Source organism: Chanodichthys erythropterus, chromosome 4, assembly GCF_024489055.1.
Source record: "Chanodichthys erythropterus isolate Z2021 chromosome 4, ASM2448905v1, whole genome shotgun sequence".
Classification (NCBI taxonomy): domain Eukaryota; kingdom Metazoa; phylum Chordata; class Actinopteri; order Cypriniformes; family Xenocyprididae; genus Chanodichthys; species Chanodichthys erythropterus.
Genome location: NC_090224.1, coordinates 12,218,373 through 12,444,353, shown reverse-complemented (window position 1 = coordinate 12,444,353; position 225,981 = coordinate 12,218,373). Strand labels below are relative to the sequence as shown.

Sequence of the window (225,981 nt, the reverse complement as noted above, 5' to 3'; positions counted from 1 at the left end):
GTCTGTCAATAGCGATGTCACAGACAGGTCGATTTCAAACAAAGCAGCTTTCTATTGGTCAAAGGATCGAATTTGCGTTTGCGAAAACTTACCTGTTTTTGTCAACTTAATTTAAAAGATTTAAAAAGTGTTAAAACATTATAAAATATCTTAAAATTAATCATATATCATAAATTAATCATAAAATAAGTAGGGCCTATATCATTGAAAATGATTAAGGTCTTACGAGTGTGGAACGACATGAGGGTGAGTCATTAAAGACAGAAATTTCATTTTTGGATGAACTAACCCTTTAATGTTTCCCTAGGCTACTTTTACCATTGATGTAACAAAACTTTAGACATAACACAATTTAGACAATATATGAGACGTTTAAAGTGTCAGTTTTTTACCCAAAACTCAATTTGGTGCAAACGACCGTTTAGGTCATTGGGTAGGCTATAAAACAGACAGAGATATAACAAAGAAAGAAAATTGTGCCAACTGAAGGGGGTTGATTTACAATCCCTCTTCTTGTATTATAATGAATTGGAAACCATAGTTTTCTTAAAACCAGTGTATCTATTCTGATAGGCCAATTTATGATACAGGCAATGTCTGTACAGGCAATGCTTTGGTATCTGAGGAGTGACTGAGGGTCTGACCCATGTGACCATGCCAAAGGAATAGTCTCCAGTAGAATTTAGTGTCCCAGATGAGAAGAGTCCTTCCTGAATTTATGACACATGTGATCCTTACAAATATGGAACAAAGTGTGTCAAAGATAATGTCTCACTTGCACAAAGAACAGAATACCATGTTCGTATGCTGCTAGAATTATCTGTACTGTTAATCAGATCTTGTAGAAATGATATCAAATAATTATCCATATGACTATAAGTACTAGTGTTTCTGTACCCTAAGTTAGTTCGGGGCTGGATCCTCTTACTCATTTTCTACGGCCTATGACAGTGTGGAGAACTTTGTCTTCAGTAAACTCTGTCAACTGACTGAAGTTTAATTTTTACTCCTGGTCTTCCTTGAGCATATCAGTCTCTTTATGTGGTCTGTAATCCCACAACCAACCCCAGTAGCTTACTATAATATTGACCCTGCCACAGTAATTTCACATCTGATTTTGGCGATGATCTTTTTTTCATCATTACAGGACAGGTACTGTATCTGGGGACAAACAGAAGCAATGAATCTTTTTCTGTAGGATGTGGGCTCTCTCAGTTTCTTCAAAATTATTGTTCTTAAAGCACTAACACTATTGTGGTCTAATATAGTGTCCCATGACAGTTTGCCTACCTCTTCCTCCTGCCCAACAGCAGAGTGATAGACGGTGTGAAGAAGTCGGAATGTTACGAGGCAGTTAGCAGATTTTCCACTCTTTCAGCTGCATCTGGGTGTTGTTTTTCATTTGCACATTTGTTGAAGTCAGCGCCATGGTTAAAGATTTTCTCCCACTGCAGGCATCAATAAGAATAGCTATAGGCATGAGGGACGGTCACCAACCTGTTAAAGTACAAAGTGAAAACTTGTTGTGAAACCACCCAATTCTAAAGCATTTCGTGACCCACCTACTGAGAATAAAAGTGCCAAATGAAACAGACAAGAACAGAAAAGTGAAAAATTAGCTCTGTGTTTGCTATTATTTGATGGAAAGCCTGACAGAAATAAAATGGTAGTTTTGAGACCATCTTTCTTCTGAAAATGTTTTGTTTTATGCACCAAAACTATTTTTAAATTCATGCATTAACTTTCATGAAGGTGTTTTCAAAATTTCATGAATAATTTATGGGTTTGTTTTGTGTGAAATCAAAATGCTCATATAACTCTATTACACCTCCTGCAGTTTTACATTGCATTAAAGAGAGACACTGAAATCACTTTCTTTGATGCATTGCATCCTGTCAAAATGTGCTGCTGTTATTTCATCGTCCTGCTTGTCTTTAAAATTCATAAAATACAAGTGGATGTTACTGGGTGTTAAAGCAAAATGCAAACTGTACTAACACCATGCTAATAAATTCAGTATCACATGGCAGAAAATACAGAGCAGCTCTTGTATACCAAAGAATCACTCTGTAAATCGCTTCCATAGTAGCTAGACAAAAAGTTCTTGCGCATTATTTGAACATCAGTACATGTAAACATCCAAAGCATCCTCATGCAATCACATCAAACGCCGCTGGGTCACTGCGAATCACAAAGCTTTTATGACTGATTCCACTTGTGAAAAATTCCTGCTGAGAGCTTACAGTGCAAGTGAGGAGCCTGGCAAGTGCAAAGGTTTGTCATGGCAGGAATGAAGAGGGGATTTAGTCTATTATAATCAGAATCAGAGCTGTGGGAATGAATCAAGGGGTTATCCAGACCTCACTGATCAGCCAGCCACAAATTGACGTCTTTTTTATAGCACAATGAAGCAGAATACACACCCAGGCAGGGAGAAAAAGGACATTGCTGCCAAATTTGACAGTCGTTTTGAAAAGAAATGCTAAAGCCTTGGATTGAGAAACAAAGACGTTAATAAGGACTGAAGAGTAATATGGAAATTGCAGCAAACAGGGGTATGCAAAATTCAGAATTGGCTCTGTTTCAATTCATAAGTTAATTGGCCAAAACTCACAGGAAAAATGGGAATAATTTATTTTACTAAATACAATGAAATATATTAAAGGTGCCATCGAACGTTTTTTTACAAGATGTAAAAGTCTAAGGTGTCCCCTGAATGTGTCTGTGAAGTTTCAGCTCAAAATTTTTTTAACTGCCTATTTTGGGGCATCATTAAATATGGCCCCTTTAATTGCTCGCGCTCTCCGCCCACGGAGCTCGCGCTTGCCTTAAACAGTGCATAAACAAAGTTTACACAGCTAATTTAACCCTCAAAATGGATCTTTACAAAGTGTTCGTCATGCATGCGGCATGCATGCGTCGGATTATGTGAGTATTGTATACTGTTATATTGTTTACATTTGATTCTGAATGAATTTGAGGCTGTGATCCGTGGCTAATGGCTAATGCTACACTGTTGGAGAGATTTATAAAGAATGAAGTTGTGTTTATGAATTATACAGACTGCAGGTGTTTAAAAATGAAAATAGCGACGGCTCTTGTCTCTGTGAATACAGTAAGAAACGATGGTAACTTTAACCACATTTAACAGTACATTAGCAACATGCTAACGAAACATTTAGAAAGACAGTTTACAAATATCACTAAAAATATCATGATATCATGTCAGTTATTATTGCTCCATCTGCCATTTTTCGCTATTGTTCTTGCTTGCTTACCTAGTCTGATGATTCTGCTGTGCACATCCAGACGTTCATGGCTGCCCTTGTCTAATGCCTTTCATAATGTTGGGAACATGGGCTGGCATATGCAAATATTGGGGGTGTACACCCCGACTGTTACATAACAGTCGGTGTTATGTTGAGATTCGCCTGTTCTTCTGAGGTCTTTTAAACAAATGAGATTTAAATAAGAAGGAGGAAACAATGGAGTTTGAGACTCACTGCATGTCATTTCCATGTACTGAACTCTTGTTATTTAACTATGCCAAGACAAATTCAATTTTTCATTCGAGGGCACCTTTAATTAAATGCAAACTTTTGATACCACACAAGCGGATCCTATACACTTGTTAAGTCGTGACGTAAGGAACGCCGTTTCCGGGTCCTAGCCTCAACTCGTTTCACTGGCAAATGCCATCGACGTCCGTTTATATTCATATTAAACATCAATCATTTTAAAACGTTAAACATTTTAAATACTTACAGTCTACACAACAGTCTCCGTGCTCACAGTGTCACAGTTATTAATATTTTAACGATTTATAAAAGATGAATCATTGTCTGGCCATCTGGAACACTGGTATGGAGATAAAGGTTATAATTATATATATTTTTTGGTAGTATTACGTGTGTATATTAGCCCCATTTGTTGTTTTCTTGTGGTATGAGAGAGAGTGTTTGGACCCGGAAGCGCTGCCGCGTGACGTCAGACTTAACAACCGAATAAACCTACAGACAAATCTAGACTTTGTCAAGCCAACATTCAGAGTTTGTTTTGTTAGATAAAAACAAGGGCTTGACATTAACACCCACCAACACAGCAAATGCAGGTGGACTTTAGCAGTGGCGTGTATCCCAGTCACTCCTACTAGCCACTTTGGCGGGTTAAATTTTATATATAATATATACATTTTTCAATTGCAGGCTTTTAAAAAGGCATCTGAAATAATAAACTAAGTGCAATGTAGTGGTCAAAAATAGTGATTTTTCAATATCGATACTGAAATATCTGAAACACTTCCAATACTCATTTTCCACAGAACAGTTTCACGATACGATACTACGGAAGAGGATTAGGGCCAAGCAATAATAAAAAAATAAAACCATCTCGAGATTAAAGTTGTTAAATTTCGAGAAAAAAGTCGAGATAAAATGTTGAGAATAAAGTCATTAAATTATGAGAAAAAAGTCGTTAAATTACGAGAACAAATTTGTTAAATTACGAATTTGTTAAATTACGAATTTGTTAAATTACGAATTTGTTAAATTACGAATTTGTTCTCATAATTTAACAACTTTTTTCTCGTAATCTAATGACTTTATTCTCATAATTTAATGAGTTTATTCTCAACATTTTATCTCGACTTTTTTCTTGAAATTTAACGAGTTTTTTCTCGAAATTTAACAACTTTAATCTCGAGATGGTTTTATTTTTTTATTTTTTATGTTTTTTATTATTGCTTGGCCAAAATCTCTCTGACAGCAAGTTGACACACAAACCCGCCTCCTCTCACTCCAGATGAATATTGTTGATGTTACAGGGCTTGAATTTCGGCGAGGAATTGCGCATAATTTTACTCATTCCCGCAGATTTTGTGCTTACATCAAAAGTGCGTGCACATAAAGCCACCCCTTACTAAATTTATTTCTTTTTCGCTGCTTGTTGCACTTAAACAGTCAAATACACACAAAATAATGTCAAAATGCTTTACTATTTGCGTAAACACAGTCAGTTATGTTTTAAGTGAAAGTAAACCATTGAAAAAGAAAACGCATGTGTAACAGTATAATGGGTCTGTGCGTCAGGTCTTAAAGTGACAGCAGCCTAATATACCTGCTGACAAATAATCAGATAATATTAAAAAATATCTATATGGCAGTTTTTTCCCCATGGTATCGATATCAAAATTGTGGCCAGTGAAAATGCTGAGTGGCTAGTAACTTTAGAAAACCACTAGCCACAGTGACTGGTGAGCAACAAAATTCATGTCAAGCTACAATCTTCTTTGGCTTATGATGCTTTTGGTGGCAAAAGGATCCCATAATGGTTGTATGTCATCTGTGATGTAAAGGGGCTAAAATTAATGTTACTATCACACAAAAAGAAAGGTTCATGAATTGCAGTGTTTTATACAGCAGTTAGTTATGGTTTGGTATTTTTATGATTTTTTATTATGATAGATTTCTTATAACAGCATTCAACTTTTCAGTGTTTGTGTCACTCCACTGTTTGTAATTGCTACAGCCAAATCCAATGATATTCAGTGCAAGAGCACTCTTGCTCATATAACAATGGCAAACTAACACTATCATATTGGCAACAGACACGACCTTACAGCAATTTGATGCATACAATTTGAATCCTGTTGAGGGAATTATCGAGAAATCAGATCAAAATGACGATATGTCAGCTTTGATGAAATCTGACACCTGGTATTCAGCCACTCAAGTGGGTAACAGTCTCCAAAGACAGCTGTTGCAAGATTAGTGAATGTGAAGATGTCACAGAGAGAATACTGATACAACAAAGACTTGATAGAATGGAGAGGTCAGAGGAGAATAGAAGACATCTGGGGTTGAGATTTGACAATTAAAAAATGGGCAAAATTTGGATTTTGCTCCAAAATGGGATTCATACAGACCACATGAAATCATGAATTAAGACTACAGGGTACTTTAGTAAAATTCAACATGTAGATGATTATGATGCTCTGTTATTACTAGAAAAACATGGTGGCACAAGGGTGGCCGCTGACTCAAGCAGAGCGGAGGCGATCCATCATATGGAATTCTCCTAAGGCCTGTGGAGAGTTTTGACGTTTGTGGAGAGGCACAGACTAATCCAGACCCAGCAGGTGTGGAGGCGGAGGACAACGACCCATATGGCTCAGGTCTACATTAATACAAAAACTGAAATGCATTTGAATTAATACAAGGAAAATTGGAGATTTTTACAGTTCATTTACTTTTCACAGATTGCTATAATACAGTGAACAAACTGAAAACATCCTCAAACCAAAGATGTCCAACAGCATTGCTTTTAATATTGGTAATGGACAAATCTATTGAATGCAAAAACCACCAGCCATTGTGAGTATTATTAGTCTAATGGTTAAGGTCAAAGGTTAAAGTTTTGACAGGAAGGGCAACCGATAAACTTTGGGGTTATTGAGACCCAATTTCTCTCAGGTTGCTCCAGAGGGACTGTCTATATAATTAGCTTACCACTAGTTTATTGGGTAAAATGCTTCTGGTACATAATATATAACATGTAGCATTTATTTATCTATCTTAGTCCCATTAGAAAAATAAAGTGCCCATTGCTTCTTGTACTATACTTTCAAAGTGAAATGTCCAGTAAGAAGTGCTAAAAGATAAAATAAAATAAATATTTTACCTTTAATTGTTTATTTATAAATTATATTTTATTTTTTTTAAAAGTTCAGGAGGAGTACATTCAGATTAAATTCAAAATCAGCATAGGCTTATATATATAGCCGATTTACCTCTTTTCCACAATAGTTTTCCAGCATCCTTCCTCTACCTCAAATCCTCACTCTCGATTATTCCTGTCCCAGCCAAGTATGTTCAGGCCAAATTCCGAGCTCGGAGCCCTCTGCTCAGACAGCATGCCAAATTTTATGCTATATCTGATTCTATTCAAGTGTGAACTCATGAAATGCATCTGTTGGTGGAGCCAATGAGTCAAGCTGGTAAACACCATAACTTCACCATAAAGCTTCGCTCAATTATTAGCCAGTCAAATAGTCAAGTCAAGTCAAGTCAAATTTATTTATATAGCGCTTTTACAATTGGTAATTGTTTCAAAGCAGCTTTACATATTAGAAGCACAGAAAAAAAAAGGGAAGTGGTTAAAACTGTACAAACAAGCGTGGTAATATGTAACATATACAAGATGGTGCTACATTAAGCCAATGTCGGCTGACTTCCAGGGGTGGAAAAAACCCCCTAGGAGAAAAACCCAGCGTGCTAGCACTGGGAAAAAAGTCCTAGGAGGGAAAAAACCCCTTGGAAGATATATATATGTAAATGTATATGGAGATCAAAATCTGAATTGTACATTTTTATTATAGAGATTAAAAATCGATTATATATAAATATATGTAAGCGGATACGGGGATCCTGGGCTACGTTGTAGTCAGGTCCAGACGCAGGTTCTCCATCTGACCTGGATACGGCCTGGATCCAGCACCCGGCAAACCTCAGGATAAGCAGAGAGACAGATATTAGCGTAGATGCCATTCTTATTCTGATGTACAGGTATATCTAGTGTTATAGGAAATGTTCTCGGTTCCGGCCGACCTAATTATTGCAGCGTAACAATCCTTTAACGGATTTGAAAAATGTTAATGTATTGATAATGTGTTATGTGTATGCAAGAGCAAAGAGATGTGTTTTTAGTCTAGATTTAAACTGACAGAGTGTGTCTGCTTCCCGAACAATGCTAGGAAGATTGTTCCAGAGTTTAGGTGCTAAATAGGAAAATGATCTGCCGCCTTCAGTTGATTTTGATATTCTGGGTATTATCAACTGGCCTAAATTCTGAGATCGCAATAAACGTGAAGGACTATAATGCATTAAGAGCTCACTTAGGTACTGGGGAGCTAAACCATTTAGAGCTTTATAAGTAAGTAGCAAGATTTTAAAATCTATACGATGTTTAATAGGGAGCCAATGTAATGTTGACAGAACTGGGCTAATATGGTCATACTTTCTGGTTCTAGTAAGAACTCTAGCTGCCGCATTTTGAACCAACTGTAGTTTGTTTAAAAGCCGAGCAGAACAACCACCCAGTAGAGCGTTACAATAATCTAGTCTTGAGGTCATGAATGCATGAACCAACTGTTCCGCATTTGTCATTGAGAGCATATGTCGTAATTTAGATATATTTTTTAGATGGAAGAAGGCGGTTTTACAGATACTAGAAACATGACTTTCAAATGAAAGATTGGTATCAAAGAGCACACCCAGGTTCCTAACTGAGGACGAAGGTTTAATGGAGCACCCGTCAAGTGTTAGAGAGTATTCAAGGTTTTTTCGTGAGGAAGTTTTTGGTCCAAAGATTAGGAAATCATTTTTTTCTGAATTTAATAATAAGAAATTTCTTGTCATCCAGTTTTTAATGTCAGCTATGCATTCTGTTAGTTTTGTGAATTTGTAGGTTTCGTCAGGGCGCGAGGAAATATAGAGCTGAGTATCGTCAGCGTAGCAGTGAAAACTAACACCATGCTTCCTAATTATCTCTCCTAAGGGCAGCATGTACAGAGTGAAAAGCAACGGTCCTAATACTGAGCCTTGTGGTACCCCATATTTAACCTGTGATCGATACGACATCTCTTCATTAACTACCACAGACTGATAACGGTCAGATAAGTATGATTTGAACCATGCCAAAGCAATTCCACTAATGCCAATATAGTTTTCAAGTCTTTTTAAAAGAATGTTATGATCGATAGTGTCAAAAGCAGCACTGAGATCTAATAACACTAATAGAGAAATACAGCCACGATCGGATGATAGGAGTAGATCGTTTGTAACTCTAACGAGAGCAGTCTCAGTACTATGGTAAATATTGCATTGCATTGCATTGCAGTCCAGAGTAATTAGTCACATGGCATTTACAGCACAGGTAATTGGCTAAAAATAAAACATGGTTTCGAATACTTTCCAGATTCACAACCCATTTCAGATATCAACAAAAGCTTATCCATGCTGAGGATGTGGGGGAAATTGTAGTCAAGTGAAACTGACAATTCTGAATGATATAATGTAATTCTGTTAAATATACTTCTATAGAAGTTATTAGAAGAAATTAGTTTCTAGCCTTATGATGAGCATTAAACACACCCACTATAGAAAATACATTTGCTGTTGTGTGCCATTGGAGAGAAGCCACTAAGAAATGCATTTGGCAGAACATTCCTTAGACAGGAGCAAGAACATGAAACTTCAGTGCTATTTAAGTAAGGACCTATTCGCTTTGTGCCAACTGCAAGACAGACCACAGTGGTTTAACATCACTGAAAGTTTGTCACTTGATTGCTTCACTTTTTCTCAAAGATAACTGCATGCATAATGTCATTCAACAAATTGAGATCATTTGCATCTGGTTTAGAGTGCTACATTGCCTCTTCTGGACGGTTCTTATGGAAATATAATCCAAACCCTCTTATTAATGTTAATAGCTGCTTCGCATTCAAACAAATAGGACCACTGCAAATGACAAGTATGTGTATGTGCTTTATTGTTGGGTTTTCGATCAAGGTTTTATGCATAATTCACCTCAAAAATATGCAGTCTGGTGCATCATAGCATGTCATATTCACTTAGAAAGCCTATTCATTATTAGAGGAATAACAGTGCCAGGGTGCTGGTGATATTCAATGATGCAACCCCTGCTAGATGACAGAGAGTATGCGGCCCTGATTTCATTAATGGTCTCATTTAGTTTATCTAAAATCAATAAACTGCCTCTGTAACATGAAAGAAACACATCACTGATGGGACGTGGAGACATCAAAGTTTCCCGTCGAGCCAGAAGGTATCCTCATCCTTTTGAAGTTCTTAAAAAATGATGAGCCGTTCTCCACGCAGATGCTTCTCTGTGTCATTCATTTGCAGATATAATGAGGCCCAGTAATTATTTAATGTGGTTATTCAACATAGAAGATCAATGAAGTTGGTTTGTTTCTATTTAGTCTCAGACGTCACACCCACGGACCGCTGGCTGTTGAACAAGGCACACAACATGTGAAACACTTGGAGAGTTTCGAAGTTGACATCTGATTGGTCGAATTCTCCAGGATTTCCGGGAGACGTGTGTCGCTTTCTTTAACAGTCCTCCTGCCCTGGAAATAAATCCGTCATGATGCCAAACCCCCTTATGGAAAAAGAAAGTCATTGTGTTTGTTAACAACTGTGACAATGAGCGCTTATCAGGATCGACTAAATGCTGGATTTTCAAAAGTATGTGAAGTTTGCGTCTTCGTTGTTGCAGTAAACTTGCACAACCTTCTTGAATTAATAATTTATTAGATGCATGCCGTTATGTTATAGTAGGCATGTCGACATTACGTTTTCAAGCCCCTAAACATGATGCGGAAGAAAACTAACTGCCCTTTATATGTCAGTCAGACGTCCTCTGGGGCGGTCCTTGGCCAATGAAAGATGCGATAGAGTCTGGACCTTCTGCCATCAGTCTGAAGGTCTGGCTACGAAAGACTTGTTTCTATTTGGAGACTTTGGAAAACAACATGAATAAATCATATGGAAGAAATCTTTGTGATAAGCAGCTCAGCAAGTCTTTATTGAGGGAGAAAGTGCTGACTGCAAATTAGTAGATTGCAGCTTTGTTGCACTGATGATCAAGTAGTGTAAGACAGTATTGTTATCTTTATCGTAACCAATGCAACTATTAAAAACTAATTTTAAGTTAAAAAAAAGGTGGAAAAAATTGTATTAGATGAAAAACAACAAATATTGAAAGATTAATTACTAACTGAAATAAAACTATTTAGAAACATGTAATACAATAAAGTAATATGAATGAGAAAAGCACAACTAAAATGTAACAAATAAAAATATAATATAAATGAAAGCCAATTCAAAATATTAATAATGACTAAAATAACACCGCTGTATGGAGGCCAATATAACCTAAACTTTTCTGGGCTCTTTCAACTACGATATCTTATATTATGAATAATTTAATCAGAGAAAAGTGATCTCAGGGAGGAAGAGAGTGGTTTCAAGTTTTTGTACAAAATAATTATTAAATGCAAAAAAGAGGATCATAACACAGCATAATTTGTATTAATGAAACCTGTAAGTGCAACCTACAGGCTCTGTTAATGCACAAAATGTGGGAGTCAGATAATTACAGATTTGCTACTTTGCAAGACCTTTGCAATTACCATAAAGGCACAATGTTCCACGGATTTTATCAGAAGCTTCCAAATGCTGAATTAGGATTACATGTACAATAATACTTCCATAATAAGTACTTTGTAACTTGCAGGTGTTCTTGTTTTTACTGTTTGGTGGAATATTGAAATATGAGTGATGAATGCCTTCACTCAGTAGCCAAGCCTCTCTGTAGGAATGTGTACAGGCTTTTCTCTTAGAGAGGAAATGGATCATTAATGTGAGTGTCTATAAGCCAGATGTGTCCATGCCATTTCTCATAAAAAGCTGTCAATTATGGCTGTTGGGCTCAGGGCTGAGATATTAAGCCATGGCTTCAACAAACATGAACTTTTACCAGCACTAAACATCCTTTATATTTTAAGCTTATATGTTCTAATTTTATTTTACATGTATTTCTTTCATTTGAAGTTTGATTTGTTTTCAGCCTGTGAATGACTGCAAATGATACCAGCTCTGCACATAAACCCCAGATGTGTCATTTGGCATTATCAGATGCAGTTTATCTCAGGGGGAGCACCTCTCAAACACACCGTTCATTCAATCAAAAATTGATGGAGTAATGATTCGAAAGCATTTCTAAGCTGCTGAACCACCTGGAGGATTTTCTCTGAAAACAATCAGACATTGTAATAGATAATTTTAATGCATCTGGCTCTGTTGCGGTTTTAGCTGTATCTAATAAATTTAACGACAGAATGGTAGAGGCACAGAGAATGATTAAATGAAATACTGCTTGTTGTAAGGCCTGAGAATACATCAGAGGGTCAAATAAAAATGGCTTTTATTTGACTTTGAGAGAGGAGCATGTTACTTTATGAGATTTTTGTGAGCAAAATAATATAAATAGCTAACACATTAACATCAAAGAGGTAGCAACTACGTCTAGAGAAAAATCTCCAGTGCTGCGTTTCTCAAAGCATTCTGAGCTAAGATGATCGTAGGGGCGTATATCGCGGGGGAGGGAGGGGGGGCAGGGGTTAATTATAATTAATATAATTGAAAACCACTCCAAGTATTGTAAATAAATATATACTTAAAATTATTGTGTAAGTAGTAAAGCAATACACACGCAAACAGGCGTTTTAAGTTTAGAAACATTTTAAGTCACCCCTCTCGTGCCTCACAGTGGTTTGGTCCACCGCGCACGTCACACTCTTGTGTGTACAAGTCCAGCGGCGCCGGCGGGAGAGAAGAGCAGTTCTTCAGACTGTAGTTAAGAGGAGCTCCAGTAAGTAGGCTGTCAAGGCTACTTACCTTTGTGTGTTGTGTGTTTGGTTTTGCTCAGTGTGTATTCGTCATATTTTGGTTGCAAACAACTTAAAAAATATTCCAATAAATAAATTATTTTGAATATTTTGGTCAATTTAGTCAGTTTTATTGAACCAATGAGAAACATTGTGCATAATGGCACAGTCTACATGATGCAATAATAATAGTACTAAGGTTTTCTTCTGTGTAACATTACATATATTCTTTATAAGTAAAATTTTGGCTGTATTATATGTGTCCCCTTCAAAAATTGCTCTTGAGAAATTTTATGTTTATTGTCCCCCCCCCTACTGTCCGATGAAATTTACGGCCCTGGAGACCACTGGTGGTGATGATTCTACGATCTTCTTAGGCTTATGATGCTTTTGGGAAATGCAGCCCTAGTCTTTTACAGATAAGGAGGTGGAAATCTGTCCATTTTCTGACTTCAGAGAATAAGTCCAAGCAAGAACTGGCTAATCTGCTGCAGTTCACGAAGATGAGATGCACTGTAGTGCTTATTGCAGCTGGTGACACACAAAATACCTTGCCATGCCTTGCCTTGCAGTTGGCAAAGGTGATTTTCTACTTGCAGTACTTGCACGTTATAGGTGGGTCTCTGAGGGCATGATGTGTACCAGGTATATTTATTCCTGAAGGCAGACGGGACTGCTGAGAATGTATATTGATCTGGAAGTAATTCAAATTCCACACAAATCCTGTTTCACTGTGTAATGCGGACTTCAGGATTTACTCTCCTGTCAGCAGCACAGGATGGATCTGGAATGAAATGGCCTGTAGAAATATACAATACAGTGATTTGTGACCTTTGTCATCTGTGTTTAAAGTTGCTGGTTTTAACCCAGCAAACTAGACATAGCTAATAAGTCAAATGAATGCATAAATACCCTTTAATATTTGTATAAATGTATGTTTAACCCTCAGAGATCCAATTATTGATAATAACAACATATATATTGTTGAGAATATATTATACTAAGAAACCACTGGTTATAAAACTAGAAAAAAAAGAAACATTTAGAGGAAAAAAAGATAAAGTTTCAGTATATAAGAAAACATGCTTGTACAAATATAATTTGGAATATTTATCTGATTTATTGAAGGCTCTTTTGAGCAAATTACATAAAAAAGTATTGACCACTACTGCACGCAGTTGAATTTTATGGAACATTTGCAACATTCTTATATTTATGCAATTTTATATATTTTTTGCTAAATTTGATCCAAAACAGTTAATAATGGTGGTCAGTGCATGTTCCTGGCAATATGTTGTTATACAACACAATTGTTGTTATAAGTGCAAACTGATGTTGTATGTAATATTAACCCATATGTAGTAAAAAAAAAAACATGTATTTAATTAAATATCTTAATCAACTCATAATATTGTGGATCTCTTTTGGATCATTTTGTCAATGTGAAGCCTTGTTTTTGAGGCAAATCTACTAAGGGCACAAGTGTTTAAGCGAGAGAGAGAGAGATTCATATAGGGAACTTGCCATCAACACAGTTCTCACAGTAGATATGACAAAGTTATTCAAGTTTTATCATGAGAGACGTACAGTGAGAGCTTCGGGTCTGGAGGGCTGTGGCTGTTTTGTGAACTGAAAGAGTCTTGAAGCGTGAGGGATTACCCCTCCCTTCCATGTCACAGGCATGGAGGCAATGAGCACTGCAATGCAGCAAAATAAATCCAGAGAATCAGTTAAGAATGTCTGATTGCATGACTGCAACAAAAAATGTGTAGTTGTGATTGTGTAGGAATGCAATCTCAATAATTGTCTTATATTTCGGAGTAAATTATCTCATGAACCAAACCTGCAACCTCTGTTTTAGCATTCTGTAACCACTATACCGTCACACAGAAGTGGATGAAGTCTATGAGCTGTATTAGGCCAGAGGTGTTGTATAATGTCACTAATTTCTAGTGAATTAATAGTTTGTCACATGTCTGTCATTTGATAAAGACACTATGATGTTCCCAAAATAATAAAATAACACCATTTGTGATATATATATGTGGAATATTCCTCGCATGAAGCAAAAAAAAAAAAAAAAAAAAGTTTTTTGGCAGCAGACTTCTTTCTGAAGGGTTCAGATTCTGAGCTGTCCACAAGCAAACAGAGAGAATGGGATGGATGGATGGATGGATGGATGGATAGGTGGATTGGATGGATGAATGGGATGGATGGATGGATGGATGGATGGATGCATGGATGGGATGGGATGGGATGGGGTGGGATGGATGGATGGATGGATGGATGGATGGATGGATGGATGGATGGATGGATGGATGGATGGGTGGATGGATGGGGTGGGATGGATGGATGCATGGATGGGGTGGGATGGATGGATGGACGAGAGAATGGGATGGATGGATGGATGGATGCATGGATGGGATGGGTGGGATGGATGGATGGATGGATGGATGGGTGGATGGGATGGGATGGGATGGGATGGGGTGGGATGGATGGATGGATGGATGGATGGATGGATGGATGGATGGATGGATGGATGGATGGATGGATGGGATGGATGGATGGGTGGGTGGATGGGATGGGATGGGGTGGGGTAGGATGGATGGATGGATGGGATGGGGTGGGATGGATGCATGGATGGGATGGGGTGGGATGGATGGATGGATGGATGGATGGATGGATGGATGGGTGGATGGGATGGATGGATAGACAGACGGATGGGATGGATGGATAGTGCCTGAGACTAAATTAAAGGCTAAATAATTTAGATAGGTCTTTAAGCTAGATTTTAAAAGTAGCAAGGGATGGGGACAAACCACTGAACCAAAATTTAACCACTAGGCAACACTAACTGGGGACAATGTTGTCCTTATGTCCTTCTTTGTCTGTACCACTCTGCCCAATCAAGATAGTGCATCCTATATTTGAACAAGCATGCACTGTTAGCATATGTTTGTTAAACCCAGAGTTCTGCTATGTTTCTTTCTAAAGCAGTTGACGCAAACGGAACATTTCTGGCATCGAGAAACAGCCGGAGCAGGAAAGCATCAGCTTGTTTGGTGACCTCCGTGGGTTGGGGTCAAATCTTTGATGCGCACTGCATAGTCAATGCATTCTGCTCTTTCTTTTTGTATGCCAGCAACCATCTGGGGACGAAGATAAAAACTCAGGTTCATCATGGTGGGCAGCTCATCAACCTTAAAAATCTCTTACAAATTCATGAAAAGATGAATTATTTAGCTTAAAGCAAAATAAGATGATACATACAGTCTCATTTTTAATTACATTCTAGTGAAATAACTCCATTATGTCCTTCTTTGATAAATCAGTAATCTAGAACACTACTAAAACAGGTTTGCTGGGGTTTGAGCCTTAGAGATTTTGGGGTATATTTGATAAACATAAGCTCCTGAGCAAGATAGTCAAGGATGACTGAGTGGCGTATTAGACCAAATATCACACACACACACACACACACACACACACAGGAAAATTGTATCAAATTATCTAGTGTGGGCTGACTGAAGACCTATTGCTATGGTAACAGACCATGCATCACACTCTCTGAAACCATTTGCTTACTTCCCTGCACTGTCACACCGGTGCTGTCAGGGAACAAGGCCTGCCCCATGAATATGCATGAGACACCACCTGTCCACACCACCAACTAAGCACCATGGCTGCAATATCCTGTGGATGCATCACACTCATAATTAGCATCATCACTCCCCTCGCAACAAACATGACTGACAGAGAGACCGGGACTCTGTCACAGTGAGGCCAGAGAAGGGGTTCTTGCCTTACCTTTTACTGATGTAATTAAGTGTGAGCACTTGATGAATATATGATTAAAATCCAAACAGATGTAAGGACATCTTAGCATAGCATAGAGAGAATCTGTTCTACTTTTGATCTCTTCTATGATGGGACATGATATTATTGGTTGACTGTGGGCCCTGAGGCCAATCCTTTCTCCTAGAAGAAGCCAAGTGTAAAGTAAACAGTTTCATCAGATAGCTTGTCTGAGATAAACTCCAACAAAACAAAAGTGCAAGGTGTTTTGTTCTGCTCAAATCGGTTTTGTAAACTGTGGTCACCATGACTTTGCAAAGTAAGACATGATTCTGTATCAATTTATTTTCTTGATCCTGGAACAACATTCCTGTTCAAAAATTACTGTTAACCCTGTCCCTACCCCTAAACCGAACCCTATTCAAATCAGAGAAAGTAATAGGTGAATAACACTGATATAGAAGCACCTAGTCCTGGTTGTAAGCCTAAAATTTGCCCTCAAAACTGATTGGAAAGTTGTTCCAGGATCAACAAAGATGTTGATTCAGGAACATGTTGTACTTGGTAAAAACTCGGTGACCACAGTTTACCAAACTAATTTGAGCAGAACGTATCGCCATGTGCTTTGACACTTTGACATTGTAAACTATTCACTCAACATATTTCAACATATAACTACGGAAGAGGATTAGGGCCAAGCAATAATAAAAAAATAAAACCATCTTGAGATTGAAGTTGTTAAATTTCGAGAAAAAAAGTCGAGATAAAATGTTGAGAATAAAGTCATTAAATTACGAGAAAAAAGTCATTAAATTATGAGAACAAATTCGGAATTTAATGACTTTTTTCTTGTAATTTAATGACTTTATTCTCAACATTTTATCTCGACCTTTTTTCTCGGAATTTAACGTAATTTCTCATAATTTAACGAATTTGTTCTCATAATTTAACGACTTTTTTCTCATAATTTAACGAATTTGTTCTCATAATTTAACAACTTTTTTCTCGTAATTTAATGACTTTATTCTCAACATTTTATCTTGACTTTTTTTCTTGAAATTTAACGACTTTTTTCTCATAATTTAACAAATTTGTTCTCATAATTTAACGACTTTTTTCTCGTAATTTAATGACTTTATTCTCAACATTTTATCTTGACTTTTTTTCTTGAAAGTTAACGACTTCTCATAATTTAACGAATTCGTTCTTATAATTTAACGACTTTTTTCTCGTAATTGAATGACTTTATTCTCAACATTTTATCTCAACTTTTTTCTTGAAATTTAACGAGTTTTTTCTCGTAATTTAACGAGTTTATTCTCAACATTTTTTTAGACTTTTTTCTCGAAATTTAAACGAGTTTTCTCTCAAAATTTAACAACTTTAATCTCGAGATGGTTTTATTTTTGTATTATTGCTTGGCCCTAATCCTCTTTCGTATATAACTGCTGACATAAATTGCACAAAATTCAAAGTTGGCAAGAGCACTGAAATTCAAGAGACATAACTTTAAAATAAATAAAAATATATAACTTAAAAATAAAATTAAAAAATTACCATGAAACTGTTTTTGCAAAAACAGGCAGTTATGACAGCTGAGTTTTAGATACCAGTGAAAATTCACAATTTTCAGGTACAAAAATGTAAAAATGAATCAAATATATTACATAGATTAATGCTTATTAAAGTTACAAAATGTATTCAGTCAAGGGCAGTGAGTGATTTTTCATTATCTTTTGTTGTTTGAATAACATTAAGAACACAGACGGCAGCAGATATATATTTGGCTGCTGTCACTTTAAGAGCTAATGCATGGATCCCGATAAACGTGTGTTTTCTTTCTCAGCTGACTATGTTTATGAGGATATATGCCAATACGGGCATTTTCAAGAGCAAGAAGACATGAAAGAGTTCAATTCAGTATTTGTGCACTGTCTTGAGACGTGGATTTCTGGGTGAACACATCAAATAACAAATTGAGTTCCCTTTCGTATCTTTATGCACTTAAATATTTAAATTGGCAAGACTTAAACTTTCGTAAAGATGCAGCACTGGCCCGTCAGCTGTCCTGAGCATCGTTCACGTAGAATTCATAAAAATAGTACAGGCCAACTGGCGATTGATACAGTTTCATATACTCACCAACACCGAATTTTACTCGCATTTGGCACTTGGCAAGTGGAGTGGAGTTAGTGCTTCTGGTGTTGAGTTAGTGCTTCAGAAGGATGTGTAGTACAGTACACAAATGTTCTTACCCTTTCTCACACACATATACACAAGGGAAAACACCCTCAGTCAATCTTCATCTTCACAGCCCTGGAAGAAAAAAAGCATCATCATGCAGAGCATTAAATCTTCATTAAACTTTTAGCTCATTCCCATCTCAGAGTCATGCTGGGAGATATTGGGTGAGATGAGTGTCCAGTAAGGGAAGTTCTTCTGTGGTAATATGTTCTGATGCTCAACAACATCAGCTCTGCCACACAATCTCTCCCTGACACTGATTTCAAGTATCTTTTGGAAGCCTTTTTAATATACTGGATGTGGACAGAGGGTTACACTTAATGTCTATCAATTTGTGAGCAGAAGCCAAGAATCACATAAGAGGCTTTCTGGACTTAAAATGATTACAGAAGTACACTGTAAAAAGAGAGAGAGAGAGAGAGAGAGAGAGATGATGATACTTAAGCTTAATTTTAGCTTCTTGGGGAGCAGGAACCTCTGGAGAAACTCTGTACCTTTTCAGGGTGCCTCAAAAATCCTATTGTGCTCAACGAACTGTATTCTGTATGCCAATGTGTATACAAAATAACACAATACAAACATAAAACAAAAACAAGATTAACAACTACACAATAAATCAACTATGATTAAACACCAGAGAAACTTTTTTTTTTTTTTAAAGTTTTGTTTTAAAATCATGGTGTAGGGGCGGTTGTAATAACTTTTGCAGTTTTTGGTGCAGCAACGGCAAAAGCATGATCTCTCTCTCTCTATTCAGTATATATATACTTTTGTATTTACTGGAGGAAACACTGACAGTTTTAAGATGTTTTGCAGTAACCTATGGGCGCTATTTTGTAAGCTCCTCAGAAAACTGACCTTTTCAACAGGAAGCCTAAATATTTTCAGGCTTCAACCTCAAATGGTGCCTCGAGTCTCTTTTCATTTTTACAGTGTAAGACCAAATGTATTCTGTCAGTATTCTTGTGCCATTTTTATCTCATTGCAAGATTTTTGTGGACCTCCAAAGCGAAATAAGAGCTATTTATTTCAAAGGCTTAGCTGCAAAAAATAAACATTAATCAGTCCTGAATTTGTAATAAATTCACACATCTGAGATGACAAGTGTAACAAAACTCTTTTTCCATAAAAAGATGAATTAGTCCAAACCCTGCCAATCTTTTAAACTCTAAGGGTGCCTGGTTCATTCCATATTAGCAGCATAAAGGCAAACGTTCCATCTTTTATGGTCTGTCACATTCCTTGTTTCATTATTAAACATGCAGATTCTTTCCCTACAGCCAACACACGTCAACAGAGCCCTTTAAAGAACATCTCATCTATCTGCCCACTCTTAAAAGAGCTGAAAAGTGTATTAGCACCCTTCCATGTCTCATGCAATATTTTAGATAAAAACTACATAACTCCACTGAAAAAAAAAAAAAAAAAAAAAGATTTTATCCATGTTTTGCATTTTTCTGGCGCTATAAATTCAGCATGGCTGTTCTGATGGCATTCAAATCTGTCCACTCATTGCCCATTCTGTGGCATTTATCAAGCAAATTGAAATGCCGTCAGCCCACAATCAACAGCCTTGCACTAAACATGACGTATGTGGAGTCTTCCACAAGGACAAACCAGGAGCAATCCCTTATATGATCCACTGTAGCCATGGCAACAAAATACTTGCAGTTATGTATGGTAATTTCAAATGCCAATAGAGGCTGTCAAATGGCGTTCACACCTGCAGGATGATAAGAAATACGTTTGGATGGGTCCCACAATATTAACGTGACTCTCTGAGGGAATTTTGTGAGGTTGGTGTCAATAGGGAAGTTAATTCTATCATTAAATGGCAGAATGAAGTGAAGTTCACACATAATATCCCAAAAAGGTCACATCACCCAAATGCATCTTTAAAATATTAGCTATACTACTTTTCAACCACACAGGATCTCAAATACAGCTTTCCTACACACTAAACAAATTCTCAAGCAAAGAGTGATGAGTAATGATATTGCCACAGTGCTTTCTCCATATTAAGCTGTGAAATAAAAGGATTTTAACAATAAAAATATGCTTTAAATTGTAAAAATTGTGAACAACAGTGGCAATCATAAAGCATTAAACCATTACAATATGCTAATACATCATTGCATTGCAGTATATGGCATTAAAATTGTATTCTTTACACAAAGTTGCAACAATTAGGCTACATGAATAACTGAAAGCTATATATGTTTTGCTAAAGATCTGAGCTTTAAAGAGTCCTTTTACACTTTAAAAGTGCCCTAGAATCAAAAATTGAATTTACCTTGGCATAGTTGAATAACAGTTCAGTACATGGAAATGACATACAGTGAGTCTCAAACACCATTGTTTCCTCCTTCTTGTGTAAATCTCATTTGTTTAAAAGACCTCCGAAAAACAGGCAAATCTCAACATAACACCGACTGTTACGTAACAGTCGGGCTCATTAATATGTATGACCCCAATATTTGCATATGCCAGCTCATGTTCAAGGCATTAGACAAGGGCAGCCAGTATTAACGTCTGGATCTGTGCACAGCTGAATCATCAGACTAGGTAAGCAAGCAAGGACAATAGCGAAAAATGGCAGATGGAGCGACAATAACTGACATGATCCATGATAACATGATATTTTTAGTGATATATGTGAATTGTCTTTCTAACGTTTTCGTTAGCATGTTGCTAATGTACTGTTAAATGAGGTTAAAGTTACCATCGTTTCTTACTGTATTCACGGAGACAAGAGAGCCGTCGCTATATTCATTTTTTAAACACTTGCAGTCTGTATAATGCATAAACACATCTTCATTCTTTATAAATCTCTCCACCAGTGTGTGATGTTAGCTTTAGCCACGGAGCACTATCAAACTCCTTCAGAATCAAATGTAAACATCCAAATAAATACTATACTCACATGATCCGACGCATGCATGCAGCATGCATGACGAACATCTTGTAAAGATCCATTTGAGGGTTATATTAGCTGTGTGAACTTTGTAAATGCACTGTATTATAGTCAAGAGCTCAGTGGGCAGGGAACGCGCGATTTAAAGGGGCCGCAGCCTGAATCGGTGCATAGTTAATGATGCCCCAAAATAGGCAGTTAAAAAAATTAATTTAAAAAAAATCTATGGGGTATTTTGAGCTGAAACTTCACAGACACATTCAGGGGACACCTTAGACTTATATTACATCTTGTAAAAACTGGTTCTAGGGCACCTTTAATACAGCAATGCACTCTGTTACCCTGTTGAAAAGAACATGACCTTCAAAGCACAAATCAATCACTTGGAACAACAGAAATATGAGCGTCTTATAGGAATAAAGTACTGCAACTTGATTCTGGCTCGAGTGTAATAAAGTACTTCACAACATTTATCAACATCAAACTTACAAAACAAATGGACATATAAATACACTGTAGGTAGAAATGTTTCATTCCATCTATAGGTCTTTAAGTACACTACAGAATAACTAAAATGTACTGCTAAAAATCATTGAAGCATAAAACTAATTTATAAACAATGCATTAAATTAAACTAAATACATAAAATAGCTTTATGCTTGAAAAAATGTCAATGGGAAAAGAAAAAAAATGAATTCAACATGTTTTCAAAAATTCTAATAGACTATCCCCAATTTTCTGTATTGGAAAACAACATAAAATGCTGATTTTTGCCATATATTTTATTTTATTAATTTATTTATATCCATGTGAAAACTAAAGAACAGTTCCCATCGTTGTCACATGAAGACGATCTGGAATGCATCATAGAATTTTAATTGCACAGCTATTGTGTGAAAGGCGACTGGGTTCAATTCACTTGGCAATATGCTATTTCTGAGTCACAGCCAAATGGTATTGGGACAGAGTTCTAATAATATCTATGCAAAGCGCTCTCTATTCAATTCCACAGCTGTGCGGCCGCTGCCCTGGTCATTATTATGGGATGACAATACCCTCTGAGCGTCCTACAATAACTCTCATTTTACATTTGGCTAGCTGCGATTTGTCTTTTTCTTCCTCTCTGTCCTAATACCTCCCTTTGTCTCACAGTTTTTGCTGTAAGGATATGCAAATGAAAGAGCATACATCTCTTTGAATCTTGAGCAATCACATATCTGTGAATAATCTTTGGTACGGGAAAACCCACTGAAATAAGCCAGCAATATGAGAGATTGAATGTTAATTAATAAGCAGCTTTCCGCATGATCACAGTTTTCAGAAAAAAAAAATGTTTTTGCAAAAGATTTTTTAATTCTACACAGCTCAGGATAACTGCCAATGAAAATATTTACAGGTAAGTTATATTATACTATAATATATTAGGCATTACAGACCTTAATAGATTCTCAATGGTGCTGAGGAGAGATAAATGATGGAGTTCATGGTCAATGTATTTTGGAAAATTTTTACTCAAGGATTTCATTAGACTGCTAACTATTAGTCTGTTTTTTACTTGAAATTTCTGCCCTGGCAATTCATGAAGCACTGAACTTTTGATGTCGAGCACTCCAGGGGAGAAGGAGGTTAACGTGAACCACTCTGCTCTCGCTCTCCTCATGTGAACTCATGTGTTGATGCAGTAGCTGTGATCTGAGAGGGCAGGCATACTGTAAAAAAAAAAAAAAAAAAAAGCATGTTTTAGTGCCTTACATGTCATCAAAGCCCCTTTCAAGTAAAAAAAAAAAAGCCCTAAAATGTTCATCCAACTATTATATTCGGTCCGAATGAAATAATACGATGTCCTACCTGCCTGTCAACATATGTTTTTACATACACTTGCGTACCCTGTTCGCGCAGACATCATATGTCATCAGCACGTTTCAAGCAATGCAGAGTTTATACAGACAGAACTCAGTCACGGAGTATTAGGAGTACAGCAGCCACATTTTACAGTTCCTAGAGAATCAAAACAATGAGCTTATGCTGCATTAAAGGTGCCATTGAACGTTTTTTTTTAACAAGATGTAATATAAGTCTAAGGTGTCCCCTGAATGTGTCTGTGAAGTTTCAGCTCAAAATACCCTATAGATTTTTTTTAAATTAATTTTTTTAACTGCCTAATTCATAATTAGAAATGCGCCGATTCAGGCTGCAGCCCCTTTAATTGCTCGTGCTCTCCACCCCCTCTCGAGCTCTCGACTCTATCATTCACACAGCTAATATAACCCTCAAAATGGATCTTTACAAAGTGTTCATCATGCAGCATGTCTAATCGCATAAGTACAGTGTTTATTTTGATGTTTACATTTGATTCTGAATGAGTTTGAGGCTGTGCTCTGTGGCTAACGGCTAATGCTACACTGTTGGAGAGATTTATAAAGAATGAAGTTGTGTTTATTAATTATACAGACTGCAAGTGTTTAAAAATGAAAATAACGACGGCTCTTGTCTCTGTGAATACAGTAAGAAACGATGGTAACTTTAACCACATTTAACAGTACATTAGCAACATGCTAACGAAACATTTAGAAAGACAGTTTACAAATATCACTAAAAATATCATGGATCATGTCAGTTATTGTCGCTCCATCTGCTATTTTTCGCTGTTGTTCTTGCTTGCTTACCTAGTCTGATGATTCAGCTGTGCACATCCAGACGTTAATACTGGCTGCCCTTGTGTAATGCCTTGAACATGAGTTGGCATATGCAAATATTGGGGTCATACATATTAATGAGCCCGACTGTTACGTAACAGTCGGTGTTATGTTGAGATTCGCCTGTTCTTCTGAGGTCTTTTAAACAAATGAGATTTATATAAGAAGGAGGAAACAATGGAGTTTGAGACTCACTGTAAGTCATTTCCATGTACTAAACTCTTTTTATTTAACTATGCCAAGGTAAATTCAATTTTTAATCCTAGGGCACCTTTAACGCCATAACTACTGTAATTAAGAGATGGCAACCAGTGACGTTCTAACCATAGCTGTTCATATCCTCAGACTCGGGATTATGCGTTTCCATATCAACAGTATCAACACTGAAATGAATCTGCAGCAGTCAGGTACAAGCTCTTTAAGTTGTTTACATTCATTATTATTGTAATGTTATGTGCTTTGAGACATGAGGTGGTTTAACGCCGTCTCTTGTGATGCTTTGCCGAGAGCAGTTGTGTGTGTGTATGTGTGTGCATTCATGATGTTTTGGAGGAGGCGTGGCTTTGGATGGTGATTTGCAGGGAGGGTGGGATTGTATGCTTTCAGTTCTAGCAGGCTAATGTTAGCATTTCCTAAATCACCTACTGCACCTTTAATGCATGCACATTCTAAACAAAAGAAAAAAAATATCTGCCTTTTTACTTCTATTATAGCCACCACACTGAGTGTTACAATTTCTCCTATGTCTAAAAGTGAACTGTTTGATCCTACTTTAGATTTAGTCATTTTTTAGATTGGGGGTCAAAAAGAGCAAAAAGCTGATCAAAGGAGAGATGAGCAGGAACTTATATCTTTTTTTTAATGAGGCTGGATTTTGTATAATTTAACAAGACAGAGTACAAATAATGAGCACCACAATATTAAAGGGCTAGTTCACCCAAAAATGAAAATGATGTCATTAATGACTCACCCTTATGTCGTGCCACACCCGTAAGATTTTTAAAATATCAGTTTAAGATATTTTAGATTTAGTCCGAGAGCTTTCTGTCTCTCCATTGAAAATGCATATAGAATACAATGCTGAATAAAGTCGTAGTTTTTGTTATTTTTGGACCAAAATGTATTTTCGATGCTTCAAAATGTTGCAGATGTCCTAATCGCCAAAAACAACCACGGCGACGTAAAAGTGCATTACCAACACCAACAGATTAAAGGATTCATTGGAATCAATTCAATGGAATCATTTCAATGGAAAGGATTCCGGAAGAGAATACAATGCTGAATAAAGTCGTAGTTTTTGTTATTTTTGGACCAAAATGTATTTCCGATGCTTCAACAAATTCTAACTGACCCACTGATATCACATGGACTACTTTGATGATGTTTTTATTACCTTTCTGGACATGGACAGTCTACCGTACAAACACTTTCAATAGAGGAACAGAAAGCTCTCGGACTGAATCTAAAATATCTTAAACTGTGTTCCGAAGATGGAGGTATTACGGGTTTGGAACAACATGAGGGGGAGTCATTAATGACATAATTTTCATTTTTGGGTGAACTAACCCTTTAATTCTAATAATGAATTAATTCACACACAAACACCTTGTACATCTTGTATAGAAATGGCTCCACAGTTTTTATGATTCTCACATATTTTATTATATGATTAAGAAAATCAAGCTTCCCTGGTTTAGACTAATGCAGCAGTTTTTTTTTTTACCAGAAAAACGTGCATTGGATAAGTCTAGAGCCATTGAACATACATTGATCAACTTGCGTCTCAATTGCCCATAAATCAGTGACCAGGCACATGAATATAAACCTGAGGGCATGTAACATCTTCTGTTAATCTTCATGTAGCTGTAACTAATGGATTTCTCTCTACTTACAGAACTGAAACAGTAATGATTATTGTGTCTGCATGTTTCTCATTCTCAAGATTATACTTTGAATTGTATAGCAAGAGAAGGGTTTTTCTCATTTGTCTGCAATGAATTTTGATGAGGCCCCTGGATATTAGGGGTAATTTTAAGTCATAGCATCAGCTCATGTGAAATATAGTTTTAATGGCGTGACCCTAAATTGCCTTTAACAATGATTGTGGTGATGAATGTCTTGAATACAAAATGTGTAGCTTTCATTCTGTTGTCTAAATGGAAAAAGACAAATTCACTAAAAAGTCGATTGTTTTATCTTTTTTAATGACCACACACAACTTAACTAGCAAGATCAGAAATTGGGCCATCCAGATTGTGTTCAGTAATACATTTTTTAGCATATTTGCACCATTACCTGATATGCATAATTTATTTAGATAACAGGGTGCTAAAACAACACCAAAAATGTGTGCAAATAAATATCAGTGAGCACAATTCATTTATATGGTTCCCACAATGAGTTTACTTCCAAGCTTGATTCTTGCAACTTATTTTTTGACTCAGGAAACTTCTCAGTCTAATCTATTGCTCTACTGGTTGGGTATATTAAGCTCTCGGGTTCATAAAAAGGTGTTTGTAACTGTAGTATAATTTTGTCTTCAGAATCCCTGACAGGGTTTTTTTAAGCTCCAACATGAGAGAGAAAGACTATAAAATAGTTTTAAAGGTGCCATAGAACTTTTTTTAAAAGATGTAATATAAGTCTAAGGTGTCCCCTGAATGTGTCTGTGAAGTTTCAGCTCAAAATACCCCATAGATTTTTTTTAAATTCATTTTTAACTGCCTATTTTGGGGCATAATTAGAAATGAGCCGATTCAGGGTGTGTGGCCCTTTAATTCTCGTGCTCCACGCCCACGGAGCTCGTGCTTGCCTTTAACAACATAAAAAAAAGTTCAAACAGCTAATATAACCCTCAAAATGGATCTTTACAAAGTGTTCATCATGCAGCATGTCTAATCGCATAAGTACAGTGTTTATTTTGATGTTTACATTTGATTCTGAATGAATTTGAGGCTATGCTCCATGGCTAACGGCTAGTGCTACACTGCTGGAGAGATTTATAAAGAATGAAGTTGTGTTTATGAATTATACAGACTGCAAGTGTTTAAACATGAAAATAGCGACGGCTCTTGTCTCCGTGAATACAGTAAGAAACGATGGTAACTTTAACCACATTTAACAGTAGATTAGCAACATGCTAACGAAACATTTAGAAAGACAATTTACAAATATCACTAAAAATATCATGTTATCATGAATCATGTCAGCTATTATTGCTCCATCTGCCATTTTTCGCTATTGTCCTTGCTTGCTTACCTAGTCTGATGATTCAGCTGTGCACATCCAGACGTTCATGGCTGCCCTTGTCTCATGCCTTTTATAATGTTGGGAACATGGGCTGGCATATGCAAATATTGGGGGCGTACACCCCGACTGTTACGTAACAGTTGGTGTTATGTTGAGATTCGCCTGTTCTTCTGAGGTCTTTTAAACAAATGAGATTTAGATAAGAAGGAGGAAACAATGGAGTTTGAGACTCACTGTATGTCATTTCCATGTACTGAACTCTTGTTATTTAACTATGCCGAGGTAAATTCAATTTTTGAATCTAGGGCACCTTTAAAAAAACATAAGATGCCATTTTCAAAGCATTTTCAGTAACACATTTACAGTTTATTCATCAATATCATGAACTAACAATGAATAATATATAATAATAACAGGATACATGCTCTTTTACTAATATATTTTAGCAAATTGCATTAATTAACAATGAAAAATAGTTTTTTACATTTATTTAAATTAATTTAGCCTAGATTAAGAAATGCTGTAAAAAGAACTGTTAGTTTATGATACCTAATGCATAACGTAAAAGTAATCCTTAATGTTAATTTATTTTCAAAAGCAAAGTGTTGCAACTTGAAACACCAGCAGAGCAACAAAGCAATATTAATTTTCTTTTCCCTGGGTATATTGTTTTTTTCAAGTGGACACAGGGACTACATTTATAAAAAACAACAACAACAAAAAAAACAAGTAGTACAATATGGCATTGCAATACAACACGCAAGAGTATTCTTGTTTCTATGTAGCTTTAAATTACAACAGCAAAAGTCAATACGCACAGGACAGCTCTGCACCATCCCCACAAACAATAATTTGATCATCTCAGTGTACTTTACTATACATAGCATTTGCGGGAAGCCCATAGCGATTGTATTATTTTCAGGCTGTTCACTGGAAGCCACTAAAAGCACTGACTATACGGCTCATTAAGTAAGATTCTATGGAGCTGCTGAATGACTGATATAGACAGGGCCGCAGTGGCAGGGCAGTGTTTCCAGATCCTGCACTTGGAGATATTTTGGGATCATGATGAGATATTGATTGCTGCCAGGGTGAAAGCTGATTGGTTGGCAGGTTGGACACTCATTGATCTATGGGTCTTGTTTGGGTGCTTGAGTTATGGGCTTCGGAAAGTCCTGAGGCTCCGGGTTTTACACCGTCTAACTGAGTACATGCTCCATAAAATTTAAAATCATTGTCTTTTTTTTGTAATGACAGAGTCCTCTGCGAATAATTAACAGCGTGCAGGCTTACTCCAAACCACTACAGAGTTTGAATGTTGGATAAAAAGGCCCAGATGGCAAAGCCCTTGCTCTGTGGAGGCCAGGGGCCAATCATCCAGCATTTGTCAGGGTCAAAGAAACAGACTGTTGCCATGACAGCAGTCAGGGTCGGAGTTTCCCGTCTCTTCCCTTATTGCTCTCTGACATTCTCTGAATTATTTGTGCAGGACGCTCATGGCAAAACAAGTTTTTGCCTTAGTCTGCAGACACAAAACAACCCACAAAAACAACAATTTGACGGTCATCTCAGGATACTTTACTATTTATAGAACTTGCTCCATTTCCCAGAGCCCTTTGTCCCATCCTGTATTTACTCCTGTTTACTATGTCTATCATGTTGATATGATTACAGTACCATGTTTAGGCCTCTGAACAACACAATTTTTCTTCTGTTAATGGTGTAACCTGTTGGTCTATAAAATCTTAGAAAGCAACTGATGGAGTCTTGGCTCAATTAACTTTAGTCTACAATCTAATTGTAGAAACATTTAGCCTATAATATGGGTGGTAGAGACAAGCCTGACTATTAGCATTGAAATTATTAAAGGTGCCCTAGAATCAAAAATTGAATTTACCTTGGCATAGTTGAATAACAAGAGTTCAGTACATGGAAATGACATACAGTGAGTCTCAAACTCCACTGTTTCCTCCTTCTTTTGTAAACCTCATTTGTTTAAAAGACCTCCGAAAAACAGGCGAATCTCAACATGACACCAACTGTTACGTAACAGTTGGGATCATTAATATGTACGCCCCCAATATTTGCATATGCCAGCCCATGTTCAAGGCATTAGACAAGGGCAGACAGTATTAACGTCTGGATCTGTGCACAGCCGAATCATCAGACTAGGTAAGCAAGCAAGGACAATAGCGAAAAATGGCAGATGGAGCGATAATAACTGACATGATCCATGATATCATGATATTTTTAGTGTTATTTGTAAATTGTCTTTCTAAATGTTTCGTTAGCATGTTGCTAATGTACTGTTAAACGTGGTTAAAGTTACTATCGTTTATTACTATATTACTGCATGGAGCCGTCGCTATTTTCATTTTTAAACACTTGCAGTCTGTAAAATTCATAAACACAACTTCATTCTTTATAAATCTCTCCAACAGTGTGTAATGTCAGCTTTAGCCACGGAGCACAATCAAACTCATTCAGAATCAAATGTAAACATCCAAATAAATGCAGCATGCATGACGAACATTTCGTTAAGATCCATTTTGAGGGTTATATTAGCTGTGTTAACCTTGTTTATGCACTGTTTTATAGTCGCGAGCTGGGGGGCGGGGAGCGCAAGGATTTAAAGGGGCCGCAGCCTGAATTAGCGTATATTTAATGATGCCCCAAAAGAAAGAAATTAATTTAAAAAAATCTATGGGATATTTTGAGCTGAAACTTCACAGACACATTCAGGGAACACCTTAGACTTATATTACATCTTGTGAAAAAACATTCTAGGGCACCTTTATAAAATCTGGAAACTTCAACTTTTAATATAAGAAATTTTACAATTTTCTGCACAAAATGAGCTCATTTCAAATTTGATGCCTGCTACAGGTCTCAAAATAGTTGGGACGGGGGCATGTTTACCATGGTGTAGCATCTCCTCTTATTTTCAAAACAGTGTGAAGACATCTGGACATCCAGGTTATGAGTTTCTGGAGTTTTGGTGTTGAAATTTTGTCCCATTCTTGCGTGATATAGGTTTCCAGCTGCTGAAGAGTTTATGGTCGTCTTTGACGTATTTTTCTCTATAGGTGAAAGACCTGGACTGCAGGCAGGCCAATTCAGCACCCGGACTCTTCTAAGACGAAGCCATGCTGTTGTAATAGCTGCAGTATGTGGTTCTGCATTGTCCTGCTGAAATACACAAGGTCTTCCCCGAAATAGACATCATCTGGAGGGGAGTATATGTTGCTCTAATTTAAAAGAATGTCAAATTTGGACTCGTCTGACCATAGACCACTTTTCCACTTTGAAACAGTCCATTTTAAATGAGCCTTGGCCCACGGGACACAACAGTGCTTTTGGACCATGTTCACATATGGCTTCCTTTTTGCATGATAGAGCTTTAGTTGGCATCTGCAGATGGCACAGCGGATTATGTTTAGTATGTATTCCTGGGCCCATTTAGTAATGTGATTGACACAATCACACACAGAGATTTCTCCAGTTTCTCTGAATCTTTTGATGATGTTATGCACTGTAGATGATAAGATTTGCAAAGCCTTTACAATTTCACGTTGCAGAACATTGTTTTTAAAGTATTCCACAATCTTTTTACACACTCTTTCACAGCTCTGCTCATCTTTACTTCTGAGAGACTCTGCCTCTTTAAGACATCCCTTTTATAGTTAATCATGTTACAGACCTGATATCAATTAACTTAATTAGTTGCTAGATGTTCTCCCAGCTAAATCTTTTCAAAATTTCTCGCTTTTTCAGCCATTTGTTGCCCCAGTGCCAACTTTTTTGAGACCTGTAGTAGACATCAAATTTGAAATGAGCTCATTTAGTGGATAAAAGTGTAAAATTTCTCTGTTTAAACATTTTTTATGTTATCTATGTTCTATTGTGAATATAATTTCGGCTCATGTGATTTGAAAGTCTTTTAGTTTTCATTTTATTCAAAATTAAAAAATGTCCCAACATTTCTGGAATCGGGTTGTATGTATTAATAGCTGAATCATGCCATTTTCTTGATTACAGCAAGGAAATTCAGCTTTTATTCAAACTATCCAGAGACATTTTTGCCTTGAACAAAATGATAATCCTAAGGAAAAACATATAACCCATATCTTGGCACCAATATAGCAAGCCTTCTTATTTAGGATTGATTTTAAAATCCTTTTTTAGTTTAGTGCCTAAAGCCATTTCATCGTGCCACAGTAATTACCTTCCTAGATGGCCCTTTATATCTTAAAATGAAAGACTACAAAATGTTCCAAAAAGAAAGTATGATGAGGAAGCTTTCACATTTTACTGGAAAATGTCTCTGTATTAGAAATACTGTTCTAATACTCTGTATTATGCTGTTCGTCCTTTGCATTTGGAGTTCTTCAGTATGGCTTTTGATATCATTTATTATAGGATCTTTGTTATTGTTTTGTTATTGCTGTTTTGCAATTGCTATATATGATGCTCATATTTTGCTATGCTTTTATTCAAATGAAAACGGTACTCATTTTAGTGTCCTGAACAATTTAGGGCTTTTCTTGTTCTGTAAGATGTGTGGGAAGACCGCATTGCAATAAAACAAGCGCTCCAATTTATATGTAAAAAAAAAAAAAAAAAGACTAGTACTTTCTATTGGAGATGAATACACCATGGTATCAATAGTATTATTAATTGGTGTTATATGCTTATTTTGTGTATTCATTTATTAAAAAGTGACCGTGATTTTAAAAATACTACAGTGAAAACAGTTAATTGGTTTACAGAAAGTTTCTGTACTTTATATGATGAATAACTGTAATAGATTTAACGGTACATTTAAAGTAATTTTACAGTAAAATACTGTTTTTGGAAGTGAAAAATAACAAAAGTCATTTTATAGTTTACATTTTATTCATTTTATATATATAAGTTTTCTTAGTTTTTCTTAGTTTTTTCTAATCAGTTAAGTACATTAGGGTTTTATGTTACATGTAATGTTGTTAAGTTAATGTGGTGTTTAGTGTTTGTGTGAATGATACACCTTCTATATATTAGTATTGTCCTTCTCAGCTTGTGGAAAAGCTGCTTGTGATGAACTTTGATTCATCATGTGACTCTCATCACCACTGTGTTTGGTGATTGTCAGTGTATTACAAAAAAAACAAAACAGATATTAATCCTTCAATAGGTTGGTAAATTAACATTATATCAGTTAATAAAATAATTTTTTAATAAAATAATTTTTACCGTAAATTTAACAGATTTTTTTTTTACAGTGTGTAAAATAAACATGAACCGTAATTATTACAATATAAACCTTTAAATTATACGGTTTTTAACTGTAAAATAGACAGTAAACTAAGTACTGTCCTGTAAAACCTAAAACGTTGCTACCTTATTTTTTAAGGTAATGTTCTGGCAACCACAGCTGCCTTTATTTACCGTAAATTTTACAGGGATTTTTTTTTTACAGGGATTTTTTAAAAAATATTACTGTAACAAGACACAATCACATCTCCATCAAAACTCCATTACGAACACAGAAGGTTTTGTATCTCAGAAAAGTAAATGGTTACAGTGTGAGTGTAATTATGACCTCCTACCACTATATTACACCTTTCCAGACCAGAAACCAAACGCACATGGTTTGAAAGCTCAAGTGTTTTCCTCACAGATGGGAAAAACTACAATCATGTCTGACCTTGCCCTTGTTCAATAATGCACGGTAACACAACATCGGTACAACAGTAATCCGTTCACTGAGACCTCAAGGTCCTGCTCCTGTCTGAGAGGATTTGTAAGTTGGAGCCTCCACTCTGCTCAGAGAGTTGCTCAGGGAGACGATTAGAATTCCCAAAGAGAAAGAGAAGCACAACAAACCCACTGCAGGGTGATGAGGATAATTACAGCACACAGAGAAACAGCTTTAAAAATATTGACCACAATCTATCCAATATGATTTCACAGTCCTTTTTGACTATTGATTTAAAGGGTTAATTCACCAAAAATGAAAATTCTGTCTTTATTTACTCATCCTCGTTCCACACCCGTAAGACCATCGTTCATCTTCGTAACACAAAGAAAGATATTTTTGATGAAATCCGAGAGGTATATGACTTACGGGTGTGGAACGGTATGAGGGAGGGTAATTAATGACAGAATTTTAATTTTTGGGTGAACTAACCCTTTGAAGCAGATGCCTTACAACTTAACTGTAAAAAATATCCATGATTTTACAAGATTTAACAATAACTTTACATGTATATATTTTTATAGTAGAGTAGAATATTGTATTGGGTAAAATTACAGTAGGATAGAATATTGTATTTACTGTGAAATCAATCCAGGCTAGGTCGTTGTCTGCCAAAATGCAACAAATTACTGCACAAAAATAACCATATCACAATGCATTACAGCTTTAATCGTTTTTCCATTTGAAGTCACCATTATGGTGATTAGTGTTCACTTTGTCTGGGAACTTGGACCTTATTTACTTTTAATTCAATTACTTTCCTCCCAGTCGGTGTAATACTGTTACAGAACACAATTGATTGCCCTGTGTTACATGGAAAAGATAATCTAATATTAGTGATTGATTCTATCTGATCATAAACTGCAATCTAAATATGTGTCAATATTATATGTTACAGAACATAAATCATATAATCTTTCACAAGCAGTCATTGTGAGCTCATTGGCTTCCATCACAGGTTAACTTTTAGTATGAATTCACAACTGTGACAACAATGGTGACAAACGTTTAGATTAGAAATGTTAAAAAGCAACAAATAAGAGAAACTAAAAATAACTACAGTGCATTGCTGCTACATCAGTTTCCTGCTCACTGTGAAATACAGAATAATATAAAAAAGGTTTACACAACTACTGTACAAATTACTGTAAGCAACTAGTAGCCAGGAATTTAACTGATGTAAAGCAACAGAAACCTTTGGTTGCTTTTCATGTTGTATTTCTAAAGCAGCAATAATAATTGTCCCCTACCAAAATTGAATTTGCTTGTATAACTTAAAAGTATTTTTAAGAAAGAAAAAAAAAAACTTTACATGTAATATTATTGAAATAAAAAGCCACTTAAGTGCACTTTTATTTTAAAGCAGAAGCACGTGCAAGACGATCATTTGTGTTTATAAAGCATAAACAGTTGTATTTTTGTAGAAAATGACCAATCGTTTCGCTAGAAAAGACCCTTATTCCTCGTCTGGTATCGTTTAAAGCCCTTTGAAGCTGCACTGAAACTGTCATTTTGACCTTCAACTGTTTGGAGTCCATTGAATAATCCTGAACTGTTTTCATCAAAAACCTTCATTTCTTTTCGACTGAAGAAAGAAAGACATGAACATCTTGGATGACATGGGGGTGAGTAAATTATCAGGAAAATTTTATTTGAAAGTGGACTAATTTTTAGGGGTGGTTACGTGTTTTTTTTCTAGGCTTGATTGTGTTTTTGGGGCACAGTATAACATGTCTTAATGCTTTGTTTTTTTGAAAATGCTGTATTTTTCATATATTTTATCTTTATTCTACACCTCTGTTTCCACTGTCATTTTTTTTTTTTTTTTTATTAAACAGCATACAGGGGATACATGAAATAGATTTGAAACAAAATACAAAAAAGAGCGCATAAACAAGGAAGCGAGAGAAGAAAAAGGAAAAAAAAAAAAAAAAAAAAATTAACACGTCTAAGCGAAAGAAAAAAAAAAAAAAAAAACACTTCCATTTTCAGGAAATATACAGGAGGTATTATAATGACATTATAATTATTTTTAGCAGTTGTGCAGTTTTTGCATGTTTCCACTGTCATATGAACGGCTCGTTTGACTTCCTGCTTCTATGAAGCCACTCCCTCCGACATACGCAATGTGCTCAGATTGGTTAGCAGGTTGGTAACTGGCCCAGTCTATCGTGATTCGCTGAAGCGTCTGGAAACGCCACGCCCCTTACCATCCGTTATTACGCGCTTAGGGGCCGTTCACACAGAACGCGTTTTTCTATTCCAATGCGCTACTTTCCCATTGTTTTTCTATGTAAACACGCGCTTGATGGACGTGCATGACCGTTACGCTCGCATCTCGCGTCTTTTGCAGCGCCTCTCACATGAGCGCCGCGTTTTTAAGACGCGTGTCAAGTTAAAATAATTTCAACTTTTACACGCAGCGCCGCTCATCAATGTCAGTTCCAAAACAGTGGACCAATCAGAAGAACTCGGAGGCGGGGCAAGCGTTGCGAGCTTCTGTTTACAGTAGCAAGTTGGCATGACAACTGTTTTATTTGACGGCAACATGGCGGAGGAGGCGCTCATTATTATCTTATTTTCTTTTTTTCCATGTCAAAACTTGTATCTGTCAATTCTGCTGTTTGTCTATTTCTATTATTTCCATTATTGTCGTTATTGCCTCACGTCTCAAAAGCGCGTCTCGAGACCCTCGCGTTCTACGCTGCGCTTTTTTTAAAACCACTCCTGAGCGCTGCGTCTCGCGTTTTTAGACGCATAGACGCGTTCGGTGTGAACGGCCCCTTAGGTTGAAAGTAAATAAAAGCGCCTATATTGCTGTATCAAATTGAGCCGAATCAGACCCAGATGAAGAGGATAAAGCAGAACCTCTGCAATCGCGGCTTTTAAAGGACGTTTATGAATGGTATTTCATTTAGTATTTGTGTCAAAGTGTTTACATATGCTGTCACTGCTGTTTGTTAGCTTTCAATATACAGTTTTATCCTGATTAAAGCTTTCCTGTAGTGAATACATGCCTGAGTAGTCGCATTTTTGTAAATGTATCTTTTAATTTATAGCATGAACAACCGTTTGTCTATGAACATAGAAGTTTGTTAGTGTTTGTTGCACTAGAATTTAGCTAACGTTAACTGGCTAGCAAAAACGAGTTGCTCTTTGTATATGTCCTAGATGCATTAAAAACAGCAACAGAACTATAACATTACGTTTAAAAGACATGTAAGTTACAAACAATAAAATGTACTTACAGTTTGAAGACAATAAACAGCAGCTTCTGCTTTTAGAGTAGGAACTGCTTCATCTTTCAGTAAAAGCCTTTGTGTAAATCCAGCATTAAACGCGTGTAGATTCTGGAATCTGTCTTCAGCACCGCATCCAGTATAGAAAATATCACAGAATATAATGGGTTCTATATCTTTTGACGCGTCGCGTCGCACAGCTCGCGTTCGGTGTAAACAACTCTTCCGCTTTCATTATGCTGCGCCACATGGCCTCGCCCACTTTGTTGCGTGTTCCCGGGGGCAGTGTTTATGTTAATAGCAAGGGTTTATGATGTCACCAACCCGGGAAGAAGCTCGTTGTAGTCCAAACCGCCCGTTTTTGTAGGCAATAAAATGCCATAACTTTAAAAGACAATAGCATTGAACTTTCAGCGCTGTAACTTTGCAGATACTGTTTATGCTCAAGCAGCAACATTACACACTAACTAAAGTTAAAAAAGTGAAATCGCATGTAACCACCCCTTTAACACACATACACTTTGTAATATCAAATTAAAAGTTTTACTTTTAAGTACATAAACACACTAAAGCACATGTAAAGTACTTGATTGTAATCTGTAGTGTGTTATTCAGTATTATATAGTATAAAGTTTAAATATACTAAATTGTAATTTCATACTTATCAATGTGTAATTTCAAATATATTTAAATACATGACGTACATGTATTAACAGAAATTACATTTTAGTTTTCCCATATATGTCTGTCAGTACATTTTGTAGTTAACAGTTAAAGTGAGATTAAAGCACACTTCTTTAACCACATTTCAAAGACAGAAATGTAATTATGAAATTAAATATAAAGATAAACTTAAGTCCTACTTAAAGGTGCCATCAAATGTTTTTTTACAAGATGTAATATAAGTCTAAGGTGTCCCCTGAATGTGTCTGTGAAGTTTCAGCTCAAAATACCCCATAGATTTTTTTTTAATTATTTTTTTTTAACTGCCTATTTTGGGGCATCATTAACTATGCACTGATTCAGGGCTGCTGCCCCTTTAATTGCTCGTGCTCTCCACCCCCCCAGAGCTCTCGACTCTATCATTGCATAAACAAAGTTTACACAGCTAATAAACCCTCAAAATGGATCTTTACAAAGTGTTCATCGTGCAACATGTCTAATCGTGTAAGTATGGTATTTATTTGGATGTTTACATTTGATTCTGAATGAGTTTGAGGCTGTGCTCCGTGGCTAACGGCTAATGCTACACTGTTGGAGAGATTTATAAAGAATGAAGTTGTTTATGCACTATACAGACTGCAAGTGTTTAAAAAATGAAAATAACGACATTCTTGTCTCCGTGAATACAGTAATTAAAGATGGTAACTTTAACCACATTTAACAGTACATTAGCAACATGCTAATGAAACATTTAGAAAGACAATTTACAAATATCACTAAAAATATCATGTTATCATGGATCATGTCAGTTATTATTGCTCCATCTGCCATTTTTCACTATTGTTCTTGCTTGCTTACCTAGTCTGATGATTTGGCTGTGCACAGATCCAGAAGTTAATACTGGCTGCCATCAAATATTGGGGGTGTGCATATTAATGATCCTGACTGTTACGTAACAGTCGGTGTTATGTTGAGATTCGCCTGTTCTTCGGAGGTCTTTTAAACAAATGAGATTTACATAAGAAGGAGGAAACAATGGAGTTTGAGACTCACTGTATGTCATTTCCATGTACTGAACTCTTGTTATTCAGCTATGCCAAGATAGATTAAATTTTCAATTCGATGGCACCTTTAAGTGAGTCAAAAAAGCACTCTAAAGCACAGCTATAGTATTTAATATAAATTTTTAATTGTGACTAACACATAATTAATAACCTTTTTAAAAGTATGCTAAATTACAGGTTTGTTTACCTTTCTATTTGTGAACATATTGAGGAGTCCAGCCCAATTCATATGAAGTTTAGCTGACAAAACTTGAGGCTTGAGCACTGAGCTGTGGAATTGATGCTTGTCTGCGACTATGGTACATTAGTCAGAAATAAGCTCTTTGAAATACTCTGTGGGCAAGTTCAGCTTGGCCTGGTTCATGGTTGTCCATTAATGAGATAGCCTAATACTTCAAATAGAATTAATGCAGAATTGTCTGGCAAGGGAAATGCATGGACTGCTCTGATGATATATATGTGGCATTCTTTATGCTCACACCCTTTTAGACCATACCAAATCAAAAAAACAAAATGGGCAGCCAAAGTGTATGCACTCCATCTTCGTCAGGAAATCAAATGGAATCTGGTACTGGCGTATGGTCGCCTGCCAGCAGTACTAAATCAAATGGCACAGTAATTCTACAGGTGGCGCAGTAATAATATTAAAGTTGGAATATTTCTATAAAAAAAATGGGAAAACACATTTTAGTTGACTAAAAGACACAAACAGTGGAATTCACTGTTGTAAATGCACTGTAAAAAAGATCCCAGTAAAATTTACGGTAAAAAAAACGGCAGCTGTGGTTGCCAGGACTTTACCGTAAAAAAATACAGTAGCAACGTAAAAAAAAAAAAATGTTAAATTTACGGTAAAATAACATATTTCATTAACTGATATAATGTTAATTTACCAACCTAATGAAGTACTAATATCTGTTTTGTACCTTTATAATACACTGACAGTCACCAAACCATCACCAGTGGTGATAAGAGTCACATGATGAATCAAAGTTCATCACAAGCAGATTTTCCACAAGCTGAGAAGGACAACACTAACATATAGAAGGTGCACACAGTGTCATTCACACACACACTAAACACCATCATGGTAACATGCATGAAATTTTAAAAATGCAATAAACATTAATTTAACAACATTTGATGTAACATAAAACCCTAATGTACATAACTGATTAGAAAAAAATTAGAAAAACTAAGAAGAAACAGAGTTATTTCAACGAAAATATATCAAATGTGAAGTGTCAGGCAGGGAATTGTGGGAATGTCAATTTACTGTTTTTCACTGTAAATTTCACAATGAATTGTTATTTTTCACTTCCAAAAACTGTGAATTTAATGGTATTTTACCGTAAAATTACATTAAATGTACCGTTAGATCTATTACAGTTATTCACCGTGTATAGTACGGAAACTTTCTGTAAACCAGTTGACAGTTTTTCACCGCAGCATTTTTAAAGTCTTTTACTGTAAAAATCACGGTCATTTTTTACAGTGTGTACCACTGTCGTAATTACAGTAGATAGCTGTACACATTTGTTAGCAAGCTAAAGAAAAAACATGTCAACTGATAAGGTGAGCAATATTACAACCATAACAAAAATAATAGCATAGGAATGACAGTATAGTCTAAACGTGTATGTATGCAATTAAATGTTGGCAACACGATAAACCACATTATGCAATACATTTACATTTGACAGTAAACTATTACAAGATAGGAGAGACAGGTTTGCAAAGTTGCAACTTTCAAAGGTTATCTAGATGTATTTATTTGCGTGCTATCCAGACATCCCAGACAAGCTAAAACTGAAGGGGAAAATCCACTTTTGGCTGGGGTTCCACTGGTAAAATTCACTTTCCAGGGGTTAAATATCATGTTATTTGGGGTCACTTCAACCCGCTGACATCAAAAACAACCCATGGCAACAGAGTTAAAGTAGCCCAATTCCACGGGAAAACAGCGGACTTGGCAACACAGTATGCTGGTGTGATGTACTGTATGACGTAAAGCAATCCGCCCTTTTCACAGGATTTCGTACCTGCTAACCAAACTACATACTCCCAGAACAGATGTTTGGAGGAGCATGGGAAAGAAACAAAAGCCATTCTCCTTATTAGAAGTCAGTGTACCATCTGAATAATTTTGAAACTGATATTTCAAAGTAAAAAAAAAAAAAAAACGTACAGTTGCTTTAAAGGGATAGTTCCAAAAAATTAAAATTCTGTCATTATTTACTTACCCTTATGTTATTTTCCAAACGTGCATGAGAAAATGTCTATGGGAATTGTGTCCATACAAAGAAAGCCAATGGGGTCCAGTGTTGAAATAAAGTCACACAGGTTTAGAATAACGTGAGGGTGAGTAAATGATGACAGTATTTTTTAGGTGAACTATTACTTTAACTCTCAAAAAAAATTAATTTGAGAGTTGGCTTGAGACATTTCGTTATGTGATTTATCATCAGTATGAGCCCCCATGGGTATGTTACAAACAGCAATCTTAATTTCCATATGTCAGGTTTTAAGATACAACATGTTGTCATTAAGAATCACCTGCTTTTGAACATTTAGCGCTCAGTCTGTCTGACTCAACAGGATCCATGTGATAACATCTATTATCAGTGTTGCTGAGAAAGCAGGAAAAAATGCTCCGGGTTGGGCCTGCCCTTGTCCGTTCTGCTACTCAGTTCATTAAAACCCTGACAACCTGGCAGTTCCCACTTTCCCATCAGGTATCAGCGAACCAAGCCAGGGCCATGCTGAGAACAACAAAACACAACACCAACAGATACCCGCTCATACACACACAACCATACAAGGACAGCGCCCATGCCATCTGTTTGCAAAAGAATTAGAGCCTCCATAGCTCAAAACCAAACTCCAGAGCTTTTAATACATATTCATGATACCAGTCACCTGTCTGGCAAAGAATGGGTGGCAGAGAGGTGTAGAGGTTCATGGGGGCACATGATTCAACACACTGTTCATTTTTACGGCCATTAAAACTCCCTGTGCAATAAATAAATAAACACCTACACGTACACAAAAAGCTAACCAAATGTACCAAGGTATCCTTTGAAGACCTTGGAATACAATGTGAATGCCATGGCACATAAATATAATCGTTATTCAATGCCATTGTATTTGAGTATTGCTATCTGATGATACCACTATAGTACGTTTTTAATGGGAAAAATAATATATAGTGCAAAAATAAACAAAACCTTAACTATCTCCAAAATAAATCACAATGGATTCCTTGCTTGGACACCACAAGTCAATGTCAAAAAGCTCTCTATTGAAACAGCACACATTGCTCCATTCAGCCTAAAGTGGATTGTGTAAACACCCAGAAGACAGTAGAGGCTATTCCTGTATTATTGTCAACAATATAAAGAGATTTCAGGCATGGTATTCAACTTTTTACTGCCAAGTGCTCATGGGAGCCTGATTTCCCACTGTTGCACGATTCATCTAACAGCTTGCTTGCTGTGTCGTGCCCAAAGGTTTGGTATTAATGTTTAATTTGTAAACAGAGACTAAAATGAAACGTTTGCAGAGGGTTATGTAAGGTAACGCTGACCTTAATTAATTAATTAGAAGTTAATATTTTAATGCCATCACATGGCAATCTTACTATTGAATCAAAGCGTATGTTAATTCTGTACTAATGTATCAAACATTACTCATCACTGTCTCAAACTATATCAGTTATTTATTTTTCATATGTGATCATGGCTTGTCTTTCTAAATAAGTGAATGAAAGCTTTGAGCACGGGGAAATTATGATAATTCTGTTCTGCATATCATACCATTGCCAACCCACTCAATTTGCATAATGTGAACAATCAATAGAGCGCAACGCAACAGTGACCGCCCACTTCTTCACTGGCCCTAGAAAACAAAGAAAAACAGATAAGAGTGTTTAGAATACTTTATATTGACTTAAGAGTTATGAACTATTCATCATAACAAAGACTATAGAATAACACAAGACGCGTTAGTATTGTTCTGAATGGGAGAAAGTGCAATGCGCAATATGGCGGAATTAGTCCCGCCTTCTAAATAAGTAAATTGCCGATTGGTAAAGTCATCACTCCAGTTCCTATAGAAACAGTCAGATGCATGCCTAGAGAAGCAATTTAGCTTGATCCAGCCTGAAAAATACAGTTTTTTGTCATTATTTGAGCATTTAGAAACAAAATGTATGAGGCAGTTGTTGTCAGATTTCATTGGTGATTTCAAATATGAAATTTAATCGAAAGCTTGTCAAACAGCTTTGGAGAATTTGATGTTTCCCCATTCAAAGAGATAGGAGCTGCATGGATGCCCAGGATGCCCGAGAGGCGTTTCAAAGATGGCCGCAGAGTGAAATGACTTGTCTTAAAGGGACTTTAAGATCCATGCAGCTCCTATGACTTGTCTTAAAGGGCATCCATGCAGCTCCTGGCTGCGTCTGAAAACTGGAAAATGCTGCCTTCCGAGGACACATTTCAAGGTAGTAAGGCATCAAGGCACGTCCGAATCCAATGTTACCTTCACTTCCTCTCTCATGAGATAACTTCCTCAGGTCGATTTTTGAAGGAAGCATAGATGTATCTTTAGCTGCCTTTGATATCCCACAATCCTGTGCTTTCCATTCTGTCACAGATGAGCTAGAAAAATAAAGATGGTGTCCGAAAGTTGCGTTTGCTGCTCAGTTTGTGTATAAATGTAAGATTTTTGATCAACATATTTCAATTTTGATATCATTTCTATCGAGAAATTACTACTGTAGTAATTAAATATTTGTTTAGTTCTCACCAAAGCTCGCGCTATATTGCTGTAGATCATCCAACTGTTACGCTGCCTCAGAAGTCTGTCCGAAATCAATTTCGTGAGGTGCCTTCATGCACAAATGCTGCCGTACAAGTCATTCTCTTATAAGATAGCGAGGCAGCAAGACAGCTAACGTTACCTAGGTTTTCGGACGCAGCCCCTATCTCTTTGAATGGGGAAACATCAAATTCTCCAAAGCTGTTTGCCAAGCTTTCGAAAAAATTTCATATTTGAAATCACCAATGAAATCTGACAACAACTGTCTCATAATTTTTTTTCCAAACGCTCAAATCATGACAAAAAAACCTGTATTTTTAGGCTGGATCAAGCTAATGTGCATGCGCAGACCTAAATGCGCGTCTCTTGTGCCTCATTTCGGAGGCGCGCGTCTGACTGTTTCTATAGAAACCAGTGCTTCTAACCATAGACATATAATAAACAAATTATTATGTCTATGCTTCTAACGGCCGCTGCAGTGACGCGATGAGTTTACCAGTCGGCGATTGGCTCTTATTTTGAAGGCGGGACTTATTCCGCCATATTGCGCGTTACACTTTCTCCCATTCAAAACAAAACGGGTGACATGTCTTGTGTTATTCCATAGTCTTTGGTATCGTACACTACGACTGAAGATGTGACTGAAGATCACAAACAGACAAATCTCAAATCGTTCAGAACACAACAAACTGCAAAAACAAGCGCCTTGTTGCTAGGAGACACATGACAAAAAAAAAAAAAAAAAACGTGTTCTAATTTTTTAAAAATTTGACTAATGGCGACTCCTCAAAACTGTAAATCGGGGTAAAATCTGTGCAAAACTCATAGTGTATTCCAAATTTTAGACACTCTTCCTCTTTTTCCTTCATTTTGCCATAGTCATGGTTTTCAGGCAATATATTTACCTGTAAACAATTAGCCTCTATTTTCAAGCGCATTGAAGCTGCCATCTCGTCTTCATATTCCTTTTAGGACGCAAGTTCCAATGTAAACCACTCCAAATTCATCTACAACACATACTCAACTTCCGGCTTCCCATATATGGACCATGCACCGAGAACATGCAAAAGGTTTGACGGACAGAAAGGACCTCTGATTGTATTTAATTTATAAATTATTAAATTATTTATATATATATATATATATATATATATATATATATATATATATATATATGTATGTGTGTGTGTGTGTGTGTGTGTATTTTTACAGGGAACTTTTATTTATTTTTACACACTATATACTGTATGTATATATGTATGTATGTATGTATGTGTATATATATATATATAGTGAATTTTCATTTTCAAATGAACAAATTCTTTTACGTCAGTGGCAGGTCTGTCTTGAAAAGTTTCAACTTCATCATTAAAAACATAATTTCTCTCTGTTAAATTTATGGTTCTGCTGAGGTTGAACTGGCTGAAAGATCATGCTTAATGCCGCTTGATGTTCCCAGGTTCCTTATGCCCACAGGTGCAGGAGCTACACAGGCAAGTAAAATGAGATGAGACAAGAGAGGGTGGGAAAGAGGAGTAGGGAGGGAGCGAGCTACTGTCAGGAGAGTTAAAGGGGAGCTGTGAGGGAGAGGCTAAAGATAGTGAGAGGGGGAAGGGAGGGAGGGGAGAGTGACTGAAGAAAAGATAGCAGGATGCTGCAAGAGAGGAGATGGGAAGCTTTGAAAGGGGAGGAGGAAGAGGTATCAACAGAAGGGAGTAAATGGGGGTAGGGCACAGTAGAAACAGGCAGAGAATGAACAGAATACACAACAGAGTGAACAAACAACAGAAAAAAAAGCAGAGAGAGGGGAAGCCCTACATGTCTGCTGGGGAAATTGCAGTGGTGAGGATGTATTGCCTCAAGATTAATTGGGTTCAACCCGCGCTCAGAGAAAATCCATTGAAGTCAGCAGGGTGAGGCTACAGCAGCTACCATTCACTGTGCATTGCGCAGGGATTTTTTCAGACAAAAACCAGCTCTTACAAAACAATAAGAAAGTTAATTCACACTAATTTGTAAAATGACTGAAACAATGGCTCATTTGAACAGTCTGATGCTATTAATAATACCATTTCCGGTCCTTAAATCTGAGAGAATGCTAAGTGCAACGGCAATGAGACTTTTTTCGGTTTATATCACTCCTCCTGTCTCTGTTCACAACATTTCTTGCTTTGTAAACAAATCATGCTTTGGTAAATCATAACTATGACATTGAAATTATAACATATGTAAGAAGTGCAGAGTGAAATCCTATGGATTTCCACCAAGGAAAAAATCATGCTTTTGTAAATCGTAATTATAACATAAAAAGTTGAAATATAGAAAGTTATAACTATGACATAAAATGTCATATTATGACATTTTGTTTTATTATTTGGGCTTTTTTATGTCACATAATTATACTCTTGATTTATGTCAGAATTATAGCTGTTTATCCCATAATTTTGACTTTTCATCTCATAATTATGACTTACTACCTTTGAATCCTTGTCATAATTGAATTTTTCCCTCGGTTTCACAGGCAAGGCTTAAACCTAGTCCCAGACTAAAATGCATGTTTGAGCTAATTTAACTGAAAGCAACTTGTACTGATCTTAAAATATGTCAATGCCATTTTGTCTCAAGAAGCACACAAGTAATGTTCTATTTTCTAAGGTATGTTTATAAAAGTTACTTAAATGTCCTAATTAAACTAAAGCCAATCCTGCAGGGTTAGTTCACCCAAAAATGAAAATTCTGTCATTTATTACTCACCCTCATGCCGTTCCACACCCGTAAGACCTTCGTTAATCTTCAGAACACAAATTAAGATATTTTAGTTGAAATCCGATGGCTCCGTGAGGCCTGCATAGGGAGCAATGACATTTCCTCTCTCAAGATCCATAAAGTTACTAAAAACATATTTAAATCAGTTCATGTGAGTACAGTGGTTCAATATTAATATTATAAAGCGACGAGAATATTTTTGGTGCGCCAAAAAAAAAAAAAAAAACGACTTATTTAGTGATGGCCGATTTCAAAATACTGCTTCAGGAAGCTTCGGAGCATAAATGAATCAGCGTGTCGAATTAGTGGTTCGGAGCGCCAAAGTCACATGGTTTCAGCCGTTTGCTGGTTTGAAACGCGTTCCAAATCATGATTCGACACACTGATTCATTATGCTTTGAAGCTTCCTGAAGCAGTGTTTTGAAATCAGCAATCACTACATAAGTCGTTATTTTGTTTTTTTGGCGCACCAAAACTATTCTTGTCGCTTTATAATATTAATATTGAACCACTGTACTCACATGAACTGATTTAAATATGTTTTTAGTACCTTTATGGATCTTGAGAGAGGAAATGTCATTGCTCCCTATGGAGGCCTCACTGAGTCATCGGATTTCAACTAAAATATCTTCATTTGTGTTCCGAAGATTAATGAAGGTCTTACAGGTGTGGAACGGCATGAGGGTGAGTAATAAATGACAGAATTTTTATTTTTGGGTGAACTAACCCTTTAATGGCATGTTTTTCCCCTTATGTAGTAGAAATAGGTTTCCATAATATGCAAAGTGGAAGTGATTTTACTGGTAACAGGTTTCTTGAATGTCTAAGTCTTTTCTGCTGGTATCAAACAGTAAAATGCATGCCAAATTTTGTCTGAAACATATTTTACTGTATATTAACGTTATTTCTTGAACCATGCTTGTTGTAATTTTGGGGGTAAGAGGGTTGCAAACTAAGACAAAAAGAAATTTGGTCAGTTGGTTCATATATTTGCAATCACCACTCTCGTTTGTCCAATACAGCTTAATTATATGATGCCATGTAAAAGGTAGCTTAATATGTTTTGTCTGGCTATCATTAGAAAATATAGGAATACTATATGATAAAAGGCCCTGAATTTATTTTTGTAATTGCATAGAGATGGTTGTTCTGTTTTGGCACATACTGCTAGAGACGTACTCGCAAATATGCATTGGTCTTTCAGTGCATCTCTCATGGTAAGACAGACAGATGACTTGGATCATTTCAGACAGGGATTCCAGGCACAGAGCTGTGTGTGCGTTTATCATGGTATTCCCCTTAACCGCTACACTACCCCCACACACACACTTCTCCTTCCGCCCTATTGCAGTACGTCTCCCTGACACACACCAGCATTCAGAAACCCACACTGCAGAACACGAACATCTGGTGCTGCATACCAATGACAGAGAACTGTGGGACAAGGCTATAGGCCCATCCCTTCCACTGCAGTCAGCTGCAGGGACTTACACACCCAGCAGAGACCACAGTTTAGAGAGAAACCCATTCCGTTGGATTGTACCTCTATGATGTGGATAACAACAAATAATTTATCATGCCTCAATATGCTATAATGGCTGTAATACATCTATTATGCTTACAAAATGAATCAGTACAACATGACAAATTTGAAATTCCCCATGCATTTGAAAAACGATGCGTCATTCCCCTCAGGAAACAGACACGATGGGACCAAAGCCACTGCAAGACAAAAAAAGAATTATGGTTTATGTCTGTTTGTGACTGACAATTGCAGCTAGAATCTGACCTTGAATCAGATGGTGATCTTGGAGGCGGTTGACGTTGTATGTCAATAAAATGATCCCACTCATTTTCGCAGGTGCCTACAGTTATAATCTGTCCTTTTACACAATTCACTCACAGAGCTGAATGTAAATGTGAAAGTCTTGATTACTCATTCATGATTAACACGTATAGCTATGCATGTGGAATGAGACTCTCTTTCAGTGATTTTCACACCTTTCCAAATGAGAAAGGCTTAAGTGGATAATAAATTAATTTGTGGTAATGACCGGATGACTGTATATCCTTTATATATTACACGGCATAAATGCATGGACATTAAATAGATTTGAGGTGAAATTATATTATAATTATAAAAAAATTAAAAGTAACTAAAGTAATATTGAAGTCACCATGAAATCAAAAGGGACTATTCTTATTTATTTATTCATTTATTTTATGGAATATTAGAGCAGTTATTATAAATTATTTATCCATGGACATCCATGTGCCCTTGTAATCTTTATTCAGAATAACTTCCCCTCCCTCTTGCAACGACATCTTTTCTCTTCTCTGATGATGTGTTTACTGGCGTGAGGGCGGGGCAAACTGTCACTCACATGACATCACAGCATTAGCAAACCATCCAACAATCCAATCAATTCCTAATGGACAAAATCCCCAAGTCAAAGTCCCACCCCACATTTTTTCTCGTTTGAGAAGGCGTTACACTTGGATATACAGTCAAACCAAAAATTATTCAGACATTTTTGATATATTTTACTAGTGGATGCAGGACACTATAGTTTATTTATGTAAGTGAGGATAGCAAAATAAAGTAAACTGTGACATATTATACCCAAATATTCTTCATACAGTGGACTACCAGTAAAATTGATACAAATTTGGAACCAAAACTATTCAGACACTTTGACCTGTCCATGTTTTGCTTAAATGTTATCTCACATAATTAAGATTAATTTTTTCTGAAACCTTGTCATATTTTATTACCATTTTTTTAAACTATAGTGAATAAACTGTATTAATGAATGATATGTTCAAGGTGTCTGAATACATTTTTATTGTTTGACACAATAGGAAAGGAAAGACTTCAATTTGATGCTGACTTAAAATCTGAAGGCAATTTTCACTGCAATCAATAGCCTAACTGAGATGCAAGATTAAATGATCCTAAATATCTAATATCAGGATAAATATCTTAGTCCTGCAGTGTGAAATGTGTTCTGGCTGGAAATAACATTGACGAAAGACAGTTGGGTAGAATAAAAAAAATCACTTAAACTGCGTTGTCATGGACAACAGCGAATATTAGGAAACATCAGGCTGCTGAATTCCATGATTGGCCAATCAGAATCAGGCATTCCAGAGCGCTTTGCAATGAGCATCATATCATCAAGCTTGATACATCTGCAGCGCAAGCATTGTTATCCTCTTTTGAGTCTTTAAATGGTAAACCCACCAAGCATCCACATGACATATCTGAGCACATTTAACTAATTTCCAGAAACAAACAAACATCATCTGTAATCAAAATAATTAAACCTGCTATTTATACATACCTACAACTGTTAAAAGTTATTTCTATGCAATTAAAATACAATATTCTGCTCTGTTTAATTTAGACAGATGCATTGTGGTCCTTTCCCATGAATGGTATTTTCACACAAACACCATGCACCATCTAATTGAGTGATTACATGGCTGTTACTTCTTTTGAAAACAATGACAAATCAGCTTGGCCTTACTTTGCCAACCACGCAGGGAGCAAGAACACCAATTATCTGGCATCATGTGATGGTTGGCAGCTGTGGTATGAAAAAAACCTCAGGAATGTGTGGCAGAATGAAGAAAGCTGTTTGTTTTAATCAAAGGCAAAGAAGGAGGCCCCAAGGTCTCTGTATATGCATCTTGCCAGTTATGCAACTTAATTCAAGATGGAATTGGGTATGTAACATTCATCAAGCCACGGCTTACATAATATGCCACACTTCACATAGAGCGCACAATGAATGCTTTCATGTATATTTCAGAAAAAGCAATCTATTATTCAGGAGAAGGAGAGAGTTTGTGAGCGAGTTCTACCAAGTTTGATTGAACCTAGAGATCTAGAGGTTTCCTGGCACAAAGAGCTTTAACTTTCGCTTTAAGCTTTTCTATAAACTCTTCAAAAATAAACAAACGAAAACAGAATGAGACACTGACAACTTCAACTAGATGGGCTGTGCTGCTGCAATAAGGCATACAGTTCTCCATTAAACACAGATGCTTGATATATATATATTTGTAAAATCATTTAAATATGTAAATAACTAACTATACGTTTACGGCACCCATTCAAATTAGAGAATGCATGAAAAACACAATAGGAGCTACTTTGTGTGAACTGGATTATAAGAGTTTATTTTGAAGTTGTGGACAGAAATGGATGGATTGAAACTGTTTGCGGCTTATGCCCAAAGACCAAAGCTCTCATCAATGTGCTCTCCCATCCATAGAGAAAACATTTGATCAGCTATTCAAGTTGTTCACATAATCCATATCCCCAGTGGTCGAGCCTGTGCTGTGAATATTTAAACATTGTATTCAAAACACTCAAATATCCTTTCTTTTCCAATTTCTGCACTGTCACGCCCAACTGCTTTTGCATCAGTTAACTCCCTACAGGCAAAACACTGCATTTGATTTTCTCCGAAACACACAGGGAGAAGCGCTATGTCTTTTTCGATATGAATAGCAGTCTGGTTTCTGCTTATAAAGGGCATTATAGGATTAATAAAACTGTCCAAAGTGTCAAAAATCAAAAGAGCAAAGAGATCTATTGCCAAAAACAAGCAGTTGCCCTATGATAATAAAGACTGGAAAACCATGCAAACAAGGATCTAATGTGAAATAAAAACCCACAAACTGACTTTTATTGAGCATGCTTTTCAAAGCAAGTCATATTGTCTCAGGCGAATCAGTCTATTTTTGAATCTTTGTTCTAATTGCTCAATTGGACAGGATTCAAAAATAGCCAAGAGGGACTAAGAATATTTTAATATTTGATGTCTTGACATTAAAAATCTGACATTTAAATTAGTTAAGAATGATTCACTTCAAGTGCACTAAAAGCTACATCTGTTAAGAGGTAATTAATTAACATAATTATGACATTATTCCATTAAAGAATCACAAAACACCACAGATGATTTTTATAATAATTTGGGCAAACAACCTACTGTAATAAGTAATGATTTAATGGAAGGAAGCAGAACTAGTGGAATGTTGCTTGCATACTGAGTCTCATGGGTTTAGATCCTGTTGGTGACGCCAAGTTTCTGTTCAGTGGCAGCATGACTTCGCAGCACCGCCATCAGGCTCTGGCATCTGAAAGGATTTTCCTGCTCCATGCTGAGACACCTCTATTGATTGCATAACAATATGGAGCCAGTGGCCACTCTATCAAGAGTGCCGGGTCATAAACAATAACAGCATGGTACATAAACGTCTGCCAGTCTCAGCTGAAGCCATGTGGTCAACAGTGTGCTTGCATGTATAACACTGAAATGCTTCATTTGGTGACAACATTTTGCAAAAATAAATTTCAATGAATCTAACGACTGTCGGATTTAAAATTTCCTAAATATTTTGAATGATCATAGAATATGTGGAAATATCACAGTTAAAGTCTGCAGGTAACTTAGAGGAAACATAAGTACATACTTATGCAGCAACTTAAGGGTAAGGATAGTTCATCTAAAAATGAAAATTCTGTCATCATTTATTCACTCTCATGTCATTCCATACTTGTGTTCACATCTGTGAAACACAAAAGATGATATTTTGAAGAATGTTTTGGTTCCCATTGATTTCTATTGTATGGACAAAAATTACAATGGATGTCAATGGGAACTGAAACTGTTTTCTTAAAGGTGCCCTAGAATAGTTTTAACAAGATGTAATATAAGTCTAAGGTGTCCCCTGAATGTGTCTGTGAAGTTTGAGCTCAAAATACCCCATAGATTTTTTTTAATTAATTTTTTTAACTGCCTATTTTCAGCCATAATAACATATACACCGATTTAGCGCACGGCCCCTTTAAATCTGGCACTCCCCCACCCACGAGCTCGTGACTGCCTTAAACAGCATTTAAACAAAGTTCACACAGCTAATATAACCCTCAAAATGGATCTTTACAAAGTGTTCGTCATTCATGCTGCATGCATGCATTGATTTCTGTGAGTATAGTATTTATTTGGATGTTTACATTTTATTCTGAATGAGTTTGAGGCTATGCTCAGTGGCTTAAGCTAACATTACACACTGTTGGAGAGATTTATAAAGAATGAAGTTGTGTTTATGAATTATACAGACTGCAAGTGTTTAAAAAATGAAAATAACGACGGCTCTTGTCTCCGTGAATACAGCAAGAAACGATGGTAACTTTAACCACATTTAACAGTACATTAGCAACATGCTAACGAAAGATTTAGAAAGACAATTTACAAATATCACTAAAAATATCATGTTATCATGGATCATGTCAGTTATTGTCGCTCCATCTGCCATTTTTCGCTGTTGTCCTTGCTTGCTTACCTAGTCTGATGATTCAGCTGTGCAGATCCAGACGTTAATACTGGCTGCCCTTGTCTAATGCATTGAACATGGGCTGGCATATGCAAATATTGGGGGCGTACATATTAATGATCCCGACTGTTACGTAAAAGTCGGTGTTATGTTGAGATTCGCCTGTTCTTTGGAGGTCTTTTAAACAAATGAGATTTATAGAGGAAGGAGGAAGCAATGGAGTTTGAAACTCAATGTATGTCTTCCATGTAATGAACTCTTGTTATTCATCTATGCTAAGGTAAATTAAATTTTTTATTCGATGGCACCTTTAACATTATTCAAATTATCTTCTTTGTGTTCCACAGAAGAATGTTGGGGTAAGTAAATGATGACAGAATTCTTTTTCTTTTTTTAACAGAGACAATGCGGTCTCAAGGCTTTCGCTACTGTCATCTCAGCACAAAGCCAATAATTATGTTCTGTCCAGCTGATTGATTGGGACACAAAAGATTGTACTGGCATCAATAACCCTGGAATTCTTTTAGCTTGGAGTGGACTATATATATGTGTGTGTGTGTGTTTCTTGCTTTTTTCAAGGTACTAATATGTACCGCTGACATTTGTTAAGGCTCATTTCCCTGTAATTTTATGCATATCTTGAGGCTCATAATCAGGGAACAGATCCGATGTTGCAATAAAAATGCAATAAAACACCCCTGGACCCACATTACACACTCACCCACATAAAACCATCCTCATGATAGGATTGTTAACACCTCTCCACCACAGCCTGCACAATATTTGAGTGACTGTTGTAAAACTGATTACTTCTAATGTGTCTGGAGATGGAAGGTTTTCAGACCTGATCTAAAGACCAGAGTGAGAGATCACCAAGAAAGATGGGAGTCTCTAATCCCATTTGCTGTAAGAGCTGCATAGACGAGGGCCTGTTTTCATGGCTCTAAGCTGTTAGAAAAACACATTAACACTTTAACTGGCTAGTCACTCAATACATGAACCATTCAGAGCATTGTCTGCATTTATGTTTGTCATAAGAACGTGAATCATGCAGATATCATCTTGAGTACTGGAACATGCTAGAAATTTGATAAAACAAAGAGAATCAAATGAAATATAGCACACTTGTGCTAGGAAATTCTAGTGATCATCAGTAATTAACATCGAAGTGGAAATTATGCTATTATAACATGACAAAGAAAAATGGAGTTATGATCACTGACTCGTCTGGAGTTATGCTTTCAGCTATAAAGTGAGAGTAGTGAAACACTGCCATCCAGTGTTGAAACATTACCAGTGTGATTTGGAGTCAAAAGAGTTGCTACTAAAATTACATCTATTTTAAACTGAGACCTCACAATATTTTGTTCTTGAATCGGTTTAATGAGTGCAGTACCTGCTCCAACTTTTGGGGTTGGTGTTTTAAAAAGTGTCTTATGTACCACACGTCTGTGTTTATTTGTTAAATTTACAGCAAAAACAGCAATATTGAGAGATATTATTACTATTTAAAATGACTGTTTTCTATTTTAATTTATTTTAAAATGTAATTTATTCCTGTGATGGCAAAGCTGAATTTTCAGCAGCCATTACTCCAGTCTTCAGTGTCACATGATCATTCAGAAATTGATTGGTGGTTTTAAATTCTTTACCCTGAAATATCTTAGTGACCCCAAACTTTTGAACAGTAGTGCATCTAGTACCTTATCTGAAATATTACAGCAGGTATCAGGACTTCAGACTGCAAATTAGTGGCACACAACCCAAAATATCACATTATTATCTTTTTCCATGTTAGAGAACATTAATCAAAAATATAATCAAAATGTCAAATTTATTCAGATTTTAAAGCTGTATTGATGAGTATCGAATGTGTTAGAAACAAAGAGGCACAAAGACATGAAGAACACATCACATTATAACAAAAATAAAACATCTCCACCTTCAGCCAAACCACAGATTTGGGAACAAATAGAAAAGAAAAAAAGGTTACATCACATTATGGTATTTTCCTGAACTGTCTTTTCTCGTCATTACCGTATTACAAAATACAAAAGCACAACCATCCCAACACACTTTACTCATTCAATATTGACTACATTTTAGCCAATATGATTTCACTGTAACTCACAACCAATGCATCAGCCCCTTTGGTTAACATGATCACTGTTATTAATTTGAAAACAAAATGGCAAATGATTTTTTTTTCATGAATTTTCATAAGGCTGCTTGGTTTTTTTTAATTCATTTGTGCTTCTGTCGACAGTATAGGCAATTTGTTTAGAATAAAGGTCTGCTTTCTTTACATTGCAGTAACTTGAAGGGAATGATTATGTAAATACACCCAAGTATTAACATCAAGTCCTTAAATAAATGTAAACATATACATCTTTTGAGGTCAGAATATTGACCCACTTCACTTAAAATCATTACTGGAGCATCGTTCTGATATTTTTTGGAGTGGACTCATCATTCAGGTGTTTTGTGGTGAACCTTTGGAAGAAAAATAAAGAAAAGATCAAAAAACATGATTACACAAACCGTAGTATCTGCCTTTAAGAACAGGAAGGGAAACTTACTTGAGGGCATTAAGGAGACCTTCAACATTATCTGCTGGCTGATCTTTTAAGACTTTAATGCATCCTTTCATCTGGAGAAAGTGTGTACATCACAGATCATGGGGAAAAAGTCATTTTTAAACCAAATCAAACGTGGGAAAACTGTTACTGCTTGGAGAAAATATGAGAATGTAGACTTACATCAATTTTTGAGGATTTGTTGAAGGCACCGTTAGGATGCACATGGTCATAGAGGATAATAACCCCCACCATCACCCTCATACAAAACAGAAGTGTATCTTCACTGTTGAACCGACTTGTGTATTCTCTGTTAGCAGAAGAGGAGATTATTGCTACAATATATTTCAATCCAGGCATTCTGCGCCTTCTGACAAATTAATTTCCATGATATTAATTAATAAAAAAGCATACTCGACTGTTAAACAATGTGTGTACAAATGTCTCCAATGAGTCAAAAACAGCAAAATTTCAGTTAGCTAAGCCCCAATGAGGAAGACTGTGTCCCATAGGAAACCATTATTAACCAATAACATTTGCCACCTAAAGAGTCACAAAAGCGCTTTCCTTCAGCGGACAGACTGATGTTATCAGTAAGTTATTAGTACACAAGCAGGCACAAATAGAAATGTCTAGACGTTGAAATATTTTAAAATCTAATCTGAAATTCCCATGATTTTAGTTGATTGTTTTTATGGCATCTGATAAGGCATATATGAATATGCCTCATCAGAGGCATATATAAGCAGCAATATTAAAGAAGCAATGGAAGGAACAGATTAAGTACTCACGGTGTCTCCAGCATGACCTTGCAAACACTTGCCATAGTGCTCAGGCAGTCTGTGGTGTTCTCAAGAGGTAATGTCTTATTCTACAGAGAAAAGAATTAAAGGAGTAATTCACACAAACATTTCAATGCATGTATATTGATTATTATACACTACGACCATTCAAAGGTTTGGAATTGGTAAGATAATGTTTAATGCTCAACAAGGCTGCATTTATTTGATCAAATGATTTATTTATTTGATCCTATTTTCAAATGATCCTTCGGAAATCATTCTAATACGGTGCTCAAGAGACATTTGTTATTACCAATGTTGAAAACAGTTGTCCTGCTTAAAGTCCCCCTGCGGTGAAAATCAAGTTTTTAATGTTTTTATGTCTATGTTATGTTTTTAATATGCATTAAGACAAACCATGTGCAAATTCATGAGTCAACATCTTTGCTGAGTATTTTCTCCTTATAACTGCAGTGACAAAAAGATCGCAGTTTGAATCGCTGGTGTCTGTGACGTCACAAACTACCTTGTAACCAATCAAGTCAACATGCCAGCGGGCTTTAGCATATCATTAACAGCAAACTAGCAGGGGATTCTGTTGATATTTTATACTGATATGAAAAATTGTGTAGATTTAGCAATATGGTGGGTCCATGATGTACATTACGATGTTATGATGAACTATATGCCTTTCTCCACTGAAGTTTTGAGTTGTTCAAAGGTTTGTAAGGATACTGATTGTTAGAAGTCAGCTGTCTGACTTGGAGATGTCGAATGAGAACATGGTTTGTGTAACATTAGCAACACATTATTAGCTGTTTGATAACAGAGTCAAGCAAAAGGCTAATCATATTAATTACTGTCATGTGTTTGACGTTGTAAAAAGCGATACCATTGTGCAGCGTTTACCAATATATCGACTGAGTGGATTTCTGAGCTGGCGTGAGCGAGTGGAGGCAGGGCTAATTTGCATATTCATTGATCTGCATATATTAAATGAGGCAAGGGTGTAGAGCAGGGGTGTCCAAACTACGGCCAGGGGATGAATTTCAAACTGTCTGCAGCTTGTCTATTAAAATCTATTATACGTGGCCCACCAGGCATTATTTACAAATTGTGCAGTTTCACAATGTCAACACAAGGTGGCAGTACTAGATTTTAGGCCAGGGAAACATTAACGCGCCAAAAGCGGACCAAAACAGTGCTACTTGTGCGCACTGCGCGGCGTGTGACTCAAATGTGAGCTTGCTAAGTGTCTCGATCACACGACCACTAAACAGCCAGTGAGAAGTGTTTGAGTTCGGCGTAGAAGTCTCAGGTACAAGCTGCAAATCTCTCCGTGATTTAATTCAGTTTAAAGCTGACTTAAAATCAACAGCACTAATGTGCAAATCAGGAGAAACATTGAGCCGATCAAGTTAGAATACTTTTCAACCAACAATTCAATGACATATATCATGGATTTACAGCGGTAACACTAACTGTAACATGTAATATATATATATATATATATATATATATATATATATATATATATATATATATATATATATATATATATAAATAAAATAAAAAAGGAACTGGCCCCCAGATGTGTCCACATCATCAAATCTGTCCCCTTTTTTAAAAAGTTTGGACACCCCTGGTGTAGAGTTACATTCAAGCTATTTTAAAAGGCATAAAGATTTTTTTTTTCCTTTTCACAAGACAAAACGTTTAAATATGCCATATTGGTCATTAAAGATTAGTTTTAAGGCATACAATTACAATTACTTTAATATTTTTATGGAAACTCTGATAAGTTATTTTCAAGATCCTTAGATGAATCCTGAAAGTTCAAGTAATTCTTTGAAAGTTCAAAAGAACAGCATTTATTTGAAAATGTAAAAGTCAGCGTAAAAGTTGATCGATTTAAAGAATCTTTGCTGAATAAAAGTATAAAATTCTTTAAAAAAATATTGACCACAAACTAAAGCACAGCAATAGAAGCACAGCAGGCAGTACCTCCGTCACAAAGTTTGTTGTTGCCGTGCTCAGGGTTTTCAGCATAGGTGTGGCTTCAGCATAGAACAGAGACATTCTGTTTGCCATTTCATTATTGACCTCATTTTCAATATCAAGCTTGATAGAGGGGAAGAAAACACACGCATGAATATAGAAATGAACACAGTACAGCTCACAGAATGCTGTACATGCCATGTCATGTTCCTGCACTTACATTCATGTTGTTTAATCTGTTTCGACTGATTGTTCTTCTGTAGTAGCTGAAGTCATTCTGGATGGCTGGAATTCTCATCTAAACAAATTACACAATTTAATAAGCAATTCCCAGAACAGTGGCAATCAACAGTTTTTTTTTTTTTTATTCCCCTAATATTAAAATCAGTGCGTGACAAAAGCATTGAAGCAAGCTGGCACCTTAAGCTCATCAAAGCGGAGCGTGAAATGCAGGATTTCAGCGAACTGTTTAGCAAGGGCCTGCTCCCTCTCCAGGTGCTGAGTGGGAGTGTACGGCGGACATGTCAGAGATTCCAAAAGACTCTTTAGCGCCTCCTCTACACGGAAGAGAAGAGAGAGAAGATACAGATGCAGAGCTTACATTACAATTTTACTGATCAAGGAGAAAATATGTGGCTATAGGTAATTATTAGGAGTGTGATTAAAATGCGACGGGATTTAAACTGTCTCACAATATTGTCATGACGGAGTGTATGGGTAAAATTAGGATAGAATATGCCACTGCTACATTTACATTAAGCCTCCACTGTCATTATGCTTTTTATAGAAATAAAAACAATTTAATTCAGTTGGATAAAGGTCGCTTCAATCCCATCCAGCTCATCCAACGAGAGCTGCAAATATTACCCAATATGAAGTCTATCTTAGGCTGGGCTGTGTAGTTGTAACCATCTCGTCTCCATTTGCACTTTGAATATTGAGAGAGTATTTTTCTAGTCATGTATTTAGTCATTGAGGATTTCTTAAAAAAAATTCTTGTCTTGTCTCATGCCGTGAGCTAACCGTCTCGTCACACTCCTAGTAATTATATATGAATAGTGTACCTAATTTCAATGAAAAAGCATAGAACTTCTTTAGGCGGATGACAAGGGGACACACAGAGTTCCATGCCCTCTCCTGAAGGAGCATGTCATTAGGATTCTGTATTGCCTAAAATGACAAATCACATTATTTGACATGGCATGAGTAATACAACCCACAAAATGTTTTAAATACAACTGATTGACCCACAAAGCAAAAGCAGAAATATTACAATCAGACGTACATCTCGTATTTCCTGGCCCGCCCCCTTGTAGGCTTGCAGGCCGGACAGGATGCTCTCTGACTCCTGGAGAACAGCATTCACCTGGTTCCACACCGCTCTCTCACAGTCTGTCGGTTGTGCGTCTGACACAAATAAACTTCATTATGCACTACCAAACACTAGTTATTACAAGCAATGAATTTTACTGCATTAGATATAATATCAAACCAAGTGGCATCTGCAAACAAATGGAGGATAGAGCTTTTTTAGCTCTAACTTTACTTCCATTTCATCGAATTACAGCCATTTTCATTCTCATTTTTAGTAGATCTGTGATCTGTTATTCTCCAGTTCACACAGGTGTCCTAACAGAGTAACCATCATTACATTTGACAACCACAAAGTGGCCAAATACTTCAGTTGTGATCTGCACATTATTTATTTGAGTTTAAAGCATCATGAGCTTCTTCTAGTGAAATGTTTTGTCAATTTTCTTTCAAATAAATGACATTTGATTTGATATTATGTTATCTAATGTAATGTAACATTCATACATTAAGTTGCGGCTTTAAGCGCTCAAATATTTTAAGGGCACTGTATAAACAACAAAAACAAACAAATGTGACATTTGCATATAAAATCATTTGCTTTCTTTAAACCAGAGATTCCCAATAATTCAACATTTCACAGAGATGCTCATTTCAGAAGTAATGGTGTATGGGTTACTGCCACTGAAACACAATCAAAAAACAACATCCCGACTTCAGTTAGGTCTCTCTCAAAGAAAGCAAATACTCAGGAAATGTTGAACATTTTGGGTAAAGCTCTGTTCAAAGTTTATAGACAGAAAAATAATCAAAGTCCAATGTTTAGTGTAATATAACTGGGTTTGAGTATATAGTAACACAGGATTTAAATGTTTACTCAACAAGTATACAGAGGGAAAGGATTGAAAGATCTGAGATTTCAGAAAGACAAAAACAGAGACCAGAAAAATATCAATTATCAGAAAAATATCAGAACAAGCAGGAGCTGCAAAGAAGAGTAAGGAGATCATTTAAAGAGGATGGATCATGCAACAGACATAGCCATGTTGGATATGGGGTTAGTTACAAATACTGATTGGTAAGTCATGCACATTTAGGTTGCCAACAACAAATCAGATTTTCAGAATCTCCTTTGTATTTGCAATCCAAGTTTTTTTAATGAAAGACTATGTAAAAAAGATGAGATATGCAAACATATTGCTCTATCAAACTCATTTGCACAAAGCATCTGCACATGCAAAAGCATTGCGAAGCTCTGTTTTGCTGTTGCGTTGTGATGAGTAGATTTTCAAGGACAATTCTGACAATGGTACTTGCGAAATGTTAGTAGTTGGAAAAAGTGATAGACACCAGGCCAGGCAAAAGCTCTGCTCACTTTCAAAGTCAAGGAAAAAGTTTGGCCCCTGATCAAGCTCTGTGCAAGTGAGCACTTTTAACAGATTCCCCATTTGGTTTCTGAAACAGAAAAGCAAGAAGAGAAAGAAGAAAAAAGGCAGAAAGAGAGAGAAAAAGAGAAAGGTGTTGCATGTCAAAGACAGTAATCAGGATGTCACGCTTTAAGAGTGATTCTCAAGCTCCTACATACAGAATTCCCTCAGCTTGTCATGGTGAACAACATGGACATCATTTAAAATTGAATCAAAATGGAATTTTCCCTTTCTACTTTGAAAGATCAGCACATTTTTTTCTAGTAAAATCGCAGGACAAGCTTTTAGACAAAGTGTCAGTGCAACTGCTCTGGACAGCAGGAAGCATAAACTTTTACCACAAGAAAGCAAAGAGGGAAAACTGTCTTATAAGTGCTTTGAGACCATCAGTTCAGCTCCTCCGGCCACTGTTGGGGAAATATAGAGTTACAGAGTCTCGCCAACCCCAGACTCCACCTCTCCTCAAAACTTACTTTCAAAGTCCAGGAAAAAATGTGGATAGTTCTCTATTTCCCTTGTAAGGACTTTTAGAAGATTACCCATTCCAGCGAAACCTAATCAAGATATAATGATGAAAAAACAAAACAAATGAATGAAATAAAACTCAAATCACAATAAACAGTAACTTCATTAACAGTAAAGCGAGAATGGTGAGAGATGCAATTAGAGCTGTAATATACTACTTGTTTAACAATAACTGATCAGAAAAGGTTTCAGTAACATGTTAGAAAATCTAAGCACTGTAAATTGGCACATAACTAACAGATGAAAGCAGTATGCTGGCACTTCTAACTATTTTTAAAATGCAATATGTGCATATGTTTTAATTACCACCAAATGACTGAAAACAGGAAAAGCATGTAGCACACAAGAGACTTCATATGCTCTTCTCATATGTATTTGTGAAATTGGTCACTCACCAGCCAGAAAATAAAAAAGTTTGAAATAAATGCTGTCATTTCAAATTAGGTTATAACAGCTGTTTTAAATCACATTCCACTATTGTTATAATACTGAGTAACTGAGATGCTTCATCATTTTAAGTTCATATCATTACGCCGGCATGCACAACAAGTGCATACTCTATAAAAACATGTATCATGTTGTCCACATGTTGCCAGAGCTCATAGGATTGGGGCAGTGACATTAGCTGTGTCCGAAATTACGTACTATGCACTTATAAACTGTGTACAACCATGTTGTGTATGTAAGGTTATTTTGTCATTCAAGATGAATGAATGACTCCGCTACGTAATTAAAGCCACGACAATTTATGCACTCAACTGTCCAACATTCCACTTCATTTTTTCAGTTAATTAAGTGCATCATCCGAGTATTTAAAGTGCACTTTTCCATTTTGGAATTTTAAATGTGAACACACTACTCACACTATACAACAAAACGGCGTAGAATAGTGCATAAGTATGTGAATTGCACCCACTACTTCAGTCAGTGCTACAAATGTGATCATTGCTATAATGCAATAAAGTCATCATGAAACAAAATTGTAATATTCTTTTCTTCTCTGTAGGCCGAACAACACATGAACAAACAGGAAAGCAGTTCTCATCATTGTATCTGCTTGTCCGAGAATGTGTTAACAGCAGTACGAACTGACGGCGATAACTATGGACTTTCAAGTTAATCAGCAAACCTATAAACTATTCAATTTAAATGTCAAAATGTTAGGGAGAAAAAATAAACTTTTAGATATTAATCTGCATATGCGATGGCCATCAGTTACTCTCATCTTTGCTCGCTCCTTTTAAGGTATTTTGAGTAAAATGGCTTTGTATTTAACAAAGCACATACAAAAGACCGAAACCTGAAGTGATGTGACCTGTTATACAGAATATGGAAGGTTTTTAATTAATTCATTTGTTACATTTATATAGCACTTTTCTCTGCACTCAAAGCGCTTTATGTATGTAAGGGGGAAATCTCTTTAACCACCACCAATGTGCAGCATCCACCTAAATGATGGTAAGGCAGTCATACTGCGCCAGAATACCCACCACACACCAGCTTATTGGTGGAGAGAAGCCAATCAGTATAGATGGGGATGATTAGGAGGCCATAGCCACGTTTCCACTGCCGGGCCAAAGGCGGGCGTGCTAGTCGTGTTTCCACTGTCACTTCCGGGGCTTGATTGTGCCTATTCGGTGCTTCCTCGGTGCCAAAGGCACGGGTTACTCGGCCTGCTGAAAACATTGGTCCAAAGCGGGCCAACAGGGGCTTGAGGCTCGGTCGAGGCAGTGGCGAGGCCAGAAATCTTAAAGTGGGTGGACCTTGATGAAATAGGGTGGACCTCTATTTTTTGTCTAATGTGTGTATTATATATATATATATATATATATATATATAAAAAATTCACTTAATTTTATTATCACGGGAAATGACGTGGACAATATGCATCTGCCGCTGCAATAACGCCGCAAATCTCTTAGAGACAATGACAGATTAATCTAGTTTATTTTCTTATTATTTCTCTTGTAGCCCATAGTGAGAAAAAATAGCATTTTTCGTGAACTGATTAGTATTTCGTGTTAAACAAGTTGTTGAGTAGTAAGCTATCTTACTAATATTTTATTGTCCTCGAAGCACGTCGGTTATGCGGTGATGTGCTATGATATACCTGGCCAAAAGAATTGCAATATTAATTTAATAATAAAAGTAGCATGATAATAAGAAAAAATAATAATGAAAGGATTAACGCGAGGTTCGGGCACGGCATCAAATCAATTAGCCTAACATTTTTACCCAAATCCACATGCCGAGTCTCTCCTGTCCCATGATGTTTCTCATTATGTTTCTCATGTGTTTTCAGTCGGCGCAAACAAGAAATATTTACTAGAGTGTGGACTAGCTTTGACTCTCTGCGCAGACTAATTTTTATGACCATGGACGGTTCATGCGCTGAACGCGTCTTTCCGCGCTTATGGGCAAGAATTGCACTCTTAACTGTGCGCGAGACAGAGGGGAACGTGGGAAATGAAGCATACCCGGGGCTTAACCGCTCCAAATTAGTGGACTGGAGCTGACGGATCACGTCAGGAAAAATATGGGGGGCATTTGCTTGTTTGGAGAGTTACCGTCTTAATGGTGTGGGGGAAGCTAGGAAACAATACTGAACCAAAGCTCGATTTAATTTCATTGTCATCACTTCAATTTTTAATTTTTTTTACACATAGGTGACTATGTTACCATAGAATAAATTGTTACTGTAGAATAAATAGGCTAATCACAGTAGAAATGAAACAAACCGGCACACATAGTCTATTATAAGCGCAAGTCATGGACGGTGACGCACGCCGCATAGAAACAGCTGCTGTCGCGACTCTGGAAAGCTGAGTTTACCGACGCAAAATAAAAACACATTATGTATTTTTAATAATACATTTTTCAAATTATATATAGGCTTTCACAACAGATATGACTATTTCCAGGCCAAAGTAGTGTCTGGAAATAAAATGAAATATTCTGGCACCTTTGATTGGGTGGGCCAGCCATCAATCTGGGTGGGCCAGTGCCACCCTGGCCCTTCTGTAGCCTCGCCACTGGGTCGAGGTGAAAGGCGGAGCTAATCATAGTCAGGTGATGGTTTACACGCTGAAATGGGTTGGGTTGTGTGACATTTGATCAAGGGAGTTGTGTTTAAGGGCGGTTTTTAGATCAGCGCTGTGGAGCTAGCGGACCGACAGTGGAAACGCAACTTGATTTTGCCCTCGGTGCCTAAGGTCTGTGGCCATAGGCCCAGCCCGGCACGCTGTTAGCCCTGGCTCGCACTGGCCCGACAGTGGAAAAGCGGCTACTGATGATGGACAGTGGCTAACGGCAAATTTGGCCAGGATGCTGGGGTTTAAACTCCTACTCTTTTTTTCGAAGGACATCCTGGGATTTTTAATGACTACAGAGAGTCAGGACCTTAGTTCAAGATCTCATCCAAAGGACGGTGTTTTTTGACAGTATAGTGTCCCCATCACTATACTGGGGCATTAGGACCCACACAGATCACAGGGTGAGCACCCTCTGCTGGCTTCACTAACACCTCTTCCAGCAGCAGCCTAGTCTTCCCAGGAGGTCTCCCATCCACGTATTGACCAGACTCAACACTGCTTAGCTTCAGTGGGCAACCAGTTTTGGGCTACAGGGTGATATGGCTGCTGGTGCTGGCTAACCCCCATTGTGACATTTAGAGTAAAACAGCTTCTTGAACAAGGACAAAGATATAGGGCAAGGCCTGATTTTGTGCAATGGGAATTGACTGAATTGTCATGAATTGCTGCAATCTCATGTGATTGACAGGCTGGAGGGGAGGGATTATTGTCATGACCTCGTACTGGTGCACATCAGACTAAAAAATTATGAGGGAGCGTGAATTAAAAAAAAAAAAAAAAAAGGACAGATTAATCATTTATAATAAATGCCACAATATTACATTAAAAAAATGTCAATTTTGATTTCTTGGTGACTTTATAATATATGACAGTGCCTGTGACTCTTCACTGCTCCAGCAGAGGGAGCAAGTGCACACCATAATAATATCATTATCTGGCATTAGTGACAGTGAATCTCAGCTTCTAACAACAGATGTCCAGTAGTGAAGACAAACTTGGCACTTTCATGCATCTAATCTCAGATACTATTAAATTGGTGGGTGAGTGTACAGCACATATATCAAGTCAATTTTTTATTTTTTTTGTATTTTTTCAAAGTAACATACACAAGTCAGTTTGATCTTCCAGATGCTCTTCTGTGCAAGAGGATGTGAAGACAATACCGTTTCTGCTGTATGTGGTTAACCACCACACATGAGTGCAGGCGATTCAAACAAGCTTCCTGTCAAACCTAAAGTGCTCCAACCATCGGAACAACCACACTTGCAAAAGCATGAGAAACAGTCACTCTGGTAGCTGTGAAACAAAGCGGGCACAGAACAGTCTGGCCATTTCTAAGCCATGTCTGTGTGAGCGTGCATGTGTGTCCATCACTATGAACCCTATTCATTATACACAGTGAATCATCACAGTACAACATGCACAAACCCAGCACTCTCTGCCCACATACTACATATTAAAAAGCATTACAGATACATCTGAAAACACATGCACACAGGCCTTGACCTGCATTAGTAATGAGGTGACCTTATGTTGTAAAAATGTTGGAGGGGCCTTGGCAGTCATTTGTGCAGTGTAATGAAAACCAATACAGATATTTCACATGTGCTCTCACATGCTTTTGGGAGCCAGTAAGGAGGAAAAAAAAAGTGAACTGTGAGGGGGGTATGTGTACGTTTTAAACCGGAGTAACCAGGAAAGTTGGTGAGAGAGTGCCAAACAAAATAACTTCCAGTTTAAAGAAACTAGAGTAAGAACAAACAGCCTAATTTTAATAATTGTTGCAGGATTTAATTTATGATCTTAGTACTAGCTGGCATGTGCTTTATGGTTTTAAAAATTAAAACTATAATAATGGTTCTTGCCATAGGATGCAAGTTGTCACAGGTAAAAGAGATTTAAAGAGATAGTCTTCAATCCATCCACAATTTTTTTTTCTTCCGCTGAACATAAAATAAGATCTTTTGAAGAACATTTTGAACCAAACAACAGAGAAACCCATTGATTTCCATTGTATGGCAAAAAAAAAAAAAAAACATTTTTTCAAAAGATCTTTTATGTTCCACAGAAGGTTTTGAAGTACAAGACAGTCAGTAAAAGGTGACAGAATTTTAAGTTTATGTTCAGTCCAGCACTGGTTGTACATTAATGCCGAGACCCCCATGGCTTCTGGAATTAGATAAAATCAAAAGCCTCTGCAATTAAACCATGTATGCTGCAATTAAAGACCATGCAAGTAGAACAATAATCCACTTTATCCGTGGCTGAAAAGACCTCTGTTAGCCTCTGCCTGCTGAGCAGCTCATAAACAGAGCAGTAAATGAACTTTTGCATCTCGGCTGGGCTTAAACAGAGCTTGGTCTTGCTCAGGTCTTGCATACAGCCGCAATATTAACAACCTCACAAATTACTGGTTTATTCACTTCCTAATGGGGTTCCCACAGTGACCGTGTTTGTGTTTATCAAATCCTCATGTTGCGAGAGGCACCGGCCTACACTACAACACTTCCTGCTTTGTGGAGGCTAAACACCACCACAGCTCTCATTCAGAGTTTACAGCAGTTGTGTTTATTGTAATAACGTCGGGCTGTTTCTAAGCTCATTTGCTTACACAGAAAGGAAACTGAGGCAAGAGAAGCAGAGTACATTGAGCCTATAGTGATGTAACTGTAAATCTGCTATTTCCGTTATGAACAGGATACCTCTGTGAAGGTTTATTAGCGTTACCTTTTCTGGAGGAGAATGTATGCTTGCTTTTAGATCATCCACTTGATTCTTGATTCTGAAAAACAAAACAGAAGCAAATCAGTTGTGTTTAAAAAAAAAAAAAAAAAAAAAAAAAACACCCACATATTTTGTATCAATCCGATAGCATAAAATGTATATAGTAATTCAACATGCAAACTGCGTTTCTTACATTTCAAGCAAGTTGTGACAAAAATCATTTAATTATAAAAAGGTGTATATACTAGTTTTGTCAAAAATGTTAATATTTCAATATGTATCGATACTGAAATACCTGAACCGGATCCAATACTCCTTTTCTAAAGTATTGATACACTGATACCAGATGCGCATTCTTGCTCTCTTCTGTTCGACAGCAAACTGACACACTGCTTCATTAACTACGGTTAAATAATGCTTTTATTGCGCATAATTTTAGTCATTCCCGCAGGTTGCACACTCACATCAAAAGCATGCGCACCACTGATCTATATAAGTGGCGCGCAAATAAAGCCACCTCTCAAATAGCTCACGAGTACCAAATTGACTTCTTTTTCATGGCTTATTGTGCTTCAATGGTCAAATACATACAAAATTATGTCAAAATACCCATCTTGTCAAGTATTCAGGTAAATACAGTCAGTTTTGGAACGTAAATAGTTGAGAGAAAACACATGTTGTGTAACAGTATATTGGATCCAGGCATGCGCTCTTAAAGTGACAGCAGCCTAATAAACCTTTAGGCTTTTTAACTTTAACTTTATTAACTTTAAATGTAAGCATTAGAGGTGATAGAGAGGATTTTTTCGTCGACTGAGAATCCAAAGACTGTTAATGAGTTTTTGAAATGAGTGCATGCATAAGAACAGCCCCCCTCCTTCACAGCTCATTTCAAGGGAACGCCTCCCAAAACTTGTGCAGGAGTATTGTAACACGAGTGTTTACCACCGGCATTCGCTGTGTCGTGTTAGTGGATTCATTATGTCGGACTCACCGCAGGTAACTCATAATCTGCAGTTGTTACTCCTGTCTCCTGACAAAAACATTGTATGCGGCACCTGTAGAGTGTGGAAAGTTACTGGAGCGTGCAGCTTCACTCGTCTCTCACAAGGAACATCATGGCGGTGATTGACAAGCCGGAGGGCCAATCCGCGCACGTCTTTCACAAGGAACGTAATGGCAGTGATTGACAAGCCAGAGGGCCAATCGGGCCCTACCTCGTGCACAGATGATGTATATTAATATTATTACTTTCAGTGCACCCAATAAATAGTCTTTTATCAGTTAGTAAAGACAGTTTCAAGTAATATTGCATAATAGGGCTGCACGATTAATCGTAATTTAATCGAAATCGCGATTTGGCTTAGTGCGATTATGACATCGCAAAGGCTGCGAATTTTAATTATATAAATATGTACACAGCGTGTTAGTGAAGAGCTGCTCTGAGATCAGTAGTAAATGACGCTCCATCCGAGAGCACTGCATTAGAAAAAGCAACACACGTCAAATATACAAACTTTCCAAACACGAGAAGCCTTTTATGAACTTCTTTTCTAACAAAAGACAACATTTAATGTTTTTACTCCAAACTCACTTCATAACGTCAGTTGAGTGTTTGAAATAGCATTTTGATTAGCAATGGATTATAAATATACTTTATTATTATGGAAATACCCGAGAAGGCTTGAAGAAAACAACATACAAACCATGTATTGTTGTAGTCATCTGTTTATTTCATTCATGTTTAATCAATCAAAAGCATTTCTACCTTCTTTTTATTCAGTCACAGCGATAGCATGATGGCCATTGGAGATTTCCTGGAACTGCGTTTGTTATATTGTGTATATTTAGAGTATCTGCTCAAGGGCGCCCTCTGGCGTCCAGTATGAAACAGACCTGTTTATCGTCAAGTAATTTCACTCAATCCTATTCAGGGTAAAAATAGGAAAAATAATTCCTCTCTCTAAAGAACTTTGAGGGAAACGTATATTCAATATGTTTTTCTCCAGCGTACATAAGTGTACAGGGTTTTTTTCCATAAAGGATGCATAAGAGGCACATAGTTCATATTAAATACAGGGACTCCATTTTTGATTTTGCATATCTCCTGACAAAAATATAGAAATTATTGAGACTTTTTTCATAATAATATAATACTTGATAATAAATCCTTAGACCTTTCTAATGATTTATAGACATACTGCTTGCATGTTAACAGGTAACCCCACATTTTGTCATACAAGTTTTAAATATTATTTTCTAATTATTATAGTTATATTGCTAAATACTTTAATAATGAAAGTTATTACAACAGTAATATTTCTTAGTTGGTTTAATATTTTTATTTAGCAATAATGATAATAATTAAAATAATTAGTCAAAATAATATATTAGCACAAAATTTCAAGCCAAATTGTGCAGCCCTACAAACAAGCAAAACAAGCCTGGTATTGTTTATAATTTTTTCCCCATTTGTTTTATAAAATCGCATTTGCAATTAGATTTTTTCTCCAAATCGTGCAGCCTTATTGCATAAAACGTAGTAATAAAATTGCATAAAACAAGTAATAAAATGTATAAAACAAAACATCCTCTTTAGCACCTTTAATCTGAATTTAATTTTTACAATGAAGACTATCCAGTGTTATTTTACATTTGATTACTTTCATTTCTGTAGTATTTCTTACCTGAATATTACTGTTGGACCCACTTGAAAAACTTAAAGCTATGTTTATTTTATTTGTCTCTTTATTCTTTTGTATGTGTATTCGTTCTTATTTTATTACTGACTGCTTATTTGTATTTTTTTTGTAAATTTAGTTCAATTGTTCAAATAAAGCCTCCCTATTCCGTGTGTAAGCTATTGCAACAAAATGAAATGTCGATATTTTTCATGTCGAAGTTGGAAATTCCAGTATCATGACAACACTAGTATATACTGCAATCTAGTTTGAATGCACCACTCTTTTGATGGGGAAAGTGACTGCAACAAAGATTGCAATGTGATAGCTAACAATTAAAAACAAAAAAATGACATGAATCAGTCGTTTCAATAAATTTATCATGGATAGCTCTCTGTGAGATTTAAAATGCACTTCACAGCTGTTTCATGTTAACTGGGGGATTAAATATCTAGAGAAATTTCAGCCAAGTGCAACTAATAGCAACCCAAAAACACTCTAGAGGGCAGGAACCATCAGAGACACTCTCTAAAGAGGCTCATATGCACATGACAGCAATGCATACTGTTTCTACAGCACCTTTCTATATGGTCATTGTTGGTTGTTAAAATGAATCTTTCAATACATGAAACTACACCTGAAATACATCAATACATGAAACTAGCACTACACCTCCAAAGACACGGAAAAGGAAAAAAACATAGACCAAGCACTCATGCAAAGAATGCTTATGACGAAAACAAAAAACTTGTCACACAAGTTGGGAAACACCCTTAAGTTGCCAAATTAACAATCCATTTGTCAAGGAAAAAGGAAGCTGCCTTCATGATAAAGCCATCTACAAAGCAGGTCTCCATAGAGCTTTGCTGACAAAAGACGGGCTGATATCAACATGTGTTGACCTTTTTCTGAGAGGCATGAAATGAGCTTTCTTTCCCCCTTTGTCAGCACACACTGATACTCACGGTCACCCTCCCACCAGACGGCGTCCCGGTTACACGTTCCTTCCTTGATTTTCTTTTGAGGATTAAGATCACTGATCCCAGTTAAAACATCGACCTCTTCTGCCCTCACACATCGCAACTGTGCTAATAAACCCAGAGCTTCTATCTAACAGACAGATAGAGAGATAAAGAACTGCCTCCCTCTGGCTCGACTCCCATCTGTCAGTGTGCATAGTGCTCACACTCCCCTTCCCCCCCTCAAACCTGAGTACAGGGCATGAACAGACCCCACGGGGACTTTGCCATGGAGTCACACGCCCTTATATGGGCATACGGCTGCTCAACGCATGAGCCGGATGAGTGGTCTTCCCTTCCCTCTCCGTCTCTGCACCTTTCTCTCTCTAAAGAAGTCATCACTGTACGCCTGTCTTCACCACGCTCTGCAAAATCAGTGGAATTTCTGAATGAAAAAAAACATTATAGATAAATTCTTCAGTGTTTTTGAACCAACTCCAGATTGGTAACAAAAAGTGCACAGTATCTTGGTAGGATCTTCTTTAGCCTGCGATGATCTGGGTCAAAGCAGCATAGGGATATTTTATCTGTGGTATTTCCCTCTCAGCAGGTCCAGGTACTGGAATCAGGAAAAGAGAATTCCCAGAGAATAAACATGTTTTTCAGAACTCGCAGTGGAATTTTCCAGTGACCCCAATAACACAATAACATATGCTGAATAGCAGTTATCATTTGAGATTAAACTGAAAGGATGAATCCCGGCTTTCAGATTAGCAGCATTCAAATGGAATATTTCTGCTCAATTTATGAAATATGAGAATCTCTGAAACAAGCAGAAATTCAAAGATTGCATAAACTGAAGAAAATAACAAGAGCTGTGGAAAATATTTTTTTATGATGCATTGCAATGCTAAAGTGAACGATTCTGCATCGAAGCATAAAAACAAAATAATTGATTTTTAAAAAATGTAATTAAGTTATTAAGCGCAATAAGACATGAAAACGATCTCAATGCGTTACTTGCCCTAAATGACACACACACACGAAGCACATGCTCAGAAAGCTGCCTCTCTACACTATGAGATCCTGAATTCAGTTCTCTTTGGAGGCATATTGCACTAGAGCGGTCAGATACACAGAATTACTTCAAAATAGTATTATGAAATTAGTGAAAAGTGAAAAATCACAACTCTCGAAATAACATTCCTTCCAGAAAAGCTGGGCTGCCACACACATGCATGCATTAGTCTGCCAGGATGCCAACAATCTCCATGACAACTTAAGGGCTATTGCACAGCAAAGCACATTTGAGTAACAGATTTCCTCGGCAACTGCAGTATGATGAACACTACGTCCTGACCTAGAATCAAGGAGGGAGTGACGTCTGCGTCATTCTTGGCTGAACGTAGCATGGAAGGTTTTTAGATGATCAAAACTAGATCACATTTTTGGAGAAGTAAATCATAAATTACATCACATGCTTGGCATTAGTTTTTATAAAGTAAAAGGTTTCCTATGTGCACAGGAAAAGGAGTTTTAAAGACCCTAAGAAATCAAAATTGTGCAACAGTCAGGTTCCGAAAGTAAAAACTCCATTCATTTTCTCCATAGGAAACTTGATTTTAACTTATAAACCTGTGAAGATAGCCTTACTGTAAGCTAAAAGGTTGTTAATTGATAGTTAGAACTTAGTTTGAAAAATAATCCTGTTTAACAACAGAATTTGTGGTAAAAACTACATTACCCATGATGCTGTCCAGAAAATTCCACCAATCAGAAGCAAAAACATGCGAAAAGATCTTGTTTCAACCACTCCCATGAAGCACCGCAAATGATGTAAGAGACAGTCTCCCTTTGCCTAATACTTAATTTGAATATGTATGAACATTTTGCAATAAACTTAAACCTGTGCTGGCAAAAGGAGTCAGAATGCACACGGGCTAATTTCAAGCTACAGACAAAATAAGTGAAAAATGTACATTTTGGTCAAATTTGAGTATTAAAAAATTATTCATTAAGCCCTCATCTAGTGATCCCTATGCTCCAAATAGCAATTTAACATCTAAAAGTATCTTTATTTGTTCGTTTTCTGAGGAGTAGCTTTCCTTTGTCCATGAAAAAAGCAGTTTTTCTCTGCTCGCTTCTGGATGACTTGCGCTTCCTCTTAGCACAAGTTGGTATTGTTTTAAAGCACAGCATTCCAACTTTGTGAATATTCATAGTGAATTCTTGATGGCATGAGAAATGAAACTGCCTCCTCTTTCAAACAGAAAACAAAACAATCTTACTACTTGCACTAACTGACAGATCCGAAGCGAGCGCACAAAGACACCTCTGACAGTGCACGATCCCAATATACACATATTATCTGTCTTGGCGAGTATTTACGCAAATATTATCTTAAATGACTGTTTGGTTAACTGTTGCTTCATTGTATTTTAGTTCTTTCTATCGCTACAGCCGATAAGTACACAGTCTTGTACCTTTATATTTGTGTACAATTTTCAAATACTTTTTTGCTTCACATCAAAGTTTGTAATGTTGTGATTTACCTCATAGCTGGTTGGCTTGGTTCATGGATTATAATGCTTTAACAAAGACTTCTGAAATCCCCATGGGAGAACAGAATAGAAAAAGTACTTCCGGAAACCAATGCAGCTGAAAAAGTGGATGGGCTCTGTTTCACTATCTTAGCTTTGAGGTCTTCTTGGTAGTACTCCAATGTCTTTCAGCAGATATACACATCTAAAATCTTCAGGTAAAAATGGACCAAAAACATGACGACTCATATAGCAAATAATGTTAATTCCAGCAATGTTATTGTTAAATAAAACTATTACAAATTGTTCTAACTGAAATAAATCTGAAATAAAATATATGTTATAAGAAAAACTTAAACTTAAATCATGCTAATATAACACTGGTTCGTCCATTCAAAAGGCAGAAAATAGACTACAAAAGATATAAAAGTAAAGAAAACATTTTCAAATTCAATTCAGTTCTTTTTTTCTTTTTCCCCCCCTCAAACAAAAAAATTTCAACGACACTCCAAATTACTCAATATTAAGTACTAGACTGAGGAGGAGCTGGGTCCATTTTTAAAAGCATTAGACTATGACCAGCTGCTTACCTCCAGGACAAAGCTGTTTGACTGCGAGAGGCAGATGGGCTCTTCAAACGACCCAGGCCAAATGACCGACAGCATGAAATATTCAAGCAAATAACTCTCAGTTCCCATTCTCACTTGGCTGGCACATATAGCAGTCTAACTACAAGTAGAATGTAGACAAGTAGAAGTGTGATTATTTTAATAGTGTCACAGCAATCATAACAGTGCAAGAACATAACATGACATCTGTTGACAAACTGTGACTGCTGACTAAAAGATGAATTACTTCACTTGATCATTCTACTTAAGTTCAGCAGAAGCAATTGTGGTGAAACAGATGGTGATCGTCCCAAAAACAATGTCCACATCATGAAATTATAGCACCTCTAGGCAATGACTTAACTTTTAGATGATGACATCTTTAGACATGCGTCTAAAAGATTTGGTTGTAATCATGAGGCAAGATTCATTTACCTCTATATATTTATATGATTCATTTGATGTAGGATAGAAGGGAAAAGCCTATGTAAAAGTAGGAAAATGTATCAATTTCTGATATCCATTCTGCACATTAAAGTGTTTAAACCCAGACATAAAGGCAACACATCAGCCATTCAAGAAGCTCTTAAGAGCCACACCCCTCAGTTCACCTAGAGTTTAAGATGCATGAGAGTCAATGAAGTGTAAAACTTCAAAACCACCATAGAAAACAAGTGTAGATGGACAAGAAAAGCTGAAGGAGAAATACAATGGCTTCAGTACAGCAAGTGCAAATATTAACTAAGTCTAATTATTGCTATATACACAACGGGTCTTTTCCCCTTCTGAACTGGTAACATGCCAATGATAACATTTTGAAATGGGCAGCAGGAGTGTTTTTTTTTTTTTTTTAAACTGCAAGCAGAATCAAAAATAGACTGGATGTCTAATCTTACAAGAATGCGATTTTAATGATGGGTCGGTTCAGTGGGATTTGAAGTATGACTGAGGGGGGTTCCTGTAATCCTGTTTCCTTTAAGAGCACTGTAAACTCACAAGCAGCTCACATAAACCCAACATAAAATAAATGCAAAACTTGCCCACAAGTACATTCAAACTGCTGTATTAGATAGTCAGTTTACTATGGTGTAACAAAAAAAAAAAATACAAATAGATATTTTCAGGATCTTATTAATGGCTCATAATTATCCCATTATTTTGCTTTAGCATGTAATATAAAAAGTACTTAAAGGTACACTATGTAGTTTCCCGTCCACTAGAGGTTGCCTATTCAAAACAAAGGCATAGCTTGATGATGCCAAGTTTGAATGAGGAATCTTGGGACATGTTTCATAGCCGGTGGAAAAGAATCGGGATGGGACTTGGGCAGAAATCATGTTCATGGATGTTCATAAGACTAAACGTGTTGAGCTATATAACAATAATTAGTTTTCTGTCTATAAATGTATCAAAACAGATACATTACTCTTGGCTGTGTTTTGAATCCTTGAATCCTGAATCCTTGGTTAAAATTGTGATTTTCTCACGATTTAAAAATAGTTGAAAACATTTGGGATATTGCAAGTACTCAACTGAACAAAATATATAACACTGGCCTAGTGGTTTTTGGATATTTTACTGCAAAAATTTTACATATTGCAGCTTTAATATTTTTTGTTTTTAACAGATATGAAAATCTTGAAAATCTCAAAATAATAAACATTTCATGCATAAAGTATTTGATTAAATAACTATATGGGTACTTATATAAATCATTTTTCAAAAATTACTATTTTCAAAATTAATAACTACTTCAAAAATTTATATTTTCTGTCATACTGCCCACACCTAATTACCACTAATGCTAATTCTTTTTACAAACCAAAATGTTGATGTAAGGTTTAGTGGTTTGGTGTCATATACACACCAACATTTATTAGACAGGCCATAAATCACACTTTCCATTTGTACAGTCTTTTCGTGGAAAACAAAACAATTTGCTTTTTGCTGTTGTCATTTTATTTTATTAGTAGACATAGCTAACAAACAGCAGCATGATGTTGATACAATATAGAGTTGGAATATTAAGACATAAAACTGATTTAGTGTCTAAATATTACTGTATGCAATGTGTCAGCTTCACGCACACACACCCTTACACGCTCATATGTGTAATGCTACAGAAAACCAGGTGAGAAAGATAGCTTTCTCTGCAATCACATCCCTGGAGAAAAGTAGCAAAGCGACCTTACTTTACAATGTGTGGGAGTTCTTGATCTTTTAATGCTCAGTGCGGTCTGTCAAAAACACCAGAGCAGTGCAGAGAACACAGTGATAGAACACCACACAATAAGCTCAAAAGTCTAGCCAACCCAATAACAGTGTAGTAAAAACAGCCATTTCCTGTCGGTTTAAACAACAAGTCCATTTGCCGCGAGTGGCTCATCACTAGTGGTTTCTCTCCATTCTGCTGTTGCTGATATAGCATTCATAATGGACAAATATTATTTACTGACCTCATAAGGGGCATCTAAACATAGCCAAAGAAAAATATCAGATACTGTAACAGTTATACTGAGTGAATCAGCAAAATACATCTTAAATCAATACTTTAGCAACTTGCTTGCACAATTTCTGAAATAAAAAAATGAACAATACTTAATTGAAAATTAGTACACGCTTAAAGTACATTTAAAGTACATTTCTGCCCTGTAAAGTACATTTCTGCCCTTAAAGCAAACTGCACTCCCAGATGGTGTTTGTGTAAAGCATGCTCATATGGGGAGCCAATCTAAAACTGCTAAAATAGAACATCACACACCACGCTCAGAGAATGTGTAGCAGACTACAGACACAACCAAGTGCTGTGGCTTACTTGCACTCAAAGCCTTTTATATCAAACATTTTATTTGATTAATTGTGCAAGCACATCGGAGTATAAAACACTGGTACACACAAACCATGACCATGCAAAGGGCTTATGTGGCATAACAAACATGGAAAATGCGGACAGAATTGCGGAATCTAGTCATAAAAATGGAATTCACAGTAAAATGCGGAATGTCATGGAATTTGGCAAATTTTGACGAATAAATCAAAAGTAGTGGTATACAATTAAGAAAACTGTGATATGAACTAGTATCTGTGAATATTAGACTGCTATATAAATATGAAGTCTACGCGTTCTGCATGTCTCTGTGTGAATGAGCAGCACAGTTTCATCTATTACACATTCTCAAGCACACGTGACACTCGTCTCACTATATGAGGACACTTCACCTGAACTTCATCTCCAGAGCTGCTCTAAGAATTCACTTCCCAAACATTTCAGCATTTAGTTTGATAAAAACTATCATCATATTATATACACACAGAAACTCAGAGGGCTTTATGACAACCAGTCAAAATAAAAGTTTGGTTTAGTTTGAAGAAATTGTGACAGAAATACATTACTTATGTACAGAAGTAATAATAATATTAATAATAAAGTTATTAAAACTTATTTTTTAAGGAATGACAATTTTTCATCCATGTTTTAATTTTAACAGTAAATAACTTTTTTGGCAAACAAGTTGTGTGGCATTTTGTCAAAAAGGAACTGTTAAATTTACATTTGATTAAATTTGAAACGATGCATTAAACTATTGTTTTATGGCTTCATTTAATTAAACATTTTAATAAATTACTGCATTTTTACAGCTGCAGTCTGTAATTTTGCCTCTTTGTTGCCATCTCTGTTTGAAACCTGCAAATGCAGTTGTTTGTGGAATTGTCATCTTTACATGTGTTGTGCCTTGGCACGGCTACTCAGCGCGGATGAATCTAAAGTTTGCTGTCAATCACCACATCGGTGTGGATACTGTACTTCGGAATACCAGATTGTAGTCTTGAAGTATGTCCAAAATATGAATTTTCACTGTAGAATGTCATCTGAACAAGTAAGTAACAAATCTGCCACTTTTGTTCTGACCAACTGAGGGAAAAAAAAGCATAACATTAAATTGCGCCGCCAATAGTGTTTAAATCTAATGATCGCTTAGCTTGGATCACGTCAAACCGTGCAAATAATTATTATTGTAATACTTTGTTTTCAAATTGTTCATCAGCACATCAGCATTGCATGTCTGTGTATTTAGTGAATATTAGTGTTACCTGTAGATTTCAATTTCTGTACAGTCTAATCTCTAACGTGGATCATTTTTAACCAAAAAAAGTTACGGACAACAGCTTATGAATTCAAGTGATTAGACGTGGTTTTTGATTATTGGTTTTTAAGAACCATTAAGGGTTAGTTCACCCAAAATCATTTACTCACCCTTTGTTCCAAACCTGTATGAGTTTCTTTCTTCTGTTGAAAACAAAAGAAGATATTTTGATAAATGTTGGTAACCAAACGGTTTATGGTAGCCATTGACTTCCATAGTAGGAAAAAAAAAGCTATGTAAGTCAATGGCTACCGTCAACTGTCTGGTTACCAACATTTATCAAAATATCTTCTTTTGTGTTCAACAGAAGAAAGAAACTCATACAAGTTTGGAACAACATAAGGGTGAGTAAATGATGACATAATTTTCCCATAATTATCCCTTTAAAACAGAATCCAGAAATATTAAAACAGAAAAGTTGTAATTTGGGAAGGAATAAAATGGATTTCATAGGTGACTATGTTAGTTCTTGCCATGAATACTGTGTCTTTAACTTTACCAGCCATGTCTATTTTAGATAATTACACAACACCCTCACACTGTTTGTCAGAACACCTACACTTCATAGACTCCTAAATTAAATAGCATATAACTTCAAATACTGTCACAAAATTGTATCAAATTCTCAAATAATATGTGGTTTTTCAAAGAACCTGCTCCATAATTGCAGTGGAACTTGGTATTGTAGCAACAAATTGATCCAACAGCTTGCTAACTGCACAGGGTGGTCTAAAGCACAATAAAATATTTAGTGCCAACCCAGTGCAGAAAGGTCAGTGATCCATGCACAAGTGCATTTTGTTTACTTTAAAAAAGCTCTCAGAACACCACAGAGCTTAAACCTGCTTCTTAAACTATATCAGATGTAATATTCTGCACCAGAAGACTAAAAGCAAAGGCCTGTCATAATAATGAGTTCTTCAACCAAAAAACGTAAAAGTCTAAAAGGCACAAGTTCTGCTCCACCCTGTATAACATAACAGAGACACCACAGGGCGAGACCTCATGGTTTCATCCATTTTTAAAGACCTCTCTGTTTTGACTGAAGTATAGCAAACCTAAAATTGGGTTAAGAGAACTGTGCCTCCCTCGGGCTGCAGTAAATGTGACTGAGGCTTGAAGGAGACTGGTTGAATTTTGCCCCTACATGGGCACTGGTGGGCGGGAAATGTGGCAGAAGGCAGGGCGTCATAAACACTGTCACAATGGTTGCCTTGCTTCCTCTGCCGTAACACTGTGCTCAATGGGGTCATGAGGGGTGGAGCAAAACTTCCAAAACAACGCATCCCATTCAAACACCACATATGAACCTCTGGTCCCAAAAGTATGAATGTTTATAGTGTCTAAAGACATTTAGATCCTTCAGATAATGGCTTCTCTTCACTAAAGTAGGCAAAACTTCATCTAGCCAATGTTGGCATTTTGGATTATCGGGCAGAGGAAAGAGCGCGTAAAACACAAAACAGCCTCAGTGCGTAAATCGATGGGGGTTTGGTATTCAGAGGCGACCTCCGCAGCCCATCATAAAACATGTAGGACTTATAAGGCGTACAATTCTTCTTACAATCCGCTTTTGGTCTGAATAGCACTTCTGTTTTGTGATCTTGGCATCTCAAAAGCACTGAGATACAAAGAGCCATGTGAAGAGGAGCCTAATTTAAGCTTGTATTGGTTATCTTATAGGGCTGGGCAATATGGCTGAAAACTGTATCACGATATCAGTGTTTCATATCGGTTGATATCGATAATTATTGATATTTTTAAAGACCCATTTAAACTAAGGACCAGGAGAAAAATATATTACATTTAAACATTTTTATTTTAAACTTAACCTTCCTCTGATCATAACCCCCTGCAGTTATTAAGACAGAAATGTCAACAACCATGGAAAACTCAAATTGTTAAAATGTAAACATAAGTCTAAAGTAGGGTGACCACCCTGAAATTAGGAGCTTATGTCTGTAATTTTTTTTCATCCCTGAAATTACAATACCAGAGTAAGAAATACATGAAAAACTGTGAGCATTTAAAAATCTATTTGTGCAGCCGTCATATTCTATCTGTGAAAATAAACAACCAGCGCAATCATAGAGAGAGGTTTTCCCGCTGATGACAACTGAGTGGACAGGCAAAGAGCAGGCCTCATCAAAGTCCGTAAACACAACTACACCAGCAGGGATTTCATCCTCCATATTGGATAAGAACCTCAAGAGCTGCTCAAAGCTGCCCAAATCGATGATTTAAAGCATGTAATCATCCATCCTGATGTTAAATATTTCCAACGAACGGCGGCGATCAAGCGCCACAGACGGAAATGGTCGAGCACCTACAGAAATTAGATATTCTCCATTTGTTTTAACCAATACAAAATTGCGAAATTCAGACACAACTTTATTCTCACGTAATATTTCATTTAATGCGGGTTCTATGGCGTTATTATATTGAAAAATGTCGAGAGCGCATCAAATGCGCGAGCAATCTCTCCACTCACAGGCGGATTCCCTTGCACAAAACTGGACGCGTGTGCGCTCTCGCTCAGCTATCACATCTGTGCGCTCAAACTTTTGTCCTCCTGCATGTGCAGCCGTGAATCTAGAATTGTCTTCTCTCCAGGATTTAATGTTGCCATAAGCGCAACATTATAGTGTGGGCACCCACCGGCAGAAACATTAATCGGCGCATATGCCAAGTTTGCCAACAAATGTAAATCAATATTTAGAATGCTTCCCGCAGGTTTGAAATATACATGTGGTGGTAAGCCGGGCAAAAAATCCTCCTATTACCCACGGCACAAAAATGGTCTACTACATCTACATGTGACAAAGAAATAATGTGTGATTTTTAACAGTATTTTTATTTATTTTAATGAATTTTAATTACATAGCATATTACATTTAATAACATACTAATATTATGCATTATTATGCATTGTAAATTATGCAAAATTACAGCATTTAAATGGTTCTCCTTTTCCTATGTTCTCCTTGCTGTCATATAGTGTCTCTCTCAGTGAATGGGACACAGATTTTACTAGTAAAATTTATAAAATGAATAATATATGTGTCAAATAATGTTCTTAGTCTTTTCTTCCTGTGGGGGAGACTACAATAATTTATTATGAATTAAATGGAAATCAAATTAAATACAATTTATTGTGTAACCAAAATACCAATAATGCCCAAAAGAAAAAGAAAAAAACTTAGAGTGTGACTTTTAATTATAAACAAGCCCGAAATACACAGGTACTCTTATTTTGAAATGTCTGCACTATTGCAGGCTGATCCTTTCTTTTTAGACGATTCTTACAATCGTCTAAAACATTTTATATAAAGGCCATAAAGTAGACATTGTAATAATTCATCAACTTGAGTTCATTAGCAATCGCTTGGCATAAATGTGCGCTTTTCATTGATTGAGAATCACTTTTAAGCAGTCTGAAGCGCTGTTGCACAACCTTGTAGAACGCGCAACAGCGCGCCCTTGTGACTTTGCAAAATGCAGCACCTGTGGGAATGTCAGCGGGACTAAACGGTTCTGACGCACACATAACGAGCAGGTATGAAACGACTAGTTAATCGATCGTGGATGGTTTCATTATCTAGCGCGGATGTAAAAGTATAAGAGGATAAAAATAATAAAAGCAAAAATGTGTCTCCAAATATACTTGGGAGGCCGTTATTATACGTGGGCGGCCCGCCCAAGTAAAGTCTATGGGTCTCATTCATGAAACATTCGTAAATATACGAGTAAATATGTGAGTGATTTGCACGTAAAGAGACCTTCCCGAAAACTCTTCTCCTGATTCACAAATACTTCGTAAACGTCAGAAGTGATAGTGAAATGTGTGTGTTAATGAATTCCAATCAATCGTAAATGGGATGCGCGTGCACGCTCATTCTCAATTACCATAAATCCCGCCCATTAAATCCGACTGACAACTATATATGGGCATCATATTATGACACCAAACGAAGGATTTTGGACATTTCATAGGAAACAATTTCCATAACAAATAAGGGGCCATTAGTTTGCCCAACCGTATTGAAATCAATCCATTATTTGATTAAAGTGCTCCGTTTGCAGATGCTATTACTGGCTCTCACAATAAAAGTAAAAAGAAAAAACGTATGTAGCTAATTACTATATATAATATTTTTTTCAAAATGCTGTGTAAATATGTACCTTATTAAGGTAAATTAAAAAGCAGCCTTATTAATAACCAAAACATTCGGATGTTAAACGCACTATTTATGCGTGGCTGGGAGCAGGTGTAGATTTCTTTCGTACCAACTAACATTTGGAAAATACGAACATTTTAATGAATCCGAAAATTTACGCCAGAACCACTTTACACACGATTTACACAAAAATCCGTTCTGCTCGTGTTTCATGAATGAGACCCTATGTGTGAGAAGCACTGATTTACATAGTGTAATAGTTTTTTTCTGTCTCATGTGTCTGTTAGTGTGTCACTCCCTACGTTGCTAGGTTACCAGAGAACGAGTGCCTTTGTTAATGCAACCAAACTTGCTTCGCAACCTCCGTTTTCTTCCGACGAATAATAAAAAATATAGAACGTTTTATCGCACATTTTTTTATTGATATCGATCATGTGTCTATCGCGATACATATCGTTATCGTTTTATCGCCCAGCCCTATTATCTTACAACTCTGGCTGCACAATTAATAAAAATAAAACTGTAATGATATGATATGGTTTAGTGCGATTATCTAATCAAAGGTTGTGATTTAATTAAATTAATATATATGCGGAGCATGAAGCATGGCACCATTTAATTTTATACACAGGTAGCTCATGATCATGTGTTTTAAATGTCTCAAAGTGGCTCAGTTTGCATAGCTTATGTCTTTTTTTTTTCAGTCAAAAAGAAATTACAATTCTTGAGGAGAACATTCCATATAGTGGACTTTACCGGTGTAAAATAGGTTGAAGGTCTAAATTGCAGTTTCAGTGCAACTTCAAAGGGCTCTACATTATCCCAGCTGAGGAATAAGGGTTTCGTCTAGCGAAACGATCGGTCACTTTCTAAAAAAAAAAAAAAAAAAAAGTATATTGTTTAACCACAAATGCTCGTCTTGCACTGCTCTGCGCCAAGCTTTACATGATCATGTTGGAAAGGTCACACGTTCACAGAGAAACTCATTTTCTCCTACAACATCGTTGTTTTACCTTTTTTTTTGTAAAGGGCGTTTGACTTAGTCCTCGCACATTCGCTTTGTATACACTGGATCGGTATTTTCGCCTATGTCACGCTTGACCTTTTCAAAATGATTACGTAATGTTACGTAATGTTTTCCTCAGAAACCTTCATTTCTTTTTGACTGAAGAAAGAAAGACATTGATGACATCTTTGATGACATGGGGGTGGGTAAATTCTGAAGTGAAGTAATCCTGGGCCCCTTGCAGTTTTCCACCAAAATAAATAGTTTAACATTTAAAAATGAACAGATTAAGTATATAAAATATTAGTATTATAATTTTACAGTTACACAATTTACTGTTCTTAAACACTTGATTTTTTTTTTTTTACTTTACAGTAAAACAACAACAGTTTTTTCTATTATTTCAATAATAATAAAAAAGTTTGATTTCAGATTGTAGTCCTACTTACAGAAAAAGGTTGTGGTCTGTAGGTGTCCTAACATACACTTACAAACCTCAGGGCTCATTATGGGCCCATATGTAATTAGCATGACTCTATGGTATGTTGAAAAACTACTAGCTTAACAAAAGCACTAATTATTCACCCTTGTACACTAGTAGTTGTTGCAAAAAGGGGTTATTAGCTTTGCATCTATTTTAGATTCCTGACTGACTGTATCAAAATATATCTGGGTCATGGAGGCTTCTTGAACCACTTCATTGTTTCTTGGTGACACAGGGAAAAAAAAAACACTTGGTATTTGGCCAACCTTCCATTCCAAATAAATAGTTAGCAACAAATAAACAGTAAAGGACCAGGTTACATAAATTTAAACAAGTGAGTCTAAATTAAAGACAGAGAGAGAGAGGAAGAGAGAGAGAAAGTATCTGAGCTATGATGCATTTCATTCAGTGCTTTCACAGACTGTTACCATGGACAAAAACATCATAAATCTAACTTCCAGCAGCTGCTCAATTCAATGAAAAAGCAGCATCACTGAGAAGAGCCAGACAACTCTGGCGGCCAAGGTTACAGTCAAGTTCAAATGCCAGGTGAGAAGTCAGGTCTGGTAACACTCCAACTCACAGTAGTTATCACCTACACGATCAACCTGCAGATAGCAAAACAATGCTTCTGTTCTCAGGAACAACAGTAGGGTACAAGCTTTCACAAACACCCTACTTAACATATTATGTAAAAATATTACCAGCGGTTTCTGTAATCATTACACTTCACAAAAGCTACTTCCCCTGTGATTAACCTCAGCATCAGTGCCTGTCTGACAAACAGGGAGGAAACAAGAATGTGTAAAACAAGTAGGACGTTTGTTGAAAGTGAACAACAGAAAACATCACACTAGTCTTTCACAATACAGTACAGTACATCTGATGCAGTTCCAACTACCGGTCATGCATTTGGTTGAGTGCAATTGACATGTTCTCGCAAAATTTCAGAATGTAATCAAGAATTTCACTAAGGCATGGAATACACTGGCACCAGATGTGAAAGATAAGACCCAGGCAGACAATTTACCTACTTCACGTTAATATTAGTTCATCATGCATTCTGAGTAGTAGACGAGCAAATCAAATCAGGCTACTGGATTGTTCTGCATTAGTAAAATCTCACAGCTGCAATTTGCTGATAAAGACACACAAATATCTGACTGTTTATTAGAGCTCAGAGTAACTAAGCACATTATGAGTCTAAGAGTCCATCTGCTTCAAGCCAACAAAACCATAACTGGATTTACTTGTACAAATGCAATTAGCCAGATGATGTGGAAAGAAAATGATCTTTTTGATCATAAATTAGCATAGTCTATTATAAAAGTACCACACAACATTAAGCTAACTTTTAAATATAAACTAAAGAGATGTATAAAAAAAGCATTAAATACTAGTAGAGAAGTGGAAATATCATTTCAACTGAATCTACATTAAATATTGGAAAATATGCATTTTTATAGGGATGCATTAATACTATAATTGTGTGCAATAACTATAATTATTTGTATGTCATGGTTGATAACCAATAAATGTCTGATATTATAATTCTATAATATTTAGTGTAAATAAATTAAAAATAAAACACCAAAAACTAAAATAAATTATTCTAAAATGCTAAAAGTGATTTTACAACATATAAAAACATCACAACATAAAACATACATATTTATTTTTAGATTTTTTTAATGATTACATTACATTTCACAGTTTTATTAAATTATTAGTGTTTTTAAAAGGTTTAAAGGGTTAGTTCACCCAAAAACGAAAATTATGTCATTAATGACTCGCCCTCATGTCGTTCCACACCCGTAAGACCTCCGTTCATCTTCGGAACACAGTTTAAGATATTTTTGATTCAGTCCGAGAGCTTTCTGTTCCTCCATTGAAAGTGTTTGTGCAGTAGACTGTCCATGTCCAGAAAGGTAATAAAAACATCATCAAAGTAGTCCATGTGACATCAGTGGGTTAGTTAGAAGTTTTTGAAGCATCGAAAATACATTTTGGTCCAAAAATAACAAAAACTACGACTTTATTCAGCATTGTGTTCTCTTCCGGAATTGAATTCCATTGAATTGATTCCATTGAATCCGTAATGCACTTTTACGTCATTGTTTTTGGCGATTAGGACATCCGCGCACCATTATAAAAAATATAGAAATACCAAAATACAAACAATGTAGAATAGCTTGACTACAGCGTGCGTCTCCCTCAGACTGTAAATGAAGCTCGGGCATACCGGATAACACGTCAGCAGCGTCACTGCAGAGTCATGAACCCGGATTGACAACAGACCCGGAAGAGAATACAATGCTGAATAAAGTTGTAGTTTTTGTTATTTTTGGACCAAAATGTATTTTCGATGCTTCAAAAACTTCTAACTAACCCACTGATGTCACATGGACTACTTTGATGTTTTTATTACCTTTCTGGACATGGACAGTCTACCATACATACATTTTCAATCGAGGGACAGAAAGCTCTCGGACTAAATCAAAAATATCTTAAACTGTGTTCCGAAGATGAACGGAGGTCTTACTGGTGTGGAACGACATGAGGGTGAGTCATTAATGACATAATTTTCATTTTTGGGTGAAGTAAGCATTAGATGATGGAAAATGTAACCTAAAAGTATAAAAATACTGTTGTAATCATGTAATCAGCTTTGAAAGCTTGAGAAATCATGAGTAGACTAATCCAATCACACGTAGAAAACCCTGGACAGTGAAAACAACTGAGGGTGCATCCTGTTTTGTCACTACACATGCACTGCATTGAACAGACAAACGACCTCTGTGGATTAACAAGTGATTTTACACATGCCTTGTTGCCAGCTGGATGAGGCAGCGGAGGCCTTTTGGACGACACACAATGCATTTACACACTGCCAAAATGCTGCACATTCATTACTACCACTTGCATTCCCTTTCGCGATCTTTTGCGTACTCTGCCACCATGCTCGGCATGGCATGAGATGCCTAACAAAGCCTGAAAAAGAAAAATGACTCGGATTAATCAATTAACTCTTCCGCAAGAAAGGCTTTGAAAATGAATGCAGCACATGTGTGGTTGTAATGCAAACTAATTTAGGCCCCAAATATTCCCACTGTTCAGATGCTGCAGACTGATATATCGGAGAGTGTACAAAAAAGCATGAGCAAGCAGTCTATAATCAGAAGAGAACAGAAAGGCATTTTAGGCAGTTCTGCATGGGTAATATTACTGTAAGAGGAAGTACTTGTCCACAAAAACTACATTATCATCAATCTTCAGGTTGGGGACGTCAACCTACATAAATTCCCATAGTAGATTGTTGTTTAAATGAATTATTAATTAATCGTTAATCATAACCTCTTAAATCCGAAGCGGAATGCGCTACCAAGTTATCATGTTAAACACAATAATCAACACAAAACAGGTTCACACACGTGTAAACAGTATATGGTGCTTTTGAGCCACATTTTGGTTTGTAACTTCGCAAAATGTTAGTTAACCACAGTGGATTGCATAGCTTTATTTAGAGCAGGTGGTCTCAAACAAGCCCACACACAACAAAAGACAATGCGTAGATCACGGAGTGTCATGACCAAGCGTGCCACACGAGGCCTGAAAAGTGAAGCTTCGGTTACTACAATGGAAGAGAGTGAAGGTGCGTCGTCCATCTTTTTTTTTTACAGTGTATGGTCATGACATGCTGCTTGGCTAAAGCTATAGGACTTGGGAAGATGTGTAGTAGAGACCAATCGGACACTGTTTTATAGCTGGAGTAAACTTGGATTGGTTTGATCGCTCAGATTGACAGGTCTTGTGCCATAGAATAGGAGCACACAGCTGAAATAGCGCTGGAAGATCATCACTCATCAACCAGATCTTATTACTTGTTTATTCTATGTACTTTTATTGTGGCGTTTACACAAGTAAGTAGGTCTTATGATCAGTAAAATCACTTGTTTGGAGGTTTTTTTGGACCCTTGGTTAATTATGTTGCGAAATAAAACCTAATCCGTTGCATGGCTTGAAGAAATTAATACAGTTTGTGTGTCTGCTGCCGAATGATGACTTTGCGTAACCGACCATTGATACGTTTTATCAACAATTAATTGTTGGCATTCCTACTTCAGGTGCTTCTGTGCTTTTCTAAACACAATGAAAACTTTGTCAGGAAGTGAGACTGGTCAAACTACCCTGAAATAAAATCCCTGTCATTTCAAAGATATCATGCAAAGGCATAGCCAGAGGCTTAACCAGCACACTGAGCACTGCAGCTGTCGCCATCCGTCTGGCAGCAGGCAGCATTTTAACAATTGATCTGGGAAAACAATAAATCTAGAAACCCTCTGGCTGTCCAGAGAAGAACAAAAATGAAAGCATTAAAGAAACTGGAAGTATCCCAACAATTTGGCAACTTGTCAGATTCACTTCAAACTAAGGGGGAGTCCTAACTGGCACTCAATATGTCCCTGTACAGGATCCAATGGGTGGGATTTTAGCTTTCCAGCTCTCCTGAGTGTCAGTAAAGAAACAGCTGCCATCTCTTGTGTTGACAATAACAACCTGGAGCTTCTCTTTCCCAGCTTAGCACTTTGAAAGAAGCTTTATCTTGAGAAATGCAATTTTATAGGCCAGGGCTACATATTAGGGAAAATCACATTTACTGCATGGCTGGAATGCTAGTATTTTGGAAATTTTAGAAAATAGTCACAATCTTTAACAACAGAAGAAAATGAAAACTATGCAAAAAATGTTTACAAAGTAAAATGATCTTCCATTAGCGCTGTTCGTCCAAACTGACCCGAGGCACACTGGTATTATTACTGGTCATTTTTCAGTAAACTGTACTGGGGATAAATCTTCAAACTATGTCAGCAGTCTACATCCTTACCTAAATACACACGAATTAGTCATTACTATGAGATATAATGCTTTTCAAATCCTAATTTCCATTAAAAATCCTATCAACCGTTTGCAGTTAAACCCGTTGCTCGCACGAGACTGCCAAATGACATCTCAATTTAACCGCCAGCGGGTGGGCTTCCCTGTAAAATACCAGTATGCTTGTAAACCAAACAAATTAAAAACGTACACATATTTAGTATAGATACATAATGAATATGTAACATTTTTAATGTCCTTTAAAACTTGTCAAATACTCCTAATAACCGTTGTCGCAGTAACAGCCACCAAATAAATCACTTGAGGACTACTAATGCCTTTCTCTTCGATAAAAATCTTGATGTAAATTACAAACATTCTTGTTTCCGTAAATTCAGACACAACTAATAAAGAAAGACAAAACTTGATCTGAAACCAGACTAAGATCTAAAAAAAAAACCCGTACTTTTTTCTAGTGACCTGAAGCCACATTTCCTGCGGCTTTGAGACGTTTGACAGAGAGCAAGAGCTAACGCACTCTTTCTGGCTCGCGCGTTGACTATTGTGAATTCAAACGTATGCAGGAGTAAAAGCGTTTTCCCATTATTTTAAAAAGTTAGACACCTATATAAAGTCATATTATACTTACCAATAAATTCCGCAAATATAGTTTTTCCAGTGATTTCGCCTCTGTCAACTCTACCGACTCAACCCTCGGTTCAGCTCCACCTTACACTTTCCAACTTCAGTTGCAGTCAACTGAGTGTACTAGACATCTCAGCAACACAGCCAGCGGCGTGAACACAGCGACAGGCGCTCTGATTCAAAATGGCCACCTGAGAGTCCAAGTTTCATAATAAAAGTCCTGTTCCAATAGCGTTTATCGGGCGCTGCACCTTCAGATCTCCTACTGACATCTTTTTTAGGCTGATTTGATTGAGAAGTTTGGATGCTGAAATACCTGGACGTTACCTCTATACCTTGGTATTTATATATATATTTAAAAAGACTTGATTATTTTTTGTTTAGATAGTGTAATTGTTTATGCAAACACTGCTGTCTAAGGCTTTACCTGATTAAACCTGAATACACATTTAATTTTTTTTCTTCCCCAGGACCATTAAGGTCAGTGAAAAAATATGAGTACAGCCAGATGAGTACAGTTTAATCACTAGTTTAATCACACAGTTTAATCAATTTTTACGTTTCATATCAATATGACATAAATGTAATATGATTGTTTAATATATTTGTTTTGTTTTTTATTTTCCATGTTAAAGACACTAATCAGTTTAAATACAGGTTATATTTGAGAATATAGAGAAGGCAATATGATAAACAATAAACTAAGTTATATGAATAAAGATTAAAGGGATAGTTCACCCAAAAATGAAAAGTCTGTCATCATAAAGTTTTGGAACTTTTTTTTCTATATTATATAAAGTTGTTCCAAACCTGTATGAATTTCACTAGCCATTGACTTAGTATGGAAAAAATACTATGGAAGTCAATGGCTACCATCAACTGTTTGGTTTCCCACATTCTTCAAAATATCTTCTTCTGTCTTAAGCGGGAGAAAGAAATTCATATAATTTTGGATCGGTTTGTATCAACTTGAGGGTGAGTAATTGATAACAGAATTTCATTTTTGGGTGAACTATCCCTTTAATCATTCTGAGCAGACAGGGACATCTAGTGGACAACAACAAATGTAAGGTACTCAGGGAAGACTAAATTAATACTCATAACATAAACAATAACATAACATAAACAATAATATGAATGCATTGTGCTTTGTCTGTCAGCATAAAATTAAGACATTATTGTCACTATGACATATTTAAAAACATAATAATAAATTAACTTTGTCGTTCATGTTGCTATCACAACATCATCCAGTAGATGTCTCAAGCTTCATTTGAGTCTTCATATATTGGTCTCCTTCATGGCTGTCCATCAAAAAGAGACACAGCTGGAACAGAATTATGCTTATTATACCATTTTCCATTTTATTACGCTTTTAAGTGTTATTAATACTTAATTATAATGATTTAAATATTTTTTTTAAATATTTTACATCCTTGGTCTGGTTAACTTAAACATAAAAGGACGATATATTATTTAAGACTGGTATTGAAAGTACATATGGGCTTACTTGGTGTACTTCTATGGGATCTCTGTGATGCACGGAGCCCTTCCTTACTCAGTCTGGGCACTGGAGGTCTTACAGGACCAGGACGTATCCCTGCATTCCACTGGGAGGTCTGGGAAAGTCTCTTTATAGAGTCCTTGTTAGTCGGATGTGCTTGTAAATTGTGTGCTGCCCATTGCGGCCTGTTATGGTTTTGCTTTCCTGTTGCACTGAGATCCAAGGACAAAAACATCTGGGAAAATAAACAAATAAAAGCCCTGATTCCCCTTATATTTCTAATAAAATACTCAGCATATGTTATACAATATAATATGTCTGTTTTCTTTGCCCAGCAACACAGTGCCTTCTGTGCCTCTGTGCAGCACATTTCCATGATACTCCACATAAAGTCTGTTCAGTATGCATGATGCCTCTTGGTTATAGTCTCTAGAGAATTATTTGCATGCTGCTGCTGCTGATTTCAGTGCAAATCAACAGCACAGTCATATGACAGTTATATTGGCTTACCAAAGATTTAGCCTTGCGCAGCTTGTATGTTGAGTGAGATGGTGCTTTTGTTGATTTTTCTTGTGTTGTTGTATTGGAAGAAGCACTTTTTCCCTTTATGAGCCTATAGTAATAAAAATGGCTTAGCATTTTCTACTTTTGATCGATTTAATGCATTTTTTGCTGAATAAAAAGTATGCATGTCTTTAAAAAAATATTACTGACCCCAAACTTTTGAAAGGTAGTGTATCTATGTGTGTGTAAAACAAAATAGGTTCACTCACGTTATTCTTGCATGCTCAACTGGGTCAAGGTTATCCAAGTAGTTAAAGCGTATTATGTCGGTGGGATGCCTGTCTGAGTCTCTCCACGGAGGAAGACCTTTGGCTGATTTCACCAATCCATTCCCATCTTTACTTTTCCCATGCAGACTCGATAAGTCAGACTTGAACTCCCTGTGGCCGGTCACAGGATGTGACCCCACGATCTCACTGCCAATTACTTTCACCTCAGGGATAATAAAGTCTTCCTTCACAGGCATCTGCAATATGCGAGAGAAAACAAAAAATACATTGATTCCAGCATTTCTCAATGGATATTTCTCTCTTTCTCCACATTATCTTACCTTGGGCCTGCTAATATGAAGCTCCTGCACTGTCTCTATGTAATGCCTCTTCCATACACCTTGTTCAAATGGTGTTGGAGCAAAGCTTATGCACCAGCCTAGTTTCAGACATTTAGGCATCCACAGTTGGTCAAGCTCCACCAGGTTTTTCCAATGCCAGCTCACCTGCAAATTAAAATATTACAGTGATTAGAGAATTCGCTAATGTCAAACATACAATACAGTTCAAAAGTTATATATATATATATATATATATATATATATATGTTACAAAGAAATCTATTTCAATTAAATGCTGTAAATGCAAGTAAAATTTCCACAAAAAAATATTACACAACCATTTTCAACATTGATAATAATATGCATATTAGAATGATTTCTGATAGATTTTGTGACGCTGACGATTGGAGTACTGGCTGCTGAAAATTTAGTTTTGCCATCACAGGAATAAATTATATTTTAAAAATATATTAAAATAGAAAAAAGATATTTTAAATTGTAATAATATTTCAACTGTGGTATATAAAATATATTTGACTGTACATGTATAAAAGTTTTTTTCGTTGCATTAAAACATTCATACAATGGGAATAATACATACCTGAGCACATCTACAGAGGCTTCGGGGGTCTAGGAATGAAAATATATAGAGGGATATGACCCTGGGAAGGACTATAGTGAAGTCAAGGACTTCCTCTGGTACACAGCTGCTCAGAGTCTGTCTGAGATGTTTCAGCTGGTTCACAGAACATCTGGAGAAAAAATCTTGTAGCACCTGTTTCCTCTGGCTGTCTGTCCACTTCTCAAACTGGGGCAAAAAAAAAAGGAATATATCAGCAAAGCAAATATCAAAAACAAGAAAGTGTAAACATTGCAGTAAGTGCATGCCTTACCCACTTTCCAAGCAGATTTCTTCTCTCTTCAAAAACCTGCAAACATTTTTACACTTTGATACTAAAATATTTGATATGATATGAAACTATGCTATAACTAGTTATCAATGCTACTGTAGCTTAAAATTGAATCTATATTTCTAATGGCAAACCAAGCAGAAGATCATATACTATAATTTTTGACTGATGCACGTACATTAGCATTGGAGAGCTGATGATTTAGAGGTGTCCAGGAGCTCAGTTTGGTCTGCATTTTTGTTCTGGGGGCTTGAGGCATCTTTCACTGAAGTTCAGACGTTTTAGATTCAGTTCCATCCAATCATGCCTGCGTAAACCTCAGTCATATGATAGGCACCACAACATCAAGGTCTCTTTATCAGGATTACATTCCCATGTTAAGGTAAACAAATGTGCTGAGATTTTCACACTAGCAACAATAAAATGGCCTAGAAGAACAGTACATAAAAGCAAGGAAATCAAACCTACCATTTGCAGCAATGTCAAGCCAAAATACTCATGTTAGCTACTATAACGAAACCATTAAAGGTTTACTGATTCAATATCGATGGTTTAGCGCTTCCTGTTCGGTACAGTTTACCAGTCTCCATAGCAATCTCACTCTCTCTCACTCTGTCCCGCCTCTTTCCAAACACTGGAAATGTCCGATTCGCAAACGGATCTTTGTCGTCGAATCTTTTAAATGAATCAGTTGAAACCGATACTCTACCGATCTTCTATGCCTTAGAAAAAACTTTACTGGTGTGAATGTTGAGATAAAACAATGGCACTGACATATTTTAAGACATCAATGCAAGTTGCTTTCAATTAAACAGCTCAAACATTTTAGTCTGGGATATGACTTAAAGGGATACTTCACCCAAAAATGAAATTTTGTCATCATTTACTCAACCTCAAGTTGTTCCAAACCTGAATGAATTTCTTTCTTCTGCTGAAAACAAAAGAAGATATTTTGAAGAATGTCTGTAACCAAATAATTGATGGACCCCATTGACTTCCATAGTATTTTTTTTTCCATACTATGGAAATCAATGGGGTCCATCAGCTGTTTGGTTACTCTTTAAAATATCTTCTTTTGTGTTCAGCAGAAGAAAGAAATTCATACAGATTTGGAACAACTTGAGGGTGAGTAAATTATTTTTGGGTGAACTATCCCTTTAAATAGTATTTGAAGTAAAGGATTTTACTGATGGGGCGAAAATAAATTATTAACCGAATAGCAAAAAAAAAGTTACAAATAAAACGCAATTATTTTATACCATATAGTTTACGACTTGATAGCTTTATCAACATGATATGTGTTTATGAGTTGATTTTAATAAACAGCACTTATTGAAACATACAAACACTGGACTAATTTTAGTATTGTTTAATGTAAATGCAAATTAAATGTAGATGTAAATGAATTTGTTTTATTAGAATAATCGTGACGGCAACAAACTATTTGAAATGTACAATAAACATCCTTATTAATCGAAAAACGTAGGTATAAAACCATATAAAACAAAACGCCGCGACCACGCGATGACGTATACATAATGGCGTAAAAGAATCAATGACTCGTTCAGAACCGATTCTTCGAAATGAACTGTCCGAAAGAACCGAATCTCGAAAATGAATCGGACTTCCCACCGCTAAAACACACGCCCATCATTCCAGGCAACCACAAATCAGCAGCGCCAACTTCATTTCATTATAGTGCGGAGACGCTCACCGCTCCCAACATCCCCAGGCCATTGCAATGAAGATATCCGTGGATAAACCAAAGTCATTCTCTTTTTGCCTACTGAATGTGTTTTTTTCACGCTCAATCCAGTGACGTAAGTTGTAATATGCTTTTATATTGAGTGAGAGCAATATTCGTCGCGCGTCATCGTCAAATGCGCGCGCCCGTACAAATCCTCAAAAACCTGCAGAAAGACACTCAGGGCTTGTATTGTTAGAGAAGCGGAGTGAGGTCCCACACGTGAATGGTTTCAACTCGAGAGGTAAGAAGGACTTTTTTTTAATCATAATCAAAATTAATTAGGCTGAGGAACATGTTTAGTAAAAAAAAAAAAATAAGAATGATACACCTCAGGTTACACCAGACACCTATCTTGAAGGGAGTTTCATTACAGCGAAGCTGCTACATGCCTCCAATGGATACGGTCTCATCTGTTAATAAAGGAAAGGGCTATCTGTTGTTCGCCTTTATTTTGATTTTTGATGAAAAAGCGACAGCATTAATGTTAAATGTTAAAAACAAATAAAAAATGAATGAAATAAAAATCATATGTTAGTCATTTTAGCACAGGTCATTTGTGATGGTAAAATCCTGGTTCTGCATGTTGCCTGCATGATGCCTGAAGCCTGTATAGAAAAGGGATTTATTTATTCTTTTTAGGTGTAAGGTGTTTTTGCAATGAGTTAAATGCATTGAATTAAATAATTATTTTAGAGATGTCAGGCACAAACCAGCATCAAGAAAATAATTAAAATAATTCAGCACCATAATTTTTGTGTGTGTAAACCAATGTTTTTCCACGAACATCACATTTTGTGCTCTATTGTTGACAATCTTCATGTTCAACAATCTTAAAACTACATCAACAATAGTTTAACTGTTTTATAGTTATTAAATTCCAGTTAACAAACAATCAATATTTAAGTTTTATCATAAACTGATTGTTTTGATTGGTTGTTATTTATGGCTGCATTTAGAGATTAAATAAATCATGGAACATAATTCAATTCTAAACAGATGAATACTGAGTTCTGTGTTCTATTCTAGGTTATAATGTTCTATTTTCATTTACACTGACTGAACACAGTTACATTGAAGTTTCCTTTAGGTAATACACTTATAAAACATCTTGTATTTGCTGCCACTATAATATGGCAGTGCTTTTGATCATGCATTGTTCACTTTGAAATCACTTCCCACACCTTGAGAGATCTCCAGAAGATTTTTCATGTTTGAATAAAGTGTCACCCCATTCATGAATAATTAATGTTAGCCTGTTCATTTCAGATTTGACATTTGGTGCTCTTCCTCACACAGATGAAAATTTACATCTCATAAATACATGGCAGTCATACCCCACACCGGATAATGGACATGCGCTGAAAAATTCTGGATCTGTCACCGCAAAATGGAGAAGCATATCCATGCGATTTCAGTCTTTTGTCAACCAACAGATAATTAATGAAGGAATGGCGGAGCTCAGATTTTCTTGATATAACCGTCCTTCGCAAGTCGCAGCACATACGGACATGCCATGGATCTCCTTTGGGTTCTATACTCCATGCTGACTGTATGTATGGCCATCAATTTGGAAGCTACTGGGAGCCATAGCATGTTTACCTGTGAGCCTATCACATTAAGGATGTGCCAGGGCCTCTCCTACAATACCACCTTCATGCCCAACCTTCTAAATCACTATGACCAGCAGACCGCTGCTCTCGCCATGGAGGTAAACCACATGACACAGGCTGACTGTTTAAATGATGTGATCAAATTGCACTACATTAACCTACACTCTCAGAAAAAGGGTACAAAAGCTTTCACTGGGGCAGATTTGTACCTTGTTTACCCATAAATGGTACATAACAGTACCTTTTGAAAGGGTACCACACCCAAGTGATAGCTTTTGTACCTTTTTTTTTTCGTGAGTGCTGACTAGTTCTAATCATTATGCTCTAATAACTGTGTGACGTCAACAGCAGTCATATAGATGTGGGTTGTGCATGTATACATGTATGCATTCATATATAATTCTTTCCTGAATAGCGAGGAAAATAGTATGAGCAAAGAAATTATTTGAAACTTTTTGAGTTATGAAAATATGCAGGGAAACCCTTTGCCATGAATCGCTTTAATAAGCAGTTTGTCTGTGTTTTCCCTGCAAGAAACAATGAAAGCAAACTGTAAATGTTTAAGTTCATTGCTTTGAAACCTATGTACCAACGGCATCAAAGATTTGTCATTTTCAATTTGACCCAGTTCTTTCTTGTGCCCCGCAGATAATTCAGATCACATTACAGAAACGTTTAAAGGGAAATGAATCTTTAATCTGTCTTACGGGGCTGTTTGCTGTGTCTTTATTTCTGAAGTATCGCGCCGTTTTAAACATTTTTATCTAGTCCTCTTTTGCATGGCTGTGACGAAGTAAGCATCTTTTAAGTATTTATATAACAAGGTTGCTTTACAACGGCTTGCGAGTATAAGCCACAGTCGTTGATGTTATGAGCAGTTAATGGTGCTTGGACGCGTTGTTTATTTTGATTGCTCTATAATCTTTGTATCTGCAGCCATAACGCCTGGATTGATTCAAGGCGATGGTTAATCCTCTTTACCGGGCCGCAGTATTCAGCTGAGCCCAACTGAGAACAGCTGCATTAGCTTGTTACAGTGGCCAGTGTATCTGTTGAACACACACAGTGCTGTAAATGTTATCTAAAACCTGCTGTCCTCAGTCACAAGGTTTTAACTTATTCACCCCAGTCCTGCCTCAGTATAACAGAGGGATGGAAAAGAAAATTAAAGAGATAAAAAAAAGAAAGAGAGGGAAAAATGAATGGATGGAGTTGAGCCGAGGTAACCCATCTGCTCTTCCTCGTACATTTGTGTGGAAATGTGGAGGAGTTACATAACCTTTTGCACTGTAACCAGCGCAAACACACAGAAAGTGATGATACTTTTTAAACCTACTATTGCACAAAGGATTATATTCAGATGCATAATCACAATTCACATGTAACACGGTGTATCATATATTTTCCAAGCATTATGTACAAAAAGCCAAAACTATCTTAATGTATATTTTTATAATTTATATAATTGAAAATATAAAATGTTAATATTTATCTTTTTGTATTATTATTTTATAATTATTTAAGAAAATATTTTATTAATTTGAATAGCAAGAATGAAAGGATTTTGTTCTTTAAATTGACATAAAATAACTTAAAGGGATAGTTCGCCCAAAAATTATTGCATAATTTACCAAAGTTCCTTTAAGACAAGTCATTTCACTCGGCGGCCATCTTTGAAACGCCTCTCGGGGATCCTGGGCATCATGCAATCTCTTTGAATGGGGAAACATCAAATTCTCCAAAACCGCACAATTTAATTTCATATTTGAAATCACCAATGAAATCTAACAACAACCGGCTCATAAATTTAGTTTCTAAACGCTCGAATCATGACAAAAAAACTATTTTTCAGGCTGGATCAAGCTAATGCACATGCGCAGACCTAAATGCGCGTCTCTTCGGAGGCGTGCGTCTAACTGTTTCTATAGAAACCGGTGATTCTAACGGCTGCTGAAGTGACCCGATGACTTTACCAGTCGGCGATTGGCTCTTATTTAGAAGGCGGGACTTATTCCGCCATATTGCGTTACACTTTCTCCCATTCAAAACAATACGAGTGACACGTCTTGTGTTATTCTATAGTCTTTGAATTTACTCACCCTCAAGCCATCCTAGGTGTATATGACTTTCTTCTTTCAGCCAAGCACAATCAGAGTTTTATTAAAAAAAAATATTATCTTCCAATATTCTCTTTATTATGAGAGGGAATAGTAACATTTTGAAGCCCAAAAAAGCACATCCATCCATCATAAAAGTAATCCATAAAATCCATAGACGTAACCCATCCAGGGGGTTAATAAAGGCCTTCTGAAGCAAAGTGATGTGTTTTTGTAAGAAAAATATCTATATTTATAACTTTATAGACTATTATGGAAAATGAAAATTCTGTCATTTACTCACCTAAGTTGTTCCAAACATGTATGATTTTTTTTTTTTTTTTTTTTTTTTGTTCTGCTGAACACACAAAAAAAAAATATTTTGAAGAATTTGGTAACTAAACAGTTGATGGACCCTATTAACTTCCATAGTATGGAAAAAAAAAATACTATGGAAGTCAATGGGGGGTCCATCAACTATTTGGTTACCAACATTTTTCAAAATATCATCTTTTCATAATTTCTTCAGAATTTTCATTTTTGGTTGAACTATATATGAAGTCTGCTGAATAACCAGGATTTGGTTGATGAAGAGCTTTTACTATTTTTTTTTTTTTTTTTACAAACAACTGATATCAATGACTAGAAGGTAATAATGGCTAATTAGCTAGTATTGAGGAGAAGGAAACCAGACTAAATCTTTAATTTCATCAGCTGCCAACCAATTATTTCTTTCTGGCTTCATAAGGAGCAGATTAATCGTCCTTGCTTTCGGATTCAAAACCACTGTAGGACAGTGGCAACATCTTGCTCTGAACTCTGGGTAACCTCATTTGTGATGTGGGACAGTTGCCTACAGGGATGGTTTCTGGGATTGTTGTGTTTGTGTCCAATAATAGGAAGGTTCAGGGAGGATTTGAACTGATCATGCGAAGAGAGTGCTGGGTAAAATGAATAATGTTCAGCATTTCAGGTGCACTGCTTGATTTAGTTTGACATCTAGTTAATTTAAACTTCCTCCCCCATTTGTCAGACATGCAAAGATACATGACCTTGTCCTTGTGTTCTTTTTACCATGGCGTGATCATTAAGGGCATCCTGCAGTTGTAATGCAATCTGGCAAATCAAACCCAACTTATATCACCTATACATTGCTTGGGAATTCATTAATTTTTAGATATTTTAAGAGGTGCTATGACTTTGAAGTTAACTGACATAAAAAAGGGCAAAAAGGGACTTCCATTGAAAAGAGGCCACACACAAACATCACTTTTTTCAGAAATGTACTGGTGACAGAATTGTCAGGTTTCTTGAAAAAACATGCTTTTAATATGTAAAATTAAATTCTTGTGCATATACTAAAGAGTTCAACAGGATTGTTCATGCTATAAATGAGGAAAATATATGTCAGCCTGTATAATTTATCCACATTTATTAATGCATAAGCATTAGGACAATCTTTATTGGAATGGCAGGGTTGACCATTATTTCCCATCCATATCTTGGTCTTTGTCCCTTCCTCTGTTTCTCTCCACTCCCTCCTCTCTTCTTTTCATCCCTCCCCCCACAAGGTACTGTGGTTGCCGGGGAAACGGATCCCAATTGTATTGCAACAAAAGAGCAGGCTTTCTCTCTCAGGAGGTGGTCGTCACTCGCACTCTGACCTCTCCCCATTACACCCCTCCCTCAGACCGGCCGTTTATGCATCACTGGTTGCCATGGTAGTGCAGTTGAATTCTGTTGAATTTGGTAGAAAAGGGAAAACTAATCAGAAGGGAATATAAGAATAATATACAATTAGAATAATAATTATTGGTAATGTTGGATTGAGAATAAATCTTGAAATCTCGCTATGAGGACGCAACCTAAACTTTCTTATCAATGAGCAAGTGGGGGTTCACAGAGAAAGGCATATGTAGTCTGGATTTATGGGTAGAGGGAGGAACAAATGTATTTACTTGTGAATGGACACATTTAAAAGGTCAGGTTAGGTGATTTCTAGATTTCTTCTGTTTGCCTTCTTGTTTTTCTATATACTTTTTGCACCTCAGATAGATAAAACAGTGAAATATACACTATATCAGCCAGTATTTTTATTATTTTTGTATTTATTGTTCATTATTGGTGATTTAAATGTATATTTCCACTTGTTTTTTTCCATCTTAATGTTTTACTTACATTTTAATTGTTTTTTTTTTTGTTGTTTTTTTGTATATTATTGCAGTACCTTAATTCTTTATATATATATATATATATATATATATATATATATATATTATTAGTAGAGCTGCACGATTCTGGATAAATTCAGAATGACAATTTTTTCAAACAAAGATCACAATTCACCCACAATTCTAAACAGACAACTAAACAAAAAAAAATAACATGTAATTTACTAGAGGTTCTGACAAAATGTTAATTGCTGCAGTCTATTTAAAATGTTTAATTAATCTGAATGAATTATTTAAAAAAAACTGTTTTAATGAATGATTCAATGACTCGCTCTTAAATACTTCACTTGTTTCTTTACTGGATGAATCAGAGTTTTTAAATGAATCTCTTGAATGAAGGATTCAATGACAAATAAATTTTTTAACAGTCACTTGTCTGGCAAGATGATATAATGATACAATTGCTCTTTGCAGCATCAAGTTACTTTCAAAAAGCGATGCTCTATTTTGATCGCATGGGCGTTTATATGCGACTTATAAACTTATCCCGGTACTTCTGTGATAATATGAATATTTGTAACACAGAAATAATGATACTGTGTGGCTGTTTGTGAAGCTGTTTTGTATCTGTGCATGATAAAATTTGTCAAAGTTTTATATGACACAATCTTTTAGCCATCGTGCAGCTCTATAAAATCGTGCAGCTCTATGAAATAGCATAAAATGTAGATTTTTATTATTGCCCATTTATTGCAATGACATAAAAATAATAAAAATTGCTGCATACCTAGTTGTTACATAAGTGTGTCTTGGAGTGCTAAATTGAATCGAGGAGGGAATAAATTAAATACATTTGAATTGAGGGTGTAAATGAATCCTTCTTTGGTAGCAAACTGTAAAAACGAAAGACCTGACCATGTTAACACTCTATATTTGCTTCTGGGGATTATGATTAAAACATTTCTGATTGTATGATGTGCCTCCACATCTCCCATAGAGCTTATATATAGCATGTCAGCTGAAGGAACCATCATATATAATGCTTTAAATCACATGCTCTCTGCCCAAACAAGAAGCAACAATCATTGTGCCTCTTCTGCCTTCTGTGTGTTTGCCATCTCTGTATGTTTTGAATATCTCTAAATAACTCTCTGCAAGGCCCTTAAAAACAGCAGGCACTGGAATGGACATTGATGAGTAGAAAGTGTATGTTTGCCCTTAGGACAGCAGTGGGCAAGATGCACACATTTGAGTTCATCAGATCATACCACTGCATGTAATGTGAAGTGACAGCAATGATGAGATAATGTTTTTCACCAGATCAGCAAATAATGGCACTTGCTTTATTTTTATCTTGCCTAAAAGCTAGAGTATGTCCACTCAATTGAGCTCAGAATGGTGTAAGACATGTCATAAAACCCTTTGTACTGTCTTAAAGCCGCAGATGCCAGTAATGGTACATCAACAAGCGTGAACTGAAGTTCACATTTTCTCAGTAATTGAATAATAAAAGTCAAGCACATTAAGGTTTGATGTCATTTTTATATAGCTTTACTAGTTTACTTATTGTCCACAAATTATTTAAATGATCTTTTATACACACAAGTTCATTTGAACAGCACATTTTTAGAAACTACATGACGAAAATATGATTTTCTTTCACACGTCTGATCGGTCGGTGCTCTTTCTCATGTCATTTTTGTGGCACATCTCAATGGTATATGCTGCGTTAAATATGGATTAGGTGCATGGAAATGATTGCTGGATTTAGATGCTTTGTGTCAAAATGGGCAAGCATAATATCCATCCTAATCCCTTTTTACAGACATTTTGGGTGGTAGCCTAGTGTGCTGGCAGTGGCTGAATGCTCTCATTATGGATATGTATTATACATCCAGTATAGCATAAATGTGTTGGACTGTTGCAATAACTTGAAGGTTGGATGCTTTTGTTTGCAATAGTGAATAGTGGTTACACTGTTAGTGCATTAGATCATCTCAGTGGATTTAGCCTGAAAGCTTGGGTAATTTTCTCCATATTAAGTGAAAAATTGGTGGTTTAGAAACATAATGAATAAAGTCATTATAGCATGTAATTTGGATTTTATAGCATTTTTAGCCAGGAATATTTAAATAATAATTATGTAAATAATTGAATCATTTTTATTTATTTTTTAAAACCAAACACTAGGAGTTGTTTTTTTTTTTTCATATTATAATTATGCAATTTATTAAAGCATTTTAATAGCCAACCCCTAGGAGTAATATTATTATTTTTATAGTAATTGGGTAAATTATTAGCATTTTTAACATCCAAACACAAAGTTATATGATTATAGCATTTGTAATAGCCAACCCCTAAGAGTAGTAATATTATTATTATTATTTTTATTATTATTATTATTATTATTATTATTATCATTATAGTAATTGTTTTGTTTGTTTTTACATTTTATATGCATCTTTTTGTATAGAAATTATTAATTTTTTCTTACCATTAGTAATTGAAGAAAAAGCTTAAATTTAATGTATAGCACTGTAAATGTAAAGCCTGTTCATGTTGGCTCTGAATGATTGTATGTTTCGGTCCTTTTTTTTTTTTTAACACAAGGGGTGTCAGAACCCCCACCCTACCATCACAAAAGCCCTTACTCTGCAGGGGTGGAGGCGTTTTTGTCTATCTGTCTGGTCTTGGGTGGAGTCTTTCTCCTTCTCCCCCCTGGGATTTGCATATTTATGTCCGGCCCCAAAGCTGGTACTACTCCCAGAATGCCTCATGGTGCGAGTGGGCCTCAGCAATAAACAGCATGTCTCCCCGCCCCAAACAAAGGCCTCCTCAGAGAGATAAGGGAGGTACATTACTGTGCTAGAACTACAGATCAAATTTAATTCTCATTTAACATGAGGGTGAACAAGTGGCTGTGATTTAAAAAATGTTTTTAAAAAAAAATCGGTGTGGGTCATAGTTGTAGCCTGGTGGATATTGAGCCTCTGTTGAGTGGTTAGGATTCTCCAAATGATTTCAAGATGACTGAAAATGGTTTTTCGGAGTTATAGTAATTAAGTAATTAGTTTTGTTTTATGCAGTTATTAGATAGTTTAATTAATATGCCAGATGGAGGCCAATAAAAAACCAGCATGTATTGTGTTCAATGTTTATTTGTAGCATTAAGACTACAGTTAAGACTTATTATCAAGACAAACAGTACTGCAACCTCCAGGCATGGCTTTTATTTGGAATTTTATTGGGACGTCTGTCCACCCTATTTAACATAAAATATAAAAGGATCAAAAGCAATAGTATTTATCATGAAAGCATGAAACACAATAGCATCTGTGTTAGTGTACTTCCAAAAAATGAAAGCATTCACTGTTGGCACATTTTAAAATTTACAGTCTTTCTAATCAGGGAAAATGTATTTATTTATTAATAAATATTTAAAATTAAATGAAAAATGATTTATTATTATTGTTAACATTCTTTTTTTTTTTTTTTTGTCTGTCCATACAGCCCTTTCATCCTATGGTGAACTTGGAGTGCTCTACTGAAATACGACCTTTCCTGTGTGCCCTTTATGCACCCGTGTGCACAGAGTACGGCCGTGTGACCCTGCCATGTCGGCACCTGTGCCAGCGTGCCAAGAGCGATTGCTACAAGCTCATGGACATGTTTGGGGTCAGCTGGCCAGATGAGATGGAGTGTAGCAGGTACAGGATCACTTTTATGAAATTTTGCGGCAAGACATCTTTATGATATGATATCATATCCTGAAACGACACTCTTTTCTCTTAGGTTTCCAGAATGTGACGAGTCTTACCCCAGAGCGATAGACCTGCTCCCGAGCAGTGACGGCACGGAGGAATCTCCCTCGTCGGTTCAGCGGGACTATGGCTTCTGGTGCCCACGAGAGCTGAAGATCGAGCCTGACTTGGGCTACTCGTTTATGGGCGTCCGCGACTGCTCACCTCCTTGCCCAAACATGTACTTCCGCAAAGATGAGCTCATCTTCGCCCGCTATTTTATCGGCGTCATTTCCATCGTCTGCCTGTCGGCGACGCTCTTCACCTTCCTGACCTTTCTAATTGACGTCGGGCGCTTCCGCTACCCTGAACGGCCCATCATCTTCTACGCGGTCTGCTACATGATGGTGTCCCTGGTCTTCTTTCTGGGCTTCCTGCTGGAGGAGCGCGTGTCGTGCAACGCAGCGAGCCCGGGGCGCTTCCGCGCCGCCACCGTCACCCAGGGCTCCCACAACAAGGCCTGTACACTGCTCTTTATGACACTCTACTTCTTCACCATGGCAGGAAGCGTTTGGTGGGTCATTCTCACCATCACCTGGTTCCTGGCGGCTGTTCCCAAATGGGGAAGTGAGGCTATCGAGAAGAAGGCTTTGCTGTTCCATGCGGTGGCCTGGGGCGTCCCGGGGGCCCTCACCATCACCCTCATGGCCATGAACAAAATCGAGGGTGACAGCATGAGCGGCGTGTGTTTCGTGGGGCTCTACGACCTCATGGCCTTGCGCTGGTTCCTCTTGGTGCCTCTCGCACTGGACGTGGTCGTAGGTGTGGTGCTGCTGTTAGCCGGTATCGCTGCGCTAAATAGGGTCCGAATGGAAATTCCCCTAGAGAAGGAGAACCAGGACAAACTGGTGAAGTTCATGATCCGAATCGGTGTGTTTTCCATCTTGTATCTTGTGCCACTCCTGACAGTCATTGGATGCTATCTGTATGAGCAGAGCCACAGATCAGTGTGGGAAACCACTTGGGTACAGGAGCGCTGCAAAGAGTACCACATCCCCTGCCCCTTTCAGGTAAGAGTCACTTTTTATGAAATACTTATGTTACTGTTTTTGATGCTCATCAAGGTTGCATTTATTTGATCAAAAATGCAGTAAAAACAGTAATATTTTTTTCTATTTTTTAAAATATTTTTTTATATATATTTTTTTTAATATATTTTAAAATGTAATTTATTCCTCTGATGGCAAAGCTGAATTTTCAGCATCATTACTCAGTCTTCAGTGTCACATGATCCTTCAGAAATCATTGTAATATGCTGATTTGGTGCTCAAGAAACATTTCTTATCAATGTTGAAAACATTTGTGCTACTTAATATTTTTATGGAAACTGATATTTTTGTCAGGATTCTTTGATAAATAGAAAAACAGGATTTATTTAAAATATAAATTAATTCGAAATATACACAAGGCCTTTACTGTCACTTTTTGATCAATTGAACGTGCCCTTGCTGAAAAAATTATTAATTTCTTAAAAAAAAAAAATTTGTACTGACCCCAGAATTTTTAACTGTAGTGTATTCATTGTGCAAGTTAAAAGTCTTAAAAGGTTAAATATGCATTTATTTTGTATATAATTATTTTTATGTAAACTTTGTTCAGAATTACTAGGAAAAAACACAAAACGCATTTCAGACCCCCTACTGCTTCCATTGACCTTAAGTGAATTTATACTACTGTTGTGAATAATTGAAGGCCTCTACAGTGTCCTGTCCTGCCAACTCTGTCCTCACTCTATATTAGGAAATGTTTTAGTGTGTAAAATATTGATTGTTGTGACTAAGTGGTCACTTTAAAAGTATTGTTATTGACAAAAATATTTATTTTACTGTTGATGTGAGCTTCATCTAAGGCCAGAAATTAATGGAAGTTTGGGGTAAAAATGCCAACAAAGGTTACACAAATACCACAGCTGACCGATATATCGCATGCGATTGTCACGCGCATTTTGTCAGTAAAGCCGTTCCCTGATTACCGCAAAATCACCATCACCTGCTTTCAAATGGAGCGGCATTTAATAGACAGAGCCGTAGATCACTGACAAGCTACGCAATATCATGTTCATTATCGCAGATGAATCGCCTTCGATAATGAACACCATATTGCGTAGCTTGTCAGTGAACTACGGCTCTGTCTATTAAATGTCTTTAATAAATACTTTAAATACTTTAAGCCCCGATCTGAACGAGTTGGGGGCGTGTCTGTGAGAAACATGGCGAAATACCACAATACTTAGGTATTTAGCAGTGACATTGTTGGGCTTTTATATTTACAACGAAGTAAGCTGATTCCCATCAAAAAATATGATAGCATCATAATATAACAATATAATATGTAACAATAAAGTTTACAATGGCTTCATAAATTAATTAAAAACATAAAAAAGCAACATACAACCAATGCACATTCTTTGCTCTACATTTTTTAAAAGTGTTATTTTTTTTTGTAATCAATTTAGAGAAGGCACACCGCCATCATACTCAGACGAAAGTGACTTGAACGCACATACCGCTGTAAACACGACTACAAACTTCACACCAATAGAGAAGCTACGGTGGCCAACACAGGACAAAAATGTTGTCATCTGAGACAGCAGAGTGTAGCCAGTCAAGCAAACATACTCTGTAGAGCAGTTTGTCCATTTAGATCTACTGTAGAATCATGCCGGCGCAAAATGGAGACTTAACAATTAAGGGGACCCGCGGTGTATGTAGATCGAAACGGCTCATTCTAAGGTAATAAAAACATAACGGTTCATTATGTAAGGTCTTTATGCACCACTGAAAACATCAATAGATCAATAGATCCTCCTAAGATTTACACATCAAACCTTTAAAGAAGTATTTGACATAAAAGGATGACACAGTCTGTTCTTATGATTAAAAAAAATGCTCTCATAATGTTGAAAAATGCCCATGAAATTAATTTTCAGGAGGTAAAAAATAGCTTTTGACACTGGGTTCATCAGGCATTTACAGCTGCATATGTCAGCTGATCGTACAGTCACAGCTGCACTGAATATATCTCATGTCTAACATGATGCAAACTAACTGAAGCATAACTAAAAACCAAAAGACTGTCATAAGTTTCTGCTTAACCTCAGTGAAAATCTCAGTAATGATGTTTGTGTGTGTGCGTTTACATGCCTGATGCAACGTGGGATTGGTTTTAATGATGCCTTGTTTAATGCTGCAACTTCTGTTGAAGCGAAGAGAAAAGGACAGTCATGTGTCTTGTTATCTCTGTAACAGTACTTCATAAAGTGCTATGAAGTGTATTGCTATAAATAGCAGATCTCTAGTTGCACTGCAGTAAGTGATGTCATCATACAGTGGCCACACAAAGTACTTGGATTTATAAAATTATGTTGCATTATATAACAAAATACCAAACCAGGAGGCATATTTTAAAGAAAGAAGACACAAGCTGCTATATAAGCAAAAAAACAGTTTTCTTTACATGTTACATTTAGTCACAATAGTGAAATGTCTAGATTTAGAATAATTTTTTGATTTGATATTCATTATGCAGTGAAATTCATTTTTAAGTATGGCTTATATTGACTATCATTAGGTGTTTTCCTACGACATTAAATGAAATATGTTACAGTAATGTATATGGATGTAAACTAAGCATCAGAGCAGAAGAAATGCTCCATCCAAAGCACAAAGAGAGAGAGAGAGAGTGTGTATTAGATACAGATGAGGACAGACATTTGTGTTGGCTGCAGCTATGTTTATGCCTCTGGCAATTGTGCAGTGAGCTGAGATAAAGCACTTCCCATCCACACAATCGCACATGCACAACCCAGGGCTAAACTGACATCCAGAAATACACTCACGCACACTGCATGAGGTTATGAGCAAACGAGATCTGCAAGGGAAGAATGTTCCTACATGTTCTGATTGCAATTCAAGTTTCACCTGTTCTTAATTTGCATACTAAGGAAATGTGTGAAAATGAATCTACTGCTGCTGTCTTCACAGGTGGAAAAGACAAGCAGGCCAGATATCGCCTTGTTCCTCATCAAGTACCTGATGATGCTGGTGGTGGGCATCCCGTCAGTGTTTTGGGTCGGCAGTAAAAAGACCTGCTTCGAGTGGGCCAGTTTCTTCAACGGGCAACGCAAAAAAGAGTGAGTCTCGTGTAAATTTCTAACATTATTGTCAGCTTTGATCACATGAATAAATTACATATTTATTTATTTATATATATATATATATATATATATATATATATATATATATATATAGCACAATTAAATATAATATATATATATATATATATATATATATATATATTAGCACAAGTAAATATCAAACATCTCTAGTATCGTCCATTAACAGAAATGTTACAGATATATTGTGCATGTGTCATATGCTTAAATGTAAAGTTAAAAAAAAGAGTGAGTTTCGTGTACATTTCTAACATTATTGCTTAGGCCGACAGTGTAATGCACATATTTTGTGTGGGTTTAATTTCCAAGGAACACAAACTGGTAATGGCCTAAAAAATAGCTTTAAGTAGAGCTAAATGCAGAGTTAAATGTATTTATTTATGTAGTCTAAATACACTACCATTCAAATGTTTGGTCAGAAATTTTTTTTTTTTTTTTTTTTGAAGAAATTAATACTTTTATTCCAAAGTATGCATTAAATTGATCAAAAGTGACAGTGAAAATTCAGATAAATGCTGAACTTTCTGTTCATCAGAGGATCCTGAACAAAACATATCAAATTCAGCTTTGATCACATGAATAAATTACATTTTTATATATATAAAAAATACATAAAAAATATATATTATATATTAAATATGTATTATATATGTATGTGTGTATATATATATATATATATATATATATATATATATATATATATATATATATATATATATACATACATAAAAAATATATAATATAACATTATATAATATTATATATATTATTATTATTTTTATTTATATAATTTTTTTATATGTCACCATATTATATGTCAATATTTTGACTGTATTGTTGATCAAATAACTGCAGCCTTGGTATAAGACTTTTGAATGGTAGTGTATATTATATCATATCATATATATCATATAATATATTATATTATATTATAGTATAGTATATCATATTATAGTATATTATATAGTAGTTATGGAAGGTTTTACACTATTTTGCCAAATTAAAAATACTTTAATTTATAATAATTTTGACAAATTAAAATTAGTTTTAAATGCTACAATAAATGTAGCAGTCACAACATTATATTGTACAGTATGAAAAATTAATATCTCTTTTAAGATTTGCTAAAGGTAATCTAAAGGAAATAATAGAGAAAATTAGCACAATTAAATATCAAACATCTCTAGTATCGTCCATTAACAGAAATGTTAGATATATTGTGCATGTGTCATATGCTTAAATGTAAAGTTAATAGCCACAATACCGATATATAATGAAGGACAGGAAGTATCTACAGGAAATAGTTCAGTAAGTGTATACTCTGTCTCATAGGGGTTAGTGTTAAGGCTTCCTCTCTACACACCCCTGTCCCTTATATCAGGGCATTAACCTCCTCTCCCTCCCCTTGTCCCACTCCCTCCTCCCTCATTTATTTCCATTCTTTTATGCCCTCCGCCTTCCCCCTCTCTCTTCCTTCACTCCTCTGTGACTCCCTCCCCTCTTTGCCATCCTTTTCCCACCTCAGCAGTGCAGTGCACGAGAGCAGGCAGGTGCTGCAGGAGCCCGACTTCACCCAGCTCCTCCTCAGGGACCCCAACACCCCAGTGGTGAGGAAGTCTAGAGGCACTTCGACGCAGGGCACCTCCACTCACGCCTCCTCCACGCACCTCGCCATGTTGGACGAGCCCCCCAGCGCCAGCACCAGCCGCGCCAGCAGCGTGCGCAGCAAATCGAGCAGCTTCCACGGCAGCCTGCACCGCTCCCGAGACGGAAGGTGAGGCATCCAAATTCAAAGTTAGCCTCACGAGTAGAAATGGAAGATAGTTACGACATTTTGATTAAACATTACAAGATTAATTTTTTGTAATGAAACCTATACACTACTGGTCAAAAGTTTGGAATAATTTTGATAGTTTTATTTTTTTTTTTTTTTGAAAGAAGTCTCTTATGCTCACCAAGGCTGCATTTATTTGATCAAAAATACAGTAAAAACAGTAATATTGTGAAATATTATTACAATTTAAAATAACTATCTTCTATTTTAATATATTTTAAAGTATAATTTATCCCTGTGATGGCAAAGCTGAATTTTCAGCATCATCACTCCAGTCTTCGGTGTCACATGACCCTTCAGAAATCATTCTGATATGCTGATTTGCTTTTCAGTTATTGGTGCCAAATTAATAACAGTTCTTATCATTATCAGTGTGTTTATGCTGCTTAATATTTTTTTGGAAACTGATTTTTTTTTTTTTTTTATAAATGGAAATCAATTTAATATGTTTTGCTGAATAAAAGTTTCTTTTCTTATTTTAAAAAATCTTACCCCACACTTTTGAATGGTAGTGAACCATGGTTTCCACAAGAATATTAAGTAATGCAAGTGTTTTTATCATTGATAATAATAATTAGAATTATATTAGAATTATTTCTGAAGGATCATGTGACACTGAAGACTAGAGTAATGACTGCTGAAAATTCAATTTGCCATTAGTTATTTTCAGTTTTTTCATTTATTTATATTTTGTTACCTTCTTTTTTGGATCAAATAAATGCAGCCTTGGTCTTCTTTCAAAAACATTAAAAAACTGTAGATGAATCATTCAAAATATGATCTATACAAATAGATGGACTGAATTTTCACACATTTCCTACTTCTGCTAAACCAAATTTCAGCAAATGTCCCAGGATAATAGTGTCCACATTGTGCACAGCTGGTTGAAACCTACAGCTGCCTTCCAGATCAAAGATCTAAACATCACTGAATCTCATTCTGTTTCCCATCAGATACACAGCTTGCAGTTATCGTGGTGTCGAGGAACGTCTCCCTCACGGGAGCACCCTGCGCCTTAATGATCCGCTCCAGCACTGCGCCGTCAACCGCCTCGACAGCCATTCGCGGCACGGCAGCCTGCAGCGTCTGGAGAGCCAATCGCGGCACAGCAGCGTGCGGGACCTCAGCATCACAGCGCAGGCCATTCAAAGCAGCCCTGGCAACGGCATTCACCGCGTCGTAGAGGAGGACGCGACCAAGGCGTGAACTTTAACGTGCTAACAAATAAAGACCAAATGAGCAAAGAGAACATGGACTCTTCTGGTGAAAACTCCTCACAATGGAGCGCACAAATACGAGAGCATTCAAACTACACAGTGCGCTATGTGCGTTCTCTGGGAATTGAACCCACAACCTTGCCGTTGTTTGAGCCTTGTGCTACTAGTTGAGCTACATGAACGAAATGGAGGATGCCAAACACTTGAAAATGTTAAAAAGTTTGCGGTCAGTATGATTTTCAGGAAGAAATTAAAACTTTTATTCAGCTCCGATGCATTAAATTGTTTAAGAGACAGTAAAGACATTGATAATGTTACAGAAGAGTTCCTATACATCAAAGGATCCTGAAAAGAAAAAAATCCCATTTCTTAAGGACCAAATCAACATATTAGAATGATTTCTGAAGTGCTTTTGAAAAATTCGGCTTTGCCATCTGAATATTAAAATAGATCATTATTTTGAAATGTAATAATATCTTACAATATTACCGCTTACTGTATTTTTAATCAAATTAAAGCAGCCTTGGTGAGAATTAGAGATTTCTTTCAAAAACATTAGAAAATCTTACAGATCTCAAACTGAACGGTAGTGTATGTATGTTCTGTTCGCTTTCCTCAAGTAAAATCTGCGTGGAACATCTCGTCAAATAAACAGGGTCAAACGTAAGGGCTTTTGATACGTCATCGTTCTGTGATGTGTTGAAGCACTTGCTGTTTTATACTCCAATGATTTAAGCTTTCTGATTTGTACCACTACAGATGTGGTTTTGAATGTTTCTTTCCATTGTTTGTTGCACTTTTTACCTTTTTTGTAGAACAGAACTAGTGATGGAAACTGACATCCTGCACATTTTGGTTGAATTTTAAAAGGACAGTTCACCCCAAAATGAAAATTTTGTCATCATTTTACTTACCCTTGTGACATTCCAAACTTTTATATGATATTTTTTTCCCTGTGGAAGACAAAAGGAGAAGTTAAAGGGATAGTTCATCCAAAAATTAAAATTCTGTCATCATTTACTCACCCTCAGGTTGTTCCATAAATTTATACATTTCTTTGTTCTTCTGAACACAAAAGAAGATATTTTGAAGAATATGGGTTACCAAACAGTTGATGGACCCCATTGACTTCCAAAGTGTGGAGAAAAAATATATATATACTATGGAAGTCAATGGGGTCCATCAACTGTTTGGTTTCCAACATTCCTAAAAATATCATCTTTTGTGTTCCGCAGAAGAATGAAATTCATACAGGTTTGGAACAACTTCAGGGTCAGCATTTTCATTTTTGGCTGAACTATCCCTTTAAAGGCAGGAACACACCAAACCGACGGTCGGCCGTCTGGCAGTTTTTCTTCGTCGGCCGACTAAGTTTTCTCAGTGTGTTCCGCACCGTCGGCTGAAGTTGGTCCTCGTCGGCCTTTTTTCGGCCGATTCGAAATGTTGAATCGGCGTTGGAGCTCGTCGGTCCGTCGGGCCATCTGAACATTCTGATTGGCTGCTCAGCTACTGCCGCCTGCTGTTTCGGAAAGGCATTTCATCTCACGCAGGCGCAGAACTGACGTGCTACTTGGCCGTCGGCTGTTTAGCGTCGGTTTGGTGTGGCAGGGCAACTGTGGACACTGACGCTGCAGACGTGAGCCAACCCCACAGTTTGTTTTCGTCGCCACTAACGTTAGTTCGTCGGCTTGGTGTGTTCTGGCCTTAAGCTTCTTAGCTTCATACAGTGATAGTAAATAGTGACCAAGGGTTGTAAAACCCCAAATATAACAAAAAGCACCATTAAAAACAAACAACAGAATTTAGGGGAAAATTAAAAGGTATGAATTCGATAATCTTTTCCAATGCCAAACTTCATTACTTCCCATGTGTCCCATAGCTGAGGTTGAGGAAACAATGACATTTTCATTTTTGTGTGAAACATCCCTTTAAATGTAAAATATCATTTAACATCAGTCATTTTAGAATAGATATTGTAGGAAATTTTCGATTGGAAATTGGCATATGCTTTACGACCAAGCTCTTCTGTTGAGTTTTAGCACTAATAATAATTAGCCGTCATTTGTGTCATTTGCCGAAAACTGTGAAAAAAAATTTTTTAAACATGTTTTATGTGCTTTATGTACAAAATAAAACACCACTCTCAACACATTCTTATCCATGTGTGTCATTCCCCTCCGTTTATTGAATTACATCAGCGTTAATATTGTAACGTCTCCATATATGCATAGTGGCCAGTTTATCCAGTCTTTGATTGACCTTCCACCTTAAATACATCTGTGCAAAACAATTCCTCATTGCTTGAAGTGATACCCACAAGTGAGTGAGAAACAATACAACCATGAAACATATGGAATGGACATTTATGACATGCAAAACTGTACAAATTATTAAAAAGCACATCCTAAGGAAAAAAATAAACAACTGAGATGAGAGTGAACTCATAAATGTATGTGCAAGACGTTACTGAAATGCAGCTTTCCTTTGCTGTTACTTACTTACTGGAATGATACTGCAAAACAGAGCCAATTTATTGTAAACCTTTTAACAAATGAATCCAATTCAGTGAGTTTCCCCATCTGTGGAATGAACAGAGGTGAATCTGGTGCAGAAATCAAGACGTGAGGCGGGAGACTCGCTTTCGTGTGCAACTAAATTAAATCAACTGCAAACAGAATAAGGAACAAAGTGAAGCCTGTGTTGCTTATTAGACGTGTGATTTCTGAGAAGTTAAGCGTTTTTTTTTTTCTTTTCTTTTTTTTGGGATGGAATAAATGTCCTTGGAGCTACAACAAAAGCAATCTGACAACAACATAATGACAAATACATAGCGGTTTTGTGGGAACAGATTCTTCTAATACAGTTTAATGGTAAAGTTTAACCTTACATTTAATAGCAGTGGTGAATGTTTCAACACTTAACAGGATAAAATTACTGTTATCCATGAAAACTAGTTTTTCCAGGGTAGAAAGTGCCAAACTATGTGGGTGAAGCAAAGTGTGTTGACTTATTTCCCATACTGTAACCACGAAACCATCCAGGAACAAAACGAATGGCTTTTGTCTGTCTGCGAATCTCAAATTACATGTTGGGCAAGTTTCACAATTTGGACCTAATATTTCCAGATTGCAGAAATATGATATTTGTACAGTTTTGGTCAATGCATGTATTGCCATCAAGTAAAGCAGAACTGAAGCTGGCGGACATTACGCAGTTTTTTTTTTTAGTTAAAGCACACTTGTAGTAAAACAGCTTGGCCTGTGTCTGACAAAAATCTTAAAAGAAATAAAAATACACAAGGCAGTATTCTCTCATAAAACAAAAGTCTAAAAGAACTGACGCAACTGAAGTTTTTAAAAAATGGTCTTGGCGCGAGTATATTAAAATAATTTTTTAAAAATAAAAGCAGTGAGATTTTTTTTCCACATATTTTATCTCTTCAATATTTCCTTATATATTATACTATACTTTTAACCTATGTACATTACTGTGATGTGTTTTCACAGGTCATGTTGGTTCACGGAAGGTTCGGATTACACGGAGACTGGCGATAATGACGATAACAGATTCCAAGATGTCATCATGTCAGAAAGCCTCTATAAATTCCTACAAATATAGGACAGGAAGCAACAGATGAGGTCGCGTGATATCTGCGGTCTCTCATCCGTTTAGCTGAAGTAACAAACGAATCACTGCACACATCACTTTTAAAAGCAAATAAAAAATATACATCATTGCATTTTTTTCCAGGTAAATTAGTGGGATTCTATAATGGAATCATCATTCCCGTATGGTCCACAGCTGAGTGAGGGACGTGACAGTATTTTCCACCTTGAAATGGCTAAATGATAAATAAATAAAAGTTCACCCCTACCCCGGTCTATGTACAAACACCAGTAACAATTAAATCCAGAACGTAGCCTCCGCTTTTTCCTCCAATCAGCTTCGCGGGGTCGTTGACATCCACGCGCGCGTGTGGTTTTTCCTTTGTATGTTGCCCAGTGGTGATCCTTTATGCAAATTAGGTGGGAGGGGCCTGTAGTGCCTGGGTGCGACTGTATGGGAAGGGGGCGGAGCACTGTTGCAGGCAGGCTCAGAGTTTGTTGTGATTGGTTCACTCATCATGTGTCCCACCCTGTGCGGTCTGTGCTCTCCAGTGAGAGGGACTTTGTTTTGTGCGGGGAGGCGGGGCTTGGCGGGCTGCTGAAGGTGGAGCTGTTGGAGGCAGTGGAGTGCCGGGGCGAATCAGAGTCCTGAAAAACAAAAACAAACAAAAAAATTTTGTAAAAACAGAGACACTACCTATCAGAATATATTGATATAGTCTCTGCGATAATTATCGAAGTCTAAACTTAAAAAACACAAGAAAAAGATGAAGATAATGGAAATATGAAGCCTTTAACTACTGCACTACCCTTCAAAATGTATGGGGTCGGTAAGGCTGCATTTATTTGATCAAAAATACAGTAATATTGCTAAATAAATAGCTGTTTTGTCTTAATATATTTTAAAATTTCATTTATTTTTAGCAATAATTACTCACATGACCCTTCAGAAGTCATTCAAATATGCTGATTTGGTGCTCGAGAAACACTTTTTATTATTTCTTATAAATGTTGAAAATGTTGAACTGCTTAATATTTTTGTGGAAACCATGATGCTTCTTTTTCAGTATTTTTTGATGTAAAGAAAGTTCACCAGAACAGCATTTATTTTTTTAAACAAAAGATTTAACTGTCAATTTTGATCATTTTAAAAAATCCTTGCTGAATAAAAGTGTTAATTTCTTTAAAGAAAAAAAAAATCTTACTGACCCCAAACTTTTGAACGGTAGTGTACACATGCAATGAATCCAAATACAGTAAAGGTGCAAATAAACCCAGTCAAGTGGAATCGGACTTTTAGCCGTTTTTAACAGAGGATGGCTTTGTAAACATGGCATGCTTGATTAACTCTTTCACATGCCGCCATCAAGAAAATATTAATGATTCTTAAAAGGATAATTCACCAAAAAACATTAGACCCCACTAACTTTCATTGTATGGACAAAAACAGTTGAAACATCCTTCAAAACATCTTTTGAGTTCTGCAGAAGAAAGAAAGTCATACAGGTTTGGAATGACATGAAAGTAAGTAAATGATGACAAGATTTTAATTTTTGGGTGAACTATCCCTTTAACTTACTCAAAATATATATCAAAAAAAGCATTATATACTATTGTATTTGCCTCCCTGATTGGGCTCTGCCATGTCTACAAAGCATAAAAGTTTGGGTGGTTCTTTAATCCAGCCACGTTTTTGAGAAAAAGGCACTATAAAGTAGACAAAATGACAGTTGGGTAAACTAACGGCACAAGTGCTCATCCTCAAAAACACACTCATGGCTAGTGGTTCGCTGTTGAACTGTGGAGTCACTTCACAGGAAAGCTTTGAAGAAAATAGTACATCGAATCCAGACTTGAAACATACTCTTCGCAAGTACGTTAATGCAAACGCTGCAACCTAATCAAGTTCATAACAACATGCACACACTTTGTATTCTAAGTTTTGCCACAAGGGGCGCTACAGTACATTAGTCCAGTCTTCTTCTAATGTTAAAGGGTTAGTTCACCCAAAAAATGAAATTTCTGTCATTAATTACTCACCCTCATGTCGTTCCACACTCGCAAGACCTTCGTTCATCTTCGGAACACAAATTAAGATATTTTTGATGAAATCCGAGAGGTTTTTTTTTTTATCTCCCATAGAAAGCAACAAAATAACCACATTCAAGGTCCAAAGAAGTAGTAAAGACATTGTTAAAATAGTCAGCATGACTAGTGGTTCAACCTTAATGTCACGAGAATACTTTTTGTGAGCAAAAACCAAAAAAAAATATTCCATAATAAATAGACTTTATTCAACAATCTCTTCTCTCTCCTGTCAGTCTCCTTTGCAGTTGATGCAGTGAACGCAGTGCAGCGTTTCCGTTTTTACATCCGAACGCCGGCTCACCATGTGAGCACCACAACGCATATGTGTGATGCTAACACAGGAGTCAGCCAGTAAAGAGTCGGTGTTCTGACGTAAACACGGAAGCTCTGCAATGTGCATTCAACATAAATTACATAGGAGAATGACAGGGTAGGAAGAGAGGAAATTGTTGAATAAAGTCATTATTTTTGTTTTGTTTTTGCACTCAAAAAGTATTCCCGACGCTTCTTAACATTAAGGTTGAACCACTGTAGTCACGTAGACTATTTTAATGATGTCTTAACTGCTTACTACTGGATCTTGAATGTGGTAATTTCATTGCTTTCTATGGAAGATTTACAAAAAAAAAAACATCTCGGATTTCGTCAAAAATATCTTAATTTGTGTTCTAAAGATGAACAAAGGTCTTACAGGTGTGGAACGACATGAGGGTGAGTAATTAATGACAGAAATTTCATTTTTGGGTGAACTAACCCTTTAATATGTTTATCCCTATCTAACTGAATAATTACACATTTGCTTTGATGACACAGTCATTTCTTCACCTTTAGTATGCACTACGCACCAAGCATTTGTGTACTTGCATAAAAGTATTTTTCTAGCCCAACTCTCTTTTCTTCTCGTAAAGACTTTAATTTCTCTGGCAGACAGAGGGGTTGGCCAGCAGGAGCGGTATGAAGGTGAAACATGCGGATGGAAGCTTGCCATTCCCAACCGAAGCTCTCTGCTTCACTTGTGGCCAGTGGACGATAAGACTGTGGGCTTCAAAAATGGGCAAAGTGGGTAGTTGAAAAGCACTCTGCGGGGCTGCCTGAGTGTGCAGATGACAGCAGGCGTGTATGTGCGTGTGTGTTTCACTGCAAACGTGTGGCGTTTACCTTCATCTTACTAAGCAGGGTCCTTAAAGCCCTTTTCAGATCAGGGGTCTTCTCCGAGGGTGATACCGCCTGCCACTGAGAAGGAAAGGGCAGACTGAGTGCCAGAACGGCTTCCACACTTGCTGAAGGAGAATGGGGCAGCCAGGGAGCGCAAAGTGCAGCGATATGGGGAGATGACGGGTGGGATAAGGGCACGGGTGGGTGGTTTGCTAAGGATACTGTTGGATGTAGTGGAATGGGGTGGCAGGCATAAAGTGGATTAAGCACTGACAAAGCTAGGTGGGGGGAACACAGCGCTAAGGCTCACTTGCATTCAACTGCTTTGGGGCAAAGACATTAGAAGTGTTCCACCTTTACAGGCCTCATGGGAAGGGATGGGGCGAGCTGTTTTTATAAGTCAGGAGTTGTGCAGAAAAATCAAACGGGTTTAAGGGCGACATGAGGGTGAATAAATTATCTTTTTTGAGAAACAATGATAAGTAAATTTATTTCTGACTTTGTGTTTTCAAATATAAAAGTGGTGTATGAGAGAAAAGAGATCCTAAAAAAGAACGAAAACTAACTTTGTAGTCCATGAAGTCAAGTCCATGTTGCCTAAAAACTGTTTGTGTATAATAAGATGTGTCTTCACATGCTATCGGAAATTTTAATACGAGTTTGTCACATTCAAGAGTTTTTGTTGGATATTACTAGTAATGTAAGCTTAAGTGTTTTGCAGATTTTGAAGATTTTTGAGGTCTTATTAATGTACTCCACACGGCTCCGGGGGGTTAATAAAGGCCTTCTGAAGCGAAGCAATGTGTTTGTCTAAGAAAAATATCCATATTTAAAAAGTTATAAAGTAAAAAAATCTAGCTTCCGCCAGACCGGAAGGCGGAAAAAGAAAGTCATTTACACCTAGAATGGCTTGAGGGTGAGTAAAGCTTGAGGTAATTTTCATTTTAAATTGAACTTATCCTTTAAGGGGTCCTTTTTAAAACCTGTAGAAAGCCTGTATATACATAAAGATTGTGACGGCAGGAGACATCCAACATGTTTAAAGTTTATGGCCAGAAACTCAGATATCAAAATATTCTACAAGTTTCCCCATCGAAAATAAAACTTGAGCGGTCATTCATGCCCAATTTCCGTTGCGGATACTCATATTAACATTAATTCTGATAGCATGTGAAGTCAGCATAAGGCTCAAATGGAATCGTTATGGATACTACAGCTTGCTAGTCATGTAACGTAAGGTCCCTGCATAGTGCAAATCTGGCATTGATGTGATGAGGTAATGAAGATACCGCTGTCCTGATTCCTACATCATGACTCACCTCTCTATCAAACTGAGAGAGTGGCGCTTCGCCCACATCCATCCCTCCTCCTGACGACAGCGAGCTTTCAGAAGGTGATGTCATAGTCTGGCGTTTAGAGCTGTAGCTGCTGCTCGACAGCTCCCTCCTCAGAGCGCTGCCGTTCTGAGATGAGGACCCTGATACAGAGGACAAGAAGTGTGTTGGGAATGGAAATCTGATAAGTATAATAGCAGCCAAGTGCGTGTACTTACGCATTCCTAGACCGCTGCTTGCGCTCATGGAACGACCAGGTTCGGCTCGGTTTTTCGTGATTGAGGGGATGCTGACGGATCCGCTGAACCCGGCACGATTATCCTGAGCATGCACATTCTACAGGTTACACAGAGAAACACCACACACACACACAAACAGAGAAAGAGAACAGGGACACACAAGCATGCAATGAGTGAGACAAACATGACTTGATGAAAACAAACTATGGGTTTCAATATAATGGTCTTTATGATAACATGTTGCTATCGTCACGTATCAATACAGGATGCAAAAATGACCCATGACACATCAATAAATGTAGAGAAAAGACAGTGTCATGTGTTACTTCAGAAATCATTCTAATATTCTAATTTGTTGCTCAAAAAACATTTCTTATCGTTATCAATGTTGAAAACGGTTGTGTTGCTCAATATTTTTGCAGAAACATTTGTAGATACTTAAAGAACAGGATTTTTTTGGAAATCTTTATAAATGTTAAAAAGTTATTTTTGATCAATTTAATGCATCCTTGCTGAATAGAAGTATTATTACATTTTTTTTTTAAAGAAATGTACTGACAGTGACTTGATGGGGTTGCAAAATGAGGTTGTAAAAGCATATTCCAATACAAGCCAAGCTTAAACAACAGCATTTGTGACAATGCAATGATTACCACAAAAAAAAAAAAGGAAAAAAAAGAATTTTGACTCATTTTCTTTGAAAAATGCAAAAAAAAAAAATCAAGGCTACAATGATGCAGTAGTAGTAGTTTTGGAATACACTTAAATTAATTCTTCTGTTAAAACATGTACAATATTAGTTACATGTTAAATGTAAACTGGCATATAAAAGGTCAGTGAGCAATTTTTCAGACTAAAGTCATGCTAACATTTTAACTCAACAAATTGGCCCCTTTCACTTCCATTGTAAGTGCCTGACTTACAACTGAAGCAATGATTATCTTTGAAATAAATTTTTGTAGTAATCAACATTATGTCACAAATGGTGTTGGCTGACATTAACATGTTCTATATTCTAAGAATAATATCCTTTTAAAAGACGAGCCTCTCACCATTGGTAGATCTCGGAGGATCTGCATTCCATCTCCAGGCCCCATATGAGCCACGTGGTTAAAATTAGTAGGATTTGAAATCAGCTTGTTCCTCTTCTCAGGATCTTTCAACATTTCTCTGCAAACATACATACAATGACTAGAATGACATTTTGAAACTAAGAAATGAGTTGGATATTGAATCCAGACCTAAAAAAGCTACAAATGTCCTATGAACTTTGTCTGTTTCATTAAAAGTACATCCTTTGAACCAACATTCAAATCCTTTGAATCAACATTCATTCAAACCCAACATTCACATTCACTCTGCTAGTTTTGTCAGCACAGTATTACACAAATGTGTGTGTGTGTGTGAGACAATCACCTCCTCTGCTGCAATCTCTCCTCCTCAGGAATACGGAATGAGAATCGTCTCTTGTTGCTCATGTTGCGTACCAACTGCTTCCTGCTGTTATCACACACCTCAGGTACCACCAGTTCATCCCCCTCTAAACAAACACAAATAATGCATAATCAGACATATTATTCAAATCTGAATTATTCATTATTTCAAGCGGCACTACTAAACCAAAGGCTCAAACTTCAATGCCAATTTCAAGATTAATGCCATGATTAATGCATTTCACTGAATTATGGAGCCACTGCCGTTACCTGCAGTCTTGTTTCTGAAGTAGATGAGTCTGACAGTTTCTAAGCCCAGGAGATTCAAAGAGCCATCCATGTTCAATGGCCGGACCTGCACAGAGCCAATGAGATCCTGGGTTTATTTATGCATTCATAAGATGATGACTCATTTTTTGCTTCAGTTAAAATAAACTGTTGCATGCCTGAATGGTTGCAGGAGGGTGCATTTGACAAAGGAAATAATATATATTTAATATAAATAGAAATACCATTCAAAAATTTGAGGTCAGTAAGATTTTTTGATGAATACTTTTATTCTGCAAGGACACATTAAAACACATTAAAATTATTGAAATGGACAGTAAAACATTAGATTTCAGATAAATGCTGTTCTTTTGAACTTTCTATTCATCAAGGATTCCTGAAAAAAAATGATCATGGTTTCTACAAAAAATGTAAGCAGCACAACTGTTTTTAACACTGATAATAATAAGAAATTCTTGAGCAACAAATGAGCAAATTAGAATTATTTCTGAAAGATCATGTGACACTGGAGCTGAAAATTTAGCTTTGCCATCTCAGATATAAATTACATTTTTAAAGTATTTAATATAAATTATAATAATTCTCAATATTACTATTTTTTTTTTTACTGTATTTTAAATTAAATAAATGCAGCCTTGGTGAGCATAGAAGATTTATTGAAAAACATTTTTAAAAAGTTAGACTCTGCATATTGCTGTAGCTTGCAAAAAAAAAAAAAAAATTAAATAAATATTAAGAAGATTTATATTTAGTAAATATTTCAAGTACATGCAATTTTACACATTCTTTCAGAATGAAACTAGTGTTAATAAATTGAATTCTGCCATCTCTAAATGAATACATTTCAAAAAAGCTAAATGAATACATTTTAATAAATGTTCATACATATACCATCAGAAAGGCAGCGGAGTTGATAATATTGCAGTTTAATGTGACATTACCATTAGCCTCGTGCTCAAGGTTATGTTTATGTCGATTTATTAATACATTGTGACCCAAACACCACTGAAAATAAATAAAGGCAATATGCTAGTTTTTATTTCATGGGTTATTTATTTATTTGATATTTAAAACACTTCTGAAATTAAAAAAGCAAACCTTTTTGAGAGGAATGGTCTGAATCCATTCCGTAGTGTTCACATCAAACACATCCACTGCATTTTCACTGTAGACTGACAGGTAGGGGGCGTTGTAGCCTGTGAGATTATAAAACAGCCACAAGGTCAATCCAATCAAACCTTTTCACTGCCACACCGTGCAAGTAGAAGATTAACCTCTCTCTACTCACAGCCGGCAGTGGGCGTCGCGGGCCACATCAGCTCCTGTTGGCGTGAGCGTCTGCCATGTGTGTCCACGTAGACTGCAATTTTGCTGAAGCAGAGAAGCATTTCTTTATTGGAGATTTCCACTGCGCAAAGAGCATCCAGGTTGTCAGCCTTAATAAACGCCAGTGTGGGGTCATCTGGATGGAGTAAGCTGACCGGAGGGGTTTCTCCATGCAAACTGTACCGCATGAATCCCGCTTGGTAGCCTACACATAATTGCTGGCTGAACAGCGCCATCCACTGGATAGTTCCTGGAGCCTGAGATTTAGAAAGGGCTGTTGATGTTGCCGTGTATACTAGCAAAGACAATCTTTGCAATCTAATGAGTATGAACACTAATTACATCTGCATATACTTGATCTGAAAAAAAGATAAGAGGATTTGAATACTGTACTTGTATGTCCACAAGATGGCGAGGTTTGTTCTTGTGAATTTCGAAGCAGGAGATCTGCCGTTTAATGGCGAGGCAGAAGCAGGTGCCATTGCGCACCACACCGGACACCAGCGCCTGGCAGTTTTTAGTATCTGCCACCTTATTCTTATCAATCTCCCTCCCATCGAGCCCCGCCATGGGGACCAGACACACTTGTCGGTTCCTGCCCGAGATGACGGCCAGGAGGTGGTCCGTGGGCATCAGTTCTATGTGATGCACTTTCTTAATGTCACCCACACGAACGATTTCTAGCAGAAAGAACAAAGATTTTTCAGATTAAATGTGTATGTGGTTCAACAACGATAGTGCACTACCGTTTAAAATGCATCACAATATGCCACAAAATCAAGAAAGAACTGTTATATCTTACAAATCATTCATTTTGATAGTTTACAACCTTTAATAGAGTTGTAATGTCTATAAAAAAAAAATAGAGAAAAATTACAAAACAAAAACATTCTTTTCGCTGCTTTTATCCAATGAAAGGTTTACTCAGAGGCTGGACTAAAAATAACCATTATCTGTCATTTTGACAGACTGAGTTAAAAATTTTCAGTCATGCTCTATTTTAATCTGCTGTTTTTCTGTCAAAATGATGGAGAGCATGTCAATGTTTCTAACATTTGGAAAATACAGTAATTTTAACTCAACTCTGAGTAAACTTACTACCCTGAAGCAATTCATATATCAGCATTTCTGGGATTTGAACCAACAATCTTTCAGTTACCAGTCCAGATTTTTGACCACTAAACCTCACAATCTAGTTTTTTAGACAATGAAGAAGTAAAAGTATTAATGATGAAAGTTTTACCATCTTTGGTGACGTGGATGACGAACAGGCCCTCCTCATTCCCCAAAGCGACCCGCTCATGATCTGGACACAATCAGACATGTTTGGTTAAACACTAGGTAAGTGTATTAATATTTGCTCTTTAACATAGTGTTGATCTGACAAGAGTTTTTTGAGTCAGTGTACCTATAATAGCAGCAGTTTGGGTGGTTTTGATGAGAGGAAGCGTGCTGTCGTAGGCTTCTTTAGGCACATAGACGAAACGCTCCTTCAGCTTGTTTTTTCTAAGGATGCGGTGCAGCTCGTTTAGAGCGGACACCCACCTCGACCTCTCGTGCTCGTTGTCGGCCAGGATCAGGATGCACGTCTTCTGACTGGAGGAGGCAGACAGCTGAGATGCTGTTACCTGTGGAATGAATGGAAAACATTGTTAAAAAAGTAGATACAAAAATGTCTTTACATAACCACCTGGCCGCTATTATATGATCTGTGATATTTTCAAGGAAATTACAATTATTGTGGGGGGAAAATGTTTGATGAATGATGAAAGTGAAGAATTTAGGACAGAAATAAATTACTATTCTCCCCTACAAAGAGACAACGCAGTTAATACATTAACACGGGAACTGAGAAGAATGGCACAAGACAGACCAGTTTTAGAGATCCGATTTTTGCTATAACTCAATTTAGACAAAATGTGTAGCTACTGTATTTTGCTTTTCTATGGCAATAAAAACAACAATTATGATACATTATAATTATAATGCAGTAATATTCTAAATAAATATTTTTAGCACTTTTTTAAAATACTGTTGTTCATGTCAGTCTCCCCCTGTACAATAAAAGTAGGGGGGAAAAATAGGAAATCAATACTTTTATTCAGCTAGGATTAATTAAATTGACCAAAGTGTCAATAAAGACATTTATAATGTTACAAAATGTTTCTATTATGAATAAAATGTGACAAATTATAATTTGCCTGTATGCTCTTACCCTAAAAATACAGGGGATGTCCTTCTTGTTAGCATGAATGACATCAGACTCCAGAACCGAGCTGGCAGAAAACTCTTCATCCCTGTTCAGGATAGTCAAGCACAAAATATTGAACTATTTCATGACATATTTGACTTAAATATTTGAGCATCACATTTGAATGAACACCTCCCTCACCTCATGTCTATGACCTGATTAACAATGACACCAGGCTGGGCACCTTTCCCTTCTCCAAGCTCATACAAGAAGAGTTTGAAGTCACAAACCACTGCCCAGACCCTCTGCCAACCCTTTTTCACCCCTGTGGGCTTTGGCACCTGGAAAAGATTGGCAAATCTCCATTACAAGGCAGCCAAAAAAAAAGGGGGGGGAAAAAGTTTGTGGCTAACAGCGTACATCCAGACAAACGAAAAAAGGAAGCATGTGCCAAATTTAGATGACCATAAAGACAGAGCAGCCAATAGTGAACAAAATATGAAGAGCAGAAGAAGTCTTACCCTAAGATGCCCCTCATATGCAGTCCCAATGCCCCTCTGAGTATCAATTCCCAATTTGCCTTTTGTTTGGTCTGGTGCGACGGGGCACACAGAGGGGGCTTTATCAGCACAGGTGACGTGACAGGAGAAGTTGCAGACTGTAAGGAGAGATGAAGGACACAGGCACTGAGTATTACTGAGCATTGTGCAAATAAAGTATCCTGGGATTGGGGTACATTCAATAAACCAATGTGAAAGGAAAGCTTCGCCCTTATTTTATTCCAAACCGCTATGACTTTATTTCTTCAGTGGAGCACAAAAGGGAAAATTTTAAAGGATTATACTGATTATCCTAGTGTGCTCCTCTGAATAAATAAAGTCATATGGGTTTGATCATCTCGAAAACTAACAGAACTGTTTTTAATCATTTAAACAGCTTTCATTTCTCTTCTGTTATCCTCACCTTCACAGGCGCAGCCCTGACGGATAAGTCCCACCATGAGAGAGGTGCACTGATTACATTTGGTGGGAACGGTGAAGGACTTCACAATAAACTGGTGCGCCTTGGGCTGTGGAGCAGAGAACATCAGCAATGTAATAAAACCATTTCCATAGATATCCAACTAAATCGGCCAAGCATTAAGACAAATGCTAGACAATAAGAGTGTGGGACAAAATTCCTATAGCACACAATACAAGTCATTTTATATCACAGTAACATTATACAGTATATTAAAATTCTTGGGGGGAAAAAGTTAATACTAAAAGCAATTCTGTGACACAAATATATACAAATGTATATCACAGTACAGAAATTAATACCTTTATTAAGCATTACATTAAGATTCCATTTCAAATAAATGCTGTTCTTTTGAACTTTCTATTCATCAAAGAATCTTGAAAACAATGTATTGTGGTTTCCACAAAAATATTAAGCAGCACAACTGTTTTCAAAATTGATAATAATAAGAAATGTTTCTTGACAACCAAATCAGCATATTAGAATGATTTCTGATCATGTGACACTAAAGAGTAGAGTAATGACTGCTAAAAATTCAGCTTTGCCATCACAGGAATATAAATATTATATAAAACAGTTATTTAAAATTTCTACTATTTTACAAATTTCTACTGTTGTGACGTAAGTAGTCACATATCGGCATACCGTCCATGTCAAAACCAAAAAGTCGTTTTTTTTTTTGTTTTTTTTTTGTGGCCTAAATCCCTTGTGTTACCTTAGGTGACGAGTGTCCCAAGCTCCCGTAGCCTGATCTGCCTGTTGGAGTCTGAAGACTACGTGACGTATGGTCGATCAACTAGGAAAAGGACACACCAACATATCAGTGCATTTTATTATATAAAAAAAGGTCATGCTAAGAAGTTAAAGTGATAATTCACTCCAAATGAAAATTCTGTCATCATTTACTCATGTCGTTCCAAACCTGCATGAGTTTCTTTCTTCTGTGCAACACAAATGCATAAATGCCGGATATGGGCTGGATCACTTGGCCAGTACATCTGCTTTTGTGCTTCACAGTGGGCAAAAAAGCATATTGGTTTGGAATGACATGAGGGCGAGTAAATACCAACAGGATTTTCATTTTTGGGTGGACTATCCCTTTAAGAGCCCAAATGATACCTCAATAGGCTCCATGTCACTGGCGGTGGACGGGGACCTTGAGCGCGATATACGGCGAGATCTTGAGTCTTCATCTCGTGATGGAGTGTTGGAGGGAGTGAAATCTGCCGAATCAAGCTGAGAAGCAAAAAGATGGTAATTATCTTTATTAAAAGGTTTCATACGGCACAGACTGTGACACCAGAAGAACATGCCACCATGCAGAGCTAAAACAAATTCACAGCGGTACATTAAGCCCATAAAGCTTATCGTGACAATAACACTTTACTGGAATTACACCCTCTAAGCAGAACAAAGCATGTGCACCCAGGCTCCAAGCCAATGAGTAAAAAGGCACAATATACCACTACGCAGAGACCACACACCAACTACACATGCAAGACAGAATGAAGGGTAGAAACAGCATGGAAACCATATTCACACTTTATGAGGATCTGTAAAGGATTAGTTCACTCAAATGTGAAAATTCTGTCATCATTTGCTCAGCATCATGTCTTTGCAAACCTGTATGACTTCTGACTCTTCAACAAATAATTACATTATTGTTCAGAAGTTTTGGGTTGGTTAGATTTTTTAATGAAGATGTATCTTATGCTCATCAAAGTTGCATTTATTTGATCAATATTATTACAATTCAAAGTAAACGTTCTTTATTTTAATGTAATTGATCCTATGATGTCAAAGCTGAATTTTCAGCAGCCATTATGCCACTCTTAAGTGTCACATGATCCTTCAGAATTCATTAAAATATGCCGACATTATCAATATTGAAAACAGTTGTGCTTCTTAATATTGGCCGTGACTTTTCAGCCATCTTTGATGAACAGAAAGTTCAAAAGAACATTATTTATTTGAAATAGAATTATTTTACCATAATACAGTAAATGTCTTTACTGTCAAGTTTTGATCAATTTAAAATTCAATGCATCCTTGCTGAATAAAAAGATCTTAACTGACCCCAAACATTTGAATGGTAGTTTACTTTCCTTTTTCCTCATATACAAAGCTATCTTATGTCTTTTTTTTGTAGTTTGATAGTCTTTGAATGGAAACGAGGAGAGTAAAAATTCTTACTAACTTCTGTGAACCATGGAAGAAAGTAAGCCATGTTTGTTTGGATCAACTTGAGGGTGAGTAAATGATGAGAAAATGTTCATTTATACAACTTATTTTTGTCTTTATAATAATTATACATCAGCAAAAGTTAAATTAGATCCAAATATTGAGCCACATAAATGAATTCTATATCCTTCCATTTAAAAGGACTTTTAAAATCATAAAAGCACATGGTATGGAAAACAAACCACCAAGTTTAATTAACCAACCCAGACAATAACCCAGTTTCTCTGAAGTATATTCATATATACCACTTCAATCACATATATGGTATATATGCATTTGGATAGATGAAAGAAAGTTTCAAACACATTTCAGATGCATTTAAGCATTAAAGGTCTCATGCAATACAGATATCACCACAATCAGCTGCCACCGATGCAGTTTGCAAAACAGGCCATCACAACCACAGGAAAAAACATATGACGGGAGGATTTTACTGTGACACAGGACAAAAGCGGGTCTTACACGTCTGGTTTTGCTTCCGAAACCAAAAGAGGGTGATCGCTTCATATGGAGAGAGAAAGATGAGAAGAGAGTCAAACTTAATGTACAATGTCAGCTGGATAGGATAAAGGTCTGGGACGACAGGCAAGAAAATAGAGGGAAGGGAATGAGGGCATGTAAGAACACATCTAATCTGTGGATGGATTTCTGAGTATAGTTTACATGCACAAAGGAATCGCTTCACATCAAAGAACTCCAAGGAGGCACTACCACAAGAGACTGAGGTGGATGTAGGATCAGATAAGTAAAACATAACATCGGTAGAATGTGAAGTCAATTCAATATTGAATTCAATACTAAAAAGTATCAATAAAAAGGATTTGTGTAGTGAAAAATGTACTTTATTTCCCAATTTGTCTGTGCTGTGCATTTTTCTTGCTTATTTAAGTATTGTGCTATTAGCTTAGCAACATGCTAATTTCAAATTCAATTGCGAGTTTCCTGTTGTATTCTGATATTATTTCTATGGGAGTTTCATAACGGGAGTAGGGCTGTTGTTTGTCTGCTTTTAAATGTGTAAAATAAATGCTGTAAAAAGACATTAACAATATATCTTGGCTGAAGGAAAACTTACATCTTCCCAAAATTCAACTAAAGAAGATGAAGAGGAAGAAAAGGAGTCCTGATGGACAAAAGAATGAAAAACATAAAACAAAACAATATGACATGTGAAAAAAAAAAACTGAAAATAATAAAACAGATCAGGACGTATCAAAAGAATACAGTAAACAAAAACAAAAAAACTAAAGAAGAATGATGAAAATTATTTGTTTGGAAACCAGATTGACTTTCTATGCAAATGTTCTCATGACCAACACCTAGGATCACAAACTTACATCAAACTGATCCAGAGCAGAAGTGGGCGCATTGAGGAATGCCAAGAAGGAATTCTGTGAATCCTGATGCTTCACACCTACAAATGACAGAATCTTATTAAAAGACCTAATTACTTAAATCTCACATAGCCAGAACTGTTGTTATTATGCGACACTGTGAAAAGCAATGCTACATAAATTATGTGGATATTTGATTGTCACCAGTGTAGTTACTGTTACCTAAAATCATTTTTGTTAATTGAAATAAGGTGGATATAAAATAAACAAACATTAGAACAAAAGATTAAACAAAAATTTAATTTTGTAAGGCAACTAACAAACAAATAAGCTGAAGTACTAAAATTACTAAAACTAAACTGCAACAAAAATGAAAACTAATTAAAAAAAAAACTAATAAATGACAAAATAACTCAAATTAAAATAAAACTGAAAATATGTAAATAACACAGTCACCTCTCCTCAGCCTCAGCTCCTCTGTCTCCTTCCTCAGCCTCTCGATTTCTGCCAGCAGGTCCTGGTTTCTACTTTCAGATTCTTGCAATTTGCTGTGAGACAAAAATAACAGACAGAAAACTATGTCACTCTATTTAAATTCACCTCATTTGAGAAGAGAGAGTGAACAAAATAAAGTAAGTTCAGCTAAGTTCATCGTATTCACCAAATCAAGAAGAAAAGTGAATCTCAAAGCTATTCACATAAAGAGTGAAACAAATATTCACTGAGCTGAAAAAAAAAAGACTTTAAATCAAATCAGCAAACAAAATCTCTCCGGTTTCAGTAGAGTTAAGCAGAACTATGTTGATATGTATGGTCTCACCATTCTGTGGCAATGCTGGATGCTTTGACTTTGTTAAGCTCGTCCTGGATGGACTGTTTGGCTCTGATCTCGGCATCCAGCGCAGACTGCAGCTCCAGACGCGCAGACATGTCCAGCTTAGCAAAGCGCCTCATCTTCCACGGCATGTCCTGACAAAGCGAGAGAGACCCACCACATCAAAAGAGCAGAAAGAAGAGGATATGCGTTTCATCCTTATCTGCTGTGTGCGTGTGTCTCACCGTTCCTCTAGCTCCCAAGCTTGTGTTCCGGAGCCCTTCAAGCTCCTCTGTCATTTTTGTGGCCAGAGCTTGGAGGTAACCACGAGCGTCCTTCTCGTCGCTCACCCTGCACAGATTAGCTAAGTTCAGCTAAACTCAAAATGAAGCACAAAATCTGCAGATGCAAGTTTTTATTTAAAACCGAAAACTTCAAGTGATGAATGGTCACTAGATGGCCACTTGATATGCACAGCCATGCAGATCTGGGTAAAGGTCACCATCATCATGTCTTTCTCTGCAGGTGTGATGGCAAGCAGCTGCAGGTAGGGGGCTCCACTCACCACTGGATGATCTCAGTTATCTGGGCCTCCCAGTGGGCAACACTCTCCTTCTTATCAGCCAGCTCTCTCATCTCCTCTTCCAGCTGCCTGTGACTACTGCTGAGCTGCTCATATACAGAGTTCAGCTGAGGAGAGAAAAAGTGACCACAAGGAGTAAAGGTGGGAGGAATCAGATAGATGGAGATTGGACGGGTAAGACAGCCACTGCTATATGGCTGTCATTGTTATCAGTGTTGTTATTGTTAACTAAAACCATTTAAAAACATTTAAACTTAAAACAAATTAAATTAAAAAGATTTCAAGTGAAATCAGCGAACAAAATTTCTCTAGTTTTGGTAGAGTCGAGCAGAATCACATTGATATTTGTGGTCTTACTCCACCCGCTCTGAGCAGGATTCGAACTGGTGTCTCCGGCATGGGAGGCAGGCGCACAAACAAGGACGCTAAAGACTGCAGTCTCTAATGTCAGTTGCTAGTACACATCTTGAGGCCAGGAAAGTGGCCTCCATTACACTCACCCCCCTAATACTCACTCCCATCTGGGTCACGGCACCAATGTAACCAGTCCTACTCAACCCGCTCCAGCTCTTACTAGCTTGCGTTACATCACAATTTTGTGGCAATGTTGGATGCTTAAAAACAAACAAAAATGGAAATGTTGCTTTGGGAACTAACTGAACTAAATTAAGTTGACATTAAAATTACTAAAATTAAAAAAAAAAAAAAAAAATGAAAATACAAATGTTTTTCAGTTGTTTGCTAGATGGATACTCACTGGCCCAGTCAAAAGAGCTCAGTCAGAAGGCTCTTGAAATTGGACGAGTCACTCCTGAAGCATACATCTATGGCAATTTTCTGCTCATTTTATCGCCTGACTAATTATAAAAGTAATAGCACATTTCGTAGTTTATCCCAGATCAGCCTCACTAGCTTTTATTGGGTCTTTGTTCTGTAGGAAAGTGAACATTTTCCAAAAGACAGGAAGCAAACATACTTTGTTACGGCAAGTCTATACAAAACTTCTGTAGTGCTCTTTTATAGGAATGTGAATTTATTCAGGCATTTCACATCCTGGTTCAAATCCTTCCAAATGCCATCATTCTTGCTTATGTTTCCAAACCCCATCCAATCTGGCATTTGACATGACAGCCCTGGCAGGCTGCGCTATTGTTTTAAACTGCCTTTGTGTTTTGGGTTTCCAGGTATTTTTTACGAAATGAATAATGTTTAATATCCATGCCACCAAAAATAAGGAGCCCTTTAATATCTGATATGTCTAAACTTGCAGAATTATTTGACTGGCTGATTCTGATTTTACCTAGAGGTCCAAAGTCAACAGTGGCTGAGCCAAGAAGCAATTGTGTGTAAGTGTGTGTGGTTATGATCTCTCTCTAGGAATGTTAGCAGATTTGGGGAGAGAGTGCCAGAGGAGAAGGGGGAATTTCAGACGGGATTTGATGTATACTTTTTGTGATGAAAGAGATGCAGGCTAATGAATATCATGAGCATTGGCAAGTGTTTTTGAGAGCGATAGAGATCTCACCTTCTCCACTTCATTTGTGAGCTTCTTGTTCTCATCTGTCAGATGGGCTCTCTCCCTCTCATACTTCTGCTTGTACTCTGTCTCAAACTCCTCTCGGTCAGTTTGGCTGTTGCAAACACAATAATGAACATGATGTGTAGTTTGCAGTACAGCCGCATTCTGCTATCATGGAGCTATTTAACACAAACGATTCAATGTAAAGAATCAAATCTACAGGCTCAACAAGCTGGTCGTTCCAGCTTCAAATATCATGACCATGAACCATTCACAGACCACAGTTGTTATATTCAATACATTCAAATTCAGATTTATGCCTCTAAATGTCACATAAAAAACATGGTCCATCAGTTTGGCCTTCCTGTCTAAGTGGGTGGCAGACAAGAGAAGCTGTAAGTATCTGCTTATGCTAAGGCTGAGTGTTCCAGTAGCAATGTTAATTTTGACAGCAAATTTTGATTTAGTTTTGTCATAGTCTCCTGACTAAAATGCCAGTTAGTTTTAGTCATATTTTAATTTGTTTTAGTTTTAGTCTAGTTTAAGTCAACTAAGTATATGAATTTAGTCGACTTTGTTAAAGGATTAGTTTTCCTGATAATTTACTCACCCCCATGTCATCCAAGATGTTCATGTCTTTCTTTCTTCGGTCAACAAGAAATTTTGGTTTTTGATGAAAACTTTCCAGGAACATTCCACGCTTTGAAGCTGCACTGAAACGTTGAAGGTCAAAATTACAGTTTCAGTGTAGCTTCAAAGCATTTTACAAGATCCCAGACGAGGAATAAGGGTCTTATCTAGAGAAACCATCACTCATTTTCTAAAAATTGTATACGTTTTAACCATAAATGCTCATCTTTAACTAGCTCTCTTCTTCTTCTTCTCTATTAGAATAACAGCAGTGTAGACGCTGCTAAATGTATTACTGCCCTCATCAGGTAAAAGTTCGAACTAATTGTTATATACTTGCACTAGCATATTGTATATGACAATTTAGTTCAAACTTTGACCTGTGGAGGGCAGTACTACCCTTAGCAGTGTCTACACTGCTGGAATTCAAATAGAGAAGAAGAAGAGAGCTAGTTCATGATGAGCATTTATGGTTAAAATGTATAAACTTTTTTATTTTTTTTTAGAAAATGAGCGATGGTTTCTCCAGATAAGACCCTTATTTCTCATCTGGGATCGCTGTAAACTGTAATTTTGACCTTCAACTAGGGATGTCCAGATCCGATCACGTGATCGGAAATCGGGCCCGATCATGTGGTTTCAGACTCGATCGGAATCGGACGTTACCTCCCGATCAGGCTCGGATATATATGTATATATATTCTCATTATTTTTAACACATCTATAGTGATGCGGTGGCACAGAGTTAGGCCTGTTTCACACTGCAAGCGTAAGCGGCGCGTGAGTAGGGCATATTTTTTTCAGCGTGCATGTCAACCAATGGATGCATTCACACAGGCAGCAGGAGCAGCTCGTAAAGCGTCAGGCAGGAGCGTCGCGTAAGCAGCAGTGCCGCGATCGTCTCGGCACCGAGTCTATCCCTGTGTCTCAATCAGCTCCCTAGCTGGTCGTGAATCAGTATATAATGAAAGTGAATGTGGCTGATACCCTGATCAGTGCCCTGACTACTGAACTAGGGAGCTGATGGAGACACACGCTGCGCTGCTGACGCGTAATTAAAGTGAAAGCACACTTTTGATGGACAAAATAAATATAATTTCACACAAAAAGTGTTCAAAATGCACACAACACGCATGTCTAATGTGTTTTAACAAGAATTTGAGTATGACAGAAAAGAAAATTACGAATAAAAAAAAATAATAGAAGATTTACCCATGTAAACTTGTTTTTTATTATTCAGTTTGGGTTAAAGTATGGTGTATTATAAAAAACTAAAGTAAACTAGCCAGAAAATATGATATATATAAACACTATTTTAGTTATTACACAGACTGCAGCATACCCAAATCAAACCAAATATATTTGTTTTTATATTAGCCTTTTTTATATTTACTGTTGCACTAAAGTGAAGTGAAGTGAACAATTTATGTTATTTATTACTTGATTGTTCAAGCTACCTCACAGAAGTGCTCTGTTTGTAATTAAATAAAAAATAAGGAAAGTCCTGGATCTGTTTTTTTATTCTTTTTTTGATGTATTATAGAAGTATCGGATCGGGACTCGGTATCGGCAGATACTCAAAATCAAATGACTCGGACTCGAGGGCAAAAAAACCTGATCGGGACATCCCTACCTTCAACCGTTTGGGCTCCAGTGAAGTCCACTATATGGAGAATAATCCTGGAATGTTTTCATCAACAACCTTAATTTCTTTTCGACTGAAGAAAGAAGATCATGGAAATCTTGGATGACATGGGGGTGAGGAAATTATCAGGAAATTTTCATTTGAAAATGAACTAATCCTATAATGTTTTGAGTAAAATTAATGATGAACAGCGGCAGGTTTATTAGGCTGCTGTCAATGTAAGGCTGAATGCACAGATCCAGTACACTAATATACATCCAATATTCTCCAAACTGTTTACATTCACTTAAGACATAAATGACTGTGTTTTCACATTTATCCATATGCCTGCTCCTCTCTTTCTCTCAGATGTTTATATTTTTGAAAGTTTTATAAGACAAGCATACACCAACTTATGTCCCACCGGGTAGATCACATTACAATTAAAATGTGCGCATCTAACCATGCAGGACATAATTTATGGCTGGATCACTTCCCAAATTGTTTCTCCCTAACATTGTTTTTCGATTTTCATCATAGTTTTTTTTTTTTGTCATTTAAAACTGTTTTTTATTTTTTTTATCTTGTTTTCATCACTCAAAAAATGTTGACAAAAATTCTGATGAAAATTATGTCAACTAAATTAACACTGGCCAGCAGCTGTACAATAATCTAAAGCCATAACTGACAATAAGAAAAATGGAAAGAATGTGATTTGAAATGAAAAGAAATCACACAAATACCTGATCACGTATAGTCACACATGTACCTTTCTCTGCGGGTTTTCTCCAGTTTGTCTTTGAGCATGAGAATCTCTTTCTGGAGTGTGAGGTGTTGACCCTCTGCGTCACGTAGCTCCTTCTTGAGGCCCTTCAGCTCAGTGCTGTGGAGCGTCTCCCGGCGACACAACTCCTCCTCGTACTGTACGTTCTTCTTCTCCAGCTCTGCCCGTACGCGCATGAGCTCCTGCTGCTGGTCTGAGGTCGCAGCTGCGTGAGGCGGCCCAGCCTGTTTCAACTGCTGCAAGAAGACCAATACATACATATTTGGTGTAAAGTAGAAGAAAGAGGAAAATGAGTGTCTAAAAGTGTTTTTTATTTAAAATTCATATTTCATATTAAATGTATTAATGTATGTTAATGTAGTCATGCAATGTGTCACCTTCATGCCCTCCAGCTCCTCCTCCAGTTGTCTGCTGTACTGTTCGGTTCTCTCTCGTAGCTTCCTCTCCTTCTGAGCTTCTGCCGCCTGCTCCTCAGCCTGGGCCTCCAACTGAAAGGAAAACACCACAGACATCAAATACGCAGCCAACAGCCAACAAATCCACAAATATGATACCACTGATGATTGCTGGGGCACTGCATCAAAATTAAAGCCATGTTGACTTTGCTTACATAGTGGTGAAACATCAGTAAGTTTCAGCAGGGTGGGTGGTTTTGAAGTATATACCTCTTTGCGCATTTTCTCAGCCTTGCGTATCTCTAGCCGCAGAGCCTCTAGTTTTTGCGACACTCCTTCCATCTCCTCTTCTTTGTCTCGGAACTGTCGGCTCAGCCGCTGCTTTTGTGAGAGCAGATCACTCAGCTGTTCGTTTAGCTCAGAGAACTCCTCCATGGCCATCTTCTTTTGACTGTGAGCATCCTTTAACTCCTTCCACTGAGCCTTCACCTTCTCTCCCAACTCCAGCAGCTCCTTCACATATTCATTACAGAATCAACAGTGATATAACTTATCTTCTAGGATCAACTAAAGTCATTGAGCTAAAGAGTAATCTTTAACCGTGCCGTTTAACAGATTAAAGTCAGCTCGGGTCCCTGTGACCATTACACTATGCCAGCAAATCACAAACAGAGGAACTAGTTGGTAATTTATGGCAATTAGCCTGAAAAAACACAGCACAGAGCAGCTTAAAGTGGCTAGTTAGTCTCCCAGTCTAGCAAAGCTGTCTGTTTAGATGGTTTTTGAAGGGTTTGGGGCATTTTTCAGCTCGTTAACAAACATGACCACTTAAAACCATCCAAGACCAGCAAATCTCAAACTATATTAAGTGGTATTATATGTTTTTATATGTTCCTTGAGGATCACTTATAATGTTAATAAAGGTTTTTGCACAACAAAAAATAAAAAAATTTCAACTTTCATTCTGCCCCTCTGACTGAAATGATAAATTTGTAACGACAGCTTCTTTAAAGGGTTACTTCACCCAAAAAAAAAAAATCTTTCATTAATTACTCACCTTCATGTCGTTCCACATCCGTAAGACCTTTGTTCATCTTCGGAACACAATTTAAGATATTTTTGATAAAATCCGATGGCTCAGTGAGGCCTCCATTGACAGCAAGATCATTAACACTTTCAAATGCCCAGAAAGCTACTAAAGACATATTTAAAACAGTTCACGTGACGTTCAAGTGACGGTTCAGAGCGTGTATCAAGCTGCCAAATCACGTGAACCATTGAAATTTCAAAACGTTTCAAAACATTTATGACATAACGAAGCCTCGTTTACTGAAATCCCGTGACTTTGGCAGTTTGATTCACGCTCCAAACCACTGATTCGAAACAAAAGATGTAAGATTGTAAAGCTTCGAAGCTTCATGAAGCAGTGTTTTGAAATCGCACATCACTAGATATTGTTGAATAAAGTCGTTATTTTGTTTTTTTGGCACACAATAAGTATTCTCGTTGCTTCATAACATTAAGGCTGAACCACTGTTGCCACATGAACTGTTTTAAATATGTCTTTAGTAGCTTTCTGGGGATTTAAAAGTGTTAATTATCTTGCTGTCAATGGAGGTCTCACTGAGCCATCGGATTTCATCAAAAATATCTTAATTTGTGTTCCGAAGATGAACGAAGGTCTTACGGGTGTGGAACGACATGAGAGTAAGTAATAAATGACAGATTTTTCATTTTTGGGTAAACTTGCCCTTTAAGGCTTGTTATGATTGGCTAAAATTATTGCATAGGAAACAGTATCAAATGCCGGTCTACTGCACATTATTAAGTGTTTTGGAAACATTATCCATATAAAACCATCATTTACAGACAAAGATTCATTTACTTAGGATTTATGATGTAGCTGCTGTAATATTCAATACAGCTGACTGCTTCATCTGTCAACAAACGTTTCTTTGCAAACTCTCCATTACACTGTGCCTCATTTACAAAACAATCTGCAGTCAAATTCATTAAGCGACTGAACACCAGTAGACGGGGCCTATGGTGTGATGACATCTCGCTCGGGAGCCAGGCATATGCAAATGCATGATCTTTTTAAGATCAAAATGATAAGAGCTAGTAAACTAGCTTGGCTCACCTGGTGAGGGCATGGTTGCGCTAGTTAACCATATTCAAAACCATAGCTTGACTGGCATATATCGCTAAATAACAGTACAATCTTCTGCCTCTTTATTTATTTATTTTTTTTTTAATACAATGGAATAGGTACCTTGTGCAGATCATCTTTCTCTTGTGTGACACTCTTCAGCTGTTTCTCTAAGCCCCTGATGACCTTAGACGAGTCTTCCAGGTCTCTTCGGGCAGTGCTGGCCTCCTGCAACTGCTGTTCCAGTTGACCAGAGTCTGACATGACACAACATTATAGAGTCTTTGTCCAGAGATGTCATTACCCTCAATGGGTAATCAATAGAGAACAATAAAGACCCAAGTCCAGGACTGTGCCCTTAACTCTGCATTCCAACTTAATATTGAGCTCTCACCTGCAATCTGTTTCTTCAGGATGTCGATCTCACTCTTTAAACTCCGGATCTCTACCTCTTTATTAGCATTCACTGGGGCATCCGAATCAGGGTACTGCAGTGCCTGCACTGTCTGCGTGGACTCTAAGGGAAGAAAGATGTTTTAGAGAGACAGGAGGATAAAATATGATTCAGTCTGGATGTGTCAGCACCCTCACCCTGTAGTTTACGGGTAAGTTCTGTCTTCTCCTGCTCCAGGCGTCGGATCCTTCTCTCATAGGCTTCAGAAGCCAGGCTCTCCTCAAGGCTACGCTGAAGATCAGCATCTACCTGCGCAGGTCCAATGGACTCTCGCAGACACCCTCGATCTGACAGTGTGCTAAAGAACCACATATATCACAGAATTGCAATTAAAATGTTGTTAAAGTCCACAGCAACATACACTACTGTTCAAAAGTTAAATGTTTTTGAAAGAAGGCTCTTACGCTCACCAAGGCTGCATTTATTTGGTCAAAAACACAGTAAAAACTATAATATTGTGAAATATTATAACAATTTTTTTTTTAAAAATTGTTTTTTTTTAAATAAATTTAAGAAAATAATTTATTTCTGTGATGGTAAAGCTGAATTTTCAGCATCAATACTCCAGTCTTCTGTGTCACATGATCCTAAATCATTTAATATGTTGATTTGGTGCTCAAGAAACATTTCTTATTGTTATTAATGTTAAAAATGGTTGCACTGCTCAATATTTTTCTGGAAACCAAGATACATTTTTTCAGGATTCTTTGATGAATACAAAGTTCTAAAGAACAGCATTTATTTGACACTTAAATCTTTTGTAACAATGTAAATGACTTTCACTTTTGATCAATCTAATGCATCTTGCTGAATAAAAGTATTCATTTCTTTCAACAAAACGTCTTACTGACCACAATCTGAACAGTAGTGTAGTGTAAAAAAGGCATAATGAATAAAAAGTTGTTTGACTCACCATTTGCTTGTGTAGGTAAAGCCTATGAATGGGAGGTGGTGTCCAGAAAATGCTGTGTGTGAAGGTGGGGGCAACGTCTCCTAAAATATTTCAGAAAAACAATCTAAGACTCAAATATCCAAGTCCTGCAGTTCCATATATAGGCCTACTCAACTACACACTAATGCATTTGTATGGAAAAAAACATCGGCTCCAGGATAAAAACAGAACAAAATTAGACTCATACACAGTTTTTGAGGCAATCATCATCCACATCAAAGTTGGAGGTGTCAGTGGGGCTGCTGACTTCAGGGATGTAGGGGGCTTCGCATGTGCGGATGTTGTCCCAGTCAATGCCTGTGAAAAAGGGATGCTGTTTAAAGTCGTCGATGCCATTCTGGCCGAGCCGGTGTTCTCTGCTGCAGATCAGCCTTCGGATGAGATCTTTAGCCTCCTCGGACACATCCGTCACCTGAAGTGGGAACTGGAAGCGCTCCTGAGAATGAAAGAGTTGGAATATACTTGAGCATTTCAGAGTAAGAATCTTATTATCAAGAATCAATTATCTCTGCCTAACTACGCTAGTTACGGTGGTTTAAGATGTGCTCCATTAGTTAAGTCCCATACAAAACTACATTAACCTTGATGAAAAGGTGAATTTTTACCTCATTGTTAGGTTGAGATGACTAATCCAGAATAAAATAGTGAAGGAAAGACAAAAAGAATTTTTAATTCAAAACTTCTACAATTCACTCATGACTTTTTTTTTTTTTGTTTTATACTAAGCAAGATAAATAAACAAATTATTGTCTTGGTCAACTAAAAGAAGGAATGGGTTACCTAGAAATTAAAGGGGACCTATTGTGCCGTTTCTTGATTTTGTCTCTGGGGTTTACAAGAATAGGTTTTATTATTGCATCGCCTCTCTTCCCAGTCTGTCAGTAACACTGTTTAGTTCCTGTCTCCATGAAGCCCGTCCTTCCAAACAACACAATGTGCTCTGATTGGTCGGCTTGACCAGTGTGGTGTGATTTTTCAACCACTTCAAGCGTGTTTCGGAAATGTCACACCTCTTACCATAACCGCGAGTTTCAATAAACTCATAACACAACTCAACCAGGCCTCGTCCATTTTTTTGCAAATACCATGGACAGAGAATTAATGAGGAATATTATGACGTGTACGTGTAAGTCTACAATCGAATTCCCTTTGGAGTGGAATTTGTGCTTTTTAACTTTTTTTGCAGACCCTTTTCATGCTCAAACAGCAACATTACAAGAAAGTTGAAAATGTAAAAAAGCACAATAGAACCCCTTTAAGCTACTCTACCGTAAACAGATTTCAGAAGGGCACGTCCACAAGTGAAGGTGAAATGTGCAATCTCTCCGCACTAGCATCACAAACTGGAACTTCATAAAAGACTTGTTTTCCCGAACAAAATGTAATGTTTTGATAGTGCCACTGTGTTTTTACACTATTCAGAAGAATCAACCAATGAAAGGCTTGCTTTTAGTTGTCTCTAAAGGAAGAATGTATTTTAAAATTGAAAAATTACACACATCACCTTTAAATAAACTTTGGAAATAACAACATTAGTCAAATTTTTGTTGCACAGAATTGCGTTTTGGTATACGAAGCAAACTAACCTTATGGTTCATAATCTTGCCGTATGTCTCCACCAGAGACTCAGCATAAAAGGGCGTCTCTCCATACAGCATCTCGTACATGCACACACCCAGAGACCACCAGTCACACTCCGGCCCGTACTTTCCCTTCCCATCCTCCATAGCCTGCAAGATCTCTGGAGAAATGTAGTCTGGGGTTCCAACTGCCACAGAGGACTGAACCTGTGAGAAAACAGGTACAAGAAGTCAGATTTTACAACACTTACTAAGCAATAAATCATGTGCTTGACTGCTTTAGGATTGAAAATCAAACTCACTGTCCCATCTTCCATGAGTTTGAGGCAGGAGCCAAAGTCAGCCAGCCGGATGTGACCGTTCATGTCCATCAGGATATTGTCTGGCTTAATATCCCTGAACACAAATCAAAAACAAAAATGAACCATAACAAAAGATTATCATGGAATGACGCAGTGCACAATGGCAATGTCATACTAAATGAATACAGCAATCATTCAGTGCCATGGCATCATAATATCATAATATCATAAATCACATCATATAATTAAAATGAAATTAAATAATATAAGTAAATATATATTTACTTTTAATTATATTAATTACTTTATTTTTAATAATATACTAAATTTATACAATTGTATATTATATATATATCACTCATATGTCATCTTGCACTATTCAAATATATAACAGTAATCTATTTATGTGTGTGTGTGTGTGTGTGTGTGTGTCCCTTATTACTGAAAAAACGAATAGAAATGCTGCACTACTAGATACAGTGGTGTGCAGATGGACTGACTAAGGGCCTGTGGTGTTCTATTAAGGGTCAAAGGTCATGTGCACATGTCATCGGACTAAGCCAAACAGCTAAAGCTCTATTGCCATCTTGTACTTTTCAAATAACACCACAATTTGCACCATGAGATTTCAAAACTGTCTGAGATTCATACACCTTCTATGTTTAAGACATCTAAGTTTATCTATATCAATAAATCATGCAACTGTCCTGTGGTTGGCACAAGTACAGTGCTAGCTGTCATAAAAGAGATAAGCAAAACTTTGGAGGACAAGCGCACACAGCCGGCGGATTTATCAGCGTCAGCACATCATTAATCATAACAGCTCATAAACCCTAAAACTCAGCACTACTGATGATTTTTTGTTATTCTTTATAGCCAATGTTTCAAATAAGACATTACAAGCTCATATAATGTGTGTGTGTGATCGTCCAGCTTTGGCAGAGTGCTAAATACACTGGGTGAGGAGAGTAGGGGAAAGCAAAAAAGTTTTTACATAAGTGTTGATTATTAATTGTCAGCAACGTGCAAGATATGAAGATATATGTGTGTGTGCATGAGAGGTGAAAGGCAGGCGGCCATCCCCCGCTGTCAAACAGTTGAACAGAGGGCCAAAAAGAACCATGTATCAGGGCTTTAACACAGAGAGGTCTGTCTGAGATTGTGTGAGGAACTCAGTGGGTGGTGAAACACTTTCCATAATGGCTTGACCTCATCCACACCGAATAATGAAGCAATACTGTTAAAACTGCAAAGTTTATAATATACAGCACTTCTGTTTTGGGTGTCACTTTAAGTTATGTAACAATTAATATATAAACCAATTTTACCTCTGAAAACCACAATCAGCAAATCAACAATTACGTTTTTGTTCTGCACAACTACTAAAAATCTAGGGCAGACTAAAATGATTAAAAAGTGTACATATGATTTTAATTCATTTTAATCCTTTCAGTATATATATACTCATATACACACACACACACACACACACACACACACACACGCACACACACGCACACACACGCACACACACACTACAAAACAAATAAATATAAAATATATATACTTAACTAAGCACTACCAATCAAAATTTTGGGGTCGGAAGAAGACTCTAAGGCTCACCAAGGCTGCATTTGTTTGAACAAAAATACAGTTAACCGTAATATTGTGAAATATTATTACATTTTTAAAAAAATCATCGTTTTCTATTTTAATATATTTCAAAATGTATTTTTTTCCTGTGATGGCAAAATGCTGATTAATTTAATGTCACATGATTCTTCAGAAATTATTCTAATATGCTGATTTGATGAGTTGTGCTACTTAATATTTTTGTGGAAACTTTTTTCAGTATTTTTTTTAAAGCATATGATGATCGAAAGTTCAAAAGAACAGTATTTATTTGAGTTAGAAATCTTTTGTAACATTATAAATATTTTTAATATGACATTTTGATCAATTAAAAAGCATCCTTGCTGAATAAAAGTATTTCTTTCTTTAAAAAGAAAAATCTTACTGACCCCAGACTTTTGAATGGTAGTGTATCTGCATAAATATATATAGCACCCAAATAAATTTCATAATTCAAAGACATTGGAATATACTTCATTTTTTTGTGGCAGATAAAAGCATTGTTTTATTTTTAGTAAAATTATCACTAAAGGGTTTGCAAAATATGCAGGTGATGCATCAATTTAATTAAAAATTAATTAGGTTTATGTTTTAATTAAAACCCAAAACCCAACCCGATGCACAGCAGATCTCTCAACAGCCACAATCCATGGCCAATTCTGCACACCATCCAAGCCCCTCCTTTAGCTGAATCAGTCAGTGAGGTCTTTAACGGTTTTCCTTTCTAAGAGGGTCTTGGCTTGATTGGGCCATTCTCACCGACACTGCACTGTGCCACAGAGCAAAGAGCAGAAAGCAGAGGAGGACATACTAAACCAATTAAAAAGTAGAGAAAGTCTGAGCTAAACAAATATGCTCTGCAGAGTCTATAGATTAACATTACGAGCTAACCAAGTTTACAGCAGATAATGTGGCCTAGCCATGACCATAGATAATGTGACATAGCCATTGATAATGACACTATAGTGACTCAGCTTTGAGTCTTCTATGCCAAATATAACCTTTCTTGGTACGTTAAAGGGAGAGTTCACCCAAAAATGAAAATTCTGTCATCATTTACTCACTCTCAAATTGTTCCATCAACTGTTTGGTTACCCATATTCTTCAAAATATCTTCTTTTGTGTTCAACAGAAGAAAGAAATTCATACAGGTTTGAAACAACTTGAGATTGAGTAAATGATAACAGAATTTTAATTTTAGGGTGAACTATCCCTTTAAGACTCCAATCATAGCTAAGTTTCTTTTAAACTATGTTAAACTTGGCTTGCATTAAATCTATTTTAGATTTTGTTAACCTGGCCGCATGCCTCCCACTAGGCTAAAAGCCATTCACTTTGTAATGGTGCATTAAGGGGTCCGGTCTAGTCAGCAGGGGTTGTAGTGTAGGTGATAATTGGGTGGCTCTGTCCCGGGCTGCTGTCTTAAGGAGCAGCGGACTGCGAGCAGAGGGAGGTAATCCCACATTAAGACCACAATAACCATCTGTGAGCACCATCTGGACCTGCCTCATGCCTACCACAGGAAGAGCTGGTCAACTATAGACAGGAAGAAAGAGAAGGGGGTGGGACATTGTATGGGGACGTTGGATACATTTCAGCAATTCATTCAGTTCTTTTTTTTTACTCGAGCGTTGAGCTCCATTATATCTAAAAAAAAAGAAAAGTGAAGTTTGTGGAAACTTCAACTTGTAGGTCAAGGCCCTCTGGTTGGAAAAAGCTGTTCTACAAGCACTAAGACCGCCGCCGATGTCGTCAAACAAAGCTCTTTATGAGGTCATCCAATCACCTGTGCCGTTTCAGATGAATGTGGCTTTATCCTCAGGCAACGACTGTGCATCTTTCTCTTTGATAGGGGATCTTTACAGGTAACAAGAGATTCCCTCTTGACTTTTGAGGTGCGATGAGCCATGTCTCGGTGGCGAATGAAATTCCAGCTTCCTTAGGAATCAGCTGAGACATTACACACATGGTATTGATCAATAGCAGGACACACATATGGCCCTGATCAATAACTAAATATAATGCAATAGTCACGCACAACAAAAACACAGATGCTAGTGCGTCCGGTTGGCTCTTCAACTGTGACATGGGCGGGTCCTCATCAGTGGAAGGATCAGAGCTCACCCTATGCAAATATCTGGCCGAGAGGAACCGGGCACTTAACACCACTTAAGAGCACAATCTCTAAAAATCCTGCACTTTAACACAACAGCTTGCCCACTTAGTCTAATGAGGGCTGGGTGAAAGCAAGAGCTCCAAGCTTTTCCTGGAAGAAGCTTTTTAGGCCAGGAGCCGACTAATGTGATCTGCCGACTAGAAACAATGTGTGAAACATGCATTTGAAATGTAATTATGAGATTTAATAAATCTAAAGGCATAGTTCACACAAAAATTAAAATGTTGTCATCGTTTATTCACCACCATGAAATTCCAAACTTTGGATCATGCCAGGTTTGATGTCAATGCTGAGACACGGTCATATGACTTTAGAGTTGTATTGTAGAGTTGTGTCGGTAACACTTAGTTTAGGGTCCATTTCTCCCTATTAACTAGTTGCTTATTAGCATGCATATTACCAGGATATTGGCAGTTTGTTAGGACTTATAAAGCCTTATTCTGTATCACCATATTCTACATCCCTTAATCCTACCCAATACCTAAACTTAACTACAAACTAACAACTACAAACCCAATTCCAAAAAAGTTGGGACACCGTACTAATTGTGAATAAAAAAGGAATGCAATAATTTACAAATCTCATAAACTTATATTTTATTCACAATAGAATATAGATAATATATCAAATGTTGAAAGTGAGACATTTTGAAATGTCATGCCAAATATTGGCTCATTTTGGATTTCATGAGAGCTACACATTCCAAAAAAGTTGGGACAGGTAGCAATAAGAGGCCGGAAAAGTTAAATGTACATATAAGGAACAGATGGAGGACCAATTTACAACTTATTAGGTCAATTGGCAACATGATTGGGTATAAAAAGAGCCTCTCAGAGTGGCAGCGTCTCTCAGAAGTCAAGATGGACAGAGGATCACCAATTCCCCCAATGCTGCCGCGAAAAATAGTGGAGCAATATCAGAAAGTAGTTTCTCAGAGAAAAATAGCAAAGAGTTTGTCGTTATCATCATCTACAGTGCATAATATCATCCAAAGATTCAGAGAATTTGGAACAATCTCTGTGCGTAAGGGTCAAGGCCGGAAAACCATACTGGATGCCTGTGATCTTCGGGCCCTTAGATGGCACTGCATCACATACAGGAATGCTACTGTAATGGAAATCACAACATGGGCTCAGGAATACTTCCAGAAAACATTGTCGGTGAACACAATCCACCGTCCACCGTCCAATCCACCTAAAATTCTATAGGTCAAAAAAGAGGCCATATCTAAACATGATCCAGAAGCGCAGGCGTTTTCTCTGGGCCAAGGCTCATTTAAAATGGACTGTGGCAAAGTGGAAAACTGTTCTGTGGTCAGATGAATCAAAATTTGAAGTTCTTTTTGGAAAACTGGGACGCCATGTCATCTGGACTAAAGAGGACAAGGACAACCCAAGTTGTTATCAGCGCTCAGTTCAGAAGCCTGCATCTCTGATGGTATGGGGTTGCATGAGTGCATGTGGCATGGCCAGCTTACACATCTGGCACCATCAATGCTGAAAGGTATATCCAAGTTCTAGAACAACATATGCTCCCATCCAGACGTCATCTCTTTCAAGGAAGACCTTGCATTTTCCAACATGACAATGCCAGACCACATACTGCATCAATTACAACATCATGGCTGCAAAGAAGAAGGATCCAGGTACTGAAATGGCCAGCCTGCAGTCCAGATCTTTCACCCATTGAAAGCATTTGGCGCATCATAAAGAGGAAGATGCAACAAAGAAGACTTAAGACAGTTGAGCAACTAGAAGCCTGTATTAGAAATAGTCTAGTATCGACTATTTTTATGTGCTTTTTGTTATTTTTGGAGTTCAAAATGTTTTCATTTTATGGAAAACAGAAGTGTAAACATTCAACATAAAAGGAGACATTTAGCAGAAAGTTGCAAGAAAGTCATATATGAGTACATGGAAGTTTAATTTTTAAGAAAAATATCCATTTAAAATCATTTTTCAGATGGTACACTATTAATTGTCAACCCATCACTGTGCATTCATGCAGACTGTGGTATTTCAACAATTTTCACACAGTACATCCACCCTCAAATGTACAGGCGCACTTATTCCCATATGCACACCCTTTAACATGGCTTGCTCATACAAAAACACACCCACACCAACCCCATCCCTGGAGACCAATCCTCTCTGTCCCCACCCTCCACAAACCAGGCGTGCCAAACTCTCACGAGAGGAGAGTTGACCACACCTCTAACCCCATGATTACTGCCTTTAACTTTCCCCTGCCTGTCCCTCTGGGTGCCCCAAAAACAGACTGCAATTGGCAGACCAAGACTGCACATAGGTTTGTGAGGAAGACAACATGAGTACATTAGAGAAAGTGTGTGTGTTTGTACCCAAATGATGTGTTCAGTGAGACTGAAGCACACCCAAAGTCCCAGTACAAACACATTCATCACACTGAGTGCTCTATGCAACTGGTGCCTGTTATTATGCAAATATGGAGAAGCCACTTCCTGTATGATAACCAAAGATGGGCTCCAACCCAGCCATACCTCACACTAAACATAGCCTTTTTTCCGACTCATTGCACTGATCTCAGTGCATGCTTAGCGGATTTGAAAAACCCATGAAATAAAAGTGGGTGTTTTGTGGCTTTTATTCCATGTGTATTAGCTTTGAGTTCATCTATATGCTAATATACACTATTGTTCAAAAGTCTGGGGTTGGTAAGTTTAATGTTTTTGAAGGAAGATTCTTATGCTCACCAAGGCTGCATTCATTTAAAAACAGGAAAAACAGTAATTAACAGTACACTTTAAAATAACTGTTTTTTATTTTAATATATGAAAATATACTCATTATCAAAGTTAAAAACAGTTGTGGAACTTTGATACATTTTCTTTCAGGATTTTTTGTTGAATAGAAAGTTAGAAAGAAAAACATTTATTTGAAATAGAAATATTTTGTAAAATACTGTCACTTTCGATCAATTTAATGCATATTTGCTGAATTGTAAATTGAAAAGTATTAATTTCTTTCAAAAAAATCTTACTGACCCCAAACTTTTGAACAGTAGTGTACTCCTAAACACTGACAAAATTAACTTTAAGCAGACAAAATTTTTTATGTAAAATTTATAGACTTGTTTCCGTGAAAACAGACCAAATATAACGATGACTCATGTTGCACTACTCAGGTTGTTGTCCAATCAAATGCTCTCTAGAATGAGAATGTCCCTCCTCCTATAACCACAACCAACTAGCGAACAGGGTTATTGCTGTGACTTAAAGCTGCAGTCCGTTTGGCTCTTTGTCGCCATTTCTGTTTGAAACATGGAATTGCAGTTATTTGCAGAATTATTATCTTTATGTGGGTGGTGGAGAAGCACGGCTCCTCAGAGCAGATAAATCTAATGTTTTGAGGAGAATGTGTGGCTGTCAGTCACAGCACCGGTGGATACTGTACTTTGGAATCACAGATTGTAGTCTTGAAGCATGTCCAAAATATGAATTTTCACCGGAAAATGTCATCTGAACAAGTAAGTAACAAATCTGCCACTTTTGTTCTGACCAACTGAGAAAAAGATAGCATTATAAAAAAATCACGCTACCAATGATGATTAAATCTTACGATTGCATAGTTCATATCACATCAAATCGTGCAAATTATTATTATTGTTATACTTTGTTCTCAAATTGTTGATGTTAACAACATCAGCATTGCATGACTATGTGTATTTAGTGTGTGTTAGATTTCAATTTCTGTACAGTCTAATCTTTAACGTTAATCTGTCATACCATACAATCCGCCATCAAAATGTTAAGTTTAATTATTCCAGCTGCTGTGAGAAAAGGCTATAAATGATCCGCCACCTGCAGCATCCTCACATGCCATGCTTTATGTAAACAGACTTGACGTAATGACGCAAAAACAAACGGCGGTATGCTCGAATTTCGCGTGGAAACCTACCAGTACCACTCTATTAGAAAACATTATTATTACAAGCTTACCGTTGTGAATCGGGCTAAGGTAAGGAGATAGTTTTGAACACTGGCTGGTTATGTACTTGCTCAAAAATTGATTTCGGAAAATTTTTAACCAAAAAATGATATGGACTGCAGCTTTAACTAAAGCATATTGGCTTTTTAGAAAATAGGGATAACCTATTTTAGATAAATAGGGTCACGTTTTGGCTGGTTAACATGGCATCAGCTGCCATCAAATTACATCAGAAAAGCGTATTTCTCCATTGACACATCTGTCAATGTATTTAAGGATCAAAAGTATCTGTGTATTCTCACTAAATAAAACTATTTTACGGGCAAACTCGACTGAAAAATGGATTGCTCTGGACAGTGTCACAACTTCCTAATTTTGGTCTGGGGTTAGAAGAGGCTACATTGAGGATGGTAAGATTATATTCAGGGATATGGAAATCAAACAACCAATATACTGACTTATAAAGCCACTTTCAATATTCAATGCTTTTGTCTGCCACAAAGCTGTCTTTAAATTATTACCATTTGGAGGTTTAGCAAATATTGATATATTCCATTAAAAGTAATTTCATTAACCAGCAAATCATGTAATTAATTCAGTCACCATTTAAAACTGATTGACAACCCTGATTTAAAGATGCTAGGACCCACCTGTGAACATAATGTAGCTGATGCACAGAGTCAATAGCCATGACCATCTCAGCCAGATAGAACTTGGCCATGTCCTCAGGCAAACGATCTTCAAACTTACTAAGCAAAGTCAACAGATCTCCCCCTACATAGTAGTCCATCACCAGATACTAGGAAGAGAGAAAAACAGGGAGTGAATAAGACAGAAATAAGGAAGAAAAGAAATGGGAAACAAAGTTATCAATCATAGACAGTTTACATCTTTTAAATTCCCTTTACCCTTGGATTAACCCATCCCATCTCATCTCAGTTATCCATGACATTCTTTCATTTAAAACCTCTTATCGTTCTTTTTCTCCAGTTTCATTCCCTCCCACTCCCACTCATGAAGCTGAACTCAAAATGATAATTCCTATTGAAGTCCCTCTTCTCCAGTCACGCTATATACACACAGCACAGCACAGATATAGTCTGCTTTAAGACAGTGTCCCTTGAAACAGCAGTGATTGATGATCATCACATTATCTCCTCCTCTGCACCTCATCAAGTGAATGTGAATCAGACCCAATGTGAGCTTGAGAGTTCTCACGCACCAAGTTGTTCTCATCCTGGAAAGCATAGTGCAACGTTGTGATCCATTGACTGTCCCCATTCACCAGCACGTCCCGTTCCTCCCGAAAACATGCCGTCTGAGGAAACAGAGGTAAATGTCAAAGAAAACCACTTTTTGGAGTCAGAGATCAAAAATGCACTCCACATACTTAGAATGACTCCAACCAAGGGGTCTGTTTCCACCATGAGGAATGCCTTCTGAATCATATAGAGCAAAGTCTGTTTGTTTTTAAGTGGTTTCTCATGTACTGGGTAAAGACAGAGGGAGTAACACTGTAGGAAGCTAAGGAATGACACGCCAGGGATATAGGAGAAACAGCTGCATCAGCTGAATGGTAAAGCCTGATGCTAACTGGATCAAGATTTGCACATTATATAAAAATCAGTCTTGAGAAAACCATTACTGTAATTCGCAGCTAAAGCAGTTTGCTTATGTGGACCAAATCTGCTGAATAAAAGAAGAGATGTCAGTAAAAACATCAGCCCACCTCAGCCCTTTTGAGCATTTCCCATTTGTTGAGAATCTTCATGGCAAATACTTTGTCTGTATTTTTCACCTTTACTACTGCAACCTGTAAGGAAGACAAGAACATAAGTCCTGATGTGGTCTTAAACATAAGTGTACCTGGAAATAGTGTTTTTATTGCCATTTACACAAAAGTGCTACTTAACTTGTCTGTTAAAAGTGCTGACATTAGCATTCATTGCAGAAAAAGTACAGCAGATTTGTTCATTTATACTGGTACTGTAAGTCTGCAGAAACGAAATGCAACTAATCAATTAGGGATGCACCGAAATTTCGTCTTTTTTTTTCTCGGTTTTGGGCCGAAATGGTTTTGAAGGGATGAAATCAATGACCGAAACAGACGTTTATTTAGGACTTCCCTGATGGCACATTTTGACTGTGTTCGGTGTTTATTTTGTGCACAGACGTGGATAAGTTACAACAGTTACAAGTCTCAGAAATTCAGTCGAGTTTATTATGAAATTCAAACAATAAATGTTGTCTTGGTGCTCCGCCTCAGTTCAAGCAGCAGTACGGATTAAGCGCATACAAACCGATCATTTCTTCCTATTTACTACTAGTAGTTATGGCACGAAATAATCATGGGTGAACACCAGAAGGTATGTTGAAAGATAAGTTACAACTTACTGAAATGAATTCTGTCTCATGTAATCACTCAATCAGTGTTTCAACCAGGGAAAGACGTCAATAAGTTGTAGGTGATACAATGTCACTTAACATTACCTCAATAACGCTATTCAATATTCATAAAGTAGAAAGAAAAAATAACTCTAGAGAAGAGCATTTTGCTAAATATATGCACTATATTACATATTCATAATATTCTACTTAACCTGTTAGTGATGTCTTCATTATTTAATGTATGTTTGAATAAATCTGTTACAGGTTACTGTCATTGAAATGTTCATTTTTCACTAACAAACTGGAATATAAACAATTGTTAAAAAGTTGATATAAAAATGCCTTTTTAATAATTAATATTAATTTATTTATTTTTAGTTTCCGTTTGTGGTCAAGTGCATCCTGAATTTTTCGGTTTCGACCCAGAATTTTCATTTTGGTGCATCCCTATAATAATAAGTAAAAAGTAAAACATGATTTTTGTGCCTACAAAGCATTTTAAATCCCATTTTTACTCATGCAGTATCACTCTATAACTTTATAACTCTATAACTTGGTGCCTCTAAACAAGCCTACAACATCTGTGGTTGGCCACTTTGCACTACCTTTCTAAAGTTTGGCATCAGTAAGATTTTTTTAAAAGATGTTTTTAAAAGAATCTCTTATGCTCACTAATGTTGCATTTATTTAATTAAAAATACAATAAAAACAGTAATATTGTAAAATATTACTGTATTATATAATTATACTGTATTATATAATTATACAGTAAAATAAACTTTTATTTGAATGTAGTTTATATGTATATAAATGTGATTTATTCCTGTTGCAGCAATGCTGAATTTTTCAACAGTGTCACACAATCCTTCAGAAATCATTCTAGTATGCTGATTTGGCTCAAATATTATTAATATAGAAATTTCAAAAGATCAGCATTTATTTGCAACAGAGGTTTTTTTTTATTAACATTATAAATGTCAGTCAGACAGTCTATTCCTGTCGAATTCAATCTCTATGAGACTACAATCAGCACAGTTCAAATACGAGGAAAACAGATGCCTGTAAATGCCATGAGATCATAGACCCAGGAAAAGTAACATAATGACCATATCTAGCATCTGCCTTAAAGAGGAAATATAAAGCATTAGGCTCAGCTGGATATGTGATGTCTTCACTCTATTAAATGATGATCTGAGGACAAAACAGTGCTCTGGCAATGTTCAGTGACTTGATCAGGAAGGAGCACACTGTTCTTGGCTCAGACTTTGCTGATAGAGGAATCTCCTTCAAAGTTCTTTTCCTCTTCGCTTTCTGCCATCAAGTATATGATGACAGTATATGATGTGATTCTCCTTTCCACACCCTACACAGATTTAATAAAAAAATTCCTTTTCAGTAAGTGGGGTTTAAAAGTGTTGAAAATAACGTGACTCTTAATGATCTTAAAACTTTTTCACACATCTTCAAATTCGAAATGCAGTAGCAGCTACTGGCTCAGAAGTCTCCACAGGAAATGACGTCATCAGTCCTTCTTCTGCTCGCCCAAGCCTATCCTGATCCATCAGGAGATGAAAGTGTGTGACTGATCCTCAATCTGTTCCTTCGCACGTTTTCTCACAGCTGCATGGCTTCCTTTCTCGTGTTATTTTGGCAACAGGCTCATATCAAGCAGAACAGACTTTCTGCTAGGTTTCCATGAGCTGTTGATTCCAGCTGGACTGAAGTGAGGCCGGAAACCCTGTCGAGTGGTGTGTCAGACGAAAACGTTTCCCACTGAGGCGGGCATGGATGAATCATAGCTCACCAGACGTTGACAAGTGGAGAAAAACCCAAGGACTGACAAATATTGCCCTTTAAAATCTACTTTAATCTCAAGGATCTTTGATGTATTTCCATCCACCAAATCTAATAAATGTGTTGCCATTTTTAGAACTCCAAAAATTTAAACTGTCTTTTGCAGATGCAGTTGTTAATGTATTTCACTTATTTGAAAATTTAAGGTACTCGATTTCTGAGGAATTTGTTTAAAGCAGATCTGTATTTTAAAGAATTAGCTTAATGGAAATTTGGTCATCTTTTACTCACTGTCCTGCAATTCCCAAACCCATATGATTTCTTGTTTTGTTTTTTTTTTCCATGGCAAAAAAAAATATATCTGAATATGGTTTAAAGCCTTCAAGCTTCAATAAGGATGATCATAGAAATAGTCTGTAAAACTTGTGCACAAACGTCAGAGCTGGCAAGACTAAAATTCACTTTTTGTATTCCATGGAAAAAAGAGGGTTGCTTAAAAAGGGTGAGTAAATAATGACATAATTTTTTATTTTCGGGTGAACTATTTCTTCAGCACAACTTGCTTCCAGCAAACCTGGAACCATCAAAGTGTCAGAGAGCTATTTTCTCAGTCACTGTGAAATAAAACCTGAATAAAAATTCCATAACCATTTGCTGGGGTTTTAAAACATGGCTCCTGTCCTATGTTCCCACTTCATGAGCCATTCTGAACAGCCAGGCCTCACTAAGTAACCTAATAGTACTGGTTTCCTGGCCTACCTGTACACCACACATTCCCCAGTGACTACATCACACGTCTGTCATTACAAAAGAACATCAACTGCCTCGGGGCTCTTAAAAGTACTGCATGAAGAATATCCTCCTTACTCTGCAACATACCTGTGCTTATTAGTAAATAAGTATACTAACTCAATAAATAATGCAAAGGGGCTTTTATGGAATCTAAAAAAATTGAATATTCCAAAGGAAACGAGAACAATAAATACCTCTCCAAAAGCTCCCCGTCCAATCACCTTCAGGATCTCAAAATCCTCCTTGCGCAAGCGCATCTGTTTCACCTTGGATGTGAAAGGTTTGGCTGTAAAAAAAAGAAGAAAAAAAAAAAAAGAAAGAAAGGTGACAAAATCAGTCAAAAAAACAAATACTATTTTTATTTATTTTACACAAATTAAGAAATTGTTAAAAACATGAATAAAAACACTATCGTTCAAAATTTTGGGGTCAGCAGGATTTTTTGAAAGAAGTTAATACTTTTATTGAGCAAGAACGCATTCATTTGTGACAGTATTGAAGTATAATTTTACAAAATATTTATATTTTAAATAAATGCCGTTCTTTTAAACTTTCTATTCATTGTGTTCTGATAATGACAAAAATGCCTCTCCATTTCCACAAAAATATTAAACAGCAGAACTGTTTTCAACATTAATAATAAGAAGAAATGTTTCTCGAGCAGCAAATCAGCATATTAGAATGATTTGTGAAGGATCATGTGACACTAAAGACTGTAGTAATGATGCTGAAAATTCAGCTTTATCATCACAGGAGTAAATTACATTATAAAATATTAAAAGAGTAAACAGTTATTTTAAATTGTAAGAATTTTCACAATATTATTGTTTTTACTATATATTTGAACATAAATGCAAGAGATTTCTTTCAAAAACATACAAAAATCTTACTCCAAACATCTGAACTGTAGTGCATGTTATTAACAGTTCATTTATTTATGAAAAGAAATCAGAGTTATGCTTCAAATAATATCAATTGTTTTCTAAATATTGTGTTAAATAAATAATTATTTTCCAACAGCAATTTTGTGTTATTTATTCACAGGGTGTATTCATCCTAAACAGAGACCTGCCATCCCTGACTCTGATATCAAGTAAGAAAACATGAGAACAGAGAAGTGGATGATCTCAACCATGGTGCGATAAGGATAAATTCTTCCATGTTTATCCTCAACAAGAGTACAAACACGCCACCCACACCTGCCATCATCAGTCTACAGCTTTAAACCCTCAGAATGAGGTAAGCTTGACCTTCCTGAAATATCTTTTTACAAAGCTCGACCTCATCTAATGGCTCTTGTACACATTATGGAGGTGTGCTGTAGCCAAATTTTTCCATGGGAGCGCATGCACTGCCTCTGCTGCAGACTCACAATGTTGCCCCTAAATCTCTTCCAATCAGCATCATGCACACGGGGTGGGGCGGCTCTGTTGCCATAGCAATATTGAATTGTGCAGAGGAGAGAAATGCAAAAAAAAAAAAGTCTGGCCCTGTGAGAAATAAGGAAATGCCTGTCAGACTACAATAAACAGGTCAAACTGAACTGTTATAGGAGTTTCGGCATATTTGGCTATTTCAAAGTGGATACATTATGGATGAAAAGTGTTCTAGAACATATAGTGGCTCTGAAAAACTTAAAGGGATACTTCATCCAAAAATGTTGTTTCAATCTTATATGAATTTCTTTCTTCTGCTGAACACATTGACTTCCACAGTACTGAGAAAAAAAACTACGGAAGTCAATGGGGTCCATCAACTGTTTGGTTACCCATACTCTTCAAAATATCTTCTTTTGTGTTCAGCAGAAGAACGAAATTCATACAGGTTTGGAACAACTTGAGGGTGGGAAATTGATGACTATCCCTTTAACACTTTCACTGCACTTGAAAATATGAATTTCGTTTGCATTACAACAGAATATAAAACCAAAAGACTGCTAACCCTTTTCTCAGAACTAATTTCATCTTTCTGAGCCATGTTTGCTATTACTTTTAACCAGCTGATCAAGTTCACATAGGTGTCAGTACATTAAGGCTGCACAACGATTAATCGTGATTAATCGTTTGCAAAATAAAAGTCTGTGTTACGTAATATGTGTGTGTGTTCTGTGTATAATAATTATGTATATATAAATACAAGCACATACATGTATATATTTAAGAAAAAAAAATATTTATTTATAAAATATTTATATTTATATGTAAAATAAAATATATATAAATATGTATATTTATTTATACATGTATGTGCATGTATTTATATATACATAATTATTATACACAGAACACACACATACTATGTAAACACAGACTTTTATTTTGCAAATGATTAATCACGATTAATCGTTGTGCAGCCCTACAGTACATTTAACTGTTTAGCTACAGTTTATTCTACTTTTTTATTTTATTTTTTTTTATTTTATTTTTAAGTGAGCTTCATCTTTCGTAAAACAAAGACATTTTAAAAATACAGCTATTACAAACAACTTCTGAGACCCTTTTCTATAAGTAAAATGTGGTTTTACAAACTCAGCCATTGAAAACATTGCACCTTTAGGCTGTGTGTCGAACAAAGTGGGGTTTTTTTCCCCAAGGCTAGTATATTTTTTCAATTGTTTTCAATGGGAGCATTTTTAAAACGGCAACAGCGTGATGATTCTATTTTTCATGCTGAGCGATATGCATTTTTTTACCAGTCACAGTTGAAGAACTGTCACATATTCCACACCAACCAACCATCATATTCTGCTTGTACAACGATAACAAATGACAACAAGCACATTTCTTCATACAAAACTAGTGCCAGACTAAGTGTGTTACATTGTTTCTGAATATAAAAATGTCGACACAATTCGCTAAATCAGGAAAAAAAAGAAGGAAAAAAAGCTGTCCCAGCTGAAGCGCTCTCAAGAGCCCGCAGCAAGGCGGTTTCAGAAGAGCGCTGGCGTGTTCAGCTGGCTGAAAAATGCTTTGGTGGACACACAGCCTAACATAATAATTAAAAATAGTACAATATTTGAAAAACTATTAAAAGGTGTTCTCTAAGGATAAAACCATCTGGAAAACTAAAGCATCATAGAATCAATCAATCAATCAATCAATCTATCTATCGATAAAGTAAAGTATCTAATAATATAAACTAAGAATAAATAAAATGTTTCCCACACAATATTCCACTTCTATTTAAGGGGTCATCATCTGTTGAAGTTACAGCATCTGTCTTTCAGAGCAAATAAGTGGGTAGATCACCAAGGTACAATTGGTGGCTTCAAGGCATTTTGGTCCCAGCAGGCCTTCATTACCCAGCCAGGTCATTATGTCTCATCAGAACTGTTCCACATTACTACTGTAATTACATTTAAGAACTGACCCACTGCTAATCTAACAGTAGTCACAGTCACATATCACAGGTCAGCTACTTTATCACACACCCTGCTGACAGCTAAAACATGCCAACAATACAAACTATGTGTAAACACCACTAAGTAAGGGTTGGCAGTATGACCAAAGTATTATATCACACTAGGAGTCATTTTTATTATGGTGACGGTAACTGTGAATATAGTATTTCATTAAAAATATATTTTTTACAGCATGCATGGAAATACAAACTACATTAGAGTAGTGTTGTCAAAAGTACAGGCTGCGATACCAAGTCGGTACTGAAATTGAAAGAAAATTACACTTTGAGCGCTGTTGAGTGGATTCGTAAACACCTCTGATTGGCCATTGTGTTCACAAGCTCATCAGATATGTCTGTGATTGGCTACAATTAGGGCTGGGCGATGTATCGAATGCTTTTGTCACGCGCATTTCTTCAGTAAAGCCGGTTCCCTGATTGCCGCTAAATCGCCATCACCTGCTTTCAAATGAAGCGGCATTTAATAGACAGAGCCGTAGTTCACTGATAAGACACGCAATATCGCGTTCAATATCGATATGTATCGCCGCCGATATTGAACGCGATATTGCGTGTCTTATCAGTGATCTACGGCTCTGTCTATTAAATGCCGCTTCATTTGAAAGCAGGTGATGGCGATTTAGCGGCAATCAGGGAACCGGCTTTACTGAAGAAATGCGCGTGACAAAAGCATTCGATACATCGCCCAGCCCTAGCTACAATGTTCAACACTTCAAAAACATGTAAATAAGATATCAATGACACTCTTCACCGAGCACTTACACAGATACACATGAGAGCGTTTGAAAGCAGGCGTCTATCAGCAGACCGGTCCGCTGCCGCTTTCAAATTCAGACACTTCCATGTGACACTTCAAATGTTCCAGTCTGTTAATCATTGTAGCCAATCACAGACATATCTGATGAGTGTATGAAGACAAAGGCCAATCAGAGGTGTTTACGAATCCACTCAACATCGCTCAAAGCGTCATATTTTTAAAATTTCAGTACCGACTTGGTATTGCGGTTGATACTTTTGACAACACTACATTAGATCAATAAATATATTAAAAATTTAAAAATTATTTACAAAGAAATAAATATGTTATATATTTTTAATATTATATGTATGTTATTATATTATATTATATATATTTGTTTTTTTATTTACATTTTAGATGTAAATATATAAATAAATATTCTTTCTGGAAATATGGTTTATATATTAAATGAGCATGTGGTACTGGATATTTTTAGATATTCTAGTGAATTAAATAAAAATACTAAAAAAAGTACATTTCATTTGATTCGATTTTTCTTTATTTGGTACTTGATGGATGCAAACCAAAAGATAATGGTAAGTCTGGCATCAGTTCAAAAACAGCCTCACTACCACTTGAGTTGAGTTAAAAACTAATATTATAAAATAGATAATTCAGATGCTATAATTCTGACTGGACGCATCAAATTCATACCGCCCAGCCTTAGCACTGAGACAGGGCAAAAATAACCTCAGACATCCCTGGATAGAATCAGCCACGCTTGACCTCTAAGAAACTTTCAACAGTTGTGACACATGTTAGCAGCAACCATATGTTAAAATTAGTGTGCCGCTGCAGTGGGAGTAGTGCGTTACGTCACACACACCATTGACTGCATACAACCAGGCATAATGCTCATATCCATAACCACTAGAGTCCTAAAAGACTCCTCTGTTCCACAGACAGCCTTTCACCACAGGACAGCATGGACTGCGAAACAACCACTGAATAAAATACTCTGCAAGCATGAATCGCTATGTAACCACATCATAATGGGACCTGTGAGGCTCTTTATAGAGTAAAAACAAATAAATGTAGACCGAGTGAGGGGCCCATCAATGGAGAAATCCATGTGATACCTGTGCATCATGAAGCCAGCTCCGCCCTATGTATCTAAGGATCAGTGGGTTAACAATATTAGCTTTAGTGATGCTTCTCTTGTTTAATTTTGGCAGCCGAACAATAGCTATACAGTATCACTCACCTGAAAACCTAATAAAACAACATGGGCATGTCAAACATAGCAACGGTTGTCATGACAAATGAGAGTGAGGTAATCTGCAGTGCTGTAAATGTAAACACCTTCGCCACATTGCTGACTGTATGGCTGTTTATGATCCTTTCAAAGAATTTTAATAGTGAGGTTAAACAAGGCAGTGTTATTTAGTATCATTGATATACTATGATATACTACTACTTCTTTTAATATTTTGAATAAGATTATTTCATTTTTACATTTTCTGTTTTCACTTTAATTTTAGTCAGTTTTAGTAATTTAGTTGTGTTTTTGTCTTTTTTTTTAGTTTATTTAGTTTTAGTACTTCGAGTTAAACTAAATAAATTTAGTTTTATATTCTATTTTATTTCAGTTAATGTTTATTTTAATCTTATCTTAAAAATTATGATTTTCGTTTTAACGATAATAACCCTGGTAACAAAGGGATGAAATTTATGTAAAATACAAATACTGAGGTTTTGAAAGAAAGTGTCAGAGTAAACTTATTAGCATTGTGGGACTGGAAAAACACGTCCCGTCTTTGTGTCTCCTACCAGACTGGTTAAGGGTGTGCGTGACATAGCGCTCATGAGAATCTGCGTGTGCTTGTGTAAATTTGCCCTCCCCTCTGCATTCGGGGACAGGCGAAGGCGAAAGATGCAAAGAGGAAAACTAGGAACTGAGAGTGTGTTCCCACATCCACTCCTCTGGCAAGGGGACATCTGGAAGCCATAAGAGGGATTATTTACGGCCAGGGTGAGGTAACAACGCAAAAATGCCGCTTCCAGAAGAACATGTCCTGGCTCCTGGAGCTAAAAGACCTGAGGATGGCCTTCCCCTGCCGTAACCAGAGAGGCTAATAAGGCATTGAGAGCATTAACACAATAGCAGTCATGACAATGTGCTCTGGCCTCTACAACTTTGAAAAGCAGAGGCTATGCTAATGCTAACATGGATGAGTATACAGTGAAACTTTATAATGAAATTCTACTTTATACTACAGGTGTCATGTGAATTATGCAATTCACATGACATTCAATATGAACATATTAGACACTTTTGTAGTCCTCTAACCGTTTCTTACTGTATTCACGGAGATCAAGAGCCGTTGTTATTTTCATTATTAAACACTTGCAGTCTGTATAATTCATAAAAACAAGTTCATTCTTTATAAATCTCTCCAACAGTGTAGCATTAGCCGTTAGCCATGGAGCATAGCCTCAAACTCATTCAGAATCAAATGTAAACATCCAAATAAATACTATACTCACATAATCCGATGTATGTATGCAGCATGCATGATGAACACTTTGTAAAGATCCATTTTGAGGGTTATATTAGCTGTGTGAACTTTGTTTATGTAGTGATAGAGTCGAGAGCTCAGGAGGGGGCGGAGAGCGCAAGCAATTAAAGGGGCCGCAGCCTGAATCGGCGCATTTCTAATTATGCCCCAAAATAGGCAGTTAAAAAAATGTATAAAAAAAAATCTATGGGGTATTTTGAGCTGAAACTTCACAGACACATTCAGGGGACACCTTCGACTTATATTATATCTTGTAAAAAAACGTCCGATGGCACCTTTAATTACGTGAAGTGCAATGTTTCAAACAAACATCTGATAACAACTTTAAAGTATTAGTATTTGTCTTAGGGAATTGACTAATCAGTCTTCAGGAAGCCTGCACAAAATACCTTTCAAGAAAATGCAGTTAAAGGGATAGTTCACCCAAAAATTATCCTTTAATTTACTCACCCTCAAGCCATCCTAGGTGTATACGACAATCTTCTTTCAGACGAACAACACAATCTGAGATTTTTTTTTAAATATCCTGGCTCTTCCAAGCTTTATAATGGTAGTGAATGGGGGTTGAGATTTTGAATCCCAAAAAATTGCATCCATACATCATAAAAATTATTAATACGACTCCAGGAAGTTACTAAAGGCCTTCTGAAGCGAAGCAATGGGTTTTTGTGAGAAAAATATTTAAAACTTTATTAACTATAATAACTATTAACTAACTTCCAGCAGATGGCCATATGCATAGATTTGTGGCAGAAGAGTAACCACTGATGCATAACACAATGACAAGCGCAGAAAAACACCAGTCACAAATTAGAAGTCTTAAACCAGAATTTTTGAATGAAAAATGTCGGAGGATTTCAATATAAGAGAAGAGGAGCTTGAGTTTGTTGCACAGCCCTATTTGTTTAAACCGCGAGAGGCATCTAAGCTTACACTACTGCGTCATACATCACGTCAAGGGGTTACTCTTGTGGCACAAGTCAACTTGTGCAGTATGTATACGGTCTTCTGCCAGAAGTTAATTATTTTAGTTTTTAAAGTTTTAAATATGGGTATTTTTTCTTACAAAAACACATTGCTTGACTTCAGAAAGCCTTTATTAACCCCCTGGAGCCGTATTAATTATTTTTATGATGGATGGATGCATTTTTTTGGGTATTAAAATCTTGACCCCCATTCACTACCATTATAAAGCTTGGAAGAGCCTTGATATTAAATATATCGCTGATTGTGTTCATCTGAAAGATAGTCATATACACCTAGGATCGCTTGAGGGTGAGTAAATCAAGGGATAATTTTCATTTTTGGGTTAACTTTCCCTTTAATTCAATTTCACCAAAAATAAATACATAATGCATAAAAATGATTGCTAAAGAAGATATAGGCTAGTTCAAGTGGTCAGACATGTTGTACGATGGTGCTCATGTGCATGCCGTGACTTAGGTTGGTTAGTTCAATTTCCAGTCCCCATCTTTTCTCATTTTGTCTCTATGAATAAAATTATTTTAGGCCAAACATAAAACTCAAAATTAAATTTACACTTAAATTCTAATAAAACACAAATGCAATGTAATATGCCTGATGAAGATCATGTGAACAAAACGTTGTTAATAAAATATTTTTTACACGGTTTTGCAAGTATTGATAGTGTGTGGGATTCTTTTTGGGTTTTTTAATGCAATATCTAAAAAATTATTTTAATGGTCAAAAACATTCATTTATTGTCACTGTTTTTGTTCTTTTTATCTTAATATAAACCATATTTCCAGAAAAAAAAGGAAAAAATAAAATAAAATAAATAAAATGAAAAAAATACATTATTTTATATTATTAATCTAATGAAACACAATTCCTACATCTAAATAATATGTTCAACAATAATAAATCAAAAACATTTATTCATGTCGTTTTTGTTCTTTATTAACACTATATATGACATGCAATTCCAACAATGGGTTAATCTGGGATAAAACTCCCAGTGCCTCGCAGCTGCTAATAAAGGCCATAAATAAGACAAGTCCCAACAGACTGAATAAATTACATTTACAAAATGAAGGGGTCTTGAGCAGGGGTTTCATTCATAGATGTGATGGTAGCCCCTGTTATTAAACAAGCTGGCAGGATATCAAATAAATAATAAAAAAAAAATAAAAGTAATGGGTGCTTTCAATCCCCAAGGCAAAGTCATGGCTCAGAGTACCATGTAGTTAGCAGGGGGTGATATATGAAACCTTCCGTGAGAAGAGGGGAGAGCATTAAATCATTAATAAGTACCAAACATACATAAACATGCCCGAGAATCACTTTCATACTGCATAAACATGCAATGGGGCGATAAATTGTGTTTAATGCTAGAGTGAGCACCCATGACGGCCAGATTCCCAAAGCAATATATACTGCCCCGAAAGCATCCTCCACTATAGAAGCATGAAGGCATGACTTGTGTCAGACAAGACAAAAACTACATTTGTCTAACCACTGCAATGCACAAACAGGATATTCTCAAAATACAATGAAGCCAAAGGAAGACCACTCAAAGCAAACAAAGCAATGAGATCTCAGGGCCCCTCTGCATCAAGAAAAAATCATCAAGAAAAAAAAATGCAAACAGACAGGGGTAGGTGAAGAATCACTAAAATTAGACATTCCCGAAACTCAAGACCCATGCTGTAAACACATTAATGGTGAAAAAGAGCAAAACACCTTTTAGCACAGACAGCTATGTTAAAAATTTACTGAATGCAGGAAGGTTATGTGACAAATTACATAAACAGAAACTCTCCGCACAAAAGACGGAGATGAAATGTGATGGTAAACACGTAAAAAGCTTGTTTGACACATTACTACATTCCTGGTTACTGCAGCTCTCATCAGTGCCTGCAGTCACATCGCCTGTTTTTTAACATGATCCCCTACTTCTTCAATCTACATAAGAAATACATAGACTAAGTCATGCTACTGCAACAAGGTTAGATCAGATGGCATTACAATACAGGAAGTAACCATTCGCCTTTAAAAGGATACCATCAGGTCCAATAGAGAGCCGACAGACACCAGATAGGGTGTCCTGCATACAAAGACCCAAACAAAATGAAAGAAACAGCTGTGCTAACCTGTGATTTTTTTCCATTAACATCACTACTGAAGTCCCAATGGAAAAAACAAAGTGGAGAACAGGTTTTTTAAGCCATAGTTCACCCCAAAATTAAACAATTACTCATCCTTATGTCATGCCAATCTAGTATGACTTATTTTCTTCCGTGGAACACAAAAGGAGGTCTTTGGAAAAATGTTCATGCTGCACTTTTCATGCTGTCAATTCTTTAAATGGAGTAATAAGTATTGCTACACGATTTGTGGGGGGAAATCTGAATGTGATTTTTCTAATAAAAACTGCGACTTTGTTTTTTGTAGTTGTTTTTTTTTAAAGCTACAGGTTTGTTTGCTGTGCTTGTTTGCAGGGCTGCACAACTAAAAATAATAATTATTAATATTAAATACAAAGTAAACAAAAGAAATATTAGGTTACACTTTATTTTAAGATGACCTTGTTATAGTGTAATTATACATTTAAGTAGAGAAAATATTAATTAACTACAAGTACTTACTTTAAGGTTAGAATTAGGTTTGGTTTAGGGTTAGTTGTGTGTAATCATGCATAATTTACAGTTATTACTACAGTAACTACATGCAATGTGTAAAAAGGACACTTTATTTTTACTTTAAGTTGTTATTCACTAAAAAAAATTTTGCTCGACAATCTTGGTCACCAATCACTTTCACTGAATGGAAAAGAGCAGCTTGGACATTGATTTAAATATCTCCTTTGTGTTTGGTAGAAGAAAGAAAGTCATGAGGTTGAGTAAATGACAGAACTTTCATTCATGGGTGAACTACTTCTTTATCAATGCAGCCAACATAAAGATGTTGGCTATGTCAGTAGCGTTCAATACTCATTGCTGTGTGTGTGCACTTGGATGGGTGAAATGCAAAGCACAAATTCCAAATATGGGACACCATACTTGGCTACACGTCACTTCACACTCACACTTCATGTGAGGCTCAATGTATAATTAAAAGAAGCACTGCCATTTCTCTGAACCTAATTCAGACACCTTTGAAGAAAAGCAGAACGGTCATGTCCCCCAGAGAAGACTACATGGTCTTCCAACAACATGACATTGACACAAGAGCTGTGGAAGCTTTCTACAGACTGCCATGCTTTTACGCTCAATTGGCAGGGATGTAAAAACACCAACATTAGCTTAGCAGGAGTTTTTCAGTCAACATAATACCACCCAGTCACCTCCCTGTGGCAAAATATGTCATGCTAGATGTAACTCTACCCTACTGCATTCTCTGAGAACAGAGAAGTGAATGAAATCTTGCTGGACGTTTCCTACCATGACTGACTGAAAGACCCGTAGGCAGTCGGAACTGTTGAAACTTCACCACCCATGTAATATGTTCAGATTATCATCACTGTCATTGTAATCATTATTATCTTAATCGCTAATCAACTTTGTTGGAACATGCCATTGTGAAATTTTAATTTGGGCTAGACACTGTCTGTCAAACATATTTTCTCATTAAAAACAAACATCAAACCCTATTAGTAACCTGCAATTTGTAACGTGATCCATACACACATGCTTCTCAACGTGTTGTTCACATGAGGCTGAAGGGATAGTTCATTTAAAAATGAAAATTTGTCATAATTTACTCACCCTCATGTTGTTCCAAACCTGTATGACTATGTCTTCCGTGAAATACAAAAGAACATTTTTAGAGAATATACTAGGGTTTTATCTTTGTTTAGTTAAAAATCTGCTCCTCACACAAAGCTATCGTATAAATTCAGAGGACTTAGAATACATTCTTGTAAGCTTGTTTGGACCACTATTATCATACACTTTCATGGTGCTTTTGCATCCCTTTTAATGCTTAAAAGGTTAATTTACCATTCATTGCAATTGTATGGAATTATGACTAGTTTATATTTTAAAATTTATTCTTTTGTGTTCCACAAAAGAGTTTTTTCTCCACAGCACACATTTAAAGCTTGATGCTCATCAATAGTAAATATTTAGTACATTTGCAAAGTTAGTGGCATCAAATCTTTAAACTCACAATGAAATGGTAGTAACAGACCTTTTCAATGGGATATACATCTGAATGGAAATATTACTGGCAAAAAAAATGAGGGCAGGACTTGGTTCTATCCATCAGTTGATGATTGGATGGAGGCTAATCTGAATATGTGACATATGTGACATTCTGACATACGTCACAGGAGAAGTTGTTTCACCAAAAGATTGAGTTTACAAGTCACAACATTTTGAATAAAAATTATAAGGTCAAAAAAGTAACAAATTAAACATACATGGATGAACTTTATGAGATCAATGAAATGCAGACTTTTTTTTTTTCATGCTGACTTATAGATAAAAAAACGTGTAAAGGAGGCAAGATATCAGAGTCTCCACACATTTTCCTTTATTTTCCCAGAGTTTTAAATATAAAAGAATAACAGCATTATCGTTCGTTGGTGTGAACACTAAAATATTTATCCTCATGTTATCTTTATATTTATCATTCTTGGTGTGAACAGGCCTTAAGACTTCAGTCATAAACATAAGTGCAGTTAAACCTCTGACTCAAGTCCAAATCATGTGATGTGAACACTTTATACAATGACAGAAAGCAATCATGGTCTAAAGCTGCCAAAAAACCCCAATTTCAACAGCAAGAATAAATGAAAGGGACAAAAAGGCTATATATACACACATATCTGCAGTCCTCCAGTGCAGACATTTTCTGGGCCACAGCCAATCCCTTAGGTTGGAAACAACTACTAATTATAACTTACAGAGGAAAGGTGTCAGTGCTAGGACTTGAAACCGTAAGTATCCTGAAAATATGCATTTGGCGAAACATGTTCCGACAAGACTCAAAGAAATGCACACAAGAGTTCAAAAAGTGGATCGGCTCTCAAAGAAAGATGTTGCAAAACACGACGACTGATGACAGACAGGTGGGGGGAGACAAACGATGTTCTTTCAGCTCTGCTGAACAGCCGACATGCAAAATACCATCCCAACCACAAAGCCTTCCGAGAACGCACTTTGTTTGGATTCTTTGTGAATTACGGAACAGAATTATTTAACAACCAACCCATATACTGAAATTAAATTAACTGGTACCTGCTTCTTACAACAACATGAATTATATATGGAGTCATGTATGTGAAAACCCCCATCTATGTTTCAAAAAACCCATCCCCCCATCCATGGAGCATCTCCTCGCAACCATGCCCTTCTTCCTAACCCCCCGCAGCAGGTCAGATACATGCTGACAGCACTCATAATGAGAAGACTCATCTATGACATATTTGACATGTGACAGCCATCAACAGTGTCTTTAATCTAGTCTACTGCCAACAAAAAACCCTTTGGTTTGAAAAACGGAGTAGAAACACCATTAGATTCTGTTTCCAGATTGGACTTATCTCAGATGTTTACCATGCCTGTGGGCTTTAAAGTGTTAGTTCACCCAAAAATGAAAAATCTATCATTTATTACTCACCCTCATGCTGTTCCACACCCGTAAGACCTTCGTTAATCTTCAAAACACAAATTAAGATATTTTAGTTGAAATCCGATGACTCAGTGAGGCCTACATAGCGAGCAATGACACTTCCTCTCTTAAGATCCATTAATGAACTGATTTAAATATGTTTTTAGTACATGTGAGTACAGTGTTTCAATATTAATATTATAAAGTGACAAGATTATTTTTGGTGTGCCAAAATAACGGCTTATGTAGTGATGGCCGATTTCAAAACACTGCTTCAGGAAGCTTCGGAGCATAATGAATCAGCGTATCAAATCATGATTGAACCACTGTACTCACATGAACTGATTTAGATATGTTTTAGTACATTAATAGATCTTGAGAGAGGAAATGTCATTGCTCCCTATGCAGGCCTCACAGAGCCATCAGATTTCAACAAAAATATCTTAATTTGTGTTCCAGAGATTAACGAAGGTCTTATGGGTGTGGAATGGCATGAGGGTGAGTAATAAATGACAGAATTGTCATTTTTGGGTAAACCAACCCTTTAAATAAAGCCTGATAAGCATTGGATGATGGAGAATCACAGGTTCTGTTGCAAAACATAGTGAGTTGCCTTGCCGTCTACTACCTAAAATGGTAACCCTTTTAAGGTGGCATCCTAACTGCAATGTCACCTCAAAAATTATGATTTACAATTTTGATGTTAGCATGTTGCTAAGCTAAATCATGCTGATATAATGAGTATAACAATATATTTTGGGGTGAATTATCCTTTTAAAGTAATAGAATTAGGTTCCATATTAAATCCATACATTTTAGGATAGTTCTCTCTCTCTCTCACACACACACACACACACACACACACAATACACACACACACACACACACACACACACACACACACACACACACATGAAATCAAACCTGTATGACTTTTTATTCTATTTTTTTTATTATAATGTTGTTTTGCAATGTTGAAGGTGAGTAAATGATGACAAAATTTAAAATTTTGGGTGAACTATCACTTTAAGGTATGAGAAGAGGATTCCATACTAAATCCTTTGACACATATACTGCTGACATACATGTGACTGTGTAGCATTTTGCTTTAGGATGTGTTCACACTTGGCGTGTTTGATTAAATCGAACCCTGGTGTGATTGCTCTGTTGGTGCGGTTCATTTGAATAAGTGTGAATGCTACCATCCAAACTCTGGTGCACACCATACAAGCGATCTGAGACCCCTGAAAAGATTGGTGCTCAAGCATACCTGTTTTTTCTCATCATAGCCATGATGTTGCCCAGGCATCTTAATCTGTGTGTGTGACATAGGAATTCTTGCCGCTGTTTTGACTCCTTTACATATTTCATAAGCTCTTCATGAGTTCTCAACTCTATTATAAACCATCATAGTGAGCGCATAGGACTGAGCGAACCAGGACTAGAGGTATTGTTTTCTTTTTTTGGTCCGGACTAAAAGAATCAAGAGAACCAAACTAAGTGTGAACATACCCTCCTTACGAAAAAGAAGTGTGCTATTAGTATACTTCTTTTAAACTAAAAATAAGAAAGTATACTTTCAGTCTACTCTTTATATACTTCTTAGAAACATACTTTATGTACTTCTGAGAAATATACTTGAAATTGCACTTAAATATACTTGACTTATACTGACAGAAAAGTCTAAGTATATTTGGCCTATACTTGTACTCAGTCTTTTGATCGAGATTACTTTTATAAATATCCTTTTAAGTATTAGTATAAAAATACATCGTTTGAAAATATTGATTTATAAAGAAAACAGATATATTCCTAATTCAGAGTATCTGAATTTTTGTGTAGGCTAGTCCACTGGTAGTGTACATAGGAATTTAATTCAAATTTACTTCACGCTTTCATCGCCATTGACTGAATTTTCAGGCTATACAGTAGGGGGCTCTTTCTGTACTGAAAGAGTACAGAATCTCCGGATCAAAATGCAGGAGAAGAAGAAGCTGAAACAAGCGATAGAAGGTTACTCACACAAATGTAAAATAAAGCGATCAAACATTAAACAGCATATAAATCAAAACTGCCAAACGTTACTGAATGAGGACTATGAAGCTTTGGGGGTGTTTCTGGACTTGATCTACTCCACCTGTGTTTGGTCTGAATCCCACACTGACATAGTCTTTGATAAAAATGCAATTTTCTCAGCTTTTTTGTTTTAAAGGTGCCCTAGAATCAAAAATTGTATTTACCTTGGCATAGTTGAATAACAAGAGTTCAGTACATGGAAATGACATACAGTGAGTCGCAAACACCATTGTTTCCTCCTTCTTATGTAAATCTCATTTGTTTAAAAGACCTCCTAAGAACAGGCAAATCTCAACATAACAGACTGTTATGTAACAACCGGGATCATTAATATGTACGCCCCCAATATTTGCATATGCCAGCTCATGTTCAAAGGCATTAGACAAGGGCAGGACGTCTGAATGTGCACAGCTGAATCATCAGACTAGGTAAGCGAAAAATGGCAGATGGAGCAATAATAACTGACATGATCCATGATATCATGATATTTTTAGTGATATTTGTAAATTGTCTTTATAAATGTTTCGTTAGCATGTTGCTAATGTACTGTTAAACGTAGTTACCCTTGTTTCTTACTGTATTCACGGAGACAAGAGAGCCGTCGCTATTTTCATTTTTAAACACTTGCAGTCTGTATGATGCCGTGTGCTGAATCGGTGCATAGTTAATGATGCTCCAAAATAGACAGATAAAAAAATTGATTTAAAAAAATCTATGGGGTATTTTGAGCTGAAACTTCACAGACACATTCAGGGGACACCTTAGACTTATATTACATCTTGTAAAACCTGCTTCTAGTGCACCTTTAAATGTTTCTTCTTTTTTTTTTCTTTTTTTTTTTTTTTAAATGAAACAACCACATTTAAGTGTTGATAAAAAAAAAAAAAGGATTCATGAAGCAAGAATAAAACGTTTTTAAAACGAAAAGAGTTGAAGTACAGTTAAAGGTATATTTTCAGTATAAAAAAATAATACCAAAATAGGAACATAGTACTAGTAGTATACTTAAAGTATAAAAATAATATATAAAATGTATAATATTATATGAAAACTATAAGTGTGATGTTATGTTCACTCTAAGAAAACTTACAAGTATACTTGCACTAAACTAGTAGTTTACTGAGAGTATATTTCAAAGTGTACTTTCATATAATAAAAATGTACTACTAGTATTAAAATAGTAAACTACTAAGTTCACTTGTAGTACAGATGCAGTACAAATGAGAAACGTAGCTGTGAACTACTTGTATAACAAAAGTTTACTACTGTTACACTTAAAGTACACTTAAATGTATACTTCAGTTGGGCCAATTTAGTCCCAAGCAGTGTTAAAATAGTACACTTAAAAGTTTACTACTAGTGCATGAAAAAATACTTGAACGTTACTTAAGTATACTTGATAAAATGAACTTGAAGTATACTTCTTTTTCATAAGGGCTTAGTTTACAACATGATCAACTGTCATCTGCCACCAATGATTTTCTTAGATCTCATATGGAAAATGAAACAGTGTCTCCATTATTTTCTTCTGCCAAAGCTGGCACCCTGAAGTTACAGTCTGAGAAGCTCGCCAAAAAAAGAACTAGGATGCTCTGAGGGGGAAAAAGAAAAAAGGAACAGAAAATTCGCAATTAGATTTTTACCTCAATTCATGAAGCTGTACATAAATAAATGCAACGCAATTTTGGATTGTCAAAAAAAAAAAGAACTTAACAGGTAGCATTATTATGTACCTTAAAATGCAGTCTATATAAACAGCTGACTATGTTTTAGAATGGAGCTGAAGTCTGAGCTGCTAAGCAAATGAACTTTGACAGTTGAGACAGAAAATCTTGAAAGGTCAGATTGCTAACAAGACCAATCAACATAATGTGGTATCAGATAACCTTCCATGATGTTTATCACCTGTCTGAGGTTGATTTCAATCTATTAAAATGTCTGTTTAATTGTCTGTATTTTCCATTTTACAAACCTAACTAAAACATGTACACTGTTTTACAGCTAGGCAGCTATTACAGCAATTTAGCCTAACTATTCATCTCAGGGGTGCAGCATTTTTTGCATGCAGGAGTAATTATCTCAAAATACTTGGCATTTACAATTTGGAAAGCTCGTAAAATCTTCATCAAGTGTAGGTCATGCGTGATAGTTACTGAAGTGTGAGGGTATTTTTGTAATTTGGAAATCTCATGAGGTAGATTCGACAGAAACGTGGCCTGACATGCACGTTATGTGCGAGGCAAACAAGTACAGCAGCACGCTAAACGGCTAACGATGGCTAGTGTTTACAGGGTCAGCCAAGATAACCAACAGACAAAAATCACTCCAACCACAGGATTTCCTCATTTTGTGTCACTCGAGGATGCTTCATCGTGCTGCATGGCCAGCGAGAGCTTCCCGTGACCCTCGATGACTGGAAACTATGATGCAAAACACAAATGCACGCCAACTGAAAGAGAAACCAAACCAAAACCGCTGAACCCGCAAATCACTTTGCAATTCAGTGTCCACACTGAAAACACTTCAGGAAGAAAAGAAAAAAAAGATCCATATGCGGTTTGCTCTTCCTTTGAGATTAAAATATAATGGAAGTAATACTACATGCTAGACACATGCTAGCCTACTACTGCTAAATTCCATATACAATGGCTTTGAATATCACTCATCCAATTGGAATTTAGAGTCGGAATGGTTTTGGAAGTCATATTTTTAGTCTTTACTGAATGTTGGGGTCAAATCTCTGGGTCACACTGTGTCACAGCCTAGTGGTAGCATTGTGATAGGATGGTCTACTGCTCCAATGCATCAAAGCTCAAGGGCATACACCAAAAATACACAGGCACACAAAGTATTCGGGCACATAAATCAGGAAGCAGCACAGAGTAAGGCCAAGCGATGCAGCATTAGTCGGTCAGCAATGTCAGAGGACACTGGCTGATCTGCACTGCTACTAAAGTTGCCAACCATTTTGTATATCATAAAACTAGCCCATATTTATAGGAATAGTTCACAGAAAATTAAAGATCTGTCATCATTTACTCACCCTCATGTTGTTCCAAACCTGCATGACTTACTTTCTTCTGCTGAACACAATGAAAAAACATCTCAATGTATTTCAATGAAATCCATTGTTGTTTTGTACCCCACTGACTTTAATTGTATGAGCAAAAACAGCTGGAACATTATACAAAATATCTACTTTTGTGTTCTGCTGAAGAAATAACTGGGTCATTCTGTGTCTATTCAACCAAAGGTCCTCGGCTAAAGTTTTTGATTTTGATCTTTTTTTTTTTTCCTGTTAAAAGAAATACATAAATGAAGAAAAAACAAGAACCAAAGGGTTCCATATATTCATTAATTTTATTCAAATGAACCTCTATTTAAAGGATAACACCTGAAGGACTTAATTTCTTCTGTGGAACACAAAATCTATTTTGAAAAAGTCTGTTTTGTTTTTGTTCTTTTCATTGAATGAAAGTCAATGTGGTCCAATGTTTTTTTTGCAATGTTGAAGGTGAGTAAATAAGGACAAATTTCATTTTTGGTGAACTATGCCCTTAAAGTAATACAATTGGGATCCAAATTGGATACATTTATTTTATAATAAAACTGCTGTCCATAACTTTTTTTTGTTAAAAATGATATCAAAATCAATTACTGAGCAAGAACATAACCATCTAATGCTCAAAACTATCTCCTTACCTTAGTATGATTCATAATGGTAAACTTGTAATAATGTTTTATAATTCCGTTGGTACTGGTGGGTTTTCACTGGAAAAATCGAGCATGTCGCCACTTGTCTTTGCGTCATTAAATCACGTCTGTTTACATAAAGCCTTCTCTCACAGCAGCTGCAATAATTAAACTTACCATTTTGATGGCGGTTTTATGGTGTGTCAAATTAACATTAGAGATTAGACTGTACAGAAATTTAAATCTACAGGTAACGCTAATACACACTAAATACACATAGTCACGCAATGCTGATGTTGTTACTTTTTTCAAATTTTTACTTTTGTCATACTTGTTCCAAGACTACAATCTGTGATTCCGAAGTACAGTATCCACCGGTGCGGTGACTGACAGCAAACATTAGATTCATCCGTGCTGAGGAGCCATGCTAATGCACAACCCAAGTAAAGATAATAATTCCGCAATAACTGCAATTGCAGGTTTCAAACAGAGATGGCGAGTGGCGACAAAGAGGCAAAACTTAAGGACTGCAGCTTTAATTACCCTGTTTTTAGTTTTAATCAAACCTTTAAGACTTTCTTCTGTGCAACACAAAAAGTATATATAGGTTTGTTTGTTTGACTTTACAATGAAAGTCAATGGGGTCCAATGTTGTTCTGCAATGCTGAAGGTGAGTAAATGATGACAAAAATGATTGCTTTAGACAGAGAGAACGGCAATAGAGCGTATGCATCAATCGGTTGTCGTATGAGCCTTTTCACACTGCACATCTGAGCAGCAAAGAGCTATAACTCTGAGTCAGCACTTCCATGCAAATCTGGCCTTAGTCTGAGCGGAGTGCAGCAATTCTTCATCTACAGTGTACAAGGAGGGTCTCAGAGCACCAATGCACTGCAGCACTGGCTATCTGGCTACTGAGTGTTATCTCCAATAACAGATCTCTATTAGCGAAAAACCCTAAACATGTGTCTAAAATGCATTACAATACATATACAATGACAAAAACATCTCTCTTCCCATATATGTGTGTGCATACCACAGCTTCAGGCATGGGTGGGTGTCTAAGTGTATAATGTTAGCACTAAATAAGATGTTCCTGTTTGACTGTGCTGGAGGGTGTGCTGGAATGAGGGACCAGAGTGGGAATGGAGATGGATGAGGGAGAAGAGGTGAATTCTTTGGCTTTAAACCATACTATTACAGCCGAGCGATCCGAGCCAAGCCCTCCGCAGGAGAAACATCATGTGACAGGGAGGAACAATGCATCCAGATCTCTGCATTGCTGAGGCGTTATTTTGGGAGTTTGGCATTGGTCTTACACCTTAGTGTGGTGCAGCTCAATTTCTGGCATGCTTTGCATTTTAGCAGGATACACAATGGACTGTGAAATATTGGCCACATGTCCAATGACACCACTTTTCAATTAATTAAAATAACAATGTATATACCAAGGAAATTCAATTAATACCACAATATCACCACAGCACCATGTCAAATCAACCATGATAAGCACTTGTGTGTACACTAACATTATTTTCACTGGTCAAGGGATTCCACATGGGCATTAATCCAATTTGATTTTGTATTGACAGTGGGTTTTGGAACGCAGAGAGGGAATACCTGTTTAACACACTGCACTGGTTAATGAATGTAGCATGTGGGAAACCCCGTCAAACCATTTCCCAAGCTGCCTCCAATCTTCTACGGCCAGTAAAGAGGAAAAGAATGAAAAGCTAAAGTATGTAAACATCTTTGCCAAGTGGACCTAGATCCATTTCAGTAAAAAGCCCAGGGAGTCTGCATAAATTCACTCTTTCACAATGAAAAAAAATAATCAGAACAATACAATATGGCTTTAGGTCACTGGTCTAGACTTGGTTGGCAATGGTAGGGAAGGAAAGTAAATGCGAACGAATCATTCATTATGTGTCTCGTAAGGTTATGCATACATTTCTCTGGAGGCCTGGACATTCCAGGGGGTTTCGCATATAATTGCAGCTTAGTGGCCTTGTCCCAACATACATGTGATTCTCATTATGTTGTAGTACATTGTGGCAGCCTCAAGGCTCCAATTATCCATCAACGCTGAATGTGGAATACTCATCACTGCCCGTACCTAAACCATAAGTGGTTGATGCGTCCTCCTCAGTAATAGTGTTTATTATGAACTGCCCTCAGACACTGAGGAAAACCAGAGCAACCAGCCAAATTTATCCCCTTATTCCCTTTCGCTGGACTTCCAGCCGCCTTTTTGATATATGAATGGCGTAAAAATGTGTTAGTGTGTCACAAAAAACGCAAAACACGAAGTCCCTTGTGAAGCTAACTTTGACCTTGGTGACAATAAACTGCGACTTTGGTCTCAGTTCCAATGACTGTCACATTGAAATGTGAATGAAAGAGTGAGTGTGTGCTAATGAGCTCATGACTGAGTGACCTATCCAGTCAGTCTTTAAATAGTCAAGTCCACAAAGAGGACAAACACAATGCACAGCCGTTTCCCCATATGACATCATGTGTCCAGCGGCTCAGTGGAGTTTCCTGACGCTGCCCTACTGAGACTCCCCACAGGAAAAGGGCACTTACACTTTTTCGCATAAGCACACATGCACAATGACGCACAATAGCTCAAATCACAATAATCTCAAAAATGTCCTGACCAGTGTGCGACAACACTGACCAGCACTGTCCCCTTTACGGGCCTAAGTTGCTTGATGGCAAGTTTGATTTGCATTTTCCTTCAAATAAAAGGACCAGAGGATTGTAAACAAAAACAACCAACTAAGTAGGGACTGTGCTGTGAATTGGCACTGCATTCAGGCGATGGTCAACGAATTTAAACCCATGCTGTTTGTTGCATTCTATTCATTTCTTAGAAAGTTACATAACATGACAGTTAGTTAAGCCAAACTTTTCTCCAGAGGTAGATGGCCGTTCATTCTGCTCGATTTTAAACTAGCAATTAGATCATTTACAGATGCAGAATGGACTCTGCCCCCATAAAAGTTGGCCTGTTTGCCTTAAAAGTCCATTCAGTAGGGTTTTAGTTACATATAGCATCTTATTCATTTCAATAGATTTTGGACATGATACTAACACATATCAGCCTGGATGCATGACGTTTGTTTACTAAAGGGTTAGTTCACCCAAAAATGAAAATTCTGTCATTAATTATTCACCCTCATGTTGTTCCAAACCTGTAAGACCTTCAGAACATAAATTTGATCCATAGATATCATCCATAGACAGCAATATAATCACCACTATCAAGGTCCAGAAAGGTACTAAAGACATTGTTAAAACAGTCGACGTGACTGGAGTGGTCCAATGTTAATTTTATGAAGTGATGAGCATTCTTTTTGTGTGCAAAACCGCAACAAAATTAACGCCTTCAACAATATCTTTTCTTCTGTGTCACTCTCAAACGTTGTTTAGGTTCAGCGCTTCCAGGTTCTATGTCAAAATGCTGATATATTACACGCGCCCTGTGCAAGCAGGGGGTCACAGGGGGAGCGTAATATCATTGTGCCTGCTGTACCCATGGTACGGCAGGAAAGTTCCTTGTTTATTACGCCGGAATGAGAGTATAGTCCCTAGCCATATCAGCCTAGAAAATCGCAACTTTTCATTTTCCGTCGGTCTTAGTACACGATGTAACTACAGAAGGGTCGAGTTTTAAATAGGAAAAATATTGAAACTCTTTGGTCATTTTTGAGCGAGATGCTAACGGTCTAATCAGATTCAATGAACTATGCTAAGCTATGCTAAAAGTGGTACCGCCAGAACCGGAGATCGGCTGAATGGATTCGAAAATGAGTTAAACAGTTGAGTTTTACCTAGGGGAGTTGGAAAATTAGACTATTTTCAAAAAAGTGGAGTGTTCCTTTAATATAATCACTATAAGCTTTGAATCAGTTGCAGCGTGATTGGCTACAATGCTCAGCATTGCAAATCGTGCTGTAAGCCTTTAAAGGTCTTCAGACAGAGTGTGAACACAAGTAAGCATGGGACCATTTGAAAGCAGCTGTCAAATGCACCGAATTGAGTTAAAATAGTCTATTGGACCCGCAGTCCGCCCGTGCCTACCGCGCGTCCGACCCGCACCACACCCGACACGTAATTATTATTCCACCCTTTACATAAAATTTGTCGGGTCACCTGTCGGGTACCCGCCCGCCTGCAGGACTCTGGGCCGGCTCCTGCGTAAGCATTACACGGATGCGTCGTGCTGCTCACGTGATTAGCTTCAGATGTAAACACGGATCCTTCACTGTGCTTACTGCGTCAACTGCATAAGGACAATGACAGGGAAGAGATTGTTGAATAAAGTTGTTATTTTTGTTCTGTTTTTGCACACAAAGTATTCTCGTCGAACCACTGCAGTCACATCAACTGTTTTAACAATGTCTTTAGTACCTTTCTGGACCTTGAAAATGTTGATTATATTGCCGTCTATGGACGAGTCATATACCTTTCGGATTTCGTCAAAAATCTCTTAATTTGTGTTCTGAAGATGAACGAAGGTCTTGCGGGTGTGGAACGACATGAGGGTGAGTAATTAATGACAGAATTTGACATTTTTGGGTGAACTAACCCTTAACTGCATGCTGATCCATACCATCAATCATGTTAAACAAGGCAAGTTTATATATATAGTACATTTCATACATGGTGGTAATTCAACCATGTATGTAACCAGAAAAAATATGAGGGTCATAAAAGGAAATGAGACTTAAAGTAAACAGTTATGTTGTGTTTGTAAAGTTCCTCAGGTACACACACACACACATTATACATATAAAACAGCTTTTTCTAGAAGACAGCGTTCTGGATTCTTCAACATTTGTAAAACTTTAGCAATTTAGCAAACAATCACCGAGTACACCTTTAGCTACTGCCTGAAAATTATATATAAGAGAAAGAATACACATGCTATTCTGCTGGTGAACATGCACATATCCCATAAATAAATGAGTTTGTTTATTTGTGGCCCATGTCAAAATGAAAGCCCTCTGCACTGTATCCACCTTGTTTCAGCAGTAAGCAGAGAGACTCATTAAGGTGAGCTTCACATTCCACATTCATGCACAAACCAGTCTAGAGATGATGTCATCTTCATTTCTGTCCCCCTCGAAAACAACTCAATTCCGTACAGCAACTTTGTCTGTTAAGCAGCTGGCTAACGTCAGACAATAAAACAATAGTTTGTTTGCCTCTCGCATGTCACTCGCCAAACAACTGACGTGTGGGACGAGTGAAAGACAAGGCGTGCAATGCATGAAATGTGTCTTACCCCAGTCTAGGAACTCCAGGACGTTTTTCTCTCTTCTGAGGGGAGAATTATTGCACTCATCGTAAAGGCAGACAAGAACATCCAACAAGGTCTCCACGCTAAAGCACTGGCCGCTGGACTGAGATGGGCCATCTAGAACCAGTTTCTCCAGCTTCTTCAAACGCACCTCTCCAGACATGGTTTCAAATGGTGCTGATGCCTCACAGTATGGTCAGTATTTGCTCCCACGGTAGCAAATGGGACCGGCCAGTGGCACACTTGAGTGATTGCTCCGAAAAACTTAAAGGCTCAAAAAATATAGTCGAGCTTAAGGGGGTCAATCATGGTCCCTCTCGCACCGATGCGTCCATATCAATCCACAACATCATGAATTCGCAGTCCTTAGATGCATAGAACTTACAGCCATCGACCCTGCCCTGGCCAGTGGATTTGACGTATATAACCTAAGCTTATGTATTCCCGATTTCAGCTTCTCCTTTGAAGGACACTTCACAAAAGAATCACCAAAAAAGTTTAAAGCAATCCCCTGAGATATGATGATATCTGTGCTTATCCATAATGCAGTAACAAAAGCGCATCAGCAGCACGGGATCTGCATTGCTACAAAGCCCCATATGCCCCTCCTCTGGCAGGACTGCGAAAGCCTTAGCAAGCTATTTTTCCTTTAAATTCCTCTCTTCGTATATACAAAACGCTGGCGGAGAGAGCAAGCCTTGGGTTCGAAAACGGTTACGCGATATGCACTTGTCGAGGGAAGCTTTGCGGCGAGGAGCTGAAAATACGCGTCCTCGTTCATGTCGTTGGAGGACTGTGCTCTGCTGCCTTCCCCTGCTCTGCTCCCGGTCGCCGTGTGTCTCCCTCTCTCTCTCTCACAGCTCGCTGCTGCTGCTGCAGGCAAAACCCGACATCATCATGGCGACCGTCACGGCATCTGCTGCGGGGAATGGAGGGATATGCTGGAGGGAAATAGTAGAGTAGTGTATATTAGAGCAGTGCGCGAATTATCCGCCAATTATTCACTGACCTTCAGGGGGGTCGACCTTATTAAGGGATTTCTGTCAGTAATTTGCCGTTGAGGTTCGTTTCGCTTAACCCAAATTATCTTTTAGCGCAGTGCGCTAATTATTTAAACAATTACAAAACACCCAAGTTATGTTATTTCCTTGTGGTAAATAAATAATAAACTGAAAACGGCAGGACTTTTTTGTTGACTTACGTCTGAAGGTGACGGAAAGAGCTCGAGCAACGTACTGTTGCTATGGTTACCTCTGCAGGCGAACGCGGCTAGGCTATTTATCGCACTTTGACTAACTTGTTTTTGGTTACTTGTACGTTTAATGCTTTTTACGTGTGTATTATGTGAGCATACATACATTGTTTTGAGTCCATTGGGGGCCTTAAAGGGATAGTTCACCCAAAAATGAAAAATCATTTACTCACCCTCAAGTTGTTTCAAATCTGTATGAATTTCTTACTTTCTTCAAACAGTTGATGGACCCCATTGACTTCCATAGTATTTTTTTATTTTTTTTATTTTTTTTTAATTTATGGAAGTTAGTGGGGTCCATCAACTGTTTGGTTGCCCATATTCTTCAAAATATCTTCTTTTGTGTTCAGAAGAAGAAAGAAATACAGGTTTGGAACAACTTGAGGGTGAGTAAATGATGACAGAATTTTTATTTTCGGGTGAACTGCCCCTTTAATTATTAAGCTAGAGGGTTTATGCGCCCCTTGAAAGTTCTTGAAATGATTCTTATATGCACGAATGATCTCTTACATTCACAAAATAAAATAAACACACAAACACATTGTAAAACAAAATAAATGCAATACTTTGCAAAAGCAATTTATGCATGGTAGGCTAACTGGTGGTGATGGTGTCTCATTCAAACAGTCATTTCTATTGAATATTGATGGGAATGAACGCAAAAAAAAGTTTCTTTTCCACGTTTTATCTTACTTAGTAGGTCTCTTGTGCAGAAACTTTGTTATTCTTAACAAAAATGAGCACTTTCGCCCTCTTGTGCCCAATATTCTGCACTGCAATTGCAGTGGAAAATTTGATCAAGAGCGTCTCCGACATTTAAAATTGTCCGTGTATTTATTTTACGTTTCTACAGTAGCAGATACGCTTGTAAATGTTAATTTAGCTTTCTCAAAACTGGCTAAAACTGTGGCGCTATGTCTACAAATAAAATTTAAAAATGAGACGCAAATATATTTTAGTATTTTCATATAATATAGGCCATATGCAAGACAAGCTGTTTAGTTCGACAGAGTAGCAAAACATATTTGTCACATCAAACGAAAATGTCAAAGCACAGCTGTTCACGTGAAAGCGTTTGACGTTTGTGACATCTTCTCTTCTCAAGGTGGCGTATTTCATAAACATTCTTCTATAAATCTCAATCTGACAATTGCCACACCAAGCCTAATAAGGTGCTAATCGTGTCTTTCATGTCAAAACATTTGATGTTAGAACCAAACTGCGGAAGGATGTAGGGATTGTTGAACAGGAAGTTATCATTCAATTATTAATTTCTTCTGACCATGACAATTTGTTTAAACATAAACATCCTTAAGCACGTTTAAATTAAAATGAGCTATTTTACAACAAATATATAGGCTATATAATACAGCATAGGATATGTACTATTTTTACGATTATGATCTTAATCACTGACAAGGAGAACACTGAGTTTTCAACTCAGCAATATTTACAGTCGTTACCTTCATGACGTCGAATTGTTTGTTGTTTTATCAAACCGAGGCGGGATCCGTTTGAATAGGGCTGTCTTTCGTATGTAGTAGAGAGGTGTTAATTAGCGCATGTTTTGTTGATTGGCGTGTAGCTCCATCCTTTGATTAAGGATATACTACCCGTGAGAATTAGATGGTACTTATATTGACAAAAGGGCCTCAAAATAATCGACAAGGGAAGGACAGAAGACTGACAGAAATCACACAAGGATCCTGCACTTCAGTTTGCTCGTGCACCATGTGTATTGTACAAAATGAGTCAAGCAGATCCCTAGACTGAGGATTGTTGGCAGTTAATCTTACATCTAACTAACCTGACTGTTAATAGAGTTAAATGCAACATATAGCATCATATATATATATACACATTTCATATTCCAGACTTATTACCAGATGTTCAAACAAACTACTTCTAAACTATATGGAGAAATATAAGTAGTTTTTTAGGCCAAATATCAACAGATGATTACTTAATGATTTCTTGCAGCAGATATGGTAATACTCCTGTGGGCTCAAACAGTGAGCTCTTTTGTCTGATTCTGCATTTGTATTGCATTAATTTGCCTCCATCTCCAGCCAGTCATTTGTCATCTGTTCTTCCTGTGAGCTCCTTTAGTCTGTCTGACATCTTAGAGCAAATAGAGGGGCCAATACACATACTTAGACACTGGGCCCTCAGTGCCACTAGCCCCTCTTCTAATGTTAGTGTGACCAAACAAGGAATGGCAAATCTGGCAATGGAATCAGATAATCACCAACCTGTGAAGAGCCTCCCAATCCACATCCATACTGCAGCCCTGGATTAAACAGTCTGTTTGCCTAATAATTTTAATCTGTGCATCAAGCAGAAGGATGGTGGTCTTCGAATAAACATCTAATCCCTCAGGCCACCCAATGACGATGGGCCCGCAGCGAGGGCGATCAGAATGCTGCTTAGACAGAGGGACTGAAAACTCTGTACTGACAGACTCTTGCCAGACTAGGAATGTTTTACAGTGTCCAGAGGAATGTACACATGAGGAACAAGGGTGCTACATCAACGTGCACATGCAAACTGGAAAGGAGGGTGCGTTCTAGGTTCACCATGTCTGGAAGGTCATCAGTAAAAAGAAGAACGCCGTTTGTCAGCTATACAGATATTCATACAGAATTATGTTAACTATTGCTTGTCTTGCAAAAAAACTTGACATGTTTTGTTAAATTGCATAATCTATCTATCATCTATCTATCTATCATCATCTGTCTATCTATATCTATCATCTGTCTTTCTGTCTGTCTATAATCTGTCTATCTGTCTTTCTGTCTGTCTATCTATCTGTATGTCTATCTATCTATATATATATATCTATATATCTATATCTGTCTATGTAAAATCTGTCTGTCTATCTATAATATGTCTGTCTATCTATCTATCCATCTGTCTGTCTATCTATCTATCTATCTATCTGTATGTCTATCTATAATCTTTCTGTCTGTCTGTCTATCTATCTATCTATCATCTGTCTATCTTTCTGTATGTCTATCTATCTATCTATAATCTGTCTGTCTTTCTATCTATCTATCTGTCTTTCTGTCTATCTATCTGTCTTTCTGTCTGTCTATCTATCTATCTATATATCTATCTATCTATCTATCTGTCTGCCTGTCTATCTATCATCTGTCTATCTTTCTGTATGTCTATCTACCAGTCTATCTATCTATCTATCTATCTATCTGTATGTCTATCTATCTATCTATCTATAATCTGTCTATCTATCTATCTATCTATCTATCTATCTATCTATCTATCATCTGTCTGTCTATCTTTCTGTATATCTATCTATCTACCAGTCTATCTATCTATCTATAGGAAATTATGTTATTATTATGTAGTCTATTATTATTATTATTATTATTATTATTCATAGCCTATTTTATGTGAATGAAAATTGGTAATTTGAATTATCATTCTAGTTTAAAGTTCTCCGATGAATCGTGGCTTTCATGTATCACCTCTTCACCTTCCCTCTGATGTCAGTCACCACCCCTTTGACAAAGTGCGAACAACTGGGGGTCTTGCGGGTACATATAAGGACGGGCCGCTGTCAAAGCACATTCATTTCAGCCCGCGAACAGCAACACAGACTCAGAGCTTCTCCTGCACCTTCACATTGAAGATGTCGTCAATCCGTGCCGCTTGCCTCCTTTGCGCAGCACTTTTCGCGATGGTGAGGGGTTTCACCCACGAAGACATGAAAGAGGCTCTGCTGAAGAAACTGGGACTTAGTGAAGTTCCGAAAATTCACAAGAGGGATCTGGAGAACCTTGTTATTCCAGCGCACATTAAGAACAAATATGTTTCCATGCTGAAACTGCACCACGCAAGGAAACGGCGCTCGCTTCCCAGCTTAGCCGGCATCCTGAGGGGAATCCCTGGCAATGCAGGTAAGATTGATTTGCTTAACTAAAATACACAATTTAAAAAAATATTTAGAGACAAACAACCGGTAAACTGAAATTAAATACTAAAATTTAGTGCATAAAATGTGCTATGCAAATAAGCTAAATGCAAATGTGTAATTCTTAATAAATAAATTGCTCTCGTCTATTCCAGACATCTCTGGTGAATTTGTATATTCTGACACGACACGTCAACGTGTGGTCTTTGAGATGACATCAAGAATCCCTGAGAACAGTGAAGTGACCATGGCAGAACTGAAACTGTTCAAGAAAGCCCCACACAAGCGCTCCATCCCAGAGAGAAAGGGCCACAGGCCCGTCAACAACGCCAGGGTGAGCATCTACTGGGTGGAACCTCTGGAAGACGGGTCAAACCGAACTTCACTAGTGGATTCCAGGTAAGCAGAGACGGCCACAGACAGTCATTAGCCTATTCTTTCTTCATTATGTTAATTCCTCTGCTGATTGGCGTTAAGGAACATGCATGCTAATTGTCACAACCATTACCTCCTCAGGTTGATTCCCATTCACGAAACCGGCTGGAAGAGCTTTGATGTCACCCAGGCGGTACACTATTGGTCGAAGAGCCGAATGGAGATGCCCATGCACCTTGAGGTGTGGATCGAGGGCGAGAGACCAGGCAGTTACGCGGCAGAGATGGCCAAGTGTGTCCACTTCACAACTCAAGATCCAAACGACAACACTCTGGGAAAACCTGAGCTTGTTCTTTACACCCTCAACCTCGAGGAGTTCGGGTAAGCGTCGTTTAATTTCTTAATATTCGATTCTTTTCTGGAGTAGGCCTATAGCTACCTTGTATTAGGCTACACCTTGTGAAAAAGTCTTAAATGTATTCTAGTTTTAAAGAAGAAATGCATGTGTTTCATTTAAAACGCTCAATGTTTTAATATTATTTTATTGTTCACTTTGCAGGTCTAGTGGAGACTGTGAAACCAATAAAGACAGTGAAATGTGCTGCAGGGAAAAATACTTCATCAATTTCCGCGCCTTGACTTGGACCCAGTACTGGATCATCGAACCCTCCGGGTATCAGGCGTTCCGATGCAACGGCGGCTGCCGGCAGCCCAAGCGTAATTACGGCTACGGAGAGAGAAAGTGCGCGGTTGTGGAGAGCGCGCCGCTACCGATGATGTATTTAGTAAAAAAGGGAGATTATACTGAAATTGAAGTGGCTGAATTCCCAAACATGATTGTTGAAAAGTGTGGATGCGCAATGGATAATATTTCAGTTGTATGAATATGCCATTTGCCATCGACCACCAGTCATCATGACGCACTGTTGCCTACTTTGTTACAGGATAAGGCTAAGAAAGGGTGTTGGCAACTTAACCTTTATGACATACCTTAAGCACTTTGTATAAATTTGTAAATATTGCTAAATTGATATGCATTTATTTTTGCATTTGTATATGATGCCATATGAAAGGAAAAGATTGAGTTGTAGATGTTATATTTTGAGCAGTAAATAGAATGAGTTTGTTGTATATGTCACGCTTTGACTGAATATAAATTAAACTATTTTTCATTGAAACCATCTCTACTTATTTAGTGACTTTCCATTTTCTTAAACCAAATAAACATTTGCATATTCCAGTGTTTGCAGATGGCCACATGGAGAGCAGAAGTAAATAGCCTTACACACACAAATAATCACTTATTAAGGAGAACAATTTGTAGTTTAAAAAGGGGTCAAGTATCAAGATCCTTATTTAAATATACATAAATAACAGTGTAAAGGCTTCTGATACATAGTCCAATTAGGTTTTACAAAAAAATTGTGATTACCAGTCAAAACCATGTGGTTACCATAGTGATATTAGGGAAAAAAAAAACTCTGCTTTAGAGAACAAAACAATTTATCTCAAGAGGTTTATTACATTATTTAATGACACATTTATTTCCTTACAATATGAAACACTTTAACATTCATCTAATTGAAAAAAAATAATAATAATAATGCCAAAATACAATCACAAACCATTCCACCTGTCATCTCTCAATAACACATAATGCCACATTTTTAGTACAATTTAGACACTTTTAATCCTCAAAATAGCACAAGCAAGGTCTGTGTAGCAAAACAATCATCACAAATCTTTCATGCCATGCTATATCAACTAATTTTATAAGGGACAGGGTCATTATCTCATCCCACATGAAATCATTTAAAGAAAAAAAAAGAAAAAAACATACAAAAAAAAAACCTTTCCGAAATAAGTTACCTTTACATCAATTTAAATGGTATAGTTAAAAAAAAAAAAAAAAAATTCCCACTTAAACTATTACATCATGATAAAATACACCAATTTTAGGTCAAAAATAGCTGCCCTTTTCTTTGGCCATTTGGCACTTTATAAGAAATATATTCATTGAAACAAGTCAAGGGCCTGTCTTGATGAAAATCAGGATGTCTTACTGATGGGGTGAATGTGATTTCCAGAGATTATCGTGGTCTGAATGATGAGTATCAAAATGCAGTCATTTAAATTATGAAAATCTGTATCAGTTAGTAAATTCTGATGACCTTCAACTCTGCAGTATTTCACAGCTTGCTCAATGTAACATTAATAATGCATTTGAGAATTTAGCATATAAAAGAATTTGCTTATGTGCTGGCTGTTATATCTAAAACTGTTATCAAGGCCACCATTTGCCAAATTAATCCCAAAGGAAATATGTTCTCCTGTAGTAAAATGGTCCAAACTGTGCACCAGAAATGGGTAAGTCGCATTATTAAATAGATCAATATAGTGGTTACTCAAAAGACTCTGTAAAGCCATTTTAAAATGTGTTGCCACAAAATCCTACTCAAAAGTACTAGCAAGCTTAACGCACATATCTTTGATGAAGTTATTGTTGACAATGCTGAATTGTGTAAATAAGCTCAAATGAATATACATGTTTCATTGTGGCTTCTTTATGCATAAGTTTACTTTTGAAACTATGCAGTGCTTTTAAAAAGTTACATTAACTCAAACGATTTACAAATATTTCCACCGTATGCCTTATGAGACAGGAAGACAATAAAAGAACGGTCTTACGGTGCTCAATTAAGAGACAAATCTGATTGACATTCAAAGGTTCTTTGAAATGGATTGTTCAAGATATCAGTCAAAAGCCATAAAAAGGTCATAGAAAAGCAAGCACATCTTTTATTGCAAACCTATGAAGTAACTGTTACAGTCTGGGCTAACAAAGAAAAAAACTTGAATATGCAAATAGTAAATTGAGAACAATATTTTCACTCCACTGAACATGAGTAAATATGCTGAGCAAATATGAATGATTATTGACAAAAGCTTCGAAAAGATTAAGGTCCGTACGGATTTTTAAACACTACAACTTACGCAAAAACTTAAAATAATAATTTACATTGAGTAAAAATGACATTTTACAGAATAAAATTCACAACCCTGAAATTCAAAGCAAGACATATGCAGTGATTCCTGATATAACAATATATCAAAGCTGTGATACAAAATAAAAGGGGGAGGAAATACATTTTACAAAAAAAAAAATTCAGAGAGTGAAGCCATCATACATCTATGTAGAACGTAGACTGTTTACTTCAGAGGCGGAATGTTTGTTTGCCACTTGCTTCTCATTTAAAAATGGACTTCCTTTAAAAAAATTACAATAAACAAGGACCTTAAAAGTGGATGGATATTCTGTGGCTGTGCATCTCAGTGCAACAGAGGCCATGAGTCTTTAATACAAATGTGCACTTAGTAATATCCTGGGTGGTACTGTTGATTCCATGGCTTCTGGTTCCAGAACTAAGGGGTCAAAGAAAGTTAAATCAGTCAAATGGACTACAATTTGATTTTGTTCTAAAATATTTTGGAAACTACAGCCAATCTGTTGTTGGATTTCTCATGGGAAGTGTACAAAATCTCTCATTTGTGACCCAATAAAATATTAGCTTTCTCAACAATATACATAACTGTACTCACCCCTTGTTGCCAACTCTGGTTGAAGGCTTGGGCGAAAGACCCGTTTTTGTTGCCAAAACCACCACGATTCTGCTGGTGGCCTCCTCTACCGCGGAATTTCTAAGAATGTGAAAATTCAAAATTACTCTCCATATCAAACTTTAAGGTTTATAAGATGTACAATTCAAAAGTTTGGGGTCCGACTACTTGAAGAGTAGTGTATTTGGTTGCAAAAGATACAAACTAACCTGCTGAAATTGTCCTCTGTGGTTGGGTCCACCGCCGCGGTGCATGTTACCTCTGTTTGCAGGCCCTCCACGGCTCATTGCTCCACCTCTGCTGCCCCTCATGTGCCCTCCCCTCATGTGGCCACCCCTGGGAGCCATTCCCCGGCTGGGCATCCCACCGGCTCCACCTCTGCTGAAGCTGCCTCGGCTGTGGAAGCCTCCTCGGTAGACAGGTGGTGGTGGCGGTGGTGGCATGTAGCCACGTGGGTGGCGATTAAAACCGCCAACACGAGGTGGTACTGGTACTAAAAGGAAAAAAAAAAAAACCCAAAACATTTCAATTATAAATATAACTTATTTTGACCGATTCAACTGAAGCTCACTGAAGAGCACATCTTGTACAAAAGTTTTGTATTAATCCATAAAAAGCCCCTTACATCCTCTGAAGTTTCCACGGGGCTGGAATCCACCTCTGCCTCCACGTGGGCCTGGACCACCACCTCTATTGAACTGGTTCTTAGGCCCTTTGCCTCGTCCACCTCCCTTTCTGGGAGTCAAGGAACCCTGGTTGGCTTTCTTCTCTGGTGGCAAAGCATTCTTACTCTCTTCCTTGTACTGCTCCAAGAGCTTGACAGCCTCCTCCTTCTGCAGTTCCACATAGGTGACCTCTGAGAAGCAGTCTCCAACCTCAGGCAATGTGTAGATACCTGTAGAGGAAAAAAAATACATTTTGTATTCCTGACTTTCTTACTTTATATACAAGGTTGGTTTCGCAATGGAGAAATATGACATCCCATCTTACCTTTCATTTTTAGAACGGCGTGTTCGGGTACATCTTTGCCGTCGGTTTCTGACTTCTTCTGAGCTCTCTCCTTAAGGGCCTCATCTGTGGGGAAGATCACTACAGCTTTGCGTTGAAAGCCAGCAAACAGACACATCTTCCTTCTCTGGGCCGGTGCAGAGACATTCGTCTGATCCAATATATAGTTTCTCTTTTTGCGGGCTGCAATTTCAATAAACTTGCCCAGGAACAAGGGAGCACGCTGAGAGATGGCCGAGAGCTTTGTTGTGTCTTTGTTTTGCCTCTTCATGCTGCCAATCTGCAAGTCCAAAAAAAAAAAAAAAAGATTAGACAAGAATATAAGACAGAAATTAAGAACGACTGGACAAAAATACTCACCATCATCTTCTCCAAGATGGTGTTGGTGCTGAGGATGTTGAACTTCCCAGGGTTCTCTTCAACATGTTTCTTTACCCAAGCAGTTTTTCCAGATCCAGGAAGGCCAACCATAACGATTACCTTGAAAACAACAGTGATTACAATCATTATATCAATACGTGCACAACAAATATGAACCATGTTCATGTTGTTTCACATGTTGTGAATGTTTATAGGTTATTTTTTATATTTTTAATACAATAAAAACAGTAATTATTAGTAATAATATTAATTAATTATATTACTACCATTTAAAATAAAATAATATATTTTAAAATTCAATTTATTCCTGTTATGGAAAATATTTTTTTCTAGAAATCAATCTAATACACCAATTTAGTGCTCAAGAAACATTTCTTATTATCAATGTTGAATACAGTTGTGCTCCTTTGTTTTTGTGGAAACAGTGATAACTTTTTTTTTAGGGTTCTTTGATGAATCGAAAGTTAACAGCATTTTTGTAATCTTTTAAAACAAATTTAGTATATCCTTGCTGAATTAAAGTAATTTAATAACTTAATTATTCATGTTTCAAAGTTTATAGAAAGGGTGGTACCTCGCAATCTTTCTTGGTCTCAGGTCCCTTAGGTCCTCTGATACGCACATCTGCAGGAATTTGCTGCAGGAAGGTGAAACCCTCCACCTGAGGGAAGAATGGCGTCTCGTTCTGGCCGAAATTGAACTCAACAGCACAGTTGTGGCAAAGAACATGGGGGAACAGAGTTTGATCGGCCAAGGACTCCTTATTGACCTTGAAAGCCACACCAAGGTCCTTGCCATTTTTGGAATATGAAATCTCCACTTCATCCGCTTCAAAATTCTAGGTGAGATAAAGAACAAAATTACCACAATGTACATAAGAATAAATGTGAACTAACGGGGAAAAACAATTATTGTGAGTGAGATGCAAACTTCTTACAATGAAGCAGCCAATGACGTCATTTTCATCAAAACTCTCCCCGTAGTCTTCAGTCACACAGTTTGAAGTCTTCTTCCCTTTGCCTGAATAGGAGTAGGAATGCTCCTCCTCACCTAAAACAATAATATAACAATCATACGTGTTAAAAAATTAAACAGGGCTGCATAATCATACATTACTATTTACATAGGGACAATGTAAATAGTAACTAGCTGCGCTTACCCAGCAAAAGACTTCCATTAGCCAGGGACCAGCCAATATGGACATCATGGAAGTCCATGTTTTTGCTGTTTAAGTGCTTGACAGGGATTTTCTCAGTGATCTGCAAATGCAAAAGACAAATAATGAATAATGTACCAATCCAAAATTAATCACTTCCTCATGAGTTTACATAAAAATGCCACAGTACTCACCTTCATTTCAAAGCAAGCTTTGCCCTTGTTTACACCATAAGAGGCACGGCCACCTGCCCAAAGGTAAGCAAAACTCTCCATGGTAAGGGAGGAGGCACTGTATCGGTCTCGGGAGACTTTGAAATGAAGGTCGCAATTGTCTACAGAGACAGAAAATTGAAATGAACTTGTTAGTCCAAGAACAGCAACTTATTAACAGTTTAACATTTCTACAATCCAGGGTAGCGTTTCCCAAAAGCATCGTAAGCCTAAGTTGATCATAGCGCCATTGGTTTCAATGGAGCTACGATCAACTTAAGCTTATGGTGCTTTTGGGAAATGCTGCCCTGGTCAGTGCAGCTCTCAACATATAAGGGTTGGTTAGTGTTTTAATACCATGCCAGCTTCCTTGCCTATTTTTATGGCAGGTATAGTTAAGTTACACTATAAAAGAACAATTTAAAACCTATTAAAGGTAAAACTCTAAAATAGGTTGGTAGTTTATTAAATTATAAAAAGTTCTCTTAGAAAATGTGTTTGATATACTGGACTCTGGCAAGAGGTACACAGCGGTGGATCTTCATTTCTTAATATAAAGCACTCACAGGGATCCAGGCAGACCAGTGTGTCATCAAACTCTTCATCCTCTTCCTCCAGAGGTGGCAGGGGAGACTTGGCCCTGAAATAGAGGTAATAAGCAATTAATTCAATGAGTGAAGCAGACAAATTGTACTGTGATGGATTGGCATGCTTCCCATGTCCAGGTGAGGTCCTTCCTCATAGCCACAGCAGCATCAACAGTAGATTTGCATTACCTTACAATGACTGCTCATAACATTAACTGTTTTATGAATTCACATTTATGAATGGTAAATTGGCCATCATTGCTTACCAGGTTACCCCATGACGAAGCCTGAAAGAAAACTTGTTGGTGAAATGAAAAAAATGGCAATGTCTTGCTAGGAGACGGTGTTGCCCTTTTCGTTTTATGAAGTCGTTGACTGAAAAGGTCTAAGGGTATTTATATAAAGTCCTATTTTGGGCTATCTTTGCCTATACAAACACAAAAGACTACAACAAAAAAGGGTTCAAATGAATATTTTATATATACAGCAAATGTAGAATAACAGTTTTATAAGGGACATCTGAAATTGGAATTTTGCTGTCATGACAAAATCCACCATACTAAAATAGAAATGTGACCATCTGTATTTGTTTTACAAAAAAAAAAAAAAAGCATGTAGACAGCAAATAGTATATCTATAGCACTTCTTTTTACAAAGTGAAGGAGGTGGTGAATTTTTTTCCGTGGTAACCCAAAGCATGCCACAGATGTCATCTCAGGTGTAACAGCAGGGCCATTAAACTAGTCTTGACATTTCTGAGAGTATGGGAGTTGGCACCATTATAAAGTTCCCCCAGGCCCTATAAATTAAAGTGATGGCCCTGTCTAGTTAATCCCTTCAAAAAAAAAAAAAAAAAAAAAAAAAGTGGCTGACATTGTAACTGGATCAGATATTGCTTGAATTTCTATGTTAGAAAAAAAAAAAAAAAAGCTTCTACAGTATGACTCAAAGTATTAAACAATTTGAGATTTTTTCAGGCTCATGACCCTCCATTTGTAATTCATATACACTAAATATTTACTTTTTTTGTTCCATATGCTGAAAGGAAAGAAGCAGACTAAGACAATTAACTATATAAACACTGGTTCACTCAGAAAACCTTGGCAGAAGATTCTTAATGTATTCTGTCTGGAATTTAGCACCACACACTTGGAGAAAGAACATGCATTATAGAAGTAAAAATATTTCCTTAATGCAATGTGAAAAGTTGCAAGAGTCTGCAAATGGTAGTTTGTACTTACCTGATGACCACAAATGAAAAACTTTAAAAGGAGAAGTCATTACAGTTCTTTACAATTTATCCAAAAACAAAAACAAAAAAACAGAAGAATATAACATTTAACCTTTCAGAATTAGATTATACAAAGTAAATAAAATAAAATCAAAATACACAAATACAAACGACGAAGGAACGTCTGAAGATTGGAACAACAATTTGCTCCATTACCATTACTTAAGCACCCCATTACATAATGAAGCACTGTGCGATACAAGCTCTACGCCACTGCCCCCCACCATGACAGAAGCCGCATCTTGTGATATCGTCATTGCTTTGGTCGCTGTCTGAATCGCCACACGCGCATACAGTCAGCCTGACAACAGTGTGTGTGTATGTGCGTGTAACAATACCATTGTTTTTTCCAACTGAGCACTTTTAAAATGTTGTAGTTTCATGAGCTTTCTGAAGGTAAGGTGTTTTGTATTAGCCTGGAATGACCCCCAACAAAGCTTTACTTTAAGAGGTAGATGAGGGTTGCATTTTTCTAGGTAAGGCATTGGCACTTAAAGCCAATATATATATTAAAAGTGGCACTTCGGGGATAATGAAGGCCATTACTCCCATCCTTACCGGCTGTATTTGCTTTCTTCAATAAATTCAAAGTAGCCCCTTCCATGTTCCTCTCGGCGTCTCTTAACACCCTTCTTATTCTTCTGATCAGCACTGATGTCTTTGTCCGCATCCCCTTTGAAAATAAAACAAACAGTAATGAAATGCCCGGACGTGTTGGACCCTGGGTTTTAAGGGTGGCCCACACGACAGGAGTGCTCGGACTTCAGAGTTACAAAATTAACCGACCACCTCTGATCAGACAGAATACTTTGCTTGGTTATGTCATTATGGCATTCAGGATTCAAACTGCAAGCACTGATCTGATTGCATAAAGCAGATCAGACAAAAATGTGGGTGGTGCAATTACTCTTCGTTGTGTTAAGTGCATTTTTCTTCTCTACAATATGTAATGCATTCACAACAAATACTTTTTGGTATATTTAGCGTAATGTAGCTGGCTAACCAGCCAATGTTTATATCTTTGACGACAAATAACTGAACAACAACACCACATTATCCTGAACTGACCTTGTACGGAAGCAAATGGCGCCTTCTAGCAATCTGAACCGAAACTACACAATGCACCTTTCTTTCGAGGCTCTAAGTACTTTTCCGCCATTGTATAGTACACCTAACGGTATCACCCGCTGAGAAAATATCATTTCACTACAATACCCGCACTTTTTCATTATCTAGCGTAAGGTTTTTGTGCAGAGCAACTTATGTATCCGCTCGAGGGCGACCCGCCATGAGCATGCAACGAGGCGATCCTCACGCGAGACAATTCGCGTTTTCTGAAAGAAGCGAAACCGACCAAAACACTACAATAAAGCATATAAATTCGTTAGCTGTAGACTAGACTATAAATTATACCCTTAATAGTTACTCAATATCAACAATAGCCAACAAACCGACTAACAACAAAAGGCTCGCGCGGGTGATTTGAGTAGCATTGCTGACACGACTTAAAACAAAAACCACCAAATTCTAAAACTCAACTGGGTTAGAAAACGTTGAAAAGCACAAGCTAGTAAAGTGAAACCAACAGAATTAGCTCGTTAGCTATCTACACAATAGCCGCCGGTTAGCCGTTAGCCACGTATGCTAAACGATGATCTCACCGGCTTCAAAGCGCACGTGAACATGATACTCCCGGCGTCTAGAAAGCCATTTAACAACACAAAAAGCTCACCCTCTAATGGATGAGATTCGGGCTCACCGTCTTCATCGTCGATTTTGTCAATGATCTCGTCGTCGTCGTCCTCCTCTTCATCTTCATCGAAGGCTTTGTCTGTTTCCACGCCGGCGTCCCCATCCTCCTCCTCTTCGCCCATTTCGTCGTCCTGGCCATCACCTAAAACAGCAGCATCACCACCGTCGTCTCCATTTTGCTCCTCGGCCTCCATGCTCTCGCCTTCTGGCTCTTCTTCGCCTATGCATTCTTGTTCGACTGCAACACCGTTTCCATCGGCCTCGTTTTCTTTTGGCGCTTCTGCCGCGACAGCGTCTGTCTCTTCGGCCTGGGCCTCTGCATCGAGCGCGGCCTGCAGCCGCTCCATAAGCTCGGCCTTCAATCCCTTGTCGGAAAGCTGACGCTTCTTCAGCTCGTCCTTCAACTCGTTCACCTTAAGCTTTTTTACGTTGATTTCACTCATGTTGTCGGTAAAGTGTAGATGGTCTATGAAAACTAAAAGACTCGATTGTTAGAATATTGCAATCCAGGGAGAGAGCCGACGGCCGCTTTGCTTCTCTGAATTGCGCACAGCCGCGGTGATTCTGCGTCTGTCCACCGGCAAAACAATTCAATGGCGCCTTAGGTGCTAGACCCCTCCCAATGCAATTGCACACAAGGAACATGGGCGTGCTCAACCGTAATGATCCTCGTAGATGCATACGACCATAAAGACTATTCATTTTGGCTCATACAAGCAGGGTTTCTGCGGGTTTTAATTTGCCCTTACACAAATTAAGGCCTTAAAACGATATTAAATCAGAGCAGAAAGTCTTAAATTCATAAAATCATCTCATTAAATGTTGCATGCATTGCAATAGTGGATATCTTCCTTAGTATTTTTGTCTTGTTTTCCAATACAATTATCTAAACATCTTTAAATCGAGATGTAAAATTAAAAATTTGAACAAAATTAAGTGAGTTTATGCTTAAAACAAGAACAAATATCTGTCAATGAGTTATTAAAACTTCCCCTTTGAATTAAGTTGATTTTTAAAATTATTATTATATATTATTACCCTGCCAAGATGATTTACTGGCACTGTAAAATTCTTTAATGATCACTGCAAATGTAAATGCATCCATAATATAGGCCTATATGACATGACCTTTCTAAAAATCACATTTCACTTTTATGAATTGTATTTGTATTAAAATATGAATAAATGTTGAGTAACTGAACAACTGAATAACCGCATTAGCCTGCCACTATACATAATCAGTTAAACAAATGCTGAGTGCTAGCTGCCAAATGTGAATTTTGACTGAATAAATCTGAAGATGCATCAGTATTTATATCATAAGCCTCTAGTATATGTTTATTAGGTTTCTTTTAGCCAAGAATGATATCCAAGAAATCATTGTTGGCTATACAAAAATGTAAAATCAAAGTGTTTCTTTAGTTTCGTGTAGCCTGTGTTTAAATATGTTGCATGTATGCAGTATATGATGATTAAGGCTATCTTAAATAATAATAATAATAATAATAATATATATATATATATGTATATGTACATATATGTACATATATACAGGTCCGTAGCCAGCCTATTAAAAGGGGGGGTTCTTTTTTTAAAAAAGCGGACCTTTTTGCAGTTTTTCTCCTCCTTTTGTATGTAATCATGAGGTTCAAATACTTCATTTTGGTGACCTTTTATGCACTAATTTGTGCTGGATCAGCTTGTCTGCTGGTATCTTAACGAGCATGCTTTTTGATGCACCTAATATACTTACTGCATCGTTGTCAAATTGCTTCCTCATGTACCACCTTTGTCAGTGTGTGGTGGCCATACATAGGTTCTTCTAGGGGGGTCCGGGGGCATGCCCCCCCGTTGGAAAATTTTGTATATTTTAAATTTAAATGCATAAATCTGGTGCATTCTGAGAGCAAAATTAAGGGACTAGATCGATGAAGAAATTTGTTCTCTTGTAAAATATTTTGTGCTCTAAAAGATCTTTATTTATTGGTGATGGTAGGGCACATCACACGTACACAACATATAGTAGGCAAAATGATAGTTCATAAGTGGTCAAACATATAGAGTATATATTTAAGCCATTAAAAATATGTAGCAAAAGAAGTTACCTTTGTTGAATTAATTTATTTGTGGGAGCCTGTATCCATACTACATCTGTATTTGTGCAACTAATGGTCACTCTTTGATTTGTTAACCAATCCAGAATGCAAACACACTACTTAATTATAGAGAAAAATAACAAATGAATAAAAATATATAATCATAAGCTGACCAATAAATAAATAAGTAAACTAGGTGAGTATATGATTCAGCAGGAAAAAGTATTCTAGCCTAATTCTTCGGGGGGAAAAAAAAATTATAAATCCAAATGTTATTAAAAAGTTTAAAAATAGGCTACTATTTGTATTCTTATGAAATGGAAAAAACGATTTATATTAGATTTATATGTAAATAATTATATATATATTTATATTAATGTAAGATTAAAAGACGCTTATTTTAAATGTATTGTGCAGCTTTTAAAAGGGGCAACAAGATATGATAGATACGCCAGAACAAAATAGGCTATTAATAATCTTTCAGTGTGCAAAACCATGATGATATGAAACGCTTCAAAACAGCAGCAAAAAAAAAAAAAAAAAAAAAAAAAAAAACTTAAATTCTGGACCTTTGGCAGTTAGAGGGGGGGTTCGTTCGAACCACCCAAACCCCCCCTGCCTACGGGCATGTATATATATATATATATATATATATCATTACTCCAATCTTCAGTGTCACATGATCCTTCAGAAATAATTCTAATATGCTGATCTGCTGCTCAAGAAACATTTATTATTATTATTATCAGTGTTGAAAACAGTTGTGTGTAATTTCTTCAGGATTAATTGATTAATAGAAAGTTCAAAAGAACAGCATTTATCTGAAATAAAAAGCTTTTGTAACATTATACCGTTCAAAAGTTTGGGGTCAGAAGAGTTGTTGTTTTTTAAGAAATTAAAGAAATTATTACTTTCATTCAGCAAGGATGCATTAAATTGATCAAACTTGACAGTAAAGACATTTATAATGTTGCAAAAGCTTTATATTTCAGATAAATGCTGTTCTTTTGAACTTTTAATTAATCCTGAAAAAATTGTAGACAACTGTTTTCAACATTGATAATATTAAGAAATGTTTCTTGAGCAGCAAATCAGCATATTAGAATGGTTTCTGAAGGATCATGTGACACTGAAGACTGGATGGTGCTAAAAATAAATTGCATTTTAAAATATATTCAAATAGAAAAACTGTTTAAATTGTAAAAAAAAAAAAAAATCCAAATCAAGCCTTGGTGAGCAGAAGAGACTTCTTTTGAAAACATTTAAAAAAATCTTACAGTTCAAAAACTTTTGTATATATAATGATTAAGCCTTAAAAAAAAGTTTAAAAACAATAGCCTCTTCTCCACATATTTTGCCCCATGCTGGGAGCCTTTTAGCCCCAGGGTGAGGGGGCTTTAATTGTTGAAAAAGTATTGATTTAAACACCTTGAACAAAACTGAAAAATGATTTACCCAAAACATTCACAGAAATTCATGCATAATTCTGTAACATTTTACAAATGATTCAGTGCTTGATCAAATTAAATTCTATCTTTTGTAATTTCTAGTGCTGTGCTGTGACACAAATACACTAAAATACACACTTTCCAAAGTTTGCAGTGTCCTGTGTGAATCCGCAGTTTGCAAATCTAAATTTTGGTCGATGGGTGGCGCTATCTCATGATCAATCTCACTATACGGTAACCACAACAGTGTTTGTGATCTCTATTCCTTAGAGCAATGACAAGTGGGTGGTACTGTAACGGAGAACAAAAAAGATGAAGACATAATCGAACAACAACCCAAGGATGAATATAAAAAGCTATTTTTCATCATATATGCCTTGCATGCACAGTTTTCCAAAGGAAAGTTAACAACGAATAGAATATTAAAAACAACGGTAACTTAAATAACACATCGGAGGGAGTGATTTAATTCAAGGACTTTTTATATTTGCGTAAATAGAAATCAAATATGCTACTCACCGGATCAAGTTCTCCAACAACATAAAGGCACGGCGCGCGAAATCACAGCATGTGCCACGAGGACATCACGGTTTTCTGAAGTCAGCTTTTAGCGTGAAATACAATATTTTTTTTTATTTGAAACGAATGGAAACTTGTTGCGAAGAATAGGAGCCAAACCGAGCGTCTATTCATTCAGAATATGAAGAATCAAACTGAATATTGTGAAACAACAGGCAGTCAGCGGTTCATGGTAAGTAGGTGACTAAGTACTTCTGGCTCGTTATTGAGGATATAATAATTTGTTATGTCAGTTATAGCTGTTCCATCATGACTAAATATGATTCATATTGAATTATTTAAATATCAAAATATATAATTACCCTTAAAAATGAATATAGCACGGCTTGCATGTATATTTCACAGATGACCAACGTTAAAATGGGTCCCGTGTTCAAGGGTCATGTAGCGCAGAAGGAGCGTCCCTCGCCCGAAGGCGCTGGCTCTTCAGCATATGATTCCCATGCAGCACCTTGGACAGGGTGTGCGGGCTCACTTCCGACACCCCTCACTCACTCTCTCCTACGGTCAAAATGGTCCAAAGAACTGTTAAACGGTTACCCTCCTGAATACAACTCCATCAAGTCCACTGGGACGAAAAGAGAGACGTTATTCGACACAGGACATTTGTGCAAAAAGTGCATCTCTCATTTCAACGTCTTCAAAGGGGAAGCATTAAAACAAGTAATTGACAGAAACCTTTCTACCAAAGTAAGTGTATTTCTTACATCAATTTGCATGCATTTCTATGCATTTAGAGCTGAAGACCAAATGCACTTGTGTTGGGTGGTATCCAGTGGACTGATGCATGCGTGTCCGCCCCATCAGCCAGAGTCTGTCTCATATTTCAATTACATATGAGGCGCATGCTTTCCCCCCCTTCCCTTGAAACGAGTTTAAATCGATTAGATTTTGCAGTTGGTCTGAGATTCATGTGACACTCGTCTAGCCCTGATTGCACTGGAATATGGGGCATAATGGGTGGAATATGAAAACTCAGTTCCTACAGAGGAGAACAATAAAGTAAATGACACTATAATGTGATCAGCTGAGATAGAGATGTATTTGCGGCTGACATTTGTCTTTTTATTTGATGCTGGGGAGAAATACTTAATTTAAGGAGGATGGGATTATTTATCACGTTACCAAAAAGGGTTTGTGGTTTGAAAATGATGTTACAATACTGATTAAATTTTTTTTTAATGTATATTAATGTATGGATAAAACAATTATAATAATCTTTGATTAGTACTCAATTTTCACTAATAATCTGTGTAGTTATTTTTTACTCATTTTTGGAATGCTGAGTTAACAGTCACCAACAATATTTTTCTTTCTGTGCCTCAGGATCCCAAAGTCTTCATTCATCTTTATGAGAGCATGAAACCTCCTGCTAGTACTGTAGATGCCTGGGGCAACGTGGACGGACGCTGTGGCGTCTGCTCCACTCACTTTAGCCAGTTGAAGCAGGAGGCTATCCGCACGATCCTCGCCCAGGACCGGGCCATATGGGCTCCACCTACTACTGCCAACATCTCATCCACAAGCCTTGACTCAGGCTCACAAACGCTCCCCAGAACCTCAAGCCACCGATCTGTTGTCTCAGACCCCCATCAGAGGCCCAGCAATGCAGGACCTGAATGCTGGATTAAAGGACGTCAACATTTAGAGGCCTTTTGGCCCCTGTCCTCATGCAAAGGAATCAATGCAATGTCTCAAAAGGTAGGCCAAACATTTTTTATGTATTTGATAATAGTTTTGCTATTGTTTAAACAAACACTTTAAGTCTTTAAATGGTCGGTATGCCCAAAAATGAAAATTCTGTCATCATTTAATCAGCCATATGTCATTCTAAACATGTATAACATTCTGTCTTGTGTGGGATAGAAAAGATATTTTGAAAAATGTTTTATTGGGTTTTTTTTTTTGTCCATACATTGAAAGTTGAGTTCAGTGTTGTTTTGGACCCAACTGAGTTTCATTCATTATAGACAAAAACAGTTAAAAGAGACCTATAATGCCCATTTTACAAGATGTAATATAAGTCTCTGATGTCCCCAGAATGTGTCTGTGAAGTTTCAGCTCAAAATACTCCACAGATCATTTATTAAAGCTTGTCAAATTTGCCCCTATTTGGGTGTGAGCAAAAATGCAAATGAGTTGCTGCTCCCGGCACCCTTTCCAGAAGAGGGCGGCGCTTTAACAGCTCATGCTTCGGTTGCTCAACAACAACAAAGCTGGAGAATCTCACGCAGCCAAAATGACAATTGTCAGTAACAGTGTTCAGCCTTACATTGTTCAAACTGAAATCGAACACTGATGGAGAGACTCAGGAAGTTACAACTTTCAGAATGCAACTTGACATTTCTGAATAGTTAGTGGATAAATATGTAGTTGCTGTGGAGTTGATTCAACTCATAGACTAGCATGTGCCGTCATGTTAATCTTTTGTGCAAATCCAGCGTTGAATTGACCCTCGTTTGTGAAGCAGTCCGGTGTAAAATGACGGCATGGTAACAACACTCTACTACAACAACTCTTCCTCTTCTCTAAAGCAGCACAACATGGCCTCGCCCCCTTTGTTGCGTGTTCCCGGGGGCAGGGTTTATTTAAATTTTGTGGTTTGTGATGTCACAAACCAAGGAAAAAGCTTGTTGTAGTCCCTACCAGCCGTTTGTTGTAGTAAAAAAAAAAAAAAATATCTCCCTTTGCATTGAACCTTCAGCGTTGTAACTTTGCAGATGTTGTTTATGCTCTAACAGCAACATTACAAACTAACTAAAGTTAAAAAAGTGAAATCATAATCAAGGACCCCTTCAAAATGTATTATTTTGGGTATAACTACTTTGGGTGAACAGTTTAATAATACTTAACATACACTTCTACTCAAAAGTTATGTTTTTTTTGTTTTGTTTTTTTTTTAAGACTTTTATAGCCATGATGCATTAAAGTGATCAAAACTAATAGTAAAGACTTTTAATATGTTATTAAAAAATGACATGTCAAATAAATGCTGTACTTTTGAAATTTCTATTCAAATAATCCTGAAAAAAATGAAGCAGAACCACTTCAACATTAATAATATTAACAATTTCTTGAGCATCAAATCAGCATATCAGAATGATTTCCGAAGGATTATGTGACACTGAAGACTCAGCTTTGAATCACATGAATAAATTAAAAGAAAAAGTTATTTTAAAGTGTAATTTTTACTGTATTTTTGATCATATAAATGCAGCCTTGGTGAGCATAAGAGTGTTACTTTTCCATATAATTCTAAGAAGGAAGCACTTTCTCTGCTCTTCATATTTTATATCCAGTACACCATCCATGTGCATAATGTAAGAGTATATCAATAAAATATACATAGCTATGTCTGCCCACCAGGACCTACCAGGACACGTCATGTGTGCCATCTTATGATACACAACCCTCTAGTTGGCATTGATTAGATCCAGAGGCAGCAATACAGGACTTTTTTGGTTAATGGTTAAACCCACATTTTATCCATACCGCAGAGAAGCCTGTCAGGAAAAAAAGAAGCTTGATCAATATTGCTGTAATATTTAATGACCAGTGAAATATTCATACACAGCGCTCGTAAATACAGATGAAACGAGAATGCATTATGAAAGTGCGGGAGAGAGTGAACATCTCAGACAAGCTCCATAAGCACTCAGATCTTTATGCGATGCTGACCGAGAGCTTGACGGCAGTCCATTAGTCCAGCTCTATTTCATTACACAAACATCCAAGGTGAATTCACTCAGTCCTTGAAGTGGAATTAAAAAAAAAGAAAAAAGATCAATGCATGAAGTAAAAGAGATCTTTTTTGTAGTGTTTTATTTGAAATAGCAAACACACAACACTAACAGGCATGTTTTTATGGAAAGCGTAACTGCGGAAATAAGATGTGCACATAATCAAATCTTAGATTCTCTCTGGAGGACAGAGAAGTGAGAGAAAGAAAGAAGAGACAGAGAAAAGAATAACAGTTGAGCCAATATTGCCGTCTCTGCCCGAGGGTTGCTCCCAGTGCTAATTGGCGTTGCATTCTGCCAATGGAGGGGAGCAAAGAGGGGGCTCCTATTTCGCATGGCTGGATAAAAGCATTGATGAGACATAAAGGCAGGGAGTGACTCTGGATATGTGGATGACTGCAGGCAAGCGATGGTTTTCTCAAGCATAGGCAAAATTCAGTTTGAATATTTTTTTTCTACCAAGGAGAGGTTAGATTTTGGACTGAAGTATGACTCGTCCCGTCAGCGCCTCCAGCCTCGGGCATTCATCACTTGTATGCTGATACACACATAAGGAGGTTCATGACTTCATCTGCACATATGACTCAGCTTGTAGTGGCATTACCTAATAATAGTGTCTGACTGCAGTGCATTAACACACTCATGTTCATGGTGTAGTGTTCAGCCATCATTTTAAAATCTGTGTCAGAAAGATTTAAGTTAGTATTTATTTAGAACAGAATGAACTGAATTAACATTATTGTCTGTACTAATTAATTGTATTAAACAGGACCTATTATGATTATTATTATTTTTTTTTTTGCATTTTAAACTTTCTTTAGTGTGTAATGTTAAAAAGGACTGCAAAGTTACAAAGCACAAAGTCCACCCAAAAATGATTTATTTATCAGCAAGCACTGTTTCTGACCTCACTGAAATGCTTCGAATGTAGTCTTGAGTTTCATTCCTGGAGCGTACACATCACAATATTCCTTATTTATGTAATTCCCACCCAAGGTATACGCAAAAAAAGGTTCAAGGCCTGGTTGAGGCGTCTCATTTTGAAGAATGCATCCTCCGGAGGTTGCATTTGAAGGCTGCATACTTCATCAAGGATGTCTTATTTAAGAAAAGTAACCATAATAATATTGACTGTTATTCATGAGGTGTAAAATACTATAATTTCTTTCTTACTTAGCAATCTAATGGTTACTTTTCTTAAATGAGACCACCTCGATGACGTACACAGCAAAATCTCCAGAGTTAAATCAACTCTGCTCAGAGAACATATGGTCCCTCTCTACATAGAGTTAAAATAACACTGAAGCAGAGTTAAAGTTAATGAGATAGCATGCTGTTTGTGGAGTTGTTTAATCAGATCATGAGAGATTTTATGTCTTTTATCTTCAGTTGATTTCATCTAAGGCTGTGGCTGAAGTCAGTTGTAGTTCTTGTGTTTCTCTTGAGTGATTCTGCTTGTTAACAGCAGGTGTTCATCACTAATGCTCAATCATAACTTAATTGATCACTTAATTATCTCATTAACTTTAACTGTACTTCAGTGTTACTTTAACACTAAGTAGAGAGGGACCATATGTAATCTGAGCAGAGTTGATTTAACTCTGGGGATTTTGCTGTGTATGCAGCCTTTAAATGCGACCTCCGGAGGATGCAGCCTTCGAAATTAGATGCAGCTAGTGTGTTGTGACCATAGACTGTAAAAAAATATGGACGTAGTGTCCGTGACGTCACCCGTAGATTTCTGAGGAGCATCTTACCAGCGCGTCACCGCACGTCACTCCCGGATACTATCTATCTAAGATACTATCTGAAATATTAATAAAGATAACAAGTTATATCATTTGAAAGTTCTAAATGTTTAATGTCAATATACAGTGTCTTTTTTATGATATAGATGCTCCAGCTCCAGTAATTGTAATTTGTGTTGGGTGTGCAAATAACAACATGAAAAATCAAACGGGACTTCATACCTTTATAATAAAATAGCTATAGCGAGATGAATCCAATCTGTGGCACTTGGGTAAAATGTCCATGAGTATCCATTGAAAAACAAAAACAGTACTTTTTGTCCACAAAAGCGTTAAATCCACGAAATATTGATGTATTATCCATTGTTTGCATCACATTTCTTCTGAATGATCTGCTCTCCATCATCGTTCTTCAAGAAATTATGCAACCTGAGCAGCGTTTATATTGTAAAACTGTATATGATCGTATATATCTAAAAAAAAAAATGAGCCCGCGTCCAAAGTATAATTTTTCAAAATGCAGCAGCTTTAGTTTTATATCTAGTAAATCTCACGAACAAAACTTTTAGCCAATGCCAGATCCAACAACGTGTGTTTTGTTTATCTTCCGCATGCGTGCATATCTACACAGACGCACATCTGTCTCGAGTCTCGACCATTAAAGCAGCAAGCCATATTATTTTCTAATTGTATATATTAATATTTTCTAATTGTATAAAATAATCCCGAAAAAAAGCACAAACACGGCAGAGATGCCAAGTTCAGCGGCTGGAATTAGCTGAGGTAACATGGCGGCTCACAGACAGCAGCAGCAACAATCCACCTGTCACTCCACCAAGTGGCCGCACCCTTAATTATGCAGAAATTTAAGGCTTAATATAATTTGAACAGATGAGTTATAAAAAAATTCACCCCCCTCAGAGTTGTCATGAAGGGCAAAATTGGCTGTATAGACCAAAACCACAATTTGATCCAGGCTGTAAATATGTATTTTCTGCTGTAAAGTTGGCCATTTTAACATGGGACTCAATGAGATTCTGCTCCCTTTTGGAGCCTGTCCCTAGTGGCCAGTCGAAAAATCGCAATTTAAGTCACTTTGATATTGGCTTCAAGAGAAACTGCGGGAGGTTGCAGCTTGGTTGTGACACGCTTGATGGGATTGACCAATCACAACACACTGGTCCAGCCAACCAATAAGAGCACATTGCGCTTTTCAGAAGGTGGGGCTTCATAGAGACAGGAACTAAACAGAGTGTTACTGACAGACTGGGAAGAGAGGTGCTGCAACTATGTAAAATATGTGAAAAATAATGTGTTTTTGGACATTCAAGCATGAAAACCTATAATTACTGAGCCTGACAATATCAGTGAAGATGAATCTTTCTCAGTCCTCCCAGAGTCCTTTACATGCAGGAAAGGTGTTTGAGAAGGAGAATGTGACCTCTACAGCACTATGCAACTACGGCGCCTCACAGCCATCCCGTTCTTCTAGTATGTCCTCACTGCTTCCTGCAGGAACCTCTGCTGCCTTGTCTTTCTTTGTCAGGTAATGGGGCTGATCAAAATGAAGTAAAGGTGTGAGTTATAGAAAAGAAAGAAATGCTTTGATAATGTGCACGCATCTAAGCTAAAGTCTGTCAAATCTTTGAACATCCACAGGGCTGCACAGAAGCTGAATGGAATGGTTAGAAGAGGGAGGCCGTTCTCAGAAAGTGGTGCTTCTCAACACCTGACAAACTTCAGTAGCCTCATGCAGAAGTCTCCTCCTCCAGTACCAGCCAGCATTTTTCAAGCTGCTAGTAAGAGCAAGGAAACACCTGGGATGGGGAAGGTATGGCTGAAACGTTTACTACAAATGTTAATTGTTTAATGTTACTACTAAAAAAGTCCTAAATGTATAGGTGCTTGTATTATTACATAATATTGCATTGTTAGATTATGGTAGCTGTTCATTTGCTATTAAATTAGTATAGTAGTAGACACATTTTTTAAATATTGTTTTATTCAAACTATATTTTACTGAGGTGCAGTAATTTTGTTTATTTCATGATTGTTACTGATTGTAGAAATATGAAAGCCTTTTTCCACCTAAGAGTAAAAATAAAATGAGTTTAAAAGGTTAGTTCACCCAAAAATTTTGCCATCATTTACCCAAAACTGTTGTTTATTAATATTTTTGTAAAAAAAAAAAAGTCTTTGGAGAATAAAAGGTTCAAAAGAAAAGCATTTATTTAAAATAGAAATCCTTTGTAACATTATAAACATCTTTACTGTCATTTTTTATCAATTTAATGTATCCTTGCTGAATAAAAGTATTATATCTTATAAAAATCATAAAAATCTTATCAACCCCAAAGCTGTAACTTTTTTATTTCCTTAGTAAAGGAATACAGCTTCCATGGTAAAATGCTTTGTTCACTTACACCCATTATTTTTTTATTTAGGGTGTACAATAACAGTGTTACCAAGATAAAGTGAGTAGTATTTGGCTGGTCATGTGATGTGAACATAGCAGCCCCCATGAGGTCCATGTAAAATGAAACAGATTTTATTATCCTACTGTTATGACTGAAATGAGTCTTCATCTCATTTGAGTGTACATCATTTTAAACTCATTTGTCTTTATCTACAACTTTCTGAATGAGGAAAAATGTTCCTTACTTACATATGACACTCAGATGATTTAGATGTCCTTCAGTCTGTCCTTGGGATGTGGCTGATCTCTAGCTGCCTCACATTTTAGAGAAACCTGTTCATATTGTAACCTTTGAATGTGATGTTAATGGCCTTCCCATTCCATTGCACCACCTCCTTGAGGAAGGGAAATCAATTTAGTTTAATTGTAGCTCGTCCTGACTTCACTCTCCACAGTTCACACTGATGGGACTCATCTTGAGTTTCAAATTATATAGCTCTCAGGGTAGCACCTGGTAGCTAGATCGCACTCAGCCTTTCACATCTAGCTACTGTAGCAGAGATAATGGGTTCTTAAATAATTCATTTTGCGTAAATATGATTTGACAGACTCGGAACAGAGAGGATAATATCACTAGACAAATGCATTAGATATCAGACAAAGCATTAACTTGGTTTAGATGTGTGAACAATTACATCATGCTATAAAAATTGGGATGTTTCAAGACTTAAATTTTACCGTTATGGTTATAGTTTCAGGAACAAGGACATTTTTGTCTCAGTAAAAGTATGGTACTGACTATTTCAATGTTGACCACAGTGATTTTAGCTGTCTGTTACCTGTCTTATTCTCTGGTTAAGTTTTTTTAAGCATGTTTGTATATATATACAGTGGGTACGTAAAGTATTCAGACCCCCTTAAATTTTTCACTCTTTGTTATATTGCAGCCATTTGCTAAAATCATTTAAGTTCTTTTTTTTCCTCATTAATGTACACACAACACCCCATATTGACAGAAAAACACAGAATTGTTGACATTTTTGCAGATTTATTAAAAAAGAAAATCTGAAATATCACATGGTCCTAAGTATTCAGACCCTTTGCTGTGACACTCATATATTTAACTCAGGTGCTGTCCATTTCTTCTGATCATCCTTGAGATGGTTCTACACCTTCATTTGAGTACAGCTGTGTTTGATTATACTGATTGGACTTGATTAGGAAAGCCACACACCTGTCTATATAAGACCTTATAGCTCACAGTGCATGTCAGAGCAAATGAGAATCATGAGGTCAAAGGAACTGCCTGAAGAGCTCAGAGACAGAATTGTGGCAAGGCACAGATCTGGCCAAGGTTACAAAAAAAATTTCTGCTGCACTTAAGGTTCCTAAGAGCACAGTGGCCTCCATAATCCTTAAATGGAAGATGACCAGAACCCTTCCTAGAGCTGGCCGTCCGGCCAAACTGAACTATCGGGGGAGAAGAGCCTTGGTGAGAGAGGTAAAGAAGAACCAAAAGATCACTGTGGCTGAGCTCCAGAGATGCAGTCGGGAGATGGGAGAAAGTTGTAGAAAGTCAACCATCACTGCAGCCCTCCACCAGTCGGGGATTTATGGCAGAGTGGCCCGACGGTTACCTCTCCTCAGTGCAAGACACATGAAAGCCCGCATGGAGTTTGCTAAAAAACACCTGAAGGACTCCAAGATTCATGAGAAAAAAGATTCTCTTGTCTGATGAGACCAAGATAGAACTTTTTGGCCTTAATTCTAAGCGTTATGTGTGGAGAAAACCAGGCACTGCTCACTGTCCAATACAGTCCCAACAGTGAAGCATGGTGGTGGCAGCATCATGCTGTGGGGTGTTTTTCAGCTGCAGGGATAGGACGACTGGTTGCAATCGAGGGAAAGATGAATGCGGCCAAGTACAGGGATATCCTGGACGAAAACCTTCTCCAGAGTGTTCAGGACCTCAGACTGGGCCGAAGGTTTACCTTCCAACAAGACAATGACCCTAAGCACACAGCTAAAATAAGGAGTGGCTTCACAACAACTCCGTGACTGTTCTTGAATGGCCCAGCCAGAGCCCTGACTTAAACCCAATTGAGCATCTCTGGAGAGACCTAAAAATGGCTGTCCACCAACGTTTACCATCCAACCTGACAGAACTGGAGAGGATCTGTAAGGAGGAATGGCAGAGGATCCCTAAATCCAGGAGTGAAAAACTTGTTGCATCTTTTCCGAAAAAGACTCATGGCTGTATTAGATCAAAAGGGTGCTTCTACTAAATACTGAGCAAAGGGTCTGAATACCTAGGACCATGTGATATTTCAGTTTTTCTTTTTTAATAAATCTGCAAAAATGTCAACAATTCTGTGTTTTTCTGTCAATATGGGGTGCTGTGTGTACATTAATGAGGGAAAAAAAATAACTTAAATGATTTTAGCAAATGGCTGCAATATAACAAAGAGTGAAAAATTTTAGGGGGTCTGAATACTTTACGTACCCACTGTATATATATACAAACATGCTTTAAAAAACTTAACCAGAGAATAAGACAGGTAACAGACAGCTAAAATCACTGTGGTCAACATTGAAATAGTCAGTACCATACTTTTACTGAGACAAAAATGTCCTTGTTCCTGAAACTATAACCATAACGGTAGAGTGAAAAATTTAAGGGGGTCTGAATACTTTCCGTACCCAATGTGTATGTAGATAAAAAAATTCTATATTTATATGTAATATCTAATTAGTATATTGTTTTGGGTTTTCCCCCCAATTTTAGGTCAAAGTGATGCTGCGAGTCTGTTCGGTTCCTGAGTCAGACCCCTCCCAGTCCTACTCTTTCAAACTGGACCAGCACAAGAAACAGATCACAGTGCTGAATGTACCCACCTTCACCCCTCAGAGACAGACTGCTGGCACTACAGTCTCCTCAAAGACCTTCACCTTTGATGCTGCGTTTGGCCACGATTCAACCCAGGTCAGTGCCACTGCTTTGATATTTCTGTCTTATGATGTGAAAACTGATCTGTCTAATGTCTGGAGCCCATCTGAGTCATAATATCCAAACATCTGCAACACTTTCAGATTTGGTCACTTGAGTGCAGATATTCAATATCTGGATATTCTTATCCAGTACAATCAATTGAGCTGCTTTCACTCAGTACTCAAATTCACATTTGGCTAAATAATGCAACATCCCAGGAAAAGGTCCTTGAAATGTACATGAAATGTCTGTACAGTTCAACTGTCAAATGATGAAACAGTTTTGTCATAAAAAAAAAGAGAAAATAAAAACAAATGAAAGTATTATTTTTCAGGCTGAAGTTTGTGAGAACAGCTTGTGTGAGGTGCTTCAGTGTGTGGTGGCAGGGGCTGATGGTTGCATCCTAAGCTTTGGCCAAACCAGTGTGGGTAAGTGAGTTATATTAAAATCCTTTTTTTATCTTGTAAACCCTGACATATGAAAATGTCAGAAAAATATAATTACATTTTTTTTTAAATGGAACCTTTTATTGAACCTTTAGACAAAATATAAAAGAAACAGTTATGTTTTTATATGTATTTTATGTTTTGTAACATTTGATACATCAGGCTTTTATGAGGTAGAGGGTGTGCATGTGACGTCACCGTCGGCCGGAGCAACTGTAGTTATGCCCACTGAGTGGCAAAAAGTGGCAGCATTGGTTTTCAGCGTGAATGCCGCAAAAAAAACACACAAAACAAAACATGAAAAACACATCTTAAATGGGAAAGAGCTTTGCAATTGACTGTACAAATAGATTTAAAGAAATCTGAGTTATATTTTGTAGCTGCTGAAAGCTACAGAAAAGAGAAACTAATGGATCACTGCAATTCACAGAAACAAGGCAGACTCCAGGCAGCGAATGTGGATTTATCATTTTGTGTCAATATGTTGAATTCTGTGGTAAAATCATACCCTATATATTGTATTGTTATATTGACAACTCATCAATTAAATATTTACGATCTTATATTCTGCATAATTGGGTGTTTTTAAATAAACACTGACAAGAACTATACAAGTTTTAGGGCTGGATGATATGACGATGTATAAAATTGATATGAGTGATCTCCTGGATTTAGACCTACTTATATTGTATTTATATAAAGCATTCACAGGCATATGCTTTATCTGTTTCCCCGACGTCGAAAATAGGCACATATAAATGTCAGGAAACACCATTCCTGGCTGCATGTCAATATCCATGGATCACTGGATCTTTGGTAAGTTGTAACAGGAACACTATCGAGTCCAACCTTTAGTTTAAACTGATAAACATATATTGTACTTGCGTTTTCACAGTTTCCCCTATTAAATCCACTCAGGCATCAGGCTATTTTGCCACTCAGTTCAGCTAAGGGGACGTGTTCCGGCGTAAAAGTGACACCAATGCATACCTTCTATAGTATGATATAATGAGAATATAACTCAAGGAGGAAAAACAGCTCAAACTGAGCAAAAATATGTGATTTGTTGTTATTTAAATGGCCAGAAATTCTGATAGCTTGTAAAGTAAATCAAATAGATTTTTATTACAGTATAACATCTTAATTAAAATGCATATAAATATCAGTTGTCACTGTATTTCCCAATAATGTTTTAGTTGAATGTATGTGCTTAGTTTTGTGATCAACGCTCTGTAGTTTTAATTGTACACTTACAGAGTAAATGTGAATATTTCTCAAATTTATATCTTCCAAGTGCGAATTTATATATCTCACAATGTGACAATCAATTTCACGATTGTGAACTTGTCCCTCATATTTGCATCTTCATAATGCACAGCATGACTTTAAATGCTGTGGTATGACTTTGTCTTATTTCACAATTATCTTATTATTTTTCACTCTGAGTCAGAATTGGGCTTCCATAGCTTCACGTCCCATGGTATTGACGCTGAAAGGTTTGGATTCACATTTGCCACTTCTTTTGACTTGTGGTGTCTCTCAATGAAAGTGCATTAAATGCCGTTCCTTTAAGAGACTGCATAGATGCTACACAATGGGTCATCACAGGTCATTTACCTTTAAGGTTATTAATTGTTATCCTCCCAAAATCATGACAACAATCTCTACATGGCATTTGGAGTATGACATCATTTTCTATTAGCTAGATTGAATTACCCGGCCTCCATGTTGGCCCTTGGCTCCCAGCCAGACATCATAAATCTTTTAAAGCAGCCCATGCTTGACTGCCACTAAAGTGCTTTACATTTAATTGGTCATGACATTGCCACAACGCATTTTACACCCCAGTTTGTAAAGTCATTCGCCACGCAGCAAATTGCAAGCTGTGGCTTTTTGTCATTCTGAATGATAATTTATTTTGTAAAACCCTTATGGGGGGCTATTCTGTCTAATGATGGTATGTTATGAAAAATTCCATTCAAATTTCTTTCTTTTGGTTTACAGGAATGTCTTACACAATGATTGGCCGTGATGGTTGTACTCAAAGCCTTGGAGTTATTCCATGTGCTATCTCTTGGCTTTTCAAGCTCATTAACAGGAAGAAAGACAAGACATGGGCAAATATCACAGTTTCCGTGTCAGCTGTAGAGGTCTGTGGGGAAAACAATGCCATCAGGGATTTACTCTCTGATGTTGAGACGGGCAACTGCAAGGAGACCTATAAGCCAGATGCTTTCCTCAAAGAGGACCCCGTCTGTGGAATACAGGCAAGTGTTGAATGCACTTCCTTTGTTCTAATACCTCCACTTTCATTTTATTTTACTTTCAGTTTATTTGTGCAGCGCTTTTCACAATGCATATTGTTCCAAAGCAGCTTTGCCAAAAATAGTGCTTTAGAAACTGAGGGCACATTGCATGGAAAAATTCCCTATAATATTTAGTTGGATAATGGAAAAGCCTCAAGCGATGTGTTTAAAGTTTTAATTAAAGCATATGCAGTGCTCATGTAGCATTTAAAGGAATATTCCAGGTTAAGTGTTAAGTGCAATCGACAGCATTTATGGCATAATGTTGACTAACTTAAAAATTATAAAAAAAAAATAAAAAACTCAGGTACTTATAATGGAAGTGAATGGCCACTCTTTGATCTGTTTAAAGCATAATCCTTACATTCTTAAATTGGATGTGATACAGAATAAGTTCAATAAAATCATGTTTGCTTCTTGTGGCTATACTATTTTAAAAGTGAGTATTTTTGATGTTTGTGTTTTACTTTCATTGTAATTGCCTCAATTACCTGCTTTTTATAAAGAAAAGGAGGGACAAATACAAATTATTTTTGTGGTAATCAGCATTATGCCACAAATGCTGTTGATTGAGCTGAACTTGTACCCGGAAAATTCCTTTAAAAACATTTTGCATGAAATTTATAACCCTTTGCATGGCATATTATCAATATTCATGAGCAATCAATACAAATTTAATACATACTCATTGATATGTTAATTGAGACATTCCCATTTACTTGAGAGTGTCTTTATTGGATTGTGTTATCTTGATTCCAGCTCTGCAACCACAGTGTACTAAATGCTCCAACCCCGGAAAGAGCAGCTTTCCTATTAGATGCAGCTATCGCATCTCGCAGTGGGACTTTGGACAGTGGAGGGACACCGCTACACTGTTGTCACATGTTCTTCACCCTGCATGTTCGCCAGCAACACATAGGGAGCAGCACCAAGTCTGGGAGTGAGTTCAGTTGCTTTTTCATGTCACTAATATGGAGATGTACATGTACAGATCTTGATAATCTCGACTTTATAAACAAAAGCCTATTGGATAACATTTCTCATGCAATACTGAACCAGGAGAGTGAAATTTTATACTTTTTTCCATTTTCAGTATAATAAAATGGATTGTTTTGCATTCATGATGTGATCTTTTTCATAACATTTGTTGCTTCTTTAATATTATTTGTTTAATTTCTTGTGTTAATAAAATATATTTTTTCTTCAGTGAATGTGGATCAAAGCAAGCTGAGCCTGATCGATTTAGGGAGCTGTGTGGGGGAGAGGGATGAAAGCAACTGTGGAGTCTGCCTCGCTGAGCTTGGAAACTTTATCACTGCCAATCTCAACAGACATAAACATGTCGCTAATAGGTACGTGTGCAACTTAAATATAAAAGTAGGAATTTACTAATAGTATATGAACATAAAGCACAGTGATTTAATTAAGTAATAAGTATTTAAGAACATTTAATTACCAGTGAATTTGTTCAAAACAGGGAAAGTAAATTAGCCATGCTCCTGCAAGACTCTCTGAGCAATGTCAACTGCTCCACAACAATTATTGCCCATATATCCACATCGCCTGAAGACCTTACAGAAAGCCTCTGTACGATGCAGACTGTGTCTCGAATGCGGAGGCAGAAAAAGAAGACAAGGGTATTATTTTATTTTATTTTATTTTTTTATTTTATTTTATTTTATTTTATTTTATTTTATTTTATTTTATTTTATTTTATTTTATTTTATTTTATTTTATTTTATTTTATTTTATTTTATTTTATTTTATTTTATTTTATTTTATGGACATGTTATCCAGTTTTCAGAATCTGTTCATTTAGACCATGCTTTACATTTTTACTTTTTTTTATAAATAATTGAATCATATGAGATACATAATATAAATGATCAAATAATCTATCTATTAAATACATTTATTTATTTAATGGATTATGGGCATGTTCTTCATTTTTCAAGTGATGTGAGTTTTGCTTTTTTTTTTTGTTTCATTCTTTTTTTTTTCTTCAGAAATCTTCCTCAAGCTCGCCCGGGGGAAGAAGCTTAGGCAACGAGAGGAAAGTTAATAATTCCACCAAGCTGAGATTCCAGTCTACAGGAACACTGGATCAAGATCTCTCCTCTCCTGGTTTCTCTAGTGATCCAGCATTTTACCCTGAGAGTGACAAGTCTTGTGATACCTTTATCTCTGTGGATTCTTCTGGCCTCCTAGATAAAGAGGTTACAAATAGAAGCAGAGAGGTTTTACCTATTATTCCATCCTTACTCAAAAGCAAATTAGAGTCCAAGAAGCTCTCGTTGATGAAGTTTTGTGAAATCTCTCCACCAATTGCCAATCGCATGAAGCAGATATCAAAAGAAAAGACTAAAGAAGAGTCAACACCAACAATATTGCGAGATAAATCAGATTTTGAGTGTCTGAAGTGCAACACATTTGCAGAACTCCAGAATCGACTGGGGAACATAGACGGAACAGAGTTGGATCTATGCAAAGATCAGGAAGTGAACAATATGAATAAAGCACCTCACTTAAGCCAAACTGAAAACAAATCTAATTCATTGGACATTCAAGCATCAAGCAAATCTGAAAGTACCAGACAAGGAAACTCATCAAAAACATTTGCCATCATTCACAACAGTGTGGAAATTCCAAGTACTTCCAATTCACAGATTATTCAGACATGCCCGCCACAGTTAGATGTAGTCAAACCAAGTGATCCTTTGCTGTCTGGCCAATCTCCAAGCAAATCTAAGCTTCATAATAAAAAATTAGACATAATGCCTACTTCACTATCTCTGAAATTGGAAGACCAAGGTAAAATAAGATTATCGGATTTCACAATGCAACCTGAGACACGAATTTCTCCCGTCGGCAAGAGTTCTCCAAGATCTACCTCGTCCTCTTCTTTTTCATCATCCCTATCTTCCAGTTTGAGCTCCCCACCGGCTGTTTCTACCTCTTTGAATGGAGATGTTCCACATTGTACAGCAAAGAACCAGAGAGAGATGAGGGCCACCATTACAGTGACCGTTCAGCAACCGCTCGATCTTAATGGACATGATGAGATTGTGTATACCGTGGTTGAGGAGGTTACAATAAATGGGGCCACTGAGCAAGGAAAGGCAAAAATATTAAGTATTCATGAGTCTCACTCTCTCCAGGCTTTAACACCAGGAAGTCAGTCTGTAAGGATTATCGGCAGCATAGGTGAAGAACAAACAGCAAGTTTTTATAGTTCCACCTCTAATGCAAAAACTTCAGAGAATGAAGTCTCCATAGCCTCATCTGATGCAGCTGTACCACACACAAAAATCAATCCACATATTGACAAGGAAAGCAGCTTCCTTGATTCAAAAGACCTACCGCAGCATGATAGTTGGTCTGACGTCCCGCTGACAGAAGATGTGAAGGAGATACCTAAAGAAGCCAATGCTAAACTTTATCCTCACTGTGAGGTCTTGAAGTCCAGACAAAATGCTTGTGAAATTACTCCCGAGCAGAGCTGGTTGTGCCAAAACAAAAAGAAAGACACCAAGAATGTCCCACAAATGAACACAGAACACAAGAACCCATGTAATCCAAGACAAACTCTTGAGAGGAAACAATATGCCAAGAAAGACGGACTTGTGGAATGGAACAAAGACAAGGTCCCATCAACACACACAAATAGTCCCAACCTCAAAAGGAAAGAAACAAAAGAAGAGTCTGCAAGAAGTGCAATGCTAAACCTGGCTACTGAAACTAAGACCAACACGAAATCTCATTTTGAAGAGAGCAGTAAGTTATTTAATGCAAAACTGAAAGCATTATCTGGCAGGAGCCAAACTTGGGATGAGAGTAATCGTGGAAGCTCAACAGGAAGCTTGAAAGGTAATTCTAGCTCACCAAGACTTAAAAGCAAGTTCCTTGAGGAGACTGCTTTCATCGATGTGGCTCCTCAAGGCCTTTTAGATGAACAATACTTTCAAGCTCAACCCAGCCCACTTGGTTTTAAAGAAGACTTTGAGGACTTTGTAAGGTGTCGAGCTAGTCAGAGTCTTGGGAGGGTTCCACAGTTCTTCCCCATGCATGACGCCAATGATGCATCCCGGCCATCCAAAAACGGTCACTCTAAGACAACAGCTGTTAATGAATTCATGCCCAGTTCAAAGATCCACAAGATGCCAAACTTGTCCCCCAAACCCACTAGGCACTCGATCAACAGGAGCTCAAGCTTTTCTCCTAATGGAGCACCTGTCAACCAAAGCTCGTGGTCAACACACTCCCTATCCCGAAGTCAGGATAACGGTGGTTTGAAGTCGCCCGGTGCAGTCCGGAAAGGAAGGGTTGAACTTTTAAGAAGCAGTAGAGACTCTCTTTCTGCTTTTAGTCCAGGTGGGTCTGATTTAGATGAAAGTGAGGAACCGGGAACGTCGAAACCTTTCGTTCACACATTGCCATCACCGTACAGTCGGATCACAGCTCCACGGACACCATACCACTGCAGTGGCCATGCGAGCGATACCACCAGTGTTCTCAGTGGAGAGCTGCCTCCTGCCATGTGTAAAACGGCTTTACTCTATAACAGAAGTAGTATGGTCAGTAGTGGCTATGAAAGCATGCTAAGAGACAGTGAGGCTACAATTAGCAGCAGTTCAACGCACAACTCCATCAGCGATCAGAGCTGCTCACTTGGCGCTGGTAAAGGGGCAAGAAGTACCAAGAAAAGAACCAACATAGGTGAGGAATTTTCTAAATCGATGTATTCTAGCATAAAAAACAACATGGTCTTCACTGTATTGTCTTTGTCCACAGGGTCTAGTATAAGACGACCATCTCAAGACAACCTCCTTTCTCTGAAGAGATCCGTCAGTGGGCCCAAAATGCACCGGGTGGATCGGGGTGTTTCTGAGTCTTATGAAATAAAAGTCTATGAGATTGATAATGTAGATGGCGTACAGAAGAGAGGTGGGGCAGGGAACAAGGTGAGGTTCAAAATGTGTCAATGAAAAAATTGTCTGTCTGTCTGCTTTGTATTTCATTCACAAACTGCTATTGTTGTATGGTCAGTTAAAGTGGTAGTGCTTGACTTTTACAGTTTTCTCAATTGCTTAGACATGAAAATCTGTTCTTTAGCCAGATTTCCTGACTTGCAACACCGTTTTCCAAAAGTGAAGGCTGGAATAACCCTACATGACTTCTGCCCAGGTTTTTGCCCCAATTTGCAGTCTGGAGGAGTCGATGTTAGTTGGCGAAAGTCAGAGACCGTCTGCAAATTTGGCTAGTCAGAGTATAGAGTGTGATGGGCACAGACTCTGAGTTTCTTAGCTTCAGACTTTGATTCCATCCAATCAGAGGATATAAAACATGTCATTTTAGACATTTAGAACACATATAGACTTTATGTAGCCTCGCCCCGCTCGAAGTGGTTTTGTCTTTCCACTAGTGTTGTCAAAAGTACTGACTTTTTACATGACCTTTCGGTACTGAAATTTTAAAAACGTCCCGTTTTTAAACGTCAGCACTTTGAGCGCTGTTGAGCGGATTCATAAACATCTCTGATTGGCCATTGTGTTGACGCGCTTATCGGATATGCCTGTGATTGGCTACAATGATCAACGCGTGAGAGAATTTGAAAGCACACGGAAGTGTTCGAATTTGAAAGCGGTTTGAAAGTGGGAGCGCGAGCGATTGAAAGCAGGCGTCTAACAGTGGACCGATCCGAGATAGATGCCTGCTTTCAAATGCTCCCGTGTGTATCTGTGTAAGCGCTTAGTTAAGAGATTAATTGATGACTATTTACAACGTTTTTACAGCGTTGATCATTGAAGCCTATCACAGACATATCCGATGAGCCGTGAAAACAACGGCCAATCAGAGATGTTTACGAATCCACTCAACAGCGCTCAAAGCGTCACGTTTTTAAAATTTCAGTACCGACTAGGTACCGAAGTCAGTACTTTTGACAACACTACTTTCCACAGCATGAAAGTAAGTTCTTATGGCTTTATGAATGAACTGCTCGTTTTGAAATCTTCCCGGTCTACTGACATTCGTTATGTCATCCGCTTCAAACATTACAATGCTTATGATAACTTTCATTAAAGGATTAGTTCACTTTAAAATGAAAATTACCCAAATATTTACTCACCCTTAAGCCAACATAGGTGTGCATGACTTTCTTCTTTCTGATGAACACAATCTGAGTTATATTAATAAACATCCTGACGCTTCAAAGCTTTATAATGGCAGTGAACGGGATCAATAAGTATGAAGCTCAAGAAAGTGCATCCATCCATCATAAACGTGCTCCACATGGCTCCGGGGGTTAATAAAGGTCTTCTGAACCTCCTTCCTTATTCAACTTACGAAGAAAGTGTGTCAGTTCAAAACGCTTACACTACATCCTATGCCTTCGACATACTTGTTCAGTGACATTATAAAGCTTGGACGTGCCAAGATATTTATTAATATAACTCAGATTGTGTTCATCAGAAAGAAGAAAGTCATATACACCTAGGATGGCTTGAGGGTGAGTAAATCTTGGGGTAATTTTCATTTTGAAGTGAACTAATCCTTTAACTCTACAATAAGTAAATCCACTTCACCAGCCAATTACTCTTAGACAGCAATTCCATAGAAATATACAGGGCTAACACAAAAAGAGTTCAAACAAAAACAGCATGCTTGTTTCTCAGGCACATAAGGTTTATTGTTTTCATTTGTCATGTGTCTCCTAGCAATGTGAGTTTGTTGTGTTCAGAACAATGTGAAAGTGCTGAAATCGGTTCAGATTTCATAGTGTATTCCAGCCTGGAATATATCTGTTTTTGTTTGTTTGTTTGTTTGTTTGTTTGTTTGTTTGTTTTTAACTCTAGCCCAAACTAGAGACAAGATACTGATTTAGAGCAAAGTCCCTTTAAGACAAGTCATTTCACTCGGCGGCCATCTTTGAAACGCCTCTCGGGCATCCATGCAGCTCCTATCTCTTTGAATGGGGAAACATCAAATTCTCCAAAACTGTTTGCCAAGCTTTCGATTAAATTTCATATTTGAAATCACCAATGAATTCTGACAACAACTGTCTCATAATTTTTTTTTCCAAACGCTCGAATCATTCATGACAAAAAAACTGTATTCTTTAGGCTGGATGAAGCTAATGCGTCTCTTGTGCCTCATTTCGGAGGCGCGTGTCTGGCTGTTTCTATAGAAACCAGTGCTTCTAACTGCCGCTGCAGTGACGCGATGACTTTACCAGTTGGCGATTGGCTCTTATTTTGAAGGCGGGACTTATTCCGCCATATTGCGCGTTACACTTTCTCCCATTCAAAACAAAACGAGTGACATGTCTTGTGTTATTCTATAGTCTTTGTTTAGAGCAAAGTCCCTTTAAGACTTTGTTTAGAGTAAATGTGATTTTGTAATCTTTTACATACTGTTTTTTTTTTCTATTGCTGAAAAATATGGAAATCTTTGTTGAATATTTGTGAAATATTTTGTTATTTTGTTATTCGAATGTGTATATATATATTTTTACAGTTTTCATTCAACAATGTACTGTACACATTCAGGAAATTTTGACAATGTTGTATGTATGTTTGTGTATATATATATATATATATATATATATATATATATATATATATATATATATATAATATACACACACACACACACACACATACACAATGTTTTTCCCCAGTAGCGAAAATGCTGTTCCTCAAATGATGATGACTTTTTTTCAAAACAATATTGTTATCACAAAACCAAACTGTATGTTCAGGAATCGCTTTTTTTACATGAATATTGACTTTAATTTATGTGGTAGTATTATGTTGCAGAGTTTAAAATGTATAGTTGCTCATTCATTGTAGTAAAAGGCCATGGTCATATTGTTTTAAATAAATCTCACAGTGTGTAATTCAGAGTATCTGTGTATTTGGTTTATTTAAAGGCAAGATTTGATCTACTAGATTCAAGATAACTTGGCTGAATACAGTGTTTGATTTTGTCTGTATATGAAATGTGTTATAGAAAAACTAATATTAGTATAAAATCCTGTGGCATGATGGAAGGCCAAATGCTAATCTCAGATCTCTCACATTTTATATGGAGGGAAACTGACATTTTGTCATCCACGTTTCCAGGGTATAGTGCTCTTTAGTGCAAAGCTGAAATTCCTGGAGCATCGACAGCAGAGAATAGCAGAGGTGAGGCTCAAGTATAATGCTCTCAAGAGGGAGCTGGAACATGCCAAGCATCATCTGATGGTGGACCCTGGAAAATGGACCCGTGAATGTAAGGGGTTAAAAATATTTGCTTATATATATTAACTAATATTGAGCACTGCAGGATAGAAAACTGTAGGGTTGTTTATGGTTCTGCTTAAACTCCTGTCTATTTGTATGATGTATTTTGCAGTTGACTTATGGCAAACGTTTGAGGTAGACTCCCTGGAGCACTTAGAGGCGTTGGAGCTGGTCACTGAACGACTAGAGCGTCATGTTAACCTCTGTAAAGCACATGTCTTGATGGTCACCAGCTTTGATGTTACACCCAAATGCAGACAAAAGTGGCGGCATCGGCCCACTGTAGATCATACAGCGTTTGCAGGAATATAGCATGCCAAGATGTTAAATCATCACTTTGACCTGTTATGCAACATATGAAATGATATGCAAATCTGTGCCTGTAAAGCATCTCAAAATCATCACATTATACAGAAGCTTCCGCTGGTGCTGATCGGGCTTTACTTGAAATCTAATTTGCTGTAAATGTTTGTGTTTTTCGCTTTAGCACTGAGAGAGAGCAAAACAACATAATTGACTGCAGACTTCTGTCTGAACTTGGATGCACTGATATGGGCTTTTCCTCGATTATTCCTTGTTTTTCACTGTTCAGACTTTAATTCTGAGTAGTCAGGATTCAAGATTTCCTGTTGTACATTTGTAAATCCTGGGTTAACTTTCCTATTGGCATATTTATCCATAACCCTAAGTAGCCTACAGCATGAGATGACCTGTAATATAACTGCTTGTCCATCTGTGGAAATGTTCAACATTTTAATGTTTCTCTCTCAAGCATTAATTTATGACTTGTTACCTGTTGTTAAACAACTTGTTGTAACATTGTCACACCTTATTGTTTCACACAATATACTTTTGTGCTTAATATCGCAAATTGAAAAGTTGTGGTAACTCACTCCTTTTCAAAATTACAAGTGTGAAATTAAAATTTCTTAACCCAGGGTTAAATGTGGCCTTAATTCTGGGATAAATTATGTTACTTTACTGAGAGTTATTATAATAGTCACCTTCAAGGTGGTAAAAACACTGTAAATAAGTAACACCCAGGGTTTATTTTGTTGCTCTAAGAGCAAGTAAATTGGAAGTTTTATTGTTAAGGTCTTTAATCCTTATGTGTATGCACTAATAAAAACTTGTTATGCACTTTTGTTTGTATTGTTTTTGTTTAAATTAAGTTATAAATGTGTTAACTGAAATTGTATCCATTTATTTACATGTTTAATAACCACTGTAATCATCAGATGAGAAAAATGACATGATTTTGAAAAAAGTTAAAGGGTTAGTTCACACAAAATTCTGTCATTATTTACTCACTCGTTCCACATCTATGATTCCTTTGTTCACCTTCGGAACACAAATTAAGATATTTTTTATGAAATCCAAGAGGTTTCTGATTGCCCAAAGAAAGCAATGTAAAGTACCACATTCAAGGTCCAGAAATAGGTAATAAATACATTGTTAAAATAGTCAATGTGCTTATAGTGATTCAACCTTAATGTTATGAAGCGACAAGAATAAAAAACAAAACAAAAAATATAGCTGCAAGCAGCAATTCGGGGCCAAGCCCCAGAAGGGGCAGTAGCGCAATACGGAGCAGGAAGAGCAAAAACAGCAGAAATTGAATGTACATGCTAAACAGCTCGTTCAGAAGGACAGGTGGAAATGAAATGAAAATTAATAGAAGTTCAGAGAATGAACACGGAATGAACTAAAAACACTTGTATCTCATTCAAGAGGAATAAAGATTAGTACAATGCTTATTTGGATAAAAAAGGTATCAAAGTGACTCATTACACACAATTGTATAAAGGCACCCCACACGGGATTCAAACCCACAACCTCCGGGTCCAATGTCCATTTCTCAACTCATTGCGCCACTGTGCAGGTGAATGTTGGCACACCTGCCGAAGTTCATTAGTTCATGTGAAAATGAACTCAAAATGAAGAATTTTTATAAAACTGCACTGAATGTTATATTTAATAACTACTTTAGATCATTCTGCAGCTCATCATGCTGTAGCGCAATACAGAGCAGGAAGAGGAAAAACAGCAGAAAATGAACAAACATGAAACAGCTGGTTCAGAATTACGGGCGAAAATGAACTCAGAACTTATGTACATAAGCTTAGATGAAAATGAACACAGCATGAAACAAAAAGCATTTATTTCTAATCCAAGAGGCAGTAAAGGAATCAAAACACACTATTTCATAAAACCGCTCCACCTGGGATTCGAACCCACTATCTTGGGGTGCAGAGCTCATCAGGTAACTGGCTTTACACATTGAGCTACTTGAGGATGCACATTCAACAATCTGTGGAAGAGAACTTTTAGTGTAAGAAAGAATTTACAAAAAAGCATTACTTAGCATGCTAACCATATTAGCATGCTAAGCTAACTTAATGCTAATGAAGCTCATGGTTAACTTGATAGCTGAAGAGCCACATTAAAGAGAATGACAACTGGTTAGCATGCTAAGCAATTAGCATGCTAAGCTAACTAGCATAAGACAACAAACACAAGCAGGGTCACAGTCAGAGATGAATATCTTGGGAATGGTAGCGAATATCAAAAATCCATTCAGTCATTTCTGTGCGGCTCGGTCCAAAGATCACCTGAGCTGATTTTGGACAAAATTGGACAAAAATTGTAGGAGGAGTAGTGAAAAAATGGAATACTGTACTTTTCAAAATGGCCACTACTGTACTGGGTGGAGTCTTAATGTAAGATATTGAATGTGATCAGTATGAAGAGAGGAATCAGTTGTATTGACATTCATTTTTCTGGAACAAAGGGTTCAAAAGTTATAACCTTTACAAAAGTGAATATTTGAACTGGTGGTGGCGCTATAGACTTAGTCCTAGATACTCCAAAGTTGGTCAAATTACTTTAATTACTATCACTACAAGCATGCCAAATTTGATAATTTTCCTTCTTATGGTTCATTGATTACCATACAGGGGGAAGAAGAATAACTACGAATTTGGACATAAAGGAATTGCATGTGATAGCTTCAGATTAGACCAGTTTTAGGCAGAATGCCTAGAACAGACACAAGTTCTGCATCTTTTCCTGCCACAGTACCTCATGCGGTCTGGGCATGTGTCACACTGAGTTTCGAACCCACGATGCAGAGCATTCGGGATCCGTGGCGTAACACATTGAGCTAATCAGCCATGCAAGTTCATCAGTATGCTAAGCAGAGGTTTCAGTGTGAGAAAGAGTTCACAAAAAAAAAGCTTCATAGCATGTTAACCATATTAGTATGCAAAGTTATTTAATGCCAACTAAGTTTTGGTTAACCTGTTGACTGAAGACCACATTAGAAAGAATAGCAATAGTTTAGCATGCTAAGCAATTACTGTGCTAAGCTAACTAGTATAAGACAACAAACACAAGCAAGGTCACATTCAGAGATGAATATCTTGGGAATGGTAGCGAATATCAAAAATCCGTTCAGTCATTTCTGTGCGGCTCGGTCCAAAGATCATCTGAGCTGATTTTGGACAAAATTGACCAAAATTTGTGGGAGGAGTAGCGAAAAAACTGTTTTTGATTTAATTCAATATGGCAGACAGGTACATTTAAGGAAAATGACAAATGACACATTGTCGGAATCGGCATAAGCCAGGGAATAAAATGACATAAAGCAGACAAATTTTGGATAATGTTTTCAAAAGTTATAAGCAATGTTGCAAAAATCATTATATCTGTGGAACACTAGGTGGCGTTGTGCTGAAACTTCTCATGTACCTTCAGGACACTCTGATGGTCATATGTACCAAATTTTGTGATGATATGTCAAATTGTTTAAAAGTTATTGCAATTTATGACAAAATTCAAAATGGCGGACACGTGGTTCATCCGATGTTGACGAATTCGATATCCTCGGATTCGGCATGGCACAGGGAATCCATAGACACCAAGATCTTGATTTTCTAATAAAGTGTTCAAAAGTTATTGGCCAAAATAGCCATTTTTCAGATCTCATGACCTGTAGGTGGCGCTGTTCCCAAATTTGGCATGGAACCTCAGATCATGGTCTTGATCAAGTGTACCAATTTTAGTTTTGATTGCTCAAAGTTTGGCCGAGATACAGCCTCTATAGCAATTTTGGGTCAACCTTGTTAACTTCGTGACATCATAACTTTTGAACAAAGATGAATAAAAAAAATCTGTTCAGTCATTTCTGTGCGGCTCAGACCAAAGATCACTTGATCAAAGTTTGGACAAAATTGGACAAATTTTGAAGGAGGAGTAGCGAAAAAACGGAATACTGTACTTTTCAAAATGGCCACTACTGTACTGGGTGGAGACTTAATGTAAGATATTGAATGTGATCAGTATGAAGAGAGGAATCAGTTGTATTGACATTCATTTTTCTGGAACAAAGGGTTCAAAAGTTATAACCTTTACAAAAGTGAATATTTGAACTGGTGGTGGCGCTATAGACTTAGTCCTAGATACTCCAAAGTTGGTCAAATTACTTTTAATTACTATCACTACAAGCATGCCAAATTTGATAATTTTCCTTCTTATGGTTCATTGATTACCATACAGGGGGAAGAAGAATAACTACGAATTTGGACATAAAGGAATTGCATGTGATAGCTTCAGATTAGACCAGTTTTAGGCAGAATGCCTAGAACAGACACAAGTTCTGCATCTTTTCCTGCCACAGTACCTCATGCGGTCTGGGCATGTGTCACACTGAGTTTCGAACCCACGATGCAGAGCATTCGGGATCCGTGGCGTAACACATTGAGCTAATCAGCCATGCAAGTTCATCAGTATGCTAAGCAGAGGTTTCAGTGTGAGAAAGAGTTCACAAAAAAAAAAGCTTCATAGCATGTTAACCATATTAGTATGCAAAGTTATTTAATGCCAACTAAGTTTTGGTTAACCTGTTGACTGAAGACCACATTAGAAAGAATAGCAATAGTTTAGCATGCTAAGCAATTACTGTGCTAAGCTAACTAGCATAAGACAACAAACACAAGCAAGGTCACATTCAGAGATGAATATCTCGGAAATGGTAGTGAATATCAAAAATCTGTTCAGTCATTTCTGTGCGGCTCGGTCCAAAGATCATCTGAGCTGATTTTGGACAAAATTGACCAAAATTTGTAGGAGGAGTAGCGAAAAAACTGTTTTTGATTTAATTCAATATGGCAGACAGGTACATTTAAGGAAAATGACAAATGACACATTGTCGGAATCGGCATAAGCCAGGGAATAAAATGACATAAAGCAGACAAATTTTGGATAATGTTTTCAAAAGTTATAAGCGTTTTTGAAATAATCATTATATCTGTGGAACACTAGGTGGTGTTGTGCTGAAACTTCTCATGTACCTTCAGGACCTTCTGATGGTCATATGTACCACTTTTTGTGATGATATGTCAAATTGTTTAAAAGTTATTGCAATTTATGACAAAATTCAAAATGGCGGACACGTGATACATCCAATATTGACAGAATCGGTATCGTCGGATTCGGCATGATCCAAGGAATCCATAGACACCAAGATCTTGATTTTCTGATAAACTGTTCAAAAGTTATTGGCCAAAATAGCCATTTTTCATATCTCATGACCTGTAGGTGGCGCTTTTCCCAAGTTTGGCATAGACCCTCAGACCATGGTTCTGATGAAGCGTACCAATTTTTGTTTCGATTGCTCAAAGTTTGGCCGAGATACAGCCTCTATACTAATTTCGGGTCGACCTCGTTAACTTCGTGACATCATAACCTTTGAACAAAGATGAATAAAAAAAATCTGTTCAGTCATTTCTGTGCGGCTCAGTCCAAAGATAATCTGATCAAAGATTGGACAAAATTGGACAAATTTTGAAGGAGGAGAAGCGAAAAAACAAATACTGTACTTTTCAAAATGGCCGCTACTGTAATGGGTGGAGACTTAATGTAAGAAGTTGAATAGCATCAGCATGAAGAGACGAATCAGATGAACTAAATTTAATTTTTCTATGACAAACAGTTCAAATGTTAAAACCGTTAGAATGTTGAAATTTTGAACTGGTGGTGGCGCTATAGAGTTGGTTCTAGAGACTCCAAATTTGGTCCAATCACTATTCATGAGCATCTCTACAACTGTGCCAAATTTCATCATTTTCTCATGTTCTGTTGATAGGGCTGCCATAGACTCCCATTCGGGAGGAAGAATAATAATAATAAAAGGGAAAACGTACAATTACAATAGGTAACCTGTTGACTGAAGACCCTTCGGGGCTTGGCCCCTAATAATGTATTCAACAATTTCTTCTCTTCCCTGTCATTCTCGTACGCTGTTTACATTCAGTGCTTCCACGTCAGAATGCCGAATCGTTATTGGTCAATAGGCGTTCTGACGTAGAATCTGGAAGCGCTCCACTGTACAAAGTTAAGTGTAGGAGATTGACAGGGAAGAGAAGTAATTGTTGAAGAAATTCGT

General features: G+C 37.0%; 7 protein-coding genes across 16 annotated transcripts; 3 read left to right on the top strand and 4 right to left on the bottom strand.

Annotated features, from left to right (window-relative positions):
• Positions 1 to 53,829: 53,829 nt before the first annotated feature.
• Positions 53,830 to 88,711, bottom strand: fam49a (family with sequence similarity 49 member A). Of its 4 annotated transcripts, XM_067384133.1 has the most exons (13): positions 88,569 to 88,676; positions 85,871 to 86,035; positions 66,447 to 66,501; positions 60,576 to 60,656; positions 58,650 to 58,771; positions 58,429 to 58,534; positions 57,785 to 57,921; positions 57,585 to 57,662; positions 57,371 to 57,487; positions 55,376 to 55,455; positions 54,768 to 54,894; positions 54,588 to 54,658; positions 53,830 to 54,501 (listed from the first exon to the last, which is right to left on the bottom strand). In XM_067384133.1, the coding sequence occupies exons 4-13, from the start codon at positions 60,643 to 60,645 to the stop codon at positions 54,438 to 54,440; spliced, it is 972 nt and encodes a 323-aa protein (XP_067240234.1). In that variant the 5' UTR covers positions 60,646 to 60,656; positions 66,447 to 66,501; positions 85,871 to 86,035; positions 88,569 to 88,676; the 3' UTR covers positions 53,830 to 54,437. The 4 variants fall into 4 exon arrangements, with proteins under 4 accessions (XP_067240234.1, XP_067240233.1, XP_067240235.1 ...); XM_067384132.1 differs by lacking the exon at positions 85,871 to 86,035 and having other exon boundaries at positions 88,569 to 88,711; XM_067384134.1 differs by lacking the exons at positions 85,871 to 86,035; positions 88,569 to 88,676 and adding an exon at positions 73,214 to 73,422.
• A 487-nt stretch (positions 88,712 to 89,198) lies between these two features.
• Positions 89,199 to 92,395, bottom strand: fbxo16 (F-box protein 16). The gene is made up of 8 exons (XM_067383124.1): positions 92,272 to 92,395; positions 92,076 to 92,111; positions 91,784 to 91,990; positions 91,183 to 91,347; positions 90,842 to 91,098; positions 90,579 to 90,681; positions 90,075 to 90,303; positions 89,199 to 89,891 (listed from the first exon to the last, which is right to left on the bottom strand). The coding sequence occupies exons 1-8, from the start codon at positions 92,350 to 92,352 to the stop codon at positions 89,863 to 89,865; spliced, it is 1,107 nt and encodes a 368-aa protein (XP_067239225.1). The 5' UTR covers positions 92,353 to 92,395; the 3' UTR covers positions 89,199 to 89,862.
• A 1,482-nt stretch (positions 92,396 to 93,877) lies between these two features.
• fzd3a (frizzled class receptor 3a) lies at positions 93,878 to 111,774 on the top strand. 2 transcript variants are annotated; one of them, XM_067383122.1, is made up of 7 exons: positions 93,878 to 94,081; positions 95,137 to 95,548; positions 103,228 to 103,424; positions 103,510 to 104,527; positions 107,501 to 107,649; positions 109,220 to 109,465; positions 110,479 to 111,774. In XM_067383122.1, exons 2-7 carry the CDS (start codon positions 95,354 to 95,356, stop codon positions 110,729 to 110,731), a joined length of 2,058 nt encoding a protein of 685 aa, XP_067239223.1. In that variant the 5' UTR covers positions 93,878 to 94,081; positions 95,137 to 95,353; the 3' UTR covers positions 110,732 to 111,774. The 2 variants fall into 2 exon arrangements, with proteins under 2 accessions (XP_067239223.1, XP_067239222.1); XM_067383121.1 differs by having other exon boundaries at positions 109,217 to 109,465.
• Positions 111,775 to 112,076: 302 nt separating this feature from the next.
• cdc42bpab (CDC42 binding protein kinase alpha (DMPK-like) b) lies at positions 112,077 to 179,158 on the bottom strand. Of its 5 annotated transcripts, XM_067384126.1 has the most exons (43): positions 179,122 to 179,158; positions 177,906 to 178,861; positions 153,724 to 153,815; positions 150,285 to 150,368; positions 149,778 to 149,873; positions 149,206 to 149,354; positions 140,783 to 140,876; positions 140,487 to 140,687; positions 139,088 to 139,336; positions 138,862 to 138,941; positions 138,086 to 138,246; positions 137,889 to 138,011; positions 137,618 to 137,751; positions 135,616 to 135,858; positions 135,328 to 135,438; positions 134,936 to 135,186; positions 131,919 to 132,024; positions 130,376 to 130,500; positions 130,056 to 130,161; positions 129,817 to 129,965; positions 129,453 to 129,544; positions 129,000 to 129,076; positions 128,738 to 128,785; positions 128,125 to 128,163; positions 126,541 to 126,657; positions 126,137 to 126,217; positions 125,365 to 125,470; positions 124,923 to 125,059; positions 124,603 to 124,742; positions 124,426 to 124,507; positions 123,619 to 123,838; positions 123,454 to 123,516; positions 122,604 to 122,890; positions 122,173 to 122,467; positions 121,983 to 122,080; positions 120,867 to 120,951; positions 120,580 to 120,703; positions 120,216 to 120,333; positions 119,143 to 119,260; positions 118,910 to 119,067; positions 117,594 to 117,668; positions 115,775 to 115,828; positions 112,077 to 114,995 (listed from the first exon to the last, which is right to left on the bottom strand). In XM_067384126.1, the coding sequence occupies exons 2-43, from the start codon at positions 178,081 to 178,083 to the stop codon at positions 114,864 to 114,866; spliced, it is 5,478 nt and encodes a 1,825-aa protein (XP_067240227.1). In that variant the 5' UTR covers positions 178,084 to 178,861; positions 179,122 to 179,158; the 3' UTR covers positions 112,077 to 114,863. The 5 variants fall into 5 exon arrangements, with proteins under 5 accessions (XP_067240227.1, XP_067240229.1, XP_067240228.1 ...); XM_067384128.1 differs by lacking the exon at positions 115,775 to 115,828; XM_067384127.1 differs by lacking the exon at positions 128,738 to 128,785.
• A 1,079-nt stretch (positions 179,159 to 180,237) lies between these two features.
• On the top strand, positions 180,238 to 184,434 carry lft1 (lefty1). Its single transcript, XM_067384131.1, has 5 exons — positions 180,238 to 180,277; positions 182,619 to 183,089; positions 183,259 to 183,502; positions 183,620 to 183,859; positions 184,038 to 184,434. Exons 2-5 carry the CDS (start codon positions 182,633 to 182,635, stop codon positions 184,360 to 184,362), a joined length of 1,266 nt encoding a protein of 421 aa, XP_067240232.1. The 5' UTR covers positions 180,238 to 180,277; positions 182,619 to 182,632; the 3' UTR covers positions 184,363 to 184,434.
• A 1,820-nt stretch (positions 184,435 to 186,254) lies between these two features.
• Positions 186,255 to 194,087, bottom strand: hnrnpub (heterogeneous nuclear ribonucleoprotein Ub). Of its 2 annotated transcripts, none has more exons than XM_067384123.1 (13): positions 193,464 to 194,087; positions 192,290 to 192,404; positions 190,420 to 190,493; positions 189,836 to 189,975; positions 189,645 to 189,744; positions 189,423 to 189,535; positions 189,060 to 189,323; positions 188,465 to 188,584; positions 188,087 to 188,384; positions 187,722 to 187,991; positions 187,306 to 187,589; positions 187,079 to 187,177; positions 186,255 to 186,901 (listed from the first exon to the last, which is right to left on the bottom strand). In XM_067384123.1, the coding sequence occupies exons 1-13, from the start codon at positions 193,924 to 193,926 to the stop codon at positions 186,851 to 186,853; spliced, it is 2,391 nt and encodes a 796-aa protein (XP_067240224.1). In that variant the 5' UTR covers positions 193,927 to 194,087; the 3' UTR covers positions 186,255 to 186,850. The 2 variants fall into 2 exon arrangements, with proteins under 2 accessions (XP_067240224.1, XP_067240225.1); XM_067384124.1 differs by having other exon boundaries at positions 193,491 to 194,087.
• Positions 194,088 to 197,651: 3,564 nt separating this feature from the next.
• Positions 197,652 to 219,920, top strand: kif26bb (kinesin family member 26Bb). The gene is made up of 15 exons (XM_067383120.1): positions 197,652 to 197,778; positions 197,952 to 198,296; positions 198,933 to 199,307; positions 204,483 to 204,640; positions 204,754 to 204,925; positions 208,296 to 208,493; positions 208,834 to 208,927; positions 210,950 to 211,212; positions 212,011 to 212,191; positions 212,459 to 212,603; positions 212,729 to 212,888; positions 213,258 to 215,967; positions 216,043 to 216,212; positions 219,375 to 219,525; positions 219,649 to 219,920. The coding sequence occupies exons 1-15, from the start codon at positions 197,728 to 197,730 to the stop codon at positions 219,846 to 219,848; spliced, it is 5,373 nt and encodes a 1,790-aa protein (XP_067239221.1). The 5' UTR covers positions 197,652 to 197,727; the 3' UTR covers positions 219,849 to 219,920.
• The last annotated feature ends 6,061 nt before the right edge of the window (positions 219,921 to 225,981 follow it).

Excerpts from the sequence above, each read along its gene's own strand:
- kif26bb (XM_067383120.1), top strand. The coding sequence starts at position 197,728 with ATGAAGAATCAAACTGAATATTGTGAAACAACAGGCAGTCAGCGGTTC. Across the intron at positions 212,604-212,728 it reads CATAAACATGTCGCTAATAG|GGAAAGTAAATTAGCCATGC; the intron begins GTACGTGTGCAA and ends TGTTCAAAACAG. Across the intron at positions 219,526-219,648 it reads TGGAAAATGGACCCGTGAAT|TTGACTTATGGCAAACGTTT; the intron begins GTAAGGGGTTAA and ends TGTATTTTGCAG.
- fbxo16 (XM_067383124.1), bottom strand. The coding sequence starts at position 92,352 with ATGCCTCAAGCCCCCAGAACAAAAATGCAGACCAAACTGAGCTCCTGG. Across the intron at positions 92,112-92,271 it reads ATCAGCTCTCCAATGCTAAT|GTTTTTGAAGAGAGAAGAAA; the intron begins GTACGTGCATCA and ends AAATGTTTGCAG. Across the intron at positions 90,304-90,578 it reads TGCGCAAGGCTAAATCTTTG|ATGTTTTTGTCCTTGGATCT; the intron begins GTAAGCCAATAT and ends TTATTTTCCCAG.
- cdc42bpab (XM_067384126.1), bottom strand. The coding sequence starts at position 178,083 with ATGTCTGGAGAGGTGCGTTTGAAGAAGCTGGAGAAACTGGTTCTAGAT. Across the intron at positions 125,060-125,364 it reads TCAGGGCTGCGCCTGTGAAG|TCTGCAACTTCTCCTGTCAC; the intron begins GTGAGGATAACA and ends CTCTCCTTACAG. Across the intron at positions 115,829-117,593 it reads CCCTGCTTAGTAAGATGAAG|AACTCAAAAGATGTTTTGAA; the intron begins GTAAACGCCACA and ends TTTCTTCTGCAG.
- lft1 (XM_067384131.1), top strand. The coding sequence starts at position 182,633 with ATGAATCGTGGCTTTCATGTATCACCTCTTCACCTTCCCTCTGATGTC. Across the intron at positions 183,090-183,258 it reads GGGAATCCCTGGCAATGCAG|ACATCTCTGGTGAATTTGTA; the intron begins GTAAGATTGATT and ends CGTCTATTCCAG. Across the intron at positions 183,503-183,619 it reads ACTTCACTAGTGGATTCCAG|GTTGATTCCCATTCACGAAA; the intron begins GTAAGCAGAGAC and ends TTACCTCCTCAG.
- hnrnpub (XM_067384123.1), bottom strand. The coding sequence starts at position 193,926 with ATGAGTGAAATCAACGTAAAAAAGCTTAAGGTGAACGAGTTGAAGGAC. Across the intron at positions 188,585-189,059 it reads AGACCAAGAAAGATTGCGAG|GTAATCGTTATGGTTGGCCT; the intron begins GTACCACCCTTT and ends GTTGTTTTCAAG. Across the intron at positions 187,992-188,086 it reads CGCCGTTCTAAAAATGAAAG|GTATCTACACATTGCCTGAG; the intron begins GTAAGATGGGAT and ends TTTCCTCTACAG.
- fam49a (XM_067384135.1), bottom strand. The coding sequence starts at position 60,123 with ATGGGGAATCTGTTAAAAGTGCTCACTTGCACAGAGCTTGATCAGGGG. Across the intron at positions 54,895-55,375 it reads AAGGTCATGCTGGAGACACC|AGAATACACAAGTCGGTTCA; the intron begins GTGAGTACTTAA and ends TTCTGCTAACAG. Across the intron at positions 54,502-54,587 it reads GGTCTCCTTAATGCCCTCAA|GTTCACCACAAAACACCTGA; the intron begins GTAAGTTTCCCT and ends TTTCTTCCAAAG.
- fzd3a (XM_067383121.1), top strand. The coding sequence starts at position 95,354 with ATGGATCTCCTTTGGGTTCTATACTCCATGCTGACTGTATGTATGGCC. Across the intron at positions 104,528-107,500 it reads ACATCCCCTGCCCCTTTCAG|GTGGAAAAGACAAGCAGGCC; the intron begins GTAAGAGTCACT and ends CTGTCTTCACAG. Across the intron at positions 109,466-110,478 it reads CACCGCTCCCGAGACGGAAG|ATACACAGCTTGCAGTTATC; the intron begins GTGAGGCATCCA and ends GTTTCCCATCAG.